Source organism: Rhinolophus ferrumequinum, chromosome 3, assembly GCF_004115265.2.
Source record: "Rhinolophus ferrumequinum isolate MPI-CBG mRhiFer1 chromosome 3, mRhiFer1_v1.p, whole genome shotgun sequence".
Classification (NCBI taxonomy): domain Eukaryota; kingdom Metazoa; phylum Chordata; class Mammalia; order Chiroptera; family Rhinolophidae; genus Rhinolophus; species Rhinolophus ferrumequinum.
In genome coordinates, this window is record NC_046286.1 from 6,275,251 (window position 1) to 6,521,748 (window position 246,498).

General features: G+C 42.8%; 6 protein-coding genes, 2 long non-coding RNA genes and 1 pseudogene across 15 annotated transcripts; 4 read left to right on the forward strand and 5 right to left on the reverse strand.

Annotated features, from left to right (window-relative positions):
* Window positions 1-9,329: 9,329 nt before the first annotated feature.
* Window positions 9,330-17,668, reverse strand: LOC117018815 (transcription factor E2F6-like; annotated as a pseudogene).
* Window positions 17,669-18,603: 935 nt separating this feature from the next.
* On the reverse strand, window positions 18,604-40,507 carry ETV7 (ETS variant transcription factor 7). Of its 2 annotated transcripts, none has more exons than XM_033103697.1 (8): window positions 40,183-40,507; window positions 38,526-38,661; window positions 26,846-27,010; window positions 26,329-26,454; window positions 24,377-24,592; window positions 22,850-22,992; window positions 21,132-21,232; window positions 18,604-20,111 (listed from the first exon to the last, which is right to left on the reverse strand). In XM_033103697.1, the coding sequence occupies exons 1-8, from the start codon at window positions 40,186-40,188 to the stop codon at window positions 20,093-20,095; spliced, it is 912 nt and encodes a 303-aa protein (XP_032959588.1). In that variant the 5' UTR covers window positions 40,189-40,507; the 3' UTR covers window positions 18,604-20,092. The 2 variants fall into 2 exon arrangements, with proteins under 2 accessions (XP_032959588.1, XP_032959587.1); XM_033103696.1 differs by lacking the exon at window positions 18,604-20,111 and adding an exon at window positions 20,632-21,022.
* A 3,162-nt stretch (window positions 40,508-43,669) lies between these two features.
* On the reverse strand, window positions 43,670-64,135 carry PXT1 (peroxisomal testis enriched protein 1). Its single transcript, XM_033095572.1, has 3 exons — window positions 63,964-64,135; window positions 49,654-49,784; window positions 43,670-43,774 (listed from the first exon to the last, which is right to left on the reverse strand). The coding sequence occupies exons 1-3, from the start codon at window positions 64,133-64,135 to the stop codon at window positions 43,670-43,672; spliced, it is 408 nt and encodes a 135-aa protein (XP_032951463.1).
* Window positions 64,136-65,257: 1,122 nt separating this feature from the next.
* On the forward strand, window positions 65,258-66,686 carry LOC117020617 (heterogeneous nuclear ribonucleoprotein K-like). The gene is given in 3 exon segments (XM_033103278.1): window positions 65,258-65,797; window positions 65,799-66,298; window positions 66,300-66,686. Coding segments are annotated over 3 exon segments (1,401 nt in total). The 3' UTR covers window positions 66,661-66,686.
* Window positions 66,687-80,114: 13,428 nt separating this feature from the next.
* KCTD20 (potassium channel tetramerization domain containing 20) lies at window positions 80,115-114,842 on the forward strand. 6 transcript variants are annotated; one of them, XM_033098433.1, is made up of 10 exons: window positions 80,117-80,286; window positions 96,425-96,667; window positions 98,207-98,260; window positions 100,652-100,855; window positions 103,537-103,810; window positions 106,706-106,808; window positions 107,165-107,285; window positions 108,319-108,516; window positions 109,929-110,039; window positions 111,284-114,842. In XM_033098433.1, the coding sequence occupies exons 4-10, from the start codon at window positions 100,696-100,698 to the stop codon at window positions 111,574-111,576; spliced, it is 1,260 nt and encodes a 419-aa protein (XP_032954324.1). In that variant the 5' UTR covers window positions 80,117-80,286; window positions 96,425-96,667; window positions 98,207-98,260; window positions 100,652-100,695; the 3' UTR covers window positions 111,577-114,842. The 6 variants fall into 6 exon arrangements, with proteins under 6 accessions (XP_032954345.1, XP_032954324.1, XP_032954330.1 ...); XM_033098439.1 differs by having other exon boundaries at window positions 96,425-96,574; XM_033098454.1 differs by lacking the exon at window positions 96,425-96,667 and having other exon boundaries at window positions 80,115-80,286; window positions 103,606-103,810.
* A 3,083-nt stretch (window positions 114,843-117,925) lies between these two features.
* On the reverse strand, window positions 117,926-156,649 carry STK38 (serine/threonine kinase 38). 2 transcript variants are annotated; one of them, XM_033101515.1, is made up of 14 exons: window positions 156,366-156,649; window positions 152,175-152,307; window positions 143,296-143,347; window positions 142,224-142,346; window positions 140,396-140,479; window positions 136,051-136,174; window positions 133,629-133,783; window positions 129,900-130,002; window positions 128,999-129,060; window positions 122,946-123,063; window positions 121,753-121,876; window positions 121,456-121,551; window positions 120,403-120,497; window positions 117,926-119,939 (listed from the first exon to the last, which is right to left on the reverse strand). In XM_033101515.1, the coding sequence occupies exons 2-14, from the start codon at window positions 152,303-152,305 to the stop codon at window positions 119,809-119,811; spliced, it is 1,398 nt and encodes a 465-aa protein (XP_032957406.1). In that variant the 5' UTR covers window positions 152,306-152,307; window positions 156,366-156,649; the 3' UTR covers window positions 117,926-119,808. The 2 variants fall into 2 exon arrangements, with proteins under 2 accessions (XP_032957406.1, XP_032957400.1); XM_033101509.1 differs by having other exon boundaries at window positions 152,175-152,310.
* A 25-nt stretch (window positions 156,650-156,674) lies between these two features.
* LOC117019583 (uncharacterized) lies at window positions 156,675-169,184 on the forward strand. The gene is made up of 3 exons (XR_004422526.1): window positions 156,675-156,753; window positions 158,305-158,356; window positions 168,637-169,184. It is a non-coding gene; the product is annotated as an uncharacterized LOC117019583 (long non-coding RNA).
* A 20,497-nt stretch (window positions 169,185-189,681) lies between these two features.
* Window positions 189,682-197,966, forward strand: SRSF3 (serine and arginine rich splicing factor 3). The gene is made up of 6 exons (XM_033102400.1): window positions 189,682-189,809; window positions 191,566-191,773; window positions 193,026-193,160; window positions 195,297-195,335; window positions 195,567-195,653; window positions 195,830-197,966. The coding sequence occupies exons 2-6, from the start codon at window positions 191,568-191,570 to the stop codon at window positions 195,855-195,857; spliced, it is 495 nt and encodes a 164-aa protein (XP_032958291.1). The 5' UTR covers window positions 189,682-189,809; window positions 191,566-191,567; the 3' UTR covers window positions 195,858-197,966.
* Window positions 197,967-207,603: 9,637 nt separating this feature from the next.
* LOC117015703 (uncharacterized) lies at window positions 207,604-236,433 on the reverse strand. Its single transcript, XR_004421779.1, has 4 exons — window positions 236,234-236,433; window positions 216,311-217,010; window positions 209,912-210,121; window positions 207,604-208,262 (listed from the first exon to the last, which is right to left on the reverse strand). It is a non-coding gene; the product is annotated as an uncharacterized LOC117015703 (long non-coding RNA).
* Between the last annotated feature and the right edge of the window lie 10,065 nt (window positions 236,434-246,498).

The following is a 246,498-nucleotide window of genomic DNA, read 5'->3' on the forward strand; positions in this document are numbered from 1 at the left end:
CAGCTGGGACCTCTCTTATAGATATGAATTATGCAAATTATTTTTAGAGAGAGATTTGCAACTTGCCATGACTAATTAGAACAGCAATTGTCCTAGGTCCCGCTGGGTCCCTCTCTGTAGTGGGTTGAATAATGACTCCCAAAAGAATGGGTCAAAGTCTTAACTCCCACAATCTGTAAATGTGACTTTACTTGGAAAAAGTCTTTGCAGATGTAATTAAGGTCAGGACCTCTAGATGAGATCATCGAGGATTAGGCTGGGCCCTGAATCCAATGACAGATGTCCTTATAAGAGAAAGGCGGGAGGAGATTTGAGACTCACGACACAGAGGGAAGACGGTCCTGTAAAGATGGAGGCAGAGGTTAGAGCGAAGCATCCATAAACCAAGGAATGCCAAGGTTGTCAGCAACCACAGGAATCTAGGAGACAGGCATGGAATGGATTCTCCCTCAGAGCCTCCAGAGGGAAGCAACCCTGCCAAAACCTTGATTGTGGACCTTTGGTTTCCTGTCAAATGATAAATTTCTGTTGTTTTGAGTCCCCCAGTTCATGTAATTTGTTACAGTACAAGATACAAACATGCACACACTCTCTCACACGGCCGCTCAGCAGTGTGGGTCTCTGGGTCCTGGTGCCCCTGCCCAGCTAACTCTGATCCCGGCTCATGGTTAGGATGCCCGTCTCCTCTGAAAATGGAACCTGCTGAAAAATTCTCCTTCCTGCTGGAGGAAGCACTCAGGAGCACGCCGCTCTGACTGAGGATTGTTCAGCAGAAGGGGTGCGTGCCAGGCAGATGAGAGTGCCATCCTGTTACTTTCAAAGTGTTCCCTTTACAGCCCTAAAAAAAAAAAAAAAAAGCAAATAAAACGAAATAAAAAGGAAACTAATTTATCTTGAAATTAAAAATGTAAAACCAATATCGAGAAAACTGAAGCCAAAGTTTTTTCTTGAAGCAGTACCGCTTTTCCTGCCCTTAGTGACTTTCATTCTTAGCTCTGACTTCCAAGTAAGTCCAGGGTAGGACCAGGTTTCTACCTTCAGAGGTTACCTGTAAGGTGAAACTGGAGAGTCAGGCTCTTCTGACCTCCTGAAAATCCCCAGGGAATGTGATCAGCTGGCAGGACCTCAGGCACCAGGTCTGAACAGGAAGGTGCGGTGTTTCAGGGAAGAGGTGGACTTTTGTCCTTTCAGTCAGTAAGTTAAGATCACTCCATTCTCACCAGGGAACTAGAAAATGAGCTTTGAAGGTCTTATCTTATCAAAACAAGAGGCTGCTGACAGGCAGGCAAGCCTGTTGGGCCAATTTTGGGGAGCAGAACTGCTCCATGACAACAACAACACATGTCTGTATATGACTTAAAATGCCAGAGACCCCATAACACCCCCACACCTTGTTTTGAATAAGCTCTTCTGAGATCTATTTTATAGAAAATAGTATAGCATCATTTATCATCATCATCATCATCATCGTTTTCACAGGTGGGAGCATTCAATATACTGTTCCACAATTTGCTCTCTTTTTTCTTTTTTGTTTCTGTTCTTGTGGTGGTTCTACAATAAACATTGTCTTCAGGAAGTTTTTGGCCAAATGGCAGGGGAGACTTCCTTTTCCTTTCCAAGTGTAATAATACTAAATAGTTTCTTTTCTTAGGGAGTGGAAGGCTTCAAACTCCAAGAGACAGTCAATACTCAGGAGGGGTGTTCAGCCACGTCTCTGTATTTCACACACAAAATGACATTAAGAAAATTGCATTTTATCCACGCCGGCTTCTCAGCCTTCTGCCGATGACCTTTGTCCTTGAAACTTTCAAAAGTTGGAGTGGAACTTGCAGCCCCCACTCTCACCTCACTCAGACAGGCAGGCATGAGGGGAGGGGACCAGGAGGTGGGCCCAAATCAGCTTGTCCACAGCGAGGTCACCTCTTGACAACTAGGACATCCAGGTTCAACTTCTCCTTTCTCACTAAAGGCGCTGAGAAGTAAGTAAAATTCTTGTGACTTAATGGGAAACATGAAAACTAAAGAATATCCTATGCCTGTAGTCTAATTCCTTGAAATAATTTATATAAATTACCTTACAGAACAAAACTGACCTAAGCCTTGCTGTGTCATGTTCTCTGAAGCATGGTTTTACCAATTCCAAATGTTCACAGACAAGAGTGGCATCACCATTTGGCAAAGGGACCCCAGCCCTGCACCTTCAGGAGTGTCCACATGTCCCTTCCACGTCAGGACTTACAGATCTACTTCTCTTTACATGGGTCGCATAGTATTCCATTGTATTTATTTATCCAAACCTCATTCCCAGTCATTTGGATTTTTCCCAAGATTTTGTAACTGGAACCCAGTGCTTCAGAGAATATCTCTATAAATATATTTTTGTGTATATCTGAGAATATTTTTGAAAGGCGTAGTCTCAGAAATAGAATGGCTGGGTCACAGGGGAGACATATTTAAATTTTTGGTAGGCTCTGCTGAATTCTCTTCCAAAACTTTGCACCTCCTTACACTTCCAGCTGTAGTTTGTGGGTCCCACAGTGGACACTGCTGAACCTGTTTATTGTTGTCAGCAGTGTCGAATTTCAGGACCGTCGGAAGAGGCTGACTCTCAAGTTCCACCTTGTGGGCCACCTGTGCAGATGGAAACCTGGTCCTACCCTGGACTTACTTGGAATTCGGAGCTGACTAGGAATGAAAGTCACTAAGGGCAGAAAAACTTGTGAGCAATGCTTCAAGAAAAATCCTTGGCTTCTGTTCCCTCTATATTGGTTTTACATTTTTAATTTCAAGATGTAAATTCGAATGAGCCACTCTTGTGTTAATTTGCCTTTATTTATTATGAGTGAAGTTAAGCATCTTCTCAAATGCTTCTTGGCCTCTGAGTTTGTTCCTCAGCAGCTGGGTCTTTATTGAAAAACTATTCAATTCATCAAGTTATATTGTTTCCTCCAGGAAGTGCTCATTATGCTCAAGAGAATACATGGAAGCTTTTGCTTCCTATACTGCACAGGAGTTTCTCGCTTCCTATAGAGAAAGCAGTTATTCATTTCAGGATCAGCCAAATGTAAAGCACCAGGAGTCAGTTACGAGAACTTCTTAACGGAAAACCCTTCTCCAGGTTTCCAGGGCTTGTGTCACAGACAGGGCTTCAGAGGTAAATGTATAGACTCCACAAAAGGGAAAAAAGGCATTTCCTACTGCAAATATAAATTTTATACAGTCAAAAAAAAAAGAATTATCAATTGTTTGGCTCAAGTAAATACTGAGCCAAATTAAATGTTAAAATTTTGATATAAGGAGATCAGTCCTGATGAATTGACCCCATTCATATCCATCCAAACCTCCTCCAAGGAGGAGGCCAGGTCCCCTCCTCTATCCCAGAGGCTGGCAAGCAGAAAGGCACATTTCCCAGACTCCTTTGCAGCTAGAGTTTCAGTTTTGAATTCAGATCTGACACTTAGATGCCCTGGCCCAAGATTTGGGAAGAGCAAGTGCGATAGAGGCAATGTCCCATGGATCCAGCTGCTGCTGGGACAAGCAAGGTCAAGAGAAGGTGGATACACTTCAGCAGCATTTCAGCATGTAGGCACTCCTTCATGGAGCAAGGATGGTCCCCTGCTCTCTGGTGGTGGTGTTCCAGAACATTCTTGGCGGTCCCATTTGTAATTCACTTTTCCAACACTTCCAGTGACTTCATAAGCCCCTAAGTCCTTCCTTTTGTGCTAAAGCTAGCTGATTAAGTTTCTGTTTCCTCCAACTGAACCCTGAATGATACAGCTTACAAATAATTACCTTGACCAAGCAATTCAAGATACAAGAAAGAAAAGCCTAGACAAAAGGCAATGCTATCATGAATCATGGCTTCCTAATAACAATTTAATCAGATACTTCACCTCTGTAGAAAATGGGGAAAGTACAAAAAAGGCAGAAAAAATAAAATAAAAATCATGTTATTACACAACAATTAAATATTGATGAGAAGGAAACATTCAGCCCCACTGAGATGTTGTTTCTAGTTGGCCAGCTGCTGCTGTTCATTTGAAAGCAGAGTTACCAGGTGGAGGGATCCAAGATGGTGGAGTAAATAAACGCTGTGCATGCTTCCCTCTGTGAACACATTCAAATTACAACTAAATTATATAACAATCAACCTGGAGAACCATCTGAAGTCTAGCTGAACAGAAGTTTGATAACTAAGGATATAAAGAAGAAGCCACATCAAGACTGGTAGGAGGGAAAGAGAAACAGAACAAGATCCCAAACCTCCCTGTGGCGGTTGAGAATCAGGAGGGAGATCTTGGCTGCAGAGGTTCCCTCCAGAGGAATGAGGGACCCCAACCCCACACCAGGCTCCCCCTCCCATAGTACTGGTACTGGAAAGAGCAGCCCCCACAACATCTGGCTGTGAAAAAAAGTGGGCATTCCGACTGACTGAGTGGGACAGAAGACTGTAGGAAACCCAGACATCCTCTTAAAGGGCCTGTGCACAGACTCGCTCACTCACAGGCACTCACCCTGGGCTCCAGTGGAGGGTTGGTGACTCAGGGGGTGTCAGAGGCATATGGGGGTGGGAGGGATAGACTGAAGTGTGGCTGTGGAGAGAGGGCTGGAAGACAGTCACCATTTCCCTGTGTGGGGTCCTACTCCCATGCAGCAAGCAGGCGGGTGCCATCTTTTCTGTGTGGAGCTCTCCTCCACAGGCCAAATCTGAATCTGAATTGGTCTGGTGAGCTCTGCTGCTCCACTGTGTTGACTCACTGAGACCCCTCCCCACCCAACTTCCCCAAAGCAGAAGGCATTTTGTTGGCAAACAGCCAGCCCTGCCCGCATTGCACTCTTTCTTGGAAAAACTATTCGAGTCTGTGGGCTCCACGTGGGTGGCAACTGGCCTCGGTGTGCTCTGAGACTTTTGCTGAGTAACTCCAAGATTAGCACTGGCACCATACCAGAATTATATTAACTTGATGACCACAATGTTTCCCACTCTAGTGACTCCCTGAGACCCTGCCTCATCTACACGAGGCTTTATCAGTGGTTGAACTTTAAGGGAACTGGCAGGTGGCAGCAGGCCTCAGGATATCCTGGCTTTTTGCAGAGCTACCCCAGGCCCAGTACTGGTGGCAGATGTCCTCTTCCACATGCCTCCAGGTTTAGCACAGGGAGTGACCAACTGCAGATTGCTTTATAGCTCCAAGCAGATAGTCCCTGACCAGTCGCAGGTAGTGGGAGATCTGGGCCTGCACCAGAGCCCCTCCCAAGAGGCCCCAGAACCAACATACTTGGAAGTTAGCGTCAGACCACAGCAGAGCACCACCCAATTAGCCCCACAAGTGGCACACCCAAAGGTTGTTCTCACCAGACACTGGAGCCCGCTGGGGCGAATCCCACTCAATGGAGTAAGCCCCCACCAAAGCAGCCCATTAGTTGTGTATGTGGCCAAACCCCACAGCCAATCAGCCTGAAGGTGAATTACACCCACTGACATGCCAATAGAAATCAAGGCTCAATGATAACAGGAGGCCACACACAACCCACACAAAGGACACTCCTGGAGCACTTAGAACAGGTGACCAGGGAGACTGTGCTAGGGCCCCGCAGGGAACCTACTACACAAGGCTACCCGGCCACGACTAGGAGATATAGCAGATCTACCTAATACATAAAAACAAACACAGACAGGCAGCCAAAATGAGGAAACAAAAAAATATGTCCCAAATAAAAGAATAGGAGAAAACTCCAGAAAAAGAACTAAACAAAAATGGAGGCAAGCAAACTACCAGAGGCAGAGTTCAAAACACTTGTTATAAGGATGTTCAAGGAACTTAGTGAGAACTTCAATAAATAGATAGCAAGCATAAAAACGGACATAAAAACCATAAAAATGAACCAGTCAGAAGTGAAGAATACAACAACTGAAAAGAAGAAAGCACTAGAAGGAATCACTAGCAGACTAGATGAAGCAAAGGATCAAATCAGTGATGTGGAAGGCAAGGTAGCAGAAAACACCCAATTGGACAAGCAAAAAGAAAAAAAGAATCCCCCAAAATGAGGATAGGTTAAGAGACCTCTGGGACAACATCAAGTGTAACAGCATTCTCATCATAGGGGTACCAGAAGGAGAAGAGATAAAACAAGGGATTGGGAACCTACTTGAAGAAATAATGGCTAAAAACTTTCCTAAACTGGCAAAAGAAATAGACATACAAGTCCAGGAAGTACAAAGAGTCCCAAACAACCAAGACTACTGTACCCAGCAAGGCTATCATTCAAAATTGAAAAACAGATTAAGAGCTTCCCAGACAAGAAAAAGCTAAAGGAGTTCATCCCCACCAAACCCATATTACAAGGAATGTTAGAGGGGCTTCTTTAAGATGGAAAAAAAAAATCAAAATTATGAATAATAAAATGGCAATAGTTACATATCTATCAACAACTACTTCCAGTGTGATTTGATTAAATGCTCCAATCAAAAGACGTAAGAGGGCTGAATGGATAAGAAAACAATATGCTGCTCACAAGACTCACTTCAGATAGAAAGACACACACAGACAGAAAATAAAGGAATGGAAAAAGATATTTTATGAAAATGGAAATGAGAAAAAACAAAAAAAAAGCTGGGGTAGCAATAGACTTTAAAGACAAAACAGACTTTAAAACAAAGCTTATAACAAGAGACAAAGGAGAATTTAGTAATCCCACTTCTGGGTGTTTTTCCAAAGAAACTCAAAATTCTATTTCGAGGGGACGTGTGCATCCATATATTTATTACAGCATTGTTTACAATGGCCAAGATATGGAGGCAGCCTGAGTGTCTGTCAATGGAAGAATAAATAAAGAAGAGGTGGTACATATATACGATGGAACATTGCTTGGCCATGGAAGGGAATGGGTTCTTGCCATCTGCAGCAGCATAAATGGACCTGGAGGGTATTGTGCTGAGTGGAGTATGTCAGACAGAGAAAGACAGATGCAATGTGATTTCACTTATGTGTGGAATCTAAAGAACAAAATAAACAAACAAAACAGAAACAAACTCATAGATGCAGAAAACATTTTGATGGTTGTCAGATGGGAGGGGGGTTTTGGGTATGGGTGAAAAAAGGGGAAGGGATTAAGAAGTACAAATTGGTTGTTACAAAGTAGTCATGGGGATGTAGGGTATAGCATAAGGAATATAGTCAATAACATTGTAATAATTATGTATGGTGTCAGATGGGTCCTAGATTTGTTGAGGTGATAGATGGGAAGGGTTTGAGGGGCAGGGTGAAAAGGTGAAGGGATTGAGAAGTGCAAACTGGTAGTTACAAAATAGTCATGGGGATGTAAAGTAAAGCACAGGGAATATAGTCAATGATAAGGTAATAACTATGTATAGTGACAGGTGGGTACTAGATTCATCAGGGGGATCACTTCTTAAATTATGCAAATGTCTAACCACTATACTGTGACCTTAATTTTTTTTGGGGGGAGGGGAGCAACAGGAAATACTCCTTTATATAACACGTCTACAGTTTACAAAGGACTTGCATTCACAAGGTTTCATTTTACCCTCAGAACAATCTGTAAAGTAGAACATTTGTCGCATTTCACCAGTAAGAACAGCTGCTCAGAAACGACGCTATCACCTTTGGCAGGCGGTTTCCTGTGTTCGTTTTTAGGGAACTACCTTCTTTACTTTTTAACCCTCCACCCCATTATTCCTTCTCGGAAAAGGCTTTTTCTTCCGTATTTCCCCTTAGACAAGAAGTCATGGGCCTCTCCTCTTCTCCTGCTATACCCTCATCAGATGGCCTCATCTCTTCTCATGGTTTTAGCCACGAGAATAGAAACTGAAACCCACCAATGTATCACGCACGGCCCAGATCTTTCCACTGAGCACTTGACTCCATGTACACAAGTCCTGCTGAAACGCTCACGCTCGCCAAGCATGTCCAGAGCGAGGACACTGTTAGCAGTCCCAGGCCTCGAGAGGAAAGCCAGCAGGGGCTGCCCGGAGCGAGGAGGCAGAGGAACAGGACTGGAAAAGCCGCTGCAGCTCAGAGGTTAGGGGAACCCTGAATACTTGGCGTTAGAGCTAAATATGTTGATTTTTTATTCCTATTTTAAATCGTTTCACACATGGTCTTAATTTCAGGTTGCTTCAAATTTTTCTTTGAAAGCAAGAGGTTTAATATATAAATCTGGATGCTGCTCACGAGATACCTGTATGGCAGACAAGCCAAGTACTGTTAGTCCGATCTTACAAGTCACTCACTCATTCACTGATTTATTCCAACATTTACTGAGCACTTTTTCTGTGCCAGGCATGGTGCAAGGCGCTGGGTATAACAATGATTAAGACAAAATCCCTCAAGGAGCTCACAGTCTAACAGTAAACTATTGAGTAAACTGAGGCACGGAGTGGTAAATGACTTACCCAGTGAGGTAGAATTAGCTAGGTACTTGGAAATGGGGGACTAGAGCTGCAGAGATGGCAGGGTACAACTAACTCATCACAAGTAAAACTCCTCTGATTGAAGAGCAAGGCTGCATACAGAAACATGTTATAAAATCTGCTGGCAAAAAGGTTAAAATAGTTTCCAATTTTCACCATGATTGAATACATGTCTCGTGATCTATTAAGTCACTACCTGATAGCATTTTCACACTTGCCCCTACAGGCCACCGGTCTGTTCAGAAACAATGACTGTAGGTAGCTCAAATCCAATTCTAACACTAGGTAGCATACTGAAATTCTTTCACTAAATCCATGACCTTTAAATGGATAGCATGTTTATGATACTTCTACGTGTAGAAGTTCGGAAAAAACTCTCCCCTAACCCTCATTCAGAGGATTCTAATAAGTTATAGCTGCCACAGAAATTAGAGAATTTGTCTGTTACTTTCTGTATATACATTATTTGGCTGTACAATGGTGACAAGTTTCATTCCAACATATTTCGTAAGTCATCTAAACATTATATAGATACGTACAAAGATATCACCCTTAGATGCATATGCACACCCACCAATATACATACAGCAGCTACCTGCATACGTAAACCACGTAAGGCAATTTCTTTTGTGATAATGACACATGAACTTTGAAGGAAGAGCAGAGTCCATGAAGAATTGGCCATTTCAGGCCTGAGCGTGTTTCAGTGATACTCTTTGTGATCTATTTATTCCTGTAGGTCGGATGTCTATGTCACTGACAGAAAGCAGTGAATCATTATAAAGAGTTGTTTTCAAACGCAGAACCGTAACTATCCAGGGCTCTACGTGGTGAACTACCCAAAGGCGCTGCTGGCCTTCATCCGCTGCTGCCTGGGAATGAGGGAACTTCACGGGTGCTTTATTGCTCAGAGAATCAAATGTGATGCATAATTCTTCCACACAGGATGTCCCCACACACTCAATACACGAATTCTCAACTCCTATTAGTTGCCTACTTCAAGCAATTCTTCACTTTGTTGTGGAGGATTTTCTTCTTGATCAGGCTGTTCTGGGTGTTTGGTTTTAGATGAAGAGGCCCCTGCACCTTCAGACTCTTTGCTCCCGGATTGATTCTGCTCCACTAAACACAGATAAACATCGATGGGCCTTTTGGTGCTCCGGATACGAACTGTGATGGAGTCTTCTCTGGGAGCTGGAACATCCAGTCTGGTTTCTGCCGGAGCTTTCACTGCAATAACAATCTGTTCATGGAAGGCTTGACTAGTGTGAATATCCTGATACGTCACATATGCTAGTCTTTCATTTTCTTTGTCATCTGTTCACTCAAACAACTGCTGAGCACAGTCCTTAATTAACTCGTCCAGTGCATCTTCCATCGCTGATAAGTCAGAAAATTCCTCCTGCAGCTTCTTCTGTTGGGGCACTGCTCCAAAATTGCTGAGATCAGATCCCATCCAGCGAATATGGTTCTTAGATTTTTTTTCAACCAGGTCGATTCCATCTAAGACATCAGTGATGTCATATACTCTTCGTTTTTGTACTCACAGTTTTGTTGCAACCTCGTTTAAATCAAGAATACCCCAGGAGCATTTCTGACAAGATCCACAAATTTCCGAGCTAAATAAACCAGTGATACATCAAAATGATCTCTTCACTTTTAGAGCAGCAGACCCTCCACGTTGATGGGGGTCTCAGCTCGGGTGGCGTACCATCACCTCTGCCGGGTCCACGAGCAGGCTGGGCAGCTCCTGGGCCAGCCGCGGCTGGCTCACGCTGTCCAGCCGGCAGCCCCTCGCTCTGGCACCTCCCCTCCCAAGCTTTCCCACCTTCTCCTGCTCCGGTGGGATGCCGCTGGTTGAGTATCTGTACTCTTCCTCCTATCACCCCGTGGCACCCACACTGACCATCCCCCATGCCTGGAGAGGGTCCCCCATGTCCCTCCAGCCCCAGCTGGAACACAGTCACTTCTATTTGTCCACTTATTTAAGCTGGGCATCTTCATTCTACCTTTCATCCAAGACCAAAGTCTCCTTCCAAAGATCTCTCTCCTCTGTGTCCAAGAGAACATAATAATTAAAACAGCTATCATTATTAAATACTTCAAACCATCAGTAATCCTCATAAGAGCCCTACAAACTAGGAATTATTTTCATTTTTCACAAAAGGCTCGGAGTCCTATCATCCTAGAACTCATAAGAGGTAGAAGCAGGATTCAAACTCACAACCATGAGGATTCAAAGCCTGGGTTTTAACCCTTCTGCTGTGTCGCATTCTTACCATCCTAGGAAAGTGCCGCTGATCTGCTGCTCTCTCTGGGGAAGCTGAACTCTACAGAGGTTCTATTTGTTCATAAACTCTTTTTTTCTTTCTTAACATCTTTATTGAGACGAAATCCACATGTCACAAAGTTCACCCTTTTAAAGTGTACGATTCAATGGTTTTTAGTAATACACAGAATTGTGTATCAATCTCCCCTATCTAAATCCAGGACATTTTCATCACTGTGAAAAGAAATCCCATACCCGTTAGCAGTGACTCTCCATTCCCCCCTCCTTCCAGCAGCCACCAATCTATTGTCTGCGTCTATGGATCTGCCTATTCTGTACATTTCATATGGATGGAATCATGCAATATGTGGCCTTTTTGCATTGTCTTCTTTCACTTAGCATCATGTTTTCATGGTTCATACATGTTGTGGCGCTTTCAGAACTTCATTCCTTTTTACGGCCAAATAATATTCCATTGGATGGATATACTATCTTTGTTTATCCATTCATCCGCTGATGGACGTTTCGGTTGTTTTTACTTTTGACTATTATAATGCTGCTGTAAACATTCGTGTGGACATATAGTTTCAGTTCTCTTGGTAAATCATGTGGTGAATCTATTTTAGCTTTTTGAGAAATTTGCTAAGTCCCTTGTCAGATACGTGTTTTGGAGATATTTCCTCCAATTTTTGTGTTGTTTTGTCAGTTTCTTAATGATGTTCTTTGATGCACAAAAGTTTTAAAATTTGGTGAAGTCAATTTATCTATTTTTTTTCTTTTGTTGCTTGTGCTTTTGGTGTCATATTTAAGAAACCATTGCCTAATTGCCATGCGTTTATGAGAAAATGAAAACCATATTCAAATACTAGGCCCCTAATCCCTGGCAGGAGAACACTGGCAGTGGGATCAGTGATTATTACTAAGACTATTTGATACCATCCAGTTAAATCTCTTGAGCTCCAATGCAGCGATCCCTCTGATTCACCCCGAAAGACATCTCCTCTCTACCTGAAAACTTCTAGAGATGGGGAAGTCACCTCCTAGAATAGAAAGATGTGACAGGCCTGGAAGTGACCTTGAAAGGGGCCAAACAATCCTTTGACTAAAAATTGTACCTCCTCCTCAAAATATAGTCAGAGCTTTCTTACTTGCATAAGACTAAACCCCAACTCAAATCAACACAAGTGAGAGGAGATTTATTAGCAAACTATTGGGGTTGTCAAAAAATTGAATGGAGATCCACAGGGATCAGGACAGGATTGGAACAGGGAGACCAAACCTTGTCAGGACCCTACCTCATCTTCCTACTTCTCTGGTAGGCCCTCATGACAGAGGACATGTCCACCACCAGCTTGGGGATAACTTCCTTGCCAGCTCCAGTTAGAAAAGTCCTAGGGAAGGATTCTGATTGGCCTGTCTTAGGTCATGTGCCATCTCTGGACCAATTGCTGCGGTCAGGGGAATGAGTTGCCCTCAGTGGCCCTGTGTAGGTTACAGGGCCCTCCACCATTGCCAAGGACAAGAGACTGTGATGGAGTAGGAGAGGAAACACTCCTGGAGGCAATATCGATTATTACCAGGAGGACAGCAAGAGGGGTGCTGGGTGGATACAGTAGTACCTCATTGCCAATCTCTTTTAGGGGTTAGGCAGTGATGTTTCAAGTATAGATATGTTATTGAGGGAAATTTGAGGGACTCTATCACTTCCATTAAAACATTATCACAGGTTAATATATCAAAGTACTGAGCCATAACACAGAGAAGCCTTAAAGGGCTAGAACCCAGGACAAGACAAGTATTAGTCTGCTGCGGCTGCCATAACAAACTACCACAGACTGGGTAGCTTAAACAACAGAAATTTCCTTTCCCACAGTTCTGGAGGCTGGAGGTCCACGATGAAGGTGCTGGCAGGGTTTAGTTTATGCTGAGGTTTCTCTGGCTTAGAGACACCTGCCTTCTCAGCTGTGACCTTGCATGGTCATTCGTCTGTGTGCATGTCTACCCTTGGTGGCTCTCTATGTGTCCTAATCTCCTCTTTTTATAAGACACCAGTCCAATTGGATTAGGGCCCACACAAGATGGCCTCATTTTAGTTTAATTACCTCTTTAAAGGCCTTATCTCCAAACCCAGTCACATTCTGAGGTGCAGGGGGCGGGGGGTTAGGCCTTCAACATATGAATGGTGGGTAGGGGCCACAATTCAGTCCGTAAGATGAAGTTAGGAGAAGATATATGGCAGGCAACGGACCATGGGATCACCTGTTTCTTGGAGCCAGAGAGAGAAAGTTGCCTTTGAGTTCACAATAAGGAGCCAAATATCTCAAGGCAACAGAGGTACTGTCTGCAGCTGGAAGGGCTACCGAATGTCAGTTGAATAGATTTCCTGGTGCAGCTACTCATTTTACAGATGAGAAAACTGGGGTGCAGAGAAGGGTCATTGCCCAAGGACAGACAAGCATGCAGCCTGTACACAAGGCCAAAAAGCATAGAGGTCAGAATAAATGTGGCAGCGACAGCTAGCTGTCCACTAAGGAGTCCCTTCCATGCTGTGGGGAGTGGCTGCCCAGCCTGGGATTCCATTCCCTGCCACTCTGCATCTATGTGTGCCCACATGCAGCACTCAGAGTCACAGCAGGAATCAGATGGCACACTCATTCTGAGCGACTGTGAAGAGTTCATAATGAGACCATTTACAAGTGTGTGTGCAGGGTGTAGGGAAAACAACAAATGATGGTGCTCTTTCGTGGGGCTGGGCCACACCTCACCCTAAAAGGGCACGTGGTGAGAGCAGTGACACAATTTGGAGGGAGTGACAATGTATGGCGAGGGCAGTGACAAAAACTGTGGCCCTTTAATAGAGGAACATAGCCAACCTATGGAACCCGGCAAGGAGGGACTGGCGGGAAATACTCAGCCACTCTCTCCCCAGGTCTCCTGCCAGTGGCTCCCCTGACAAACCCACCTAGAAACAGAGGACAAGGGAGCCTGTTGGTATAATCTATACAGGTCAGCTTCCTGGCCACGGAACAGAAGGAAGAAGGGTGGACCGTGGTCTCAATAAGGATGGAAAGTTTTTCAGAAGGAGCGAGGAACATATTTGGTATGCCACCTGCCTGAGCTCTGGCAATGCATGAGGGCAGAAATGATGGATGCCTCCCCGCTCACTGTCACCCATGTAAGCACCTCCCCAGGCTTCTGTGCTGTCTCTTCCCCCACCTGCTGGCTGGAGGGCAACCCCAACATGGAAACCACAGGAAGAAGATAATGCTCCATCAGCCTGAGTCCCCAAAGCCTTGCATGGAGAGGCTCCCCTCCCCACCCACCAACCAAACTTGGCACGACTGAGAAACCAATGTCTATCACGTTAAGCTACTGAGATTTTAGTTTATATGCTAAAGCTATAAATTATAGAGTAGAAGCAGAATCATCAGGACTGGCTTTCTTAGAAGGGGAACTAGATTTTGATCGGGGCATGTCTCCTTCACCATAAAGTTGGATAAATGAATTTGTATTATCAGAAAGGCACTTCATCTTGCTCAAAATAAAGACGTGCATGAGCCACAAGCTTTTGTTTCTGTTCCGTATCTCTTTGGGGACCTTCTGCTTTTTGCTCTACTTCAGATCTCCTGCTTTGTCAAAGGCACTATTTTTCTTTTTGTGGCCAAACAAGACCCAAGCCGGCGAATTCAAGGTTCAGCCAGGAAAACATAATGTTTATTAATATTATTATTGTTGTTGTTGTTGCAAATCACGTTAGAATTTTGTTGGCAGGGTCTGTTCCAGAGCTTGGAAGGGGTTCTGTATGAAAGCCGGATCCCAGGCCCCCATGGTCCCCTTGACATCGCCAATTTTTAGTTTCCCCATCCCTAAAACTCGGTCAGATCATGCTGCTCAGGAGGGCCGTGGGGAGAGAAGTGCCTTGTCAGGCACTTCAGAATCTCTCTGCTGTGTGCTACGTCAGAGGGGAAGTGGGTGGGGGGAGGGGGTCGCCACTGTGTGAGGGATATGATAAATGATAAATGGCTAACTATTACATTGTTTAGTGAACCTGAAACTAATAATAATGAAAAAAGAATCTCTCTGGAGATTCGCACACCATGTCCAGTCCCCACCCCTAGGCATCTGCTCCCTGAGAATCTGATATGCACCCCCCATTCCATTCCACAGATTGAGAACCTGACCATGTCACTGGCTGGAGAGTGTGATCACATGATGGAGGGGAATCTCTTCCTGATCAGAACTGCTGGGGTTTCAAGAGCCATATGTAGAACTCCGGGGCTTTCCAGCCAGAGCCCTTTCAACAATACAGGGCGCCTCCTGGAGCTGGGATGTTTAGACGGGCCTCGCCTGCAGCATTGAGGTCTGTTCAGGAGACTTTATGATCTCATTTGTCTTAGCTTGTGGCTCCCCGACGGGCAAAGGAGGTAGGTAGAGAGGGCTAGCTGAGAGCCAGGTTGGTCTCCCTCCAGCCTGCCGTGTACGTTATTCATACCCATTAGGATGGCATCTGGTTACACGTCACAGACACTAACGACACTATCTCAGGCCTGACTTTCATGGTGGGAACCACAGGCCAAGTAAAAAGGGGACAGGCAGATGGCAAGGGGAAAGCTGATGCAGGTGAAGATGGCTTGCTCCTACTTCCCCTCGCTTTTCACATCTCTGGCAGCTGAATTTGACATTGGCCCCCTTCATGTGACTCGCCCCCCCTCTATTTTAGTTTTCTTTATGGCGCTTATCACTGCCTGACATCACGTATTGTCATTTATTGTTTATTTATCTATCTTGGTTACCACTGTATCCCCTGGTTTCTAGAACAGTGCCTAGCATATACTAGGTGCTCAATAAATATGTGTTAAATAAATGAATACATCATTTTATTTGGTTGCTCAACAACTTACTGAGGCAAGCAGAGCAGAAGGTGCTGTTATTCATGTCACAGATGCGGAAACTGAGGCCCAGAGGGCTGACTTCACTAAAACCACTAAGGAGGGAACCGAGGGAGCCTCAGTCCCTTTGATTCCTAATCAGGGTTTGCGTGCGTGAGACGAGGGTAGAGAGACGGTTTGAACACACCCTGGTCTGGGTCCCACAGCTGTAAAAGGTCTCATTGGGGCCTCTGCCCAGAAAGTTGATAAACTACTCAGGGAAAAGTGAAAAGAAAAGGAGATAATAAGGTATTCCAAACAAAGAGACTGGGTAGGTGGGAATTTCAGAAACCATGGACCTGCAGGTTGGGAGAGAAAGGGTGACATCATTGAACAGGTGGCTTTTTGGTGCCCTCAGTTCCACCCGCACTCCTGCTACTTACTCTGCCCCCGGAGATGGTGAGCTCCCTGTTACTGGAGGTGTGGAGCAGGTGCTGTGCGCCTGAGATGGAGCGTTGTACTCACATCCTAGCGGAAGGCAGGCATGCTGCGTCACAGAACAGGCATTGTCGGCAGACAGCGGTCCCCAACACCAACACGAGAGGCTTTTGCGCCCCCTGGTGGACATGGCTTTAAACTGCAAGACCTTCCATGGAGAGAAGCCCGCAGTCTGGGGGTCTTCAGAAGCCTGGCTGGTGAAGCCAGAAGAGTCTCTAAGGGTTTCCTGAGGACCCACACAGTTTATGAGAGCTCAGCCCAGCCCCTGCATTGGGCCAGGCACCAGCAGGCGTCAGAGAGGTCTCTATTACAGGGAGGATTTATTAGCGGGACTCAGGGGTAGCTAAGGTGTGTCCTGGGCTTGGAGGGGATACATCCTTCCCAAACTTTAGTCCAGATTCTTGTGAGACAAACTGGGAAGGTGCCTGGAGGCGGGCAGGAGAAGGCTCATTTTTTCATTGTTCATCTCTGTATTTGGTAGTGACCCTGAATTGTCTTTACCCAGAGGTAAAAGTTCCCAGCTAAGTTCATTTCCACACGAGCTTCCATGAAACCACCAAACAAAAACAAAAACCCACCACCACCACCCAAAACAAACCTCTTTAAGTTTTTGTCCCATGGACATCAGACTCTGAAAGATTTCATGGACTAAAATGCATATTTTCATGATATTTGTTATACTATTATTCACGCTTATTATCCTATTGTATCATTTGTTGTCAGCCTTTGCTCTGCCAACAGAAGCCACGATGAGCTGCATTAGCATTGCCCCATGGAGCTCACTTAATCTGAGCAAAAGCAAAGACATCTGAGAGCTCAGGGGGCCAGTGCAGCCCCATCTGGGTCCAGCTCAGCTCCCCTACAACACTGAAGGGGGCCCAGCCCAGACTTTCTGCTCTGGGCTGTTCCCTGAGGGGAACCTGCTCCCTGCCCTGCACCCAGCCCCTCTCCCAGGCCAGCTGCTCCTCTCACCATGGTTCCTTCCTGTTTCACTTCAGTTCTGAGTGTGGGCGGGGGGGGGAAGCATAATTTTAATCACCCCAAGCCTCAACGTGGGTGTCAGAGGCCAGTTGGGCTCCCGTGAAGTGGACAGGGAAGCCCCCAGCCCAGGGCCTGGGAGCACACTACGTGGTAAATGTTGGGTGAACCATCCACGGCTTTCTGTGGACTGGCTTCAAATAATGTTTTCTTTCCTCATAGCATCAGTTGCCCCAGGAAGTGGCACTGCTGGGGGTTTTCTCCTGTTCTTGCTGGATCAGAACAGGACAGCCCCTCCCTCTTCCTAAAGGCTCCCTCCTCATCCTCTGAGGTCTCGGCCTGGTCCTGGTCTACTTCCCTGTCTTGGTGAGCCAGGCTGAACCAAGCACGAACCGCAGGGATCCCTTCCTCACCTCTGCAGTCAGCCCTGCTCCCGTTTCCCCTGTACCCTGCGCTCTCCCTGGGCCCTCCCCACTGCCCCACCGTACCTCCAGACCTCACCCCTCCAAAAGGAAAGAACAGAGCAGAAGCCCGCAGGATTCTCCTCAGGGACACTCTTGCTGGTGCCCACCACGCAGAATTGCCCGGTGCCACTTTGTCACCCACGGACCCAGGGGGCATGCCTCTCACAACTTCTGGTCATCAGCCGCATCTGCTGCCCCCACGGATGTGTGAACTGCCCAAGGGCAGGGCCCTATTCTCCTTTACATGCCGCTCACCCCACCCCTCCTCCTATGAGCAATTAACTTACAAGGGTTTGGGAATTTTAAAAAATTAAGATCATGATGAACATATATTTAAAATATGCCCATTCTGATTTCAGGACAACCCACTTTAACTAAACTCCTCACCCTAATCTTGGGGCTGTACCAGGGGCAGCTTCATTCAGAGGTCCCACAGAGTGGCCAAGCCAGTGGGGAGCAGGGGTTCTGACCCCCACCTTGGACGAGGCTCCTTCTGAGCCAGCACCATGTCTGTATTTGCCACTAGACACTGGATAGTTGGGAGAAACCAAGCCCTTGCTCTGTAAATGTTTGTTTTCTGTGCGTCTCTATGAAACTGTGGAGAGAACACTGGCGTAGAAAATGTGGATTAACATTATGGGGAGGGACCAGAAGAGGAAGTTGAGAAAGGCTGTCACCACCAGGCTCCTGCATGAGAAAGACGGTGGGTCACCAGCATCAGCCAGGCTTCCTGCAGTTAAGAGACATGGCAGAGCCATCAGGATTGAAAAAGTGCTACACACTGTACAGCTTAAACCTACAGTGTTATATGTCATCATAGTTCAATAAAACGGAAGTGCTACATCTGGAGCTTCCTTGTGAGGAAAAAGCCTTTCTCAGCAAGAATCCATGTCATGGAGAAGATGGAGAATCTCGGAGCCGGTGCTCTTGGGTTAATGCGATAAATGGCTTAACCGGATGGAGACAGTGACTTGTAGCATTTATTTCATCAATAAACTTCTTAATATACTCACTTTTTCATAAACTCTGCATTTACTGGTGACATTAATGTAATCTAGCAACAAAAAAAAAGACATGGCTGGCTATTTTTTCAACCCATGAGACTATATTTTCAGTTTATTAAACTTATCTGTGAGGAAGTCCGTTTTGACACACGTTGTTTTCAGCGACCTGTGACTTTTCAGGAATCTAATTGTGTAAAAAAATGGATGGAAAACCAGAGCCTCACTTGATGCCAGGTACACAGCAGGTGCTCAATTAATGTTCGTGGAAGGAAGGGCTGAAGAATCCCTTTATTCCTGGCTCCCAGATACCCATCCCAGAGCCCAATGTGCCTGGGGAGAGGGGGAAAGAGTGGAGCTGAGCCCAGGGCTGGAAGAAGAGTCCAAAGACCTGAGATCTAGGCTGGGGGACTCTGCCAAAGCCCACAGCCCACGCCTGGTCCCGTCGTCCCTGTGTTGGGTGAGATTCATCATCCTGAGTGAAGACATAGTCCCCAGGATATGTAGCAGTTTTCAGCCATTAACATACCAGCAGGCAAATGCCAACATGGTAGCTGGAAGGACTTATGACTCCATTCTCTTGTTTAAACCTCTACATCTTGCACCCACGAGCAAGATGCAAAACAAGAAGAAATGAGGCAACATTAGGGGCCAGCAGGCTGAGCTGGGCTGTGTGACCCTGAGCAAGTCACTCCCCTTCTCTAGCCTCAGTGGTGTTATCTGTAAATATAAAAGGAGAGGCTGGACAAGTTGACTTGGACAGTCCCTCCCAGGTCAATTATGTAGTTCTGGGTTGGGGAGTGAGAAAGGCTATGGGGCGTGAGTTCACCCTGGAGTGAAGTCAAAAAGATACAACAGTCTCAGGGAAAATGGAAGGGGCAAGGATTTTCCTACGGGACCTTTGCCAAGGCCCCCTGCCTGGCCCCTCCTGCTGTGGAGTTATAGAAGGTTCCCGACAGGACTACGCCAAGAATCTCCCTGCTCATGAGCAGTCACAGCTTTGAGTCCCAAGGTCCAAGAATCCTTATCAGCTTCTCCTGGACAGTGACTCAAGGCCAGCTCAGGCTCTGCCAGACAGGGTTTTCTGACCTGCCAGAGGGAAGAGGCAGTAGTTTCTTCCTTCCAAGAAAGAAGATGGAAATCCAAGAAATTCTGTTTTTGATTAAGTGAAAACACTCCCCTTTCTCCCCAACCCTTGCTGGGGGGTGCAGGGGCAGAGGCTCCCACCTCCTGAGGGGGCCCCAGCCAGTACTGGAGGTTGGGGAGCAGAGAAGAGAAGCTGAACCAACAGGACAGGGATTTTCATGCTTTAGAGCAGGTTTTGGTTTGCAGTTTTCTTAGCTCACACGGATTTGGTGCTCCTACACAGCAGGCATACAAGAAGCACTTCACAAATATCATCTTATTGAAGTTTCCTGGCTTTCCTGTGAGGTCTGTCAGGAGTGACATTCCCATTTTACAGATGAGAAACCTGAGGCTCCAGCGAGGTGGAACAACTTGCCCAGTCACATGGCAGATACAGGTATCGGATCACAGGAAGCCGTAGATGGAGGTGGGTGGCAATCTTCACTGGGTCATAGTCACTGAGTCACCAAAGGACTGAAAACAGAGGAGAAGGGGATTGGGCCAAGGGAAAGGAGCTGTTCCACAAAGATGTTAAGGGCACAGGGGTAGGGCCACGGCCTCTGCTTGAGAAGTGCCCAAGATACTCAGAGCCACTAAAGGAAAATGGGTAGCACTACTGGGTTCTGGAGAAGCAGCCCAGCTCTGGAGGTCTCCGCCTCTGTTTCCCCATCTTTAAACCTCACAGGGTTGGCGTGTGAATTGGATGAGATCAAACATAGGTAGGACCCTTAGCACAAGGTCTGCACACAGTAAGCACTTAATGTCAGGTATCGTTATTGTTATTATTACTAAGGTTGACAAAGCAACCATCTTTTTGTCCATTTCATGCATCACCCCCCTGAGGGCGGGTTTTCACAATCATGTCCCTTTGAAGATGAGGAAAGCTGAGGCGCAGGGAGGGACCTCTGCTTCCCTCTTCTGTAAATTGAAGGAGTTGGGCTGGATGTTCTCTCAGCACTCGGCTACCTCTCCCCAGCTGGGCAGGTACGCAGGGAGAGGGAAGGGAGAGCGTTCACACCCTGTGCGCTTGCTTAACCCCAAAGAATGATGCCCCCGCAATGTCCTGGATGTGGGCCTCCCAGTTCTCAGCCTGCCCAGGTCCCCAGGCAGCTTAGAGGCCCAAGATGAAAGCTGTGATCCCGTGAGAGCAAAAGCCAGCTGGGATCCCTGCTGGCCTGGGAGGAGAGGGGGCCAGGCAGCTCGCTGCCTTCATGGGAGACTCAGTCTCTGTTCTGTGGGTACCCAGTGCCCAGAGTCCTCGTGCCCCTCACGGGGAGATTTCCAGCATCTCCTCCTTGAAATCCATCCTTTCCTGCTCCTGGCTCTCCAGCTGCTCCAGGCGGCTCTCCTTGTCCTGGATGATTTTCTCAGGTATCTTCAGAAATCTGGAATTCAGGCCCCAGCTGCAAATCAGCCCCCGCTCCAGCTGCGGGGTCTTCCAGCCGACCCAACCCAGCCCACTTCCCCTTTGCATCTCGGCCCCAAGCCACTCACCTGAACAGGAGTTTCTGCCCGGGCTCCTTTTTAATGATGTTCAGCTTATAATAGTGGCGCAGAGCACGCGACATCTTCTCGTAGGTCATGTTCACCCGATTCTGGAAGGCAAAGTCATCACAAATCACCCCCACTCCCCACCCTGCTCCTTCCGGGCCTCAGGGTCCACACCCGGAGGGAGCGGGTTGGACTGGATGGTTTCTTAAGTGCCTTGGCAGAGGGTTCTGAGAGGGCGGGCGTGAGTTCTCTTGAGTTGGCAAGGATAAAAGCAGCGGAAGGTCGGGGGAGAAATGGTGGGACGGTTCTCTCACCCACAGAGCTGAGAACCATGGGGCAGGAGTGAATCACATGCTGCTTCTATATAGTGAATGTCAGAAGTAATAACAAATAAATATGTATTTAGTTGGAAACGTAATCAGAGGGACAGCATGGTGAGGAGGACACGAGGGCCGTGCCACCAGCTGTGTGACTTTAGCCAAGTTGCTTTTTCCTCTCTTTCTGGGGAGTGGCCAGTGCAAAGTAGGGGCAAAGAGGCTGGGCTTTGCTGTCCATTTAAGCCCCAGCTCCACTGTTTGGCTGCTGTGTGACGTTGGACAAGTCCCTTTACCTCTCTGAATCTGTTTCCCCGGCCATGAAACGAGGATAAGAACATCCATCTCCTGAGTTTGCTGTGAGAATTAAACTGCTAATCCACAAGAGCTCTTAGCACAGTGCCTGGCATGTAGTGTGTGCACACTAAATGAAATTAGTACTCTCTGAGCCTCAGTTTCCCTCCCTGTAGTATACGGGGATTGGACCAGATAAGCATACCCAGCTGTTAGTCATTTGCATCCTTCCAGCCACCAGCACTACTGAGATACAACAAAATAGTGGAGTCACAGAGCTACAAGGTCTGGGTTCAAATCCCTGCTCTGTCACCTTCTGGCTGCTAACTCTTGAACAAATTGATAAACCACTCTGTGCCTCAGTTTCCCCATATGATAATACCTGCCCTCGTGAGGTTGGTATGAGGATTAAATGAGTTAATACACAGGTAAAGCCCTCAGAGCAGTGCCTGCCAATCGAATGCTAAACCATTTTAGGAAACGCTATGTATTACAGATTATCATTACTGCTAATAGTTTTCTCTAAAAGACTCATTTGTTTACTTACATGAATTAATGTATTTACAGATGAGGACACTTGCTTTATATCACCACTGTTAATCATGAGATTGACATGAGAGTTAAAATTTTTAATCCTAATTCTTCCTAAAATAAGTGGTGAATCATTAGAATCCCCTGGTAGACACCCATTTGGGTGTGGGCATTCCTGGCATTGGGAATGCTGGTCTCCGTCATTCCCAGGCCTTCCCAGCCCTCACACCAGACGCTCCTGTGGAGCCTGAGACCTGGGTTTCTGTCCCAGCTTCCCCTAGGGAACCAGCTTCCTCATCTGGCCTAACCACGCCACAGCGTATGCCATGCAATTCACGTAAACATGCTTTGAAAAGTTCGAATGCTAAGCGAATGTGGGATTAAGAGGTGGAAGGCAAGATTCCTGAGTTTCGGGGACAGTTCCCATCCTCCAGAAATAACTGTCTGTCCCTCAGGAGCTCCCTACACTTCTGGGGCTGCTGGGGGAGCCCCCATCCGTGAAGGACTGTCCCCTGGACTGAGGGGTCCACTCTGTCCTCTTCTGGCTGTGCCGAGACCATCCGTCTGTGGGCTGAGGTTCACCTTGTGGTTTCCCCAGAGTCTGGCGAGCCCATTCGGATCCACGACTCGAAAGATCCTGGCGTGCTTGTCTTCCCACCGGATGTAGGACTCGTACCTGGTGTCAGAGAGCAGCTGGTACACGTAATCCCACAGCAGCCGGCAGTCTGCAAGGGAGCACAGGGGTGAGGCCAGGGCTCGTTCCTGGCACTGTGCGGACGAGCATTAGAAAGGGCTCCGGGACCCTGGAGGCTGGAGCCTGGCGTGCAGGAAGATGGCGAAGACGATGGTTGGTATTTACCTAAACGGGGCCCATACTCATCTCGTTCGATAACCCTAACTCCAGGAGGGAACTACTGTGTCCCCAGGAAGAGATGAGGCAATGGGCTCAGAGAGGTACAGAGATGTCCCAAATCTCCGAGCTCCTAAGTGGCCGGTACAGCAGGGAGTGTACCCCAGCTCTGCAGACACCAAAGCCAATGCCCTTCCCTCAGGGGCAGGGGCAGTGGCTGGTAGCGCTGCTTCCAGGTCCCTCTCTGCCCCTGGCCCAGTCACTCAGTCCCCTGGATCTCTGTTAAATCAAGTTTGTGACATCCATCCTATCGAGCCCCTCACGGGAGCTTCAGGAAAATCAAATGTGCCATCGTGGAGGGCAAGCAGAAGAGGAGCCTGGGAGCACCGTGAGATCTCAGGTAGCACTACTGGGCCTCCAAGCCAGTGTCCTCTGTGAGGATGAAGTAACACAATAGACACACACACACACACACAAAACGCTTAACACCGTGCCTGGCACAGAGTAAGCGCTCAAAGAATGTTAGGCATTATTATTAAAAGATCAAATAACTGTGTTGAGTGATTCCCAGTCATTTCCAATCCAGAAGCCAGGCTTCTTCCCCCTCTATGGTGACTTACAATAGAGTGGCCCCACTGTGGCTAGAAAACACCCTTTGGTGCTTATCTGTCAGTCTGTCTGCTTGCCTGTCTGTCGGTCAATCCTTGAACAACAAAAGCAAAATGGAAGTGCATCACCTGGTTAGAGCTCAGACTGACTGAATTCACATCCCAACTCTACCACTTACTGCTGTGTGAACACGGGAAAGTCACTCAACCTTTCTGTGCCTCATTTTCCTTACCTTTAAATGGGGCTAATAATAATTAGCCCCAACCTCAAGGGCTGTTGTAGGATTAAATAAAGGCCTTAGAACCATGCCTGGCACACTGCAAGCACTCAACTATTTAAAAATAAATAAGTAAGGTTTTAAAGGTGGGGTGGGGGCATTGCTGCTCCACGCCGATCTGACTGACTGTCTGACGATTACTGGATTGTCTCTGCCCTGAAGACAGCGTGGGCTTGCCAATCCTGGGCAGCACTGCCCACTGTGGCCAGATTGTGGCCAGTACACAGAATAGTCACCCACACCCCTGCCACTCGGCACAGACCCCCTCACACCCCAGATCAAAACCACCCTCCTCCTTGTCACCTGTGACCCCCCTGGGACTCGGCCTCAGCTCACCTCCCTCTGGGACAGGGGGACACAGCCTCCTGCTCACCTGCGATCCTGCCGTCGATGGGGGCCTGCGGCTCAGTGGGGAAGGGGCAGACGCCCTCGGCCCTGCAGCCGAGCTCCACACTGTGACACAAGCTGAGGGACTCCTCCTTGCTGAGGCGCCACCTGGTCAGGTCAGGGGCATCCAGGTGGCTCACAGAGCTGGCAAGCCTTAGGTCTTGTGGCTGCTGAAGGGCCACGTGAGAGGGCCTGGTCCCCTCTGCAAGCAAATGAGCACCATTGATCTGTGGGCCCAGAGCCTCCCCCAGCCCAGACCCCCTCAGTGACATGCCTGGGAGCCCCGTGGGACAGCACTTGTAATGCGCTTTCTCTCTCCAGCCCCTGGTTAGAAGGTCAGGGAGGCAGTGGGGGGCATGGGTGAGGGCCAGGCAGCCCAGGCGCTAACCCCAGCTCCCAGATAAGTAATTTCATTTCTCAAACCCATTCCTTCATCTGTAAAATTGTTCACAAAGCCGAGGGTGACAGAGCCAGATCCAGAGCCCAGGTGACCTGTATCTCAGTCCAATGTCTTTTCCATCCACCCAATAAACAATTATTGAAAACCTTCTATGAGCCAGGCAGTGTTCTAGAATCTTGGTGACACATCACTGAACCCAAAGAAAGCTCCTGCCTTCATAGAGCTTATATTCTAGTTGGGGGTGTAGGGGAGATAGATGATTAAAATAAAAAAGGAAATAGAAACAAAATATAATATGAGGGGACAAAAATAAAGCACTATAAGGCAGATAGGAAATCCTGGAAAGGTTTCACTGACATGTTAACATCTGAACAGACACCTGAGGGAGGGAGAAGAATAAGCTATGTGGGTATCTAGGGAAGGGAATGCCAGGCAGGGGGAACAGAACGTGCAAAGGCCCTGAGGCAGGAGTGTCTCTGGATTATTCATTGAACAAGGAGACCACTGTGGCTGGAGCAGCATGAACGAGGAGGCAAGGGGTGGCAGAGGATGGCAGAGGGAGGGGAAGTAATTATAAGGACGGTGGCCTTGACTCCAAGTGAGATGGGAACCATTGGAAGATTTTGAGCTGAGAGGTGACATGACCTGATTTAGGAATCTCTCCAGCTGCTCTGTTGAGAATAGATCATAGGTCAAGAGTGGAAGCAAGGAGACCAGTGAGGAGGTTCAAGGTTGAGAGAGAAGAAAGCAATCCAAGATGACATCCAACATTTTGGCCTGTACAATTGGAAGGAGACTGGAAGACTTGGAGAGGAACAGGATTGGGGCGATGGCGGGTGGGGGTGGGGGGAGCAGTAATCAGGCGTTTGCTTCACGAGCTGAGGTTAGGGTTGACATGTCCGTTAGACACCCTGGAAGTGTGGGGCAGGCAGTCTGGGGTGCTCGAGTCTGGAATTCAGAGTGGTCTGGGTGGCCATGGCAATCATTGGCACTAGGCGGTATTTAATACCCGAGACTGGATGAGATTCCCGAGGTCTGGGTGCAGACAAAGAGGCCCCCTGAGCCCTGGGTACCCCAACATTTAAAAGTAAGGGAGAGGAGGAGAAAGCGGGAGACTGAGAAGGAGTGACCAGTGGGGCGTCCTAGCAGCCCCGGGAAGAGTTTGTGGGGGAGGCTAACCACGGGGTTGAGGCTCTGAGAAGTCGCAGTGAGGGAGGACACGGTCACCCGTAAGGTCAGGTCCCTGGAGACCCTGACAGGAGGGGTGCAGGTGGAGAGGTCAGGAGGACGAGAAGCAGAGACACCATACTAACAGCCCTTTGCTGGCGAGGAGAGCAGAGCAACGAGGTGAGAGGCAGGCCCCTGGCCAGAGAGCGGCAGCACCACAGGCTGCCAGCAGTGTGCCTGAGGGCAGGGCGGCAGGAGAGAGGGGCTGCCCCACCTCTGCCTCTTTCCTTACTTCACCTGGAGGAAGCCCTGCCCTCCCAAAGAGACCGATTTGGGGGAGGGTCTCAGAGCTCTGCTAAGGGCCTCCTCACCTTCCAGGGAGCAGGAGAAGTGCTGAGTGGGGATCTTCTGTCGGAAGGCCCCTCCAAAAAAGGGCCCACATACCAGGGCTTGCCGCTGGGTCTTGATGTACTGCAGCAACTCGTACAGGACATCACCTAGGGGTGGGGCCAGGAAGGGGGGCTGACCAGGCTGGATGGGGAGCGTTGGCCGCATTCCCCTGCAGTCACCTGCCCCTCTGGTGGCATGTCTTGTCACAAGCCCCTTCGTGCTGATGGAGATGAGAGGCGGTAGGGTGGAAAGGGGTAGGGGAGACAGCGCCACAGGGAGAGAGCAGAACAGACCCCTGGGGCTCTGAAAACAGCGAAATGACTCCTTTGCTGCAAGCCAGCTTTAGCGGGGAACCACCAGGCAAACGTTTATGGAAGGAGGGGCGTCAGCAGCGCTGGCCGGTGAACATGATGCTCTAACCAACACACCCCCCACCTCCCTCCCTAGGCCTACCTGGGTTTCCATCGTTTTAAAGCAAAGCCAGTGAGTTTCCCAGACCTGAACCTGGTGCGCGGAGCCGGAAGTCGTCCTTGGTGAGGATGCACAGGGCACGGCCGTTCATCTCGAAGCCGTGCTCCCGGGTGCGCTGCAGAGAGTACTCCTTCTCGGCCCAGCGCAGCCAGTGCAGCACGTCCTCCCTGCTCCAGAGCGAGGGCTGGATGCCTGCACCGAAAGGACATCAAGAACACGGCTGGGCAGAGGGCATGGGGCCAGGACGGGGGCTCTGTCCCCATCAACCTCTCATCCTCCCATTTCAGGCCCTCACTTGAATGTCACCTCCTCAGAGAAGCCCACCCTGAATACTCCATCTGAGCAGATGCTGTGCTGTCCTGCCCTCCCCATGCCCAGACAGTTTCTCTGTCACTGTGTCCTCTTCTTTTCCTTCCTGGAACCTTACTTTCTTTGTAATTACATTTTACATTTGATATAATTATCATTATGCGTTATGTATATATTTATTTATTTATTTTTGGTGCTCCCTCCCACCCACCTCCAGCCTGTTTTCCAATTATTCATTCAACTAATGTTTAATGAGGAACTACTATGTGCTCAGCACTGGACTGAGTATGCTGGGGCACACTGTTGTATGTATTCCATCCAGGGCAGTGCCTGGAACATAGTAGGTGCTCGATAAACATGTGTTGGATGACTGCATGAATGACCAAACAGTCCTACAAAGAAGGTGTTACTGTTATTGTTTTCCACGTCAGAAAACTGAAGCTCCCAGAGGTGAAGTGACTAGCCCAAGGTCACACAGGTAGCATGAAGGACAGCCTGAACCAGGTCTGTCTGGCTGCCATACTCTTCCACTCTGTTGTGCCAGCTCAGATCTGGGTTCATTCAGGGAACAGCCAGGAGCAAAGGAGTCTCCTAAACCCACCTTCAGTTCTGTGTTCTGCCAGCAATACCCAGACAAGTGACTGCCTTCTTTTACTCCCCCTATGCTCTACTCTGCCTTGGCTATTATGCACCTAATGCCAATCACTTATCTCACTAATCGGGGTTGTGTGTAGCAGGGCCTCACTGTGACTTTCGTGGGCCCTGGCACTCTTGCCTTCCTGGGCCCCTTCCTTCACACAAAAAAATTTTTAATTATATGTCATGACTGCATTGGCATAAAGGTGAGTATATTGTTAAATATTAAAACATTTTCTTCTACCTAAAAGTCTTTTTCTTCTGATTTTAAAAGAAATTGGAACATTTTTGTGGGCCCTAGCAGTATTGGGGGCCCCAGTACTGTGCCCACTGTCACGAGTCAGCCTGGTGTTTCGCCATGTGTGGTGCTTTTCCTCCCAAAAGCTCTTCATCCCTCTCAGGGCCCCCGGCAGTGTAAGAGCTGAAGAAGCTCAGGGCTCACAGGGTCCAGTGTGACAGGTAAGAAAACTGAGGCAGAGGAGAGAAGCAACTGTCCACGGCCACACGTTGGCAGTGACAAAGACTAAACCAACCTCTGACTGCCTTGTTCCCAAAATGACGTAAGAGAGAAAAGTAGTTTTCATGTTTTTTGTTTTTAAATGTACATCATCTACTCATTCATTCATTCATTCACCCAATATCTGTGCCAGGCCATGTGCCACTGCTGGGGACACAGCACAGAGAGAGGATGGCAGCAGGGAGGGACCCCAGCAATCAGTGACTAATGACAACCGTGATCAGTGGCACAAAAGGTAAGTGCACCATGCCACAAATGCAGAGCAACGTAGCCCGGCTTGGAAGGAGGACAGGCTTCCCTCGCCTTGTTTCAGGACCTAAGAGTGAATAAGAAGGAAGAATCAATGTCTGAAATTGACCGAAACATGATTTAAGGGGATAGAAAAGACATGACAACTGACCTTTGGGGAGCTACCTACCACAAAGCCATATAATCAAGATCTGAAGGTATGAAACTAAGATTGACAAGTATCACTGGAAAAGAAGAGGGAGGCAAAGAGACATGTGTGTGTATGTGTGTGTGTGTTTGTGTGTGTGTGTGTAAAGTTAATATATGACAGTGGTGGCACTTTTAATCCAGTGAGAAAGGATAGTTAATTTAAGATATGGTAAAACCACAACTGGCTTTCCACATGGAAAATATATATATATATTTGGAACCTCACTTCCCATCATTCACAAAAAACCAACTCCAGGTGTATTAAGGCCTAATGAATAGAACAATGGAAACCCTGACAGAAGTAGAAATAAGAAACCATAGTATGCACTAAACAAGGGTAGCGTAGACTTCCACCGTGACAGGAATCTCAGAGGCTGTAATTAAAATGAAAGACACATTTGACTACATTAATTTTTGTATGTGTGGCAAAAAGATACCACGAACAAAACTAAAGGAGGACAGATTGCAGGGAAATACTTGCAGTGCAGATGGCAGACAAAGCGCTAATGCCTATCAGAGGTCAAGAGCGTCTCTAAATTAGTTTTTTTAATCTTACCTCAATTCCCAGTGGAGCAGGCTTAACACTTGCTCAGCACTATTGACACTTTAGGCTGATTCAGTCCTTGCCTTGGGGACTGCCCAGAGCTTTGCAGAATGTTTAGCTGTATCCCTGGCCTCTACCCACGTGCACGTACACACACGCACACATACGAGTGCGCGCACACACACACGGTGTGACAACCCAAAATGTCTGTGGACATTGCCAAATGTCCCCAAGGGGAGGGGAGCAAAATCGCTGCCAGGCGAGAGCCTCCGCAGTAGAGCAAATCCACTAACAAACATGTGGGACGACCTGTCACCTCAGTAGTCGGGGACAGGCACAATCACAGAAGAATGAGATATCGTTTTAATAACACCTGCACCTAGCAGGAATGCACAGACAAGGATGCCTTGCTGGTGGAAATAGGAATTTAGACCCTCCCTGGGAGATCAGTCTGGTGATAAAGTGAGAGAAAGGCTGTGTGGTGTAAAACTCAGCGGCCGCCTGGTGGTGAGATTCAGGGGGAGTCGGGGCGGGTCTACACAGCCAGGCAGGGCTTCCAGGGCTCTGGGAACCAACTGGCACTTGAGTTTTTTTGCAGTGTTGCCTATTTCATGATATTTGAGGCTGTCAGTCTGGAAATTCAAAACTATGATTCCTGAGTCAGAGGGGTCCGTTTTCTTGTGTTTGGCCAGAGGGTCTTGCCTCCATGAAAACACTAGTTACATTAAAAGGGGAAAATCCTGAACTTTGCAGACATTATCAACCACAGGTGTGGTCCTGCTCCCAGATCCACAGAGATGGGCGGGGGGCTTCTGTCAGGGGCCCTGAGGTCACACACAGCCCACAATAGCACCTGAAACCTTGAAGCCTATCATCTGCCTGGAGTGTCATTTGGCTTTCCTTTCATTATGTCATGCTCTCTCCTTCCCTCACCTTTCACCCCATTACTGCCAGCACTTCCAGTCCTGTGATAAAGACAAGGGACCTTCTTGTTCCCTGTGTCTTCAAAAACTACTAAGGTCAAAAGGCTTTTCGGATAGGACTCAAACCCTAGGAAAGGACCATGTTCTCAGCAGTGGGTCGACCACCTAGCTTGGGGCCAAATCCCCAAGTTCAAGATTTGGGTTCCCGCTCAGCCCAAAGTCACCTTAGATAAGCCACTCAATCTCTCTCGGCCTCAATTTCCCCATCTGTGAAATGGGATAATAGCACGGCCTCAGTGGGCTGCTGTGCTATTTGAGGGGCAATGTGGTGCAGAGGTTAGGAGCCCGGGCTACATATTGTATAAATTACACCCAGCATTTCCACACGTAAGTAAAGACCTAAGAGACATAGTGAGCACACCCACCGAAAAGACCTGTATGTCCACCACAGCTCTGTTCACCACAAAGATTGGAACCATCCCAAATATCCATCAGCCACAGAACAATCAAACTGTAATGTTTTCCTGTAATGGAATGCTGCTCGGCAAAAAACCAGAAAGTCCACGTGGATGCTCCCGACACCCGGATAAAGCTCAGAGATACGACGCTGGGGCAAGAAGCCAGACGTAAAACTATAATCAAGAATAGACAGTGCTCTTCCCGTAAGCGGCCTGAGGTGGCCTCTGAAAATGGTTCACTATTCACTTGACCCAGAAAACCCCACAAAATCATGTAAATCGAGAGGTTCAAATCTATGGGTTCACTTTAAGAACACTCGTGAAACTGCCCAGGCCATCAAGGATTTGCATCTCCAAAAAGCCACCAAGTATCTGAAGGACGTCACATTACAGGAGCAATGTATGCCATTCCATCGTTACAATGGTGGAGGTGGGAGACGTGCCCAGGCCCAACAGTGGGGTTGGACACAGGGACAGTGGCCCAAAAAGAGTGCAGAAGTTTTGCTGCACATGCTTAAAAATGCAGAGAGTAATGCTGAGCATAAGGGTTTACACGTAGACTCTGGTCATTGGGCACAGCCAGGTGAACGAAGCTCCCAAGATGCAGCGCGGAACTTACAGAGCTCGTGGGCGGGTTACCCCACACATGTGCTCTCCCTGCCACATTGAGGTGATTCTGAGAAAGAGCAGATTGGCCTAAACCGGAAGAGGTTGCATGGAAGAAAAAGATCTCCCAGAAGAAACTGAAGAAACAAAAACTTATGGCCCAGGAGTAAATTCAACATCAAACAAATGCTAATAAAAGTAAAAACAAACAAACAACAAAAAAAAAACACCAGACAGTGCTAGTCCGGGGGAGACATCAGAAGAATGGTCGCCCTTTGGAGGGTTGGCGAGAGGCACAGGGAACATTCTGGGGCACTGGAAATGGTCTAGGTCTTGAACTACATGGTGGCTACATGGATGTATACACGAATAAAAACTCATGGAGTTGTACACTTACGGTGTGAACACTTGACTGCATTAAGTTATACCTCAAAAAAAAAAAAAAAACCCAGTAAAGCAAAAACATACAACAAAAAGTTCCAATGACGGTGCCAGGCCAGCTGTAAATGATGGGACCTAAGTGACTGTGTATCAATTTTCTCATCTGAGGAACAAACAGTCTCAGCCACACGGGGCTGTCACGAGGACTGTACCAGGGAATCCATTTAAAGTCCAGTGTCTGGCATGCAGCTTATGCTTTCCGAGACAAACAGAGCTCTGAATGTTAGATGAGGTAATAATGTGTGTGAAATGCTTGGCGCGGGGCCCAGCACACCTAGGAGCTCAGCAAATGCTGGTGAGTAGCACTGAGGTGTCGACTTGCCCCAGAAGTCCCCCTGACCTAGTGACTGGGTTGGGCCCAGCTGGGTGTCCCCTTAGCAACCTAAGGGGCTTCACCTGCAGGGCATCCCACAGCTTCTCCCTCTCTCGGCAATAACACACTGCCTTTTCAGTCCTTCACACCAACAATCTTTGTCTGTCAGGACTCCAGCCAAGGATCACCTTACTCTCCCTGCCCCAATTGCTCTGTGGGGATTTCCAGGTTGGACAGCTCCCAGTTTCTGGACAGAGTCCTCGCTAGCTGGGGTAGCCAGAGGAGCTGCCTGTCCAGGACACAGTGGGAGGGCTCACGTGTCTCCCTGAAGAGTCAAGACTCCATCCCCCACCCCCAGAGCAGGGCTGGATGTGGGGGTCCCCCTCCCCCCTCAGCTGTATTGCCCTTATCAGCGGGCACAGTGCTTCTTCATGTCGTCACCGCCTCCCTCACTAGAATGTCAGCTCCATGAGGCACAGACTTTGCCAGTCTCAGTCACTGCTGTCTCTCCAGCACCTAGAGCGATGCCTGGCATGTAGTAGATGCTCAGTAAATACAAATTGCCTAAATGAGGTAGCTGAGCAAATCAGCGTGGGCCAAAAGTCCTCAAGGCATCTGACCATCCCTCTCTCCAGACCCCTAACTGACCCCCTCCCCCAAACCAGGTCTCTCTTCCCACAGCATCCCTTTCACTCCTACTTAAGAAACTAAAGTGTCTCCCAATTACCAACCTTATCAAGTCAAAACCCCTCTGCCCTGGTTTCAAGATCCCCTCGAGCTGCCCCTCCCCCCCATCAAAGGTATTTCCCTGCTACTCCTCACCACACCTTGCAGATTACTAGGTCAAGTGACCTCTGGGAGCAACAGAGCTGGTCCAACCTTCAGCAACCAAATCAGAACAGCTGGCTGCTACCTACCTGGCAGCGCCCCCAGGACAAATGCAGGAGACGGAGTAACATGCTTGGCCGGTCTTCTAAAAATGGGAGCTGGCATCATCTAATGCTGGAAGCTGTCGCTCAGAGTGAGCGACAGCTGTGGGGTCTGAGGGACGTGGGTTCAAATCCCATCTCCACCATTTTACTGGTGGGTGACTGTGGACAAGATAATTCACCTCACTCTAGCCAGTTTTCACACCTGTGAGACAGGGGTAATAACAGAAGCTATTTTCCAAGACTTCTGAGTGCAGTTAATCAGACGGTGTGTCTGATTTGTCCAGCAAACACCTGGTCAAGAGTACAAACTCAACAAATGGCCTTTGTCATGATTATCAGATCCTCATTGGAGAGCCTGCCTCAAAACAGAAGAACTGGCTTGTTTCTCTGCCATGATGGCTGTGGTTTAGCATTATCATTGTCCTTCGTTTATTGTGTGACACTGTCTGTCCAGAGGTCCCTCAAATCTGTCAGCACATTCCTTGCCCTGGTTGTCTTGGCTGGGACTGCTTTTCTTGGTAATGACACTCAGCTTTATGGGCATCACCAGCCAGTGGGGGCAGGGCCGGTGCATGCCATTGTCCTGTGTCCTGCACTAAGGCACCACCTGAGGGGGCGAGCGAGAGAGTGGGGGGACCCCAGCCAGGGCTTGGCTTGGCGTCTTCCAAAATGAGGGGTCTTTTCCATTTGCACAAAGAAGCCTATGGCCCAGCCCAGGCCCTGAGTTTAGAGGGGGTGGCTCTTTGTCCTTAAATTGTCAGATCTGGGACTCTCCCATCTGTTTGCTGGTTGCCAGATTCCCTTTCACTGTCAGGTGATGACGCCACTGTCAGTTCTCACAGCTTCCAGAACCTTCACTTCTAGTCTCCATCCTGCCCACCCCACCCCACTTCTCTCTTTTATACTTGCATCCATCTGATGTACTGCTTCTAACATGCCATGATCTGGGGCAGCATTTCTCAAACCATTCTAACCTCAATCCTCAGTAAAAAATATCATGACCCTCCCACACACATGTACATATAAATAACTAAAACAAAGTGTTTGTGAAATCACCTTTACTATTTACATTGTACTGATACATGCTATTTCATTTTTTAAAAATATTTATGAGGTGTGATCAAAAAATACAGTGAATATTTAAATTAAAAAAAAATTATTACAGTAGAAGACACATTGCCATTAATTCCCCCCAAAATAGTCCCCCTCACTTCAAACACACTTATCCCATCGTTCTTGCCACTTTCTGAAGCAGTTCTGGAAGTCCTCTTTCGTGAGTGTCTTTAGTTGTGCTGTCGTGGCTGCCTCGATGTCCTAAATTATTGTGACTTTGGGGCAGAGCCAGAAGTCGCACGATGCCAGATCCAGTGAATAAGGTGGATGAGGACACACCATAATATTTTTATTTGACAGAAATTGCTGTACCAGAAGTGATGTGTGACACGGAGCATTGTCATGATGGATGATGAAGTAAAGACACTCACAAAAGAGGACTTCCAGAACTGCTTCAGAAAGTGGCAAGAATGATAGGATAAGTATTTGAAGCGAGGGGGAGTATTTTTTTTTGGGGGGGGGGGTTAATGGCAATGTGTCTTCTACTGTAATAAATTTTTTTAAAACATTCACTGTATTTGTTGATCACACCTCATATCTTGACCCACCAAATTGATTTCACCTCCTTCGTGAATCTTGACTAGCACTTTGAAAATCACTGCTAAGATTTAGCTGCATAAAATGAGGTCCTCGGATGCATTTCCGGCTGCTACTGCAGCACCTGGGAGCTTATTAGAGATGCAGAATCTTAGACCCTACCCCATGCCTCCTGAACCAGAACCTGCATCTCCACAGCTCCCATAAAAAGCCCTTATTAGAACTGTATCTATTAAAATAAGCACCCGGGACTGTCTTGTAAGTGAAGATGTAAGCCTGAGTAGGGGATGAAAACTGTTGGAGTTCCCCTAGGGTCCTTTCCCCTTGTTTGCACAGCCAGGGACTTGCAGAGATGCCATCCCTCTACCTGTGACATCTGAACATCAGACGTGATGTTTATGTCTCTCTCTTCCTGTGGCTTAGACACAACTAGGAACTTTGAAAGTCAATGTCAAAACACAAAGCTATCTCAATCCCCCTACATCCGACAGTGGGAAGTTCACGGAGCTTTTATTTCCAGGAATAAGCTCCTGGAAAATGAAGAGACTGAGAACCAAAAATTAAGAGTCTGGGATTGAGGCCACATCTGGCCGTTAGCATCACAGGTATTTCTTGCACTCAAGGAACTTCAGTTTCTCTGTCACTGAATAAGGCTGTGCTGGTGGTCAACTCTAAACTGCCTCCTCTCAAAATCCCCCAAGTTGTCCCTTGAAGTGGCATCACCTTGTCCCAGACTCGCTCCCCTGTGGCCTCAGCCCGGGTCCTGCAAGTGGTCACAGGGCCTCTATGCCTTTATAGCTCCGACTCGCCCCAGCCTGGGCGGACCCCCGGGTCACAGAAGGGGACCAGGAGGTACGAATCCTCTTTCACTCTCCACTTCCACTGAGGGACGCGTGAGTCTCCTTCTGTGAGTGGGGGGCACTCTGCCCCTGTGGATCCAGCCACTCCACCCCAACCCTCTTCCTGTCACTAGACATTACAATCGTCCTGGGCATGGATTTTTCACTGCTCTACTGCACATCTTTGTCAGGTAAATAAACACAGAAAAGTGAGCTCCATGGGGAACTAGCTTGTGTGCTCCACTTGGTGCTGACTCACAAAGCTAAACCAGGTTTGTTTTGTTTGTTTATCTTCCTGCTGAGGCAAATCAGCCCTGTTGATTAGCATGGAAGCTGGAGGTGGAAGGAGTGGGACGAGCTACTGGGAATAAATGTCAATGTCAATAAATAAATGTCAGAGAGATGCCCAGCGATGGCAACCCAATTTCCAGGAATGTACGAATTGGGGCTGACATCACCCCAGCCATCTGAAAGATCAAGCCCTCATTAGGTGTCAGCAGTTTGCTTATTTGTGATGCTGTTGACAGGAAAATGAGTCATTCAATGTACCCTATCTTATAAGACTGTTAGATATTTACTAAAGGCCAGAACTGTATTGTCTGAATATTTTCAGAAGTAAATATGAGTCATGGAATCAAAGATAAGAAGTAGAGGAGACGATGTTGGCCCTGCCCACGGCCCTTGGTTCTCAACCTCTACAATCTGAAGGCGGCTAAATGTCGAACGCTGCACCTGACTGTGCCTGAGTCAGCCCGTGAAGAGGGCAACTTGGAGCACGGGGGAGTCCACACGCCTAGAAGCAGCCCTCACCTCCTCAGGATGGGACATTGGTGGATGAAGACCCAACCTCCTTACCCTGGGGTTGCGATAACTCAGGGTGTGCTCTCACTGTCCCCCAGAGATCCCCATTGGGGTGGAGCTCCAGTTGCCCACAGTGGCCTGAGAGAACACTTTGGAATTCCTTCTCTCCACTGTGGGGAAGTATTTTAGGGTCTGCTTCTGGAGACATCTAACCCAAGGCAGTAGGACTAGTACCTCAGGAGCGCTAAATAGGTCACAGTGACCCTGTATTCTGGATTGAGTAACCAGGGAACATGCTGGCTCAAGAGGGGAGTAAATGCCCACCACTAGAAATGTGCCGGAGGACCTGATGACCATCTCAGCGTGGCCTCACTGAAGGGAGCTTCAAAAAAGTAAGAGGCTTGTATAATTGCTTCACCAAGATGATGACTAAACTTTCTAAATCCCCATTTCTCCTCCTGTCCCCTCTCACCCAATAACCTTGCGTTAGGCACCCAGCCAAAGGGAAGGGACTGAAGGGTACTTGACCTTGGTCAAAACAAATGTCCTGGGCCTCGGTTTCCTCATTTGGAACATGCGGGAGCTACCTGAGGTGACAACTGGGGTCTTTACCAGCTTTGACATTCTAGGCCTTGGTGAGCTGGTTGTGGGAGTTTTTGAATATGGGGGAGACAATGGGAGACAATCCAGAGGGTCCTGGGGGACCTGAAGAGAAGCGCCTCCCTCTCCGAGGCTCAGTGTCCTGAACTGCCCTGAGGGGACTGGATTAGATGACCTCAAGGTCCTGCTCAGCGGCAACAGTCAGGGTCTTCAGATCTGTCCCCAAGGTCCTGATCTTCCTCATCACTTTGGCTGGGGTTGGGAATGAAGCCCAAATCCTACCCTCTATGTGACTATGTCTCCTTGGAGCAGCCCTGAGCCCCAAACTACTGGCCAGGCTTGGCATTTGGACAAGACGAAACAACAGAGATTCCTTACAGAGCTCCCGGTCCTTCTCCTCAAAACATACTGTCACTTCCTGCCACCTGCTCTGAGGCACCGGGGCCACCTCCACACTCCGGGGGTCTCTCCAGTTAGCACTGTGGGCAACTGGAGCTCCACCCCAATGGGGATCTCTGGGGGACAGTGAGAGCACACCCTGAGTTATCGCAACCCCGGGGTAAGGAGGTTGGGTCGTCATCCACCCATGTCCCATCCTGAGGAGGTGAGGGCTGCTTCTAGGCGTGTGGACAGGAGAGAACCCCTGTCTCAGTCCCCACCTTCTCTTTAATCATGGAGAGACACGCTCTGTTCCCCACTACAAGAATGCCAGGTAGCGGGCAGCAGAGGCACTTGGAGTAGCAAGATCTTCCCGAGGCCTGTGCAGTCATACCCACATTCTGCTCCACCCTGCCAGCACCTCAAAAATCAGGTTGTGGCCAGGAAATCAGAAGGGTGTAGAATGGACACAGCAGTGTTCCAGGCACTGGGCCAGCCGAGCAGGAAGTGGCCTGGAGGCTTTATAGCCCAGGTCAGACGTGCCTTCCACAGCTGCCCGAAGACCCCCACCCAGGTTAAAGATCCTGCCAGCCTGCCCCATGATTTCCATGGCTTAGGAAGTGCATTAAAAAATCTCTTAGACGATTATCGGCAGGGCCAAGGTTTAGCCTTAGCGTGGAGAGTCTGTGTGATCTTCAACATGTCACTTAGCTTTTCTACCTCTCAGCTCTGCCATTTGAAACATAGGCATAAATATATTCGTCTACAGCCTGCTCCATGGCTATGAGTTTCCTCAGGCAGGAGCATAACCTAGGAAAATGAAATTAAAGGCCATGGCCAATACATTTCCTGTGGTTATATTTGGGTGGATTTGATTGTTCTATATATATTCTTCTTATGCTTTCCTGTTATTTCCCGATTTTTTACAATAAGCACATGGTACTTTTGCAACAATAAAAATTAAACATAATTGTTTTAATGAGGGTTCTACATAGATACAACTGTTTAGCTGTATCTGGCTTCCTCACTGACAATGTCCCTAACTCTTCGTTTTTAGACTAGAAGGGACCCAGCCCTCATCCGACCCCAACCCTCGTCTTACCAATGAGGAGACTGCCACCCCCACACTTGGCCATGTCAACTATATTCTCTGCGAGGAGAATTCACATTTATCTCCTCTAACTTCCTTACCAAGGAACAGTTAAAGAAAATCCAGGAAAGAAATGGCAAATGGAGGGATGTTAATTCCTTACATAAGAAGAGTTTATGTATTACATTTATGTCTTTTAAACACATCAGCCTTTCCCCTCCCTTCTACTCACGGAGTCTTCCTGGCAATTTGCAGATTTCCCCCTCACCCAGCAGGTCCACTCGAGCTTCACATCTGGCTTGGGCCTGGGTGCCTGGGGGTGGGGTGGCTGCCGTGGTGCTCCCAAGAAAACCTGCCAATGCTCCTTCCTAGAGAGAGGAAAAACCAGGGCAGTCAATGAGCATCTGGGGGAAGTCTCGGTCACCTGTAAATGTACTAAGAATTTTAATCAAACAGAAAGAGCGTCCATCTCTGCATCTACCTTAAAGATAGGAACAGTGTATATCTTCACCTTGGTACCATAAACATCTTGTTCACAGTGGACACTTGATAGATTTCATGTTTGCAATTCAAGCTTTTCATGAAAAGCCTAACCTCACCAGAAGGTTCCCCTCCCAAGACTTGACTTGTAAACTGGACATCTAAGAGCCTAGGAATACTCACTGAGACCTTAGTGAGAGGACACAGGGGACCTTAAATCAGAAACAATAAACTAACCTTAAATCAGAAACAATAAACTAACAAGTAAATGCTGCCTTCAAAAGAGAAAAAAGAAAGGATAAATTTCTGAACCCCAAAGTCCCACTGAGGGATGTCTGTGTCGTTACAATTTTACAATCAGCCTAGAGGTGATTTGGCTTATCCATCAGGATGAGGGGATGAAAAAAGTCACAGGATTTTGTAGAAACAGGAGGATCCTTGGGGCTCATGCCCAGGCACAGGCTGCCACATCATGAAAAGTAAAAGTGAAACCAGTCCCAGCAAGAGTCTTTTTCTCACTTTAGGGCCTTCAAGAGCCTGACATTCATCTCTTGGTGTCTGAGGAGGGCAATCTTCAGTAAAAGATTGTGGATCTGAAGCCAGCAAAGCAAACTCCAGAAGCCTTGGCCACTGCAGAAGAGGATCCAGCACCTTTTGGGGTAGTTCCCACCATTTCTGCCCGATGCCCACCCACCCCCAGTTGGTGCTGTTTCCCAGGTAACCCAGCCTCAGAGGTGCCACCTGGCAGGACGGGCTTGCCAAGTTAGAGGGGCTCAAGGCCTAGGACTTCCAGGAAACTCCTTGTCTGCTCCTCCACCCTCTTCCTAACAAGAGGAATGGGGAATTCCAGGGCTGCGGCTGGGCCGTGCCAGCCAGGGAGCTGCGGCTGAGAGCTGGAGCTCTGGGTTTCAGCGTGAAGGCCAGGGAGACGTCTGAGAAAATACAGATACGGATCTTGGAGAGAGGGGAGGGGGAAAGGCATTGGAGGTGGGGGGGAGACCCATCTCTGAAGACGGTTCTGAGGTTCCCAGGGAAACATGGCAGGCAGATGAGGGACTGCTGAAAAGGGGGACCCCTTCGCGGTTCTGTGTGCCGGCTGTGAGGGTCTGCCTTGTACAGGAACTTCCAGAGACTTCACCTCTGATTGATGTAGGGGTGAGGAGGAGGGAAGGAGGAGCAGTACATAACACAGAGGAGTTTCAGAACGAGAGACCGGGAAGGGGTGGAGGAGAGGGAGGGGCGGTGAGGGATGCGTGACGAGGTTGGGAATGTGTTGGAAAGTGAGATTCCCGCCAGGACCAAAAAAAAATGTTCCGATAAAATGGGTATGGAAAACGAGGTGGTGGAGAAGGGCTGGGGGGCAAGCGGCTCCGCGTCTGCGCTGTGTGATTCGGCCGCCAGGCTCTTACCTGCATTACAGGTGGAGGTGAGGGAGCCGGGCTGTCGTCGTGAGCGCCCCAAAGCCTGCGAATGCTGGGCCCTAAGCCGGCGCTCTCTGACCCTCCTTTCCCAAATCCCTAACTTGGCCGGGAGAGCTGGAAGGTCTCGTGGGAGGAAGTCCCTTAAGTGCCGGGTAGTGTGCGCTCAGGTTCCCGGGCGAGCAGGCGCGCAGGGCGCTCCGGTAATCGCTATCCTTCCGGGAAACGAAAACGAAAGAGCGGGATCCTGCTTCCACTCCCGCCCCGGCGGGCTCGGGGGAGGGCAGGGGCCGGCTTCTGCGGGAGCGGAGCCCCAGGGCGCTGTGGCTCCGCCGGGAGACGCCGGTTCTGCTTGCATCCTCCCGCCGCCGGTGGACAGGCTCTCCAGCAGCCGAGCCCTGGTTCCAGGGTGATGAAGGTGGGATTCTGAGGGCTCTGGGGAGCCGAGGGCACCCTGGTTCCTGGGCGCGGGACGACAGACCACCTTTACTTCGCCCTTGCGCGTCTCCGCAGGATGGGAGGGGGCCGCCTCTGCTGCTGGCCTGCCCCCGGTGCCTCCCGCTTGAGGCTGGACGACCTTCCTGGGCCTGCCGTTTGGCGAAGGCCCGACCGCCTGGGGCCAGAGCGCCACCATCAGAGCTGGTGTGGTGCTCTTCACTGGGTGTATACAGTGGTACAAACTCATGAAGGGCAGTATGGCAGGATCTAGCAAAGTTAGAAACGCATTCACCCTTCACCCATCAATCCCACAAATGGAAATTTACTCAACAAATAGGAGGTCGGACAGTTAAGCTCGCGTACTCATCCTAGACGTGGGCACGTTCTCCCTAGCCTTCCGGCCGCCCCAGGCGTGCTGCCCACCCATCGTCACCCGTGTGCACCCGCCTTAGCTCTCCCTATGTTGAGGGGAAACCGAGAGAGGTTGTAAGCACTAAAGCAAACCAACATACTCACCGAAGAAAAGGGGGAGAAGCCTTAATAACCTTCTGCCGAAAATCTAAGGGTGTAGATGCTATTATAAAGGCTTGGCCTGACATGGCATGAGCTAGCTAGCGCCTAGAAACCAGAAAGAACAAGAAATCCGATAGAAAACTAAGCAAAGGATATGAATAGGCATTACACATAAAACAAAACGTCCAATGGCCCCTGGACATAGAAAAAGATGCTCAGACTCACTCATAAAAGACGTGCAAATTAAAGTTATTCTGGTATCCTTTTTTACCTGCTAATTCAACAAAAGTTCGAAAGTTTGGTAACAGCATCTGCTGGAGAGGCTGAGGGGAACAGGCACTTCATTGGATGTATAATGTGGTACAAACTCATGAAGGGCAGCATGGCAGGATCTAGCAAAGTTAGAAATGCATTCACCCTCACCCATCAATCCCACAAATGGAAATGTACTCAACAAATAGGAGGTCGGACAATTACGTTCGCATACTCATCCTAGAAAAAGTGCTACATCCCTCACTGCTGAATATCACCACGGTCACCTTCGAAGGACTCCCCTTGGGAAGTGATGCATTGACGCCAGCACCTAGTCCAACCTTTAAAGCAATTTGGAACTCTAGAATGGCCATCAGACCTGTCGTATTACACTTGATGTCCTGAATATCATAAAAATGTCTACCTTTCAATATTTCCTTTATCTTTGGGTAAACAAAGAAGTCATTGGGGGCCAGATCAGATGAGTAGGGAAGGTGTTCCAATACAGTTATTTGTTCACTGGCTAAAAACTCCCTCACAGACAGTACCTTGTGAGCTGGTGCATTGTCGTGCTGCAAGAGCCATGAATTGCTGGCAAAAAGTTCAGGTGATCTAACTTTTTCACGCAGCCTTTTTAGCACTTCCAAATAGTAAATTTGGTTAACTGTTTGTCCAGTTGGTACAAATTCATAAAGAATAATCCCTCTGATATCAAAAATGTTAGCAAGATCGTTGCAACAAGTTCACGAACTTAATTGTCTGAGCTCATACAGCCGCATATATTCAAAGTGTCTTATGTGGTTTTTATTTCATCATGGCTTATAATATGAAAAGATTAGAAACAACTCAGGCATCCATCCAAGGGGGGTGCTGATGAGATAAATCACGGTCCATCCATGTAACAGAATACTCTGCAGGACCTGTCGGAGCTCTGGACTGTGGCAAGCTTTCCAAGGAGCAGTACAGCAGAGTGGTTAGGAGCCTGGATGCCGAGGACAGTCTGTCTGGCTTGGAATCCCAGCTCTGTCACTTACTGGCTGTGTGCCCTTGAGCAAGTTAGTTAACCTATTTACTCCCTTGCTCTTCGAACTACTGCCTCAGTTTCCTTAACAGCAAAATAGAGCTAATAATAATAACACCTGTCTCATAGGTTGTTTTGAAGAGTAACAGAGTTCATGCATTTGTAACACAACTAGAACAGTACCTGACCACCATGCTAAGGAAAATAAAATAAAGGTACAAAACAGTGTGTATTACATGCTACCTTTTGTGTGTGTGTGTGTGTGTGTGTGTGTGTGTGTGTGTACTGGTATTTATACAAAGACAGTCTGGAAGGACAAGCAAACATAATTGGGATTCAGGATAGAAAATAAGAGCAAAGGTTTTCATTGCAAACCTTTTTATATCATTTTGATTTTTGAATCATATGAATAAGTACCTATTCAAAAGAGTGAAAACAAAGAAGAGAAAAGAAAAGAAAGAAGTTTAAGGATCTGTTTCGTGCTAGCAAGCGAAAACCAAGGTGATGACAGACCTACACAGGTGCCTGAGACAGACTAAAAAAACGGGCCCATTTCCCTTTGGAAGAACAAAGGCGGTGCGATGCAGGGTTTATGTCTAGGAAATTATGAGCCCATATGAGCAGGACTAAGTGGAATCCCTCCTTCACAAAAGAAATATGCACAGGTGCTTTATGCTGCATAAAATAACAATATTTATTTCATTTTTAAATTAATAAATTTTTTAAATAACACTTTTCCTACAAAGAACTCAAGAAGCATATTCAGAACTTATAATTTATAACAACAAACTTTCTTAATACCTGTAATACTTCTCAAAGGGGGGAGAGATAGACAAAAAGGAAGGAGAATCGGGGCACTGCGGATATGGACATGGGCCAACAGGCCGCTGGCGGTTCCCAGGGACGGCCCGAGAGAAAGGGCCCACTTCTGTGACCTCTGGTTTGTGGATGAGATCAGTTTCACTCATGGGAGGAAATTCTCAAGGTGTCCTTACAAGGAACATTGGGACCATCCACAGTACCTCGTGATTTCCGAAGTCTCTACCATGAGGCAATCACAGACCTCTCACAGCCGGGGGCTCTGAACAGACAAATGGTCGGCCAAGTCCGCAGTTCCCCAACCAACGAGGCATAAACCAACAGTGACAGGTAGAAAGAGAGGAACATGGAGAAGGGTCTTCTTCCATCTGTCCCGGTGGGATTCATGTTTCCCAGAGGGTAGAAAGAGAACAGAACTTGACATTTACATTCCTTTTACATCAAATGGTTATTCCAGAGAAAGCGCAACAACACGTGAACTCCTCCGAAGAAAACTAAGACAAAACGAGCCAGTGCATCTCTGCCTTCCTGTTGAAAATCCTGAAAGAGAGGAAGAGAGAGAGAGAGATTTTTTTAAAAGGCAATAGAATAATCCAAAGTTAGAAATTCAATATTAATATCAATTCAATCAATGCCACAAACAAGTTCTTGGGTTGCTTTATGAACTATGAGCTGAAGGAGACTGTCTTGGTCTGTTCCACATGCCCGTATATTCCACACAACCTTGGGAAGTCTTCCTCCAGACGTGTTTTCCCATCTTGACCATCAGCAAATGTGGGCCTTTTCTCTTTTCAGGGCTGATCACCTCTTCCTCTGGCTTCCCAGAGCACTTTCTTAGTCCTCTCAAAGAAGCAAGGAGGTTTGCATAGAACTTGGGTGGATGAAGAGGGGAGAGTTATGAGCAAAGCTGGAGGTGACAAAGAGCACCGCGGGTTGTGGAGCTGTGAGTAAACGCCACGGTTTATAAACGGACATCAGGAGAAGGAGGGTCAGCTACAAATGGCTCTCCCTGTCCCTGCCGCTCCTCCGGCAGTCAAATCTCAACACAGCTACCTCAGTTGACTGTTGAAATGCGGCTGCTCTGCTCAGTGCTCTCCAATGGCTTAGCCTCACTCAGAAGGAAAGTTCTTATGGTGGCCTCACAGTTCTAACTAATCTACTACCAACCCACTTCTCGGATGGTACCTTTTCACAACTTTCTCTTTTACTCAGCTTCCGTCATACTGGCTTCCTCACTATTCTTCAAACATGCCTGCCTCCAGCTGCTCTGCCCCCAGATGTCCGCGGCTCCCTCCCACACTGTCAAGGCTTGCTCAGAAGTCACCTTCTCAGGGAGGTCTTCCCTTAGCACCTCTACTTAAAATTGTAAATCCTCCAACACTCCTGATCCCTTTCATTGGCTTATCTTTCTCCAAAATATTTGTCACTGTCTGATAAATTATATACTTTATTTATTCACTTGCTATTTGTCTCCCTTTTAGAACATAAGCTCCATGAGATGAGGGAGTTTTGTCTCTTTTGCCCACTGCCATATCTCCAGTACCAAAACAGAGCCTGACACACAGTAGATACTCAATAAATATTAATTGAATAAATGAATTAATGATAAATCATTAGCAGCAGGTTAAGGAATTTAGACTTTGTCCTGTAACTGGGAATCAACAGTGGATTTTTTTTCCCTTTTCTAATTTATATCAGTTAAGAAAATTGAATGAATTTCTTTCCAGCAAGGCAGACAAGAAAATGTATAGAGCACTGAGTCAGAGGCTCATATATTTAAATTCCAGTTTTGTCACTTAGTTGCTGAGCGACACTAGATAGGTTATCGAATCTCTCTGAACCTCAACTGCTTCTCCTAAAATACTTATACCACTAACTAATAGGGTTACTGGGAGAATTGAATAAAAACATGAGTGTTTTCAAAGAGTACCTGGAAGAGATTGTTTAATAAATATTAGCTTCCCTCCCCTCTTTCTAACAAACTAAGAAATTCCCTGTGTTATTCTGTATTATTGTGTCATTCAAGCTCCCAGAGAAAACAGATAGCATACCCAAATTAGGATAATTCAGGGAGAGTTAAATAGACCGTCTGCAAAGGGGGAGGGGAACACAGTGGGTGATGCTGGGAACTGCAGAGTCCTTGCCACTCACTCCTAGGCCTATAGGGACAGGGAGGGGGCAGGTTCTAGAACCCAGAAGAAAACAGTCCTTTCTGTACAAAACAATTTCAAAGACACATTTAAGATCCTAAAAGTGATGGGAAGACTATTTTTAAAACACATGTGATATCTAAGAAAATTACATGCCCCAGATTAAAAAAAAAAAAAAAAAAAAAGACCAGGTCCTTGAATCAAAACTCTATATAACTAAATAGCAAAATAGACGAAGTTATTTTGAGAATCAAGGCCTATTTGAAAACACAGAATGCTAGCTTAAGCAAAAACAATAAGAAGGCAAGATATGTGACAGCTCAAGGACAATGAATTCTGCAGTCAGAAATATAACTTGGTGAGCTCCTTACTAAGGAGTTCTAAGAGCAAGAATAAAAGTTTCTTTAAATATATCAAAAGCAGGAAGGGATCTGGAGAATCAATGTGACCACTTGATTAAGAAGAGTACAAAAGGTGAATAAATGATGACTTTATAGGAAAGAAATGTACCATGCCAGATTTGAAATTCTGTTGAAGTTACTTGATTTAAGCCTTGAAGCAGCAGAGCAAAACCTTCAACATTTAAGAGCCAAACTTAGGAAAAATTTTAAAAATTATTTTTAAAATGTGCTGTGGTCTGTTTAAAAGTGTTCTAAAATGCAATTTTGTGGTACAGAACAAGATATCTTTAAAAGTCTAGGTCAAAGCCAGCTTTATAAAATGCTGCAAGAAAAGCTAGGGCAGGCATAAGGATGGACATATAGATCAATGGAATAGACTCAAGAGTCCAGAAATAAATCCTTTCATTTACAGTTAATTGATTTTTCCACTGGGTTGCCAAGACCATTCAGTAGGGAAAAAATAGTCTTTTCAACAAATGGTACTGGGACAACTGGATACCCACATGCAAAAGATTGAAAATGGACTTTTAACTCACACCACAGAGAAAATTAATTCCAAATGGATCAAAGACCTAAACTCAAGAGCTAAAAACTACAAATCTCTTAGAAGAAAACAGGTATAAATCTTCAGGACTTTGAATTAGACAATAGTTTCTTAGATATGACATCAAAAACGCTAGCAACAAAAGGAAAAAACAGATAAATTGAACTTCGTCAAAATTAAAACCTTTTGTGCTTTGAGGAATACCACCTAGAAAATGAAAAGACAACCTACAGAGTGGGAGAAAATATTTGCAAAAAATATATATGATAAGGAACTTACATCTAGAATATATAAAGAACTCCTACAACTCAACAATAAAAGACAAATAACTCAATTTTTTAAACGGGCAAAGGATCTAAATAAACACTTCTCCAGAGATATACAAGTGACCAATAAACACATGAAAAGACACACACCATTAGCCACCAGGGAAATACAAATCAACACCTCAAGGAGATCCCACTTCAAACCCAGGAGGCTGGTTATAATCAAAAAGACCGTTAATAAGAAATGTTGACAAGAAGGTGGAGACACTGGAACCCTTGTACACTGCTGGTGGTCACAATGTAAGGTGGTACAACCACTTTGGAAAACAGCTTGGATGTTCCCCAGAAAGTTCAATGCGGAGTTCTCATATGACACAGCAATTCTACACCTAGGAAAGTACCGAAAGGAACTGAAAGCATATGCCTACACAGACACATGCACACAAATGTTCACAGCATCATTATTCATAAGAGCCAAAAAGTGGAAACAACCCAAATACCCATCAATGGATGAATAAATAAAATGTGATATATACATACAACGGAACATCATTTAGCAATAAAAAGGAAACACTGACAAGTGCTACAACATGGATGAGCCTTGAAAAAAACATTATGCTAAGTGAAAGAAGCCAGACACAAAGGCCACATATTGTATTATCCTACTTAATATGAAATGTCCAGAATAAACAAATCCATAGAGACAGAAATTAGACTGGTGGGGTGGGAGGAAAAATGGAAGGAAATGGGAAATGACTTCTATTGGGTTCAGGGTTTCTTTCTGGAATGATGAAAATGTTCTAAAATTGATTGCGATGATGGTTGTACAACTCTGAATATAATGAAAACCATTAATTATACACTTTAAATGGGTGAATTGTAGGGTATGTAAATTTTATTTCTCAATAAAGTTATTTTTTTGAAAAAGAGAAAAAAGCTGGGGCCATTCAGTGTCAATGTATTCAGTTGCAGAGGTAAATTTCAGACTTATCAGTAAATTACAACTTCAAAGGTAAAGGAAAGAAAGAAAAGGAGGCAAAATGGGAAAGGAAGTTACATAAAGCAGTGACCTCTTGAATGGGCTGAGGCAAACAGAAAATAGGTGGTTGTGATTTGTCCTCCTCTCGTCTCTCCTTTTCCGAAAAAACATATATATTACAAGGACCCATTAGTATTCGGAGAGTTAGCTGATCAAGAAGCAAAGTTGAGCTAAAGACTGTCTTAGAATTCATAAAATACGGCCATTGGTAAAAACTTTCCTACAGAAGAAACTGAAAGGTAGAAAGAATACAATAAATGTCATGAGTACGCTGTAAGAAATGCTACATCATAAAGAGATGTTCAACGCTAAATATTGAAAGGGCAAAGACAAAAACAAACTAATTTTTGGTTCAGATAACATTTACTGATCATTTTCTGTGGGTCAGGCTCTGTTCTAAATGATTTACACAGATTCTGTCATTTAATTTTCATAACAGGTAGCTACTGTTATTATTCCCATGTTTAGATGAGACCCAGGGAGGTTAAGTAACTTGCCCGAGGTTGCACAGTAAATAATGGTGAGCCAGGTTTTGGATCCAGTACTGGGACTCTAAAACCAGCACGTTTAACCCCTTACACCTTAGCTGAACAGTCAGTGAGCAGAGGCCATATGTAAGTACCTCCTGGGCCCATCAGCTCCAAGTCGTTGTCCCTCTGCCTGGAACACGTTTCCCTCGGGTAGTCCCATGGCTCGCTCCCTCACTTCCAGTCTGCTCAAATAACACCTCCCAGAGAGGCCTTCCCTGATTGCCCATCCAAACCACTCTCCATCACTCAGTATCTTCTAACCCTGCTCTGAGTCACATCCTGTCTGACTAGACTGTTTATCGGTTCGTCTGCTCTAGTATCTGTCTCCCTCCTGGATTAGGAGATCTATTCGAGTAGGCTCATCTTCGGTCCTGCTCTCTGCTCTAGCTGCCAAGGCGAGGAACTGAGCCTGGCATATAGTAGGCACTCAATAAGTATTTGTTTGAATGAAATTGGTTTTATTCGATTGACCGCGTTTATTTCATTTTTGTTTCTTTCTTGCTTTTAGTAGTGCTATTGCTGGGACCTTCCATTCATGTTTTGTCTCAGGGAATGTTTTCTTTGAGGGAGAGGCTGCATATTGTCCACATTTGGACCAGAACATGAAGGAGGATATGGCACTCCCTGAAGCCAGCATGGTGGCAGCAGCAGTGACACACAAGAAATAATCACAGGACAGGTGAATTGAAGGGCAAGAAGTTGGGCCCTGAGGGGCAGCCAGCTCTCCGCTCTCAGACCCTATGCCATCATTCCTTCTGCTGCCCACTGCCAACTACAGGCCGTTCTGGAGGAAAACTAAGCTGGCCCGAAGATTTCAACACTGCTAAGATTTCAAACATTAAATCATTATTCTTTCCTGTTTTCCCTTATTATCTCTTCTAATAATCAGGAGAAATTAAGAAATCGGCTGGAGTGAGGCTTAGATCATACCTCTGTGCTGCTTCAGGACGAGAACGACAATCGAAGGCAGAGGCTCTCCTCCTTGACCTAGAATTCAATTTACCTGGGGAGCTTTTAAAATGCCTGATGCCCAGGCCACACCTCATGCCAGTTAAATCAGAATGTGTCAAGGTGGGGCCTGGGCATCTGTAATTCTTAAAATTCCACAGGTAATTCTAATATGCATCCTAGTTGAAGGGTGTGGAGCAAAGTCTCTCACACTTTACACTTTAATGTGCACACAAATCACCTGGAGCGTGGGTAAAAAACCGTGGGTTGTGATTCCAGCATTGTGGGCTGGGATTTGCACAACTGACCAGCTGCCAAGTGATGCTGAAGCTCCTAGTCCATGGACCACAGTTTGAGCACATGTGAGATCAAATACCAGCTTGGAGTCAGGCTCCCAACTTTCAGATCTAATGTTTGATAACCCAGACATTATAAATCCATGTGTTCGCTCATTCCTGGGCATCCCAGCCACCTGGCAGCCATTGTTCTATCTGCTCTTTCCCCCTACCTGACAGGCCCTTGCTGGAGAAACAGGTCTCACCTCTTGAACCATCCTTTGATCAATGCTGTCCCCAATGTCCTTCAGCTGCGTGGCCAACTTGTGGATTATTTCCTCCTGGTGATGGTTCTGGCCGATGCTATTCTCCTTGGGCTGAGAAGGTGTACTGTGATCTGCATTAACAGAAAAGAGTTCAAAAGAGACCCCCCCATTAACTGTCTGTGAAATTACTCACCACTAGTCACCAAAAATTGTCTTAGACAATGAGAGGGATGAAAACCCATCATCATAAGTAAGGATTATCAAAAAACCATGTTTTGCACTGGAGTAGTTCTGTCCAATAGAAATATAATCCAAGTGACCCCTTCATTTTAAATTTGCTAGTAGTAAAATCAGATAAATTAATTTTAGTAATATATTTTACTTAAGCCAATATATGCAGAATATTGTCATTACAAAATATAATCAATATAAAATTATAAATGATGTTTTGCATTCTTTTTATTATACCTAAGTCTTTGAAATCCAGTATTAATTTATACTTGCAGCACATCTCAATTCAGATGCTAACTTTTCATTGGAAAATTTTGATGTGTATTTAGAGTTCATGAAGTCATTTTAAAAAGTAGATTCATATATTCAAGTTGTTCCAAACATAATTGAAAGTTTCCCAACAATTAAATCAAGTATCTCTTTTTAAACTTAATTAAAATAAAATAAAACTTAAAATTTCGCTCCTTAACTGCCCTGGTCACATTTCAAGTGCTCAAAAACCAAATGTGATTAGTAGTTATTACATGGCACAGCCCAGGTCTAGATCTTTGAAGTTTGTAAAGTAGATTTTTCCATTTGTTCTACCATGATCCTTGAATGAGTTCTTCCAAACCCTACTTGCTTCCAGCAACCAAAGAGTGTTTTTAAGCAGCACTATGAGTAAACTGCTGTGCAGGGTGCTTTGAGAAACTTATAAAGAATAAAAAGACAAGGTTTCTGTCCTTAAGTTGTTCACAGCACACTGGTTAGGGATGAAACAATTCCCAAGTGCTTTAGGAATACAGAGAAGAAGGAAATAAATTGGGGCTAAACTAGCTATAAGCATGGCTTCATAGATACAGCAAGTTTTGCTTTGAACCTATTTTGTTCCAATAAAATTTGAGGACTTTGATTTGTCAGGCTTTGTACCAAGAGAATAAGCCCTGCCTTCAAAGAGTCTAGTATGAGAGGGACACAAACTACAATTCAACATGTTATAGTAAGAACCAGGTCTGCGCAGCGATCAGGGAAGACATCCCAATGAAGATGAGATCTGAGTTCAGTCCTAAAGGACAAAGGATAAATAAGAATTAGCCAGGAGAAGAAGAGAGAGATGGGGGCTGGAACCACCTGGGAGGGAGTGGCAAATAGAAGATTCCAGGCAGAAGGGTCACATGAGCAAGACATGGGCTGACAGACAGGTTTTGTGCATAAACTCTAAGAATGCAATTGCTGAGAGGCAAGGAGTGATGGGAAACACAGCTAATAGGCAAGAGCAAAATCGTGAGGGCACAGTAAGAGGCTTGGCCTTTCTTTCAGTAGAGCTGGGGACACACTGAAGGGTCTTAAGCAGGAAATGACGTATCAGATTTGCTTTCTATCTACTTCCCTCTGGGATCAGAATAGAAACTGGTAAGACAGGCAGAGTATGTGTTTAGAGGCTGCTGCGAACGAGAAACGATAAGGGGTTGCCTAGCAATAACTAACATGCTCACCACACGCCAGACTATCACGCATTATTTTACTGACTCCTCCCTCACAATGCCCCCCAGGACATTACCCCTTGTATTACAGATGACAGCGCTGTGGTTTAGAGAGTGTGTTTAAATCCTGGCTCCACCTTGGAATCCTTTGGCGGGGGTCGGGGGTGGGGGGTGCTTTTAAAACTCCCGATGTTCAAGCCTCATTCCATTGCAACGAAATCAGGATCCTGGGAGTTGGACCGAGTGTCAGTGCTTTTTTTAAAGCTCCCAGGTGGTCCTCCTGTGCAGCCAAGTTTGAAGACCAGTGGTTTAGAAAATAGCTGAGTAGCTTGCCTAGGGATTGAAAGTGAATGAGTGTGAGAGGCAGGATTTAAATCCAGGTCTGCCTGGCTGCAAAGCTCCTGCTCTGACCCTTAGCATACAGCGCCTGAACTAAAACAGTACTAACTGAGGGTGGAAGGGTGAGAACAGATTCTATAAATATTTATTAGGAAGCAGAATAGACCGGAATTTAGTGATAGATTAGATGAGAAAAGTGAGGGAAAGGGAAACTCCTACTTTTCCATCTCAGCACACTGGAAGGGTGATGGCACCACCTGTCTATACAGAAAATGGGGGTCAGGAGAGGACAGGTATGGAAGGCAGAGGAGAGGGGGAGAAAGAGAAAGAAGAAAACTCAAGTTTATTTATAAACTTGAAGTACCTGTAGGACATCTTAGCAGGCGTCTGGATAATACTTGAAGCTTGGGATGTCAGAATTTAAGATAAAGATTTAAAAGTCATTGTACATTCATTTAGTCAATAAGAGCACAGGAGAGTAGATGAGATATTTCAGAGTTTGTAGAGCTGATGACAGAACCTCTGGATAAGACTGCTGGTTAACAAGGCAGGCAAAGGGATGAAAGCCTACAAAAATGACTGAGAAAGAATAGTCAGAGAGGATAAAGGGGAATCAGGAAAAATGGTGTTTCCTAATCTTTCAAATCTTGTTGGAAATTTCCTTCTAAAATGTAGTGTGAGACATTGTTACTTGGTTATCTACGGTATACAGAATATAACTGCGTGTGTGTGTGTGTGTGTGTGTGTGTGTGTGTTGATGATGATAGTGGTTCAGAATCCTGACACACACCTTAGGGTCCTTGTATTGAAGATGCCAGTCATTGTCTGACTTGCCCACCCCCCTTCCAAGAGAGTCCGAGCTGTTGCCTAAGCAATCAGGAAACCACATGGCCCCGCCCCAACCCCAGGTCACAGTTGAATGGATCAGAGATGGACACCTGACCCAAGAACTAATAATCCATTGGCTGGCCTGGTACTCAGAACCTAGTCCCAAAAGAGTTCAGGGTCCCTTCCTCTCTGTTTAATGTAGACTCAGGAGACTAAGGGAAGAGTTGGCAGTGGGACCGGTAAAACCACAGGATTATGTTGGGCCCAGAATAAGTTAAAGTCATTTGCAAGTCAAAATTATGAAGGGGAAGGAAACATTTAAAGGAGAGGCAGGGGAAGCTGGATGACAGAAAAGAAATGAGCAGACACTCAGAAAGAAACCAAAACTAACCCCAGAACTGCCTCAGAACCTGAACCCTCCAAGTTCAGTTCTTTTTCATAAGCACCCTCACCAGAAACCACAGATTTCTGGAGGTGACTGGAGTAGGTTTCTCTTCTCTGTAACCAAACAAATAATCATAAATATCTATATCAATCACCAAAGTCCAGAGCTGTCCAACGTAGATAAAACTGTGCAGGCTATAAATCTGCTTCAGCACAGTCTGAAAGCAAAATTTAAAAACCAAGCTCCTTCTACTAGTGGCTTGTATTTTTGGTCACTAACCCATTCCTAATAAAAGTTGAATGCAAAATGATTGAGCTCTGCTGTACTTAACCTGCATATGGCATTATCTGCTGGCTAAAGAGTCAGTGTGCCTATCCTATAGACATTGATATAATAGTTACACCACCATATTATAAGAAATACTGTAACAGGAAATAAATCATTAAATCAAAGCTTTAAAGTGACCATATATTAGAGAAGTGAGAAATCTTGGGACAAGCTTATTAAAATGAATAAAATAAAAAAGCAAAACTGTATTAGTTTCCAACTATTAAATTTTTAATATCCAGAGGAAAAAAGTATTTCGTTTTATGCTGGAAAGTTGTGTGAAGGTGCATATACCCAGACAGAGTTCTGAAAATAAAACTATAGTCTAAACAGCCTAGTGGGGAATTTGAAAAAAAATCTCATGGTTAATCTTTTTGCAAGAATAATTCCTTTGTAAAGCAAATTAAGCTTCAAGGCATTGGAACTTTAAAAAATATTGTTGTATGTGGAGAATCCTTTACAGGAAACTTTGACCAACAGTCCCTTCAGTTACATTTAGGGAAACTTTTAAGCAAACATACTCTTTAGTGCTTCCACTGTCAGCTATAATGTGGATATTTTATGTTCTCATTCGGTGGTCATCCTTTCATAATCTTGATTGTGTTCATTAAAAATAAAGGTCTAGGGACTTCCAGTTCAAGACTGGCATTGGCCTCTCCATTTCTCCTAATCCCTCCAAAATCCCACTCAAATGGAAAGTATAAAAAAGAATAAAGCCACAACAGTGAAGAGAATGGAAGGCAAGATCAACAGCAGATGAGAGTGCTGTTCGTGTTTCTGGAAGGCAGAAAGGAGATGAGACAAAAGATATGGACAAATGAGCCAGGCAGAGGAAGCACCAAGAACCTACCACAAGGGCCCCTGAGGCTAGAAGCCAATCTACCCACCAAGACCCCAAGGCTGGGAGGGGGAGACATGCCATTGACTGCAGGTCTGAGAAAAATCAACTGCACCACTTGGTACCCGTGACAACCCAGCCCACTATACCCAGCACAAATATTAGGCAATCAATCAATGAACCAATCAATAAATCAATAAATCCCAGACCACTCTTCTCTAAGGGAAGAGAACAAATCTTGAGAAAGCTAAAGCTTCTTTATGAATGCTGGTACCTCCGATTAAAGGTCTGTTTGTCTGGTATTTGAAGAACTTGAGGCCAGAAAGCCAGCTCTCTAACTCAACTCCCCAAAGCCTCCCACCCTTCCCCAACTCAGAGTCCCCACTCACAGGGGAGCCCTGGAGAGGCAGTTAGGCATAGTGGTAAAAATTTGAAGCCAGATCACTTGGGTTCAAATATGAAATTGGCTGTAGATAAAATTCTGTAACCTGGAGCAAGTTATTTCATCTCTCTATGCCTCAGTTTCTTCAACTGTAAAATGGGAATAGTAATGTATTATTTCCTCAATTCTAAGATTTTTTTTAATGCCTCCAAAATCAGAATGTGATTATAATCATGTCATATTTCAACAGTATTGTTTACCTTTTTAGTAGTAAACAGAATAATGGTACATCTTGCAACTGATAGAATATTAAACTTAATGAAATACCATAGTAACTACCTCATAGAGGAGTAGTTGAGATGATTAAGTGAATTAACGTATTTAACCTGTGCAGGACACTGCCTGGAACATGAATGAACAGTATGTAAGTGTTAGCTACTGCCACCACCTGGGAAAACAGTCCTATTCACGTAACAGCAGACAAAAATCACACCAGCTACCCAGTCCATATTTCTTTAAAATAACAATCATCAGGCGATTGATAAGAACCACAGAATGAAAAAAAAAAAAAAAAGAACCACAGAATGGAAGTGAAATACCAGATAAACAAACAAAACAGTAATCCTGAAGAAAACCAATATAATTCATAGAACAGAAGAGAATGTTTGCAAATTCAAAAGTGTATGTTTAGAGAGAGTTAAGAAAATATCACATTCATGAAACAAAAGAGGATGTATGACAAAAAGTATAAGCCTAGAACAAATTCTTTTAGATTTTAAAAACATTAAAAATTAAAAACACAATTGATGGTCTGAAAGATAAAGTCAAGGAAATCACTCAGAAAAAAAAATCAGAAGTTGAAAAATAAGATAGAAAAGACAACTTATACAGAGGACCAATATGAAAGACCAGCATCTGATTAATAGGAGTCCCAGAAAAAGAGAAATAGAGGAAATTATCAAAACAAACAGTTTCCCAGACTTGGGACACCAAACTTCAGATTAGAAAGTCACACACACCAAAAAAAGCCCCACCAAGTTCTCAGAACAAAAAATGGGGAAATAAAAACCTCACCTCTAGGCCATATTGACATTTCAAAACACTAAGCGTAAGGAGATGCTAAAAATCTCCAAAGAGAAACATGGATTAGTTTGGCAACTGACTTCCCATCAACAATGGATACTAGAATAGTGGAACAATTAATGTCATCAGGATTTTATAAAAAATTATTTTCAACCTAGAATTCTATGCCTAGCTAAACTCTCAATAATAGTGAGAGGTGAATGAAGACATTTGCGTATATGCAAGGACTCAGAAAGTTTTTCTCCCGCACACAATTTCTTAGGGAGTCTCTTGAGGAAGCATTCCAGTAAAGCAGAGTAAACAGAGTATGACCAAACCAAGAAAAAAAGGCAGAACATTTAGCAAAAGGTGGACCCAACTTGTGTGAAGGGAAGTCCCAGGATGATAATGGTGCAATAGGCCTTGAGACTAGCTAGATTAGAGCAAGAGAAAATCTCTAGAAGGGAAGTCCCCAGGAGACAGGGACATTTGATTGAAGAGATAGTATAGTTGAAAATTTGGGGAAACTACAAATCATGTGGGAGAGGGGAGGAAAGGCAATGAGGAAGCCCAGAAAATGAAAGGTCATACAGGAAGTTTATGGTCCAAATGTGAAGCAAATTAAAATGAGGCTTAAGTTTAAACCGAAAGAATTGTTTTATGGTTTTTTTCTAAAATGACATTCCTCTGTGATATTTCTCTGTGTTAAATTTCGAAGTACTTTACCTATATGACTAGGCATAATTGTAAGCAATCACAGCTTTAGACTCTAGTTTCTTTACTGGCAGGTGATTGTTCTTAGGGACAATCACTCCAGTACACACAGTTTTTATTGCTCACAGCCATCCCCCATAATTCCCAGAGCCTTAAGGCAGTTTGAAGAGTGTTTATACAACCTTTTATTTTTGGAATACTGACACAACAGTGGGATACAAATGACGATGAGGGTACTAGAAGTCTTGGCATCTCCACATGCTGGGCCATCTACTTCCAGATTGGAAAGCACATACCTCCCTTTTTCAGAGACAAACCACCTCACCAGAACTCGCGGCTTCATCTCAAACTCAGTGTGGCTAGTGCTTTAAATTCAATCACTTTGAATATTTAAATCTTTCAAATACGAAATCAACAGTAGTTACCCCATCTTGAAGGACATACCCTCTCATAATCAATCAAACACGTTATCGTTGAATGTTCGATCCCTAACAATACTTAATCTGAATGATAATTACAAAATAATTTGCTTAAACGTAGGACTACTAATCAATCTCTGGAAGGCTCAAAGTCTCTTAGCAAGGACAAATGGATCCTTTAAAAAAGGATGGCTGGTATCCATCCAGGATTGAACTATAACAAGAGACAATCGGTCACGCAGTAAGGATGAAAGGAAGTTTGCAGGACAGTGAAATGTGAATTTGAGCTACCAGACTAGACTTGGAATCGATAAGTTGTAGACTCCTCTTCCAAGAGGTACCCTGATGAAGGAATGACGGAGAAAGACAGTAGCAAGGGGAACACATGTGTTCCCCTTGCTAAAATGAGAGACTTGAGTAGGTTTATAAGTTGAGGAGAGGAATTAGAACAGGAGTAATGGAAAGGAGAAGATAGTGCAGGGCAAACTGTTGAGGCAAAGTCTCAGAGGTTTAGGAGGAATGAGAATGAAAACACATGGAAGGGTGGGCTTTGCACAGGAGGGGCATCCTCCTTCCTTCGAGAATAGGATAGGAGATAAGGTGCGATGCTCACAAAAGAAGTCTGGAACGAGGAGAAAGGAGATTCTGGTGTTTAACCAGGATATCAATTTTTTGTACATGAAGCAGAAAATTAGGCTCCTTGCTGAGAAACAGGGGGATGGTGACGTGGCTGAAATGACTCAGCAGCAGAAATGGAAAAAAAAACAACTGAGCAGAGTGGTATAATAGAAGCTGAAGATGACCATCCGCCCTACCCCAAAAGAAGGAAAAAAGATGTATTTGACCTTGATGTGCATTCTCTTTCCAGCTGGCAAGGATCCTAAACTTGTAACTAAAGAAAAGAAAAATTTATTTTATCATTCCATAGGGGAAGGTTCAAGTCTTGGCTCAGTTACTTTCTAATTTCCTGTTCTTAGGCAAGTTACTTAGCTTCTTGTGCCTCAGTTTCCTCATTTGTTAAAAGGGAACTTAATATTTTTATGAATATTAAACAATGATGTTCATAAAGTGCCCGGTTATACCAAAGATCTTACATTACATGTCTCAGCTACCACTGCTAGCCTTGGTGTTACACAATATTTCCATAGACACAATAATGTAAACCAAGGTTACTCATTTTTAACTTTTAGAATCAACTGAAGAGTTGGTTGGGAATGGAGGTCAGACTGTAAATGTTAACAACTTTGGACACATGAAAATAAAAAGGTACAGAAGACAAATAGCAGGGGGTGGAAGGCTGAGTGAGAAGAGAGCAGGGAAGTTAATATCTTCATCTTATCGGGGGCATGCCATGGGATATTGCTGAAAATATAGGAAATGCAAATAGGAGTTTAAATGATGTGTTTACAAAGACAAAACAGAAGTACTAAAATAAGAATTTAATTATCAAACATGAAAAGAGAAGGTATATTATGAGTTAAACCTCATCTGTCATGTCAAGGAATCAAAGGATGGCACCAATTTGATAAATCAAGAGATAGAGGAATGAACACATATTTAAAACAGTGGTTCTCAACTCTGGCTGTACATAACTATCAGCTTTGAGGCCTAAAAAACCAATTTTGTTGGTCTGGAAATAAAATTATACATATGTGTTTTTCAATAGCTCCCCAGATGCTTCTAACATACAGCCAGGATTGAGAATCACTGATCTAGAAAACTGGAAAACGTAGCCAATTAAATAGTTGTCCTTGTGGGAATGGGACAGTCGGATGGGGTAGAGGTGAAAGGGAGAGGCTGAATATTGACTTTACATTCATTCACTCAACAAACATTCATAGAAGGCTTTGTATGTGCAGGCACTGCTTTAGGCCCTCTTCACAATAAGCTCTCCAGCACCAGCAGATTTGTTTCCATGGACATAAGTTGCTTTGATTAAAAAAATGTAATGCAACAAAAACACAGCATCATAACCTGAATCCACACTTTTAAATACATTGGGCAACTAGCAGGAACCACTGCTACCTGAGTGGAAAGGGCAGCCAGTTGTGCGGGGTGATACAGTTGGAAAAAACAACCTTTCACAAGGGGGCAGCCAAGTTGTAAGCTGACTGGGAGAAGACAAAAAGGGAAGGGTGCCTAAGGCAACCCATTTCACAGCGCCCTCTCGCCTATGTCCAGGGCTGCCCAGCTGAGTTTGAAAGTTAAAAGCTCTGAGGGCAATGGTCCCCAGAGCTCCAGGACCCTACCACAGAGTAAAGAGTGAGAGGGAAAGGATAGGATGGGGCAGGAAGGGACAATATCTCAATGCATTAATTCACCTCAGCCCAGGGTAAGCCCGTAAGTAGGCAGCTTAAATAGTGAAATATACGGCCCTTTGATCAAAATTGCAACCTCACTGCCTGTGCTTTCAGTTCCTATTCTTGTTTTCAAAGGTATCTTGAAACACGCACATACTATCTCACCTCAAGCCATTTTGAAATAACACACTAATGATTAATTGACACCCCAGCAAGGATTATTTGACAATTCCCTGAGAAAAAGTGAGGGCACCAGTGAAGGCTGAGAGCTCATCTAGGAGAGAAGATGCCCAGGGAGAAAAGGCAACCGAGTGGGGAGACCTTCCCAACAAATATCACCTACTTCAAAATGGGTTTAGGGCCAATCTTGCCTGTGCCAATCAAAAGTATAATGATTTGCAACTATTTCACTGATTAACTGTCACCTGGGAAATACAAAGTCTGGTATATCGTCTGCACTAGGAAGATGGATTACAAGAAGGGCAGAGAAGGAAGGACCTGGAGATTGGCTGCAACAAAAGGATTGAGTGTGCCAAAAGCAAGAGGTGTGTTTGCATTCCGGATCTCAACCAAATAACTATTTACAGTTTGTGCATGTCTGACAAACTAAATGAGGAAACCCTTGAGGCTGTGTATCTATTTCATAACTAACTCAGTGCCCTACACATACACAACAGGTATTATTGATTATGATTGTAAAAATGCAAGTTTATCTAAGGACAGCCGTACCTTTTAATTTGTCTTGAGGATAGCTCTCCTTCCATTTAAAGTTGTAAAATAGCAACACTAATGCACACTCACATATTTTAAACTTTTTGTATAGAACCTTATCAAAAGCCCAGAGATACTTTCACAATTGGTGGTGGAAGTATAAATTGGTACAATTTATACCATTTATACCATTTTATACAATTTCTCTGGGGGGGCAATGTATCTATTTACCAAATTTTACAAATACAAATATGTTCAAGGTTATTTGTTGTAGCATTGGTTTCAATATTAAGTGATTGGAACAACCCAAATGTACATGAATAGGAAACTACTTAAATAAATGATGGTACATCCACACAATGGAATATTATGCCACTATAGATAAAAATGAGGGAGCTCTCTAAGAATTAATGCATAAAGATCTCCAAATCATGTTGTTGGGTGAGAAAGAAGAACAATCTACTTAATATGCTACTACCTTTTATCTAAAAAGAGGGGAAGTATAAAAATCTATACTCACAATTATTCATATTTGCCTTAAAAATAACCTCAGGAAGGATACCCAAAGATAAAGGACAATGATTGCTTATGATGAGTGATGAGAGTGGGAACTGAGCAGATGGTAGACAAAAATACAGAAGTGCCTTTTCACATTCTTTAGTTTTCCAACGATGAAAATGTATTTTTTTAAGCAAACACTTACCTAGCACTTAAAATGTGTCGGCCACTGTTGCAAGCCACTTAAAAATTAGTAACTCATTTATCATTATTCATTTATTAACATATTTATTCAAAATTTAATTTTAAAAGTTTCTCAGAAGTATCATAATGGTATTTTGGTTATGCCGAAAAATAACTTTGTTCTTGGGAGATAATATGTGGATTTATTAGAGATGAAGTTAATACGTCTCTAACTTTATCCCTAATGGTTTAGCAAAGAAAAACATCTATGCCTGATTCGTGAGTGTGTGTGGGAGAGAATGAGAAAAAGAGGTGTAAAAAGATAAAGCAAATGTGCCCCCCTCAAAAGGTAAATCTATGTGATGGGTATACAAGTAACCATAAACTTATTCATGCAACTATTTTATAGATTTAAAACCTCCCAAGGTAAACACTGGAGGGGAAAATGTATCTCAGAAAAGTCCTCAAACCTTAAAGAAAACATTTCTATTCAGTTTCTACAAACTCTATGGACTGGTTTTTCAATCCCCTTAGAATATATCTCAACTTATCTGTCTTGCCTCCTTACCCTTCTCCCTGAACCTTATGTTCTAATTAAATGTGTCTTGTGACCAAATCTTCTCTGAAACATATCTCAAAAATTACTGTCTCTTAGATGCCTTTTTTGAGTCTTCCAAAATAATGTGATCTCTCAGTACTTTGAGTATCTATAGTACTTTTACTGCTGTTGAGATACATCATATTCTACATTTTGTTAAAATCTTTGAATGTTTTTACTATGTAAAACAACAGAGATAATGCATACTAGATGTGTATATTAGTATACTTACCGACTGGATAAACATCATCTATAACGATAACTATAGGTTACAAGTTACTTCCGAAGAACTTGGAATTGAAAGAAAAAAATAAATGTCTTCAGGGAACTACAAGGCAAGATTAACGCCCTCCTATGTGTAGTGGAAATAGCTGAATTGGGCAGTCTGTGGAAAGGGAGAGGCTACCAGCTGTCCCTTGCACAAGCTGCTCCCTCTGCCTGAAACTCCCTTAACCCCTTCAGGTGAGGGCCCAGAGTCACATCATGAGGGAAGCGTTCTCTAACCTCCTTGCTAGGTAGGGCAAATCTCCATTATAGCATCTGGACCTCTTCTTGGAACTTATATTTAACATGTGTAATTAACTTCTGTCTGCCTCCTTTACCAGAAGGGAAGGGGCTGTTATTGTTTTTGTTCCCCATTGTCACCCCCGTACCTAGCACAGTGCCTGGAATATAGGTAGTAGGCCCTAGTCCTTTTTTGAATGAATAAAAAAATGAAAATGTTTCCTAGAAGAGGGGAAGAGTTGCTAAGCCTTAGATGAAGAAAAAAAGGCAAAATGAGCATCCAAGCACTCTCAAATGGAGAGAGCAGCTGCATTCAGTAACTGGACCCTCTATTGACTTCTACAATTATATATCCCATTTATACTCCTCATACACATACATATATAAATGATTTTTAAAAATTCTTCCCTTTCCCATCAATAATTATTACATTTTTAGGGGTGAGTAGGGTCTCTTTTTGCTTTTACTCATTTTTGTTTTCCCAAGAGTTTCTAATTTCCCTTAAATGACAAATCTGGATGGTTTCTCTGGATTTCCCAAGACCTTACCCACCCCCTCAACTTTTCGAAGACAAGTGGCTTTCAGTTCCCCATACAAAAACGATGTTTTCTTTGTCCCTAAAGAGTTGTTCATACGTGCAGACTTCCCCAAAGAAAGAGATAAAGGTCGGCTTCAGCGAGCCACTTTCCAGCCAATAACGACTGGAGGTTTCCATTTTCAGTGTCATAGCCCGGGACAAAAGCCGAAAAGAGGAAAAGGGGACGATCTCAATAATCAGCTTACTCACTAAGAGTTTTACTTTGGGCAGTACTGAGGGGGTTTTGTTTGTTTGCTTTTTTAAGGTTCTCTGCAGTGAGCTTCCCCGGGTCCTCCGAGCGCCGTCCGCCGCCCCACCACCGCTGTGCGGCCCACGCCTACTCTCTCCTGGGAAAAACGCGCGCTCGGCCGGGCCGTTTGGCGGTAGAAGTCACGTGGGCCTGCTTGGCCAATGGGGAGCGTGCACGGCGCGCGGCGGCCCGCGGAGGTCTCCCGCGCCCTCGGTGGCGCTTCTGCTCGCTCCAAGCCGCTGAGGCTTGGGCTCTGGGTGCTCGGAATACCCTGCTCGGCGCCTCTGATTACCCTCGCTGTGGCGTTGTCCACGCCGAACTAACAACACCATGTCCCTCTCACACCGCGCCCGTTAGCTTACACACCCCCCCCACCCATGTCTTCAGCGATATCATGAACTATAAAGCGGGGAAACGCGCCGCTGCCTCCTGGGCCAGAAGAGTGTTCGAAAGGAAATGGGAGGCTTGTGTGGGCTGACCTCTAATTGCGGGATCCGCCGTGGTATGCACCCACCAGACTAAAATACCAGTCACAAGCAAGATTTTACATATATGGTAAAACGCGAGTTCTAGGCATGGAAACAAACATGTAGGTTAGGTTGTTGTCTGTTTGTAAATCAAAGGCAGTAGCATTATTAACTCTTCACCCTTCTGTTTTTGAGATGAAATTAGGAAAGCATTTCGCGTAAATGTGGCTGCGGCCCACAGGGCACCTCAGAAGTTACCCATCAGCTTCACAGGGAGTCTGTGAGGATCTAGGGTACAGTGAGTGTGAAAACATATTGCAAAAGGTTTATAATAAAATGAGTTCTAGAATAGTGGTGATGATTGCACAACTTTGTGAATGTACTAAAAACTATTGAATTGTGCACTTTAAACAGTTGAACTTGTGTATGAATTACATCTCAAAAGTATGTATATGTTCTAGAAGGTAATCACAGGTGACAATCTCAGGCTTTGAGAAATAATTGTTGACACCTGCACACATGAAAATTCAAAATTTTCATCAACTGAGTTCTTTCTGGAAAATGTACACCATATTTGATATGGTAGCAAAAGACTATCAGGATGCTTGAAATTTCCACTTTCTCAGTGGCATATAATTCTTTTAAAATTGGAGAATCGTTTGAGATTAGTTTTAATAATTCCTTTCATGTGGCTAGCATACATTTAAGTAAGTCTAAAAGCCCATAAATTGGACCCCAAGACTCTTTAATGCTCTCAAAAACATAAGACTTTAGTTTTCCAACATCCTGGGACATTTAGGAATTACACAGTTTTGCAACACAAAATTTCAAGTTTATCTTTCCTTCATGTTCTTTTCTATGTTGGCAAAATCAAGAAGGAACCTATACTGAATTTTTCCTACCTTAAGAATGCAGACATTGTCAGGTCTCTGTTTAAAGACAAATTTTTATTAAAAGATAAATTTGATCTATTTTAGTTTATTTGGAGTCATCTTAATTAATTGTCACATCAATGGTTCAGGGCTAATAAAAACTAAGACATTTAATACCATGAAGCAAAGTCAGTTTTAGATTTTTACTATCTAGAACTTTGATGAATAGATTTACCACTATCTTCTTACAACTGGTTAATGTTTAAATAATCTACTTAATGCCCAAATTTATATCCTCAATGCCAAGAAAAATACATGCTAAGTAGAATATTTCTCTTAGTTTAATACAAGTAATGTCTTACCTGGGTTCCTTGGCATGGCTAAAACTGGCTGGTTGCTGACAAGTCGGGTCATGTATGCCTTCTGAAAACTGTATTTCACCCACAGTGATTTGCAACAATGTGTTACTTTGAGAGAGGGATTCAGAAGTTCTTTAGGTTCACAAACAATAGCATCATGTTTTTTCTGCTTCATGTTTTTTCCCTGTTGAAAAGATATATTTTCAGAGGATTTCTCAGTATATATTTGGTATGTTAGATGAATATTGATGTTCTAACAACACAAGCAGCTTTTATTCCATACATAAAAGAGTTATGGATTTGAGTGGAAGATGGAACATGGTGATCTCTACGGTCTTTTTCAACTTAAATAAACATCTCTCTGTGTTCCTTGGTCTTTAGATCTGCTACACTACCCTGCATCCGCATCTCCCAGAAGTTTTTCTTCACCTTTTCAATAGCCACATTCCAGCAATGGAACAGTCTAAATTAGTACACATAGAAAAAGAGACAAATTAGTGCAGCCAAAGAAAAAAGTAGATAAAAAAACCTAGAGAGGTGGGGAGGAATGGAGATGAAATACATTCTGTGTCCTACTTCGTGTGTGTGTGTGTGTGTGTGTGTGTGTGTGGGGGTGTGTGTCTGTCTGTCTGTCTGTCTGTTGTTAATTCTCCATATACTCAGTCCATCCCTACATTCTCTACAGACACCAATAAAGGCTATTCTCCTGCCTCCCCCTTTTTTCTAATACTGTAGCATAAATCCAGTAAGTTAAAGAATTGAACTAAGACTTTCATTGTCTATCAGTGCACTTAATTCTCTTAACTTAAAGGTTGGCTACAAAGTCTGACTTTCTATTTTACCCTCTAAATCTAATTAGTTACTGGAAAAAAAAGGAATGGATAAGAGAGTTCAGGACATAAAGAACAACTAAAGAAAGTAATAAGGGAAGCCTTCAGCGGCCTTAGATCCAATAAAACATGTGAATCATACATGTAATTTTAAGTTTTCTAATAAATACATTAAAAAAGTAAAAAGAAAGGTAAAATTAATTTTAATAATATAACTTAAAATGTATCCCAAAATAAATCCAAAAGTTATCATTTCAACAGGTAATCAACATACACATTTTTAAAGAAATAGTTTACATTCTCATTAAAGTAAGTCATCCAAATCTGGTATATATTTTACACTTAAAATACATCTCAAGGCCGACGCTATTATCCTCTGTTTCTCTGCCGCACCAACCTCGACATCTTGCCTATGTCCCCCGCTTGTTTACGGCCTATAGATTGGTGTGTCCATTTAATCCAAGAAAATGGAAACTGACCAGCCAGAGGAAATCTTCCCCAACACCAAAACCAGTGGTGAATTTGCTAAATGGCCTGCAGAAGATATGGAAGAGGAACAAGCTTTTAAAAGATCTAGAAACACTGATGAGATGGTTAAATTACGCATTCTGCTTCAAAGCAAGAATGCTGGGGCAGTGATTGGAAAAGGAGGCAAGAATATTAAGGCTCTGCGCACAGACTACAATGCCAGTGTTGCAGTCCCAGACAGCAGTGGCCCTGAATGCATATTGAGTATCAGTGCTGATATTGAAACAATTGGAGAAATTCTGAAGAAAATCATCCCTACCTTGGAAGAGGGCCTGCAGTTGCCACCACCCACTGCAACCAGCCAGGTCCTGTTCGAATCTGATGCTGTGGAAGGCTTGAATAATCAACACTATAAAGGAAGCGACTCTGACTGCCAGCTGAGACTGTTGATTCGTCAGAGTTTGGCAGGAGGAATTATTGGGGTCAAAGGTGCTAAAATCAAAGAACTTCGAGAGAACACTCCGACAACAATCAAGCTTTTTCCAGGAGTGCTGTCCTCACTCCCCTGACAGAGTCATTCTTATTGGAGGAAAACCTGATAGGGTTGAGGAGTGCATACAGATCATCCTTGATCTTACATCTCCCATCTTAGAGTCTCCCATCAAGGGATGTGCACAGCCTTACGATCCCAATTTTTGTGATGAAACCTATGATTATGGTGGCTTTTCAGTGATGTTTGATGACCGCCATGGGCGTCCCGTGGGATTTCCCATGCAGGGAAGAGGTGGTTTTGACAGAATACTTCCTGGTCCAGGAGGGTGTCCCAGGCCTCCATCTAGAAGAGATTATGATGACATGAGCCCTCGGCGAGGACCTCCTCCCCCTCCTCCTGGTCGAGGTGGCAGGGGAGGTAGCAAGGCTCAGAACCTTCCTCTTCCTCCACCACCACCTCCTAGAGGAGGAGATCTAATGGCCTATGACAGAAAAGGAAGACCTGGAGACTGTTATGATGGCAGGGTTGGTTTCAGTGCCGATGAAACGGGACTCTGCAATAGATACATGGAGCCCTTGAGAATGGCAGATGGCTTATGAACCACAGGGTGGCTCCAGATATGAGTATTCCTATGCAGGGGGTCGTGGTTCATATGGTGATCTTGATGGACCTATTATTACTACACAAGTAACTGTTCCCAAAGATTTGGCTGGATCTATTATTGGCAAAGGCGGTCAATGGATTAAACAAATTTGTCACGAGTCAGGTGCTTCAATCAAAACTGATGAGCCTTTAGAAGGATATGAAGATCGGATCATTACCATTACAGGAACACAGGACCAGACACAGAATGCACAGTATTTGCTGCAGAACAGTGTGAAGCAGTATGCAGATGTTGAAGGATTCTAATGCAAGATATTTTTTCTTTTTTATAGTGTGAAACGTTTTCCTAAGACTAGTGAAGAGCTGATAGAGTCCTGCATCTTTTTTATTTTCTGCTTCTGTTTAAAAAGCCAACATTCCTCTGCTTCATAGGTGGTCTGCATTTGAGGTGTAGTGAAATATTTGCTGTTCACCAGATGTAATGTTTTAGTTCCTTACAAATGGTGGGGGGGAGGAGATGCAAAAACTAACATTGAAATTTTGAAACAGCAGAGTGAGTGAATTCTAATCTTTGTTCATTGTTGGTTAAAAAGGAAAATTCCCCCTATGTGATTATTGTGAACACCTTACTTTGTGGTCATTGTAACATTTGGGGGTGGGGGAGACAGGGAGGAAAAGTAACAATAGTCCTTACGTCCCTGGCAACTATTCAGAGCAGTGTGCAGAATGTAATGCTCTTTTGTAAGAAATCTTTCATGATTTTTAAAATAAATTTAGTGAACCTATTTTTGGTGGTCATTTTTTTTTTTAAGACGGTCATTTTTCAAATGGCTAAATTCCCCAAACCACCCCCAAACTAAACACTAAGTTTGATTTTCAGCTCCTGTGTTGGAATAAATAAATGCATCTCTTGGACATAGGCAAAATATCTTGGCAAATTCAGTTCTGGTGATTTCTTAATGGTTTGAAAGTCCATTGCTTGTAAAGAAATCCCATCATACACATTCACGCTTATAATAAGCTGGGGATTCTGTTTGTTTTGCAAATGGCTGCCCCTACTTTGCAGCAGTTTTCTATGTTAATAATTGGGGAAAAGCACTAAGGTGGGGAACAGTACTACAGATTCAGTAATGGTGTAAGTATATACCAGAAGCCTAATGGCAGCAAGTTTTATTAATCAGAATAATACTTGGTTATGGAAGTGACTGCTAAATAAATCCTGATTATTTTTATTAGATAATTTCTCACCTATAGACTTTAACTGTCAGCTTGCCTAGTGTCTATTAGTTAAACTTTGTACTATATATATATATATATATATATATATATATATATATATATATTCTTGTTTTTCAATTGTATGCAAATTGAAAGAAAAAGATGTACCATTTCTTTGTTTTATGTTGGATAATGTAGGAAATGTTTGTGAACAATTCAAAAAAAAGATGAAAAAGTTCCTGTGGTTGTTTTGTGTAGTATCTTGACATTTGTAATAGTTAAAAGTTCACTTCCAAATAAAACACCTATAATGCTAGAATCGATGTTTACCCAATTTGAACAAAGGTTACTTGGCACCTGTAAAATTTGTTAAAACGTTCCTCTTGTAAGGAAATACAGTAATCTTAAATTATGGGGGGAAAAAAAAACCTCTTAATTTGGACCAGCCACATTTTGGGTGCTTGGTAGTTACCTGCGGCCATGACTACTGTATGAGACAGTACGTAGAGTAAAGCTGCATTTCAGCTTTAGCGGAAGAAGCAAGAATTGAAAAGAAATTACACTGAGAGAAAGGCAGTAAGCAATCTCAGCTATACAAACCAAGGCAGGTGACATCATCAGGTAGAATTCTGACTCATCATTTGTACATTTTCCAGTGTAGAATGAATACTACTTTGATATTTTGATTGTTGTAATTTGGGCCAGATTAGAGGAATTGGAGCTGTGGGATGAAGGGCTGTGAGATCCTGGGCATTTTTTTGGCACCTTGGGGATCCTGACATTTTAACTATACTCATCAGGCAAACTTCTGACCTTAATTTGATTTCTCAGGTAAACCTTCGATTGGGAAAATGACATGCTCACCAGCTAATGCATCAGAGCCAGATCAGCCCTGGATTAAAATTATTAAGTTACTAAATGGGCAAAATTGATAGTCAAGATGCAGTTACCAGGTGAGGTTCTTATTTGAAAGAGCCAGCTGACACCTTTATCCATCCGCCCCTTGTGAAACTGTCATTTTGCACTAGTTATTCATATGGCATTGCTAGATAACTGAGAATAAAATACCTAACCATGATCTTTTGAAATAATTGACCAAGAACGTTGGACTTGATTTTTCCCAAATAGGTTTTTATTATAATTTTCCCAAATAATTCTGCAGGATGTTAAGAGGTATTTATTGAAAAATAATCAATTCTAATTATATTTTTCACCTAAAATTTAGTTTTAAATATATGCAATAAAAACACTTCTTTGTGTAGTTATTATTATTATTGGATAATTGCCTTTAGGAAATGGTGTGCCTACCTGAAAACATCAGGAAATCCCAGAATTCACAAAAGCATAATAATGGATTTGCACATGGAAGACTGGGCAACCATTGAGCTGATATATGTGGCCTATTTAACAATCATTGGTTTATGTTAGATATCTTGTCTTATTATTTCAATATATATACATATTTTTCACTTAATAAAAGCTATTTTTATCTACCTTGTTTGGAGGTTGTTCTGACAAAGTTTAAAATATTTGAGAGAAGTTTTTTTTTTTAAATTTTCGGGTTTTTTGTTTGTTTGTTTTTTATTAGGGAATATTGGGGAACAGTGTGTTTCTCTAGGGCCCATCAGCTCCAAGTCATTGTCCTTCAATCTAGTTGTGGAGGGTGCAGCTCAGCTCCAAGTCCAGTTGCTGTTGAACCAGCAACCTTGTTGTTGAGATCTCATGCTCTAACCAACGGAGCCATCCAGCCACCAGAGTGAAATTTTTATTATTTCTTTCAGCAATGAATTCATCTATTGGTCCACATTTTGCTGTCTGTGTGCGGTAGACTGAATAATGGCCCCCCAAAGATGTCCACATCCTAATCCCCAGAACTCGTGACTATTTCACCTTACCTGGCAAAATGAACCTTGCAGATGTGGTTAAATTAAGGCTGTAGAGGCAGAGATTATCCTGGATTATCTGGGCTCAACCAAATTATATGGGTACTTATAAGAGGGCGGTAAGAGGGTCAGAGTCAGAGAAGGAGATATGACAATGTGAGTAAAGGTCAAAGCGATGTGAGAAAGAGTCCATGAGTCAAGGAATGCAGGCAACCTCCAGAAGCTAAAAAAGGCAAAGAAACTAAGAAATGCAATCCTGCCGACCCATTTTGGACTTCTGACTTCCAGATCTGTAAAATAATAAATTTGTGTTGTTTTATGCTACTTAGCTTGTGGTAATTTGTTTCAGCAATACAAAATGTATACACTATTTTAATCTGAGTACATATTAAATTACTGTGAGTACATTATAATTTTAAAAGAGTTGTTCATTGTAAAATAAATTTGAGGGGCGGCCGGTTAGCTCAGCTGGTTAGAGTGCAGTGCTCTTAACAACAAGGTTGCTGGTTTGATCCCCACATGGGCCACTGTGAGCTGCGCCCTCCACAACTAGATTGAAATAACTTCTTGACTTGGAGCTGATGGGTCCTGGAAAAACACACTTAAAATAAATAAAAGTTAAAAAAAAATAAATTTGGAAATAGAGAAGAGTCCATATTATAGTATAGTGTTTCCATAACAATAACTAATAATAATAACTACAATTAACTACTACTAATAATAATACAATTACTGAATTCTAAATAACTACTTACTGGTGGTGGCAACTGTACATTAAGCTACACATCCTCACAGTGAGCAATATATATTGATCAACAATGATTGCACTATACACTGAGGGATACAGCAGTCAACAAGACAGAAATGGCCCCTTTCCTTGTGGAGGTGACAGTCTAGCAGGAAATAGGCATACATATTTCTTTAGAGTCATGGCAGGGGTTATAGAATATACCATGGGGACGGGACCTCAGTTTAGGTAGGTGGTCAGGAAAGACTCATCTGGGAATGATGTTTAAGCTGAGACCTAAAAGACGACTTGGAATTAGCCAAGAGGGAAGTTGAGGGAGGGAAAAAGAATATCTCAGAGAGCTGGAACACCAAGTATAAAAGCCCAAAGGCAATAAAGAACTCAAGGCATTTGAAGAACTAAAAAAACAGTTAAGACTTTCCCATTCAAGATAGCTGAGGTGTTTTTTCAAAAATAACAAGATGGAAATGAAAAACCAGAAACAGATTTCATTTTTGTTGAACTGTGAGTCACCCCAAACCACAATGCATGAAAATAGAAAATGGATGGAGGATGGTAAAGAATTTAGCAGACCCAAGAAAGGTCAAGCCTTTAAGTGCTTGGAGAAGGAGAAACCAAGGAGAAGGGAGGCAGTTCACCCCAAGGAACCTTGGACAGACTCAGGAATCAGAAGCAGGAAAAGTGCAGAGGGAAGTTAGAGGAATGGAGATGCAGCAGTGCAGTGCTAAAAAAGGGTGATCTGTTTGAAAATCTGTTTATATAAGTGGTCAGATTCCCCACCTGATATAATTTACCTCCATAGGAAATAGGAAATGTCACCTCTGGAGAAAGTAAACCAAAAGAGTTCCAGATGTGGAGTTCCCAGGCATAGATCAGAGTGGGAATGAGACATATTATTGAAAAGAGAGAAATTAAGTCTAAAACAGAAGATGAGATACCCAGGCCTTTTTTCCTGCTCAGATATAGAACTTCACAGCCAGTTCTGCTGTCTAGCAGAAAAGAAAGGCTACTTCTCAGGAAAAAATGAACTAAGCCAGAAAAGAGCCACAGATACTGACATTTAGGGGTCCCCATAGGAAAGCCTACAGTGAATCCCTTCAATTGACAATATTCAAACACACACTTAGAGCTTCAATCAGCATCTAGGACATCACTCAAAATATGAGTGAACAAAAACCACCAGATGCCAGAGGAAAACCTTCAACATGAAAAAATTAAAAACCTCCAACATGTAAGAATCACAGGGGGAAAAAAGGAATCACAGGAAACAGAGACAATGCAGGGAGCATAACAATACTTCAAAGAAATTATAGTATCATCAGAGAAATACTGAAACAAGAACAGGATGCTAAAAGAAGGAACAATCTAAAAGCAAGAAAAAGTATTTGGAAATTACAAGGAGTATAACATTAAAATTCAGTAAAAAAAATTATATGTTGAAAGATGAAGACAAAAAAAGTCCTCCAAAGTAGAATACATTTGGAAATTGTTATAAGTCAGAAAAAGTCATGAAAACATTCTATAATAGAACTGGTCGAACCTCTTTAAAAAAACTAGTATTATAGGGGGATAAAATGGTGGGTAGATGGAGAAACTTCTCTAGAATAAAAGAAGTTAAAAAGGGGTTGAATTAGAGTTTCAACATGAATCTTATGGGGACACAACTATTTAGTCCTTTACATTAGATTTACAAGGGTTGTTTCGAGGCTTAGAACAGTTTTGTTTGTCATAATTTTCTTTCTCCCCCTCTTCTTTTTTTTTAAATTGAGGTGAAATTCACATAACATAAAATTAGCCATTTTAAGGGCGGATGGATGGCTCAGTTGGTTAGAGCACCCGACTCTTAACAACAAGGTTGCTGGTTCGATCCCCACATGGGCCACTGTGAGCTGCGTCCTCCACAACTAAACTGAAACAACTACTTGACTTGGAGCTGATGGGTCCTGGAAAAACACACTTAAAATAAATAAAAGTTAAAAAAAAAAAAAAAAAAAAAGAAGAAGGTAAAAAGATAAAACAACCAAGTGCAATATGTGAGCTTTGGATCCTGGTTTTCGTTTGTTCGTTTTGTTCTGTTTTTAAAGAAAAAGAACTGCTATAAGAAAATGGTATTGTTCATTCCTGGGTTTTGGCACCCCCTCCCCCCAAAAAGAACATGGTATTAAGGAATTATTTTTACTTTTCCTAGGCACAATAATACTATTATAGGCATATGGGAATCTCTTTATTTTTAGGATTTGCATCTTGAAGTATTTTGGGGTGAAATGTCATGTTGTCTGCACTTAGTTTCAAATAGTTCAGCAAAATAGTTAAAACAAATAAAGCAAACATGGGGAAACAAGCACAACTGTTTAATCTAAAATTAGTTGCTTTTTAATTATGCATGACACTTCTTTGACTTTTCAGTGGTTCTGGGTGGAAAAGCTTCACCACCCTTATTTTATACCTTTCCAAAAAGAAGGAATGTCCTGCAGTGACCTTCACATCTTGGGAATTCTGCTTATTTGGACAGACAATATTTGCACATATAACCAAGGTCATCTTTAGGAAGCTTTTGAAGCTCAGGCCAAATCCCACTTCCTGACCCACCTTCCTATATCTATTTCTATCCAGGTAGAATCAAGTGACAATGAGCATTACGGGGAGAAAAGAGAAAATAAATCACAACCATGGGCTGGTTATTGATCCTCTTTGGACCTTAGATTCCTTCTTAACAAGTGAAAAACCTGGCACTGATGATTCTGAAGGCCCTTTCCACCTTGGGCATCTCATAACTGACTCCTAAATATAATTTCTAAATGGGAAACATTAAGCCCAAAGGGTGTTTTTCTCTCTGTGGAATCCAAGAATTGCAAAGCTGAAATGGTTCCATAGAGTTCACCTAATGTGACCTGAAATAACTTCATCTCTCTGAGCCTTGATTACTATACCTGTACTATAGGACTAACAAGGCCTGTCTTGCCAGGCTACTAGAATTAGAACTCGTATCTGATTCCTGTTAAAAACAAGACAATAGGCCCAAAATGGAGTCGCTTATGCTGAGCCCCATGTTAACAAACTGAGTCTTAACTACAGTTTGGGCTCTCCCAGAAATAGAATCTTAAATCAGTCCATCAGAAATCACCTGATCAGCACTAGTTAGGTAATCTGCGTGATGGACCCCTGCCATCCCCTAAAGGAAAGAAACTTTGCAATAACCAAATCATTTTTTTTTTTTGCCAGTATAACTTTCTTGTTCCCCTCCCTTCTGCCTATAAATGTCTTTCTTTCATTTTGTACAGCTTCTCAGAGCTCCTTTCTATCTGCTAGATTGGATGTTGCCCTATTCAAATTGATTTTTACTCAAACTCTTAACATTTTTCTTATGCCACAGTTTATCTTTTAACTGCTTTCCACCATATGGAAAGCAGTCAACAAATGGCAGCTATCATTTGGTCCAAATTTCCTAATTTTCAGATAAAAAGAAATGAGACAGAGAAATTTCATTAATGACTGACCCAAAGGTGACCAGGCTTCTTCTGCCCGACGTCAGGTTTCCTTAATTCCTGTTCAGCTTTCTCACACCTAACTCCTTCTCAAAGTCAATTTCGCAGGATATGATTCCCACCCCAAGCGTGAACATCTGCTAATTTTCAGCATTTTAGGGGCCTACCTCCATTTACAGTGAATAAGAAGCAAGAGAGAACAACTGAAATCACTAGCTAAACTTAAGTGTGAGTGCTGTAGAGATTCAGAGCAAGAAGAGGAACTTTATGCAATTGCTCTCTTCAACCGTGTTCAGATGTTGCTATCATATGCTTAAGAATCAAAGAGCAGCTAAGGAAGGACTGAGTTAGTAAGTCCTTCCAGATCCAGCCTAGGAGTGTGTGTGTGTGTGTGTGTGTGAGAGAGAGAGAGAGAGAGAGAGAGAGAGAGAGAGAGAGAGAGAGAGAGAGAGAGAGGGAGAGAGAGTTCGGCAACCTTTTAAGAATGAGAATCTGTGAGGGTACTTCCTATACCATTCAAAAAATGTACCAAAAATTAGGATACTTTTGATAGAGAACTAAATATTCCCCTAAGACATCAAATTCTCTTTAAAATAAGAACTCTACTGTTATCAGTGATTATGGATAAAAGGAGAAAATATTTAAAATATTTTGTCACTGTAACATCTTTTTATTTTCATTCAAACTACATAATAAATGTTAAAGAAACCAATATATTTTAATATATAATTTATGGTTGACATTAAGGAGGGCAATTTTATCTCACAAAAATGTCTCTGGGTGCTCCTTTTAAAGATAATATGGTTTGGATGGAGTGTGTGCATGACATTAATACTAGTGCTTTGAGGTTGTGAAATACTTTTACATATATTTTGATTACGTTCTCTTCTTCATAACAACCACGTGGCAAGACAGGTCAGTTATCATCTTACAGAGTAGGACACCTAAGCTTACGCATGACTTGCTCAGTCAGTAAGTGATGGAACGGCCTCAAATTGAGGTCATCTGGCTCTTTTCCCAATTTGTTTTCACTACATCATACTGCCTAATGAATCACTTCATGTTTTTATATTTCCTTTCCATATACCTGTATATTTACAAACACTGACTTATTTCCAAGTTGGCATCAAATAAGCAAGGAGAACATTTTGGGTTCTTGGTTAATCAGCAGAAGAAATCTTTCTGAATTTGCCTAGGTCCTATTATTTGTCTTATTGTTTATCTGTTTCTTTTTCATTTTTAAATTTCTCAGAGAGTACTGGGAAGGGGCCAGGACACACGCTTTAGTAAACAGATGTTGCCTTTTCTCAGCTATTAAAAGTTTGGGGAAAAGAAGTATGATTTGAGCAAAGTAAAAGAAACAGGGTTTTCTGCGGTTGCTCAGTGGATGACCTGAGTCTATTTCCCAAGCCTAAAGTTCATTGGTTAAAATCATAGCTTGAAGAACATATATTTTAGGGCTTGTCTATTTGTTTTCAAATGCAGTCTATTTAAAACTCATAGAAGGTTAAAAAAAAACAAAACACAACAACAAAAAAAAAACTTCCCAGCATTCTCAGTATTGGGTTCAAGGATGAGACTTGTGTGTGCAGAGGCAATATGAGCCGGCAGAACTGGCGCATGGGATTGGACGGTCAGAGTCTGTTTGTAAACTGGTAACAGGAGTAAAGAAAGATAAACATATTATCAGTTTACACCCAGCCGCCTCTGAAGCTCAGGGTAACATGCGTCTACATTTTCTGATTACCCCGTTCTGACTCCCCACAGGACTTCTATTTACACAGGTTTATTTGATTCTTGAATCTCAAGTTGAGCATTCTATGTACTTTTGAAAAATCATGCAGTCCTGAGACATTGTCCTGGAATGTAGGTAGGGGAAAGAGGGGAGAACTCATGCCGTCATCAAAATTTCAGTGGGCAATGTTTATAGATTACTCTCCTGACCATTACTGGAATTTAACCATTAAACATCAAGAAATTGTTCCAGGCTCCTTATCTTTTCATTATTGCATTTTACCTTCTAACACTCAAAATACATTCTACTACCTACTTATCCATTATCTTCTGAAAAGTCAGAATATCTAAATAAAATTCTAAAATTGTATTATATCGTGGAATATCAAAGGATTTTTTAAAAAGCATTTTTTTTTTCTTTTTTAGAGTCATTTAGCCTTAATATTGTCCCAGGGAACTAAATGGATACATTTGCAAGTAGCTCTGTGTGAAGAAAATATATTTCAGCTCTTAGGTCTTTTTATCATAAAATAAAACACAGAAACAGAAGACAGCACAAAGGAAACGTTTGCCTTAATGAACTTTTCTAAGGCAAACACTCTTGTAACCACCATCAATCGGTCAAGAAACAGAACTTTACTACGTGCCCTTAGAAGCCCTTTCTGTGTGTTCCTTCTCAATCACAACCATTTCCCTGCCACTACCACCTAATAAGTAACACTTATCCTAACTTTTATAGTAGTCCCTTTCACTTCCCTTTTTCTTTAATGGTTTTACCACCCAAGTGTTCACCACTAGTCAGTGTAGTCTTTACACACACACACACACACACACACACACTTTAAAAAATGTTTTTTGATATATCTTTCAAGATACATCTTTAACTTTACAATTTATCTCTTGAAGAACAGAGGCCATTTGACTTCAAGAATCTCCTATCGTCAGGACTTTGCAAATTGCGTGATCATGCAGTTCAGCATGTTCCTGTTCCCATACATTGGCCGCTGGATATCAAGTCTAGATCAGGTTTAGGTTTGATCCCTTTAGCTGCGTTTTAGGTGGTGGTGTGGTCTTCCCTCAAGAGGCACATAATGTCTAGTACTCGCTCTTTTTCTGATCTTTGGAGATGTTGATGAATAATGCTTCATTCACAGGAGGTTGCAAAACTGGGATAGTCTATCATTTCTTTTTTACTTAACAGTGGAATACTTTTATGCAGGTTCACTTTCCCTTATCTCTTAATTGGTTACCCACATAACCACACTTAACTTTTTAAAGTTTCTTTAGAGGGGAGGTCATGCCATCATCATCTATGTAGTTCTTCTGGGGTCACATACCTTTGGGCTGTGGCTACTTGTTTGTTGATTTTGCAGATGAGACATTTCCTATAAGTGAGACTAAAAGGCATACTGAAGTAGTATGTAAAACAGATGTATAGTAATAAAGATTTAGTAGCAAATTCCAGCCACTAAGAAACTTAAAATTCTTGATTCTCTGGTTGATGATGGATTCAAGGTCCAGTCTTTGTTTCCTGCTGGTTGTAAGCCTTTGTGACTTTCATGACCTATTTTGAGTTAATATGCAGGGTTCCGGCTTCTGTCTAGAAAGTTAGAAATTAAATAATTATTTACATGTATATTTGAGCACAATTGGGACTTCAAATGAAAGTGATAATTCTTTCAAAAAGTCTCATTTGATATGTTTGCAGTGATCTAGAGATCATACAACTAAATCATTTAGTTAAAAAAATTGCAAATGTAATTACTTTGAGAGAGTTCAAAAATCCTGCGATTTTTGGTTTGTTTTTATATTTACTACTATACATATGAGGTAGTATGCAGAAAGGATAATTAGTTTCTGTGGGGACAGAGCCAAGAGTACAATTTCCAGGCTCTCGGCCTCATGTGGAAAGGTGCTGGCTCAAGTAGTAAATGGCCACCAACTGTGATTGATGGCCATCAGCTGTGGCTAGTTGGCTGTCAGCTGTAACCAGTGAGCCATTGGCCACTAATATAACTGCAGTGGCTACACTAGCAGCAAATGGGGGCTAGCAAGAAGATGGTGGCTGAGCTAGCAAGAGCGGATTGCAGTTAGCACGGCGGATTGCAGCTAGCAAGTGAGGTTGGTTGTCAGAGAGAGAAGTGGACGGCGGGTTGCGGATCGTGTGGCTCCTGCTTCTTGTGTCTCCAACCCAGCCGCCAGTGAGACTTTAGTGGTATGACTCCCCTATCTATGGCTACGTGGGTGTTTCTTTTTGGCCTCACCATTCCTGCGTTCTTATGTGGGGAGCAGGACCAGAGACCCCGCATGCCACCCTGCATGACAGTTTCTTACATGATAATTGATAATAGCTATTACTTTAAAAATATTGTCATTCTAAGATAGTCAACCTTAAGTAGTTGTTTGGAGTTAACAGCTGAAGGCATTTAAGGTGCCTCCTGGAAGTGCTCATCAGTTTACCAGGGAGCAGCTGGGTGGAAGTGCTATACCTCAGTGGATGTCCAGCAAGAATTTGGGGTCAGATGATCTGAGTTCTCAGGTCATCAGCACCACGCCGTAGTTTAATCTTAGATATTTATGTCTTGCCCTCCTCACTTGTAAATCGAATCTACCTCCCAGAGTTGTTGAGAAATTGAAGTGATATAAAATATTGGGGAAAGTGCTTTATAATATTTATTGTTAATAGATTTTATATTTAAGGAGACTTAAATAACAGTTAATGAGATGAACTGTATTGCCTTTTGAATTGGCCGTCATGACAATTGGAAATTCCAAGTCTGCCAATTTGATATTAGAAAGGGTTTCAGCTTCAGATATAAACACAACTGAGATTCAGGTTTTGGAGATGCACTAAAGTAGAAATAAAATTATATGAATCAGCATGCACCTCAGCTTTCTGTGAATATACATTTCTCATATTCCATCTCCTTGATGTCTATTCAAAAACAAGTACCAGCTCTGATATTCTGTTCATTCATTGTATGAAATTATAGACAAAAATAGAACCACTTAGTCTTAACTATTAATTAAAAGATGTATTAGTTAACCTGATTCTCCAACCTTTGGGCCAGATTTTTTATATCACAAATCTGAAGAGAGAAATCTTTCCAGAAAGGAAGAATTTGTTCCAAGAATTGTCTTGCAGAAACATTAGGAAGGTTTTCCTTGTTTTCTTTTGACTTGGAGGGCATAACATTGTATTTTGTAGAAATGGAAACAAAGGCATTGTTAGTTCGAACAATCTTACTTGGTTGTGAAGTTTGGATCTTATAACACTTACTCAAATCATTCATTTTTGATACTGAACACTGTGGTAGAGATAGTGCTATATGTTCACCAAATCATTTTTCACGATCCTTTTACCCAGGCACACAGGAAGTTATACCTCCCAGCCCTCTAGGTCAGTCAGGTTGAGCCTTGTAACTAGTTCAGGCCAATGAAATGTTCGGATGAGGCAAAGAAAAGCCTTGTCAGGATTCTCCAATCTAGCTTTTCTGCCCTCCCTGATGTGAAACCTAGTGTTGGGTTGACAGAGGCAGAGCAGCTGGAAGCAGCTGGGACTGCTGAGTCACCACATGGAGGTAAGCTGCCTGTAGAGCCACCTGCCCTTCAGGTGACCAGAACAGCATCATAACCTAGCCCATTCTGATAGAAACACAGTACTGGATGCTTTACAATCATTATAAGTGAAGTGAAAGAGTAGAAATGGGGAATGAACTCTAGACCTCCAAGATCAAATTGTAATGAAAAAATGTATAGTTTCTTTTTAAAATTAATGTTGTTGACCCTGAAAATGCAATTTTGCTATACAGTACAAGTATCCAGCAACCATTTGCAACCGATTGGAATGAGAATCAAACTGTTTTCTCATATTCCTAACATTTCGATTCTAATCCTAATCCTTAGCCACAAATTAGTTTTTAGAGACTTTTGTGCTGGAAAAGAAGTTGGTTCAAAATTTAAGAAACCACGCTACTATGAACATATATGGTTTTCAACATTTTAAAATAGAAGTTTGCATAATCAGTATAACGTTTTGTTTAATTAGTATAACTTTTAAAAGTACAAAAGCCACTAGGAATCATGATAGTAAGAATTGATGCTATTTCTTTCCTTTTATGTTTCCTAGCATTTGTTTTATAGGACCAAACCTAGATGTTTTTTGAATGTTGAACTATTTTTCTGGTAATACAACCGGTTTTCCAATTATTTGCTTTTGGTTGATTTAAAATTTGTAATTCACCTTTGTTTGCTATAGCATGTATTTTAATTAAACTCCAGGTTTGAGAAATATCTGGGTTTTTTCCCCCCTTTTTGGTCAGAATGCATACCCAGGATAGAGATTCCAAGCAAAATGTGTTTAAGGAATTTCATTCTTACTATCTCCTTCCCCTAAACGTATGGAGAGATCCGAGCTCCACAATTTTCCATAAGCACTAGCTGTCTTGGGGTTGCGTGAGCTTATTTTACAATTCAGAAAACCTCTAACTTTTCTGTGTTATTCCCTTAATAATTGAAAGAGGGTATCCGCAGTTCAGAAATCGAATCTACCCTTGGCGGTGCAGGCGTGAGACCGTCCTCCTTTGGACCCGTAGGACGTGTCGGGAAGGAAAGGGGACACCCGTCAACGCGTGGCCAAGGGCGACGGGCCGGGAGCCCGGCCTTCCCGGCGTGCCCCGCGCGCCGAGGGGACTCTTAATGTGAAGCGCCGGGTGATTCAGCCGCGTGGCCGCGCCGGCCAGGGCGGGGGGGCGCGCACCGCTGCTGAAAGGCCGGTCCCGTGGTGGCTTCTCGAAGCACCGTGTAGGTGCGCCTCCCGGGCTGATTCGGGCCCCGAGGGCCAGAACACGGCGGGGAGAGTCAGGTAAGTGGCGACGGGCTTGGCCACGAGATTTGCCTTTGTGTGTGGGGGGAAGGGTGGGGACGGTGGGGGCGTCTCCTCTGGACGCTGCTCGGGCGGACGCCCGCTGGGTCCGACCCCCAATGGAAAGGCCGCGCGGGACGAAAATCATCGCGAGGAAAAACGTCGGCAAAAGGGTTCCGGTGCCTGTTTTCGTGCTGGGGGTAAAGTCTGAAGATCCGGGGAAGGTGGTGACCTATATGGAAATCGTAAACACAGTCGTGGGGACAGCTGAAGTCTAACTTGACTGTTCTCTGCAGGCCTTTGGTGTCTTTATCCCTCCAGAAGAGATGACGAGAACCCCGCAGTGTTTATTGATAAAACATTTGCAGACGCCTTTTTTTTTCTGGCAATTAATTGAACTCGTTAAAATTATGTAGTTGGTCGGGCTTCCTCCCAAACTCTGGAGCAGAGAGTACTTTTTGCTCGCTCGTTTTACCCGTTGCAAAGTCTTCCTTTTCTGCCACCCACAAATAACAAGCTTTCATCAGTGGCTCAGAGTGAAAAAGAGCTAGGGAGAGCCTTAACCGCTCATTTTCTTTTAAACAAAACCTTATTTTTTATAGCAAGACAGTGCCTTCAGGTTTACAAGCCTAGCTCTGCACTATCAAAAAACCTTTTCTATTGTGGAGTTTGTGATTCTTTCTGAAAATCCTGGGTTGAACCGATTTACTTAAAACATACCAGCGAACAAATGAACAGGATGAACAAGGCTGTGGAGGAACTGTTTAACCAGGTTGTGAAAATGCATTTTCCAGGCCCTTTAATTGTGCCCCTGTTGTTAAACTAGCTGCAGCTGTTACCTGAGAAAGTGAGGGTTTGGTTTTTTTTTTAATGGTCCCCAAAACAAAGTATAGTAATACCAGTGGAATATGATCAATCCAGAGCCAAAGAACTTCACCCTCACCTCCCCTCCCTCAAATTCTGGGGCAGTAGTTCTCAAACCTTAATTTGTTGCTTAAAATGCCAGTCCCACTCCCAGAAATTGGATTCTCAACGTCTGTCGCAGAGGATGCATTTGAAGTAAGCACCCACTGGAGCCATGCTTTGTTACTGGTGATCTGGGGACCACATTTGGAGAAACACCACCATAGGACTGGCCGGAGAATTTTTAGAACTGCCCTGCTCCCTTATCCCTTTGTTGATTTACTCTCCCCTGCCCCTAACTAGTCTCCGGAAGGAAACCAGAAAAGATAGTTTTCTGGGACTGGGACACCAAAGTAGGGAATGACTTTCATACATGTTCTATATTGCCCTGGTGGTTTAGAGATAGCCAGTGCCTATTAATTTGCCCTTTTTCCTTCTGGGGGCTACTTTAAGAATCATCAGACCAGCAATGCCATTAGGCCAAATTTCCCCTCTTGCAGCTAACTCAGTCTCTTTCCCTTAGAACCTCGGCAACCAGAGCCATGTAATTCCCATGGCCTTGAGCTCTCAGGTTTCCTGGTATATAGCAGTACCGGTAGCACTAATGAGGGCTTTCAGTTCAGCTGAACAATTCAGTCATCAAATACCCCAGTAATGCCAATTTTGTGCAAAGCACTAGATGAGGCCATTTTAGTAACAACATTGCAAAGATGGCACAGAGGTACCACCATCTTTGTGCTTCCTGGAGGCAGAAGTGAGGGCTGCATAACCTCTGCTGCCAAAAGCTTTTTCCATTTCTTAGTCCTTCTTCAAATAGATGTGTAGGGATGCGGTTAGAGTTAGGCTATGTGTTTCAGACTTCTTTTCTGTCTTTGGTATCTTTTTGGTGTCTGATTTCTCTTACTAATCGATCTTTTTCTGTTGGTTCACAAAATATCACATCTTTCTTTCTATAGTGCTGGACTTGCTGATTATCATGTCTTCCTCTGCCCCCAAATCTGAACATGCCCACCCCTCCTTGACTAACTGGACTAAAAAATTTAGGTAAATTGTTGGAATAGGGAATGATTTCTAGTTGGAAGACCCATAGTTGTGGAAATAGGAGGCTTAGAGATGTAAGGAAACCTATTACAAATTTATCTAGTGCAATCCTCTCGTCTTTCAGATAGGGAATCTGAGAGATGAGATGGCAGAGTGAAGTCTCCTGGCTTCTAGCCTAGTGTTCTTCCCACTAAATCATCTCAAGAAAAATGTTTCAAAAGTGGGAAAGGTCCAGAAAATTCGTTTATAAGGAGATGAAGAAAATCGAGAGACTTTCACATGACTACAAAAGCAGTATTATCTGAAAAAATGGAGATTGAAGGAGAGTGTGATCTAACCATAGGAATGAACAGTGGCAATACCAAAATAAGAAACTCTGAAGCTTGAAACAAGTAGTAAAAGGACAAATAAGAGCAAATAGGTAGTTATCTTGTAATCCCAGGAGATGTTATGAACTCAATATTTTTTTAAAAGATTCAATAAAGGTTAGGATAAGTACATTGGTGAATTTTTATTAAATGTTAGATGTTTGAGCAATGTCCAGAATCTTTTGAAGTTGTCACATAACTATACTGTTGTCCTTACCAAAGTTATTAGGTACCTCTGTGAGACAGAATATAAGACTGATGTAACTACTAATATGATTCAGTATATTCTAATGGGAAATGAGATTATTGGAATAATATATGCATTTCAGAATTGTACGAAGAAGAGTATGGATGAGAGAAGAGAACCTTTTGATATTTTTGCTTGGAGTCCCCAAATTAGACATTGTAGAATTGTTCTTATATATTCATGAAAATAGAATTAGAAATACCATAGTAAGGGCTTAATAATTTGTAGACATGATTATATACCAGACACTGTACTGAATGCTTTTACACCCGTTGTCTCATCTTACAGCCAAGGAATCTAACACTAAGCTTAAGCTTGCCCAAAGTCATACACCTAGTAAGTGGCAGAGCCAGTGTTCAAACTTAAATCCCAGTGACTCCAAAGCGATTAAGATTTATACCCAATAGTGACCTCATTATACAGTTGACCTTTGAACAACACTGGTTTGAACTGCACAGTTCCACTTCCACGGGATTTTTTCAAATGGCCACAGTTCAGATGACCCGTACCGCTCAAACCTGTTATTCAAGGGCCGACTCTGCGGTTGGGAATCTGCGTGTGCAGAGGGCTTATGTGGAGTTTGGTCTACACAGAGAGGTCAGCATCCCTAACCCCACGTTGTTCAAGGGTCAGCTATACTTCGTTAGGTTGTATAAGCATGTGGACTTGGAGCCAGTCTTTCCTGGGTTCAAATTCTAGCTCCTCCATTTACTAGCTTGGATAAAGTATTCATCAGTTTCTATGTCTCTGAAATAGTGATTGTAATAGTACCTACTACTCAGAGAGTTACTAGGATTGGATTAATTCATGTGAAGTGCTTAGAACTGTTCCTGAGACATTTTAAGTTCTCGGAAAATGCTGGCTTTGTTTTTTAACATACTATTTTCTTTAGATTCAGATTGTCCTTTCCACTTTTGAAATTTTAAGGCTTTATGATAAGTATAGATATAAACTATCTCTGTTATTACTAAAGCAGGAGGAGCCTTACTAAAATTTTGGAAAGCACTGGGGTGTAGTGGAAAGATCTGTGACCTTTCCACATAAGACTCCTTCCATGCATTTGTCCTAAATCTCTTTGATGGGCGAGGGTGAAATTTAATTTTTGTAGTTGTATCTGTGTATTAGTTTGGTAGGGCTGCTGAGTGCCCTAGGAAACTAATACACAGATACAACTGCAAAAATTTGTTTTCCAAAAATTCTGGAGGCTGGAAGTCTGAGATCAAGTGTTGGTTGGGTTGGTTTCTTCTGAGGCCTCTCTCCTTGGCTTGTAGATGGCCGCCTTCTCCCTGTGTCTCCACATGGTCTTCTCTCCGTGCCTGTCTGTGTCCTCATCTCTTAAAAGGACACCAGCCCTATTGGATAGGGCCTGCCCTAGTCGTTTCACCTTAATTACCTCTTGAAGTCCCTATTTCCACACAGTCCCGTTCTGAGGATAGGACTTCAACATAGGAATTTTGAGAACACAGCTTAGCTCATAACAATCTGTTTTGGGAATTACATGCCAGGTAATCCAGATACTCCATTGCCCTGATTGTTGAGCCTTGGGGCTCAAGCAGCATTCTTTGTCCTGAGCCTGCCTACCTGTCCTACCTTCTACCTACTGTGTTTCCCCGAAAATAAGACCTAGCTGGACAGTCAGCTCTAATGCATCTTTTGGAGCAAAAATTAATATGAGACCCGGTATTATGTTATACTCAGTCTTGTAGTAAAATAAGACCTGGTATTACATTAATATTTGCTCCAAAAGCTGCATTAGAGCTGACTGTCCGGCTAGGTCTTATTTTCAGGGAAACGGTATGACTTAGGACCGTACTTGCTGTTGAGTAGCCTAAGCAACACATGCCTCTGCACTGACTCATTGCTTTGGATTTACAGCTATCAGGATTATCTTGTTATCCTACTGAGCTGCTTGAGAAATTATGCCATGTATTTTAAGTAAATTCCTAATTTTGTCTGGTAAGCATATTTCCTCTTTAGATAGGAAAATGTCAAAAATCTCTTATGTAGCAATATATTGTTTTATTTTTAAACTTTTAAAATTTTCTCCTAAACTGTTCAAATCTTTTTTAAAAATAAAAATCTCAATCATTTTCTTGAAGAGTCCCCTGTATTTAGAGATACATTTTCCTTTTTTCTCATTTTAAAAGGAATAACACATTCATTTGAGAGACTTTGGAATTTTCAATAAAACACAGTTTTAAAATAAATCACATGATAAGCCTACAATTATGGGAGAATAATTATTAATATTTTCAGTATTTTTTATGAATATGTTCATTGTTTCAACCTGCCTTTTCTAAACCTAATATATCAATATTCTTTCATGCTATTTTAGTTCTAAAACATTTATTTTTAGTATTTTAATGTAATGAATTACACTAATTGATTTTAGCATGTTAAGCCAATCCTTGTCGTAATGTATTATACCTTTTTATGTATCTGGATTTGATTTTTTAATGATTATTTCAGGATTTTTGTGCTTTGAGAGAAAGTGGCCTATATTCCTTTTTGGTAATGCTCTTATCAAGTTTGGGGTCAATGTTATGCCGGCCTCAGAGAACGAATTGGAAAATAGACCCTCTTTTTGTATTCTCTGGAAGAGTGTATAAAATTGATGTAATTTTGTTCTTAAAGGCATGGAAGAATTTGCTAGTCAAGCCATTTGGTCCTGGAGGGGTTTTTTTGTTTTTGTTTTTAGGGAAAGGTTTTAATTATGGATTATGGTTTTGTGAGTGTGTGTGTGTGTGTGTGTGTGTGTGTATGTACACATATACATGTATATCAGTAATATATCATCTGTGTATGAATGCACACATAATAAATATATTAAGATATTTATTGCAGGGAGTTGGCTTACACAATTGTGGGGACTAGACTAGGCCTTCAGGAAAAGCAGGCTGGAACTGCTGAGCAGGAGTTAAAGCTGCAGTTCAGTCAAATTTCTTTTCCTCAGAGAAACCTCATTTAAAGGCTCTCAATTGATTGGATCAGTCCCACCCAGATTATCTAGGTTAATCTTCCTTGCTTAAAGTGATTACAGACTTTAATCCCATCTACCAAATACCTTCACAGTAATGCCTAGATTCGTGTTTTGATTAGATAATTGGACTGTGGCCTCCCCAAGATGACTGTATAACACTGAGCATTGTACCTTTTTACTCAGCTTTTCTGAAGGATGTGTTATTCCAGCGGATAGGACTAAAACCAGCGCATGGAAGTAAGTCATGCTGGGAGTGGGGAGGAAAGCGAACTTCAGCTCAACCGGGGGGAAAAAAATTTCCCCCAAGGATTTCTGTCCAACAGCAGTGAGCTAAGCAAGAGACTCTATTTGTGGATCACTTTAGGTAGACAGTGAACTAGTAGAAGTGTTTTTATTGTCCTAGATGGAAGAGGATTGAAATCCCAGATTTTTTTGAGATTCATGACTGGTAAAATTGTGGGAGAAAATTGGGAGCCCATCATAAGTTTGCCAGCACTTGAGGACATTTTAAATAATTAGGCGTCATTTTTTATCATTATTTCACAAAAGAAAAGCCATATTGAATATTTAGAAAGTCAAGACATAATTTAGGTAAAGGACAGTCCTTCCTAAGAAAGCATTACACTAACATATAACATCATTTTTGAAATCAGGATGTATCTTAAAACCATGTATGTATTTAATCTGATAATGCTTTTTTTCCCCCAGAAAACCTGTTCCTAGATTGATGATGTCTGAGTCAATGTCAAGTGTCTTAAAACTGAGGAGAGAGAGAGAGAAATCGTTTTCATTGTCCTCATTTTTGCTAAAAATCAGTGAAAACTTCTGACACTTAATTGCTACCTGTCCTTGAGCCATCTTCTGACACTGATTTGGATTGTCTTCAAAATTTTCATCATGTACTGATCCATGGATCTGTTCCCTTAACACCTTCAGATCTTTTCTTGGCCGTAGAAACACTTAGCTCTTTCCTATAAAATGGGCGACTGTATTGACTGATAGATTTGTTTGTTTGTTTGTTTTTACACAAGAGGCATTGATCCTTGTTTTATTCACACAGTAACATTCCACTTTGGGCATCGTTTGGATGTAGATACAAAAGAAGGCAGATGGCAGCATAAACAGCCATTGTGTCCATCAGGCATGTGGTGGCAGCGCAGCCAGTGTGTGGTCCCTCAGGACCTCCCGGTAGTTGGGAGGAACGCTCTGCTCCCTCCACCACTTCATGCCAAGGTGTTTTACAAGACTTGGCTTATACTTTAAAATTAAGGGTCACAGTGATTAAAAGCAACATGGTCACGATGGGCTGAGTGAGTGACTAGTCGCTCCTAGGCCGCTTAGGACGCGTCTTGGAACGAGAAAGCGAGGAGCAGTATTGCGTCCTTATCCTCAGCAGGTGCGTGCCGGTAGATCACGACAGACACGTGAGATGGCCTTTCCCCCCCTGCTCAATGGAGAAGCACCCTTTCATTTAAAAAAATGTTTTTTCATTGCACTGCCTTGCACTGTTTCTTAAATATATTATTGCTAATAGCATATCCCTTGGCTATTCCTTGGCAGTTTGCCATTAAGTAATCTTGAAGAGCTTGTGTAGCTCTTCCTTTGGAGGGTTTTAGGTAATAGCAAGCAGAGAGTGTCCTGGACGTTAGGGACCTCACCCCAGAGATTTGTCATTCGTTGACTGGCTTTTTCGTAGGAGCCATGAGCTTTGCCAGGTCTGTTATGTGCTTTGAATTGTTCTGAGCTTAAAGGAGTTGTTAGAATGACCATAACTAGTTGGATCCAATCAAGAGATTGAAGCACCCTGTGTGGAAATTACAGAATTTCATCTACCCAATTTTTAGGTACTAAAGTTGAAAGTTACAGAAAAATTGAATGAGATCTCAGTTTGAACTCAGATTGTAAAATCAACCTCCATCTGGAGGCAACTGTTTTAGAGGTTCTCTCATAGCAACTAAACAGAAAAGGTGCTACCGTGTTTCCCTGAAAATAAGACCTAGCCAGACCATCAGCTCTAATGCATGCTTTGGAGCAAAAATTAATATAAGACCCAGTCTTATTTTACTATAAGACCGGGTCTTATAATATAATTATAATATTATATAATATATGATATGATATAACATATATTTAATATAATATATAATATCTGGTCTTACATTAATTTTTGCTCCAAAAGACGCATTAGAGCTGATGGTCCGGCTGGGTCTTATTTTCGGGGAAACACGGTAGGTGTGCTCATTGTCAGCACAGAAAGGTTGTATGTCCAACCCCAGATCTTGGGTGTGGAATCATATCTTCAAAACTATAAGACTTATTACATAGAAACCATGAAGTATATCAGACCTAAAAGGAGAGGTCACGCAACATAATGGTCACATACATAAATGTTAACAGTATAAACTCTGAAGCCAAAAGTCTGGGTTTGAAGCCTGGCTCCACTGTTTATTATGTGACTGTAAGAACTTTTCCTTAACCTCTTTCTTCCTCATCTGTAAAATGGGGTAAATAATGGCACCTACTTCGTAAAGTTTTTTGAGTATTAAATAACATTAACCAAGTACTTAGAACAATATATAGCACATAATATGTGTTAAATCAATAAAGTAAATCCATCTGGACTTAAGATGTAATGTTTATGGTAATTTGACATATTTGAAGAATCTCAGCGGATTAATTTGTGATTCTAATAAAAAATGTCTTCTTGAGTAATTGAGTTTAGGTTTAATAGTTTTCAGATGTAAGAAAACTGCTAAGTTTGAAAAGAGTTGCAATATTTAAGAATTTCTTGAGATATACTAGATTTATAAGTTTAAATATTTAGGATTTACTAGAGTTTTTTGAGTACTTAAAGATTTGCTTGATAAGCCATTGAAGTACTAAAACAAGAAAAGAGATTAAAATTATAAGCATAATTTAAAATGTTTGATGGAAACACCAATTTAGGATAGTGGTTATAGGGGATCAACTACACTGTCACGTTTTATATTAATATTTTAAACCAAGTGGTAAGTACAAGAGTTTTTATTATATTGTCCTTTAAATCTTTTTGTTTATAGTACAGTAATTTTTTAAATTAGGTAATCTGATAAAGTTGTAAACGAAACTATTTAAGGGCCTTTAGACAGTTATAAATTGAATGTAAGTCTTAATTGAAATCCAACTAACTATAATACAGAATTACAGCATTTCAGTCAGCAATACAGTCTTTTTCATATAGGCACAAAAGCTGTTCTTGGACATGTTATATTAACAAAAGGTAATAACTAAGAGCATTAAGTTAGGGATGCCAAGTAGAAGAGACAGAAAAATATATCCAGGCAATTATATTCTTGTCTCTACTGTTGTGCTTTTATCTGCCAGCCTGTTAGCCTGGCCTCCGCAGGCTATAGAGCAGAAGGAAGGAAAAGGGAATGGAACCAGGTGCTCCAGCCTTTCCATGGGAATGGGAATGCCCTTTTCTCTCCTGCATCTCTGTTCTTGTTGTGACTTTCTTCTCAGGTAGAAAAGAGGAACAGAAGTGGTTCTGACAACAGACATCTTTGAACTTTATGACCTGCCCATCTTGTATAGTTTTTGCCTTAAATTCTGTTTTGTAGGCTATTAATATAGCCTCACCAACTCTCTTTTGGGTATTTGCCTGTTTTTCTATCCGTTGCCCATTTTTCTGTTAGGTTAGTTTCATAGCATTTTCATAAACCCTCATTTAATATTGTGATAACAACTCTTTGTAGTCTGTTGCAAATGTAATTTTTCCACTCTATTTTTGTTTATAGGATCCCTTGCCATACAAAAGTTTAAAAATTTTTTTTTTTTGTAGTCAGATTTGTCTTTTTTTTATTAGCTTTTGGTCTTGATTTTTTGAAAAGCCTCCCTATCCCAAGATTGTAATCTCCTAGAATATTCTTCACATAGGATATTATTGTGATTCAGTCTCTCATGCATGAAATGAAAGATTGTATTAGATGAGTTGTTCCCAAACACAGCCAGTCCACGGGATCACCTGCAGAGCTTGTTAAAAATTCACATTCTCAGATCCCACCCATTTTCTAACAAGTTCTTTTTGATGATTCTGATTATCAGCTAGACTTGAGAACCACTGGACAATATAATCACTAAGGTCTCTTCTGATTCTAAAATATTACTTTTCTGTGTTATGTAACTCTTGTGCTTACCATTATCTCAACAATTAGATTGTAAGCTTTTTGGATGTAGGCAGGACTGTCTTAGTTACTACCGTCTTCCTGTTAACCATTGAGGTCTTATTACTTTACACTTAAACAATTCCAATAACCTCTTCTTTAAACTCTTCTAGTCCATCTGTAGCTGTATTATCTTAAAGCAACATTTTGAACATGACACTTCTCTGTGTAAAAACTTTGGCTACAAGACAAAATCCTAACTATTTCACTGTGTAATGCAAGGCTTCCATAAGCTGGCTCCAACTTGTTTTTCAACTTATCTTCCCCCAAGGCTGTTGTATACAGCCATCTAAGTTGTGCATTGCGCGGCTCCTTAGATGATGGTATGCCTGGGCTTCCCTGGAGTTGTGTGATATGTTGGTAACGCTGATTTCTCCCATACTTTTGCATTAATCCTTCACTCGAGCCTGGTTGGTCTCCCCCGCCCCATCATATGGAAATAAAGCTTTGTTCACTCTTACTTTCCTGCCTGTTAAATGCCATTGACCTTGTCTAGAATGCCATTTTCTCTTTCCTCTCTCAAATTTCTGCCGACTAACTTCTACAGAGTGGAGTATTAAAAAGCCATTAAAAACCATGAAGATTTCTGATCGCTCCTATGGAGTGATTTCCAGGATATATTGTTAAGTAAAAACAGCAAAGTACAAGACTGGATGTGGTGGTCCTTCCATCTTTTGTATAAGAAAAAAGGAATTAAGAATTTATATGTATATGCACATATTGTGCTTCTACAAAGAAACATGAAGCATAAACAAATTAATAAAACTATCTGTAGGGGACAGATGGGAAGACATTGGAGGGAAAAGGGAAGGGAGAGACACTTCTGAGCATTCCTTTTATATAACACTAACTTTTGAACCATGTAAATGTTTTTACATATTCAAAAAATAAATTTAACCAAAAAAAGAATGCTATATTTGAGCATAAAGAGAAACAAATGAGCCTAATTTACAGGACATACAGAGAAAAAATAACCTGAACATAGCACACTGTACATCCCTAATAGGATGTACTTTCAGGACAAAAAGAACTGCCCCCCAAAAGACAGTAGGTTTATTGTTAGTAGTAATATTGATGTTACAATATTAAAACTAGTTTATGAAACAAGATTTTCCATGTAAGGGAAAAGATATACTAATATAAAATAAGTAAGGAAGAACTGTAGTGTTGAATTTGAGTTGAAAACATCAGTGTAAACTTGTGGTTGTTTAAAAAAAATCCTCAACTTTGTCTACTAAAATGACCTAGCAGCAGTGACACCCAAATAGTTATGAGGACACCTGGTGCTCAGATCCTGATTTATAAATGCCACTTCCAACACTGAAAGGAACAAAGGCTCCAGGAGAAATGGCTGGTTCTCGGGTCTGGAGCAGAGAAAGTTAAAAAAGAGTGAGCTTGGAGAAATCTTGTGCCAGGAAGCAGCCTCAAAAGCCAATAGAATTGTGTTAAAGTGACACAGGTGATGGCTTGAATGGAACCCCACTAGCCATAATTAGGACAATTTGAAGCAAAAATTGGGGACAATTTGAAAAAAATTATGATGGTAATAGGTTATTATAATATGCTAGATTAACACAAATCTTTGAGTTCATAATGATGCTTTAAAAGAAAAAGATAAGGGAGAGTGAAGAAATAGTCTTACTTCACAGAGGGATGCTAGACAGTAAATCCAGGTGGAATGAGAGAATCAGAAAGGCATCATTTTATAGCCCTAGATGTGATAACGGATTCAGGCAAGAATCATCAGTAGATGCTGAAAGTAGGTCAAAGGAGATTGGGAGATAGGATATTACATCTCTCTTTAGGGTTATGGTTAGGGTTACCACTTTAACCAGGTGATCAAACTTATCCCCATAGTGGGATAACCTGGCATTATGTGCCTCTGGTGTGATGGCAGCTGGAAAGGTACACCTGCGATCCATGTAGTAGTCTTATAAAAAAATTTTTTTTTAACTTGTGTCTCATCACATGGGAACAATGAGACAGATCCAGGATGTGGGAACTGACCTAAGACTCGTAAACTATCAATTTCATGGAAAAAAACAAACAATGGGGGAGGGATGCAAGGTTAAAAGATTCAGAATAACCAAATGCAAGGAATGAACCTTATTAAATTATGGATCCAAGAAAAGGCTATAAAAGAAAATCTGAAACCAATTGAATAAATTTGATTATGAATTACTTATTATTCATATTATGAAATTGTTCATTTTCTTAAATATGAAAACAGTACTGTTGTGTTTTGTCGGAGAATGTTCTAATTCTTAGAATATGCACGATGCAGTATTAGGTACGAAGGGTTGCGGTGTCTAACTTGGAAGTCACTCGGAAAAATAGTGCGCGATAGGAGAGGAGAGGGAGGGCACACTAACGAGGCAGGATAAGCATCCGTAAGGCTGCGGGATGTATACGTGTACTACCGTGCTGGCTGTAATCAGTTTTTTCAGTTTTCCTGTAAATTTGAAACGTTTCAAAATAAAAAGTTGAGGAGAAAATCTTATCTTTACTTCAGAGCCCAGCTCGGATTTTGTCTCCTATGAAAACTTTTTTTTCCCCAACCACACTAGTGAGAGGTGATTTTCTCATATGAATTTTTGACTTTTATGCTTATCTTATGACACTCAAATCTGAATGCAGATGAGAGCTGCCTGAGAGGTTGACACTTTTTTTTTTTTTTTTTTAAATAACAAGTCCTAGTCCCACTGTACGCCAATGGAGAAAGACTCTCAGAGGATAGGCCTGAGAATCTGGAACCACCGGTTTGAACCACTTATGCTGTATTTGCTCCTTAAATGTATTTATCTTTTGCATATATCCCCACGTAACAAGCATGGGAGCTTAGGACCAACCTGTGAACGTGTTGCTCCAGCCTTTGTGTCCTTCCAAGTGGGTACACAGTTACCTGTGTCCTCTACACAGTAAGTGTTTGGTAAATATGTGCTGACTATATACGTTGACTGATTTGTTGATAATCTGAAGCGATTACCAGAAACTTCTCTACTGTTTTGAGAGATTGAAAAAGAAAACTAGGTGATAAAAGTGCTTAGTCATAAAAAGATCCATTAGAAAGCTGTGTAGGTTTTAGTTCTAAAATTATAGGTTTGGGTTACAGAAATAACATGTTTATTATAAGCAAATGCTTGGAATTAAGAGTTAACAGTGGTATTATCATAATTGAGTTTTATTACCTCTGCCAGCAGGCGGAGTCAGAATCCAGTACTTACTCTCTATAAAAATACAGATACCCAGGGATACAAACAGAGGGTTGTGGGTATTGGAATTGCGATGAGGGATGATATGGTGGCTAGGTATCAAGGTAAGAAAGGAGAAACAAGTCGAGATTTTTACAAATAAGGTTTTTGAATGATTTTTATAAGCTTGAAATTAGTTTTGAATACATAAATAGTAATAATAACAGCTAACATTTTTTTCAATGTTTACCATATGCCAGACACTGCTTTATGTGAAGCATTTGTAATCTCTAAAACAGTGCTTCCAAATAGACCTAGATACTATTATTATTCTTAATTTACAGATGAGAAAAATTGAGGCTCGGAGAAGTTAGTCACGTGCCCAGGTTCATATAGCTAGTAAGTGGTGAATCAAGGCCCAAAGCAGACTGTGTGGTCCCAAAGCGTGTGCTGGTAAATATGGGAGGCGGGATAGTTTCCCTGAATTGAGACTTTGTGAGGAAGTAGTAGTACGGCACATGGGAGAACATTTTATAGCATCAATTCTTTGAAAAGAAAAAGAAACAAAAGAGAAAGGAGTTAGGGGACGGGGGTTCATCTTTACTGGGGATTAATTATACAATTGCTTAGGCTCACAGGGAGGGTATGTAAGAAAGGCACGTAGGGAGACCTTGACCAATATTCAAGAAATGCAATATCATGAGAAGTTTTCTAGTATAGCTGTAATATTAATCTAGAAATATAATCTATCTTTAAAGTATGTAATATATTTAAGTGTATTAAAATAGCTGAAGTAAACACATTTTACTTTTTTAATAAAAACTTTGATTAAACACTCTCTCTTAATAAACATCAAAATTGCTCTGGTATTAGTAGTTTCAATTATCCACACACCTTTTTTGTTAATATTTCATCGGAATGAGTTATGGCAGTAATATGTTTAGGTAAAGCAAATTTTTACTTCCACATAGAACAAACAAAACTACATTCTGAGTCATAAACTGGTGCAGGGAGTCTGAATGTGTGAAACTGCCATCTCCATTAAATTTTATGTTCTGTGAAATGTAGCACAGTAATTCTAAACTAATAAAACTGGTGTTACTGCAAAAATATATATATAAATGAGTAGTTAAGACATAATTTTAAATGTTAAAAGAAAAAAATTTCCCCGTTGACAACTTAAATGTATCATTTTAGAACTTCTAGATAAGTGACACAGAAAAACGATGGCAAGATATTAAAATAAAATTATATATGACATTGGCACAGATATAGATGAATCAGTGGAACAGTTTAAAAACCAGACCAAACATGTTATATGTTAGTATTGGATAATATTGACATCTCAAATCAGCGTGGAGAAAAATGGACTCTTCAAAATATATTGTTAAGGCAGTTAGTTGGTTAACCATTTGAATTTTATTAGATCCATACCTAATGCTGAATGCCAAAATAAATTCTATACAGGTTGAAGATTAAATGTTAAAAAAAAAAAATTGGAAGTTGAGTAAAATTTAGTACAACCATATAATAGAATACAACCAATTTTCTGTATGCCGAGAATACAAAATAGTATTTACAGTAGAATTGTAAATTGTAAAAATAAAAGAAATATATTTGTGTATTAATACTGAGGAAAGTCAGGAAGAGGAATTATGAGTGATTTTTATCTTTTCAGTATTTTCTGCCAGGAGCAATGAACATGTACTACCCAAGTGCAGGATTATTGTTTACCTTTGTTCTTTTAAAATTCTGCTTCAGTAAAAGAGATAAAGAAAAGATAGCTTGAAAGTGGAAAGGAAAAATTTTTCCCTGAGGGAAAAGTGGAAAGACAAAAAAGGTCAGGAGCAAATGAAAAGTTAGGCAACTGAGATAAAAAATAATTCAAAGAATTCCAAAAGCAATACACTAATTTCACTGACTCAAAAAGAGAACGGTAGATGAAATCAGGAGAACCATACAATAGTCAGAACATAAAAAGTATACTCAAAAGTGGAGGATGAGCACGATGAACCAAGTACGTGCTAACTAAGCAGTTGTAGAAGGGAGATCCACATACCCAAATTTATCTCCTGTCTTTGTACAGCACTTTATGCTTTTTGAGGACTTTTCCGTACATCCTATTCGAGAAAGGATTGTCTAAATCGTAGTGACAGATATCCCTTTTTTTTTTTTTTAAAGATGTTATTGGGGAAGGGGAACAGGACTTTATCGGGGAACAGTGTGTACTTCCAGGACTTTTTTCCAAGTCAAGTTGTTGTCCTTTCAGTCTTAGTTGTGGAGGGCGCAGCTCAGCTCCAGGTCCAGTTGCCTGTTGCTACTTGCAGGGGGCGCTGCCCACCATCCCTTGCGGGAGTCAAACCGGCAACCTTGTGGTTGAGAGGACACACTCCAACCAACTGAGCCAGCAGGGAGCTCAGCAGCAGCTCAGCTCAAGGTGCCGTGTTCAGTTTTAGTTGCAGGGGGCGCTGCCCACCATCCCTTGAGAAATCGAACTGGCAACCTTGTGGTTGAGAGCCCACTGGCCCATGTGGGAATCGAACCAGCAGTCTTTGGAGTTAGGAGCATGGAGCTCTAACCGCCTGAGCCACCAGGCCAGCCCCTGAATTTTTTTTCAATGAGTACTTTTTTTTATAAGCAGTAAAACAATAATAATGCTATTTTTTATTTATGGAAAAATATAACCATTCTATCACAGGATTCTTGCATTACAACCGCAACTCCTGTTTGATAAGAACCACAGCAGCAGTAACCCTGAAAACTACTGGTTTTCTCTTTCATTTCTGACAAACCATAGAAGAAACAACTATAGTCAGTAACAGATGAAAGGCAAGATGGTCTGGGGGAAGCAGTGTGATTGGTTGGGAAGAATATGGGAATACAAGGACCTAAGTTTGGAATCTGTCTTTGTCTTTTAGCTAGAGTCGTGATTCGGGGCAAGTTGCTAACCTCTCTCAAGCTTTTTTTCTTTTTTTTTCCCCCCTCCTTCCCCCAGCAGTATAATTAAAATATCTCTCCTGGGGTTGTTTCAGTATCAAATAAGATTAGGTTTGTAAAATATCTTTGTAGACTGTGGTTCAGGAATAATAATAATCAGCGTTTATTGAAGGGTTACGTGCCAGGCACTACGCGCTTTTTAATGTATTACCTCATTTAATCCTTACTTCAACCCTGTGTGGTTAATGGTTATTATCCTGTCTTACAAGTGAGCAAGTTGAGACAGAGAGACTTGGGAACCTGCCCAGGGTCACAGTTACAACAGAAGAGAAGATCATACATGGGGAGAAATGTAGCAAGAGGCCCCTGAGAAGTATTCACGTCTCACCATCTGCCTGAGTTCTTTGAGAAGACAGCAAGTATGTGGGAAGAGAGGACCCAGTGGAAATAACTTGCCGACAGGGGTCTCTCTGCTAATTCAAACAGCTGTATTATGGGTTTGGGGACATAAGGTAGGAAAATCCCAAGATTTAGAAATGTTAAGCATAGAGTTTATATGGGCTTAATACTGGAATGGTCTTACTCAGTATTTTTATAAATAATCTAGAAAACGGAAAACCCGAAAGCCTTAAATAGTCAGAAGACAGAATTTCTTCTGAGATTGGAACATTAAGGTTGCACATGCAAAGGTTAGTGAATAGAACCATGACCGAAAAGCTTCAGTGGAGTTTGTTTAAAACACACACGCACATGTGAGCACACCCAGAGTACATTTTGAAGGTGGCAACCTCTTAGCTATCAATTAATAATATCCTAGAAGGTGATCATGTAGATATTTTAGATTGTATCTATCAACTCTGTTGGCTCTCCCCCCATCTTCACCCCTTTTCTATTCCCAGAAATCCTGGGTATCACCAGAGAGGATACCTGAAGCAAAACGGATCTGTTCACCTCTCATAGAAAACATTAACAGGGTTCTCATTACTGTGCATAAAGGAAAGAGCGTAATGGAAGTAGACCAACGTCAATGATAGACAATTAGAGTAATTAAAGAAATGTAGTGGTTTTTCACATAAGAACAGACCGAAAGGACTAGGATTTGTTGGTCTGAAATGAAGGTTTGGCAAAGATGTAATTCCTAAATTTAATTATGGAGTATAAATGAAGGGTGTATTGATTTATTTACCAAGTTCTATGGCATTCTACCGTATCTTCTCCACCCAGCTCTTACACAGAGAGGAGACATGGCCCTGAAGTAAAAGCTCATACCCGTGCACCATTAACATTCTGAAAACATGATGCTGTTGAGATGCGTCCATGTTAGGTTTGATTGTCCCCAACCCCGTTCCAATGAGATTTTTAAAATCTGACTAGCTCAGTGGTAAGACATTGAACTTAATGGAACAGTGATCTGTGTAATTATCTTGTTTTCTTCAGAAATAATTAGAGGAAATTGGAAGTAAGAAGAAAGTACATAGACATTATCTAGAGATTATTTTGGATTAGTACTAGAAATGATTATGTTCTAGAGAGAAACCAGTGTGCCCTTTTTTAGGTGCAAGGAATGTGTGGAGATAATTCCACTATCAAAGATGGTATGTAAATTTACCAAGATGGGACATTATGATGCTAAATGTTTTGCTGTTCCAGTTCAGCAAAATCAAGGCTTAACAAAATATGGGCCTCTTTATAGGAGGCCTGTGAAATAAATAATAAAAATTATGTTTGTGTACTTCTTTAAGAATGTATAAAAATGCTTTCACATGTAATGTGGAAGTGAAGCTTGAGCTGGCTTGCTAGATGTTAAGTTTTCTTTGCTACACAGCTGTATAGTCTTGAGTTTCATTAATATATTTCTAACTCCTAGTTCTTTTCTGAAGCAGTCTCTTCAGTTACTGGTGGGTATGCCAGGGGTGTTGTGATCCTTTGCTTCTTGTCATTGTACATTACTGTGACTTTTGGGACTGTTGGCCCAAAATAGTTCTGTAGCAATAGAAGACTATATTGTTGAAGTGCTTTGCTTATTTCTTTCTCTTTTTTTCCCCCCTTAGATCTGTTCTGAGGACCAAGATTCATTTGGGGGATGGTTACAGAATTGAACCATGGTAGGCAATGAAAATATACATTCAAAGTTGGATGGAACATCCATCCTGGAAGGGGAGTAGGCCCTTACTGTTAAGTTTCAACTGGTTGCTCTGGTGTATGTTGAAGAATTTGGTGTTACTGTTTTGGTTTCATAGGTCAGGAGAGTTTTGTTCTGTCATTCTAGGATTATAGAGGAATTAGTTCACAGGGGACTTTGGGAAATGTTGGATTAGGTGATTTTTAAAATGTGTACCAGTAGGCATTAATCCTGACATGGTTTCTGGAGAAAAGGAGTTCTGAAGCCAAATCCATTTGGGAAAACTCTGCAAACTGGGTTCTCAGAGTTTCAGAGTACGCTGTGATCTTGTTCACTGAAGCATTGTTGGTGATAGTTAAGTAAGAAACAAAATACTGGTAGATGTGAGAATAGAGTTGTGGAATATTATACAGCAGTTAGAAAAGGATGAACTTGATCTTCCAACATGGATGAATCTCAAGAACATGAATTTAGTTCAAAAGTCATATGATACCTTGTCATAGACACATCAGTTTTGTTGAAGGACCATAAAGTGGTTTATCAGTAAATGCCAACTCTTAATAAAACTCCTTGGAATAAAAAAAACAAACAAAAAATAATATAAAAAAAAGAACATTAATTTAGAAAACATCACAGAATGAGAATGATGCATATAGAATATAATTTGTGTGTTGTTTTAAAAACTGTATGCTTTTACCAGTATATCTGTGTAACATAAGTGCATTTTTTATAAAGTCTAAAAGGATTCATACCAAGCAAGTTGTGATAGTTACTTGGAGAAGTGATGGACGGGATGATGATCAAAAAGTCCTTTTTAAGAAGGGAAATATTCATGTATTATTTGTAATAAAAAGTAGATAAATAAAATGCCTCCAAATGCTCAGCAAGTTACTGTCTTTTCCCTCATTGGAGCTATCTAGCCTGCTAATTCCAGTATATCTTTATATTTATTAATTTACTGTATACAAGTTAAACTGAGTTTTGAGCCCTGTTACTATAGAATAGGAAGAAAATATTTTCATTCTAGTCCATTAAAATCAAACTATTTTTCACATGTTGTAAGGAATAAATGAAGTAACTTATATAGTCTAGACTATGCAAATTTTCAAGAGCTAGGCTTTTGTACACTACTATATTTTGGTCCAAGAGATCTTTTGGAGCGCAACAAAGAGAAGCTGGAACTTGGTTCTTGAGCAGCTTTAGTATAGTTGAGAAGCAGCAGTTACAGGTTGAGTGAAACACTGTAGTTCAAAACCTGTTCAGCTTAGAGAAGCAGACCCCCTTTTACTCTTTCCAGTGTTGATGATAATGCTCTTTCCAATTTCATGGATCTTATTCTTTACCCTGTTCTGTAGACCTTATTTTGACGTCTTCCGAATCAAAATTGAGGGCAGTTGGTGTTCTATTTGACTTTACCAATTGCTAGGATCAATTTTAAGTGGCTGCATTTTTTGTGTAAATGTGTTTTTTCTTTAAGAAAGGGTAGTTCTGAAAAAGCTGTAGCCACGTATCAAGTTTTCTATCAGAACATTCAATTTATTGTCTCAATTTGCCTGACGTTGTAAGAGCCATTGTCTGAAAATAAAAGATTTCATCAACAGGACGTATCTTTTCTTTAAAATAATTTGTTTTCAGGCAGTGTCGATTGACTCATCTTTTCAAAGTGGTCATTTTAATATTTCATCCAAGTTAAAGCAGGGACTGATCAATGAACTTTATGCTAAAAAATGTATTAATATAGGTTATGAAGGGATTCAAATTTTAATTTATATTACAAATGTTTATTGGCACCTCTCCATGCTTGCATGTCAGGAAAATTCAGAATATTAAAACATGTTCTGCCCTTAGTGACCTAACTTCTTCCTAACTCGGTATTAGCATGCAATGCATATGCATAAAAATTGCTGGTGAAATTAGATGATTCTTCTACCGAAACACCAGATGGAAACCAGTACAGCATAAACTGTGGAAGTGCTAAGTAGGGCGAACTTCAGGAGTGTTTTCGGTAGTTGGGCAGCCCGAGATGGACGGGCTGCAGGGTGTTATTACCTGGAAGAAAGGTAGGCAGACTCCTGCCCAGGCCTCCATTCTGCCTAATCAGCAAATCCCCTGCACACAGCACTCACTCAGTAGGTGTTCATGATGGTCTCCCACTGCGTGGGGAGAGTTAGCCAGGGCATCTTGTGATTTTGAGGGTTTGCAGTTGAGCATAAGGTAGAGAGAGTGACAGAGAGAACTTGCAAAGAAGAACTTGAGCATTTGCAAGTCACATTGTGCATTCTTTAGTGCAAGTGACTTCTAGTTTCTCCTCTCATACTAGCACTGGAAACCTGTTTTGAGAGAATTCTAAATCATGCATATTCCTGTCTTCCAGGATTTTTTCCTGATCAAGCAGACAGTTCAGCATAGAATCCAAGGATGAATGTCCACCGTGGCAGTGAGAGCGACAGGTTGTTGCGGCAGGAAGCCAGCTGCCTGATGGATGAAACCTCAGCTGCAGCCCAAGAAAAAGAAACAAATAGCCTGACTTCTCCTGGTCTTCAAAATCTTACTTATCCTCTAGTTCCCAGGAATGAAGGTACGGTGATTAGATCTTCACTTAATTTGGAGGGCTTTCTGACACCTGAGCATCCACTCTACCCAGAAGACATAAATGTTCTTACTCTAAATAAAATATCCAGTTAGTTGGCTCAACTACGTATCACAGTTATATAAAGTGGATCATCACAGAAAATCTCCACTTATTTTATCAGTGTAGCAATGATGGTGTAAGACTTGGCAATAATGGTGTAAGAAAAATAAATTGTCATGAGTTTGCAGTCAGAAGACATTCAGATTCTAGCTCTGCTACCTATCAGCCGTCACCCTGGGTGAGAGCCTGAATCTTTCTGAGCTCTACTTTCTTAATCTAAAAAACAGGGATATTAATATTCTTACCTCACAAAGCCGGAAGATTATTGAATTAATGGTTGTGAAGGCTCTTGATAAACTGTTAGGTTCTTTTTAACTTTTAACAAAAACAATAGCAACAACAGTAATAGAAATTACCATTCATTGAGCATTCACTGTGCTAGGAATTTTATGTACTTTTTTTAGATCAAGGGTGGCAAACTGGTCAAATCAGAAACAGCTGCTTGTTTTTGTAAGGAAAACTTTGAAATACAGCCATCGTGCCCATTTGTTTACATATTGCCTGACTGCTTTCCTGTGACAGTGGCAGAGACTGACCCACAAAGCCCAAAATATTTACTTTCTGGCCCTTTACAAAAAGTTTGCTGCTTACTGCTTAATTGCTCTCCTTTTAAAGATGGGGAAACTGAAGCTTTAGTTTAGGTAAGTTGCGCAGGTTCACACTGCTAGGACATAGGGGACTGGGGTTTGAACCTGTGTCTTTCTGATCAGGTGGTGCTATTTTATATGTATCACCTGCCAGAAAAGCAGACTGACTGGCACCATTAGGGGGAGAATTTGTGCAGTGAATCTTCCTGCTCACCCTTTTAATTAAGCAGGGTGGAACCTGAGGCATCCTTCAGAAACCAACCCAGTTTCATTGCTGGGGGGCCAGTCAAGCTTTCTAAAGAGCTGAATTAATGGTTTAGATACCTACACTTTCATTTGTAAGAACAGCCCTTCCAGTGTGAAAGCCTGTCTCAGGTGATTCAAGTGTTTCTTGATACCAGCTTGCCTATGGATTGTGTGGAAACTTAGCTCTTGGTATGCAAACATAGAGCCACACTAAAAATTTAAATCCTACAGAAGTTGTAGGATGTGAACTCTAAATAGGTTATGGTCTAGATTTTGGTTTCCTTTGCTCTAGAAGCAAATGCGAAAAAAATTGAGTGTACTCTAGCTAACAGTTTAGTTGGTTATCTAAGTGCCAGAAATCAGACTAATGTCCCAGAGGCTGTGGGCGGTTCATATTCATGAAATATTGTGTACAAATTTAAAATACAGGAAGGGTGGGAGTGAGACATGCAGTTTTATCTATCATATATTATTTCTTTCAAAAAAGGTTTGTAAGAAAATGTTAACTGAGCTTGTCAAGTCTAGGTAATGGGCTATACATCGCGTATTGACCCTATGCTTCAGTATATTTGAAATTTTTCATTAAAAACATTTTTTACATTAAAATCTATTAGGAGAACTGCCTATTTAAAAGAATCCTCTGGTAATCCTTTTGTAAATACTTGCTCCTGCTTGTCTTCAGTATACATTCAGATTTCATATACCCTGTTTCCCCGAAAATAAGACCGAGCCGGACAATCAGGGTCTTATATTAATTTTTCCTCCAGAAGATGCATTAGAGCTGATTGTCCGGCTCGGTCTTACTTTCGGGGAAACACGGTATTTCATTTTAAGCCTGTTTTGCATGGTGTAGTATTGTACATTTTTAAGTACACAGATTTTCTTTCAGTTGATAGCCAGAACAATCCTGTGACGTAGGTGGAATGAACATTATTCTCATTTTACAGATGATGAGCCAGTTTTAGGAAAATAAATTGCTTAAAGAAAATGGCCCTTTGGTGATACTAGACAAACACTGAGATTCCATGCGTCAATCCTAATCCAAGGCCATTTGCACTAGAACTTGGCTGCTGAGAGCAAGCTCTGCCTGTTCACAAAACGGTGTTGGTCATGTTAAGATTCCCCCTGCGTAATGAAAATGCATTCTTCTGTGATTGTTCTAGGAAAAGTGATGCATTAGACAATTAGACATGATCATTATCCTTCTGCAAGATAAAGTTTAGAAACATTTTTGAAGAATGTGGAAAAGAATAGTTTGGGCATACACAGGTTCCTTAAATAAAACACGGGAAATATAAGAGGGTTATTTAGAGATAGAAGTGAAAACAAGTAAAAAGTGATTGCCTTTCTGAAACAAGACTGGGGAAGGCATGGGGTGTGGCAGGGGATGGCTGGTTTTCCACAGAAATTCTTCTCTAGTGTTTCATTTCGTTGAACCATGTACATAGTTTATGTAGTGTGGGCATTTCTGCCTTCATTTCTCCCCTCACCCAGGTACGAACAGAGAAAAGGTCAAGGGGATCCAATATGAGTCTCTAGTTTATATTGTTTCTTTACTTGCTCTAGGCAGAGTTTGGAGCTATGAACCCTTAAAAATTTGTGGGGCTTTTTGTTTAACGGGGTTTTTTTTCCTTTTTCCTTTTTTTTTTTTTTTTTTTAAAGAAGGCAGGGTTTATTTTTCCCATAAGGCATTTTGCTGTCAAGTTATTTTGGTTTGTTTGTATGATCTTTTAGACCTTTCCCTTGACTATGCCTCTCAGCCAACAAATCTGCAGTTCCCTCACATAATGCCACTTCCCGAAGACATCAAAGGCTCTTGCTTCCAAAGTGGGAATAAACGGAACCATGAACCCTTTATTGCTCCAGAACGATTTGGAAACAGCACTGTGGGCTTTGGGAGTAACGTTCATTCCCAGGCACCAGAGAAAGTGACACTTCTTGTAGATGGCACACGTTTTGTTGTGAATCCACAAATTTTCACCGCGCATCCGGACACCATGTTGGGCAGGTAATTGATGATAATTTCCTCCCAAATGCACTCTGTTCTCTCTGACTAGAAATACCGGCTGTTTATCTTGCGTTAGATGTGAGAATACAAAGCATTGCCTCGCTGATTTTTCTACCTTCATACTTTGATGAGACAGGAAGGGAAAGCTGGTAAAAAGCCTTACATGTGTTGGTGATTTGAGGGGTGGGGTACCTATTTTATGTGTATTTAGAAAGCCAGTATGGTGAACAAAAGGAAGTACAAGCAAGACTATGGAAAATAATCTGCTACATCTCCTTCCCTATTCCTCAATAAACTCACTCTAAAACAGAAGTCAGATACTTAATTTCTTTTACCCACTATTTTTATAACCTCACAAAAGCAATATTTTCTGAGTCCCACATTTTAAAGGTACTAGGATAAAGGGTCTGAAAGTCGTGTTCTTTTGTCTTTTAATAAAAATTAGAATTAGATAAATGTTTCACATGACACTAGAACCAAGCCATTTCACTGAAAAGCATTATTTTGCTTGCCATCTATTGCCAGGTATCCGTGTCAGCCAGTGTTATACTGTCATTTTCTAATGCCTCCATCACTTTAAGTTTTCTGAAACTGAATCTTTATATCTGGCTGTTTTGCTGTTTCATGATTGTTCTCTTTATTATTCTTCATGTTTCATTTTCTGTGCTTTTTCATTCAGACTATAGCCTTATCCTCCTCTATCTGCTGCCCCAGCTTTTTAGGGTAAAGAGTTTAGAAAATGGAAAGCGCCTGCTGACGAGGGACACTGCCCAGAAGTACTCTTAGAGCATGGACTAGGAGTTAGGAGACCCTCTTTTTGGCCAGTCGTAGAACTTAACATGAGGAAGAGAAAATTGGGATAAGAGTAAAATGACAATGATTGCATACACACATTGGGCTTTTTAGGATTTTTCATCTACTTAGATCTTATTTAAAGATCTAACCTCACTCAGGACATTGAACTAATTTGAACTGAACTAGAAATCAGAATGGATTACACTAATTTGCTGAATTTTTAGACTAAATGGGATCCAGCTATTCAAATACATGTATACTTAAACATATACCTACCAATTCAGGATAAACCATTTTTAACCAAAACCAAACCTATGTATTTCTCAAACATCTGAATTAAACTAGAACATGAAAACATTTTCTAAATTGGCCCTATGTTTTCTCTGACTTGACTTCTTGTCCTCGGCCTTGGTATGACCAGCACTACTGCCCCTGCCCCAACCCCTCCAAAAATGTTCCTTAGGGCAGGTTGGCTGTTTGAGGTAGGTTTTCTCTGAAAGTAGTGATCAAAACAAGAAAGGCAAGCATTTTTGGGTAATAGATTCTTGGGTGACACTGGTTCTTTGAATCTAGGAATGGGTTGTCCCACGAAAACAAGAGTCTGATTTCTTTATCTAAATGGATTCATCTGCTGAGTTGGCCGAGGTCATGTATTCTGAGAGTTCCTTAGGTTTGTTCTGCCCTGTGGCTACATAAAGTATTCGTAAGCCTAGCCAGTGAGCTTACAAATGTGGACCACTAGTCATAGAGAGGACAAGCTAAGAGATTGAGAATGGATTAATGCAAATCCATGCCACTACTAGATAAATAACTGAGCTTAGGTCCTGCTGATGATGGATAGGGAGGGTTATATTTCTGGCATGTTGTTCACTAGTTTGATTCATGGCCGTCTCAGCTAGACTTCAAAGAGAACATGCCAGGAAAATGTCATCATTCTTTTATCAGGATGGATTTCTTACAGATGGTGTAGTGATTTGGAAAGCGGGTGGTATGGAGTCTTTTTCAGACCTTTGAAAAGCAGCCAATTCAGGGTGGAGGATAATAGTTTTGAAAAGTTGACAACAGAGCTTCCCAGCAGGTGAAGGAAGGAAGTGACAGTGAGTCTCCACTGGGAACTTGGTGAGGCTGGCTGAAGATAGCGGCTGTCTGCCCTGCACGCCGTGCTGGCTTCCCGTGCCAGCTCATACGCGGAAGTGCAACAGAAGTCGTAGCGGTCATGGGGCCAGTTTTATTGGAGGGGATCTGAGAGAAGGGAGGAAGGATGTGAAACATTGAGTAAGAAAAGCAAGACCTCCTGCCTATACCCTTGTGACCTCTGAGTTCATGCCCAGAGCAGGCCTTCCTCTCAGAAATATGTCAAACTGCTAATAAGCCAAATTCCTAGCCTCGTTTTCTACTTGACCTGAAATTCCCCTAGTTAGAGTTACTCCTTGGGTTGAAGCAGGACATGCTTTTCCAGAGCTCCATCATTAAAACGTCCCCTAGTTAGAGTTACTCCTTGGGTTGAAGCAGGACATGCTTTTCCAGAGCTCCATCATTAAAACGTATGAGGAAAGGGAAAGCATTAACATATCTGCACCTACTAATACAGATTCATCTATCAGATGAGATGTTGAAAAGCAAAACGGAAATACTGAGAACAGGCATAGTGGATAGATACATGTAGATAGAAGGGAAGGACGAGGAGAGGTCAGGAGCGTGAGACGCTGCCCTCACTGCCCGTGCATAGAGAGGCAGATTCCGGGGCGGTGAGGCGGGCCGGGGGGCAGGAGAGGGCCCCCTCACATCTCTCACATTCCAGAGATGTTCCAAGGGCCACCTCCGCAGAAGTTGTTTGACCTCATTTTCTGTCACAGAAGCTCACCCAGGTGAACCTTGAAAATCGCTGCTTCATTCTTCTTGCACTCGAATGCTGAAAGCAATTGCTGCCTGCCTTTTCTGTCTGAAGGGAGCTTCCTAAGACTTGAGTACATTTTCAGGGATTGGGTCCCAGTGCTCTGTCACCTTCCACTAGGAGAGAGTGAGAGGGCGTCTTCCGGAATGAGGGGAAGAAGGAAGTCCTGCTGGAGAAGGTAACATTGCTGCCTGGGTGTCTTTCAGGATGTTTGGCCCAGGAAGAGAGTATAACTTCACAAGGCCCAATGAGAAGGGCGAGTATGAGATTGCCGAGGGAATCAGTGCAACTGTATTTCGGACGGTGCTGGTACGTAGTAGCCTCTTTGTTACATCCTTTTCCCCAGGGGCGTTGCAGCCTTGAGCGTTCCATCAGACTCTGTTACTGACTTAGGGCCTCTAGTTTCAGTTACTGCTTTTCCCGCTTTATTTTCTGTTCCTGTAACTTGTAAGTCTTGCTGTGTGAGCTCAGTTGGGTATCAAGTTGTGATTAAATGTGTCAGGATAGCCAGAGGCCACTGTGCCATCTAATGAATCAGCCAGCCTGGTGATAGTGCCAGTAACCCATCCCTGTAACAGAACCAGGAGTGACGAGGGGGCTGAGAGGCACCTTCACCTTTTCATCTTGTTCTTCACCTACATTTCTTCTTCCTAATCTATTTTTAGGATTACTACAAAACTGGTATCATCAATTGTCCTGATGGCATCTCTATCCCAGACCTTAGAGATACGTGTGATTATCTCTGCATTAACTTTGATTTCAACACTATCCGGTGTCAAGATCTGAGTAAGTACAGGGGCAGCTGAACTTACAGTTTGCTTGGAATTGACGGATCATTTTTATTACTAAACAGAGTTTCAAGTGTGGGTTGAAAATCATCTGCAGAGGCAGAGATGTAATACTGGCCCATTCCCGCCCTTGCTTCAGAGCACTGTCAGAAAGTGGGGCGGACAAAAGGGAACGTGTAGTGGGTTCTAAATCTAGCTTCACCCGTGAGTCCCCAAGCTAATTCCTTCCCCTCTTGGGACCTTGGTGTATCAACCTTTTAACAAATAAGGATGCTGATTCTCAGGATGTGTGGGAAGGCTTACTCATAAAGTGAAACAGCATAAACTGGCTGGTTCCTTATAATTATTTTTATCATTATTATTCACTTAGTGTTTGCTAAGTACTTTATAGATGTGAGCTTATATAAGTGTTACAATTAACCCGAAAAGATGGGTGATAATTCGTTGAACAAATGAGACTGAGAAATTGGCTTGTTCGAAGCTCTCAGCATTAAAGCTGAGATTGCTTCCTGAAATTATTTTTTAAATTGCTCCTTGAAGTTCATCGTACAATTCTCTGCGTACTGTATGAAGTTTGCTGGCCGTGCGGTTTCTCTGCTGGGTCTAGTGTACACTTAGAGCAAGTCCCTTGATGTGGCCCATCTTCAGACTATTCTGAAGTTTGGTACTTCTGTGGTACTCTCACTCCATGAAACGGGGGTCCAGAGCATCTTCAGAAGGGGTGCTGCCAGGAGTCATCCCCACGTGATGGTTCCCTCTTACAGAATTAATGTAAGACACTGCCCACCAAAACCTCCACTGAGCAGAATGCGCAGGGATTATTAGACAGGCGGAAATGGAAGCGTGGTAGAATGTGAAGCATATGTAACAAAACGAGCTTCCTTCTCGCCTTAGAGCAGGAAACAGTCTGTGCCTTTCCGTGGCCACTTCTCTGGACCGTAGCAGCGGTCACAGCTGTGCCCAACAGTGTGTTTCACGCCGGCCTGCCTGCGCTGGGGCACACGGTGCTCACCTGCATTCTCTCCCCCCAGGTGCTTTACTGCACGAGCTGTCGAACGACGGTGCTCACAAGCAGTTTGATCACTACCTCGAGGAGCTGATCCTGCCCATCATGGTGGGCTGTGCCAAGAAGGGCGAGCGCGAGTGCCACATTGTCGTGCTGACGGACGAGGATTCTGTGGACTGGGACGAGGAGCACCCCCCACCCATGGGGGAGGAGTATTCCCAAAGTAGGGGCCGCCCGCAGGGCCTGGGGGTCTCAGCGAGAAACGTGCTGCCCAGCGGAGCAGCTGCCCTAGAACCGCGTGAATGTCGCTGCCCGGCCAGTGAGGGCCACTTCCGTTTAGTGATGCAGGTCTAACTGTCCCGCTGGGGCGCATGGAGAATGTTGTCACACCTTCACTCGCTACCGCGGATGCCTGGGGCCGTGTCAGCACTGCTGCAGCGCAGACCTGCTGTCATTCTCTCCGTTTCATTGCATTTTTAAATCCTTTTGAGTTGGTAATAGTTCAGAATTCGAAAGGTACAGAAGGGTCTACACTGAAAGGTCTTATTCCCACTGCTGCCTCATCTACCCAGTTTTCCCTTTTGTTTCTTTTATGTCCTTCCAGATGTTTTCAGTGCACATACAGAAGCAATTACATACATGTTTCTCCTTTTTTCCCTAATGATACCATATCATCATACTGTTCTATACCATTTCTTACGTAAAAAGCTTCTGTGGTCTTTTTTATAGCTGTGTAGTATTCCATTGCATGATTGTGCCATAATTGATTAACCTGCCCTGTTGATGGACATTCAAGCTATAGAGTACAAATGATGCTTCAGTGAATGCCCTTCTAAACAGTCTTTTCACACGTGTATCTCTGTAGAATAATATTGTTAGAAATGGAATTTCTGTGTCAAAAGCTTTGTGCTTTTAGAATTTTGATAGATGGTGCCAGATTATCCTCCGTAAAGGTTGAGGCAGTTTACACTCACAAAACAGTGTGTGGTTTGTTTTCTGCATCCTCACCAAAATTGTTTTACTAATTTACTAAAAGTTTACTAAACTTTTATCTTTGCCACTCTGATATGTTACAAAAGCACTGACTTTTAACTTGCATTTCTCATTTCATGTATGAGACTGAACATTTTTTTAAAGAGCCATTTTAATTTCCTTTAATTTCCTTTTCCTATTTGTGCCTTTTCCCCATTACAAAATTGGACTGCCTTTTACTTAGTGATTTGTGAAAGCTCTTTATGACCACTCTCTATAGATATTAAGGAAGTTAGCCCTTTGAAATATGAGTTGTATATATTTTTCCCAGTTGTCTTTTTAGCTTTGAAAAGGGTGATTTGGGCTAAGTAGAGTTGTTTGTATTTTGTTGTAGTCGAGTATATCAGTTTTGCTTTTATGGCTTCTAGGTTTTATGTCATGCTCAGAAAGGACTTCCTTATACCCTGAAACTATAAAAATTACTTACATGGCATCTTTCTTAATTTATTACTTAACATTAATCTGTGATCCATCTGGATTTTTTTGGCATCAGGACCAAAAGAGAGGGAACTTTCATTTGTCTGATTCTGTTAGCTATCTCCTTCCTCTGACGGAGGTCTTTGCTCCATGACTAACCGGGTTTCTTTGTTTTGTTTTTTCCAGTTCTTTATAGCTCCAAGCTCTACAGGTTCTTCAAATACATTGAGAATCGGGATGTTGCTAAAACAGTGTTAAAGGAACGGGGCCTGAAAAACATTCGCATTGGCATTGAAGGTAACACTGTCCCCGTCGGTAGTCAGCTTGTGTGGCTCATGGAGTGGGCTGGGGCTGTGGGCTCCGCTTATGGCCTCAGCACTCCGCTCCAGAGCACCTGGCGAACAGGCACACGGGAAAACTGCAGCCCGACCCCAGTTTGAAGGATTCCTGTTTTCATTTGCCCTCACATTTCCCTTATTTTCAGGAATAGTTCCAATTTACTGCCTCAGGATAAAGAGCAATGAGTGCTAAGGCTACTGGCAGGTGAATGTAGCAGCGTTCATAGGCTTGCCAGGTAGGAGGGCCGTTCTGCCAACAGCCTTGGTGAGGATCCTTCTGGGATCTGGAAGGTCCTTCTGAAAACTAGAACTTGGAGAGTCCAGGTTTACATTTCCTCCACTGTATACCTGTGGGGACTGTCTGTACATAGTGACAGAATTGCTTTAAGTGACCGTGAGCAGTGACTCCCACCTGTGGTCTCCGTGGAAGAGTCTCGGTGACTTGTTTCCAGAGTGCTGAAGCCATCCTGGTCTCTCCCCGCCTCCACCCCCCACAGCTCTTTGACTCTCGTGTTTTGCTGCTCTGTCTCAGTCTTGCCCACAGAACCCATCAGGCCTGCACTGTGTCTGACGTAGGTTGGAATTTAAAGTTGGAAGGGGTTTTTAAGTTCATCTGTTAAACTTCTTTCCACTGTGTCCTTCCCTTGTCTCTTTGGAAACTGCAGGGACAGGGTGATAGGGGTCACTGCTTGTCCCCTCAGAACATTCTCCGTGTCACTAATAGGTAACTGCTTCCCTCTCCTATTTCTCACCTCTGGAGCTACTCTGGATAAGAGTTCTCTCATTTGCATGGGACAGCCTTGCAGATATTTTAGGCAGCATCCCTGTTTTTCTTTAGGCTGAACAGTCCACATTTCCTCCACTAGTTCTCATACAGTGTGCCCTCTACGCAGTAGAACTGGGGGACTACAGTGCCCTAACAGCAGTTTTGCTCTTAGTACTGCTGCCAGGAACTAAAGGCTTCTGAAAGGAGTAAGAGGCTTCTCTCTCCTTCCGTTAGAAGGGATAGGATTTGGGGTACTTCCCTTCTAGAGGTAGGACCTCCCAACCTGCGCAGGAGGGAAGAGGGATTGGGCTGGGCACTTCCCGGCAGTTTTCCTGCATAGCCTTTGAATCTGGGAGGAAGTCGATGTGGCGAGGAAGTATGGAGGCCAGAGTGAGCATTTGCTGAAGTCATGACAACGGCCTTTCTTTCTGTTCCAGGTTACCCTACCTGTAAAGAAAAAATTAAGAGACGACCTGGTGGCCGGTCTGAAGTCATCTATAACTATGTGCAGCGCCCCTTCATTCAGATGTCATGGGAAAAGGAGGAAGGAAAGAGTCGCCACGTGGATTTCCAGTGTGTTCGAAGCAAATCCCTCACTAATCTGGTAGCTGCTGGAGAAGATGTTTTGGAGGACCAGGAGATATTAATGTATCACCCACCCCAAGTGGATGAACTTGACCGGTTAAATGCCCCCCTTTCTCAGATGGCTTCTAATGACTTTCAGGATTAGGGCCAGCTGTGGGTCCACCCCTCTCCGGAGCTCTTCTCTGTCTGGGTTGCCCAAAGCCAATCCTTCCCACGAGTGAAAGACATGCTTCCTGTCCCCCATCCTTTCCCTTCCTCCCACAATTAACGTGTCCTTTTCAGTATGTCTGTACCTCCGGCAGAGGATGAAAAAGCACTCGCTGGTAATTAAGCACCCAGCTTTGCAGCAGCCCTGGCAACTTGAAATATTTAGGTCTGGTGCTGTTCACTGAGCCTGCGTAACTGCAAAGCAGGGAAGGAAGTCAAGAGTCCTGTTGCCCCATAGTCAGCAAAGCAGGTCTCATCCTTTATGCTTTGTTCTTGGCTTTTGTTTTGTTTCGTTTTGTTTTATATCAGGCACATTACTTAGAAGCAAAGGGACCAAACTTCAAAGGCGACAATCTCTCTTCTGCGAGTAGGCATTCGTGGGATAGTTGTTAGAGTTAAATGAAGGTGCTGTTCCTGGGGCCCCTGCGCTCAGATTGCTTCTGGGAAGAACCAGGCGCTCATTCAAAAGGTCTAAAAGGAAATTCTTAAGCACTTAAATTCAGTTTTGTTTTTTCCTTAATACAATGAACAGCCCAAAACCACACATTCTGTGACAGGAAGGATAATGGCGTAATAGTGTTTATGAAACCTTTTTAGCTGCATGGTGTTTGAGCCTAAATCAGTTACTCATTTGGAATGAAACTCACCACTCAAGCAGAAGCACCTCCACATCGGGCCGCTTGGATCGCCCTGGCTTGGAGTCGGTGTGAAGCCGTGGGCCTGTGGGTGTGGCCGGGCCCTTCATGTGGCTCACAGGCTTCACGATGTGGGCAGAAACTTCGCACAAGTGCGCAGTTCTCAGCAGAAAGTCTTGTAAGGGCTCCCGGGACGGAGCATTTGGGGCGAAGCTGGGTGGGGAAACATCACCGCCCAGGCCTGGTCCCAGCAGGATTTTTCTTAGCATATTCTTTTCATACTATGGACTTTTTTTTGGACGCCGGGATATTTCCGTTTTTGAAATAGTCGATCAGCTGCTCACACTGGATAAGAAAAACCACACTAACGTCATCCCCAAAGGAAGGATGAGTTGAAGGGAAACTAGGCGTAGTCATTTTGTCCTGTCAGCTGTGTTAACCGTGCGTAGCCTATGACAGCCCCCGTCACGCCCCAGCAGCCCCAGCACTGACCCACCTTCCCTCGGGTCGCCATGGCTGTTAACAGTAGAGCTAAATTTAAAGTCTGGAGCCAGATGTGTCACGGGGTTCTCCCATTTCGTGCTAGAGGTCGGCCTTCACTCACCTACCCAGAGCATTTCCTAGTCAGGTTACAAAGCGGCACACAGTTTCCTTCAAGTTCTTCAAGATACAAACATGACTGGTTTTCTTTCATTCCATTCCCATAAGATCCTGCAGGGCAAGCTACTTGATTCCGTTTTATTACTGCCCTCGTCACCATCCTCCAAAGGTAAAGGCAGATGCGTGTTGAAAGCTGCTCTTTCCAGGCCTGAAGAACAAGTGTTCTTAAGCAGCTGTTCTCTGCGCCTGTGGTGAGCCCCACAGTGGGAATCAGGGCTCTGTCCCTCGCTCTGAAGGAGTGAGAAACAACCATCCCCACTTACGGAGCTCAGTACCACTGGCGTCCATGCGTAAGGTCATGGCCAGGGTGAGGGTATTTTGTAGCCAGAGAGTAGTTTTATTTATGTGAAACTAATTGGCTCATATCTGGGGTCAGGTTTGGCTTTAACCTTCCCAGAACTTGCATTCATACCCACTAGTAGTTGACCAGCCATAATACATATTGTTTATTGGTGCTTCCTTTACACTTTTCAGTTGATTCCATGTCATTACAGAGGACATTTGCATTGACTGTAATCTATGATATGTATAACTTGTTATATAGCTTATGTATTGTTAACATTTAGTGTAAACACGCTGCAGCTAATATTTTTTAAAACTAATTTAGTCTTTGCTTATGTAAAAAGCCAGATATGAAAGTATGGCATGTACTTAACACTTTTTCTATGTATATGATTAATTTTCTCAGGCTTTCAAGAACTAGTTTTCCCCCAGATTGGGTTAATGTGCTTTTGACCCCAACCCCATGGGGTTTGAGTGAACCGAAAATCTGTGGATTCAAATCTGCCAGTGTCACCAGGTGGTGGTGACTAAGGAAAAAGTTGGGCCCTCAAATTCCTTCTGGTGAAGAGGGAAGTTTCTTGTGCACCCCACGCCCTTCCGGCCTGGAGCTCAGCATCACTAATTTGGTGGCTCCCCTCAGCCATAGCTGCCGTTCCCAGAGCCAGGACACTGTAGTGGCAGGACCTCTCCGTCCTCAGGGACAAGGCCTGGGTTGGGGTCATTCCCTTAAGTCAATTCTGACCACCTGGGCAAGAGGCGTTTCTAATAAAAAAAGGTGGGACTCAGGTTTGGTGTTTTTTCTAAGTGCCTAAATAAGTAAGCCAGGTTGTTCATACAGAAACATTTCCGTAAGGAGATGGTTTTACCCAGACTGTCGCTCCAAGGTATCAGCAAGCCAAGATGCACCTGAATTCGAGGTTTAGAATGTGAGTTTGTGTCTGCATCATATCGTGTATAGTTGGTTAGGAAACATTTGCCATTGAGTCGGAGAGCAGTGGGCAAGGAGATAGCATGACTGTGTCTGGGGAGATCACTCAGTGGTTTCTCCGCAGTGGAGGGAAGGGAATGAAGGAATGACAGCAAAAAGGGTAAGGAAGCCAGAAAGCAGCTGGGTTTACTGCACACACGATACACAACAGCCAGTGTTATTTTAAACTAAAATCCAAGAGAATGGTGTGATATCTAATGTATGCAGGTTTATGAAAATACTGTGGAATAAACCCAAGAAGGATGGATAATTTGCAAATAGTGTTCCAGCAGGTCCTTGTGGATGTAAAATCACAACACAGGCTTTAATTTAATATGGAGTCAGTCTTATCAAGTGAAAACAAAGTTAAGGGGTTTTAGTAATTTATTCAGTGCCACTTCTTGCCATCATTTTGAAATTGTTAAAGGGGCATAGTGAGTTCAGAAAGCAGACCTGATGCCCTCGTGGGAGATGGAGCCACGTGTGCTTGGGGTGGGACCGCCTCACAGGAGAACGGAACATTTTCTCTTGACGGCAAAATGCTTATAGGTTTTGCCTCTTTACTTTGTATTTAAAATTGCACATGTTCACCTACCAGTGTTTACGAAGTCCTGTATTTGGGATGCTCTTTTTTTAAATAATAAAATATTATCATTTGTGTCCTTATTGTTTTGGTTTTTTTTTTTAGCACAAAATAGAATTAGAAGTCAAGATTTTAAAAGGAGCAACACCCAGACTGCCCGGAGCAGTGTCTTCGTCCTACAGCAGCTGTGGGGCTGGCCTGTTTTTGCCACCCTGCTGTTTATCTCTAGGTTCCAGAGCCCTAATGGTCTCCCTTCTGTAGTTCCCGGTCAGCTTGCGTTCGAGACCCCTTGAACCTTCAGATCCAACTAGATAGGACCCCACAACACCAAATGGAAATTTGAAAGGTGGTAGGGCTCACAAACTTCGATGTCCCGGTTTTGGTTTAAAGCAAGTGAGGAACCGAGACAGCAGTGAAGGCAGGAGACGGTGGAGCCCAGGCAGGTCCCTTGGACACCGGTGGAGCCGCTTGCTCATGCTTTGGTCTCTGACTTGGCCCCACTCCCGTCAGGTGTCCCCTGAGCCACGCTCACTCAGCCTGGAACTTGCTGGGGATACACCTTCACGGAGCACTCAAGCGAGCCTGCGCCTCCCTCGCAGGCCTGCTTTATCGGCACCGAGGATAACGCGCTCTGAAGACATGGCCCGTGGAGGGTATTCTGTGCCAAGCACTGCCTGGCCCCAGGGACACTGCCTACCGTGTTTCCCCGAAAATAAGACCTGGCCGGACCATCAGCTCTAATGCGTCTTTTGGAGCGAAAATTAATATAAGACTCCGTCTTATCTAACATAAGACTGGGTCTTATATTTTTGCAGGCCAACCCGATTGCGTGAGCAAACGTGAAAAAATTGCTTATTGTCATCAGGGAAGTGGATGGGGTGATGCAGAGAAAGGAAAGACTTGTACTTCACACAAAGGTGTCTGGTTTCATTTAAACTTGGGAGCGCTCGAGGGTTTTATGCAGGAGAATAACATGATCAGACTTGAAATTTAAAAGAATTCCTTTGGCAGCAGGGAGGACGACAGACTTGAAAGGACCAGGGGCAAAGAGGTCATTTAAGAGATGTGTCCCGTGGACTTAGCAAGGAATGATGAAGGCACTGGTGGGACAGAGGGCCATGCCCGCAGCTCTACACGCCGACTGACGGGAGCGGAAGTTTCCAGCTCGGACAGCTGGGGAGACTGAGCTAGAAGCAAGGTTATGAAGACCAGGGGAGCTCTGGACAGCTTTAGTCTGAGCCGTAGGAGGCCTTCCCCTTGGCAATTCCAGTGGGCACGTGGCTCCGTGGGACCTAGCGTTCTGGGGAGTGGCCCAGGTAGACTGGTCACAGAAGACCTCACCACAAAAACCTGGTGGTTGAAGCCGTAGTATGGGCAGATCGCCCAGAGGTCACGGGTGAAGAGGGCCAAGTCACTGCTCCGGAGCAGCTGCATTTAAGTGGTGGCAGGGGAAGTACCACAAAGGAAGTCAGGTGGGAGCAGAGTTGTTTTTTGAAGTCAACCGTGTGAATGCAGCGGTTGATCAAGTGACATGAGGGCTAAAGAGACACCAGTGGTTACAGAGGACACCAGTGACCAGAGGAATCATAGAACACACCAGCATGTTTTCTGTGTGGGATAATAGTAGTATTTCACACAAGGGACAGAAACCAATCTGGAGTGGAACTGGGAGAGGGAAATGAAGTAACAGGAGTGACTGCAGAGTGTTCTTCATAAATACTCACAGCTCCGTGCCTCTACCTCAGCACAAGACCATACCCACCAGCCTCCAAAATCCGAGGCAGCCACTTTCCCCTCTGCCAAATCGCTACTGAAAAACATCAGGAAGCTTCCCAACCACTCTGGCTTGGCTTAACAGCACTGGGAAATCAACACTGAAGTACCGACCTTACGACTGAGTTGCATCCTCTCACGCCACTCGGAGGGTGGAGTTCACAAACTGGTCTGCAGTTCAGAACCACAGTGGCCCTTATCGCGTCCCCCAGTGCCTGGTACTGAACTCTGTTATGCGTGCTTAAATGTTTAGTATTTCAACGAGATGTTTTTCTCTGAAGATACCCTGCAAAAAGCACCCAGAGGCTGTTTACTAAGTCAGTGTTGGCTTTGATAGATCATTCCAGAGAAATGTGTGTACCTAAGGAAAATCATTTTGAGTTCTAAACACCCCATTTGGGTTACTCACAGGCCCAGGAGAGAAAAAGAAGGGGGTGATGTAGGAAACGATTCAGAGAAAAGTGTCATGGCAGGATTCCTCCTGCCATAAAGATGAGTTTTGAAATTGGCAATCTGCTATTCAGACCCTGAGTATTAATCCCGAAGGAATTCATCTCTATGTTACTTTTGAAAGTAATTCAAAAAAGGAACAGACACTGAAGGAAATTCTGATGCACTCTGAATCGAGGGGCGGAATGACATCAGTATTGTTTCATTTTAGCATGCAATACAGTTCTTTTCTGGCTCCCCCTAAGAGAGGAGAAACAGTTATCCGTGAACAGGCCCAACACTGAGCCAATCCCAGCATGTTTCCTGAGACCCATGAGCCTGCAAAGACTACACTACACATTCTGACAGCACTGAGCTCCCCGCTGCCTGCAGTTCCTGCCCTGGTCTTGGCCCTTCCTTCTTGCCTCTTAGAAGCTTCTTTCCCTAACCTAGAAAAGGGGCTAAGAAGTGGGACCCAATAGGACTCAAGTACACACCCTCCGGAGACAATCCTGCTCTGGGGGTCATGGGGGGCTGCCAAGTCCCATCATGGAAGCTTGTGAGATTCCTGGTCAACCCCAGGTGGGGATAAAAATGGGGCTGGGCTGTAAACAGGTACAAAAGGGCCACCAGTCGACAGCACTTTGTCCCCTTGGCCTTACTGCAAGGGGAGGGCCCACTGCCGTCACACTGAGCCAGGTGGACAGAGCACATGTGTGGGGCCAACAGAAGACAGTCTCTGTATATGGACACCAACTCAGAAGACTCCCTCTCAGGGAATGAAAGAGCAGGTCCCCGCTTCCCCGAGACAGAAAAGCACTTAAGCTGGGGCTGCAGTGTCCCAATGGTTCGTAGACAAAGGGGTTAAAAGAAGCCAGCAGCACTCTGCCTCTGAATTACAAGCCACGTTACATATGAATTGTTGGCTTTACACATCACAGACTACACTACCGTTTTCACACAGTTTATTCAGAAATGTAAAAGTTAAAACATGGACATTTTCTCCTAAAACAAATTCTCCCGCCACTCCCCGCCACTCACTCCCACTCCCCGCCACTCACTCGTCACATCTCGCTACGCACGCTTACCACACACTCTTGCGCAACACAGGGGGGTCAACACCACAGCTATTTGGTAATACAAAGAAACTACAAAGTTACATAAAAGAATCTCATTTACTTCCTTTTCACTAACAGACCATGAATGAAAGATTAAGGGGCAGACACATTACCTTCATCCAGAATTCACACTTCCCTAATATTCTTTTATCTTCCTCTAAGACATTAAAATCCAAAGCAGTTTCACTTACTGTAATCTGATATTCCATTTTTCTTTTCTGAATGGCTAAGCTAGGACATACTTTCCTTTGAAAGCTGATCCTAACAACCGGGAGACTGGCAGAAAGCCGTCTCCCAGATGTCGCTTGGCCGCAACGCTCTGCAACGGGCAGTTACCACACAGGTGCAAATGATGCTTTAAGAGTTATCAAAACTTTTAAAAGTAATAATGCATTAATATGGGGCCTCCACATTTTTCTGATGCAGCAAAAGTCCTCTAATGGTGGTGGCAGCTGTGAGAGAGAAGGCACTTGGTGCGAAAATTCAGAGGGTGTCTCATGAGAGAACGCCACAGCGAAGCCGGGTCAGCCCAAGCTGCCGGCGACCCTTTGGGATGGAGAGGGACACCCCCACGAAGGCATCGCAAAGGGAAGATCTGTAATCATGAATCCAAGGCAAAATGGTATTTAAAGTTGGGGGAGAAGCAATACTGGAAGAGAAGATGAGACACAGTTGCACCGCGGGTCCAGGAGTGAACCTGACAGAGCTCTGCAGGGCGGCTCTGCACTTCCGTTGGGTGGGTCCCTGCACCGCTTCCAGGGAGGTTCCGGAGACCGAGCAGGAAGGAGCAGCACCTTCGCCAGGAGGGCTCCGGGCCTCCTGCCTGTCTCGGCCTGGACTCTCCCTGTGGCATTCCCAGGAACAAACCGAGTTCCTGCTGGCAGCGCTTGTGGGTATCACTGGTCCACGGCCATGTCCGTCTTAGGGATTTTCTGATACAGCCGTGAAGAGAAAGCAAGGGTTTTCCACATTATCCAGGGCGCCTTGGCAATGCTCAGTGGCTTTGGGGCCTTCTGAGCAACCCTGGATCAAGCTGATATCCCCCATCAATACTCAGAAAAGCAGCATGAGTATTTTAGATGGGCGGGAGGATGTAAATGGATGGACTGACGGTCTTTATCCTAGTACCATACATAAAGTGCACCATGAATGGAGGCTCTAAAAGCCACTCGCCCGGGGCCGAGGTACGGGAGAAACGACCATTGCCACCCCTCAGGGGACAGGACGGGATGGTGGGTCATTTCCTTCAGCCAGAGTGCTGGCTGCTGAGGCTTCATTATTGCTTGATTTCCTTAGTACTGTGGAACTTCTAGGAAATACTTGGTGGGCTTGGCAGAAAGCATGTCACAAAATCGCAAGATTGGCTGACACTCGGTAAGTGTATGTTACAACCTCAGTAATGCTGGAAGATGGCTTTTTTTTCCCCTTCATTCTGATGAACTTAGGAAAACTCAAGTTTTTTTTAAACATCTATCAAATTGGCTCATGATGCTTCTAAAGAAGCAGGACAGCTGCTTATGGCTGATGTAGTAGAAATGGCTGTTCTACAGCTTTTCAGATGCATTATGGAAGAGAATCCACTTACTATCACATGTCAGGTGAGTTTACCATGCCATGCTGGTGGTTCCATAACCTTCCTGGAAGCTCTTTCGAAACAGTGAGTGAGAGGAAAACCATGATGTTGTACAGAGCACTGCTCCATTAAGACTCCACGTCCAGGACACTATTTTGCTGCCTTCATGTAGGAAGGTATAGCACCCCGCGCAGTCAGGCCCTCAAAGCGCTTGTACGTGTAGTTGACGAAGACCCAGTCTTTGTTCTTATAGTCAGTCTCAGGGTGGTTACTCGCGGCCACTGGGAAAGAAACAGACGTGAGGTGATTCAGTGCTCTGCCCGACGGGCCACTCAGTACAGGAGACGGCATTCTGGAGAGCACGGCAGTTGCTATGTGGGAAGTGATTTTTCACTCGGTATGAATTTCCTACATTTGTTCCCTGTATGTTCTTTGAACCTCATTTTTTTAACAAATAGTTTTCAAAGTTTTATTTTCCCATTTCTGTCATTTCAGGTTACTTAACCTTTAATTTAATAAATAACAAAAGAGCAGGTCTTTGTGATTCACCCACCCAGGTGAGCAGAACCATGGGCGTTTGTATCCATCTTCCATCTGACGGGCTCCCCAGTGCAACACTGGAAATACTTACGAATGTCTGAAGTTCCTCTCCATGTTCTCTACCCTGATTTGTAAACATCACCCCAAAATTGGGGGGAAATAATGTGTTTGTAAGGCAGCAAGAGGTAGTGTTGGTGGTATTACCTGTTGGCTTAAGAATATCAGATTCTGGAAACTCATCGAAGTTTGAGGTATCATCAATGCTTTTGATTTCAATAGATATTGCAGCAGGTCTCTCTCTGCCAAGAACAGACAGGCCAAAAATTACTATGGTTAGTAATCATGTGCATCATAACGAATCAAGTGTTTCTCCACAAAGGGACCCCTTCTTTAAGGGAAGACTGTCCACTGGGAGGCAGCGTTTGTTTTCTGTGAAAAGCTATGACACTGACCAACCACGCCAACTGACTACATCCAAAAAAATAAATTACATTGAAAAAATATAAGTAACAATTATTCATAGTCAAGGAAGAACGACAATAATAATAAGGAGAAATTAAAGTCCGAAGTTAATGCACTCCCCTGACGGCCTGCCACGTCTGCGACAAAGGGAATCGGACCTCTGAGAGGCCTCTCCGGTAGGGCTCTGCCCTTCTATCAGACGTGCCAACGAAGAGGGTGGCTAAACAAGCGGCACAAAGGAAGCAAATCAGAGCACAATTATGAAATGGACGATAACTTCTTCATCTTCCGTTTAGCAACCAACAACTGCTGCGTAAGACAGGCGGGCCTCCAGCAGGCTGTGCCAGCTCTCACTGCAGCTGGCAACACTAAAAACTCACCAACAACCTTCACGTTCCTTCCCACTCCCCTCTGCACCACTTCCCACCCAGTCCTCCTTCCACTGATAGCTCCTACCCTCTGGGCAGGGACAGTCCCATTGGTGGCCTCCAACACTAGACAGGCTGGTTCTAGGTTCAAAGAAGCGCAACACGCCTCTCAGATGCCCCCTTCACCACGGAACCCGAAGTTCACTTCACCTCGCACATAACTGCTGCCTTCACCTACCTCATGGCACCCGGCCAGCAGGAAGCCCCACCTACCAATCCTTACCATGAATTAAAATCAGGAAAGGACCCCGAGTTTCTAAGAAGCTCTCTTCTCTTACTTGGTTTGCCAATAATGGTGCTTCCAAATTAGTATTAAGCAAACTACAGACTTTCTGAAACAATCCTGAAAGCTTTTGTATGGATATACCTGATATGTTCCCAGTCAACGCCTTCAAAAAAAGAATTACTTTTGATTTCCTCAACTCCAGGGGCTCCAATCCTATGTTCCCATTCACAGCAGAATCTGGAAAAGATAGCAGCCTTTCAGCATACCTCAAGTAGTCCCTTTGGAAAAAAAAAAGGAGCAACCTCCCCCTTTTTAAAAAAAGAGAGGAAAGGGAGGAAGCAGGCAGCAGGCTCAGGAAATAATGAAAGCTTTAAAAAAATATGGATTCACTCATGTCAAAAAGTCTGGGTGGGAGCAGAGGTGTTCTCTGACCGATACCTCAAAATGAGATCCTTGGCTTTCTCAGAGATAGGAACTTCTGGAGGAAAAGTCAAAGTTTCTTTCCAGTTCATCACCTTCTTATATGTCTCTTGAGGGGTCTCAGAACAGAAAGGTGGGTAGCCTGCAATAAAAAAGGAACTTCGGAGCTTTTGCACCCCAGAACTTGGAATGTGACTGAGGTTATTCTCCTTAATACGATTCTATGTATCTTTAATGACCTTGTATGTCCTTCCCTTCATGAAATGGACAGGATCTTCCCTCATCCCAGACAGCATCTAAACCAATACTTTAGTTTCCCCAAACGCCTAAACCCACAGTGAAGCTGTGTTTCTGGCACCACTAGGGAGAACGCTAAGAGCTGGAGCTGGGAAAAGAAAGAAGGACACAAGCAGAGCTGCAGATGTGGGAGCCACTGTGACCAAAGAAGAAATGAAAGGATGAAACATCATTAAGGAATGACTCCCTTCAAGAACATCCTCACATGGCTAAAGAGCCAAACAAGTTGAATAAGAAAAAAGCGCAGGTTGGAAAAGTGACCACCTTCCCTCTTTTGAGAACTACAGACAAGAGGATAAATGCTCACAAAGATGGCTCCACCGCCCCACACCGGTCACCTCCTCCTCCACAGGTACCCACCCCCTGCTCCCAAAGACCACCCAGCAGCCAGATGCCACACCAGTCACCGCACACTCACTTGGTACCCACAGATACGCTTACTCTCCTAGTGTTCTCAGCCTCATGGCCCCCACACGGCTGTACCCCCTAAATACACAGACATACCATCTGAACAAGAGGGGGAGAGGTCAGAGTGTTCCAAGCTTTGAAGGCCCTGAAGGGAAGGGGACAGCAAACATGAAGTAATGAGTGCGGGAGGCAATGCCCAGGAAAGCTCTCCACATACAATGGGTGTTTAATAAATGCCAGTGACTGAAAGAGCTGCTAGCCAGAGAGGATGAAAAAGTAGAAGAAAAACATGGTAAATGATCAGCAAAGCAACCACAGGATGCCAGGATGCCAGAGAATACAGTGGGATACATTTCATGGCCAAGAGTTTTCTACCCGGAAAATTCTCCTTTGAAAGACAACGGGAGGAAGTGCTTAAATCACCCCACATTGAAACCGAGTTTATTACCAGTGTAGGGATCTTTCCTAGCTGCACAGACAAAGCCACCTGAACGCACGCGACTTACCGATGAGCATCTCATACATGATGACGCCGAGCGACCACCAGTCACAGAGCTTGTTGTACCCGGTCTGCATGAACACCTCGGGCGCAATGTAGTCAGGAGTACCCACTGTGGAGAAAGCCTGAAACACGGGCCACATGTCAGGGCGGCCCGGCGGGCAGAAGGGTGCCCAGGGGTCCGCTCCAGAGACGGGCTCTGAGGACCCCCTACAGCTACCCACAAACTAAGCAAGCAGATGGCCCATTTGCCAGAGCACTTCCCAAAGGAACAATACAGCTTTGTCAGTGAGGAGAGACCCCGAAACCCAGAGTTCACTAGGTCAAAGGTAGCTGCCGTAACAGCTAGTCGCCTAATTTACTGAGCACCCAGGAAGTGCCAAGCTCTGTACTTCTCATCTACTTATGACCCTATTCGATCCTGACTCAACAATGAGGATTCCTATGAACCCAACTTTGCAGATGAAAAATCTGACACCCAAAATGGCTTGCCCAAGGCCACTAGTTAAGTGGCAGGGCGCAATTTGGAAATTAAATATCTTGCTCCAAATCATCCCTCTTTCCACCATATTATTTCCTTTGAGAAAATCATAAAGGGAAGTTTTATCACCAAAGCTAAAATTACAGCCTATAGGTCAAAGGTTTATAAATGCTTATTTACCAAACTTAATTATTTATATAAAGAGTTCTTAGAGGAATGTCTTCTAAATGCAAGTAATCCGGTCTCATACACCAGGACCGCAATACTAGGAGAAGTACAGCCAAAGCCGTCCAGCGTACTCAGCACGGAGGCTTTACCACGTGGCAGGCTGGAATCTACATGCTTTCAGTATTATGTAACTTCTCAAATTAAAAATTACAGCTGTGTTGTCTTTTAAGAATATTTATTACAAGATACTGCAAACATACAGAAAAAAGCACAGACATTATAACACACGTGTAACCATTACCTATGTATTAAAGAGAGGTTAAATAATCTGCCATATTTGTCTCAGATCATGTCTTTTTAAAAGAAATGAAACTGAAGAAATGAAATTACAGAAGTGCTTAAAGCCAGAGTCCCTCCCGCCCTCCCTCCCTACTGAAGTTAAAACTGCCCTTAAGCCACTGTGCTACGCTTGTATGAATAGTCACATAAATGCCATATTACTTCTTGTATATTTCAACTTTTAATAAAAGGCTTCATACTGTACTGTATTATTCTACAATGCTACAGCTGGCTGGCTTTTTGTACTCCAATTATCACTGAGTTATTCATGTAGCTCTAGTGCACTGCTATACACTATGCCTTTACACAAATGTCAGTGTTTTTTATCATTCTCCTGTAAATGGACACTTCTATTGCTTCCAATGTTTCTCTATGACAAACAACACCTGAAAAAGCATTCTTGTAACACCTCCTGAGCACTCGTTCTCTAGAGGATGTAAGAGAAGTAGTGTCTTCTCTGGGCCTTGCCTTCCGAGCATCTTCTACTCAGACATCTTCCAATTGTCCTCCAAAGTGGTTACCCGTATTTAAACAGCCTCAGTGGGCACAACCTCCTGACGTCCCACATCTCAGCAACACTTGGCTTTGTCAGACTTTCTAATTTTTACCAATCTGATGAGTACGAAATGGGATTTCACCGTTTTAATTTGCATTTCCCTTATTTCTAGTAAGGTTGAGTGCATGTTCATATGTTAATTATCCATTCAGGTCATTCTTTTTTGAATTCCTGTTCAGATCCTTTGCCCATTCGTTGTTTCAGTTGCCTTATATTTTTTCTTATTGATTTGTAGGAGTTCTTTATGAATCCAGGACATTAATCCCAATTCAGAATATGAATCCTTCATAGTTTTACATATTGCAAGTATCTTCTCCCAGTCTGAGGCTTGTCATTTTTATTAGGCTATTTTTAAATTTTCATTTATTTATTTATTTATTTTTAAGGAGGGCGCAGCTCCCAGTGGCCTATGTGGGGATCAAACTGGCAACCTTGGTGTTATCAGCACCACGCTCTAACCAACTGAGCTAACCAGCCACCCCTTATTATGATTTGTCAAATAATGCAATATTTATCGCATACCAAAATGTGTAATTATTAAATTATAAAGTGTAATAATGAAAATGAATACCCATGGGTCCAACTGAAGAACCGAAATATGACCGGTGTCATTAAAACAAAGCATGTACTCCTTCCCATCTCATTCTCCTACCTCTCCTAACATCATGTTCAATTTGACCATTCCTCTGCTTTTAAAAATAAATTTAATTTTGCCACGTGTCTCTCTAAACGAGACCTTATTTACATTTGTTTTTGAGCTCTGTATAAATGGTATCATTCTACATGTAGTCTTCTGCTGTTTGCTTTTCTCTCTTAATGTTTTGTTTGTAAAATTGATCCATGATGTCATAAGTAGCTGTCGTTCAATTTTTTTCACTGCTGTAAAATATTCTATTCCAGAATGTAACCATTTTCCTGTTGATGGACACTGATTTATTTCCAATTTTTTTCTATTATGAAAATGCAATAAACATCCTTATACAAGTCTCCTGGTTCACAGGTGCAAGAGTTTCTCCAGGGCATATGACTAGGGGTAGAAATGCTGGGTTGTAGGATAAGCACATGAACTGTAAGATAATTCCAAAGTAGTTGAAACATGTGACTGTCTTTTCCTTTATGTCTTTCAATATACAGGAGGTTTTTTTCTTCAAAATAGTAAAATACATCAAATTTTTCTTTATGATTTTTACTTCTTGTATCATATTTAAGAAATCCTTCTTTACTCTGAAGTCAAAAAGATATTACTATCCTGCATTTTCTTCCAAAATTTGCAGTTTTACTTTCCATCTACAACATATTTTGTGAATACCATCATGCAGAAATCCACTTTTTCCATACATAATTGTACATTATTTCCTTTCAAATACACATATTAAATAATATAAATGCCAGTTTAAAAAACAAAAGCTTTAAAGTCTGAAACATGGATTGGGCCCTCCCCAAGGAGCAGAAATATTTTCATTCTAATTATAAAGGTTAAGAAACCACAGAAACCCTTCAATTTAGAGTCTAGATTTATTCCAGCAAAGCCTAATGTTAAGTAAATCTTATTTGTTCAAAGATTTCGATTATAAAACCAGAGACCTGTTGCCACAGCTAAAGAATTCCTTTGAGATGCTAAGGTGTTAAAAAATTCTTGAAGGAGTTATAAAATATAGCCAAGAGCAGGCACAAAGCTGTGACACAAGGCCGTGCTCTCTTGGGGATGACAGCCCCATGCCTCAGCTCACACTTCACCACACTGCTGGTACCGAGTGGGAGGTATTTCTATGCTAAGGACTGTCCCGTCCCAAACCTTTGTCTATTTTCCACACCAGCGTGTCCTCCCACTCCAAGCTCTTAATACCTCAAATCTGTACCCGCTTTTTCTTTTTTTTATCTGGGTATTTACAGTACCAGTTAGAGTTGCACTCTGGAAGAGCTTTGTTGGTTGTTAATAGTCCCTTCAAACACAGGATGTGTTCCAACTTATGATTTCATTTAGGATTTTAGGGGAACTAAAGCAATTTCATTTCCTACTCCATCACTTCTGTAAATTCTACACTGAAAAAAAAAAAATTGACAAAGATCAGATGCCCAGATGTACTTCATCTCTGACCTCTGTGGTTTACTTACTTAAAGCTGACACATACCTATTTCCTACACCAGTTACTGAGGCCTAAGGTTACCCAAGACCACATTTTAAAACATTATAACATGATTTAAGCTGCCCATGGGTGAACCATAAGCCTCTACTTTATTCAGTGATTTTCAATGGACTGAAAAGTAACAGGCTGGGTGCAGCAACATGCTGGGCTTAACCTAGAGCAGTAAATTCATGTTAAGCTTTAACTAATATTACCCTTCCGACTTGATACAAGCTGAATGGGATCACTTATGATAGGTCAAAAGCAGAGTTAATTGACCTTTTGAAGACTGAGATGTGGCTTTTTTTCAAGTTATCAAAATAGGTAATCTGAAGATGACCTTAATACGTTTCCATTTCTACTACAGATAAAATAAAGAGGCAAGAACCTTAACCACAGCGTGAGAACCTCAGCTTATTCAGATTTAAAAAAAAATTTTTTAACTATTAAAGGACATTGAACTCCAAATACAGAAACTGTGAGATCTCCTTCTTTACAGATCTATAAATGGTTCCTAGTAAGTCTGACAGGCCCCTTTGGTGCTTGTCAAAGAGCATAAAGCATAAGGATAATTTAAGGTTTTCAAGCTTAATTACCCCTCAAATAAATATTAGTACAATGGCCAAAGGTTAACTCTTGGCTTGCTTTAAATAAAATCACAGAAGATTCCTTACCTCTTGTTAGATTCCAAAACATAGGTAAATATCAGTTTCCCAATGATGCAGGAGCTATTGTTTAAGAACGTCTTCCTTGGAGGACCTCAACCTTCACCGCACAGAATCACCCCGAGTCCTTTTAAAAATCAGATACCCAGACTATATACCCCAAACCAACTGAATCAGAGTCTGGGGGTGCGACCCAGACATCAGTATGTTCGCAAGTTCCCCAGGTGATTCTGATGTGCAGCCAAGGTTAAGATCTAATGTTCTATGGAGAGACATAAAGGAAGCATACGACCAAATCTGCTCCTGACATTCCCTAACCCGCAACAAGCTATGTAAACACTCTTCAACCACATACAGAATCTAGACATTTAAAGGGGATCAGAGTTCCTAAGGAAAAGAGACTATGCTGTGACTATACCAAACTTCAGCATCCCCAAATTAATGTGGGAGAAAGATGATCAAAGATTAATTTCAGTTACTGCATCTCTAAAAGTGTTTAGTTTAAGTTAATGCCTCTCCCAGGGCCCATGTTTAACATAAAAATCATAACACTCAAAGTGTGACCTGAGGCCCACTGATGGGCGTCAAATAAATTAAAAAAAAAAAAAAAAAAAAGCAAGCCTTTTCCTTTGATTCTTTCCTAAAGAATCCTACTGGCTTCCATTTTCACATACGACTGACACTACTTACTAGGGACTATCTAAGTGAGCTATGAAAGATACTAGAGACCTCTACTTCAGGATTTTATTAAAAAGCCTGGCTGAAAAGCAGTACCTGGCAAACCTGCCAAGTTACTACCGTATACACTGCCAAGCAGAAATGCCGCCGTCTCTAAGTAACAGATGTACATGAGCATCCTTCTGAGTTACTCACACTGCCCACTGCTGCTATGCTTGCTTTCTACCGACCAACTGCTAGTCTAGCTTTGCCCTCACCAATTTCATTTGCTCTGGGTTTCTAGCAAAGCCTAAGTATGCAGTGATACACATTTCTATTATCTCTGGTCAATAATTTTCCAATAACTAGACATTAGGACATGTACACGTACACTGCACTTCAAATATGAACCAATGAATCAGAATAAAAGTTTGCTACACAGCAATATTTCACTGGTGAATTTGGATTATTTAAATAACTTCCAACATATTATCAAGGTAAATCCAATAATGTTGTTTTTCAAACTTGTGGGGCATAATTTTATGTTTGTACACTCAAATACTTACAAAGTAAGTAATGAGCACCTCCCTTAAATTTCTCACCAATTTTTAACACCAAGTAGGAAAGGGTGGAGCAGGTAAATTGAGGAGTCTCGATCTGCTGAAGTGAATCAAATTTTAAAAGTTTGAGGACCACTGCCTTAAGGCCCTGGGGAGGTATCGGTACTTAGTTTCATTTTGAGGAGAGACTCCAGCTTCAATATCACCCCTTTACCACTATAAAGAGAAAAGGTAGGACAGGAAGGAAAGGGGTTGTCACCAATATAAAAGGTCAGAGTGAGGTCATCCACTGAAAATGTCACAACCAAAACAACCTCATGTTATCTGCCCTCCTTCAAAAGATTACTTTTGGGGCTACCAACATAATAACAGTGCTCTATTAAGGTCATCTTAAAAAGCAAGGGATGGATATGCTGCAAACATTTATCAAATGCAACTTTATGAGCATATTTTTTGTACACATTCATACTTGGTTTGTAGCATATAAGAAGCTACAGGTATGACTTACTAGCTGACGTCTATTTCTTTTCCAGGTTTCTGCTTTCCTTTTGGAGTTCATGTTCTGGAAAGCTAAAAGGAGAGAAAACAAGTTCTAATCAAAGTTCAGACAGGAATGTTTACTACTCTTTTAGACTCTGATTCAAAACACATGAGACCCTAAGGTCTGCTCATCAATAACTCTGATGACACATCTCCCAGCAAGCCTGTAAGTCCAAATCGGAGGCTCTGGAGCATTTACTCAAAGACACAACGAGAGCTGAAGCAGCCCTTCCATGTGGATCACCTGGCCAGAGAGGACACGGACAGGTCTTAACCAGAATTTCAGAGAATTTACTCAAAATTACAGGAAATTCAGTCTCATCAGAAGCAAAGGTCCTAAAGTGGACCTAAAATATTCACAAATTCTCAAAATTACCGTCCAATTTCCAAGAGTAATAACTGTTACATAATCAGAGCCTTCTGAATTTATAATACATTATTTGACATAAGCTCCTCTACGATGAACTGTAATTTTACTCCATAGTCTCAATAGTTTGATAGTGCTAGAGTGAAAGCAACACTCATAAAGATAAATTCCTTTCTGCCGTGACAGAAAGAAGCACCAAGGATAAATCTCCTGTGGAAATGTTCCCAAGACTTTTTCCTCTATGCCCCCAAATTCCTCCACAGGGACCTTCTCAGGAGAGCTCCAAGGCAAGCTCTTTCCCACACCTGTTTTAACACCTTTGGTGGCACTCATCTTGCCTCACCGTACACAAATCACAGGCAAACCTGGGAAGATTTGTTTAACTCTCAGAAGACTCAAAGTGAGAATCTCCTCACCTGTCCTGCATATTCTGGTTACCAGGGGAACAGCTCTTCTAGGCCCAGGTAAGGGATAAAAAGATTAACATCACCGTTAAACTTACTGAAATCACTGGGGAGGCTGTGGTTCAGATTCCTATAAAATTCTGTCCTATGTGCTTTCTTCAGTCCGGTGCAAAGGCCAAAGTCAGAAAGTTTCACATGGCCCTACAGGGAAGAAGAAACAAGATGATGGATGGATGAATATTCATGGACGTGGAACACAACATTCACTTCTCCAGCTCCTTGCAGCATCCATTACAGCGCCACAGCCAAAGTATGCCACCCTTTTTTCTTTTATTACAGGGAAAAATATATAATAGCAAATAAAATTTTAAAAGATCACCCAAATCCTATTATACTAATAGAGTATCCTCATTTTTATTATCTTATTTTTGTCCAAATATAAATTTTTAAACATAGTTGAACCCTCCAGAGCATCTATAGATAATTATATTCTTCGGTTTCTATATAGTCCTCAAAATTACCATTTTTAATGTTTACAGATAATCCTCAAATGACTTAGTACATCCTTGTTTACCCAGCCATCCCCCAATACCTCCATTTCCAATTGCCCACTCCATTCCAATTCTTCACTCGCATGTAATTGGATTACAAGCAACCCTGTGACTGAGAGCCAGTGTTCCCAACCCTCACCCTGCCTGGTACAGAAGATAGTCTTAATGAATGGTTGTTAAATAAGGAGTAAATGAACAAATCTTGGTTCATATAGCTTGAATTATTTCATTTGGATAAATTCCAAGGAGTAAACTATTCCAAACACAAAGAGAATAAACTTAATTACATAGTTACTGATAAATGTTGCCATCTTGCATTCCAATCACGACTCTCTGACTCTATCATTCCCTTCAGGAAAAACTCACACCTCGGGCCAGACACCATAAACTGTAGTGTCTCATTTATAACTCTTAAGCCACACCTCCCAGACTCAGTCATCAAAGGGCTTGCTGGGAAAATGGCAGAACCAAAGCCAGAAATCAGCATGCTCTTTCTCCCCAGACCAGGATTACCTACCCTCTCCACTCCCCTGATCTCATCATCCTAACCATCCCCCAATACCAGATGCTCACTTCATTTCCAATTCTTCACTCTCATGTAATGTGCATTACAAGCAACCCTGTGACAGAGGTCTCCAATCCCCTGATCTCATCTGGAAAATGGGGACAATGACGTCTTCCTGGCAGGAATGATGAGGATGAATGCATACAAGGCTCCTAACCTGCTGCCTGGCACATAACTAGCCCTAAGAAACAAGCAGGTGTTCTTGGAGTGGTAAAATTTTAAGTAGAGGAGGAGGTAAAACCAAAAATAGGGGAGAGAATCCTGATGCTCAGAGAGCTACAAGCTCAAGGCCACACAATAACAAGGGGTGTGGCCACCATTTGAGCATCAATGATTTCAACATCTGCGTCTTGCCCTGATAACCACCTGCCTTCAGGCCCTAATAAACAAAGGTCCCAGGGTACAATGCTAGAGGAGCTTGCTCCCTTCGGTCAGGTTTTATGTTGTTTTGTTTGGTTTTTAAAGAAATCCCATTAGGTTTGGCTGTGTGCACATGCGCAACAAGCTCAACTGCCAAACAAAGACAGCTTTGAGACTATTAACCTGATCTTTTTTTTTCAGATCTGCAAATAACTTGTTCTACAAGCTAAGGAACAGAGTTTAATTTGTAGTTCTCATAATGACATGTTTTACCAGGACACCACTAAGAAAGGAGTGTCTTACAGAGCAGTGCCTGGAGCAAATGCTAGTCTAGCCTAGATTTTCAGTTTCAGGGAATATTGTAGCTATTCTGAGTATACAGCAAAAACACAAAACGTCTACATTTTCACTTCTACAATCTACATGGCTGACCAAATAAATGAGCTCGCTTGTGAGAACATTTTTCTACAAGTTTGGGTTAGTATATTACAGAGAACAAATCTGCACCTAGCAGGGTTCCCATTCCTCCTCAGCTAGATTGAGTCACCGAGTTCTTGACCTTCAACCTCCACTGGACCTGAACATACGCGCAGACTACAGGGTACAAGTAAGCCAGCACTAAGGCACCTGGGGTACAGGGCCTGGGCACGTGAACCCAAGACCGCACAAAGCAGGGCCAGGGCTTCATTACAATTATATAGGAACTTAATCACATCGAAGAATACTCCCGTATACATAAACATTTTAAAAGCAGAATACCTAGCTATTTACTTTTTTTTTTAATTTATTGAGGTGACAATTGTTAGTAAAATTACATAGATTTCAGGTGTACAATTCTGTATTACATCATCTATAAATAAATCCCATTGTGTGTTCACCACCCAGAGTCAGTTCTCCTTCCATCCCCATATATTTGATCCACGTTACCCTCTTCTCCCACCCCCCCATTTACTTTTAAGATGCTAACTGTATATAAATTATTGATGCAAACAGGAAAGGTATTAAAGCTATTATACCAAAATAGTGGTTATCTTTGAACGAGAATATAATAGGTAGTTTTCTTCTTTATAACTCTCTGCGTTGTTCAATTTTTCTACTATATGTGTGCATTATTCTTTTTTTGTTGTTATGAACCCTTCAATAGTATATACATATAAATCACCCAAAAGGATGCAACTACAGAATGACAGAGCTGTGTTTGAAATGAGGGCTTTAAAAGAACAGGGTTTTTTAAAACAGCCTTCTGGTTGTTCCTGAAGACTAAAATATACACACACAAATGTAAATACACACATATATATTAATATTCACGCATTATGTATACATGTGTATATATGTATGTATGCTTATGTGTATGTATGTAGGGGGTGAATGTGAAAGGAGCGAACAGTTATCGTAGGCTGTCTTTTTTCTCATAATGAAGAAAAAGGCTATTAATCAGAAGAAATTGTCTGACAAATCTCCTGCCCTCTTGAAACAGAAAGATAAAGGTTTTCAAAGAAAGTAGACCAAAATTTCAGTTTTTTCAAAGATAGCAAGCAAGTTACCAGCAAAAAAAAAAAAAAAATATCCTTGGAATTAAATTTACTTTTCTACTTAAAAGAAAAATTCAGCCTACACAACAATTCAGTGTAACAGAACCTAACATTCTGGAATTTTAGAGCTGGAAGGAACTTTGGAGCTTCTCTGGATCAATATATTCACTTTAGAGGTAAGTGAGGCCCGGAGGGCATAGACCAGCAATCTAGCAGCACAGGGATTCTCTCCAGATGTGCTGTGAGTTTAAGAACCAAACAACTAACGTCATTTGCATGTCTAACGATAAATATGAAGAGGCCATTACAGAGGCTGAGCAGGCCTCTTCAAGCAGAAGGCATAAGATGTGGGACCCACACTTTGCGACAGCGCTGCTGCTGCTGTTGTGCCTTATGTCCTGGTTCTGGGCCGGGTTCACCTGATGAGGCTGCCCAAGAGGGGGGCTCTCAATAGGTGACGCATCTGTAGAGCTAACTGTATGCTAAGAGAAGGGGACTGTCTTTGGCTTTGTTACAAAACAACCTTCCAAATCACTTTTACTCTTAATCATTTTCAGAAACGTCCTTTATTTTTAAGAGAAACATTCAATTAAATTATAGAATCATAAGCCTTTCAGAGAAAGGAAGTTAATGGCAAACTTACCTGGAGAGAGGGGGAGAGAGAGAGAGAGAGAGAGAGAGAGAGAGAGAGAGACAGAAACAGAGACAGACAGACACACACAGGTAGGTCCCGGCCCCACAGGCAGCACAGGAGCTAAAGGAGAAGCTGCTCAGGTTGGTGAACACATGCAGTCATGCTGCTAACCCCCAGGGTACCTTGCTGTCCAGGAGAAGGTTGTCTGGCTTGATGTCTCTGTGGATGAATCCGAGTTGGTGGATGGAGTCTATGGCTAATACTGTTTCTGCTATATAAAACTGAGTCTCCTCTTCTGTCAGGGTATCTTTCTTCATCAGTAGGGTCATCATGTCCCCTGGAAACAAGAAGATACAAAACCACCACACACACATGCACACACGCGTACACACACACACACACACACACACACACAACACATAAGTGCCAGTTTTCAGATCTGACTTCCCTATCTGCCAACATAAGGCAGGGCTAAACAGACCTGTGCTGTGTTCCAGAGACTGACCCACACTGCCACTCTGGGTGGAAACGCTAAGCAGTTTCCAACACTTAAAAGGTCAAATTCACAGCCACAGAGAGCAAAGCCCTTTCACCCAAGCTACCTGATGCTGACCACTGAGCTAGGATATCCATTTCACTTTAAGAGAAGAAAAGGAAATTTCTCTGACACCGAAAAACTAAACTTGCTTAGAATAAATTTTGAACTGGGGGAAAAAGCTACTTCACTTTTAACTTTGTCTGCACAAATATCTGCAAACTTCTCTGTACCTAGAACCAAATGGCATGTCCACACTGTTTTGCTGTTGTTACAGAGAGAGGCTGAAGTGCCAAACCAAATGTAAACATTTGGGGAGGCTGAAAACAAGCTCTCCAATTTCTGCTTACAATAACTAAACATAAACAAATAAAAAAGTGGGATTTTAGGTAGCAAAGTGCTAGTCAACAAAAAATAAAAACAAACTGAAAATGCTCCATACTAGAATGTGTAATAGCTGCCTCCAAAAAATGCACACTGAACACTTCCCAAGATCCCAGTGGGGTTTTTTTTCCTCTGGTATCTTATTATAGATATTTAAAAATACACCAACATGCTTTATGCAATTTATACTAGTTTAGCAGTTAAAGATAACCTCCTTAGTTTTCTGCAGTCAAAATGTAATTATTTCTGCTTAATACCAGCAACATAAAACGGCAGAAAACAGATTCTGATCCTAACTCAACCGTCAGACAAAAGCAAAGCAAAGAAAATATACGTGAGTAGTTTAAAGCTCAGAGAAATAGGAAAGATTTAGTTTAGATCGCAAATAAAACCACTTATGTTAGAAAATAGGGTAAAGAGAAAGAAACCTCGGATTTTAACAGAGCATCATGCAGCTTTTAGAATTTCATTTCATTTATAACTTTGGGGGAATTTTTGTATTTTTGGAGAAAAGTACCCCAGGCAAAAATCAAGTCATTTATTAAAATGCTCTCTTTTTTGACCCAAGACTTGAAAAATAAGAATCCCTAATCACTCCCGGCAGCCACACATTCAATCTGGAGGCACACCAGCGACTGGGGCACGCACTCAGGCCGGCTCTAAGGCAGCGATGTGGCCTTACAGGTGGCACAGGAGAGCAGCCAATGGCCTCACCTGTGCGAGCTCGCCCAGCCGATCAGAGAGCTCAGGCCAGATGGTGTAGGGCTCTGCAGGCCAGCTCCACAGAGTGCAAAGGGCGGGTCCCGGAGACATGAGAGGCTACGGAAAATGGAGCAGGTAAGGCTCCAGGAGACCCATGTCAGGGGGCTGGTGACCGTGCTGGTTTTACTCCTATTTAACTGGCACCTAAATAATGAAAAGTTTCTCCTCATTCTATCACATCCTTTTCTGACCTTCATCAATTCTAAATAAAAAATTATTGCTCACCCTAGGTTTAAACTAAAGGTTGTCACAAGATCAAAATCTGATGTCACAATTATATTTGCTTTGCTACAGAACCAAAGAAAGAAAAAGCTCTTTCTTTTTCCCACTAGAGTTTCCTCATCGCTGATCTGCTCACTGGGAAAGAGACTGTGTTCCCCAGAACAGATGGCATGCCCTGCTCTGGGTTTACTTTGGAGCTGTCTTAGGAGACACACATGCTGAGCTACATAACACTGGAAATCTCAGAAATGAGAAACTTCTGGCTACTGATTCTGGCTACTGATCCAGGTAATGAGAAATTCACTCCTTATTCACATAAGTTATAGAAAAAGAAACCAAAACGTTGAAGCAAAGAATGTTATCGTTTCAATTTTGTCACTTGGGTAACTGATTATACATGATTCCCATTGACAGGAGAGCAGGCAGAGTCCCTAGTTTATTCCTATATATTTAGAAAGAAAAAGAAAAGAAAGAAATGTGCATCTGAAATCATGAGAATGGTGAGAAGGTTACTTTTATGGCACTAAGAATTGTAGAGAGGCAACCCAGCACAAGACAGGTTACTGACTTCCTTTACAGACCTAAAAAAGATACAGAAAGTAACGGTGAGCACGATTAAAAGTAGAAAGGAGGGTTAATTGAGGTGAGAGAGAAACCACAGAACAAAAAGGAAAAATGACCTTTCATCGTCAAGTCATTACCTCCAGGCAGGAACTCCATGATTAGGTAGAGGTTTAGCTTATCCTGAAAACTATAGAACATTTTCACAACCCACAAACTGTCTGCCTCCACTAGAATGTCACGTTCCGCACGAATGTGGCCAACCTGGAGGTATACGCATTTGATTAATGACAAGCTTGCTCTGCTTTATTAGACGGTATATTTGTTTAAACAATGTACATACTATTTTGAGTATTTAATTGTGATGATGCAAAACATCTCATTTATGCTTAGGCAACGCTACAAACTCAAAATTGATACCATTTGACTTGAAGGTTTTCAGTAATGAAACTTCAGTGATGACAGGCTTAAAAAAATGGCAAAATGAATGGCTTCAATGCAAATGACAACTTTAACAGTGCTATAAATTGAATCCCTGATTAGTTAAAATTACCATTATTTTGCATATCTTTTTATTCTAATACAGGAATGCCCCCCTTATCTGGGAGAGGTATGTTCCAAGACCCCCAGTGAATGCCTGAAACCAAGGGTAACACAGAACCCCATACATACTATGCTTTCTCTGACGCATACATACATACCTATGAAAATGTTTAATTTATAAATTAGACACAATTAGAGGTTAACTACAATAATAATAAAATAGAAATTATAACAATATATAATAAAAGTTATGTGAATATGGTCTCTCCCTCTCTCTCAAAATAGCTTATTGTACTGAACTCACCTGCTCATTTAAAGGAAGCACTTTAGTTTCCCTTTGGCATACCTGAACTGCCAGTATTGCTACTCTTGTGCTTTGGGGCCATTAAGTAAAGTAGAGGTGACTAGAATGCAAGCACGGCCATACCATGAAAGTCAATCTGATAACCCAGATGCGACTGAGTGACTAACGGCAGGTAGTGTACACAGCGTGGAGACGCTGGACAAAGGGATGATTCACGTCCCAGGCGGGCCTGAGCAGGATGGTGCAAGATTTCATCATGCTATTCAGAACAGTGTGCAATTTCAAACTTATGAACTGTTTATTTCTGGAATTTTCCATTTGATATTTTCAGACCACAGTTGATCACGGGTAGCTGAAACTGCGGAAAGTCAAACTGCAGATAAGGGGGGATTACTGTAATCTTTTATGATAAAAATTAGTTTCAAGATGAGACTCTAAACAAGTCCTGGCTCCGGTCTGCAAAGGTACCTGCAATGACAGTGCCCTGGTTGACAATTCTAGAATTCTAAGATACCACAGCATTTGGTTCACCTGTGCAGAGAGTATGTGCTCAATCAATTCTCAGTGAATTGAAATATAAGAACACCTAAGAAAAGTTATAGATTCAAATTTATGACATTTCCAGTTTTCTACTTTTACTGAAATAATCTAGCTAAGGAGACCAAGTTGCCGAAGGTTTGGGAGAAACAGTAGAATTACGTCATTAAAATAACGTTTTATTATCAAATTTATCTCATCTAGTTTAAATATAGAATAGTAATCAAAACAGTGCAGCAGATTATCAAGTCCCGCCCCCTTTCCTCTTATGTAAGTGCCACAAAATGCAAAGCGGGGTTGAATGACATCTAACCACATTAAACCCAGTCCCATCCTTAAATAGAGGTTTCGGTCCTAACATACGCTCCAGGGCTTGAGTTTTACAATATGTTCGATGTAAAGATGCACCACGGGACTGAAGCTTCTGTTGGCAAACTCAGCCATGGTTGTTTTCTTTGACACAATGCCCTATATGCTTGTTTTAGTGGAATGTCTTTAGCAAAGCCAGGTACTCACTTCCATTTGGACACAGGCCCCACCCCTGTCCTATCTTATTCCCAACCTGCCTCATTCTTCACGCTAACTCCCAGGGGCCTGAAGGCATTTGAGTTAACGTACTATTTGAGTTTTCTGTCTCTACTAAAATTGTTCTTCGGGAAATTTTTAAATAAAAGTAAACTTACATTTTTACATCTCTACTTACAGTAAGAGGATGGGAAAAATGGAAGATAACGGAGATAAGACCAGTGCTATGAAATCATAAAACAGCCAAGTTAAGCATCTGCTTTTCTTCAGCTTCATACAGATACAAAGCTTCTGGGAAACACTGATGCCACTTGCTGAACTTCAGCCGTGGCTGTGACCCAGTCATTACCAGATGCGAAGGCTGTACAGGCAGGCAGCCTGCACCTGCCTCTGCATCCCCTGCTCCTGTTAAGGAACCAGAGAAAAGACAAGGCGCTACTGCTACCACTTGTCACTCAGCCCAGAGGACAGAAAGGTGACTGAGACATTCCCTGTTGTCATGGGGAACGTTACAGGCACTGTGAGCAAACTTTTCCCTTCTCTCCTGGGCTGAAACAGCAGCTAGGAACCTCAGGATCTGGGGTGGAGTCGGGTGAATACAGGGTAAGGGACGGAAGAGCCAGAGGTGCAGCTCACTCCAGAGGTTCCCTTCCCTCTGTCCCATAAATGTTTAATGGGGTGGGGAATTACATGCTAGTTGCTATCCTGGCACTGGGACGCAGAGATAAAAGCCAGTCTTTTGTCCCGTACTAATGCTACACTGGCTAACGCTATACTGGCATTACAATTGGAGGTTTTCCTTTTGTACTGAAGAAACTAGCTAAATGCTGGTCTGTTCTCCTTTAATGTTTATTTTCCAGGTAGCAAAAATATCCACCCTGTGAGACGGAGTAACAATCTGAACTTCACTGGGTAGCTTTAATTCTTGTTCAGTTTAGTAAAAGCAAACAAAAAACATTTCCTCTGAATAAGGCACCTAACCTACAAAAAGTCAGGCTCTGAATCTCAACTTTGTCAGCCCTGCCCAAAGGCGATGGGTGAGCCCTGGTCTGCTTCCAGTCTCACCTTGCACAGACTTGCTGCTTGTTTCTTCAGCATGGCTGACCCAGGAAGTCTGTGGCCAGAAACTTGAACGTGACTATCCTGAGATCACACCTAGGGAGTGGAGTCCAACAGCAAGATGGACTCGGGTTCTAATTCTAAAAGACATTTCCTTTACTTTCACGTAGAAAAAGTTGAGAAATTAATTTTGAAGAAGGTACGATATTTGAGGAAATGTTTTTACACAATGTTTTTATCCAGTTACCATGCTGAGCAACTGGCACATGCTATGAAGGATTAATAAGTGAGAATAAACTTCTTTATAATTTTATTCTGAATGCTAATTATTTGATAAAGAAAAGTCTTGAGACTTGGTTAAACTTATAGGAAACATGTCGTGTAAAACTTACTTGTGAAATACAAAATATACTGACTAATAAATACAGCTTTATATTTTCCTTTTCAAGATCAAGTGAAACTCTCTGTGTCTACACCCACACCACACACTAACTTTGAGATAATACATAAACAGGGCTTTTGCATTTTTAACAAGGTTGGTATTAGTATATGCTATAATGTCTGAAAATTTACTGCCAGGGTACTTAATATTCTCAACTGAAATTCCTGGTTGTCTAAAGCTTCTGGGTGACATGAAAATGAACGACAAAAATATAAATTCCAAGTTTCAAGCTGGCACGTAAGTGACGCCTCAGTGGTTATACCTCCTCTCAAGAGGCAGAAAGGACTGGGTGTGGGGCCGGTCTCCATCCCTATTCTTGGGCTCTGTATCCAAAGCCCTCCCTGCGCGAGGGCCTCTCTTTGCCTTCCTGCAGCATCTGATCTTTCACAAGATAGTTGCGGGCATCACCCACTACAATCTGTTCTTAAGCAACCAGCTAAATTAAACTAGATTTGAAGAAAGTCTGCGTTCTCATTTTTAATATACTGTCCAATATTTAAAATTTATTTTGCATAAAGTATGTTTTCATCTTATAAATCTATCTACAAAATAGGTTCGGGTTTTAGAAAGTGTTCTTAATCATTAAAGAATGTTCTCTTTTAGGTAGCGCTGAGCTTCTCAGAAGACCCAACTGTGGTTTCAGTGTACAGAATGAAGTATATTGAGGCACATTTTAGATTGCAAATTCCAAATTCTAATTCCTAAGCCTCAGTTCCAAAGTATATATACAATTTCTATCTCTCAGTATTCAGTAAGGAACGTGCTACCACACCAAGTGTGACCTCAAAACAAGGCTCCTCATGGCAAGGACAGCTGGTGATTAACTGGGAAATACCAATAGCAGATAAATTTTTAAAAGACTGCACATAACATGTAGGCATTACCTGTACTTTTAAAATATACGTAAGTACTTCTTTGTTGGAGAAAGAAAAATATTATATGTATACATATCATGTATACATGACAGCTAAAGAAAACTATGAGAATATACATTTCAATTAAGCAAAAAAAGAACAGTTTTAGCAGACAAAAAGTTCATAAGCTGACTAAAATCACTGTTACAACTATGTTTTACCTGCTCTTTTTCAAGCATATCTGCTTTACGGAGTATTTTCATTGCATATACATGCCCTGTATCTTTCTTCTGAACAAGCCGCACCTAAAAGTTATAAAAGAAATGCCAAGTTAAAAGTTCACACTGCCAAGCTAACGCTTTCATGTGTTATAGGAAGTACCGTGTTTCCCCGAAAATAAGACCTAGCCAGGTAATCAGCTCTAATGCATCTTTTGGAGCAAAAATTAATATAAGACCCGGTCTTAAGTAAGACCGGGTCTTATATTAATTTTTGCTCGTCAAGACTGGGTCTTATATTCGTTTTTGCTCCAAAAGATGCATTAGAGCTGATTGTCCGGCTAGGTCTTTTTTCGGGGAAACACGGTAATATTTAACCTGAAAAAGTACTGCAATTTTAATATAAGCAACCAGCAATAACAAAGCAGAAGAAAATGCTTTTTGATGTTACAAAATGGGTATGTTGCACACAGTGGAGTCCTCAAACATCTCCGTATATGAACCGCTTGGGCTGCCTCGCTCGACAAATCAATCAAATTTAAAACCCTCACGTTCGAACTTAAGGATGCCTTAAACCTGTGGCACGTCATGCAGTCAGCCCAGAAAACCTAAGTAAATGATAACAGCAATGTTTAAAACGATAGCAAAATCTCACGCATAGAAAAAATGTCTGAAGAATAAAACCCTAAAATGTATAATTAGGGAAATGGGGTTTTAGGGTTTCCTTTCTCTTTTTAATTTCCCAGTGTTTTTTAGAGAGAACAGATAAATAGACGAAAAGAAAATTAGTGGTCTACAACCCAAAGAAAACCTCCTTGGCAATTCCCTGCCCATCCTCCCCCACCTCTCCCAAGACATGGATATTTTCTTCTCTCTGCACCTTTCTTCATGTTTTTCCTGACTGAGTCCCACGTCCCTTCCTCAACGAACAGAAAGCGATTTAGAGGTGGTACTGTACCTTTCCCTCTCTTAAGGGGCCAACCGGGATTCTGAACACGGAGGGATCAATTTAATCTTTCACCTGTGCTTCTGAATATGCACTCACACTTCCCCGAGGTATTGATCTTTAATAATATGCTGCTCCTTTTATACAAAGATAATGAAACTACTGCATCAGTAGGTCGCCCACTTTGGATGCTTCGGTTAATGGGGATGACCTTGTGGGCCCATTCAAACCGTCCCCAACAGATCGCTCTTGTGACCAAGGAGGATGCATTTGCAAGATTCGCTGGGACAAAAGCACATGTTTGCAGCTTCCTACCACTACCTATGTAACTCATGGCTGCAAACGCTGTCTCCTGGGGCCATGTTTTCAGAGCTGTACCAATCTGACAGGAAGAATAAGGGGTGGAGATAAGCTGTGAGTTTGCTCCTGGCGAGACTATGTGGTACTGGGCAAAACAAATGTTTTAAGACCAGGGAGACCTGGGCCCAACTTCTGGTACCATTCATTGCTCATTGGCTATGTGACACTGCAACGTTATATATCCCCTGTGAGTCATCCATCGTACGAGTTATTGTCATGATTATAGGAGAGAAACACTCAGTAAATAATAACTATTAATTTCCTTCTACCTTTCAATTCTCCCTCTAGATCAATACTTAAAGCAGCAACATCATTTCTGTCAAAACAGATCAGAGATCTCGGACAGTGAGAGGGGAAGAAAGAGAGAAGGAGGACAGAGCAGTTAAGACGTGGGGCTGTCACGCTTCACCCACCTACCCCGTATTTCAGTTCTAGCAACAATCATGAGCTTGTGGTATATTAGAAGCTTTCAAGTTCTGTGGTATTTTTGTACTTGACAAGCAGCTGTGTGTTTTTGGTTTTTACCTCACCAAATGCTCCTCTTCCTATTACTTTTAAGGATTCAAAATCTTCCAATCCAAGTCTTGTTCTCTTCAAACGAAGAAACTCAGTTTCCTTCCGAGCATGTGCTGATCTCCTCAGTCGTTTCTAACGTGTAAATAAAGGGGGAGAGGGATGGAAAGGAGAGGAGTTGAAATTCTGCCAGCTCTGCAACAGAGTCCTATTTGTGGTTTGACCCATCTGGAACACAGGGCCACACCAGACTAAGCACAATCTTTTCACACATGAAAGCACCCCAGAGGACCCTTAAGAAGTCAATTCTCTCTTCCCCGGCCTTCAGACTCAGTGACCAAACCATACTGAACAGATGGGTGCTTCCTCTGCGGACTCTCACCAACCTACTTCAGCAATCGACTATTCTACCTTTTCTAATAAAGGAGGGATAAACAATCAACAACATTTTCCTTTAACCTTTGTTACATAAAAGTGGTTTTTTTAATTTCCTTCTGGAGCTTTTACACATTGCAGTTCATTTTATGCGCTTTCTGTTGTTCCTACAAGTCTAGGGTATTTTTCACCATTTTCCTAGGTTCTGTGATTCATTCCTTTTTGAAATGAATCACAGCATTTCCACTGCCATTTCAGTTCCTTGCACAGTTTCTTGTTAACTGTTTTTTCTCCTACCACATCTATGGGCATTGGAGAAAAGGACTGATTTGAGAGACATTTTGCCTATATAATGATTTCAGAAGTGTGTCTCACTTCTATGGAGCCTTTTCAGTGAGTTCAATAAAAGTATGCTACAATTTGCTTTTAAAAGTTTTGATTTGGTTTCATCCTTTCCTTTTCTTGGAATACTAAATTAATTCTAATTAGTTTATTATAACTGTGCCTAGAGAAGTCTTCCTCTCCTGAGTACTTAATAATTAACTTCTCCCTTTGCATGAATACCTAAATCCAGAAGCGCACCAGGTCTCATAAGTTTCTGTTACTGAGCCAAAACCCTTCCCCCACGCACTAAGGCTAACAATTAGCTGAACACGATAATGACCTGCCATGCTGGGTTTCAAGGGGAAAAAATTCCAATTTTAATTACCTCTTCATCTTTTAGGCCTTCTTCTTCCATCACTTTTTCTAATTTCTTTTGCCTAAAAATAAATAAAGCCGTTTGAATAACTTTCTGGAAAGTCTATCTAAACATAAGAATTATTTTTTTAATGATAAAAACAGGCAAACCTCAAAAGGCCTCATTAAAGCAACAAATTACAGTTACTAAGACAAGTGAAAAGATTCCCACTCTTTGTTAGTTCTACATTTTGAAAAAGATTGTATAAGGTATTAAAGCAACCAAGAATCTTATTTCGAAATGGCAATGTCTCTCTCTTTTTCTTTCTTGGCAGTAGTGTATTTCCTCCTTAACAAACCACAGAACAGCTGGTGTTTGATAACCTCAAACAACAGCCTCTATCAGGGTGTTGTTTCTCTCCCTCCCCCTGACTGAAATCTACTTCCTTTATTTTTACATCTTCCTCCTCCTCCCTGCCACAGGCAGAGTCAGAAACAACAAAGGTAAAGGCAGAATTTGGAGATTCAAGGGAGGAAAATGATCAAAAAAAGGTGACTGGTACCACTATCAAAACAAGGACTCTATATTCTTGGAGTACTGAATTTTAGAAACTGCATTCAAGAATATTTTTTATCTACAGTCTCATACAGATTTGATAAAACGAAAAGAAATAATCAAAACTTCCTTACAGCCAATGCCATATAACCTTTACTTATTCCGCATAGCAAATGAAAGCACGAGGGCTGGAATCTCCCCTCCACCACTCATCAGCATTCCAGATGACAGGCAGTGTGAACAGGGCAGGAAGAATGAAAGTACAGGGCACAGAAAGCAAGGCATGGAGTGTGGTGTGATTGAGGCTCACAGCACTTGTGCCGCACAAAGAGGGCAGGCTCTTAGTGTGTACACAGCTCAGAACTTACCGGGGGGCCTGTGCACAAAGGAATGATGTGATGACTTTCTATTTTAGAACGGCAGCCAGCTGTAAGGAGCTAATGTACTGGCAGGAAAAGCAACTGACAGATTGAGGCAAATTAAAAGCTTTGTAAGTATTCAGATATGCAGTCAAGGTCTGGAACTAAGGCTGGAAACCGAGAGTGGAGTGGACAGAGCCATTGCAAAGATGACCAGCTGGCAGTAGGAGTCAAGGGAAAAGTCTTAGAAATTCTTGTGTGGGAGGATAATGACCACTAACCAAGATAGGAAACACAGAGAGGAACATGGAAAGATAATGGGTTTCGCTTTGGTCAATGAATATTTACTGCATTAATAGTATTTAGTTAAAATGAATATATTGTTAGAAATCATTTTACAAATCCACAGAGTCAGATGATGAGTAACAATCTGTGTCCAAACTCTCAGGAAGTGAAAAGAAAGAAGAAAGTACCTACATAGCTCCCAATCTGCCCACTTTTCTTCTAGTTGTCAGAATATTTTGGGATATGCCTATGTGTGCTCTTATACTGGAGGGAGAAAGCTGTACTACTGGTAGTTTCAGGAGGGTAAATTAATTCCATTTCAGTGATTAAATAGTAGAAGTAGGGAAGAGTAAGAAGAGACAATAACATAATGGCAAGAACTATAAGAACTCAACCACACTCAACTCTTTTTGTGCCTTGAGTATCAAATACCATCAGACCTTCACATCAGAGGCAGGAAGAATGGGGCTGGAGGGAGCGGGGAGAAAAAGGAAGGAGGAAGCATGGTTGGCAGCTAAGGATAAAGTCCACCACAATCCAGCCAGAACTGGATTTCAGTGGCCCAGAGGGGATCCAGGGTGCCACCTTGCCATTTTAGGTGAACTTTAGCTGATTATAATGGATTATAATGCTATTAGACTGACAGCCAGGAAAAACCTCCACCCCTGTGTCACCATGATAGTCCCGAGGGCCAAATAAGGACCAAAATGCCCCCTCCCGATGGGAAGGAGTGGTCAGCAGGCACCCGCCTAGGAATACCTACCACCACCCTCAAGTCCTGAATAGTCCACCCTTTCATTTTAAGTGTAACCAGTTCCCAAACCCCGCTTCTCCTCAGGGCAGCTGCTCTTCTCCGAGCCGGCCTGCTCTCACCATCTTGAGCATGTACTATCCTTCTCTAATAAATCTCCTGCTGGCGTGGCTTACCCAGGGCATCCTTGAATTCTTTCCTGCAACAAACACCCAAAACCGGTTTACCAGCAACATTCTGACCATATGTTTTTTGAATGACCACACCAGACTGGGCTAGAAGTCCAACGTGCTGTCACACAATGTGTGTCACAAAGACGGCTCCTTCTGACTCTATCTTCAATCTAAATTCAAACTAAGTTTTCATAGCTTTATTGCAAGTATAATTAAATTGGTCTCAGTAGAATACCTGCCTGAGAGTAAAGCTACCAGAATCAACTCCTTGAACACAATCAGATTCTTTCATTAGAGAAGTTATCCAGAAAAAGCCTATCATGCAGAATTATCCAGGGGGATGATTTTTATTGTGACCAAGTCAACAAAGACCTGAAACACCAAAAGTAGCAAACACAGCCTGCAATGAGGCTTGCAAGTGACCTCCTCTGTGAGATGATACCCAGGAATTACTGGTAACTTGGTTAGATTCATGGTGGCATTGTGATTAAGCAAGAAAATGGCCATATTTTTTGAGATGCTACTGAAGTATATAGGATTGAAATGAAAATGACGGATGTTTGAAATTTGCTTTAAAACACTGAAGAGAAACAAGAAAAAATGAAATGGAATAGATGAAACAAATTTAATAAAGTCCTGATAATTACTGAATCTGAGGGATGAATATATGGGGGTTCGCTGTATTAGTCTTTCTATCTGTGTATTAGTCTTTCTATCTGTGTGTGTTTTAAAGTGCTTATAATGAAAAAGAAAAACAGGCCTGTCTCTGGTCGCAGCACCAAGTTAGCTAAGACTCCAGCCTTTAGTGAAGTCGCTCTTCCGCTCAGCTCCAATGTTCAACCCGGACTCTGGGAGAGATACAGGCACTTTCACACTTACAGGCCATACCCACCCTCACCCCAGCAAGGCCTTCTGTGAACTCCACTTATTTTCGTGTGAGTCCATTTCCCACATGAGATAGTAACTACTTTTGAAGGCAGAGACCTCATCTGAATCCTCCTTCTAAGATTAGTGCTTTGTACACAGCAACTTTTAAAAATGTATGTTGCGAAATTTAAAAAGGTCAAAATATGTAAATATGCAGACCCATTCATGACTACGACTTGTAATTTTCTAAGCCTAACTTAGGCTGCCCTCCTAGCACAGCCTGATTCAGAGGCAGCGGGAATGAAAGAAAATGGCCAGTCTACTCTACAGGAGAGTAGACAATAATTTCTGTTGATGAAACACTTAAAACCACAGAAAGTAGTACAGAAATAAACAGTGCTTGTTATCTCCATGATCAAAATTGAGAAAATTCTCAAGAAATACCCTAAAAATGAATATTACACAGATTTTTAAAAATCTCAACAAATTATTTTGGTTTGAGTGATATCTAGTCCGTGAATCCCATTAGGAGGTCTAGACTTACCCATTCCTGGGGCTTAAATAAAACTGACACTTGCTCAATAATTACGGATTGCAACTCACTACCAGATCAGTTAGGAAAACCTGGGTAAGAACATCTGAGAGGAGTAGCAGAGCATGCTGTTCTCAGGGTAAAATGTGGGAAAGTTCTTATTTGATTTTGGGGTGGGGTAGAGGGAGAAGCAGACCTATTAAATTAGACATATTATTGCCTATTAAATTAGGTTTTTGTGGCTTTAGTCCAGCAAAATAGCTGGACTAAACATCACAGAAGAGTTGTAAGAGGAAGTGCCAGTTTCCTCAGTTTTGATTTCACACTGCTATAAATTATCCAAACCATTAATTTTTAATGAATAACTAGGCAATTATCAATACCTACTGGGTTCCTAGGAACACATAAGAGAGAAAACAGGAAAATTGCTATTCTTAGAGAAGCTTACCATACAGTCCACTATCAAAGGCAAAACACAAGTAAAGAGGACGAACTTGCCCTCATGAATGGATTCAGCTTATAGTCTACTACTAGTAGCACTAACGGGAGACCATCAGACAGGCGGGAGACCATCAGACAGGCGGGACACCATCACACACGAGGGAGACCATCAGACAGGCAGGAGACCATCACACAGGCAGGAGACATCACACAGACGGGACACCCTCACACAGGCGGGACACCCTCAGACAGGCGGGAGACCATCAGACAGGCGGGAAACCATCACACAGGCAGGAGACCATCACACAGGCGGGAGACCATCACACAGGCGGGAGACCATCACACAGGCATTCTGCAACACTCGATGATGGGCTATCCTCAGGGTTTCATTGTTTTGAATCCAATCTGTAGAACTTGCTGTAGTATTCCTATGAAACTGCCCAATGTTCTCATATTCCACCTTTACACAGCAAACAATTTTCAAATGATTATTCTTTCTTCTACTTCTAAGCTTTGGTCTCATCTCCCACTACATAAATCCTTTGTTTCAACTGTAACCTACCATAAATGTAATCTACTATCAATGGAAGAGTGAGAAAGTGACATATAATTGGGAGAAATACCAGATATGTTAAAGGAATTCAGACAAGGCACATTCAAACAAAACGAAAATTTGTATTACAACCTGATCTCAAAATGTACTAGCCCAGTACTTATTATTTCAAACCGCTAGCCATATACTCATAATAAAATGTTTTCTTTATCATCAATTGTCTCACATCATTAAAATTCTGCTTATTTAGCAAGTCTATGTTTCCCCGACAATATCAAAAAGCTTGAGAACCCATATCGAACAGTTCTAATTTTAGAATACTTACTACTGCAATAGCCCCTGTCAATCACTGTTTATCTTTTATAATTTTTTTAATATTCTAGGAATAATAAAACCTAAAATCATGTTATCAAATTGTATCAACAAACTCAAAACCAAATATCAACTCATGCCTAAAAAAGAGGGCGCTAAATGAAAAAGATTAACAAGGAAATGTTGATTCTGAAAAGCTCAAAGTATTTGCTGTTTTTTTAATGAAAAAAAATGGTGATGTGATAACAACAAAAATTACCAAACATTCTAACCCTCTTAAACATCCAACATTTTCTTGTATGTCTCTTTTTCCATGAATTTGGTCTTTAAAAAAAGCAAAACTACCAAAGCTTTCGGAATGTCTTTCCATCTTAAGAATCCAAAATTTTAAAAAGCATTGTTATCAACCCATTTTGATATCAATGGGTGTGCATTCTTAGTGTAAATCACAATGTGACACTTAATAATGTAAATAAACCTATGTATCACCTTATTCTTGGGAAATGTGATATATATCAATAATGAACCATAGGGCAGAGCCAGTAGGATTGAACACCAACTGACTATTAGCAAATAAAACAAATAACTTAATCAACACTCATAAGCATTTACTTTGTAACTATAACATCAGAAGTTCTAATTTCAAGAGAGTATTTGTATTTGAAGATAACTATCTCCAACAGGTGTCACATGGCTAACGATATACTGTGCAAATTTATCTTTGAATTCCCCATGACACTAACAATGGGCAATGTGCAGGCACCAGTCTGTTTGTGAACAACCAGCTATAACATATCTTGCTATTTCACGTACAGATCTTCATATTTAAGGTCAAATCATATATCCCATGTAAATTATAATTTATACCCTCGAGAAAAATGTGGTTGCAAAAATCCTTATCAAAATATTAATATATTGAATCAGCAATATATAAAAAGAATAATACATTATGACCAAGAGGGTTTTACCTCAGGAATGCAAGATTAGTTTAATATTCAACAATTAGTCCATGCCATTCACCATATTAAAAAATTGAGGAAAACAATATAATTTCAAAGATGCAGAAAAAGCAGTTGATGAAATTTAACACCCACTCATGATTGGAAAAAAAAACACTCTCAGGCAAATATGAACATAAGGAAACTTCCCCAACCTACAAAAGGCATCTTTGAATAACCTACAGCTAACATCATAACTAACAATGAAATAGTAAGTGCTTTTCCCCTTAGGCAAATTGGGAACAAAGATGCCTATTCTCACTACTTATATTCAACACTGAACCGAAAATCCAAGCCAATGCAATAAGGCAAGAATAAGAAACAAATACAGATTGTAAAGAAGTAAAACTCTCTACTTGAATATGACATGATTGTTTACATAGGAAATCCTAAGGAACCTACAAAAATAAACTACTAGAATAATTAGCAAGTTACAGAACATAAGGACAATATACAAAATTCAGTTATATTTCTATATGCTACCGCAAACAACAGGAAAATGAAATTTTAAATACCCACTTACAATAGCATCAAAAAATTCCAAAACACTAGGAATGGATGAAGACACATAAGACTTCCATGCTAAAAACTACAAAACACTGCTGACAAAAATTAAAGCCCTAACAAAATGGAGAGATATACCAGGTTCATGCAACAGAAGATTCAATATTGCTAAGATGTCAATTCTCCCCCAAAATGATCTACAGATTCAGTACAATTACAATTATAATTACATCAAGCTTTTCTGTAGGAACCTGACAAATTGATTCTAAAATTTATATGGAAATATGAAGAACCTAAAATATCCAAAGCAATCCTGAAAAACAGAAGAATAAAAAGCACAAAGTTGAGGACTTACACTACTTGACTTCAAAACTTACCATAAAGCTACAGTAATAAAGACCGTGTGGTACTGGCACAGGGACAAACAGATCAATGAAACAGAATAGAGAGCCCATAAATACTTATATGGTATTTAACTTTCAACAAAAGTGTCAAAGCAATCTAATGGGGGAAAAATATTTACAACAAATGGAGCTAAAATAACTGGATACCTATAAGGAAAAAAAAATCTCAACCCCCATCTCATACCACACATACTTATTAACTCAAGATAAGTCACAGAACTAAATATAAAAACTAAATCTATAAAACTTCCAGAAGAAGACATAAGAGAATATCTTTAAAACTTGGAAGCAGGCAAAGGTTTCTTAGAGGCCACAGACTGCAATAACTATAAAAGAAAAAAATGCCAAATTAGATTTCACCACAATTTAAATGTCTGCTCATCTAAAGACATTGTAAAAAAAAAATGAACAGGAAAGCCACAGACTGACAGAAACTATTTGTAAAACATATATATGACAAAGGACCAGTATCTAGGATATATAAAGAACTCCTACAACTCATGTCAAAAAATTTGAACAAACACTTCACAAAGGAAAATATACAAATGGCCAAAAGCATATAAAAAATGTTCAACATCATTAATCATCAGGGAAATGCAAATTAAAACGACAGTGAGATACCACTGAACATCCACAAGAACAACTAAAGTTAAAAGACTGACAACACAAATGTTAGCAAAAAATGTAAAGCAACTGGAACTCTCATACATTGTTGGTAATATTTTGGAAAAAGAACTAGCAATTTCTTACAAAACTAAATATATACCTATATATATTTATGACCCAGCAGTTCCACTCCTAAATATTTACCCAAGAACTGAAAACAAATGTTCACAAAAAGATCTACATACAAATGCTCATAGAAACTTATTGAAAATAGCCAAAAATTTTAAAAGCCCAGATGTTTATTAACAGAAGACCGTATAAACAAACGGAGGTATAGTCAGAAAACAGAATGGTACTCAGCAATATAAAGGAACAAAGTATTGATAAAATACCAAGACGGTTGTACCTTGAAAACATTAGGCTGAGTAAAAGATGCCTTACTGAAATGAGTGCTTACTATATGAATCCGTTTACATGTTCCATTTGTATGAAACAGGCAAAACCAATCGATGGTAAAAAGAAAATCACAACAGTGGTTGCCTGGGATTGAAGGAGTGTTTCCAGGAACGAAAGAACTTGCTGGGATATTTTATGTCTTAATAGGAGTTTAAGTTATACAGGTGCACACTTTGTCAAAACTCATCGAATGGTCACCCTTAAGGTTGTGCATTTCACTGTACACAAATTTTACACTCCCTTAAAGAAAACCACATACATACTGGAACTCTAGTTTGTTATACAAGCAGAAGTATTCAGAAGTAAAATATACTAACATCTGCAACATACTATGAAGTACAGCAAAAAATTAAGATAGATTAATGAATGGATAGAAGAATGGATATGTGACAAAACAACGAATGATAACTGCAGAATCTAGATGATGTATTAGGTTGGGGCAAAAGTAATTGCGGTTTAAAAGGTCAAGAATTGCAAAAACCAATTAGTTTTACACCAACCTAATATATATGGGTATAGGCTGTACACAATTCTTTCCATTTTTCTGCATTTTTGAATATTTTCATAAGTTGGAAAAAAATTTTAATTATGAGTTATGACATGAATGGTATTAATAGCTGCTACTACCGCCATTAACTAAGTGATTACTATGTGTGAAGAACTATGGTGGGTACTCATACGTGTTGTGTCTAATCGCCACAGCAATCCTGCAAGGCAAGAGGTATTATCCCCATTTTCCAGATGGGGAAACTGATACACAGAAAGATTAAAAACTTGTTACAGCCTCATAGAGCTACTAAATGTTAGAGGCACGATTCTAAACCCAAATCTGATTACATAAGGGCTGTTCTTTCCATTACAAACACTGCCTTGATAAACTCAGGATTTGGCCCAATTAATTTTTCTATACTATCATAAAATTTTGTGTTATCGACTTAGTAGAAATAAGTGGACTTTGGGAATCAATGACACTGTCATTCCATTGTAATGGGATAGTCTATAACGTGGCTGCCATTATTCTTATCTCCTATCAATGATATTATGAATGTCTTTTACGATAACAGACATAAATGTCAAAACCATGACACAATTTTCTCAAACAAAATTCTTTACCTCATTTCTCGTTCTTCATGTTGAGCGATAAGGTTGCTATAAAAATTCTCCAGTGTCACTTTGGTCATTGTCACCCTTTCCTTGGTGTGATTACTCATGGAGGAGCAAGGTGTCGAGCCTGTCATTGCCATGGCTGCTAGATACAAAGAAAAGAAGTCATATTAGTTTTGGAGTTAGAATACACCAATTACGTGTGCCCCTACCCTACTGGTAGGAATGTAAATTGGTACAACTCTTCCGGAGGATAAACAAGTAATATTTAACAAATGCCAGATAAACAGAATACTTGGTGAAAATAAGTATATATTAATGTACTATGACTCCGAAATCCCATCCTTAGGTAAAAGGCCTAGAGTAACTGTCACACAGACTCTTAAGGGGACATGCAGAAGGATGTGCATTACAGAGGATGTTCATCATGCCATCATTTGTGTTATGAGAAGTTGGAGGCAATTCAGTAAGAAAATAAATAAAAATGCTGTGAATGCATACAAAGAAATACCATGCAGCAGTCAGGAGCAAATCTACCTGTACCTAAAAGTGACATGAATATATCTTTAAAACAGTGTTGTATGTTTTAAAAGGAAGAAAACATGATCACAATACCATATGTGGAAATTAAGACTACATAATATAGACACAGTATAATTCTTTGCCATCTAGAAATCTCCTCTGGACCTATAAGGATTCATACACAAGAGGCTTCAATGCAGCACTGTAAACAAAGGAAAACTAGAAATAACTTGAATATGCACAACAGAACTCGTTATGGAAAAGTCTTATAATGAATTATATGCAGACAATGAAAATTTGTTCAAATGTCTAATGTCAGGGGAAATGTTTCCAACCCAAGTGAAAAGAACAGGTTACAAAACAGAACGTATACCATGAGCTAAATTTTATTTGTGTGTTTACTACACGTGCACAGAATTATTAGAAATACATACATAAAAATGTTATTAGCGTCTTAACTCTAGGCAGTAAAAATACAATAGATCATTTTATTCTTGTTTATGCTTTCCACTTTTTCTATATTTTATTCAATGGGCGTGTACTATTACCATTAAGTTACCAATAACTTTTAAATTTACAATTTCTACAGTTTAAAAAAATTCTATGACTCAAATGTACATCTATATGTATATATATACTCTGATATGTCTTATGGTATTTGATAAATGTTCACTGTCTATTTGAATCTACAAGTCAAAATAAGGACCTATGATGGAAACAATATTACAAAAAAAAAAACCTGAATCATAATTTTAATGATGGAAGATACCTTAAAAATAAGGGACCTTAACTGTCTAGTTTTACAGATGAGAAAACCGATACCGAGAAGCTTTAAATAGCTTATAGAACATTTTTTCCTAAATTTAAATCTCACTTTCCCCAGAAATTTTTGCCAACCTATATTGTGACAGTTTGCCAGATGGCTCACCAGCACTTGACTTGCTCCAGCACTGGCAACAAGGCTCAATATTTTATCCTGTCATGCCTTCCTTCCACGCAACCTTCCTCTAAGTCTGTCTTTTCATCCCAAAATAAAGCTGAGTAAAACTCAGGAGAGGCCAAGATCCATTTTCAAAGACAGTGCATTTTATGAAGTTTTCTGAAGGTTCTCCCCTTAATATATCTCACCTTTTTTGTTTTATAAATTAAACTAAGACTTTTAAGCAATGTGCAAACATTTGTTACTAATAAAACGACTTAACATTAAACAAATTTATAAAGTGGTACTCAGCGAAAAACACAAAGAATAATCCTTTCAGAGCAGAGATTCAAAATCAAGGCTCTACTTCAGAGTCAAACATTTTGATTTATGATGTGCCAAAATGATCAGTAATCACAAATTCAAGACATTTAATTCAGCTCTACCTTACTATAAAATGCTATTTTTTATGGAAAGTTTCTGCTAATACCAAAACAAACGCAAGTGTTTTTAGGATATCAGAATTAAAAAAAAAAAAAAAAACCACAAACCCCTCTGTTTGGTTTATAAAGCTTGGGTGTGGTTCCTTATTTGTCAGCCCTTACCCCTCCACCCACAATGAAAACCACATGCACTCGAAGGTTAGTGAAGAAATTTTAAAACCAGATTTAAAAACAACTCTGAAGCAAGTGAGCACTTTGTACTCCTCCCTTGTCTGAAAATTTCTGGAGACCCTTTATATATTTTAACAACTTAAATCACTTCCACTTAAAAATACAACAACTAGAGAGAGTTTAAGCCTGAGACAAACAGTACCTTCTGTAGAATAGGCGGTTAATAAACGTAAGTTGAGCAAGTTAATGATTTTTCAGTTGCCAATAAAGCTAAAAGAACAAAATTACATTTACATTGATGGCTATATAAAACTGGGGGGGAGGAAGTTTGACCCATTTGAGTCACTGGCATGACTTACTCAACTTTTAAAAAGATCAACAACAGGCAATTCAGTGCACTCAAAGATGCTCATACAGTAGGCCAACCAATTGTCTAGCACAATGGTTTTCAGCCCTCACACACAGTCTCTAATGTAAGGCAAAGGTTGCGCTGGCCTTCCCTTTTAACCTTTCTTCAAAACTTCCTCCTCCACCTCTTCCTTCACTCATAAAACAGTTAGCCTAATTCTAATAACCTTTCATCAAAAGATACAATTACTCCTGCCATATAGCAATTTCCTTACTGGGCCAACCAAGCACTTTTTTATAAGACAGGGCTTTCCCTCATGTTTTTGATCATTCAAGCCTTCGTGCCCTGACCTACAGGCCATCGGAAGCCCTGGTCCTGTTGGTTTCATCCTCCATCTCTGCAGAACTAGGGAATACTAGGTAGGTGAGAAATTTTTAAAAGTTTAAAAAATTTAACGAAAGAATGTGATCCTAATAAGTCACGGGTGGGTACAGCAATCATAAAAGGAGATCAAATGAAAACCATTGTTTTATTTAATCTACATAGTTGTGCCTGGTTGGCTGATTTTACAATGGTACTGTGTTATCTCTATAAATACCCCCTCTCTCACCAATTCTTTATTTCTTTCTTTGTGACTGACAATCTAATTATCTTTCATTTGGACAATGCAACAGTGGGGCTAAGACTTTTCCTTCAGAGTCACCTATCTAATTTCTTCTATTAAACTGTAAGCCACTGGAAAGCAAGCACCTTGTCTTAGACTCCTTGTTATATCCTTCCCCATCTCATGCACAAGGCTAGGCGATTAGCGAGCACCTTATAAAAGGTTTACAAGGAAAACACTCATTGTGTATGACCATTACTAGGAGTTCAGAATATGTATGTGTGATGGGGACACGCTTGGGACATGGAATGGTTTTCTATACGGGGCTGCAGGGCAGCGTTCTCCTCCTCTGAGGAAGGTAATGGCTAATGTTTGGGGTGGGAGCCTGTTACTGCGGTGGTTTGATGTTCAGGGCAACCACATCTACTGCCTGGCTAATTCTAACTCAGAACCAAGGTGAGCTGAAAGGGACGGGAAGCACCGGGTCTCCGCCACGCCAACCTCCCTCTGCACACTTCACAAAGAAGTTTCTCTTTGTGTCTTTTAGTCAATTCAAAGTGCAACTGGGAGATCTGATATCTCCACCAGCCTTCTGCACACTTTCTGACCCAGACTTTCCTCTAAGTCCTTAGTGACTTTCTTTTTCCACTCTCTTCTTCACAAAAAGGGGGGGTTGGGGGTCTTCACTATATTTTCCTGTGATTTTAAGTTATCTGAAGCCCAGCACCCTAAGACTACCCATGGGGAAGGTAGCAGACTCAAAGTTACCACACCCCAAGGTGGGCTTTCGACATCTCTGCCTCACACAACAGCTCTCAGGTTCTTAGACCCCAGAAAAAAAGAAAAGGAGGTGAAAATTGGAAAGGAGCGGGATCCAGAAGGGGACTGACTGGAGGCAGAGGGCAGACAAAGCTGGCAACACGCAAAGGAGAGAGCCTGGCTCCCCACCCCAACTGCACACGAAGAAAGAGAAAGGACGGGGTGGGGGGCCTGGGGCTGACAGACTATGGAGAGCACCGACGAGGAGACCGGGAGGAGGGGGGCTGTCAGAAAGCTGAAGAGAGCGGCTGAGGGACCGAGAGGCAGGGCTAGAAAGAGGGCGCAGTCGGGAAGGAGAGAGTCCCCAAAGAGTCGGGGGCAGCGGAGATGAAGGGAAAAGCCCGGGATGGACTGAAGGCAGCAGGACACTCACCAGACCCCCGAGGGAGGCAGGGCAGGGGGCGGCGGACAGCCGCAGACGCCGGCCGGGCCAGCGGTCTCAACGTGCGGACAGGCGAAGCCCCAGCGGCAGCAGCCGACCGGCCAGACGAGAGGAGGGGACGGGTGAGGGGTTCTGAGGTAGGGACGAGGGGCGGTTGCGGGTGAGGACAACAGGAAGAGTCCCAACTGCCGGAAAAGACGGCAGCGCGGAGGGGCCAAGGCAGCCGTGTTCCCCGCGGCGGAGAGGGACTGGCGCGGCGGCCCGGGGCCGAGACTGCGCAAGCGTGACTTCCCGGAGACGCGGCGGGGACTTCGGGACTGCGCGTGCGCGGCTGCGCCCCACCTCCCTCCACTCCTCCGGGTTTTACCAGAGCTGAGAGGTGAGGGCAGAAATGTGGGGTGTGGGGCGGTCCCGGAGTGGGCTGGGCTGCAGGAGTTCCCTTTGTGTTTTGTGCTTTTTGCTTTTTGTTTTGAAATAATTACATACTCACAAAAAGTTGCCAAATTAGTACGAAGAGGTCCCGTATACCCATCACCGACCCAACTTCCCTCAACATCTTACATAACTATACTACATTATCGACACCAGGAAACTGACATTGGCACAGGGCAATTAACTAGACCGATGCAATTAACTAGATTACAGCCCTTACTCGGATTTATCCAGTTCAGCATACACTCATTTGTGCCTGTATATGAGCGCGTGCCCGCTCTCAACTGTAGTTCTGTGAAATTTTACAATTTTTGTAGTCGTCGTCCTCCGCCCCTCCCTTGATTTTCAAACTTTGGAGCGCTAGGTCGGCTGGAGCCCTTGGCCCCATCTACTCTTCCTTTAAGTAATGATTAACATGCCTTACATTGGGATCTGGCGAGGTCTCCTAGGTTTGGACATGGGCCACTGGGTGAGCGTTCTAGTGTGCACAGATGAACCTGCTTTTCACCGCTTCCCAACCCCTCAGTCTGTACCATCCCTTGGGATAAAGAGGTCCCAAGTTTACTAGCCTTTGGGCAGTCACTCATTCCTCGAGAAAGGAGCACAGTGCCCTTGACCAGAAAGCGTCGGGCTCCTGGAAACAAAGATAGACCCTGCCTGCCTTCAAAGTGGCCAGCTAGAGAGCGGAAGAAGCAGGTGTGCAAGTCGTTCATTAGGCTGTTTTGTGATATTAAGGTGCCTCTCTCTCTTGTGTAACTGTTTGTAAGACCATAGGTCTTGGTTTTATCCTTCAAGCTTGGGGGTCCCAGGCTTTGTTTCCTTAATGGTCTTGAAAACATAGGCCTTCCTTGACTGCTTTCATCTTTCTACACTTCAAAGCCCAGTTTACTTTGTCTGAGCCTCATACAAAAACTACTTCACCGTTCATTCTGTCTGTCCAGAGGCCCTTCTCCCCCAATGCCTTTTGTTGAAGTCCTAGCCAACCTTAAGGACGTCATAACAGTGCGAGATGTTTGCATAGTGCTTTGCACCTTACAAACCGCCTTCACTCATTTTTATCTCAGTTGATCCTCTCAGCTCTAGCAGGTTACGTACTAGGATGAGGTGGGGTTTTTTAGGTTATTTTTTTCCCCATTTAATTTTTATAATTTATTTTAAAATTATACTTGACATGTTAGTTTCAGGTGTACAACATTGTGGTTGGACATTTATATACCTTCAAAGTGATACTACAGTAAGTCTAGTAACTATCCCCCTAGTTTTTACAATATTATTGACTATATTCCCTATGCTGTACATTACAGTCCCATGACTTATTTTATAACTGGCAGGTTGAACTTCTTAACCCCTTTCACCTTTTTGCCCAATCCCCACCCCCTTCCACTCTAGCAACCATCAGTTTGTGCTCTGTATCTACGGGTTTGTTCATTTGTTTTGTTTTTTAGATTCCACATGTAAGTGAAATCATACAGTATTTGTTTTTCTCTGTTCAATTTAGGATGAGGTTTTACAGATGAAGGAACCAAAGTGATGTGCCTGAATTCTCACAGGTAGTAATTTAAGTAGCAAAGCAGAGAACCCCATTTTCTGACTGCAAATGCAATTTTCTTTCTGCTTTCCCTTTTCCTTCCTCTAAAGCCCAAGTCAAACCTTATCTTCTCCTTGGAGCCTTCCCAGTTTCAGGAAAGAGATTTCGTTCTCTGCTTTCTATATTCCTATATTCATTTATCTGTACCCCCATTCTAATTAATAACTACTAAAGTCTTTCTCAAAATAGCCCAGGCAGAACATGCTGCTCTCTGCATGGACCCAAACAATGTCATTTTACCATGATTCCAATAAGTATAGTGGACATTTGTCATTCTTTTTGACCACCTGAATCCCTTTCATGTGTTTCCTACTTCTCACTACAAAACTGAAAATTCCAGGTATGTTCTCGCCTTGACTCCCTCGCACCTGGAGAGTGGGCATAAAACCTAAGTGCCACCAATCACTTTCACCCACCCCAGACTGTGAGTTGAAGCCTAAGACCTGACCATACACTTGTAGGACTTGAACTCATTTGGCTTCACTCTAGTACTGGTGTTGTCAGATCCTGCCTTTATTTTAAGTGTTGATATTTTGTTCATCATCGTGTTTTTTTTATTTTTATTTTTTTAAATATTGCATTAAAATATCACCTTTATTACTGAGTTATTTGCCGCCTTCATAAATCTTGTACCAGGGCAAGTTTCCAGCTCTCCTCAACCTACCTACTTCAGGCCCTGGAAACCCACTCTGAATCCTTTCTGGAGAGAGTGGTGGATATTCCATATAGTAGTCGCTAAAGACCTCCACAGAGGTCTCAATGACCAGAATTGCATCACATGGCCACCCTTCCTGGGAAAGCAAGTACTCAGCTTTTATGCTCTGTAATGAAGGCAGACAAGAAAGAAAGGGGTTGAGAATGAATATTGGGTTGTCCAGCCAATAACGTTTGACATCGTAGTATACATTACTTTGCTGTTCTCTTTTCATCTAACTTGCTAATCTAAATGGAGAATTGACATGTAGCAGGACCGTTATTAATTGACTTCTGGTTAATGGGAACACTGAACAGAGTCAATTCCCTTATATTTCTGTATTGCCAACCTATATGGTCACACTTGGCCAGATAAGTTTGTTAACCCTTTTATGAGTGGAGGAAGTCAAGGAGGTGAGTGTCTTGCTCACCTCACCCTATATTTTCTCTGCCATCATATAATTGTAATATAATTCACCTAATCCAAGCTTCTCAGTGTTATAGCAGATTTCTCTAAAATCTCTTGGGGAAAAAAAACAAAACTTTTTTATAGTATACTAAGTTATTCTTCCCCCATGGGACTTGAGTTCCTTGATTTCAATATTAGCACCTTTTTGTCTTGCTCTTTTCCCCAGTTTCAGACCCACTAGCCTTTCCCTTCTCTTTAAACATTGCCCCAAAGTGTTCTTTGTCCCAAGGGAATCGCTTGCTTCTCCTCCATCATGCTGACCTTTGACTGCTTCGCCAGCTGAAGCTCAGTCTATCAGCAAAGACCACAACCCTCTAAAGGACAGGCAGTATGTGTCCCACCTACTGGGGCAATGACATCAGTTGTCTCTGAATATTCCTTCCATAAGAGGCTGGGAACTGAGTTTGGTGTCTGCTACCCCAGTGCTTCTCAGACTTTAACGTGCACACAATTTCCCTGGAATTCAGTTAAAAATACAGATTCTGATCCAAAAGGTCTGGATAGAGCTGAGATTATACATATCAAACAAGCTCCCAGGTGATGCTAATTCTGCTTGCTGGTCCACGTACCACACTTGGAGTAGCAAGGGACTGGAACATATTTCTAAGTGTAAAATAAGAAGGAGAAAGTGCCCTCGATCCAGCAGCCCTGGGTCCCTACCAGCACGAGACTCTGGTAAGGCAAGTGAGGCACCTAGGGCACAAAATTGAAGGAGGCACTGGAGCTCAAGTGCAGCCCCTGCTCTTGACAGTGAGTGCCTCACACTGTGCATCCCAGGCACCTCACTTTCCCCTCCTAGTGCCTACCTTGGTCTTAATACCAAGTAACATTTTGGTCGGTTATGCCTCCAGACTATGTTCTGATATACCCATAAACGCATATGAGATCCTATTGTATATGATCATGTTATAAGTGATTATACCTACCATATTACATGCACAGTATTGTACTCTTATTATTTATCCCTTTATATCTAAGTTATGCTTTTTTTAAATCCTCGAACTCTGACACTTTAATCTCAATAAGTTCATTTAATTCCTGTTCCTCTAAAATGTGCATAAATTGCTTTCTCTTAGTGGAAGAATTATGAATGGTTCTTATTTTCTTCTTTATACTTTTCTGTACTTTCCACATTTTCCACATTGAACCCACATAACTTTGAATTTTGTGATTTGTTATCAAAGTAATACACGTATGGATTTGAGAAAGACCAAACCATCTACAAGACTTAACAATGATAAACAGCACTGCTTTGCCCCACCCATCCCACCGGATTCACTCAGCTGAAGCAGCTGCTTTCAATGCTTTTAGTTCTTTCTTCTGCCATTTACCTTCTTGTTTCTAAATGACATTGCTACTTCTTAAATGTTCGGTTTTAGATATTTTTTAATTTCCTCAATGAAGATGAGGATTTAACTCACACCACAACTTCCACATAACTTCTATGACCACCTTTCTCCTTAAATCAGTATTCAGTGTTTACAACTAAGCCAAGTGGGGCAGAAAAATTACTGTCTTCTTGTACCATTTGTTTTGTTTTTCCTGTAGTTCACAATTCCTTTGGTTTTTCTTCCCTTGCATAGTTTTGTTTGAAAATATCTATCACTGATTTCTCTGCAAGCTTTATGCCAAAACTGGAAAACTTTTCTCAGATTATGGTCAAACTCACAGTCTCCATGTTTTTTTCCAGGGTCATCTTTTCTGGAGCCCTCTGTATTTGTTAGGGTTCTCCAAAGAAACAGAACCGATAGGAGATACAGATATGGACAGAGGGTGAGAGAGAGAAAAAAACTGATTTATTTTAAGGAACTGGCTCACACGATTGTGGAGGCTGGCAAGTCCAAAATTTGTAAAGCAGGCTGGCAGCCTGGAAACTCAGGCAATTTCTGTGTTGCCGTCTTGAGGCAGAATTCCTTCTTCCTTGGGAAACCTCAGCCTTTGCTCTTAAGGCCTTCAACTGATTAGATGAGGCCCACCCACATTATAAAAGTCAAGTGATTGTAAGTCAATTTAAAGTCAAGTGATTGTAAATGTTAATCACATCTAAAATATACCTTTACCACAACATCTAGACTAGTGTTTAACCAAACTGGGCACCATAGCCTAGCCCAGTTGACATATAAAATTAACCATCACACTCTTCATCCTTCTAAGAAATTTCTCTTCTCCATGGTTTTTTTTCTTTAGTGTCCCCTTCCCACTTAATTTCATAGCCCTCCCTTTAAATATCAATCATAGCTTTCAGTAAATATTTTCCAGGTGAATAAAGACAACCTGTCAGGGAATTGTGCTGGGGTAGACAAAGTGAACGGGAGTCAGTGGGTACCTTCTCCACCCCCATACAGCTGCCTTCTCAACTCCATTTCTTTCCCACACTCCTAGGAGAGCAGGATGGAGAGTGCAGAACTCAGAGAGTACATGCTCTAGGGTGACTGCCAATAACCATGCCTGGCCGGGAGAAGGAGAATTTATTTGCAGCACCAGTCTTTCAGGGAAGCATTAGAATAATTAGCCAGGTCTGCAACAGCTATCTGATCATTTTTATCCTAATGCTTAGGCTACAAACCTGAAAACCTCAAAGTAAAGAAAGTACTGAATGGAAAGACAGCTTTTCATATTGTTCCTTGGTTTCAGACTTACAGATATGACAACACATTGTACAATGAGGGTTCTTATCATATGGTTTTGCCTGCTTAGAGATTTTTATTTTCTTTGAATGCTTAATGATAGGGCCAAAGTAATAGAGACGTCTTAAGAAATACAGATTTTAAATTAATTTTTTCCAAATGACTCTGTGTTTGTGTGTAGGGGGGGCAGTGTGTCATGATGAGTCAGTGTTTCTTTGGGAATTGAAGGGAGAAAATCTCAGAAACTAATGAAGGATGTGAAGTATGGCAGATCTAGCACCCAAATCATGCATCAGCTTTTCCCACCTACCTGTTTGGGAGTGAAAATATTAAGAGGGAGGAAACTATACAAACCTTATGGAGCAAGGAGAAAAAGAGAACTGTATTTTCTGTAAAGCAGAATGACAAAAAGAATGACAAAAAATTCCCCAAAGCAAAGCTAAATCTGAAAGCCAGAAGTGAAAAGGATGAGACGTCCACTGACGTCTCTGTGCTTGGATGGGAACCTTCCTGTAAGACAAGGGAGTTTCTGAGGCCCCCACTGCCGAAAGGCTGGCTTTCCTTCTGCTGGTGGGATGGAGAGCTGTATGAATCACAAGACTCTCAGGCTCCCTTAGGAATGTGCTAAATCTTCCCATATTTGCAGAGGCCCCAGGACTGTCCTAACTGCCAGCTGAGAGCTGATCTCATATGTTCCCTGAAAATGGAAGCATGCGAATCTTATTTGTTCCTAATAGAGGTAATAAGACACACCAAAGTGTTCCATATTCATAATTTGGGGAAATGCTAAGTAAAGTTATGTGAGTTTTTTATTGCAGGACTTCTCAGGACCTTTAAAAGCATTGTGACTCTCCATCAGGAATGTTTATTATATAGGATCTCCAAAGTTTATTTGAGATGTTTCATGGAGCACTGATTAACATGGACCTAAACTAGCTCTTAGGAACATAGATCTAGAGAGTCACCATCAAGGTGGGTATGTGGTCATAGGCGAAAGTGTCCAAAAAGATCACTGGCTGGTTCTCGTGTAGCTTCACGTCAAAGAAGCAAAAGAAGACCCAACAGCCAGTTATTATCTCCTGGCTTTCAAAAATGATCTCATAAATTTCCCTTTAGTTCTAAATTGCTAACAACTGTTTCAAAATCCAGGGACATCAAATCCAGGGACATCAGAGCTAGTAAAAGGGAACCTAGAGATCACTTCATCTAATCCTTCCATTTTACAAGGGTGAAAACTGGCCTAAGGAGAGAAATTGCTCAGTCACAGGAGAGGAATGGCTGTTACTGCACAATTTTGACAAATCTACCTATAATCAAAAATGAGATCTAAGCCCAACTGACAGCCCGTGTTATCTCAAACGAATCTCAGTATGATAAAATAATCCAGACAGTCACTGGCATTTGAAGAAGCAGGATTTGACCTATGCTTTCAACACCGGATTCTTCATTTATCCCTCAGCCCATAGCCTCATGAGGTCTTCCTTGAAAACTGAATTGTAAGTATCAGACGGTCCATCTCTCTTCAGAAGGGTTTTTATATAGGTTCGCATTATTCAATAAATAGATCGAGGACTATAAAAGGTTCAAAGTGAAAATCTCATGCCTGTCTCCCATGCTTCCGCTTGCCACCTTCCCTCTCTACACAGCCATGGATGTTGGTGTTTTCTGTATCCTTCCAGAGTGCATCATGCAAATATGGATATAGAGACTTATTTTTCTGCCTTACTTACACAAAATCGCATGATGTCTTTTTAGGCAAGACCCTTCCCCATTAGGCCTTAGTTTCCCCATTTTTAAAGAACAAGGATTGTACCAACACTACCCACGGCTCTTGTCTCTGATATTCTCAGATGCTGCAAATGCGTCAAGCCCCCTGCCTTTCACTCTGCCTCTCTTGACAATGTTTGGTCCTTTGGAAAGCACACTTGCATGGCTGGTTTAGTCAGTGACCTCAAATTGAGAGCATTCAGGGTGTGGTTTGTAGACTCTGGTATTTCATGCTTTAAGAAAATCCAGTACACAAATGTCAACATTTCCCAAGCAAATGAGGGAGTGTCTGTTTGTATCACAAATGAGCCTTGCAAAATGATTCACCAAAGACGTCTTTTATGTATTTACATATATTTATTAAATAAGTAATACTTCTACTTGGTACAAAATCAAAAGATATACATTGAAAATGCTCCACCTTGATCCCTGGTCACTGAGCTGTCTTCCCCATAGGTCACTTTTGTCACAAGTTTCTTGTATATCCTTCCATATCTTTTGCATATGCAGACATATCCATATATGGCACTCCAAAATAGCACTCGAAATACACTGTTTTGCACTGTGTACTTTCCACTGAAAAAAGATATCTTGGAAATCCTTCCATAAAAGGACAAATAGAGCTGCCTTATTGTATTTTCTTTTAAGGGTTGTATAAATTTCTAATGATGGACATACCAAAATGAATTTCTCTAAAAGGAGTCACATTTAATAGCAAATTCCATGATCCCATTGACAATCTGATTTAATCCCTGAGTCCTGTTTTCAGTTGCTTTCTATTATAGGAAAAAAGATTCTCCGTACACAGCACTATTGGAGCCGGCATCAGGGCCAGCCTACCACCAACCTGTGCCACACAGAAACACACAAGTGTTTTCATCTCCTAAATATTAATATTAGGGTTGAGTCTCAGACTGCTCCAAGATCCTCAAAGCTTAATCTTCCTAGTTTTTAGGATACGCTTTTCTCCCTCTCCCTCTCCTCACCCCCATTTCACCCCGTCTCTCTCGCCCTCTCTCTCTTTTTCTCCCCACTCCGCCTCATTACTGAAAGCCGAACAGTCTAATGTAGTTTTTTGGGGTTTTTTTAAGCGCCAAGCTTTAGAAAACTGATTCCTTCTCCAAGGCTCTGACTAATCCCCTAAAGATCACTAGCAGCTCTTACCCTGGGTGGTCCCCAGCTCTGCTCTCATAACAATAAAACTCCTCTGCCGTCATACGCACTATGGGCATAGCAAGAACTTTGATGAGAGGCAGGCGATAATTAGGTATTGATCTCCTAGGGGGCTCAGGCAGCCTTCAGGAGCTTCATCATCCATTGGCCACAGGGGAATGTACTATACAAATACTATCATGCTTTTTATGTGTGACAGTGAGAAAGGTTGAGAAGCCCCGATGAGCACCAGGAGAGGAAACGTGGTCCTCGGCACAGGTTGGCACATGGTGTCTTGTCAGTTAGTATATGATTGATGGGTTGTTTGAGTGCTATAATCAGGCACTGTGTACTCAATTAATAGTAGGTATTATGATTATTATGATACCGTCTCACTGTTTCTGTGCCTCAACTCAAAGAAAGAAGACATGACACCCACAGATATTTTATAATCCTAATCTGAGTTGACCTCTTATTTTACCTACTTAAAATATCCGCTTCCCTTAGTATTGTGACATGACATTCTCCTTTTCTTCCTACCTTCTGAGTCTCCTTAGCTGATTCTTCTTCCTCTATGGGTTCTTTAAATGTTGGAGTTTTTCCCAGTTTGGTTCTTCACCCTCTTCTCTCTCCCTGAGCCATGTCAATGCCCCTCGGGACTCCCGAGGCAAACTGTATTCTCATGCACCCCACATTGATGTTTTCAGCCCATATTCCTCCTCTGAGCTCCAGACCCGTGCATCCAACTGCCAACCTGCCAATTCTTCTTGAGGCATCTGCCACCTAGAGGAATGAGAGCTCAAAATAGAAATAAAGGTACCGTTGTGCCAAAACATCTGTTTTTCTTTTATTTGTACCATTCCTTCAAAAAAAGTAATTTGCTAAAAAGAAAAAAGAAAAAAAAAGAAAGGTACTAAAATATAAGGTTTTTCTTGCACATCTGAAATTTGTACCTGTTCTGGTAGCTATTTTAAATCTTTCCTAGCTTCGTCAATTCTTTGATTTTACTAATCTTTTACTAACCTCCCACAGACCCAATTAGCAGACCCATCACCTTCCACTTCACAGAGGCCATTAGGCAGCTCCCTTACCTTCTGCCACCAAATCTACAGACATCTTCATTCTCCCCTTTTTCTCCTCCTCTTTAGGCCAATTTCCTATCTGGGCTTTGGCATGTGTCACTTCCTAATTTCTCAGGGGTCCTTTGCTGCCACTGTCCACGCCCTCCGTCCTCTCTCTTCTACCTGCTCTCTCTACTTGCTGCTTGCTATCAATGTGTGTACAGAGTCAAAGGCTCTGCAACTTAAAAGCCTCGTCCTTTGATCCCATGTCCAGCTCCTGATATAGCTCTTTACCATTCCCTTCACAGTCAAGTTTCATAAAAGAGTTGTCTCTGTTTACCATCTTTATTTCTACACCTCCATGCATCTCAGTCTCCTGCATTTTGCTTTCTTCCCACAATCTGCTGAAAGTATTCTTGACAAAGTCTTCCGTATTCTTTAATCTAATGGTCTTCATGTTGCTTGAGCTGTCTGCAGCATTTGCCGCTATTAAGAAGTCCCTTCTCCTTGTTTCCTTGCTGTTTTCCCATGATAATATTTTGTAAATGGTTCTGGACGGTTCACCGGGTAATTGCCAGCCTAGGGACTGTATTTTCTTTCCACCTTCACAAACACCTAGTCATCTCTAACTTGCTTTTCAAGTCTCGGCTCAGGGCACCTTTCCCTGTCCCCCCAGACCAGTTGACAAGGCTTCTTGTGCTTTGCCTGAGTACTCAGCAATTATCACAGATTACAATTAAATGTGTCAGGGTCATTTCACACTCCCAGCTTTTCTCCTGAGCTGTATCTAATTTCCAGGGACTTCTGTGATGGCGAGCTACAGGAGAGGGTGGCTCTTTGCTCCTGAATATCATCTGTGCTGACCCAGCTGAAATGTCCTAAGAGCGTACCGTCCTCCTGAGTGCTACTTTGAGGGGATCTGAACGCTCCCCTTCATTCTCCTCACACATTTTAACGTTTTCTTATGTTTTTCCAAACTTTACCCGAAGTGATTATTGGAAATGATGAAAGCAGCAGTCCTTGAGGGCGGCCTGATAATGTCCACACAGCCTCTTTGTTTGAAATTTCACCTAACAACCACTGAAGACACCAAAACAGTGACCAGGGCATTCCTCTCATCCCAGTTCCTAACTCCCAGCCCAGAAGTTCAGGTCCAGTTATGGGGCCACAGCACAGGGCCTGCAATACACTAGCTTCTGAGTTCTCCAGTCTCCTTATCAGCCCAGGCACGCTGACCTCATCGGAGGTGCGGTGCATTCTTCCAAGCCTTGAGTGTTGTCTTTGCACCTGGGTCCTTTCTGCTTCCTGCAGGCTCCTGGCTCCTAGCCAGGAAAAGACTCCTTTCTCTTTCAGCTAGGTCCACCCTTCCCTGAGTTGAGACAACAAACATTTAGTACACCCAATGGGGAGGGAGGGGGGAACACCAAGGAGAAAAGAAAGTCCCGGGGACAAAAGCTGTCAAAAGTTAATATTCTGGGCCAGCTCGGTGGCTCAGGCGGTGACAGCTCCATGCTCCTAACTCCGAAGGCTGCCGGTTCCATTCCCACATGGGCCAGTGGGCTCTCAACCACAAGGTTGCCAGTTCAATTCCTCGAGTCCCACAAGGGATGGTGGGCAGCGCCCCCTGCAACTAAGATTGAACACGGCACCTTGAGCTGAGCTGCTGCTGAGCTCCCAGATGGCTCAGTTGGTTGGAGTGCATCCTCTCAACCACAAGGTTGCCTGTTCGACTCCTGCAAGGGATGGTGGGCTGTGCCCCCTGCAACTAGAAAACGGCAACTAGAAAATGGTAAATGGACCTGGAGCTGAGCTGTGCCCTCCACAACTAAGATTGAAAGGACAACAACTTGACTTGGAAAAAAGGCCTGGAAGTACACACTGTTCCCCAATAAAGTCCTGTTCCCCTTCCCCAATAAAATCTTTAAAAAAAAAAAAGTTAATATTCCAAAGTAGTCTCCTGACACAGTACTGTGGATACTGAGAATCTAGGGAAATATGGGTTTGGAGACAATAGATGAATCCAGAACCACCTGATGTCCCTAGTAGATAAATAGGTATAGCAGAAGGGAAAAAAAAATCATTTTTTCAGAGAGTGAGAAAAGAAGGGCTGTTTCATCTTCAGCATTACACAGAGGAATTTCTGGGGGGAAATGTGAAGATTTTGTGATTATTGAATAGCAAAGGGTATGAATCATTTGTAAATATTAAGAATAATAAAACCCACTTGTGCCTAAGCGTAGCTTGCAAGAAAGTTAATAATCACCCACATATCTCTCCTTAACTATCTAATTAATCTAATTACCTACCATCTTTTGACCCTTCTCCTTCCACATATCCCTATTTGTTTATTATCTACATGAAACAACATTGTCACCCCAAACAAAAAGCCCACAGAGAACCAAGAGAAGCCACATGTTTGAGAAACACTCCATTATATTTCATGTAACTGCATTAATAAACCTCTTTTTCTTAGGATCTCAACCCCTGGGAGGAGAATGTAAGATGCAAATGGAAAGCAGTGACCTCACGATTTTCTGCAACTACTGCTGCTTCTTCAATGGGTAGGAAGCCGACCACAGAAGCATCTTGGTTTTGGGGTGTTTTTTTTTTGCCTCTTGCTTTTTGATGGTCCCTTAGGACAGAGCAAAACAACAAGCACAAAAGAGCCTGCCTTCAGGTAACTAAAACTTGACACTACCAGGATGGAGTCTGTCCAGCTGCTTTCTCTCTCACCAAAATGCACCTTGAAATCTGCCTTCCTTTGGTTGATTGAGAATGACTTAAAATAGTTAAATATCATTTCTTCTTATTGACATCTACACGATGGAAATCTGTCCTTGGAGTTCCCTGCAGACAACTTTCTCCCATGATACTCTTTCTATCTGCTTTGTTTTTGGATGCTGTCATGCGAGGTCTCTGGTCCTGTTCTCCACACAAGAACACAGGATATGGTGAGGCCAAAAAGGAACACCAGCAGAGTCATAGATAGGGGATAGGGGAGTCACACCACTATATTCTCACTGGCGGCTGGGTTGGAGATACAGGAAGCAGAAGCCACACGATCTGCAATCCGCCGTCCACTTCTCTGCCAACCAACCAACCCCCGAGATCAGCCACTGCAGTTCTATTAGTGGCTAATGGCTAACTGGTTACAACTGATGGCCAACTAGTCACAGCTGATGGCTATCTACTACCCGAGCCAGCACCTTTCCACGTGAGGTCGAGAGCCTGGAAACTGCTCTCCTGGCTCTGTCCCCACAGATGCTCTGCTTTCTTATTTACTTAGACTTCTCTTTGGAGAGACCAAAATAATTGGACTCCAGGGAGAGCTGAATTGCGGAGCTGAGGCCTAAATGAAATGACAAAATAATTTTTCTCCATATCATGTTTTTATTTCAAAACCCTGCCTAAAAACTGCCTTCTAATTGAAGTATTCTATTTTAAAAATCATCATTATTATTAACAATCACTAATTGAGTACCTGTTCAATGAACGTTGTACTAAGCCTTTCAGCTAGTTCAGGTTCTTCCCATTGATCTGACATCCATGAGAAACAAGAATTGTTCCCCCTGGGCTGGCCCGGTGGCTCAGGCTGTTGGAGCTCCGTGCTCCTAATGCCGAAGGCTGCAGTTTGATTCCCCATGGGCCAGTGGGCTCTCAACCACAAGGTTGCCGGTTCAATTCCTTGACTCCTGCAAGGGATGGTGAGCTGCACCCCCTGCAACTAACAACAGCAACTGGACCTGGAGCTGAGCTGTGCCTTCCACCACTAAGATTGAAAGGACAACAACTTGACTTGGAAAAAGCCCTGGAAGTACACACTGTTCCCCAATAAAGTTCTGTTCCCCTTCCCCAATAAAATCTTTTTTTAAAACAATTGTTACCCCATTTCAGAGATTGGAAAACTGAGTGTCAGAAATAAAGTGCTAATGAAGGGCAGACAGGGAAGCTAATGAAGCCCAAGCCACAGGCCCTCTCTTACACGGGCCCCCTGCTAGGCCCTGCACCTAATTCTGTACCCATAAGCTTTATTCTTCTCCTTAGGGGGAGTTTTCAAAGTTGCATAAGCTTCAGTCCCCACAAAATCTGGATCTGTCCCTGGTGTGGGGCCAGTATTTCAACCCAGAATTACCTGACTTTGAAGTCTATGCTCTTTACACAAAACTGTTGTTCATCACGAAATACAAGAGTCAGAAAACGTGGCTTTTACTCCCTAAATCTGCTGTAACCTTGAACACTCCAATAACCTTAACAATATTACTTGAATCACTTCTTTGGAGAATCAGAGACATATGTCAGCAGACATTCATTTACTATCACGTGTCTCGCAGGATGAGAGAGAAAATGGATGTGAGAGAGTGGTTCAAAGGACAGGCTTTGGAGCTGGCTACCTGGACCGGATCCTGGTCCTCCTACTCCAGCCTGAGCTGTGTATGCTTAGGCAAGTTATTTAACCTCTCTGTGCCAGAATTTCCTCTTCTGAAAAATTAATACAATAATAGTGTCTTTCTCATAGGAGTTTGTGTATGTCTGTGTGTGCATGTATTAAATGAGTTTTAAAAGAGTTTTTCAAACTGCAGGTCAACACCCATTAGTGGGTTATAAAATCAATTCAATGGGTTAACAAGAATTTTTTCTAAAAAATGAAAGAGAACCAGAATACAATCTAACAGAAGATATCAGAATGCATTGCACACAGTCAGGGTAGGTTATTGTTTTCTGAAAGCTTTGTTTCCATTGTATACAGTATGAGAGCATGTCCGGGTATGTATGAGTGTGCTGCATAGCTCTGTAAAATGTATTTCTTATTGTGAGTCACCATCCAAAAGGTTTTCAAACCTCTGAATGAAGACAGGCAAAGTAATTGGAAGTGTGCCAGGTACCCTGTGCGCACTGGTAAACGTGAGTCATTATCACAGTGCCAGACATTCTGGAGTAGCCACAGGTGTGCTTAATGTAGTCCAAATGCTTTATTTCTATTATCCGTTGTCTCATGTTATCCTAGCATTCTTTCAATAATAAATAATTTTATCATGATAAAATCATGCATGGGCAGAGTAGAAAGTTAGAAAACACACATAAGGCAAAAATAAGAAAATATCATCATCCCATTACCAGAGATTACGACTGTTAATATCTTCATGAATATCAATCTGGATCTTTTTCTATACACATACTTTTAACTCAAATAATATCATATCCTTCATATTATTTTATAACCCTTTTTAGGGTCCATAATCTCTTCCTTTTTACTCTTGTAACCTTTCATTTTATTTAATATACAAAACATATACAAAGTTCCCCAAAAATGTCCTTAGAGCAAATTTGTTGAAACTAGTATTGGTGCAGGACTGTTCATTGACCTGGCTGTTCCGGCCCTTAGTGTCTTCTCATCCTTTTGTGATGACACTGACTTTCAGAGAGACCAGGCCAACTGTCCTGTGGAATGTCCCAGTTTCTGATTTTACTTTTACTTCTTATACCAGTGTTTATCTTGCACCCTGCATTTGCTGTAAATTGAGAGTTATTTCTAAAGGTGTAAAAGACTCAATTTAAACATTTTGGCTGGACAACAGTTTAAGTAATGTGTATTCATATCACTTCATCAGAAGACACCTAACGTCTAGACCCAACACTGATGCTAAGATTTAACCAGTCCTAAGGGAATAACAGCCCAATTCTCCCATTATATAGTTACATCCACCCCATCCCCCATTTTGAAACTAAAAGTGAACCAGTGTAGTATTAATTGGCACTATTTGTGTGTACAGTTCTCCATCAATCATTCACTTAATTTTTAACAGCTTTATTAAGGTTTAATTGATGTATAATAAATGACACATTTTAAGAGGGTACTGTATTGATTTTTCTATTGCTGCTGTAACATATTATCGCAAACTTAGTGGCTTAAAACAACACAAAATTTATTATCTTACAGTCCCGCAAGTTAGAAGTTAAATATGGGTCTCATGGGGTTTAAACTAAAGTGTCAGCAGGGCTGTGTTCGGGTGTGGAAACTCTGGGGGAGAATCCATTCCCTTGCTTTGTTCAATTCCTGGAGGCTGCCCGTAATCCTTGGCTAATGAGCCCCTTTGTCCATCTTAAAAGTCAACAACTTTATATATCTCTGACTATTCTCCAGTCATATCTCCCTCTGACCCTCTCTTCAACATTTAACACCCCCGTAATTACATTGTGCCCACCCAGCTAATCCAGGATAATTTCCCCATTTTATGGTCATCCGATTAGCAACCTTAATCCCATCCGTCACCTTAATTCCATTTTTGCCATGTAACATACATATTCATACATTCCAGGGAGTAAGATGTGGATATCTTTGGGGGACCATTTTTCTGCCTATTCTGTGATCCCCAAAGATTTCTGTCCATCTCATATGCCAAATACGTTCACGCTGTTCCAAGATCCCCAAAAGTCTCAACCCATTAGAGCATTAACTCAAAGTCCAAAATCTCATCTAACTCTCATCATTGAAATCATCTAAATCAGATACAGGTGAGACTATGGATATAATCCATCCTAGGGCAAAATTTCTCTATCTGTGGACATGTGAGACTAGAAAATAAGTTTTCTGTTCCCAAAAGACAATGGTGGGTCTGGCAGAGGATAACAGTTATAGACATTCCCATTCAAAAAGGAAAAAGATAGAAGGTAAAAAGGAATCACTGTTCCCAAGAAATTTCAAAGGCCAGCCAAGTAAATTGCATTAGGTCTCAAGGCCTGGGAATAACCCTCTATGGCTCTCAGCTTTGTTCTCTGGGTACAAGGCTCCAAGTCATCCTTCCTCGTTAACGGAATGTTGTGGGGACAGAGCCGGGAATGCAGTTTCCAGGCTCTCTCCCTCGTGGAAAGATGCTCCCTTGGGTAGTCAATGACCATCAACTGTGATTGGATGGCCATCAGCTGTGGCTAGTTGGCCGTTAGCTGTAACCAGTGAGCCATTGGCCACTAATATAACTGCGGTGGCTACACTAGCAGAAAATGGGGGCTAGCAAGAAGATGGTGGCTGAGCTAGCAAGCGCGGATTGCAGTTAGCACAGCAGATTGCAGCTAGCAAGTGAGGCTGGTTGGCAGAAAGAAGTGGACGACAGGTTGCGGATCGTGTGGCTCCTGCTTTCTGTGTCTCCAACCCAGCCACCAGCAAGAATATGGTAGTATGACTCCCCTATCTATGGCTCCGTGGGTGTTCCTTTTTGGCCTCACCATATCCTGCGTTTTTATGTAGGGAACAGGACTAGAGACCCCCATGAGTCCCTGCATGACAAATGTCTTGCTAATGAAAGGTGTGTGTGTGTTTACAACTGAGTAGTTTTTTCTCTTTAATTTTTTTTTATTGGGGAATATTGGGGAACAGTGTGTTTCTCCAGGACCCATCAGCTCCAAGTTGTCGTCCTTCAATCTAGTTGTGGAGGACACAGCTCAGCTCCATGTCCAGTCACCGTTTTCAATCTTAGTTGCAGGGGGCGCAGCCCACCATCCCATGTGGGAATCAAACCATCAACCCATTCCATGAGGGAATTGAACTGGCAACCTTGTTGTTGAGAGCTTGCGCTCTAACCAAATGATCCATCCAGCCCCCCATACAACTGAGTAGATTTATCAGCCTCCTTCCTGTCTATAGAATTTGGTGGGGGTGGGGGCAAGGTTCCAACAGACTTCGTTCATTCTATCTTTCCTCTGTCCGTTTCAGTCCAAGCTGTCAGTGTTTCTTCTAATATAAAATTCTCAAGAGCCTTGTGGGTCTCCTGTGCATGTCATGGGGATTCACTCCAGTAGACAAGAGGCTCCTTCACTTATCTTTCCTGGATAATCTCATCTCTATTTTGTTGTTGTTAAGATGGTTGAGGGGATCTATGAATCACATCCTCAATCTCTTCAAGAAGCCTTTTTGGGCTATTACAAAGAAAGCTGCTATGAACTTTCATGTATTAGACTTTATATGGGCATGTGCTTTCATTTTTATTGGGTAAATACCTAGGAGTCATATGGTGGGTATATGTTTAATGGTTTAAGAAATTGCCAAACTGTTTTCCAAAGTGGTTGTACATTTTGCTTTCCTATCAGGATTTTAGAAGAGTTCCAATTCCTCCATACGTTTACCAAAAGTTAGTATGATCAGGCTTTTTAATTTTAGTCTAATTGGTGGATTACCTAATGGTTTTAACACCAATTGACAATCCTTGCTTGAATCAATTTCATTGGCGCTTGAAAAATGCTTGTGTATTTCTGACATTATTTCTGCATCGATTAGCTGGCATTGTTCAGTAAAATAGAGATTTCTCTCATTCTCATCAACTGAGATTATAGAGTTACGCTAAATATAGTTCCTACTAAAAAGGAGATGAAATGTTTAATTCTTTCCCTTTAATTGCCAGTTTTCAAACCAGAGTTGTTTTAATCCTTATACACCTTTTTGATTCAGGTAGGTCATTCTTGTTTTCCCATTTTGCAACATGAAAGATATGACAGTGAGACTCAAAAGAGCTTGAGGAAGTTGTTCAAGTTCTCGATCTCAGCCAACAATCAACAATCCTGATATGAGTTTGCTTCCAAAATAAATAGACTCGATTGCCAAGGTACTTTGAAGACTCGTCCCAGTACGTCTGTATGGGCACCTGCTTCCTACTAATGCGGTCAGACTCTATTGAGAAACATTTCACCTCCCCACCATTAATGTCCTCACTTGCAGCAAGGTCATTACCAGTGTCACACAAGCTGTTGTGCTGTGTGGCCCAGCACCTGCTGGTATGAGGCGGAAACTGAAAGCTGAACACTGTGGCCCAACAGTCCTGGGACACCTTCCTTTGCCGTGAAAGCCCCTTTCATTGACTTCTGTCTGAGCAGACTGCTTTTCTTTCAGGAATTAGACTTAATTAGGGATAAACTCCTGGACTCTTTTCCAAACAAGGATGGGGCAGAAAGTAGCAAGTGGCAGAAAAGCCAGGAATCTGAAAGTGAGTTTAGATGGTGGAGTCAGTAAGGGGCACAGGAACTAAGGGGTAGACAGGACTGACGGTCAACTGGAAGGCTCTAGAACAGAGGTAGCAGTTGTTAAAATATTCAAATATTTCTGTGTTTTTGTAAACAGCTGCTGCTCTGAGAATCTCCATCCCCCACCCCCAGTGCCTACCTTCTACCCACCCCAGTGCCTCATCTCTTCTTTTGCCACCCTCCCATGACTGTTTTGATTGCTAGGGTCCGAGCTGAACTATGGCTAAATATTTTGAATAACTCCCCTGGGTGTGGACACACACTGGATTGGAATTGTAACTGGTGCGACCTGGCACCTATATTCTAACTTGAACATGAACGTGGTGTTGTCAACCACTGTTTAGACAACCTCGATACTGTCTCCCATTGGGTCAGGTACTCGTGGGTACTGCATTGTGATGTCACATGTATTTCTTACTGTTGGGATCCAGAGTTTGAAAACCCCAGGCAAGGACATTCTAGGCAAAGGGAACTGAATGCAGAGTTCCATAGCTTCTTTCTGGAACAGAAAGACAAAGTGACTAGGAGGTAAGCAGGCAGGGCCAGGTATGAAAACCATGAGAGGGCTCTAGAAGCAGAGACTCAGATGAGGAGCGTGGAATGGAAGGATAATGAATTTAGGGTCCAAAGTACGTTGCGGACACAAGAAAGAAGCATGTGTATTTGGATGCATGGTTCAGGCATGAAGGAATAAGCACCCCACCAAAGATAAAGCAAAGAACATAGTTCCTGAATGTAGACGAGGTCCCTCATGGAGAGATACACAAGGAGCCAGTTAGAGACCAGGAGGGACCCCGAGGGCTCCCCACATGAGCGAGCAGTGGACAAAGAAGCCCTCTGAACGGCACTGAGAACAGGAGCCAGGGTTGGGAACTTGAGGAACCGAAAGGGAGAGAACAAAAATGCAAGACAAGGGATCACAGATTGCAATGCAATAAGTTAAGTAAGATAAGGATCCCAGACACCTGTGGGGCTCAGAAGCAGTATGGGCGTGTAGCTACAGTGTCCTGAATGCAGGGGGCAAAACTGGCATTGGTGGTTCTGAGTTCTGGGACCTTGGGCAAGTGACTTAACCTCTTGTGCCTCAATTTTTTCATCCATAAAATGGAAATAATAAGAATCTACCTCAGAGTTTCAAGGATTGGGGGAACGGGGGCGGGGGGCTCTGAACAGGGTTTTAAAGGTTTAAGTGCTACATTTACGCATATGCTAAATAAATTATGATAGCTATGGCACCTGCTACCTAGAATTTTTTTTATACTTTCTGGGCCTGAGGTTTTTTGGATTGATGTATAAACTCTAGAAACTCAGGAAAGAAAGGAAAACAGCCATTGGGGACCTGAATAAAGACAAATCTATATCAAAACATGGGATTAAGCACACGCTGAAAATGTGACATCTTGACACCTCCACTCTGCCCTCTTCAGTTGCTTCTTGCAGTTACTTTGGAGGTCAAACTTGTTTCCCTGTATTTCTGATTTTCAGAGCCCAAACTGAAATAAGGATTTCTCATCCTCCAGCTGCACAAGCAACACTTTTATTCTGGCCTGAATCCTTTTCCAGAACTCTTTGTGACTCTGCGAACCAAATAAGGGAATACACTGAGGCCGCCCTGAAGTTCAGGGCCACTGAGGGGGGAAGAGGGTGGAGCTAAAATCAGAAAAGGAGGCTCAGGAACTGAGCTGCCTAGCGGGGGAGGGGTGGCGGGCACAGCCAGGAAGAACTTCAGTTCATGTAACATGTTGTTCCTTGGGGTTCCCAGAGGAACGTGGGGAACTGAAAAAACAAACCCACACACCCAGGGAAGCCAAATGCAACCTTTCCAAATGGCCACAATTTCTGAGCATTGATGCTTTCCACTCCTCAAGTTATCACCAGTTTTCAGAGCCAGACTTGGGGTTTGCATCCCATCTCCATCCCTTACAAGCTGTGTGAATTTGAGCAAGTTACTTAACCCTCTGTGTATCCCAGTTTCCACTTGTTACAAGTGCTACAGTACATTTTACAAATCAGGTACAAGTCAGAGGCGACCACAGGGTGAAAATTATTGTGTTGGGAGGGGCAGTTGCTGCATGTGGAGAACGGTATTTGAGGGGGTAGGTGGCAGGCAGTGTGAGGGAAACAGAATCACTCAAATGCTCTCAGCTAACTCACAAACTTCAGTGGTCACGTGACACCTCCAGACTAGAAGGAAATCAGGTAATTAACTGATGGTTACTGGAAACTGTGGACCAATTTGAAATGAAAGTTTTAAATCCTAATTATATTTTAAGTATTTTGGCTCTTCAGTAAAAAGAACTTTAATTTCCATTAAAATATAATTATAGAAAACTAGATCATACAGAGAAAAAAATAGCTAAAAAAAATCCTCAACCATCTCACCACCTAGAGATAAATGCTATCATTTTGATATATATATAGCCTTTCCTAGTTTTTCCAGCGTTTATATATATGTATATGTGTATATATGTGCATATGTACATATACACACACACATATATATAATACTTATATATTTGAAAAATGGATCATGCCTGCATTGTTTTGTTACCTGTGTGGAGTTTTATGGGTGTTTTCTTGGGGAGGTGAGGGTTAAGAATAGTTGTGAATCCTCTTAGAACCCACAAAATGGCCACCAGCCTTCCCAGTTTCCTTTACATATGTAATTCCTTTGCTGATTCAGAGTTTCCCAACCTTTCTGATTCTGTGACACACTTTGAGAGGACTAAACTTTCCCAGGACACAACAAATTCAGTGGTGAATGAGAGGAGGTACATATAACCTTAATAGAACCATAAACTATATAACTTGAAATGAACAGCCCTCATTTGCTGGCCCTGCCCAGTAAACTTAAAAACAAAAGCAAACAAAAAACCTCATGAAGCAAGCTGTAGGTTTTTGTCTGGAGAGTAAAGCTGTATTCTATATTTGTAATTTAACTCCTATAATATGTGGCAAGCATACAGCAGCAACCAAGCCATGCTTGGGTTGGAAATAGACCAAGTGCAATTGCTAGGGTGCCCGCGGAGCTCATAGTCTTTCTCTGCTCTAAGACCCAGGTGAGAGGATTGATGCAGTTTCTGGGCAAGCGTGGGCAGGGCTGGGAAGGACAGCTTTTATACTCATTTTCAACAAACATTTATTGTCTTCTCAGTGCCAGGCGGGCCTCCCTCTAGAGGACGGTGTGGCTGGCAGGAAAGGGGTTTTGGAAGAAGCTGAGCCCTAGCCTGTCTCTTCTGAATTACTAAATGTAAATGTTCCGTAATCTATAATATGCTCCACTATTACATCAACATAATTTTTTTCTTCTTCTTCTCTTCCTGCTCATCTCTTATGGCTTTTCTCTTTTTCTTTTCCTTCTTTTTTTTTGACTTTTTAATTATGGAAAATTTCAATATATAATAGAGGCAAGCAGGAAAGCGTAATGAACCCCATGGGCCCCTTACCCAGCAACAATTCTCAGCTCACAGTCAATCTTGTTTTATCTTCAATCCACTTTCCCTACCTCCATATTATCTTGAAGCAATTCCAGAACATCATATCATCTCGTGTATTTCTGCATGTCTGTCTAAGAGACAGGGACTTTAAAAATCATCAACATAGTCTCGTTATAACTCTTTAAAAATGAATCATAATCCCTTAATGTCATTAAATATTTAGTCAGTGTTTAGATCCCACATCCTGGTCTGATGATAGACTGTGTGATTTATAAACAACATAAAAGTATTTCTCACAGTTCTAGAGGCAGGAAGTTCAAGATCAAGATCAGGTTGCCAGTATGGTCAGGTTCTGGGTTGCAGACTGCTAACTTCTCCATGTATCCTCCTCACATGGCCCAAAGAGGGCTAGAGAGTTCTCTGGCCTCTTATTTATTTATTTATTTTTAAACTTTTATTTATTTTAAGTGTGTTTTTCCAGGACTCATCAGCTCCAAGTCAAATAGTTATTTCTTTCTTTTTTTTAAAGATTTTATTGGGGAAGGGGAACAGGACTTTATTGGGGAACGTGTGTACTTCCAGGCCTTTTTTCCAAGTCAAGTTATCCTTTCAATCTTAGTTGTGGAGTGTGCCGTTCAGCTTCAAGTTGTCCTTTCAGTCTTAGTTGTGGAGGGCACAGCTCAGCTCCAGGTCCAGTTGCCGTTTTCTAGTTGCAGGGGGCACAGCCTACCATCCCTTGCGGGAGTCGAACAGGCAACCTTGTGGTTGAGAGTATGCACTCCAACCAACTGAGCCATCTGGGAGCTAAGCAGCAGCTCAGCTCAAGGTGCCGTGTTCAATCTTAGTTGTAGGGGGCAGAGCCCACCATCCCTTGCGGGACTTGAGGAATCAAACTGGCAACCTTGTGGTTGAGAGCCCACTGGCCCATGTGGGAATCAAACCAGCAGCCTTCGGAGTTAGGAGCATGGAGCTCTAACTGCCTGAGCCACTGGGCAGGCCCAAGTAGTTATTTCAATCTAGTTGTGGAGGGTGCAGCTCACAATGGCCCATGTGGGGATCGGATGGGCAACCTTGTTGATAAGAGCAACACATTCCAACCAGCTGAGCTAACCAGCCGCCCCTCTGGCTTTTTTTTTTTTTTAAAGGCACTAATCCCATTCATGAGGGCTCCATCTTCATGACCTAATTACCTCCCAAAGGTCCCACCTCAAAATACCATCACATTGCAATTAGTTTCAACATGCATCTTATGGGGACACAAATATTTAGTCCTTTACATTAGATTTATAAGCGTTGTTTAGAGGCTTAGGACACTTTTGTTGGTCATAATTTTCTTTCTCCCCCCCTTCTTTTTTTTCAAATTTAGGTGAAATTCACATAACATAAAATTAGCCATTTTAAGGGTGGCTGGATGGCTCAGTTGGTTAGAGTGCAAGTTCTTAACAACAGGGTTGCTGGTTCAATTCCTGCGTGGGCCAGTGTGAGCTGTGCCCTCCACAACTAGATTGAAAACAATGGCTTGTGCTTGGAGCTGAGCTGCGCCCTTTACAACTAGATTGAAGGACAACTTGGAGTTGATAGGCCCTGGAGAAACACACTGTTCCCCAATATTCCCCAATAAAGATAAAAGTAAAAATTAAAAATTAGCCATTTTAAAATGAGCAACCCAATAGCATTTAGTATATTCACATTGTTGCACAACTACCACCTCTATCTAGTTTCGAAATATTTTCATCACCCCAGAAGGAAACCTGGTGCCCTTTAAGAAGCTGCTTCCCACCACCCCCATCCCTGACAACCACCCATCTGCATTCTATCTCTGTAAATTTACCTGTTCTAGGTATTTTATATAAGTGGGATCATACAATATGTGGTCTTTTGTGTCTGCCTTCTTTCACTTAGCATAATGTTTTCAAGGTTCATCCATGTTGTAGCATTTGTTATTATAGCTGACTAATATTCCATCTTATGTGTATTCTACAATTAGTTTATCCATGGATGGACATTGGGCTGTTCCTACTTTTTGACAATTGTGAATAATGCTGCTATGCACATGCAAGTGCACGTACTTGTTTGAGTCCCTGTTTTCATTTCTTTTGGGTGTATATACACCTAGAAGCAGAAATACATGTAAGATAATTAATTCTGTGTTTAACTGTGTGAGGAATTGCAAAACTTTCCCAGTTGAATTTGCAGTATTTTCCATTCTTACCAGCTACGTATGAGGGTTCTAATTTCTCCACAGCCTCACCAACATTTGTTATTTTTCTTTTTTTAAAAAAAAAATTATTATAGGCATCCTAATGGATATGAAGTTGTACCTCATCGTGGCTTTGATTTGTATTTTCCTAATGACTAATGATATGGAGCGTCTTTTCATGCGCTTGTTCGTCATTTCTGTATCTTCTTTGGAGAAGTGTCTATTCAAGTCACTTGCACATGTTTTAATTGGGTTGTTTTCTGTTATTGAGTTTGAAGAGTGTTTTATATAATACTAGTTCTGGATACTAGATCCTTATCAGATATGTGATTTGCAAATATTTTTTCCCATTCTGTAAGTTATTGTTCTGTTTCAATCTCAACTATTGCAACACAATTCTGACATTAGCTACCCAGAGTTACCATCAGACACTGTAGATTCAAGGCCATGATTCCCATAAGACTACCTCCACTTCAGACACCAGCCTCAATTTCTGTGGTCTCCAGGCCACCTGCACATGTGCCTACAAATGTAGGGGTTCTCATGATCCCCTCAGGTTCGATGGTTCGCAAGAATGACTCACAGAACCCAAGAAACCACTATAATTACTGTTGCATTTTTATTATAAAGGATCCATATCAGGAACAGCCAAATAGAGAAATGCATAGGGCATCTGTGTCCTCCCCTCATAGAATCAGGGTCAGTCACCCTTTCAGCACATCAGTGTGTTCATCAGCCAGGAAGTTCCACTGAGCTTCAATCCAGAGTTTTTAATCAGTTTCATTACATAGGCTTGACTGATTAAATCACTGGATGCATAACTGAACTCCATCTCCAGCCCCTTCCTCTCTCCCCAGAGTAGAGCTGGCTCAAAGTCCCAACCTTCTAATCATGTGGTTGCTCAGGAAATTCCGAGGGTTTTAGAAGCTCAATGCCAGGAATCTGGGACAAAGACCTGACAAATTCTTTATTAAGCAACAGTTGCCTTTTCAGTTTCTTAATAATGCCCTTTAAAGCACAAACATTTTTAATTTTGATGAAGTTCAATTGAACTATTTTTTCTTCTGTTGCTTGTGCTTTGGTTGCCTGTGATTGTCATATCTAGGAATCTATCACCAAATCCAAGGTCATGAAGATTTACCACTGTGTTTTCTTAAAAGAGTTTTATGGTTTTAGATTTAATACTTAGGTCACTGATCCCTTTGCAGTTAATTTTTGTATATGGTATGAGGTAGGGGTCCAACTTCAGTTTTTTGCATGTGGATATCCAGTTGTCACAACCCCATTTGTTGAAGAGACTATTTTTTCCTTATTAAATAGTCTTGGTCTTTGTCAAAAATCAGTTGGCTATAGATGTGTGGGTTTATTTCCGTACTTTCAATTCTATTCCATTGGTCTATATGTCTATCCTTATGCTAGTACCACAATGAATTGATTACATAGCTTTGTAGTAAGTTTTGAAATTGGAAAATGTAGGGGTGGCAGGTTACCTCAGTTGGTTAGAACGTGGTGCTAATAACACCAAGGTTGCTGGTTTGATCCCTGCATGGGCCACTGTGAGCTGTGCCCTCAAAAAAAAGAAAAAAGGAAAAAGAAATTGGGAAGTGTAAGTCCTCCAAATTTGTTCTTATTTTTCAATATTATTTTTGGCTACTTAGGGCCCCTTGCAAATTCATATGAATTTGAGGACTGGCTTTTCCATTTCTGCGGGGGGCGGGAGGGGAAGGCCTGTAGACTACCTTTCTTTTCTCTCTTCCTTTCTACTTTTTTTTCTTCTCTTCTGAAAAAAGACTCTTCTCCATGTCTTTCTACCTTAGTTTTTTCCCTCTTTACCCTGCAGCTCAGAACTCTGAATCCTAGGGTTGTGACTTCTCGGTGTAACTCAGTGTTTGATTCCACTAATGTCTCTTCCTATCTGTTCCCAGGACGGACAGCCGAGGGGATTATGTCCCTAGAAGGAACAGGCTCTCACTTGAGTGGACACCCTGCCTCTAGCAGCATGAGGAGTCTGGGGGGTGGGGAGTGGAATCTGGAAATAAGCTCCTTGCCCTTTCTCCTCTTTGTTCTCTTCTTATTACTATTGTAATAAATGCTCCATAGTCTGTATTAGAGTCTCTGACTCATAGGAATGTGGTAAATGAAGGTTTTTGTAGGAAACTACTTTATAAAGAAACCTCATTTTATTCTGTATGAGTATGTTTTTTTATATGATATATGTTTCTGTTTTATATTCTGTGGAAAAAACATGAAGACAATCTATGGCTAGGTCGGAGAAGTTTTAGTGAACTAAAGTTCAATGTTTTAAGAGTAACAGCCACAGAATGATTAGCTCTGGTTGGTAGTGTAATTATGGATGATTCTTATTTTCTTTATACATTCCTGTATTTTCCAAATTTTCTAAAACAAGTATGTATTAATAATCAGAAAAAAAACAACTTTTAATGAAAGTAAGTTATTAAAAGGGAGGGCTGTAGAATTTTGATAGGGATTGCTCTGAATCTGTAGATTATTTGTGTAGCATTGCCATCTAAACAACATTGTTTTCTAGTCCATGAACATAGGATATCTTGCTTGTTAGAATTTTAAGTCGGCTATGTTAAATGTTTCAGAAAATAAAATGCATTCAATGTACAAATGTTTCTTGATACATATAAAGGAATTAGATCCATTAAGTGTCTAAATAAGGTTAATTGTTTAGGGAAATTCTGCTTAACTTGTGATTCGATTAAAGCTTTCTCTAAGGACAGTGGGAATTATTGATATTATTTAAAAAATTAGATTTTCAGAAAATAAAATAACAATGATGAGAGGGTTAGCTTAACCATACAAAAAAAAAATTGGATACAAGAATTTAAAACTTTGGGCAGGCCTGGTGGCTCAGGCGGTTGGAGCTCCATACTCCTTACACCAAAGGCTGCCGGTTCCATTCCCACATGGGCCAGTGGGCTCTCAACCACGAGGCTGCCGGTTCAACTCCCGCAAAGGATGGTGGGCTGCCCCCCTGCAACTAATCAGACCTGGAGCTGAGCTGCGCCCTCTACAACTACGATTGAAAGAACAACTTGACTTGGAAAAAATCTTGGAAGTACACAATGTTTCCCAATAAAGTCCTGTTCCCCTTCCCCAATAAATCTTTAAAAAATTTTTTTTAAACTTTGATAAATTTAATATTAATCAAAACACCAGAATCAATCATATTCCTTTCAAGACATAACCCCCCCTCAGAGAATGAAAAGTCTAGTTGTCACCTAGAATCTTCTATGTGTAGGAGGGAGGAAGTCTCCTGATTGCACACACTTCTAACCTACCATTATATTATAGCAGCTCTCTGAGCCTTCCAGAGAGAAACATAATAAGTATTCAATTAATGTTTATTGACTGAATGAATGTGACTGATTCATCTTGCTTTGTTGAAAGCACTTATTAGGCACTTGGTAAGGACTTATTGATATATGAATCAATACATGTATAAAATGAACATTTTACATATTAATAAAATTTTAAGTCTATCCCTCACCTTTGTGCTCAGCAACACTGGCTTCTTTATTTATTATTTTAAAAAATTCTTCTAACTTATTACAGGAACTTTACACATTCTGTACCCTCTTCCAGGAAACATTCTCTCCTCTCACAAGCTTTGCCTGATATCTCTGCTTTTGCTCATTCACTTCCTCCGGGAAGCCTTCTTTGGTCTACTTAATCAGGCCAATCTCTCCTAAGGTATGTTCTTAAGGCACCACTTCCTTCTCCAGACCATTTTCCACATAAATAATTTCACTACTACTTGTGTAGTTTTTTTCTCTAATGTTCCTCTATATTGGAATTTAGACCCACTCTGGCAACCTGAGGCTCTGTTTTGGCTTACTACTTTTTCCTCTAAATCCATCTCAGTGTTTGGAAAATAGAAAGTACCTAATAAATACTTCTTGAATGAATGAATGGTTGTTAACTATGTAATATGACCCAAAAAACTATTTCAGGGAATCATATAAAAATACATAGAAGGGTGATATCTCAAAACATCAAAGCAATTAGTTATTTAAAAAAGCTTAAAACTATGTAATTTGCAGAAAGCACTATTTTCACATAGTTGTTCAGGATATGAAACTAAAATGAGTTTTTTATTTATTTGATTTTTTTTGAGAATTTATTTTATTATAGTAAAAAAGTTCTCCCTGATTTTTTAAGTTTTATTTAAGTATAGTTGGTATACAATATTGTATTAGTTATATTAGTTTCAGGTGTACAATATAGTGATTCAATATTTTTATACCTTACAATGTGATCACCCCACTAATTCTAGTAATCATCTGTCAACGAAGAAACATCCTGCCTAAGGGAAACTTGTAAGAGTTTATTTGAGCCAAATTGACGACAATTGCTGGGAAGCAAAGTCTCAACGGATTGAGAAAATGCTCCAGAAAAATGGCCATTTTGCAACGTATTTTATACATTAGAATCAAAGGAGGAGAGTTGCATGAAATCCATCCGTTGTAGATTAAGGGGGTGGGAGAAAGCAAAGCGGAGAAATCTCTGGGATTGGATATAAAGCAAAATAGAGAGACACACACTTCTTTTACATTGGTGGGTACAGTATAGTTAATACCATTTTACAGCACAAAGAGATGTTACTTGGGTAATTAGATAACAATAAGCGATATTGTAGTTTCCTGTTCTGGTGTGGTGGGTTGTGCCCCCTGAGGGATCCAGAAAAAGGGATTACTCTGATATTCCAAGTGTATGTTATCTTAGATGGGAAAAGGACAACAGATAGGCTCACTTAAGGTAAGATTGACCTTTGTCAAGGAAGCTACAGGCCAAGGATATGACTTCCCGCCAAGGCCACCTTAGGAATTTTTATGTTCAAGCCATCCTATGTGGTTATTTTCAGTCTCCTGAGCTTGTCAGATTTAACATGTGGCCCTTTTCCGTCCACAATATCTGTCACTGTGCAAACTTACCACAATATTATTAACTATATTCCTCTTCATCTTTTTCACCCATCCTCCCCACACCCTCCCTTCTGGTAACCATCCCTTTGGCCTCTGTTTCTAAAGTCTGTTTTTATTTTGTTTTCTTTGTTTTTTCAGGTTATACATATAAGTGAAACCATATGTTTAAAATGAGTTTTTGAATGATTATGTGTTGTAATTGTGTGTGGTTAGTTTACATTTGTCCTGGTAGATCAACATTGCCCAGTAGAAATATAATGTGAGCCACACAGTTAAAAAAGTATAAAGCAATAGATGAAGTTAATTTTAATACTATACTTTCTACCTCAATACATTACAAATGTTATCATTTCCACATGTAATCAATATCAACATTAATAATGAGATATTTACGTCTTTCTTTTTAAATACTATTTGAAATCCAGCATGTATGTTACATTTACAGCACATCTCTGTTCAGACTCAAATAGCCACATGTGCCTAGATGCTGCTATTAAACTGCATAGACTTAGATTAGTTCTCCAGTTTGCTCTGCTCTGTGCCCTGGGAGGCTGACTTCTAGGCTTGCATCACCCAGCTCTCGCGCCCTCAGGTTTCCAGGTGACTTTGTGCTATATAGGAGGCACCATGAAAAGATGGAACTATGGGAAGAGAGAGTAGTTCAGTTTTTCCACCTCTGACATCCCCACCTCCAAAAAACGCACACAAAAAACCCAAAAAACCAACAAACCACAACTGGGCTGTTGCAGTGCCTTTACCTAGGGTCACAGTGACCTCTTTTTTGTAGCTACAGTACTTAGCTGGTTCTGGTAACCCTGCTCCCTTCCTTGCCCCATTGGGCCTAAGAGCTGCCTCAGGGAGTCCCTCCTTCCCTTGCGGGTTTCCTCACCCTGCCCATACCTCTGTACATAATTACCTCTTCAGTAACTCTTTGTTGAGTGTGCTATGTGCTTCCTGCCATGACATTGACTAAACCAAGTAATTAATGAAATATTGTTAAGGTCTATACTCTTATTAGATTTTCCTTCATGGATACTTGAAGTCAACCATAATATTTAAAGTATTAATTCTTCTACATAGATATTCATGCCTAGCCATCAGTAACTTTTTTTTTTCTTACATTAAAAAAGGAAAAGTACTTAGTGAATTGGTAACAGGTGAATTTTTTTAGAATTGCAAGATAACTTGGTGCCATGGTTCTCAACTTGAGGAAGTGAGAAGTCTGTGTCAGAGTAATTTCTATATTTGGAATCTTTTCTGTGTACAAGTGACAGGAAAAAAATCAAGTCAAAGTGGCTTAGGCAAGTTGGGGGAGGAGGTAGGGAACATGTATGTTCAAATAACTGGGAATTCTGAAAATGGAACTGGGTTCTTCAACAAGAGGTCCAGGGCTCCTTATTCCCCATCTCTCAGCTCCCCTCCCTTAGGTTGGGTCCACCCGAGCCTGCTTCTTCCCTTCTGGAAACAGGATGGCTGCCCTGGCTCAGGACCCCACTGGTCAGAGGAAATGAGCATAACCTCTCTTTGGTTGGCCTAGCAGTAGTGCTGGAATTAACTGCTGACTATTCTTGGATTACTCATCCATTCTAATTAGGGTGGGAGTGGGGCTAAGCACTGGAATGACTTAATTAACCAGGGGTGATCTTGTCCCTACCCCTGAAAAAGTGGGTTGTAGGGCCCAACCAGACCTGAATCAGTAACATGGTTTACTGTGAGAAAGGTAGTTTCCCAAAGAAAATCAAGAGATGTTCACTGCAACATATGATCCCCATTCTCTGTCCCTACCAAGAAATTCTGATAGGTTCTCTTGAAGCTTCACGTGGTTCTAGGATCTAGACAAGAATGGTTGGTGGTTGAATAAATTTAAAGGAACAGTAAGATATTCCTCAATTTAAATGGATAGATAATTCATTTGGCTGTGGTTACCAGAAGATAGAAAGTGTGTGTGGATGGACAGAGGAGGTTCAAACTGTATTCATGAATACAGTCGGAGGGATTAAGAGTGCTCCATTAAAAGATGCAAGCTCGATTAGCATTACACACACAAACGAAAAACTCAGGAAAATTTGTAGGAAAGAATGGGATACGGAGATGTGAAAAGAACATTTAAAAAGAGTCAGCATTTTTGGAGAAGAAATTGTGCCAGGTGATTTGCATATATATTTCTTTTAATTACTTAATTAAGTAAACAAATATGTATTGATACCCTGCTGTGTGCCAGACTTGTTTCCAGGCCCTGGGAACACAGGAAGGACCACAATAGACAAACGCTGAAGTTTTATGGGTAGAGACAGCACCTACATAACAACCCTGCAAGGTACCAGCCCATTTCACAGAGAGAAAAATTAACCCTGAACAGGTTAAGGGATTCTTTTTAAGATACTTTAGCTGTAAGTAGCAGTGAGGCTGTGGTCCAAATCCAGGACTGTCTGACTCCACAGCCTTTGCTTTGGCAGAAGAAAAACTTAAAAAGAGGAGAAAAGAGGAGAGGAGCAAGTCAAGGCAAATATAAATGAGCCAGAACAGAAAAGCATTTAGAGAAGGAAAAAAAAGTAAGATGTGAAAGAGAGGGTTTGCTAGAATCCCCCTTCACCTGGGAAACACCGCAGGTAAGGCTGGTGCAGGGCCTGGCTCAACAACTTTAGTTCCCATTCCCCCTCCTCCCCTGTAATTCCCATTTTATAGGTGAGAAAATTAAGGCTCCTGGTGATTAAATCTTCGTATTTTTTCCCCCACAATGGAAAAATCTCTTAGAACCACAATGGGAGATAAGGCTTCAAAGGAAAATATCTGGGAGATCTAAGACTTAAGTAAATAATTGTCATATCTTGAAGCTAATGACAGTAGATACAGGTTATTGTTGTTTTTCCTTTTTCCTTGAGAGCAGATTTAAATAAATTTTAGCAATATGTAAGTCAAAGTCCACTGCAAGGGGGTACAGGAGAAAGTTTGAGGACACCAGACACACTTCCTACCGTAGCTGAACTCCCTCTTCCGAATAGGAAGGTCATGGTGATTTTACTAACACAACTGCAGTATTTCTCTCCCAACAGTTAATAATTCTTGCGGCTCTGTCTTCCTAGGCGGAGTGGAAAACAGAGGAAGGTGTGAGTGGCTCACGGACCCCCAACCCTACACCAGATCAACACAACAGCCTTTTCCAGGAGAAAAACCACACGTGCCCTTCCTGGCATTTGTTCTGGGGCCCAGAATTTAAATTCAGTCTTCTTTAGGAACTTCCTTTTATTGTTATTCGGTAAAGGTGATAGTTTCCAGACGGCCTGAACGGTCTCATTTGCCTTTGAATTTCTATTAAACATTTTAAGAGTTCAGGCTGATGACACCACCCGTCTCTGCCAAACCTTGCAGTTGGGGTGAGAGGCGGAAAACCAGCCAGAGTCGGGCTGACTTTTCAGGATCGGGCTTTTCCATAAATGTAGGACCTGGGCGGGCACAATCTGATGGCAGCTGGGTCACAAACAGCCCAGTGACCGTTGGAGCAACTCTGAGGCACGTTTGTAAACGCGATGGTCTTAGCTGCAGCCCAACCGCTGGCTAGGATCAAGTAATGAATTCATCTAATATCTAAATCTTATTAGGAGCAAATGGCTCTATCAGTGTTTGGGAGTGACCGCAGTAGTGTTAATAACGCCAGTCGATTTGGAGACGAGGGAGAGGGGATTGAAAATAACTTGGAGATCGGCAACGGGGGAACACCTGAAGAAGCTCCACGTTTGAGGCGGCTGGAGCGCAGGCATATGCACCAGACCACCGACCCGACGGCGTGGCCAGAGCACGCTCCCAGCAACCGCGGTTCTCGCTGAGTTTGTAGCCTTCACGTCACGGCCTCTTCGGCCTCTCATTGGGCGAGCCAGTCCAATCACGTGACTCATCATGCCGTATAAATAAAGGCAAGGAGACAGCGGTGGTCCGCCATTTCGTGGACGCCGGGTCTGTGAGAGTGCTTGTGAAGCTGGGCGGAGGGGAACGGAAGAGCCGTCCGTGGGTGTGTGGATTTGAGCCTCCGTATTTCTAACCCAAGATTTCGGTAAGAGACCAGCGTCCAAAGTAGTGAAGAGGCAAATGGAACTTAACAGTACCGAGGTAGGGCCAGGCCCAATGGCGGCGCCAGATTGAGACAAAGAGACGCCGCCGCCATTTTGTGACGTTCTGCACGGGGCGGTGGCGGGGGCTCCAGGACCCCCGAGGCCGTACCCCGGCCCTGAAGTGGTGTTTATAATCCTCAATTGGGGTAAACTGGGACGTGGGATTACCCAAGAGTTGAAACAAAGGGGGAGCCGGTAACCGTTTTGTACTCCAGGCCGCGCGGCCTTTGAATTTATGGCGCCTTTTTTTTTCCCTCCACGTTTTCTTAAGATCCTAGGATTTTTTTTTTCTCAAGGCACTAATCAAGATTGGACTTTTCGGTCCGTATTAAATGGTTTTTGTACTCACCTTTGTTTTCATTTTATTTTAATTTGACTTCATATTTTACAGCCTGGACCCATTTTTTTAAACCGATTTTCCGTGAGCAGTGTTGTTCTTGTAGCTACTTCCCATTAATCTGTAGGCCTGAAACTGGTCACGGCAAAGGTTTTCTTGTTTTGTTTTTTTAAAGTCTCCAGTGGTTTGGTCTCAACTCCTGGGCACAGGGTGGGGTCACGCAGATAGCATGTGTCTGGACTGGTTTTTTTAACTGGATAAGTCCAGAGTAAAAAGAATGTGTGGTGTTTGTTCATGAAAAGCCCTTGAAGTGAGTTATTGAGTAGGGTGCTCTTTGATGCAATTGAAACCGGCCTACAAGGTGACTAGAACCATTGCTGAGGCGACTTGGAGGTGAAGGTTTATCAAATACAAGCCCCAAAATTTCAGTAAATTCCTGCATAAGAAACACCTAATTTTTTCCCCTTGAGGTGATATTAACACAAGATTCATTTTAAAGTGTGTAATTCAGCGACAGTACATTCATAATGTGGAACTATCACATCGTTAGTTCCAAAACATTTTATTACCTCTCCTGAGGACTCGACCTGTATCAATTAAGCAACCACTCCCTTTTCCCCAGTGCCTCCTGCCCAGCTTTGGTAACCATTAATCTGTTTCTGGATTTACCTGTTTTGAACATTTCATATACATGGAATCGTAATAGGTGCACTTTGGTGTCTGGCTTCTATAATTTAGCATGTTTTTGAGATTCGTCCGTGTTTGTAGCATTTATTAGTACTTAACTGAATAATTCATTGTATGGATAATACATTTGCTTATTTACCCATTGGTGGACATTTGGGTTAATACCTCTGGCTGTTAAGAATAGTGCTGCTATGAGATAACGTAAAAAAAAATACATAACACCCTTGCTGGTTAGGAATGAAGCTGGTTAAAGTTTTGGCTTATAAGGCAAATTAGTAAGACTTTTCTAATGGTTTAGCCTTAACTACTGTTCTCTGCATTGTTTGATTTGGTTTTTGAGCTTCCAAAGGATTTGCATCTGAGGTTATCCTACTTTTCTAAGTGCTTTTGTTCAAGATGAAATAACAGGTAAAGTCCCTAACTCAGTGCCCAGATTTTAGTAAATGTTTCTCCAGTGTTTATTTTTCCCTCTCTTTTTAAGGAGGCATTCTTAAGCAATTTGTGCTGGCTTCCTGACAGTTATCTGTAACGATCAGAGAGAAATGGGTGTTTCAAGAGTGGTAGTTTTACTTTTTTTATTTGTATTTATATTTTGGCATTCTTAAGAATTTTTTTTTCACTGTAGATTATTTGGGTAAATTAAAATATTTTGAGTTTTTTTGTTTGTTTTACAGAAATGCATCGTGATTCCTGTCCATTGGATTGTAAGGTTTATGTAGGTAATCTTGGAAACAACGGTAACAAGACTGAACTGGAACGAGCTTTTGGCTATTATGGACCACTCCGAAGTGTGTGGGTTGCTAGAAACCCTCCCGGCTTTGCTTTTGTTGAATTTGAAGATCCCCGAGATGCAGCCGATGCTGTCCGAGAGCTAGATGGGAGGTAATTTAATGATTGATTTATACTAATGGTGAATATGTGTTTCTAATTTTTAAAATCCCTGGGAATATTTGGTTTTGGATGACTTCCTGGTTATCAAATTGATGGCTAGAGATTTACATAAAACTATTTTGCAATCAAAAATAGGGCTCAATAGTTTTAGTAGAGTTTAGTAGGAAGTTGACTGGCCTTTGAAGAAAAGTTTAATGGTCAGTTCTTGGTGGATTCAGCTACATCTAATATATGGTTGCAACATTTTAATCTAAATTGTTCATTGTCAGTTGTGTTGTCATCTTTGAATTGTTTCTAAAACAATTGTGGAATTAAATATCCTCTTTAAGAGGATGCTTGCTGTATGTAGCTGGATGATGGTTAACATGGGGACCATTATTAAACCATTATCTTTTGTGTTTGAAATGCTTCCTTTAGGAAGTATGGATTGTTTGGCATTTCCTTTTGTAATTAGTGCCCTATTAAGGTAGTTGGCTGATAAGTAATGCCTGAGTCTTAATAGTGAATCCTTCCACCATCTGTTTGGTTTTGCAAACCATTGGTTTTCATGAAACCAAGGAAAATTGTTAATCCTTAAAATCCCAAAATTAAATGGTCTGAGGGTTGGCTGTAAAGCTGTATAAAAGGTTGTGTATTCAAGAAGATTGCAAAAACATTTCCAGACCCCCACCTTTTCCCATTGTCCAAATATGGTGGCTTATCTAAACTTAATGATTATGGGCCAATGAAGAAGTGAGTGAGGAATAGTTGCCTTTTTCTACTATTCTCAGCTGCACTTTCTTGGTCAACTATCAGGATGGTGATTGAGGGGAAGGGGTGATGTAATGTAAAATGACCAAAATGTTTCTGTCCTGTTTATCGCTCTGTTTACATGGATGTGGTGGGGGGGAGACCAACAAATACAGTGTAGTCAGATCAGTTAAACAAGTGCTGAGATCTCCAAGGAAGAAGTCACAACAGGATGTACAGATGAACTAGTTCTTTGAGGATGAATTCAGGGGTTTTCACACTTTAATTGCAACTGTTAAATTAACAGAGTCCACTGATGAGACTGACTCTTAACAGTAAGGAAATTGGTTTTCTTTAAGAGAAAAAAATATGGGAACAAAAACTTGTTTCGGTATTAAGGATTCTACAGGCATTCGGATGTGTTTTTGCTAAGACACTAACTAGGAATAGTTTTTGCTTTAACACATGTCTCTTAGAAAGTGTGGCTTTAAATGCAATGTTTCTTACCTTCTAGAACATTATGTGGCTGCCGAGTAAGAGTGGAACTGTCGAATGGTGAAAAGAGAAGTCGAAATCGTGGTCCACCTCCCTCGTGGGGTCGTCGCCCTCGAGACGATTATCGGAGAAGGAGTCCTCCACCTCGCCGCAGGTACTTGAGAGAGAGCGTGCTTAGAGGTATTGGTGTAATGGAGTAGCTAATAGGAGCAGGTATTTCTCTTAAACTTTGTTGGTGGGTTTTAAACTTACTGTGAAGAATCGGAAGTTTTTATGAAACATTTGCTGGGTGTAGTTTGGGGTATGTGAGTTGTGCTGAGTGTTGGCTTTTGTCTTTAGGTTCATGTTGGTAGTCAGTAACTTCTATCTTGGATCTATCTTCTAGTTCATCTTCTAGTTGCATCTTTCCAAGTCTTCCCTTGTACTTCAATTTAGGCCTTTTTCCATTTCTTGACTCCATAATGACAAACATTACATTCAACTCTAGCTCTTCACAAAAATGTGTTTTCTACTATTAGCACGATTGTAATATTTATCAAACAGGCAGCTGTTTTAATGTTACAACTGGTAAAATAGAAATCATTCTGAAACTAAAGTCACTGACCAATAAAGGGGGCTAAAAAGTAATCCCAGTCATCTGTTCTTCAAACCCAAATAGGAGAGAATTCAGTTTTTTTATAATTGAAAATGGCATCATTCTTGGACCAGGCAGTATTTGGATTATAACTCCACATCTCCAACCTCCAAAATAGTTTCTATAGGACTGAATTTACCTCTTACAGGTGAGTGAAGTCCTAGGAGATAGGAGTTCAAAATCTTGCCCCTTTTGCTATTTTGAAAAACAAAACACACTGTTGCCCATCATAATAAAGCGTATTTGTTAGCTAATAGATGGTTGTACTGATGGCTTGTTTTTCATTTTTTTTTGTGCTTTTTGGTCCATCTATTAATAAAAATGAACCCCGTTACAGAGTCACCATCATGTCTCTTCTCACCACCCTCTGAGTCTGCATTAGCCAGTCAACTAGCCCTTTCAGCGTCATGTGACCAGCGCGCCCCATTCAGCTTGGCTGGTGTCGTTTCACATGACCCAGGCATGGCCAGTCGTCAGGTTGCACCGCCCTTTGGTTCCCGAGCATGCTGTTTTCTCTCAGCCTTCTCTCCAACCTTAACCAAATCGGCAGCAGCCACCTCGACCGCCCACACATTCCTGGCCAATCAGCTCAGCTGTTTATTTACCAAATGTCTTCACAACAACTACAGCAGCAGCCTTCGGCTAACAAAAAAGCAGGAAAAATCCACAACACCCCCTTCGCCAACCAACTAAATCCAACGCAACATCTGGCAAAACCTTTTCAGCAAATTCTTCCTGGCCGTCAGTCCGGCAGCCTCACCACCATTTCTAGCTTGTTGAAACCCAAAACTAGTAAGTTTTTCCTGCTTATACAGTTTACTGCTGGTTAAAATAAGGAGTAAGCGGCTTAAAGTAATTCTTTTTTTCTGGATCAAAGGCTGGCTGTGCATAATTGAATGGTAATGTACATATATATTGCTTGAATAAAACTTTTAAGGGTGATAGGGAACTCGTAATGTAACTAGACCTTCAGGTGAAACTTATTTGCATGTGTGAGATGCCAAACTAAAAATTTTAATAACTAACAGATTTAGCTTTCCTTTCTAGCAAAAATTTGTTCACTCCTATCACCTTTAAATGGTTTTACTAACAGTTTTCAAAATTTTAAAATTTTGGGGGTGAAGTGGGCCAAGCTAAGGTAATTTTGATAAGTCTAAACACACTCTTAAATGTGACGATCACAAATGCAGTTCTAATGTAGCACTTAATGGCATCAATATTTACACCTAGCGCGTTTTCACAGAATTACACTATCCACCTGGTACCTAAGTCTTGTCATGGACTTACAGGTTTGCATGGGTTCCAAATACTGGTTTATGGTACTGTTTTTGGAACTACTTGTGGGACTACATTTTGGTGTGGTGTTTTGGGTAGTGAAGTTAGTTTGACATGAAGTTTTGCATTGGACAGATCTGCTGTGAAGCATTCTTTGTTAAAGTGAATCCATGGTTGGAATACCTGCTTTTCACTTGAGCTTTTGGTTCCTTAATCCTTCTGTGCCTTTTTTTTTTCTTTACTTTTTATTTTTTTTGGATGATGGGTGCCAGTTCTTCGGCACATTCACTGGGCCCAACAGTGAGATTCAAAAGTTGGGAAATGCCTCACGCCATAAATAATAATTGACAATTAGCCTAACTTTCCTGTTTCTGCTTTTAGATCTCCAAGACGGAGAAGCTTCTCCCGCAGTCGGAGCAGGTAAATACTGCCTTTATTGGCCACGTTTTCAGAAATGGCAGCGTTGCTGCTGTTTTGCAAATGATTTGGTTAGTGGTAATAGACCACTGGCTTTAATAATAACTCAAACGGGTTATAGAGCCAGTGTTAAGTTGCAAGGATGAAACAGCTTTTAGTTTTCAAAGGCGTATTATTAGAAATACTTGTGTATAATCCTGAATGGCCCTAATTTTCTTTTCCCACTGGCTTTAGGTCCCTTTCTAGAGATAGGAGAAGAGAGAGATCACTGTCTCGGGAGAGAAATCACAAGCCGTCCCGATCCTTCTCTAGGTCTCGTAGGTAAGATCTTCAATGACTTGGGCCATTTAAGACTTTGCATACATAATGTATTGGAAACAGAAATAGGTCCTAAGCCATTATGATACGATTTTCATAACTTTCTACCATAAAAATCTTGTTTTGTCACTGTCACCAAGTTACAGATGCAACTTGTTTTTCTGTTTGTTTTTTTTTAGCCGATCTAGGTCAAATGAGAGGAAATAGAAGACCAGTTTGCAAGAGGAGTGGTGTACAGGAAATGACTTCATTTGACAGGAGTATGTACAGAAAATTCAAGTTTTGTTTGAGACTTCATAAGCTTGGTGCATTTTTAAGATGTTTTAGCTGTTCACATTTGTTTGTCTTGGAACAGTGACACATAAAAATGTAATTCTCTATGGTTTGAAATGAATCATATGAGGCATGTAATATCAAGAATTGTTACTTTACAATGTTCCCTTAAGCAAAATCGAATTTGCTTTTAACTTTTTAGTCTTGCAGAGACTGATAGATAATAAACCTCTCCTGCCCAGCTAAAGTGTGATGTTTAATACTACGGAAACTGGCAAAAATTGAACCTAAGATCTTCCATAGCTGGGATATAATATGCAGCTGCAGTTGAATATGCAGTCTTCAAAAGCTGCTGTGAGCACAAGCCAGGTAAAAATTAAAGCTGCGTCATTAAAACTAGATTTAGAGGTTAAAAAAAAAAATCCAACTAGTCTTTTCACACTGGGCAGAGGTTGTCCAGTTGGTGTAGAATCAAAGAAGTTTCAAGAAAGTTAGTTTACCTTGCCTTAGGTCATAAGTTTCTTCTGTGATTGCAGTATATGAATACATAGCTCTTTGTAACATTCTTCATATGGAAATTTGAGACTATCCAAGATACCAGTGTCATGCCAGTTTAAGGGTACATTGTAGAGCTGAACTTTGAGTTACTGTGCAAAATTTTTTTTCATGCTGTCATTTGTAATATGTTTTGTGAGAATCCTTGGGATTAAAGTTTTGGTTACAAATTGTTGTTTAACCTGAAAGCCTGTTTTTCCTTGCAAAACTAAAATCTGAGCTTGGTGTCAAGTTCAGGTATAACATTCCTATTGGAAGCCATACTTATATTTTCTTGTAAAGTGCTTTTGAATTAATAAAATAATAGCGTAATTGTGTAATAGTTGAGCCCACTATTACCATAGTTCTTGTCCCCTGGAAAGCAGTTGGTTACACAAATCTTATAAGAAACAAAATAGAGGCTTTTGAAATGAAGGGACTATTTGGTTGTCACCTAAGTGACAGTACTGTTTTTCATTTGTTTTTTTTAGGAGTAGAAGCCAGTTTCAAGTCCATGATACTCAGTGACCAACATTTTAAAGTTTAGCAACCCCGGTGCATATAACCCAAAGTTGCCCATAAGAAAAGCTTTTGTCATTAGCATGAGAACTTTCCACAAAGCTTTAAAAATTGCTTCCATTTTATATAATTTCAAGTGTTGCATGGGAGTTCTAAATTGATCCATCATGATGTAAAATTCACTATATGGTTTAAATGTAACAGTGCAGAATTGAATATGGAGGCATGCATAACCTTCCTCTTAGAAATCCAGAGGAGTTGTAATTTCAAATTTTTGTGCAATTAGATTAAATCATAATGCAACACTCTTGTGGCTTAGTTTCCTTAAATGTGCTATTTAATGATAGTTTTGGATTATTCTGTACTGACTTGAATATGAAAGAAGTCATTGCATTAAGAGTTGAATCTATAAAGATTTCATAAGATGTAGGTTCTAAAGAGATTATTTCTAGTGGTCCTAACCTTTCATGTAAATACCAGTGAGATTCATTGGTGTCATAAAGGCGAATTGGTATCAGTGAGGTTCAGGTTCAGTATGAGCCTTGTTAAAGAAGACAAGTGTTGATTTATTGGGAGTTTTGGCTTTGGGCCTTTTTGTCTTTCGTCATTTCCTCATAGCCTAAATACTGTTCCTGTTGAAAACAAGGTAAGAATAGCTTAAGAAGTCATAATGATACATCAATAACTACACTGCTCTTGTAAATGGACATTTATATGGGGTTTCTTAGAAGTATACAGTGGTTCCAGAGTCTTAAATTAGAAGGGTTTCTGTAAAAAGGATAATAGATTATGGGAATAATGTGACTAATAAGCCGAGTTTGTCAAGTCAACCTTGGGGAGTTATCCTGGCTTTGGGTCCAAATTTGCAATCACTTTAATAACCAGGAGCCCCAGCACAATTTTATAGCTTGCCAAAAATATGGAAGATAGGAATTGTTAAACTCTTATATTGCACTTTTAAATTGCGACTATTAAAAGTTCTGAAATTACTGTAGTTTTTAAATTAGAAGTTCCATTAGCCAGTTTGGTCGTGCATGCATCCTGAGTTGAGAACATGATACTGAAAATTACTAAAACTGACTTGTGGTGTAATGACTATCGGTGTCCGCTAGAGGTCGCCATTAATACTTGGTGATAATTTAAAGAAACCTAAGGATTATAGTTGGTTTTTATGCTTTCAAGAATATTTAACGATCTGTGGTTCTCAGATTATTATGGGTTGGTTATTTCTGAACTCCATGTCTGAAGCAGAACGGTAAAGACAAAGATAAATTAGGCAGAGAAATTCTAATTTTATGTGTAAATAACTTACCTACTATTGATACACTTTTTGTAGTTTCTTACAAAGATCATGTAGATGGCTTCTCCACCCCTTTAGTTAGACTCACCTATATCTGGATGGGAAGTCCTGGTTGCTTTTTATTATGGTTCATCGTAGTATAGTGCTGCTTTATCAGGAATAGTGTTGATCATAGAAATTTTTCAAAATACACACAGCCTGATTCCAGGACCATTGGCTCAGTTTTCCATGGCGGTCTAGTCCTGTTATTTGGAAGAGTTCTTCCAGGTGATAACGTCCCTGGGTATGTAAGAACTGCTGATGTAGCATTTTGTCTTAATGTGCTTTTATTTTCAGAATCCTGAACATGATTAAGTTGCCAGATCTAGTTGGTGGTGTCTTCCAGTTGTATATTTTTGTACTGGACTGTTGCCTTCTGGTTTTCCATTTTTTGGGGGGCGGGGGAACATGAAAGATTTTTATAATTAAAGTAGCTGAAGAAAAACTGGGTTGGAGTATATTTTTATAAAACTTAGTGTTAAACACGATTTTATATGTCCACACAAATTCTCTTCATCCAGTTTTATTGATTGGATACTTTAAAAGAATTCAAGCGTGGTACACGTAAGGTTCTGAGAATAGGTCATTGAAAATTTTGGATAAATCTAGTATAACTGCTTAACTTTATTCATGCAACTTTTCCCGTATTGTAGAAATTTATGTTATTTAGACTCATTTAGTATCCCAGTTCTTTATCTGAAACACGTGACAACTAAAATGTTTCCCAGACTAACATTAAATACATGTGTAGAACATTAATTTTCTCAATCTGTTTTTCCTCAGTTTTCTCTGACATGCATAAAAACATTGTATGATTGTTTTACTAAGGTCTTAGAATCTGGCCATTTAGTGCCTTTACTGTGAGTTAGTACATGTATGTACCTAGTCTTGAAGTAAAAATCTCCGAAAACATTGATGCATTCATCATTTGGAGAGGTCCTGAGATGGAGAATATTTATCTTTATTTCTGGAGCAAAATTAAGCCTTCCAGACAAGTCTGCTCTTTGTAAAATCCTTGGCACTTGCGAATGGGCACCTTCATTTTGATACATACCTCATTCAGATTTCATTTGGGGCAAGTTAGCATCCTTTAGTGTTTGGTTATTTGCTGACAAGCCCCAAAACTTGAGATCCAAGGGGAAATGTTGCTGAATTTCCAGGGTGGGTTACTATTGTCATTTGGCAAGGAAATGGAAAAGATCAGTATAAAAAACATTGTAAATTTTGAGAGCTAAAATTTTTTTGAAAGAAAATTTCCCTTAGGAAACAATTTCTAAGTCCTTTCAAGCTTAAGCAGCTGGTAACTTTGTTTTAACCCATTGTAGCTGGCTCTCTGCCACCAAAATTTTTTTATAACGAATTTTAGATAAAACCAACAAGAGTGCTTTACAAGTAAATGCAAATTGGAATGTTGATTTGTCATTGAATCGCTTTTGGTCATACCTTCCCTACATGGCAGTCCATGGCTCAGGCACTTAGTGGGGAATGGGAGGACACAGTGATAAGGGCATAACAACAGCTCAGTGTCTAGAAGGAAAGTGCTTGTATTTAACCTGAGTTCATTTATGTTGAGACCTTGGACTAAACAATTTTTTCATGTTCCGCCCTGTTTTTAGATTAGAATAATTTAAGAGGTGTTGGTTGTAGAGCTTTACATGCCCTAAAAGAAAGGCTCTTGGACCTGGAGTGAGGTTGCAAATCTTTATTTGAGTGCCCTTTGAAAAGCCCCTTAGCTGGCAGCAGAGGAAAAAAAACAAGTGCCTTGGGTCAGACTGGGGTGGGGGGGTGGGGGTTGGCAGGGACAGAGCTCCAGGTAAGGAAAGACTATGGAAAGAATCAGGTGAAGAGTAGTACCTTAATCATGAAGTAGTTTAGAGGGCAGGAACAAGTGAGTGTGCAGCTAACTGCCCTAGGGTTTAGAGGTAAAAGAGGATTCTAAGACAATGAAGTAGTTCCGGTCTGATGCTTTTTGACTGAGCCATACTGCCAAGTAAGCAGGTGTGGGTTAATTTGTCCAGCTTTAGTACTGAAAGGAAGGCTAAGAAGTTGGGAGTGTCCGACTGCACTCATGAAGTAAATGGCTGGCTCATGTATCCCAGCTGCCAGGTTTAATGGGGACAAGAAATTGACTGAACTTGCAGTCCTGGTAGGACTTACATTGACAATGACATAAAGTTGGCTTCCAGAAGTGAGGTTGAGTTGCCCACTTTGTAAGGAGTAAATGAGCACACTGAAGATTTGGAGAGGGCTAAAGAACTGAATCTTTGAAATTAAGCTGCTTTTTGGGTGCTGGAAGCTGCAGTGCAGATAATTGGGGTGGTCAGGAGAGGAAGTTTAAAATTCTCCACCCTTGTGGACCCTCCAGGAAAGGAAATTTTTGAAGACTCCTTTGCCAAACATTGTGTTAGGGTGTCACTGTTAAAAGGGCAGAAAAAAATTCCTCACATTATTCATTACTTGTCCTACTTAAAGTGGTGTATTCAGAAACCAGGCCAGCCTTGAATTCAAAGCCCCCCTTTTTTTAATTTCAGGTGTACAAAACAATGTAATAGACATCATTTATATCCCTCACACTGTGATCACCCCCCTCCCCCCATAATACTACTCCTCTGACATCACACAGCCATTACATTCCCACTGTCTTCCTAATGCTGAACTCCACTTCCTGTAACTGTGTGTGTGTGTGTGTGTGTGTATAATATAGTTATATGTGTGTGTGTGTATGGAATTGTAGTTGACATTCATTATTATACAGCTTCAGGTGTACAGTGCAGTGATCAGGCATCTACATCATCCCTGAGGTGGAAAGCCCTTGTTTTCTGTTCCACTACATTTTTACTTTTTCAGCCCAATGGTAAAATTGCCATTCAGTGGTTGTCAGGATTTAGAGCACATCCTTTTAGTTGTGAAACAATGTGACTTGTACCTACATTGGAAAATAGTGACCTCTTCAGTCTTTCTATTAGAGGCAACTTGTTAAGATTTTTGTCTTGAAAGTTAGGCATACGTGATCAAGTATTTTTACAGCTAGAAAGTGTGTCCTTGACCTTTCTCCTTTTACACAATTGAAGCATGCGTGTACGTCTGAGGTGTATATGTAATATATAAATCCACAATACGTGCCGTCATCTGGGCAGCTATCATGGTTTTTAAGACATTTCTTGGCAGAAACCTACCTAGCTTTGTCTTGCTGTTAACTGATACTCCAACGACTGAATATCATTTTCAAGGAGGACAAAGCCGTGCTGATGTGGATGGGCCGACCTTGATTCTGTGTCCGTGTTAACTTAATCTTGTGCTTCAAAGCTATGGCTGGGTTCTGGCTAATCGGTCTCCTGCTCTTGACCTCAGTTTTAATCCTTTTAGGAATGTGAGCAACATTGGTGAGTACTGCATTTTAGACAAGGGCTGGTGAACATCAAACCTTTAGGGCCTTTTAAATTATTGTCACAGAGAAAAGTGCACAATTTGTTCCTTTTTTTTTTTAATGGAATCTTACGGGGAACACCCCAGAATTCCATGGCCAGGTGAGGCGGTTGCAAAGATTCATGGTAGGACCTTCTCTGGTTCCAAAACCAGTTGGCCCAAGTTAGGAGTCTATTGTGCAGCATTTCTTAGTTGCTGGGGAAAAAAAGACTGGTCTAGGTTAAGTGGCACATTTGATCACTTAGATATTAACAGTGGACTTGATGCTTAAAGCTTTTTAATTGTCCACCAGTACCTGCAGTCTGTTGGTTTGGAAGAATGTTCCATGACGTTCCTTAAATGATGTTGATTCTTAGTAGAGAAGTAGAAAAGGAAAGGTTTTTAAGGTAAAGTTTAAGTACATGTGTATCATCCAAGACTGGTTCCTGAACCGGGGTCAACTTTTTGGACTTGACAGCAGTTGACAGGAAGAAAAATTAATCAAAAGGGTATTAGTAATGCGGATGTGGTCATCCTGCTTTATTGAGGAAGAGACTGAAGTACAGGGAAGGCTGAACAAGGCCAAGGTCGCAGACCAGCAGTGATTGAGCCGGAACAGTGTAACCCAGGTTGCAGGAACAGGTGTAGATTAACTAGAAGAAGCCTGGAGTCCAAAGTCCAGTCCTGTGTTTAGAGGTGAGAGGGTTGATTTGCCCGAGGTCACGCAGGGACACCATGACAACTGGGAGAAGGACTATCCCAACAGTTAATCTAGGTGGTAGTTCCAGGGAGCAGTATGATACTAAGGCTTTGAAGCCAGTAGCCGGGGTGACTTTGGACCAGCTGTATTACGTCTGGGGTTTCACTTTTTTCATCTCTACAATGGGTATAACAATAGGAAACAACTACCTCCTACTGTTACTATGAGAACGTAGTGATGGGATGCGTGTATGGCACTCAACGGGGCATGACTTGTGTTCAGTAAACAACAGCTGTCATGGAGGCTTACACTGACTGGTACGCAGTAATGCCCTCAGGAAGCTTTTAGCAATATTGACTCCTTTTGGTGTTGAGTAGGCAAGAGTGCCAGCATTCCTGCATTCCCCGTGTGTACTGAGTGTTCCACTGACCCCGGTCCTTAACTTTTGAGACCGTTGTCCAGTTTGCAGGATCATTGATTCGAGGGGCCCAATGTCAGGAGGGACATTTGTGGTTAAAGGAGTCTGGGCAGTTTTTTAAAGAAAAAGGGACTTCTGCAATGCGGGATAGGCAGATGGGAAAGAGGATGAAGGATTAAAACTGTTAGATGGCTCTTTAAAAATGGCTTTTCAAATTAGGCCATTCTGGATTCAAATTTCCATCTTTTGGCTATGTGCCTGAATCAAGTCACTTACCTTTAATTTCTTTGTAAAATTTGGGATAATAAAAACATACCTCACAGGGTATTACTGATGATTCTTTGTGTTTGTCAGTGTTTTGTTGTTTTTTTCCATCTTGTGCTGCACATTGGAATCCACTGGGGAACTTTTGAAAATACCTGGGCTCTTATCCTTAGAGGCTCTGACTTAGTTTACCTGAAGTGGGAACTTCTATGCGTGTGTGCTTTACAAGTTGCGCAGTTGGGTGAGATTGTTGCCAGCAGAAAATTCTGCTTTCCCTTGTTACATTTGCTGTGCTGGTGTTGGGGATACCCTTTGAGAAAAGTGTGGGAGAAAAAGGAGATGAGACAGGAAGGGAATTAAAATTGAATTACCATGTGCTGAGCACAAGTGCTTTTTTCTCATCAGCTCTTGATTTTGAGGTGGTCTCCTGTTTACTCAAGCTCAGACAGGGAGAATGACCTCAATCAACCCTATCAGACTTGGGGCCCCATTTGGTAAATATATTCTGTAATGATCCTTGACTTCTTAAGTGAAACCTATATTCGATGTTCATTATTTTTTTTAAAGTCAAGATAAAGCCTTAACACAGAAAAAGCAGTTTATAAAATAGTATGTATTTCTGTATGTGTTAGGTATGACTGCTAGAAGTCAGATGCTTCACCCATTCCATACTTGACCTACAGAAAAATTCAGAGTGAAGGCACATATAGATTCCAAAATAAAAACTAGAGCCAAGTAGATCAGACTTACCTGAATATGAGGGGGAAATAAGCTTAATTGAAGCAGAACATGCTAAGACAACAGACTGCTGAATTGGAGAAAGGAAGTATAATCTCACCAATAAGCTGGGCCTTAAAGCTAATGTCAAAAAAGCTCACATATAACTGGGGAGGGGAGAAAATGGAGTGCCTGTCTTATATAAGGCTGTTATGAAGGTTTAATTGAATTAATACATGAGATCAAAACAGTTCCTGGCACTTACACTAAGTATTAACTACAGAGTGCCAAAGAAGTATGCACATTTTAAGAAAGGAAAAAAAATTGTAATATATACCTGTAACAAGATGAAAACAAGTCACGTCTGCTGCAGTTAGAAGAGGTGCTCAGAGTGGTTCCCATCTGCGTCCAGATACTTCTGATTACGGCGAACGACTGCGGGAGCAACGTTGACCAAAGGGTCCATTTGCATACATTTTTTTGGCACTTAGGGTAGTATCCATCCTTTGATGGAAGGGAATAACGATTAGGAAAAACAGTAATCCAAATGCATGGGGTAATTAATTACTCAATTATTTCTGGACAATGTATTCCATTTAATCATTCTCTCTTTAATGGCCTTATGCAAATATTTTTAACATTTTATATCTGTAGTAGGTTCAGTTCCCTAGAGTCGGCTATGCTCCCTCACCAGTGTGACAAGACAAATTTAAGAAAAGTCAAATTCCCAGTCACCCACCAGGAGGCAGTACTGCCCCATTGAGACTATTAGACCAAAGTATTTGTCTCAAGTCACACATCTCTTTAGTAGTAGTGAGTCTCCTCGGACTCCAAAGTCTTCCACTCTGCCAGTGACAATAAAGACAGCAATAAAGACAATAGTGATAATAATTAGCATTACTTGAACTCAGGTGCCAGCCTTTTACATACACAAACCACCAGCTCTCTTAAACCTTACCACTTGAGGGAGACTGTTCTGCAGAGGAAGAAACGGGCTTAGGCCTAAGAGCCATGTGAAGTGTTTTGTAGAAGAGATTGTACTTGAGCTGTGTTGAAGGATTTGGCTAGAAAGCCAGCTATATAAAGAAAGATGTGCATAAAAGCAAAGGCAGGAAACTTGAAGGCTTTATGTGGACAAGTTTAAGACCCTGTGAATTTGTTCAGGATTTAGATTAGATAGTAGAAAGTCAGCTAGAGAACTCAGAGGTCATAAGATACGGTGATTTCTAAACCTGTAAACTTAGCCAAACCTTTTTTTGGAATGAAAATAAGTGTAAAATACATAAAACAATTTCAATGATATTGCTATAAAAAACAAAAGTCTAGTACCGTGTTATCCCCAAAAATAAGACCTAGCTGGACAGTCAGCTCTAATGCGTCTTTTGGAGCAAAAATTAATATAAGACCCGGTCTCATGTTAGGTAAGACCGTGTCTTATAGTAAAATAAGACTGTGTCTTATGTTAATTTTTGTTCCAAAAGACGTATTAGAGCTGATTGTCCAGCTAGGTCTTATTTTTGGGGAAACACGGTAGATAATATCGGCTTCTAAAGATAGGAAAAATAGTGATTTGGTGAATGCAGTCTTAGATTGACCTCAGAACCCAATTTTTCCTGTATTTTGGTCAGTGCAAATGGTAACATTTTTTAACACCTCATTTTGCAAGCCCAGAAGTGACAGGATAGAAAGGTCTGCCCCTGAAAATCTAGAAACAAATTCATTTCAGCATGTTCAAATACACACATGGTTGAGTAGATTTCATGTTTTAAAAGATGCTCTTAAAAAATGGGTAGACCTAGGCATATATTCTAAACAATCAAGTGTCAGACGCCTACAGCACAGTGTGAGAATTCCTTATGCGGCCCACACCTTTCCTCTGCAGATAAAGAGCCTGAGGTGAAGGACCCATGGAGCCCAGCTGGAGCCGTCTCCGGGTGCTGGGCTCCTGACTTCCGGCCCTGAGAAGTGCTGCTTCTCAGGAACCAGTCATGACATCTGGTGTGGCAGCATGCCACAGGCTGGCTGCTCAACCCCTCACCTGAGAGGGCGCTGGCCGCCTGCCCATCTCCCTGGCAGATAAAACCTCAGACGGAGGGCAAACAGTACAAGGCTCCAGGAGTCATTGCAGGTCTGATTCACCCCGTGGTTTGTGCCCGTGCCAGCCCCAAAGGCTGTCCCCTGATCTCGCCTTTTTATCACTTTTCTCACTGGGGCCAGAGTTAGACTCTTGAGCAACAGGTAGACAGACACCTGTGAGCGTGAGAATTGTGCTGGCTCTTACAAGGAGGGTGTTTCTTTTTGGTTCGCAGAGGGACTTGTCTGCCCCATTCCTCCGGGCGGCTCCGAGCATTTCCCCATCAGCCCGGGTTTCAGTATCGGGGTGGGGCAGCATGGGTGGGGCACTGTTACCAGGGTGCACACAGGTGGTGGCTCTAGCACAGGAGAACAAGTGGGTTACCTACCCAGAGGATTTCCAAAATACCATTTATCCACACTTGCCTTTTGAAAGAAGCAATCTGCCTACAAATGGCAGGACATTTAGAAATTGAACTTGCTCTTTTTTTTTTTCTTTTTCCGGAAAGATATTAAATCATTGTTAGATGTTTCTTATCACAGTATAATCGGCATTTTGTTTAGAAAGTGCATTGTGTTGCTACTGAAGAGAATACCAGGTGCAAGCATTTCTTTTTTTTTTTAAAGTAAGTTCATACACTGAAAGCTGGCTGGACACGAGGCTGTTCTTTAATAATAAGTTAAACTGACCTTGACCCAGAGCAGGTCCCCGGAGTATGGCTCTGATGGGGATGGCTTTTCTCAGACTCTGTGGTCATGTTGCAGGAGAGGGAGAAGATTCTGCTTTCCCAGAGTTGGAGTGCTGACCTGGGTAACACTGCCATGCATTTGTCCACCCCCTCTTGCCACGTCGCCACGGCTTCTCCTAATAGTGAAGCCTCACTTCTCTGGGAACTCAGTTTCTGCAGCTGAGAAGTGGGAGCCACGCTGCTTCCCTTCCTGGCTGGTCGGGACAAAAACCTGAGGTAATGCGTGTAAAGCAACAGGTGTTGCTGGCACACGGGAGGCGCTGAAAGTTGTCAAGTGTTTTCCTTTACATTAGCTCTATTTCATCCCCTTGACTCATACTTAATTAAAAGGTAATCCATGACCCTGGCAGAAAATACTAGAGGACACACATAAACTAAAAAGGAAAAACATGACCCAGGAGCTTCGGGTTTTCTCAGTTTTTGTATCCTCTTTTCTTTATTCTTTGTGCTGGGTGTGGAAAGTTTGTTCGTTTGTGTGTAGGGGAGGTGGTATCATGGCCCCACTTTGCAAATGAGGAAACTGAATTCCAGAAAGAGGAAGTCCCTTCCTCAAGGTCACGAAGATAGTGGGAAGGTTAAGCCAGGTTTGAAACCCACAGCTCCTGAGTCCAAGTCCAGGAGGGGCCTCAGAAGTGCCCTGCATTGGGTGCCCAGAGGTGGGTCTCAGACACCTGTCCCTGAACTCCCAGGTGTTCAGCGAGCCTGAGTCCACGATACCATATTTCCCTCGTGACGACTTTACTTACCATTCCCCACTGGAGATAAACTTCTGTTTCTTGGCCTACCCAGCCCTCGAGTTCTGGGAGTGGGCAGGATGTGAATAAACAAGCCAGTTAGGTAGGGTTTTTAGGTCCCTTTTCCTTTCCCAGGGCTCCTGAGCTTGCACTGCCCTTAGGCCTACCATTAGTAAGTGCTCTCCAGGGCTTCTCCCTCGCTTTGCTTTCTTCTGGCCTTTCTTGTTTTCCAGCTGGCTGTCTTAGGGGTCCCAGCAAGTATTTCCATTGTTTTCTAAAACATACTATTTTAATGGCTGAAGTAACAAATACACACGGTTTTAATGGTTACAGTTCATTGAGGTGGAGGTCAAGTGGATTGTGAATAAATTGTTTCCTGAAATCTATTAGTATAGTTCTAAAGAAAGACAAAAAGACATAGACGTTAGCCTATGATCCCAATTGTGTGATGGTTGTAATCACCACGTGTGATGTAGGCCCTGCCCTATGCTGGTTCAGGTGGCGCACAAACCCGTCTCCTGTGCTAACACGGCAGTCAGAGCTGGTTAACGTTGAGGGTCAGGTGAAGGAATAGGAGGGATTTTCATTTCACTTACTCGGTTTGCCCATCTGTAGGAGGGGGCAGTTGGGCTAGAGGTGGCATGGACCCCACATGGCGGCCTCTGCCCTCTCCACACTGCACCCGGGAGCAAATGGACCACAGTGTCCTTGAGCTGAACTCTGACCCCCCCACCCCCATTTATTGCTTCAGGCAGAGGTGGCCTTTGGTAGGAGGTAAGTTTGCCACACTGGGACCAGATGGGCTGCAAGTTCCTTTCCATCAGGGATATTCTAGAATTGGCAACTCCAGACCAAGAATAAGGATGGCAGTCTAGACGGTCATTTTCCTAGAGGGGAAAGGAAAAACATTACATGCATGGTGGGTGACGGTTCATGCAAGGCAAGTTCTCCAGGGGCCAGGCAAGTGTTAGTGTTGCGTCAAGACTGAAATAGTCTCTTAAAACTTAGTCTTCACACGACCCTGTTAAGAGTTACTACCCCCGTTGTACAGATGTGGGAGCTGAAGCTTAGAGAAGGAAAATTCCCCTGAGTATGGAATTCTGCAGCCAGGACTAGACCCAAGGCCTGAGCCCATGAGCCCACGCTCCCCCAGCCCAGCCCCGCCAAGCCATATGTGCTATGAATAGGCTTGGCATCGGTGGGCCTGGATCCCCACAAAACCCCTGGAGGAAGCAAGCTCTTTCTCAGAGAGGCCATTAAGTGTCGAGGTCATAGTATGAGAGGAGGAGGCTGATGAGGACTGAAGACCCCCAGGGCCAGGAACTCTCCACAGTGGCCCCTGGGGTACCTCTCATCACTCAGATGAGCACAAGGAAGGTTTTGTACATTGGGGATCAAGGCCCTACGGCTGTCTCGGGTGGGAAGAACACAACATTTAGTCTGGAGACCTGGCAATCCTGGCAATCCTTATGCAAGCCTGGGCAAGTTACTTTGCTCCTTGAGCCTTGATCTTGTCATCTGTAAAATGGCACTAATTATACTACTTCATAGGGCTATTATAGGGTTTAAATGAAAAAACTTCACTGACTGGTTGGTAGGTGCCAGACACTGTTCACCTATATTAACTCATTTAATCTTCACAGCAGCCCTCGGAGAGTAGGTGCTGTTAACTGACTCCATTTAAGGAAGCAGAGGCACAGAATAGTTAAGTAATTTGTAGAATGTCACCCAGCAAGTGGGGAAACGGATTGGAACCTAGATCTTCTGGCTTCGGAGTAGGTGTTCAGTAAGAATCTATTAGATGACTGACTACTAGGGCTGGTGAGTCCTAGACAACAGCTTTCTGAGTGTCAAAGACTTGAAGGTAGATGGGACCTTAGAAGAGCCTTAGTGTAACCTGCTGAATAATGGATGAGGACGTAGGGGTCAGAGGGTGAAAGACCTGCTGGAAGTCTCAGTGTTCTGGCAGAGCAGAGCTGAGCTGAGGTGGGGACCTAGGCCTCCGAACAGCCATGCCTGGTCGGGGCGCCCACGGTCCACGATCCTCAGGTTGTATGTTCTAGGAAACCACTGAGAAAAAGTGCAGTCACTTCCGTGATCATTAATACAGAGTCTCAGTGAACTCTTAAGGCACTACCACTCTCCTGCATGTTGTATACAGAAACCCTGTCCCAGACACTTTCAATAATACTGGTACGAAAAGGAAAGAAGGCACTATACAATGCTGTGTGGCAGTCCGTGCCTACAAAACCCTGCACTTGAGAACGCATACAAATAAAAGAATATACTGGGCTGGCTGCTATGGGAGCGCCCTAAGGGAATGGGAGTGACCCACAGAGTAAAGAGGAATACATAAAACGGCTGGCCAGGAGCAGTGACGACCATGATCCATCACCTTGGGAGTAGGATTGATTCATCCCACTGCACCAAGGACCAAAAATAAAACAGTCACAATAAGACACTGGGTGAAACCACTGCCTGAACCATGGCTCTGGGCTCATGTAGGAAAGTGGGGACACGCCCTGGACTGCCTCACCAGGAAGAGTGTCCCTGGGTGGGGCCAGTGAGGTCAAGGGGAGCGTCAGTCACGGGTCCCTCTGAGCTCCCCTCCAGGCCAGAGGCAGCTGCTCCAAGTCTGCAGGGAAGAAGTGACGAGCAGCTCCGGGGTTAGTGGCGGAGGTCACACGGTCACCTGCTGTTGCATCTTCCTCACCGAGGTTCAGCCGAAGCCACTATTAGGATGATTCTGAAGGACATGAAGAAAGCATGGATATAGGCCGACAACCCCATGACTGGATGACGAGTGTGGGCTTTGCCATAGGGTCCTGCCACACGCTGGTCGAAGTGGCACATCCACCCATCTCCCACGCCCACGGAGTGTGCCTGTGAGGGGCAGGTGAAGGAAGAGGTGCCTTCATTTCCTCGGCTGGCCCTTACCCACCCACCTGGCTCCTGCACGGGTCCTGGGAAGTGGTTATCCCCTGGGCACAAAGCCCGCAGTTCTGGGGTCAGGTCACAAGGTGGCAGCGTGGGGAAGAAAGCGGATCGTCAACTCCAAAATCGGGACGCTCAGGGTTGCCTTCAGGCAGTGGAAGCAAGGGTACCATGGTCCTTCAAGATGGGCTCATTTATTAGACATGAAATGTGGCAGAAGCCTATATCCCCAGTGGCTGGGGAAAGGCAGCAAGGAGAGGCAGGCATGATTTTCTAGAATGTAAATCTCCAAGCCTATCAGTCCTCAGCCATTATCCCGCAGAGGTGGTGACTGTGTGTGACTAGTGTAATGGTGTGTGTGTGAGGGTGATTGAGTGGGGGGAGAGGGAAGCAGCAGGCCCAAGTGTCGCCAGAGAGACTGGGAGGAAACTATAAACCTGGGCGATGTCCTCTTATCAGTGCCCTTCTCCTGGGGGAAGTGGGGTAGAGCGCAAAGTTCAGGCTCGCGACTGGAAGGCGTGAAGCATGGCAGCAGTACTGGAGGGGAGGAGGTGGTGCTAAATTCCACGTAGCCCCAGACTCAGAGAATGGATTCTGGGCCCCGCACAGCCGCTTCATCCAGCCTGGCCATTTTCGAGTGCTGCCTGTTACCCTGCCTGAGCTTCAGTTTCTCCACCTGTAAAATGGCAGAAAATTGGGCCTGCCTTTCTGGCTGTGTGTGAGGCTGGAGAGAGAGCTACGTATGTAATACACTTAGAAGAAGGCCTAGTGTGTGATGAGTGCATGTCTGTTGGTTGTGAAGAAAACATGAAATGCTATTCGAGGTCTGTGTACAGCCTGGTTTGGCCCTGCCACTCTGGGCCAGTCTCCGGCCCAGCCTTCCAAAGAGCACCTTCCTCATGGTGAGATGGGCCTTCTCAGGAATTGGGGAGCACCTGTATCTGGGGGTGGGTGGGGAGAGGAGGTTAGTTTGCAAGACAAGCCTGCTGTTAGGGGAGGGGTCTGTTAGGCCGACACTTCCGGATCCAGCTCCAGCTCTGACACTGCACACTCCAGGGCTTCAGAATACTGACTCACGCGTGCTCCTGCTCAAGTGTTGCTCTTGTTTTTCCTTTTCTTTTTATAAAGGACTGGGTGGAGAACATTTGGTGTCATCAGCATTACTTTGAAACTACCGCCTCACATGGGGAGCTGGCTTGAGTCAGCTGGTCACCATGGAATTTCTTTTTTTAGCACATAAACAGCCAAGTTAGAGGCAGCTGTTTGTTGCCCCATCCAGGGCGGGAAAGCAGCCTGTTGAGGTGGAGCTGCCTGGCTCGTATTTCTTGGGCAAACAGATGCCATGTCTCTCAACTCACCAATTAGGAAGCCCAGAAACTGTGGTTTGGAGACCACATGTCTAATGATTCAGGTGTCTTCACCTGGGAGCCCTCTCTGAATGGCAAAGCCGCAAAGATAAAGGACATGTATAGTACTTGGGGGGCTCCACTTCTCAGGGTCACCCCAGGAGGCAGTGAGTGCTAAGTGCCAAGTCTGAGGAAATGCTGTTTTGGAGCCAAAGCATAAAAAACCCCAGCCACAAACCACTGAGCCTTTCCTGAGCGCTCGTTTTGAGCAGGTTCTGAGCCCAGAGCAGGCCCCTGAGAGGAAGGGAGACTAGAGCTGGAAATTCGAAGTAGTAGGGGGAATTACGTGGGATGGCGTGTGGCCCTTCCAGGGCATGGAGGTAGGGAGGTATAAAGTGTGTTACAGGGACGAGCTTGGGTGCAACAGGGGGTGTGGAACAATAAGTGCAACACACATTCATGAAGCTGTGTGCTAGACAGCGTTTGAATCGCCAGGATGAAGTTGGTGAACAAAACGAAAATCTGTCCTCTGTGGACACGCTATGAGTAACAGCAAGATCAGTAGTAATAGCTCGCATTTATGGAGGTGACTGCCTGCCTGGCACTGTTTTAAGTACTTTATCCTCATTTGCTCATTTAATCCTCAAAACACCCACATGAAGTAGTTATGGTTATTTCTCTAGTTCACGGGTGAGGAAGCGTAGGCCCTGAGTGGTGGAATTCAAACCCAGAGCCCATGCTCTGACCCTGACATTCTACCACTCCATGACCCTCAGTGAGAAAGGGTGAGAGCAGAGGTTGCCAGGTAACGGGGGCTGGTTTGCAACGTGGCGAGTGCCGGACAGGGGAAGTTAGGGATCACTGCTTTCAGAAAAGTAACCTGCAGGTGTCAATTGAAGTCAATTGGGGAGGCAGGTGGCTGAAGAGACTTGGGGGTTCAGGGGGCTGTGCACCCCCTGGCCTCACATAGGAGGGGGAGAGCAGTGAAGACAGAATCAGTAGTTAGGGCTGGGAACATTCCTCAGGCCATACCTTGCCTGGAATTAATGAACTTGGCAGAAATTGTTTCCTCCCATCAAAGAGGACTGACTAGCACGTTACAGTGGATAATTCTTTTTGTTATCATTAATTGCACTTCATGAGGGGTGAGGGGGCTTTCTGGTGTGTCGAGCCCTGAGCCGACAACCAGGGGTCTCAAAAGGCCTCCCAGGCTCGGGCAGAAGACGTGATGATTTGTACAAGGTCCGGCACGGTTCTCTCTCCGAATTCCATCAGCCAGTCTCCAAGCTCGGTGTTCAGGTGAGCCGCACACCCACTCCCTTTCTCCCACCCCTGTCTGGCCCTCACAGCCCTACACCGCGGGACCCTTCCCATTTCTTCCTCAGCAACCCCAGCACCGGCCTATTGGCGGCCAGCCTGCAGGTCCCCGTGCGCGGCTGGAGGCTGGAGCATGCTTTCGTGCGGGGTTGTGCCACTGCTTTTGTCTCCCTGTCTGCCAACCACTGCGTGCCGGCTCCAGACTTCCAGGGGCACAAGCCAGATCCCTGATTCAACCTCTTCCAGTTTTCATCCACGTTTCCTGAACGGATGTAGGATCTCACTCTGGCTTAGGGAAGAGCAGCCAACTTAATTTTTTTGGCTGCCACCCCCTGGATGCCATCCGTAAAGCCTCTTAGTGAGCCCCCCCTTCCCCCACACACCTGCACTGAGCGCCCTCTGGACCACTGGGCTTTGCCAAGCCCTCTCCTCCTCACTGTGCTCTGCCTCAGGGAAAGACCCTGCCTCCCGAACCCCAGGAAAGCCTGGACCCTTAGGCACTGTCCAGCCCACCCACCAGGGTCCATGCCCTTCGCCCCCATTCCCCTGAGCCCCAGCTTCTCCCTCCCACCCCAGCTCTGCTCTGACCCTCAAAACACAACTCCAACTTTGTACATACACCCTTCCAGGGCAGGGTGCGGTCCAGGGGACAGGTACTCCCATGAGCTGGCAACAAGGCTAAGAACAAATTTTAAGATTGCCCTTTCAGAATGTCCTCAGCCTGGCACAGCCCTTGAGGGCTGGGAATTCCCGCCTGGGAATTTTTCCAATATTCTGCCAGCTGTTTCTTCTCTTTCAGTGGTTTTATTATTTTCCTTTCTGCTCCAGCTCCTTTTGCTTTCAGTATGGTAGCTCAGGCCAAATGGAGCTGGAGGGTGGAGATCTGGCATTTGCTGAGGTAGGAGCTGTGGCCATAGCCAGCTGTGCCAAGGGAGGGGAAGGGAGGAAGGAGGAACTGGGAGTGGAACAGAGGAAACGAGACCAGCAGCAGGGCAGCCTCTTGTGTCACGTCATTTGGCTCTGGGTATACAGCCTTGTGTCCTCCTGGCACTGTCAGAAATGCACATTTGCTACTTGGGAGGGTGACACGTTAACCCACTGACACCAATTCACTTGTCAGATGTGCTGGCTGTTGCCTAACAGAACAGAGACCCAAAACAGGTAAGTAATGAAGAGGCCTCTAGGAAGCGTTGGGGGCATGGACCGTATGCCTGGGGAGGTGTCCATGCCAGTCAGCCGGAGACTGGGGCAAAAGGGATGAACCCCTGCCGAGGACGCATTTCTTCACTGAGGATTCAGGCTCCAAGGGGCGGGTAGGCTGAATGGGGTCCCTTGGGGAGATCATTTCCCTGATGTGATGTTGGCCCCACAGCACCTGCCTGTCCCAGTGGGTCTTCACAACGGGTCCCTTGGACAACATCCTGAGGGGACATCCACTGGCCTCCAGCTTCAGATAAGGATTAAACTCAGCTGCATGTACCAGAAAAGCAAAATGAGTGGCTCAAACCAGAGGAAGCTTTCTTTTTCTCTCACGGAAAAGAGTTGCAGAGACAGATGGTCCTGAGCATTTAAACCTGAGCAAGACTTAAAGGAACGGAGACACCTCGGTCTCCCTCACCTCCGGAAGCAGGCAGCTCGTTCCGCGTGGAGAAAGGTGCCTGTGTGCGCTTCCTTTCCTCCTGTGTCACTGCCCCACCTGCCTCCTGGGCTCACCTCCCAAATCCTGTTGTGGGGTCTGCATCTGGGGGAATCCCCAACCAAGATGCTAACCTTCATGAGCACTTACTGCATGCAAAGCCTTGTGTCACTTCCTCCTCAACCCTGTGGGGTGGCACGCAAGTATTAAGCCCCATTTTAGGGACCAGGCCATCACTTGCCCAAGGTCACCCACCATTGGAGCCAAGACTCAAAGCAGCGTCATCATTTTGTGCTATTTCCTTGGGATGGATTCCTAAACCCGAACCCCTGGGTCAGAGTACGCACATTTTCAGGCTTTTGACCTGTTCTGCCAAATTGCCTTGAGTAAAGTCAAGCCTGATTGTCCCTTCCCACCAGTCGTGTTGGGGTACAACTCACTTCTTATGTCTTCACTGCCAGGGGCTCCCAGCTCTTTCCAACTCAGCTTTTGTGAGGCTGCTACTCCTCCCAAATATATGTTGTTTTTTTTTTTAATGTAAAAAGCATTAACTAGCATATTTACTAACAGATAATGCGATGTGTCTGTGACTTGAACTGAAAGGGATGGAATCAAATGGACAAGTTCCTAACCTGAGCAGAACAGTCATTTCCTCCAGCCCTCTTGGCTTTCTGGGGACTGCAGCTTTTGCCCATGTCCCCTCCCTGGTGGCAGGGGGGCGGAGTTGCGTGGGTGGGCAGGTATGAAAGGGAGCAGAAGGGTCAAGGAGGAAGGGGCCCTGGCCGGCCAGTGTGGTAAAGGCTTGGGGAGGGAGATCTTTGCACACTTTTGGTCTCTGCCACATTTCTGTTTTTAGCAGAAATGCTGGTGAGGTGGGGGGTGCTGTACCCACAGCACCGTCTCTTCCACTTAGATATTTGAAGAGCTACCAGCCATGCCCCCAACCAGGAGTGTCAGTGCCTGAGGGTGGCAGGGAAGAATGCAGGCAGCTGGAGGGAGGCGCCAGGATGCCTCTCTCACCACCGCATGAAGATACCCTCGGTGAGCAAGGAGCCCGCCCTGTGGCTCCAGGATGGGGCTGTGCCTGCCTTATCCCTTTCTAATAAAACTCTCTACTGGGCTTTATAAGTATCCAACACACTTTCACATCAGGGAACTCCTTTGATCCTTCCACAAACCTGTAAAGTGGGCTGAGCCAGGGTGTCATTATCCCCATTTTAGAGATGGGGAAGCTGAGGCCCTGATTAAGACGATGCTTCAAAGTCACATGCTGTAACTCTGTAGCCTGGCCTCCTAATCATTGTATTCACAGTGATAACAATATTCATTGAACATTATTACGGGCAGGGACAATGTGTGGCTGTTTGTCCAGCATTTAAACCTCTATAGGTAGATAGAGGCAGAGCTGGGATTTGAACCTGGGCAATCCGACTCCATAGCCAGGTGTTCTCCAAGTGTGGTCCCCAGACCAGTAGCATCAGCCGGGAACTTGTAAGAAATGCACATTTTTGGGCCCTGCCCCAGAACTACTGAATGAGAAACCTGGGGGGAGGCTGGGCAGTGATTTAACATGCCCTCCAGATAATCCTAATGCATCTCAAATTTGAGAGTTGCTTCTAATACATTCTGTTAATTCCCTGGATTCCAATCGTGACTGCCAAGCAACTCTTGGGAGCTTTAATAAATACCAATAAATAAATACCAATGGTGAAGTCCAGGCAGCGATATTTTCAGAAGCTCCTTATGTTCACTTCACGGTCTTTGATGTGTACCAGGAAGGTAAGCCATGGAAAGCTCCACATTTTCCAGAAGGTTTTAGAGTAGAACAGGGCAGCCTGTTCTGGAGAATCCTGGAGGGAGTGAGGGGAGACTTGGAATCCAGGAAGGAGAGACTCTGGGGTTTCAGCCCCTCCTCCTCGAGCCCCCTCTGTGGGGGCCCAGGAAGCCTGAAGCCTTGGTGGGGCCCAGATCGCTGTGACTGTTTGTTTGTCTTGGCCTGGGCCCAACGGCGTTCTATGTGGAGCTGCAGCTCTTTTGTTTGTGTGGTTTAACTGCTGGCCCGGTTTTTCCAGGGCGGATTAGATGGCACTTCCCTCTGTAGTCCATAGGATTCCAGAAAAGGGGCTGAAGCAGCTGTTTCCCCTTGGAGTGGAGGCCAGGCAGGGGTGTGGGGAGCTGGCTCCCGCTTCTAACTGTCACAGCCTGAGCCCACTCAGGTTGGGGATCTGATGAGTGTTATTAGTCAGGGTCCAATCAGGAGACAGAAAGTACACCGGTCATTTTAACAGGCAGAATCAAATATGAAGAACTGTTCATTAGTAACCGAAGAATTGAAAAGGCAAAGAGAGAATACTGAAGTATCACAGGTCACAACCGCAGAAGCAGCTAGGGCGTCCCTAGGGCTGGAGGAACAAAGGGAAAAGGTTGCAATTGTTAAAATGAAGTTTGGAGGATGGCGGGCCATGGAGCTGAAACCCAGACCTTTGGGGAGGAGGTGACAGCTGGTGGTGCTGGTGTGTGTGTGTGGGGGAATCCATGAGGCTGGTTCTCCAAGTACTGGGAAAAAAACAAACTGGAATCAACTGTTATCCTGGAATGAACTGCTGCTGTCAGGTGGAAAAAGCGTTGCCAGAGTATGGGGGTGTTGTGGCCGCTGAGTTTCTGGTCATCTAACTACTCTGTAACCTTGGGGACCCTCCATCCTCGTCTCAGCTTGTACTTGCCCATCCCTCAGTTTTCTTCTTTCCAGGACCAACCCCACGTGCTGCTGGTTCGATCAAGAAGCCTTCAATGAGCACCTGTTATGCCCCAGGCCCTGCTCTGGGTGCCAGAGGTATAGACACCCACATTCATTGCAGCATCTACCTGCCTGACCCTGCTCTAAGCATCTCACGTGCATTAACTCAGGTACTATTATTCTCAATTTACAGAGGGGGAAACTGAGGCACAGAGACATTGAATAACTTGCTTAAGGTTATTATTTAGCTAGTACGCAGCAGAGCCTGAATATGAACCCAATCAGTGTGGCTCCGTTCCCCAATATCCTGCACCTTGAGTCATCTCATTGCCTCGAGGTCTAGAGAGACAGACATGTAAACGGCTGATTGCAGCACAAAGTGGAGAATGCCACGTGGGGACGGTGGTAACTCATTTCACTCATTCATTCAATAAATCTTTAGACTGGGGTGTAATGATGAGCAAAAGCACACATTCTGTCTGCTCTTGGGAGGCTTCCAGTGGAGACATGGGCATTAATCAAAGTTTCTCACCCCCAAAAAGTTAGTTCCTATAAACAAGTTCCCTTTGCTATGAACACTAATCACAGAGATTTGTCTTAAGTGTGGAAATGAGGAGTAATGGTTGGGCTAGCGCATAAAAAATGAGTGGGAGTTAATCAAATGAAAAAGAAAGAAGAGAGTTCCAGATAGAGAGAACAGCGTGGGCAAAGGCTCTGAGGTGGAGAGGGCATGCTGACTATGAGAATGACAAGTCCTACCCCTGAACTCTGGCCCCTCACCTTGGCCAGCCCTCCCAGGCATGTAGCTCACGTGTTGGGACCCTCACCACTCTTCCTAGGTCATGCTGGAGGCTGGACATCACCTGCTAGTGCAGGTCCCAGCCTCCCTCAGCTCCTAACAGGCTGGCCTCAAGGAACTCCTGAGGGAGGCCTGGAAAAGCCCCAAAGCTGGAAGCTGGTCTAGGGACCACCAGAGACAATCCTGTGGGTAGTGAGCAGAGCAAGTGCCCACAGAGACTTTACAGAGTGAGTGAATGAGCACACCATCTAAATGACCATTGCCAAGAGAAGCCGGGGGCAGCTGGGGCACGCACGGCATGGATCCACTCCTCTCCACAACCAACAGAGCCTTGACGGGGGAGTCTTGGAGCATCACGCACACCAATGAACCCCCACTCCTTGATTGGGTGGGAAGGCAGTGATTAGGCCCATTTTACAGGGCAGGAAAACAGAAAGGCAAGGCTGCAGAGGAACGTGGCTGTTTGGGGGTGGTGGGTTTCAGCCTGACCCTTTTGGGATACAGCTGGGCCTTTGGAGAATGAGGTTCTGAGAGCCATGCACAGGTTTTGTGCAGGATCCAGAGAGCCCGTGGGCCAGCGGGCAAGAGCCTAGCCTCCTAATGGGTCAGGAAAGGGGGAGAGGCAGACTAAGGGAAAGAAGGCACTACCTCTTCCTAAGTTCCCTGATGCTTCCTCTCTGCCCTGTTTACAGAAAACAAAGTGCCTTTGGTGACTGCACAAGTTCCCCTGAAGTAATTGGAGCAGCTCCTGTCAGGGCTTCCAGGAGGACACCCTCCTCCCCCACCCTGCTCCCACGCAGTGGCCGGAGGCCCCACCGGGGGCCTGAGCTGGTGTCTGTTGGCAACTGCATGCTCAGCGTCCCCACTCCCCTCCCCCAACCCAGCCAGCACTGAAAGGTGCCCAAAGGCGTCCAAGTTTCCGGGAGCTCTACCTAATCAAGCATTGAGGGCTGTGTCATCCTCATTACTCTCTCGGGAACATCTGATGAGGAAGAAACATCACTGAATGGGCCCCTCTGGCTCCCAGTGGGAAACCGAGCCCTGCCCCTTCTGACTCCCGCACTGGCCTAAGGTAGGCCTTTCAGCAGAACCACCCAACCAGAGGCACTGAACAAAGATGATTTGAATTTTCTGAGCCTCCCTTCCGGGGCAAGGGTGAGGGTGTGTGCACAAATGTCTGTTGTGTTCTGTTGGGTTGGGGGACCCTGCAGGATGCCACCGCCCATCTGCCACACTGATGGAGCTGTTGGAGGACATGGGACCCAACCACCTGATGGGATGACATGGACCACGACCCAGGGTCTTGGGTGAGGACTCCATGGCTGAACTAGGGCAGCCCCCCGTGATTTGCTGGGGGGCTAGGGACTCTCTTTGTCCTCTTAATACCCCACGCATGCCACGTTTCCTACCAGCCTGATGAACTGCTTGGGTGGCAGATGGGGTTTCTCTCTCCCTTCTCTACTTTGTCCCCCACCCCCTTCACCCCAGGTGGGCTGGAGCCTGCTCATACAGGCTTGTAAGAGCCAACTGCTACCTATTCAGGAATTCTGTGAGCTGGTTGTTAAACCCAGGCACCATTAAAAATTAAATTATACGAACCAGTGTTTCTCAACCTTTTGTTCATTATTGCCTCCTAAGGAGCCTTTTCAGACATTATTTTCCTAATCTCCTACCACCCTCCCCATGACATGTTAATATCACAGCTATACTGTATGTCTGTTTATGTACTGGAGTAAATCTGTGCTTTATATATAAAAAGAGTAAGACTGTTTTTGTCCCCCACCAAGAACTGATTGTCACCCCTGCTGAGAATGCATGATATAAACTCACAATTAAATTGTATTAAAACTAAAAGTAACATTTACTCAAAACTCATTACTTCCATATATTTTACTGCCATTTTACTATTATTGATTCTTTCGAAGTTGTTGATCTATCTTTTTCCCCTGAAGAGCTGGTTGCTCAACATTTACCAGCATACCACTGGGCGGGTGGGTCTTTTAGCAGAATAGCAGACAGTTTGTGAAGTGACTGATTTCAGCCAAAGAAAAACTGGCTTGTCTAGCAAAAACCTCACTTAAAGAAACGTGGGAGGACCTGGAGAATTCCACTCGATGCAGGCAAAAGAGGGAAGAGGAGACCAGAGAGAGGAAGGCCTCTGATGCTGACTCCATCTTGGCTGAAGGGTTTCTCCAAAGGAGGGTGTGTGTGTGTGTGTGTGTGTGTGTGTGTGTGTGTGTGTGTTCCACATCCTCATGCTCTAAGATTGTTTGTGATTAGCAATTGCTTGTTCTTCCTTCAGGTGCAGCACACACATTTACGCACCACTAGAGGTCAGGGGCATACAGCTGGGACTCTTGCCCCACTGTCCCGTTTCCTCCCAGGTTTTGAGTCTCCTGTAAACACCTGACTCTATTCTGAATGGTGTGCTGGGTCCCGGGGAAACACAGAGAAATCAACTGGCCTGAGGAGAGGGAGAAGACAGGACGTTAGAGCACTGCATTCACTTCCTCCTCTCTGGGCCTCAGTTTCTTTCACCAATGAAATGGGAGTGGAGGACTGAGTTCTAGGAGGTCCTTTCCGCCCTCACCATCCTTGCCTGGAGAGCCGTCTCCTCTTGCTTTCATCTGGACAAGGTCCTGCCCAGGTACTTCCTCCTCCCACTCCTCGAGCCTCACTCATCTCCCATCCGCCTGCAGGATGGCCTTTTAAAACTCAGCCCAGTTCCATCTGCTTTCCCCGAAGGGCGACATGGAAGAGGGCAGAGCATGAACTCAAATACTGCCATTATTTTTGAAAACGCTCATGTGACTCACTCAATTGATTCCATGACCTGAAATTTGAAAAGCACTTTGGTGGGTGGATGGCAGCTGGGTCTATCAAATTACTTGTCAGCTGGCTGATCATGAGCCATGACCAGCCCGTCCCAATGCCAGCCTCCTCGTCTTTAAAACAGGAATAAGGCCCACAGTGCCTGCACTGGGTGAAGAGGCATGAGCTAATGTGCTGTGCACACAGTAGGTCTTATTATGGGCTGAACTGTGTCCCCCCCAAATTTGAATTCCTAACCCCCCAGTTCCTTAGAATGTGATTGTGTTTAGAGACAGGGCCTTTAAAGAGGTAATGAAGTTAAAATGAGGCCCTTAGGGTGGGCCCTAATCCAATCTAACAGGTGTCCCCATAAGAAGAGCAGATTAGGACACTTAGAGAGACACCAGCGTCGCGCATGCACAGAGGGACGACGATGTGAAGAGGCAGCAAGAGGGCAGCTGTCTGCAAGCCACGGAGACAGGCCTCAGGAGAAACCTACTTCTAGGAGTTTACTGAGAGATTCACACTCACACGTGTAAAATGATATGTGTACAATGTTAGTCACCTAAGTATTGTTTGTAACAGATTGGAAACAAATGTTCAACTATAGAATCTAGTTTAATACATTATGCTATACCTATTATACATAGATGGGAATCCTACAAGGTGTAAAAAAAGAAACAATTGAAGAAGCTCTCTTTGAATATAAATAGGAAGACTCTAAGATATATTGTTGAATTAAAATGGAAGGTGAGGGGGCGGACGAGTGGCTCAGTTGATTAGAGCGTGAGATCTGGGCAACAAGGCTGCCCTTTCCATTCCCACATGGGCCAGCGAGCTGCACCCTCCCCAACTAGAATGAAGACAAGGAGCTGCAGCTGAGCAGGGCTCTCAACCACAAGGTTGCTGGTTCGGCTCCCGCAAGGGATGGTGGGCTGCGCCCCCTGCAACTAGCAACGGCAACTGGACCTGGAGCTGAGCTGCGCCGGACACAACTAAGACTGAAAGGACAACAACTTGAAGCTGAATGGCACCCTCCACAACTAAGATTGAAAGGACAACAACTTGACTTGGATGGAGCTGATGAGTCCTGGGAAAAACACACTACTGTTCCCCAATAAAAAGTCTTTGTTCCCCTTCCCCAATAAAATCTAAAAAAAAAAAAAAAAACGGTGAGGAAGAGTGTAGTAGTTCTTTATTTGTGTAAAACATGGGGGCGCTGGGGAAGGAATACATTTAAGCATGTATGTATTTGTTTAGATATGCACAGGAGGGTCCTTGATGGAGTATTCACAGGTAATAGTGGGTGCTGTGGCAGGAAAAGTGGGCAGATGGGGAACAAGGTGGGAAGAAATCTTTCTACTAAACACCCTTCGAATTTTTTGAATATTGTACCATGTAAATGTTTTCCCTATTAAAAATTAAAAGAATAAATTTAACTATAAAGACTATGAGGCAACATTGGATAATGCTTATAAGGTAGGCAGGAAAAACCTGTATTCACTAGGATTATAACTATGTAAAATAAATGTGGGTTAAAATTTCTATCTGTGGAAGGAAGATTCTAGGTAATGTTGATTTCCTTCTTTTTTTGAAAATTTTCTAGAAATTTCTATAAGATATGTTAAATTTATTATTAGAAAAATTAATGACACAAAAAATATATATATACTAGGAGAACTGTGTATTCTGTATAATCTCAATTTTGAAAACAAGGCATTGAAAAAAGATGGAAGGAAATATACAAAATGTTCACAGTGGTTGTCCCTAAATGTGAGATATTAGGTTTTTCAGTATTATAATTTGTTCAATATTATAATATTGTATATTACTTTCATGATGGATGGAAGGAAGGGAGAAAGGAAAGAAGGAAAGAAGGAAAGAAGGGAGGACGGAAGGAATTCTAGGGGAAGGGAATTCTTCAAAATAACAGTTATGTTACTGTAGTAAGAGTATGGGTCATTTTTGCTGCTTTGTTCAATTTTCCAAATTTTCACTATGTGGTTTTGTTGTTATTTTAGCAGAAATAAAACCCTCGCTGCTGCAGAGCAGGATTTCACTCCCCAAAGATCTGCTGATTCATGTGAGAGAGCTGGAGCTCCTAACTGCTTGTTATTCATTGCAAGTAACAAAGCAGAAGGGGTTGCCCTGGATGGTGGGAGATTGCTACTCGTGGTATGTTGCTGGAGAGAGAGAGGAAAAATCAGAGTACCCTTAGCCCCTTAAAATACCTTAGCGGGCAAACATTTATGGAGCCCCTACAGCCAGGCTCGGGGTGCTGGGAGAGTAAAGCGTAGTAAGACCCAGTCCCTGCCCTCCCTGGGCTAAAGCCTCCTATGGCATCCTAAGGCAGGGGTGCTTCATGCGGAGACAGAAGGGGAGTGAGTTCTCAGTGAGGTCTGAGCAGAGGCCTAGCAGGATCTGGCCTTGTAGGCAGTGACAAGCTTTGCCAGTGGACAAAATTAGGCCCGTCCAAAATTAGGACGGTCCAGGGTTGAATCCTCACTGGTCCTCACCTGTCTTGCCATAGTGAGCACCTGTCCAACCAGGACCCACTAGCACTTACCAAGCAAACTGTCTGACGAAAGTTTTGGTCATCCAAAGTCAAGACACCTGGGTTCTGATTCTGGGTCTGCCATTAACCAGCTATGGGAGGGCGGCAGGATGGCTCAGTTGGTTAGAGTGCGAGCTCTGAGCAACAGGGTTCCTGGTTCGATTCCCACATGGGCCAGTGAGCAGCACCCTCCACAACTAGATTGAAGACAATGAGTTGCCACTGAGCTTCCAGAGGGGCGCCCAGATGGCTCTGTTGGTTAGAGCGTGAGCTCTTAACAACAAGGTTGCCAGTTCAATTCACACATGGGATGGAGAGCTGTGCCCCCTGCAACTAAAGATTGAAAACGGCAACTGGACTTGGAGCTGAGCTGCGCCCTCCACAACTAGATTGAAGGACAACGACTTGGAGCTGATGGGCCCTGGAGAAACACACTGTTCCCCAATATTCCCCAATAAAACAAACAAACAAGCAAAAAAATAGCTATGGGACGTTGGACAGGGCCTCAGTCTCTTCATCTGTAAAATGGGGAGAATCGTAATAATAATGAATAGTACCTGCCCTGACTACCGCCCAGTTTTTATGAGGATACATAATGCATATAAAAGCACATTAAAAGTATAAAGGATGTCAGCTGATGAATGGATAAACAAAATGTGATATATCAATACAACGGAATACTATTCAATCTTAAAAAGGAATGAAGTATTTATATATGTTACAACATGGATCAACTACAAAAACATTATGCTACGAGAAAGCAGACAGACACAAAAGGCCACATATTGTATGATTCCATTTATATGAGATATTTAGAATAGGCAAATCCGTAGAGACAGAAAGCAGATTAGTGGTTGCCAGTGGCTGGGGAGAGGGAGAAATGGAGAATGACTACTTAATGGGTACAGGGTTTCCTTTTAAGGTGATGAAAATATTCAGGACTAGACCAGTAGTGGTGATGGTCACACAACATTGTGAATATACTAAAGCCACTGACTTGTACACTTTAAAAATGATTAAAATAGTATATTTGTTATATGTATTTTACTACAACTTTTAAAAACTGAAATGGATGATTCAAATCTGAGTTTATTGGCGTGGATGGGGGGCTCAGTTGGTTAGAGCGTGAGCTCTGGGCAACGGGGCTGCCAGTTCGTTTCCCACATGGGCCAGCGAGCTGCGTCTTCCGCAACTAGACTTAGGTCAGCTCCCGGGTGGCCAGATGGCTCAGTATGCTCTCCAACCACAAGGTTGCTGGTTTGATTCCTCGACTCCCGTAAGGGATGGTGGGCTCTGCCCTCCGCAACTGAGATTGAACCCGGCACCTGGAGCTGAGCTGCCGCTGAGCTCCCAGATGGCTCAGTTGGTTGGAGCCTGTCCTCTCAACCATAAGGTTGCCGGTTGGCAAGGGATGGTGGGCTGCGCCCCCTGCAACTAACAATGGCAACTGGACCTGGAGCTGAGCTGCTCCCTCCACAACTAAGATTGAAAAAACAAAAACTTGATTTGGAAAAGTCCCAGAAGTACACACTGTTCCCCAATAAAGTCCTGTTCCCCTTCCCCAATAATAATAATAATAATAAAGACATTAAAAAAAATAAAGGGGCCGGCCCGGTGGCTCAGGCGGTTAGAGCTCCATGCTCCTAACTCCGAAGGCTGCCGGTTCGATTCCCACATGGGCCAGTGGGCTCTCAACCACAAGGTTGCCAGTTCAATTCCTCAAGTCCCGCAAGGGATGGTGGGCAGCGCCCCCTGCAACTAAGATTGAACACGGCACCTTGAGCTGAGCTGCCGCTGAGCTCCCGGATGGCTCAGTTGGTTGGAGTGCATCCTCTCAACCACAAGGTTGCCGGTTCGACTCCCACAGGGGATGGTGGGCTGTGCCCCCTGCAACTAGAAAACGGCAACTGGACCTGGAGCAGAGCTGCGCCCTCCACAACTAAGAGTGAAAGGACAACAACTTGACTTGGAAAAAAGTCCTGGAAGTTCCCCAATAAAGTCCTGTTCCCCTTCCCCAATAAAAATCTTAAAAAAAAAAAAATTATTAAAAAAAAAAGATCTGAGTTTATTATTATTAGGTTGGTGCAAAAGTAATTGTAGTTTAAAAAGTTAAAAATAATTGCAAAAACCGCAATGACTTTTGCACCAACCTAATATGATTAGTTCCATAATGAATCATCAAAAGGATCAAATGTCCAGATTTTCAGAGTTCTTCCTCTGTACCAGGCAGCGTGAGAAGTGACTAGAAAAAGAAAGAAAGGAACTTAACACTCAGAAACTGTGCAGAGCCTCTGGGTCATGAACCATCTGCCTGGGAGCAGTGCAACCAGAGGGGAGCCCAGAATGCCAAGGCCGAGGATGCACACTGATCTGGGAATTTCAAAATCCATCTGCGTGGGCTCACCCTTTAATTTAGTGACTGGGTGATCCCGTGGGGAAGGTTTAATTCCCAGCCTCCTGCCCCCAAACCCTTTCCCAGCCAGACTGGAAGAGTGTGTTTTGGTTCCTGCCCTGAAGGCACAGGGCAGCTTCCAGGACATAAAGGGGCCCGAACCTGGCTTAGCTCCTGAGTGACCCCAGACCTGTAAGGGGTTCAGAGCTGGAGACATTGAGATGAAGACTTCTTTTTTTTTTTTAGATTTTTATTGGGGAAGGGAAACAGGACTTTATTGGGGAACAGTGTGTACTTCCGGGTCTTTTCCAAGTCAAGTTATTGTCCTTTCAGTCGTAGTTGTGGAGGGCGCAGCTCAGCTCCAGTCGCCCTTGTTCGTTGCAGGGGGCGCAGCCCACCATCCCTTGCAGGAGTCGAACAAGCAACCTTGTGGTTGAGAGCCCAGCTGCAGCTCGTTGTCTTCATTCTAGTTGGGGAGGGCGCAGCTCGCTGGCCCAGGTGGGAATCCAACCGGCAGCCCTGTTGCCCAGAGCTCACGCTCTAACCAACTGAGCCACTCGTCCGCCCCGAGATGAAGACTTCTTGATGATAATGATGTGACAGTTCGATGACGATGATATGACATAGTAAGAGCAACAATTCATTCACAGGACACTCAAATGTGCAAAGAAGATACCTTTCCTTTCTTTTTTCTTTTTCTCCTGTTACTGATTTAATCTGTCTTCATGAGCCCCAGATCAGGGAGTGGGAGCTGGGAAGGGAGGAGACAACTTGCTAATGAGGCATCTTGGTCTGTTCCCATTTAACCAACATCTAACAGATACTATTCAGTCACCTCATTCACAGTTCCCCCTTTCCTCCTCCTCCCTCTCTCCATGCCACCTTGGGGGTCAGTTCTTCCACATGGAAACCATGGCTGTCCCTGCCCCTTTCCTTCTCCTCCCCACAATGCACTGGGCCTGAAGGGCGGACACACCTCTCAGGGTTTACTAAACGTCCCTGACAAGAAGCGGTAACAGGGGCACTAAGAGTATGAGCAAGTAGATTTGCAGCAGGACCCAAGAATCCGTATTTAGTTCCCTCTCAGGGATATTAGAGAAATATTGTTCATATACTGAGTTCTCTCTAGCCTGGCTTACAGTAACCTTAACGGGTAAGCCCTCCAGGCTAAAATCATCATTTCCTTCTTCCGAAAGCCTGGCTTTCAAGATTGTCTTGCAAAGGGTCCTCTCATTGCAACGCATCAATAAAGGGAAATGTGGGAGTGGTAGGAGAGAAATGACTTTGTTGTACAAACTGCTATTTGCTCCCCTTTGGCTCCAGAAAACTGCTGATTCTAGTCTGGGGAGTCTGAGAGGTCAACATGATTAATAGAGCTACACTTTCAAGAGTATTTTTTTAATCCCCATTCACTCCCAGTAATAATATCTAATATCCATTGAAAACTCACTATGGGCAAGGCATTGTGTTACATGCGCTCATGGATTATCTTTCTTAATCTTCACAACCTTACACTATAAACTATCCCCAGTTTACAGATAAGGAAATTGAGGTGTATACAGGTTAAACAATTTGCCCAGGGTCACACCACTAGGAGTGCGAGAGAGGATGTCATGCCTGGGTAACTCTAAGCGTTCTTTTAAACCTTCCCTACCTGAGTTTGAGGCCTCTTGGAAATCATCTGGTCCAGCCTTCCTAGTTTAGAGGTGTGGGGACCCAGGCTTAGAGAGGGAAAGTGACTTGCCCAAGGACACAAGAGCTAGTTGGCAACAAGGCTGGGAATGAACCCCAGGCCTGGGACTGCAGTGTCGCTCCCCTCAGCCTCAGTGCCCCCCAGTGCTGGCATTTGACATGAGATGCTGGATGTTCCCCAATTGCTGCTATACAGAGCTGCCAAGCTGCCTCAGGGCAGCGAGTCTGCAGGGGACTGAGATCTGCCAGGTGGTTTCATAATTTCAGTGAATTCTCAAAATGAGAGGGGCCCATCCAAAAGCATTGCTTCAATGTTGTTGCACCATGTTTCTAGTCATTGGTTTCTAATGTGCACATCTCTCGGTTACGATGCCAAACCATGTGTGGTCTAATTCTGGTTTGCAGACTTTTAGGAATCGAAAAGGGCTGGTAACCCCCTCAGGGCATCTCTGGACCTATGCAGGCTTGTTTCACCTTTGCACGGTGCAAAGCCTTGAGGCAGGAAACTCGTTTGAGGGTGTGAGTAAGTGGGGTGAGAAGCCTTTTGACCTCCAGTCCAGGATCTTTGTCCCAGCACATTTCACAACTTGGACGGGGGAGCTTCAAATCCCAAGTGGAGGGAAAAAAGGGAGTTCACATTTAGTGAGCGGCTGAGATGAGCCAGACACTCGTGTTAAAATACTTAAGAGTTATTTCATTTAATCACCACCCTTGCCCTGCAAGGATGGTACTATTACCCCCATTCTACAGATGAAGAAATCAAGGCTCAGAGATGGTAATTTGCCTGAGGTCTCACAGCTTCTAAATTAGCTGCCCTGGAATTTGAACGCAGAGTCTGATGGACTCCAGAGACTGTATGTAGGACACTATGGAGCCTTCAAGGGTGACATGCCACCTGCAAGCACTAGCACGGCTTGCAGGTCCCACCATCTGCTGCCAGACATGGCTTCTCTTCACCTTCCTTCATTCCTCATCCTCCCCTGGGCTGGAGGTTCCTGATTGTGTGCTACTCTCATCTGGCGGTCATGTTCCTGCCCATCTCGGCTTTCATTTTTCTGACCGGGAGGAGTTAACCCCTCAATGAGGAGGGGCTCTGGAGATGTCAATCACTGCATGGCCCGCCCACACCCCTTCTGGGGGACTCTTTACTTCCAGACCTGCCCTCCAGAATTCCAGCTGATTGCTCCATGGTGGACCCCTGGACAAGGTCAGTTCTGATGTAATTAGCACAGCTACCTGTGCTTTGTAGGACTTTGCTTAGCAAAGAGGAGCTGTTTTCATCAGATGCCTTTTCAAAAATTGGAAACCGGCACTGAAGAAGAAGTGGCACTTGAATTATAAATGCTGTGATGTAGAAAGGGGACTAGGAAGTGGGGAAAGGCATGATGATCCATTTCTGAACTGATAAATAAATAAGCCAAGTCTAATTAATGAGAAAAGAGCAGAGTATATGTGCAGAGAGGGGCAGAAAATCTACCCTATGAGTATATAATAAAAAAAGGGGGAAAATCACCTCCTTTTAAATTTAAGAATCTTTAAGGAAAATTAATAAGGCTATTTTTGTGGTTATTCTATATTATTGATTAAAAAGACTTAAGAGGTAGTCTTAATGGATATGGATATAGATATGGACATGTATATGTATATAAAAGTCTTTGATTAAAAAGACTTAAGAGGTAGTCTTAATGGATATGGATATGGATACGGACATGTATATGTATATAAAAAACAGCTGCAGCTTCCACGAGGCCGTGCTGAGCAGCAGTTCCTGTTCTTGGATTCCCATGAGCCCTCTGTATCCTTTCATTAAACTCCCTTTTCCTGAGGTAAATTCAATGCGTTTCTTCTCTTCCTTGAAACCTAAGAAGCTTTGTCTAGAGCAGGAGGAACCTGGAAATAATCTATAAGGTTTGAACTTCCTTTCAGCTGGCAAAGAACACCTTTGCGTGAAGAGCTCCCAAAGGTCTCCAAGCAACGTGACATGGAACTGCTTTGAAGCCGTGAGTAAAAAGTGGTCACAGAGTTTCCCAGTTATCTATTGCTATAAGTGACACCACCCCAAACTTAGAGGTTTAAAATGACCATCATTTCTTTTTAACTTGCAGAACTCCAGAGATCATTTAAAATTTTTTTATTCTGAAAGACTGCAAACAGAGCAATATAATGAACTCCTCCCCAAATTCAAGTGTGGCCATTTTGCCATGTTTGTTTCACCTATTTCTTTTTACATTTTTTCTTTATTTTTGCTGCAGTAATATTTTAATATTTTCAAGCGAATCTCGAACATCATGTCTCAATGCACCTACAACAGAAATGAGGACATTTCTGTGTATAACTACAATATTGTTAGCTCTACTAACCAAATGGATATCATCTAATACCCAGTCCAAAATCAAATATCTTGATTTGGCTCAAAAATAACACTTTATAGTTGGTTTTCTCAAACCAGGATCCAAACAAAATCCACACATTCTATGTAGTTGCTGTGTTTAAGACATAACAATGTACTGAAGAGACACAACACTGCCTCTTAAAGTCTTTTTAAATCAATAATATAGAATAACCACAAAAATAGCCTTATTAATTTTCCTTAAAGATTCTTAAATTTAAAAGGTGATTTCCCCCCTTTTTTATTATTAAGCATTTGAGAACAGATTCTTAATTGGATTATGCTCCTCAAGTACAAAAAGAAATAGAAGAAGGGTGGCGGGGGGGGGGAGACAGAGAGAGGAGAAAGCCAGAGGAAGAACATTTTCTCACTTCTATTTTCTCACTTCTATTTTCTCGTCATTATTTTCTGCTTGTGGCTTCTTTATTCAATGGTAATCTTCTGTTATTTCTTCCCCCTCACATGCACACTGTTTTATTCCCATTTTCCTTTTTTTTTTTCCTTAGGAGTGATCAAGTAGCATGAACTCAGATTATCAAGAATAAAATTTTAAATCCTGCCACCCACTTTAACTAAAAAATAAGGAATCATTTCAATAGACCACCTTTCTCTTACTTCCCGAGACGTAAGTCAACAACGCTGGTATCTGTCCTCCGTGTCCTCATTGCCACCCTAGATCCGAGCGGAGGGCAGGAAAGATACCGAAAACCAAGTCCTGACTACTGGGTAACACTGAGAGACTGAACCTTTGCATTTCTTTCTAAAGCTACTAAATAGCATTACAGGGATTTTTAATCCAATAAATAGTAGTATTTTATTGTTATAAATTGGCAAAATAGAAATATTAATGCTTTAAATCTACTTTAAAATGAAATCTTAGCCAAATACATACAAACCCCCAAACATCTCTATGGTTTGAAAACCTTTGTTTGAGCTCCGTGATGGGGCTTCCTTCTTGTCTCCAGAACACCGTGGACACAGCAGCAAGAACTGGTCGCCTAGGAATCACCAGCTCCGGGCTCCAGTCCCAGCTCTGCCCCTTGTTACCACATGACATTAAGCTCGTCTCTCTTCCTCTCTCCGAGGCCTTGACTTCACCGTGTGAGAAAGGAGAAGGCAGACCCCATCTATGATCTCCCATTTCCCTTCCAGCTTTGAGAGTTTGCTTCTTGTCCCAATGCAAAAAATCTTAGGCAAAATCAAGTGAAATCCCAAACTCAGATCTTGCTGAACCCAACAGAAGCAACCCAGTCCACCCAAGGGGGTTAAATAAATAAACAAACCCATAACATACGGTTGAACGTACAGTTGAACCTTGAACAAAGTAGGTCAGTTGAACTGCTCGGGTCAATTGAAAAACATCCATGTATAAGTGGACCGGTACAGTTCAAACCCACACTGGTCAAAGGTCAACCGTATATAACATAAAATATATGTATACCGGGGATGCCAAAAAAACATATACAAGTGGACACTTTGGTCAGCATTACTCAAGCAGTAGATCGCTGTAATCAGAAGTGTCTGGACGCTGATGGGAACCACTTTGAGCACCTCTTGTAACTGCAGAAGTCAAACGTGACTTGTATTCATCTTTTGTTATTGGTATACAGTGAGTGTTACAATTTTAATAGTTTTCCTTTCTTAAAATGTGTATACATTTTTTTAGCACCCTCTGTATATGTACGAGGACTGACAATTAAGTTCATGAACTCACCTCAGAAAAAGTGCTGCATACCTCATTGCTGAATATCACTACGGTCACCTTCGAAGTACTCTCCTTGGGAAGCTATGTACCAATGCCAGTGCCTAGTCCACCCTTCAAAGCAATTTTGGAACTCTTTTTCTGGAATGGCCATCAGAGCTGTCATTGTATTACCTTTGATGTCCTGAATGTCATCAAAATGTCTTCCTTTCAATATATCCTTTATCTTTGGGTAAAGAAAAAAGTTATTGGGGGCCAGATGGTTGAGTAGGGTGGGAGTTCCAATACAGTTATTTGTTTACTGGCTAAAAACTCCCTTCCGTGTGAGTTGGTGCATTGTCATGATGCAAGAGCCATGAATTGTTGGCAAAAAGTTCAGGTCGTCTAACTTTTTCACGCAGCCTTTTCAGCACTTCCAAATAGTAAACTTGGTTAATTGTTTGTCCAGTTGGTACAAATTCATAATGAATAATCCCTCTGACGTCAAAAAAAGGTTAGCAACATTGTTGCAAGAAGTTCACGAACTTAAACTGTCAGACCTCATATATCTACCCATGGAGTTAAGAAAAATTTTGCTCAGGGTTCAATATGATTCTTTAATCTGATGATTCATGTTGTATAATAAAGAATCTCTCTGGTCTTTGTCCTGGATTACTGGAAGGGAGCTTCTAAACCCTTCCCGATTTTCCTGAGTGGCAGCAGTGTCTTTATTAATCATGGTGGAGCTGATCACACCAGAATCACAGATCAACCATGTGCTTAGAGGGGGACTAGAGATTGAGTGCAGTCAATCATGCCTATTACAAAATGAAACCCAGTAAAAACTCTGGACACCCAATGCGTTGGTGAGCCTCCTGGCTAGTGAATGCATTCATGTGTGGGACGGTGACACATCCTGATTCCATAGGGAGGCGGCATGGAAAGGCCGTATTTGGGACCCTCCCAGACCTTACTCTATGTGTCTCTTCGTTTGGCTGGTTCTGATTTATACCCTTTATTTTAAAAACTGTAATCATTAACTATAGCATTTTCCTGAGTTCTGTATATCATCCTAGAAAATTATGGAACCTGAGGGGGTCATGAGAACCCCTAAATTTGTAGCCAATTGGTCAGAAGTGAGGATGGCCTGGAGACTCTTGAACTTGCAGCTGGATCTGAGTAGAGGAGTCTTATTGGGGACTGTGCCCTTAACCTATGGAGGCTGCGCTAACTCTGGGCGATTACTGCCCGAATTGCATTTGTGGTTATTGCACACATCTTCATTCTGGAAGATTTCAATGTTGGACACATGTGCTCATCAAATACTACACTGAGTTACTGAGAAACCTGTAATGACTTCCTATTGCCTGTTCTTCCAATGGGAGCCAACTGTGGCTCCTCTGCCTGGAATCAAAAACACACCATTAGGGGCCGGGCCGGTGGCTCAGGTGGTTGGAGCTCTGTGCTCCAGCCGAAGGCTGCCGGTTCGATTCCCACATGGGCCAGTAGGCTCTCCACCACAAGGTTGCCAGTTTGATTCCTCGACTCTCGCAGTGAGTATATGGTGGGCTGCACCCCCTGCAACTAAGATTGAACACAGAACCTTGAGCTGAGCTGCCACTGAGCTCCCGGATGGCTCAGTCGGTTGGAGCGCGGGCTCTCAACCACAAGATTGCCGGTTCGATTCCTCGACTCCTGCAAGGGATGGTGGGCTGCACCCCCTGCAACTAACAATGGCAACTGGACCTGGAGCTGAGCTGCGCCCTCCACAACTAAGATTGAAAGAACAACAACTTGACTTAGAAAAAGTCCTGGAAGTACACACTGTTCCCCAATGAAGTCCTGTTCCCCTTCCCCAATAAAAACAAACAAAAAAACACACCATTAACTATAGGAATAATAATGTCATACCGTGTTTCCCCGAAAATAAGCCCCAGTTAAGATCGCCAGCCAGATGGATGCATTTAGTGTGTTATGACGATGATGACATGACTGTATTTGAATAAATGTAGATTGTTGTACGTGAAACAATAAGATATCCCCTGAAAATACACCCTAATCTGTCTTTTGGAGCAAAAATTAATATAAGACCCTGTCATATCTTCTGGAAAATACAGTATAAGTTCTGGTCTTATTTTTGGGAAAACATGGTACCTTTTTTTGTCAAAATAAGACAGTATAAAATAGAGGCAGTGTGGTAGATGGCATTAATGTTCCTTTAGTGGACATTACTGGTGCTCTGCCCAGATCTCTCACATCCCTTTTCAGGCTCTGTTCCTTCTCTCAATGTCTGTGTAATGTTGTTTCTAAGAGCCATACAACTGTGACTCTTTTTGAAGGACTGCTCCAGGACTACTGGAGCTGCTTCACCCAGGTTCAGAAAACCCGAAGTGCCCAGTTGCTTATGTGCCCTTGGAGCCGTCCTTAACCAATGACTGAGAGCTGTGGAAATATGAAAGCCTAGCTTTCCTGTCTTGAGTTGGGATAGACTCTGGGTATAATTTACACTCCAGAAACCCCTGTAAGAGGAGGCTCAGCCTAGGACTTTGCCTGAAATTATACCCTTAGTGTTGTCTCCATCCCTGTCCCGCACCCCAACTCCTTTTCTGGATTCTCTTAGGAACACTTCTTAATAAATCACTTACCACAAATTCTTGACTCAGGGTCGACTTCTGGGGAAATTCACACAGTTTCCAATCATTCTCTACTGAACAGGTTGCCATGTGACTTGCAATGCCTAGAGGTAGGGGAATCTATTTCTCAGTCCCCAGTGAGTCAAGCTTGGCTATATAACGTGCTTGACCAATGGAATGTGATGAGAAGTAATGTATGCTACTCATTACTTGACTCTTAAGAATCATCATGTTACTAGAATTGCTCTTTTCTCTGGGGGGTAAGGCCAAGATAGGGGCTGCTCCTTCAGCCTGGATCCCTGAACAAGACATGCAAAGCAAAACCACAGCAGACGCACAGCCAGTATCTAATGTGAGCAAGAACAAACCCTTATTATCGTAAGACACTGAGATTTTTGGGTTGTTACTGAAGCATAATGTAATAGATATAATCCAGGCAGGGTAGCATAATAGTTAAAAGCATGTGTCCTGGAGTTAGACAGCCTGGGGTCAAAGCCAAATTCTACCACTTACAGTAGTACCTTGGTTTTCGAACGTCTCTGTTGATGAACATTTCAATTTACGAACACCGTAAATTTTATGGTATCATTAGATAGTAAAATTCATGCTAAATTTGCAGTTTTAGGCGTTGATTTTAAAGGTCTGGAACGGATAAATCCATTTTGCATTACTTTCTATGGGGAAACTGTGCCTCAGTTTTCGAACGTTTCAGAACTCTAATGGGCTTCCAGAACGGATTACGTTTGAAAACCGAGGTACCACTGTACTATCTGTATAATCTTGGCCAAGTTTTTTAGTTGAGCCTGTTTCTCCATTTGTAAAATGGGGGATATATTAATGATATTCACCTCATAAGGTCATTGTGGGGATCAAATGAGTTAACACATATAAAGTGCTTCACACAGTACCTGGCACATGGTAAATTTTTAATAATTATTAACTAAAGTGGACTATAATTATGAGTGATATCTCATCCCCAAGTTTTCAGAGTTTTCTTTCAAAACCACTGAGCTTGTTCATTGCCTCTCCAGCATTCAGTCCACTCTTCCCCCAGTCTTGATTTCTATTTGGGGATGTGTTTCTGGGGAAACTGACTTCACTTGGCCTAAGAAGAGCAAACAGCCAGTAGTGTGCTGGTAAACTCGATCCCAGGAAGGTGGGGAGGGAAGCCAATTTCCAGGGTGTAAATACTTCCTCCGTGGCCAATTTCAAATGACCAATGGTTTGACAACTGGCTTGCAAAATTCTTGAATATCTGACAATGACCTGGTGAGCCAATACTCTTCTATGCCACTCCTCCGGCCATAATATACAAGTGCAAGCTGCTCCAATAAGTGAGAATCTCAGGACTTCTACAAATCTAATCAAACATAAACATTTCCCCTGCGTGTTGTAAAATATAAAAGAACTTCCCAAGGTGCACTAAGCTGAACATAAGAAATTGCCAATATTTGACTATGATAGAATACACAGGAAAATGGCAGAAGAGGAAGGAAGGAGGAGGAGGTACATTCCACCAGAAGCAAATCTGAAGTATGACCGTGTGGAGCTTAAAAAGAGATGTTAATCCTTCGCTCCACATGAGTATTAAATATAATCCTGGACAATTAGCTTCTTTATTATTCAACTACACACCCCCTGGCAAGTATCATACTATTCTACACAAGTTAATCTAATATCTGCCTTCTGCCAACCTTGTTTTCATGGCACTAAACCTAGACTCCCTTTCCATCACGGGAGAGCAACTCAGAAAGCTCTTAGGAGAGATTTTGGCGAGCACCTTTCAACAGGTTTCGGGGGAAACTCAGGGTCGCGCTGTCCAGGGAGTTGCATTTTCCTGGGGCGTTTTCCTCTCCGTAAGTTCCCTTGCAGCAACTGAGGTGTTAGGGACCCCAGTCGGGCGGGTCCTTCGCCTCCCGGAGCCTCAGGTAACTCACCTGCGCGATGGGGCTAAGAACTCCCCTCAGAGGCCGGCCGTGAGGATAAAAGGGGAAATACACTTCCAGGGCGAGGCGCTGGGTCAACAGGAGCCATTATTAAGTAGGACAATGTAAACAGCCGGCGGCTCCTACAGTGCCCAGCCTAGGAGGCGAGGACCGAGGCGCCCCACCGCGCCACCACTTCCAGCGCCGCCGCCTGCGCCGCTTCCCAGCTGCCCCTGCGGCGGGCGTGGCCCCGCTTCCCAGAATGCCCCGCAGCTCGGTCTCGGCGGCGGCAGAGGCCGGGAGTCCGGCCTGGGCATGTCTGGGCGATGGGGTCCCTGCCCCACCGCGGAGGTCCCCATCGTGCCACCGCACTCCTGCAACCTCCCACCGCGCCTCCCACCCGCGCAGCATGCACATGTGGACTCCGCGTACCCGGCACAGATACACTAGCACATACGTCCACACACAACGCACTCTGCTTTCGGCCCCACAGATGACACACGTCTCCCCTATAGTGAGCATAGCCCACGCACCACGGCAGGCGGAGCATGGGCAAGGCAGAACACAAATGCGTCTACACACTAGTGGCATGTCTCAACTCCCACACAGACTACAGAACATACAGCATTCACTCGGCTTGCCAAAGACATGAATACATCCCATAAGACACCAAACAGCACACAACACACACAGCGCACCACTTACACTACATGTGCACTCACTATAAGCACCATGTGTTTTGCCAAGAGACTACACGAGTCACACCCACACACGGAATTAGACTTCACGCACACCACAGCGCACTGTTCCCTCCTTACACGAATGACATGCTACATTCCACACTACACCAAATACAAAATATGCGCTTAAACCTCTGCTGAAGAAAACACATTCATTGTACCCAAATGGCATGCATATATCACGTATACCACATCACGTACAACATACGAGTATACAAGCCCTACACATATGAATGCATCTCACAAACACATGCACACATCACATCTTCACACACTCAGCAATACACACTCAACGCACAAAATCTAAATGTACCAACAGATCTACACTACACCCACTATGCACACACATAACCACACTCAGCACACTGGGCATACCGTCTTTCCCCGAAAATAAGACCTAGCTGGACCATCAACTCTAATGTGTCTTTTGGAGCAAAAATTAATATAAGACCCGGTATTATTTTCGGGGAAATACAGTATGTCTTGGGAAACCCCTCAATCTCAGGCAACCCAGGCCCCAGTCACCCCACATTGTTCAAATGAATCAGGCCTGGACCCCCAATTAATACCAGTGATAAAATTTGAGCCACTCTGGAGGGCCGCTCAATAAATAGGGGGCCGCAGTGGCCCAGAGCTAAGGGGCCCCAGGCATGGTTCCTTGAGTACCAAGTCCCGCCGCCCCCTCCACTTGTTAAGGGGAAATGCAGCTAGGGAGGAAATGCTTTAAAAATGAAGTTGCTGTCAGCACCTTCAGAAAAGGGGCACCTCTCTGCACCTTCCAAAGCAGAGTCCTAACCATGCGTGACTTCGGGGTTTTACCCTTGGCAGAACACTTTTTTTTGGTTTCAATCGGGTAATATTGGGGAACAGTGTGTTTTTCCAGGACCCATCAGCTCTAAGTCAAGTCGTTGTTTTCAATCTAGTTGTGGAGGGTGCAATTCATGTGGGAAAAGAACTGACGACCTGGGTGTTATGAGCACTGCGCTCTGACCACTGGCAGCCCAAACTGGTCACCCTTCGCAGAGCACTTTTACTGAATTTATCTGATCCTTACAAAAACCTGTGAGGTAGGTTGCATAGGTGCTATTATGACAACGATGCCAGAGAAATACAGGCACCTGCTTGAAGTCACACAGCATAAGGTCTCAGGTAGAGCAAGTCTGGAAGAAGTCCCAACTCCTTCTTCACCCCACCCAGGCTTCCCCCATCCTGCCAGCTGTCTGCACAGGCCCCCTCCATTCCCCATTCTGGTTGAGACACCTTGGCTAGAATCAAGAAGCCACCTGTTTTGAGCCACCACCTTCAAAAGGCTTTCATTCCATCTTAATAGGGCAAGGCGCCCAAGCTGCCCCACCCTCAGGGTGGATTAGGCCTCCGCCTCCCTGTTGGGGTTTAAAGTACATCAAAAGAGCTCCCTGCACCAAAATAGCTCTCACAGGACCTGTCTGTTTGCTTGAAATCACACCACAAGAGACCCCTTTGAGGTATAAGGCATTGTCCCTCGGAGGGCCCTGCTCAAAATGCACCTGTATCCCTGGGAGGGTCTCCTACACTGTAGCCTCTAACACCTTAGCTGACATTGTCTCCCCTGTCACTCTGTGCATTGCAACAGACATTGCCTAATGCCAGCTTGCTTATGGAATTGGATTGTTTCCAGCAAGTCCTGTGAGAATGAGGCACAGGATGGGAAGTTTGATTGTGACTGAGGGAGGGTGTGAGATGGGTGCAGAGTGACTTGGAGAGGGGAAAGCAGGATAGTAGAGATAAGGGGTGTTGGGAAGGATGGGGACACACCCTTGGCAGGAGTGGAGGAGACCCTGAGTCTAAGGAAGAAAGCAGAGGGAATGCCATGGGCTTTCCAGAAATGCCGGGAGTAGGAGAGAGGCGAATGTATAGAGCGGGCATCTGTGGGGGATGCAGAGGTAGATAGGAGGGGGCCAGCACTCTGGTTCATTGCTGGCAGCACCCTGAGCAGGACACTTGAGCAATCACAGATTATCCCTATGTAGAAGTTGCAGAAGAAAATGTAAGAACATGGGAAAATATTTGCGATGTAATGATAAGTGAGAAAAAAAGGAGGTTACAAAACAGGACATAGAGTGGGATCCCTGTTTTGTAACACATTGGAAAGGTACCAAAATGTTAGCTGTTGTTATCAACTCTGTAGTGAAGATGACTTGCATTTCTTCTTGGAACCTATCTGTATATTCCCGATTTTATGCGATGAACTTGGAATATGATTTTTGTACATATCAGAAAGGATTCTGATAGGAATAGAATTCAGTAGGAGAAAATTCATTAACTATGGTATCGAGTGTTTGTTAAATTCTAAAGTGTTGGCACCACACATGATGCACAGAAATATAAGCCACTGCTTACATTGGCCACTGCTCTCAGATTACCCTTAAATCTAGTCATGGCACCAGGGTACAGTTCAGTGCACAAGAATGGGGCTCTGAAACCAAACTGTCTGGGGTCAAGTCCTTCTTCTGCAGCTTCCGAGTTGTGTGACCCTGGCATGTGTCTTGACCTTTCTGTGCTTTGGTTGCCTCATCTATCAAATGGGAATAATAATAGTACCTGTAAGGATTAATTGAGCTGATACATGTGAACACTTAGAAGGGCAGCTGGCACTGGGTAATCATGACCAAAACGTTAGCTATTACTTATTAGTGGTTAAGAGCTTTGCCTTTGGAGCCACTCTGTCTGGGTTCAAATCCATGTTCCATCTCGGTCTGGCTTAGGCAAATGATTTAATCTCTGTCTCTACCTCAGTTTCCTAATCTTTAAAATGGGGATGGAAGTAATGGCACTTCATTCATAGACTTGTTATGAAAATTAACCGAGTAACTATGGATAAAGTATGTTATTTAGAAGAGAGCCTGGCATATAAAAAATGCTCAATAAGTGTGAGTTGCTACAGTACTAATTAATACTACTACTAATAATTATTATTATTACTATTACTACTATTGGGGGAGGCAGTGAATAGGGGTAAGGAACCACCGGAACACCCTGTGTAGAGTCAGCAGGGGGTGTCCAGGATGCATGAGACAGGCTGTGCTGGGCACTGCAAGATGTCCCCATCCTCTTTCTTGCCTCTCCTGTGTCTTCCTCCAGCTCAGGTTATTCTGAGTTTTAAAACTGTGGACCCGAGTGCCACTCCTTGCACACACACCACTACCTCCCTGATCCTTATTTAGCCACACATAGAGGTGGACATATGGTGAAGCTGACAAAGGGAGGCTTCCAGAACTCTTTATTTGCATGAGAAGTGCCCTGGCAATATTTATAATTGTGTCTTCTTTTATTTTTATGGGAGACTTCCATCGTTGCATCAACTTCGGCCCCTCCTGGATCTTCCCTTGGTTTTTAGGAAGGGAGCTCCTAAATTAGACTTCCAAGGCCCCATCTGCTGCAATCCAGTCCCTTTCTTTAACTGGGCCTGGTCTCCAGAGACCTGAGTGGTATTTTTGCCCACGTGAGCCTGTTTTCCTTTGTTACTGGTGCATAGTATTTCATGTCTCCTCTTATATCCACAGCTTCCACTTGTCACCATTTGGGCTGTTAGTATCTTGAATGAATGAATGAATGAACGAACGAATGAACAAATGAACAAATATACTCTAGTCTGTTTTGTTCTTAAAGGAAAACCAGTAGCAGGGTAATTGCTTAGTCCTGGGGTGGAGCAAAGCCCTTGGCAGACAGGAGAAGCTGGAAGGTCATTTGAATCCATGAGGGACAAGGAGCCTCTGAAACCCCAGAGTGACTGGCAGTTTAGAAACGCAACTCCATGTCTAGTTGGGAAAATGAGTTAAGTCTGGAGACTTATCCAGAAGCTGAAATTGATGAACAGTCACAGGTCAGGGAGAAAGGAGCCTGTTGTCCCTGTGTTCTTTATTGAGAGCTTGTGTTCTTCTTACATTTAGGCTTTATGAATGCTGCTCTGTTGGTACACTTCATTAAAGATTTATGTTTTTATTTAAAAATGAGCAAAATCAACAGAAGAAGAAGCCTGCATGTGTCAATGTCACTCATGAACTCCCAGTGTCTCTCTGGCTTTCTGGACTATATTTGAGGGAACTTTTCCAGGCTGTGTTCAGAACCTCGCAGCGTATCCCACATTAGATACTTCTACACACTCTTTGTGGTTGATTCACAGGCCCAGTTTTATCTCCTCTGCAAGTGTTCACTCTGGGAAGGTGGGGGTTTCCACATCCCATCCCTGACGAACCCTCAAAGCTGAGGAGTTGGTTATTATACATAGGTGTGATGGCTAATTTTGTGTCAACTTAGTACCCAATTGTTTGGTCAAGCACCAGTCTAGATGTTGCTGTGAAGGTGTTTGTAGACGTGATTGACATTTAAATCAGTAGACTTTGAGTAAAGCTGATTACCCTTCAATCTGTGGTTGGGCCTCATCCAATGAGTTGAAGACCTAAAAGAAACGACTAAGTCCATCTCCAACCACCAGGAAGAAGGACTTTTGCCTCCAGACTGCCTCTGGTGTCAAGAGTGCAACATCGACTCCTGCTGAAATTGCCAGCCTGCCAGCCTGCAATACAGATTATAGACTTGCCAACCTCCACAAATGCATGGGTCAATTGCTATGCATATATATTTCTGTTTCTCTGGAGAACCCTAATACAGTAGGTCTGAATGTAATTTGTTGTCTTGCTTGGAAAAATTATTTTTAATGTGAATGACTTTTCAGGATGTTAAGTGGTTGGACAGGTGTATGAGATCTGGGAGACCTCAGCAGGTGTTGTCTCTCCCCCCAACTTCTGAGCAGGCTTGGACTTACACATTCAGTCACAAATAAGCATTCAAGATGAGTATCCGTGCTACCCCACTACCCATATCGTTAGCTACATCTAAAACTATGTGCATTTGTAATAACAAAAGCCTGGAGAAAGCCCAGACATTTATGCATATTATGGAGTACTATGCCACAGGAAAAAGGGATTGGGGGCTTTCTTTGTACTGACATGAAACAGCGCTAAGATAACATGAGTGAATAAAGCTAGGTACCCGGCACTGTGTTTCCATTTGGGCGCGTGAAAAGAATATATGCATATTTGCTTACAGGTCCACAATCCCTCATCCACAGTTACAAAATCCAAAAAACTCTGAAATCAAAGGGTGTTTCTTTGGTTTGTGACAAGTTTATTTGGTAGCAAATTAGAGCTGAAAGGATGTGCAGCCATTTGCAGTTGTTATTTATCCCTATTAGTGTGAATACCTCACACTGCAGACCTAGGGTGACCAATCGTCCTACTTACCTGGAACTGAGAAGTTCCTTGGACATAGAGCTTACAGTGCTAAAACCTGGACGATGGGTCATCCTGTACAGAGCCTACTGGGGAGTTACAGAATACACGTTACATGCACCGTAGTACCTGCCTAAAATCTGACAAGTTCTGGAGTCTGAAACTCATCTGTCTCCCAGGGTTTTGGATGAAGGGCTGTGGACTGCCTCTGGAAGGAGACTAAAAACAACCAGCCACAGTCTCTGGAAAGGAAATGGATAGCTGGAGGGCAGGAGGGGCAGGAGGGAGAGTTTTCACTGCATATCATTTTGTATCTGATGACGGTGAACGATGTGAATATATTTTCTCCTCAAAAAATAAATGCAGGTTATATTCCCTGGTAATGAATTCCTTTAGCTTCCTCCTTTCTGGGACAGTGTAGATGCCTGACCACTGCAGTATACACCTGAAGCTGTAGCTGAATAATACTGATTGTCAACTATAATTTTATATATATATATATATGTGCATATATATATATGTGTATATATATATATATATATATATATATATATATATATATAGTCACAGGATGTGGAGTACAGCCTAGGGAATAGAGTCATTGGAACTGTAACAACTATATACGCTATCAGAGGGGTAGGAGGTAGATTATGGGGGGGGGGTTATCACTTTGTGAGGGGTGAAATGTCTAGTACATTGTTTTGTACACCTGAAACTAATAATAAAAATAATAAATACAGGAAACTATGGAAACACAAAAACTCTCCGCACTTTTGACTAAACTACAAATAGAATTCTGAGAACAGAAATTACTGTGCTGCTGTCAGAACAATATTTGTCTTTCTCATTCTGCTGATTCCAGTACATCCTGTCCTCAGGTCCCTGACTTGGGAATCAAGAGACTTGTATTTTGTTTTTTAAGCGCAGAGTGTGGAGTCGGTCTCTCCTGAAGCTGCAGGTGGACCCTGGCTGGCTCTTGCTTCAGCAGCACTCTGCATAGCCCCACGCGATTTTTTCCTGGTTGGTAGTTGTTATTATTATTTTGAAAAATCAAGAACCATCATGCAAAACAAGTAGAAACAGGCTGGGTCAGCTGAAAAATGCCCACACGCTCCTACCCTGGCTCTCCGGGTGATATAATTAGCTGGTTTTATCCAGTGGTGAGTGGGCGGCTTGCTCCTCTGGCACCCGGCAAGGCCAGAGGATGATGCAACAAAAGGCAAGCCTGGGCAAGGCCCAGCCGACTTGTGCCGGCCAGAGATGTTGATGCGATGCTCGGGCGGTGGAGAGGGGGAGGGGAATGCGGACCGACTACCCAGGAGGCAACGCTGGCCTCCTCTCACTCAGCCTTGAGCTCCCACCCCACCTAGTCCTGGTTCTCTCAATCCCAGCGAAGTGGAAGAGGGCCCTGTACACACAGATAGACTAAATCAGGGTTCCCCAAGCTGTGAGGGTGGAGAGTGAGGACGTTTCGATCACCAGGGAGATTTTTCAAAATACCTGTGCATTTGTGTAGCTGGCTGACCCTCACCCAATTTTAATTCAGTAGGTTCAGATAGAACCAGAAATTGGAATAGGTTTTTCATTGTGTTAATTATTATTTAAAATGGTATTAACTATTTAAAAAATATATTATGAGGAATAAGCCTACTTTGCACCCTGAGACAGACCGGCTTTGCACAGCACAACTCCAGGGGGTGCTGTCCACGTGGACTCAATGGTGCTCCTGGTGCCCCTGGAAGTTGGTGACACAATGGACCTGTTTCTCTCTCCAGAGGCAACCACTGTGATTGTTTCCTGTGTCTTCTTCCTTGTAGGACCAGAGCATTTTTCACTCCCTAGGTTGAGAATCAGTGAGCTAGGGGAAGAAAGGTCTATAATGGAGGGAGTTCGGGCATCCGGCACAAAGGAGTACTGGGCCTTCCCTGAAGTCTCACCACATAAGCCCCCTGACCCCCACCAGGTCCAGGTGGGTCCTACATATCCTATCAAGAACCTGTCAGGGTCTCTGTACCTGCATTTTGGACAATAAAAGGCCTTTTCTTAGTAAAAGGCCCCAGGAGGTTTTCTGATGGATTTGCTGAGTAAGAGATTTTCCTGCATTTCAGTCCAATGACTTCTCAGCAGTCTTTGATGTTAACTTGTAAAAACAAAACAAAACCAATCTGTGTACCAGTAGGGAGAAATTGGGTCCTGCTGTGTGATTTTCAACAAGTCACACTGTCTCTTTGTATCCTGGTTTCCTCCTTTGGGAACTGGGGAGCATCATGTCTACCTCCTTTTTTTTTTTTTTTTTTTCAACTTCTCAGGGAGATTGTAAGATCACAGATACGAAAGTACCCATTTTATAGATGAAGATATTGAGGTCCAAGATCACACACCTCAGAGGTGGCACTGTTCTTCTTGCGGCCATTGTCCAGACACTCAGCAGGAAACGACTCTTGTAGGACTAGGGGAGAGCAAGGGGTTCTCACCTGCCTTGCTCCTCTGCTGCGGTAGAGATGGCTAGCAGGTCATCACAAATCTGTGCCGCCATCCAGGGACTTCAGGGACGCTTGCATCTAAGTGGGGCCACATGACAAGTTTTGCCAATGGAACGTGGGTGAGAAGTGGTGCTACCACTCCTAAGGCAGGGGTGAAGAAATGCTGGTGCCTTCTTCATGCACTTTCTCTTTCCTCCAGCTGGAAGCAGAGATCACGGGGCCCTAGGGATGGTGGAGCCACAGGATGTAAAGAGCCTGAGCCCCTGAATCAGCACATTAGAGGTCAGACACTCGACCAACCAGAACACCTCAGCTGTGTTCCTATGTGAGTCAGAAATAAACTTCTGAAATTTGAGTTTGTTACAATAGCTAGTGTCATCCTAACACATACCCCCACTTTTCTTCCTAAGTCCGGCCCTGAGCTGCTCATATATACCCAAGAGGAGACATGGCTCCCAGGGGGGCAAGGTTGTTAGAAACCACTGAGGGTGCAGGAAGGGAGGTGTCATCTCCTCGGTGGCTCTGAGCTGGGCTCCAGGGGGCCCACTAGCATTTGGGAGTTGGGAGTTGCAGCTGTTGAATTCCACAGTGGCTCTGGTGGCATTATGACCACGTGTGACACTCAGAGCCATTCTTAGGGAAGCAAAGACAAGGACATCAGCTGATAGGAAGTGGGAGCAGAGAGGGTGGGGCCACGGCCAGAGCCCTGGGTCTGCCCTGACTCTCTTACTTGTGTCACCTCAGCCAAAGCCAGCACCTCCTGGGGTCTCCATTTCTCTCTGTAATATGAGTCTAAAACACCTGTCCCAGGGGGAAGGTGGGGATGGTGAGGAGTAAGATAATAGATCTGAGATCCTGAAATCACTTTATAAGACGTCACACTACTATGCAATCAGAGGACCCAAACCTAAGATCCTCAGAACTATGAGGTATGTGGGGCTTTTTCTTGGGAGGGGCTTAAAGATCATTAGTGAGGGAAGAAAAAAAATGAAAGAATGCATAATTTCTACTTGCTCAGGATCATCCAGAAGACTGTTCTGAATTAAAGGGCCTGGGGAGAGGGGTTTCCTAGGGGCTTTGAAGCCCAGCTCAGAGGATTGAACTCAGTGTCTTTGGGCAGTTTCCTTTGTCACCAAATGTCTACTCTCAGGTATCACAGTATCTGAAATTCCACCATTAGTGCTTCATTCCTTTGGATTCCCTTTTGTTCCTCCACAAAAATGTAAGCAATGATAATCCCTAACATGTGTTCAGTGTTATAGATTTGTTTCAGTAATCCCGAAAGAGACAGACAGTGGGTGCAGGGTCTTCTCCAATCACTTTTCTCCTGACCGGAAGATTGGTGGGGGGGAGGGCAATTGTACTCCTAGGTGTACATCCAAGAGAAACTCTTGCACATGTGCACTAGAGATGTGGATAAGAATAATCATAGCAGCCTTATATATAATAACACAAAATTGGAAATAATCCAAATGCCCATCAACAGGAGAAGTGATCATTAGATGCTAACAGTGAAAATGATTGACCCCTGTTTTTATAATGTGTTGCTGCATAACAAACCGTGTTAAAACATAGTGCCACACAATTTATCTGCTCACAATTCTACAATTTAGGCAGAGGCTCATTGGGGATGTTTTGTCCCTACTTCATGTGGCTTCAACTGGGGAGGCTCAACTGGGGCTGAAAGATCAACTTGCAGGATGGTCGCACTCACATGGCTGACATGTTGAGGCTGGCTGTCAGCTAGGAGATCAGCTGGAGCTACTGAGGGGGAGGCCCTTCCT

What these genes read in the sequence shown, in the direction of transcription:
- ETV7 (XM_033103696.1), bottom strand. An exon ending in CAAATTGCCAGGAAGACTCC is followed by an intron (nt 27,011 to 38,525) that starts GTGAGTAGAAGG and finishes CTTTCGGTGCAG; the next exon opens with GCATCCAGCCCTCGCTCTGG. An exon ending in CTTCTCCTGCTCCCTGGAAG is followed by an intron (nt 24,593 to 26,328) that starts GTGAGGAGGCCC and finishes ATTTGCTTGCAG; the next exon opens with AGGGGACCAGGCCCTCTCAC.
- PXT1 (XM_033095572.1), bottom strand. Translation starts at nt 64,135, where the DNA reads ATGAAGCAGAAAAAACATGATGCTATTGTTTGTGAACCTAAAGAACTT. An exon ending in AGCCATGCCAAGGAACCCAG is followed by an intron (nt 49,785 to 63,963) that starts GTAAGACATTAC and finishes CTGTTAATGCAG; the next exon opens with ATCACAGTACACCTTCTCAG. An exon ending in ATCAAAGGATGGTTCAAGAG is followed by an intron (nt 43,775 to 49,653) that starts GTGAGACCTGTT and finishes CCTCTCTTTCAG; the next exon opens with GATTTTCAACAGGAAGGCAG.
- KCTD20 (XM_033098433.1), top strand. Translation starts at nt 100,696, where the DNA reads ATGAATGTCCACCGTGGCAGTGAGAGCGACAGGTTGTTGCGGCAGGAA. An exon ending in GGGGGAGGAGTATTCCCAAA is followed by an intron (nt 108,517 to 109,928) that starts GTAGGGGCCGCC and finishes TGTTTTTTCCAG; the next exon opens with TTCTTTATAGCTCCAAGCTC. An exon ending in CATTCGCATTGGCATTGAAG is followed by an intron (nt 110,040 to 111,283) that starts GTAACACTGTCC and finishes TTTCTGTTCCAG; the next exon opens with GTTACCCTACCTGTAAAGAA.
- STK38 (XM_033101515.1), bottom strand. Translation starts at nt 152,305, where the DNA reads ATGGCAATGACAGGCTCGACACCTTGCTCCTCCATGAGTAATCACACC. An exon ending in GAAGAGGAGCATTTGGTGAG is followed by an intron (nt 140,480 to 142,223) that starts GTAAAAACCAAA and finishes TATAACTTTTAG; the next exon opens with GTGCGGCTTGTTCAGAAGAA. An exon ending in CAGCCTCCCCAGTGATTTCA is followed by an intron (nt 129,061 to 129,899) that starts GTAAGTTTAACG and finishes CTCTCCTTTTAG; the next exon opens with CTTTCCAGAACATGAACTCC.
- SRSF3 (XM_033102400.1), top strand. Translation starts at nt 191,568, where the DNA reads ATGCATCGTGATTCCTGTCCATTGGATTGTAAGGTTTATGTAGGTAAT. An exon ending in GTCCGAGAGCTAGATGGGAG is followed by an intron (nt 191,774 to 193,025) that starts GTAATTTAATGA and finishes CTTACCTTCTAG; the next exon opens with AACATTATGTGGCTGCCGAG. An exon ending in AGTCCTCCACCTCGCCGCAG is followed by an intron (nt 193,161 to 195,296) that starts GTACTTGAGAGA and finishes TTCTGCTTTTAG; the next exon opens with ATCTCCAAGACGGAGAAGCT.